The sequence below is a fragment of the Cimex lectularius genome, unplaced genomic scaffold (genome assembly GCF_000648675.2).
Source record: "Cimex lectularius strain Harlan isolate CLEC.00 unplaced genomic scaffold, Clec_2.1 scaffold25, whole genome shotgun sequence".
Classification (NCBI taxonomy): domain Eukaryota; kingdom Metazoa; phylum Arthropoda; class Insecta; order Hemiptera; family Cimicidae; genus Cimex; species Cimex lectularius.
In genome coordinates this window covers 1901952-2190309 of record NW_019392633.1, presented here as the reverse complement: position 1 = coordinate 2190309, position 288358 = coordinate 1901952, and the positions used below count along the sequence as shown (strand labels likewise).

Genomic DNA, 288358 nt, shown 5'->3' with positions numbered 1-288358 from the left:
TAAAAATGTTTTACTTACTCTATTCAAATGATTTCTAAAATTCTAAATAATAAGAAGAAATAAAACTATACCTAAATAAGTCAGAAATGTGTATCATCATTCCTAAATCAATTTTTTTAAATAATACCAACAGTTCCGTAATTTATATAAATTGAGTGATGAGATGAAAAAAAATCAGTTTGTATAATTGGCAAACGCGCCAGATGACTAAGATCAAAAAGTTAAAAGGTAATGCGAGATAATAATGCATGGTGAAACCGTGGGAGAGAATCTTAAAGGGATAGAATAGTGTGAACATGCCTGAGGATTGGCCATACCCGGTTAACCCAGGGGTACCTCCTTACTGACGAAAGACAGAAGCGGTGTCCACTATATGAAGAAAGATTCAGTACCAAACATAATATCTGACTGAATTCTGCACGAATAAAGTTGAAAGTGCAAAATATCCTCCAATGACAGAAAAATAGGCCCTACATTATTACATCATTTGAACACCTGAAGTTAATACAAGTTTACGGTTGCACGAACCCCTTCATACAAAGCCTTCACTTGGCTGTATCTATTGGTGGAAATGGTTGTGCTTGCCCATGTGTGAGACTGAGTCATAGATGGAATATAGAGTACCGCAGAAACTGGTCAAGTAACCTACGTTATAGTATAAAAGGCACTGGTGTAATACAAAAATGTATGTGTGTGTGTGGCAGAATATAGTACCATATAGATCCGTCGATTAGTTAGTATTATGTATGAAGAACACACTGTGATAGGCGGGTCAGTCACTGAGTAATATTAAATTGATGGCGATTACCCATATTTTATTTGTACATAATTACGACTTGAAAGATTCTACTCTCTATGAATGTATTTATTAGCATGAATGATGGGAAGACACTGAGGTTATGAACATCCTGATTGGGGTATGAGACTACCCAGGCATTTAACCCCTCGGGTCTTGGTCGCTCACCCTGTATATGAGGGCATTACCGTGCTGGATTTTTAAGAGTAGTTTTGTTTAGATTGTATGTTTTATATTATTTTTAAGGGTTAGACCCAGTTCTTTGACAACGTGAAAGTGTAGACGTAGCAATGTATGAAATCCATTATGTTTAATGGTTTGATTGACCAAATTACTTTTTTCAATTAATTATTCTTTTCATTTCAACCAAGACCTTACATAAAATAATAATGAATCAAATGAATTATCATCATACAGTAACGTGTGGAAGGGTTGGGTATAAATGATAGCACTTATACTAGTAATGAGTAAAAAAAGTGAGATATTCTTAGCAGTTAGCCAGCAAAAAAAAAAAAAAAATAAATAAATAAAAAAGTAAATAAATAAAAGAATAATAAAAAAAAATAAAATAAAAATTTGTTAATAAACAATTCCATTTTTAACAAAAAACAACAAATTTAAAAACAAAACATTTCAACCAAAAATCTTACATAAAAAGATTAATTAATTGAAAGAAGTAATTTGGTCAATAGACACTAAATATAATGGATTTAAAAACAAAAACAAATTAGTCTCAAAAATAATAAATAAATAAATAAATAAATAAATAAATAAAAGAATAAAAATAATCTGTTAAAAAACCATTCCGTTTTTTATTATTATTAAAAAAAATTAAAAACAAAAACAAATTAGTCTCAATAATTTGTTCTAAAAAAGTACCCTTATAAATTTAAATGAATAAACTGTATACTAAAATTAGGCTTAGGAGTTTCTTTAAATGTTGTAATCTGTTCTAGTTGACATCTAAGCATTTGACATATTTCCAAAAGTCGTCTATCAAAGTAAAAATTAACCCAATAAACTACGACTCTTGGAGTTATGTCAAATTCTGAGATGTCAAAGTCGTACTTCGTATTTAGTACAAGAAATGTGAAAGAAGAAAAGCTTTTAACTATAATGGACATCGACATACCGAAAAATGGAAACTTATTCCAGTAACGTAGGGATATTGAATTTCTCTCTCTAAGGTCTGTACTTATTTCGGTTTGGGGGCAAAGTCTACGATTAAACATACAAACCCAAAACTCGAAATAACGAAAATGCGGAAACTCTACTGATAAGACAAAAACGGCAAAACAGTACCAGTACATTCTATATCGAGGTTGATAATTTATTTAAGATAATTTATGTTTAAAGCGATGAACCTATCATCTGACTTCACAATTACACTAGATGCCTAACACCACAGTAAAAACGAGTAGTAGCTGAGTAATCAATGTACGAACGTGGATGGAATGTCACATTTCTCAGGAAACAAATTCCCATAAATAAAAATGACAAAAGGCCGTAAAGAAGAAGGGGTGTAGGACGGAAATATTGCTCGTGGGCTAGAACAGATATAATAAGCAAACGAAACTTCTGTTTTCGACTGGGTTCGAGAGCCTAAATCGATTAAGGGAGCCCATTTGGTATGGCCTTCTACATCGGGATTTTCCTCCAAACACTTGCTATCAAATATTATAAGGCTTCGACAACTTTTACACGTTTTGCCCCTGCCTGAAAAAGCTCGAACTTCAGAATGTCGAATATTTTATTCAAAGCTGAAAACAGCATGGCGAGGAGTATTCCAGATTTAATGGCTTTCTCCCTAAATCATAAACTTGTCGTAAACATATCTGGTAGAGTGCCTGAAGGATGAGAACAACTTAAGCTTTTCAGTGGTACTGTTTGTTTGCCAATCTTTAACCATCTACAAAATCTGTCTTCAGATTAGCCATAATGATAAAGTAAAGTGATAGGATTTTCATCATCGCAAGACATGTATAAAGTTAAAATTTTGCATATGAACTATAATTTTTGTTTTGTTTTTGAGTGTTGGGGAAATGTTTGAAGAATAGTTCAAAAGGAAAATTATAAAGATAATTCGTGCGTTTTGACATTTTGACTCCTGTTTAAGCGGATGCAATTGCGGACTTCCTTCATAATACGCCCACTACGAAGAAAACGTTAAACGTCGTTGTGCGTGAGGTTCTTAATTGACTTCGAATTTTTCACTGAAAACATCCTTCAACGGGGTTTTTCCTCCTAGGGGCTCGGCAGATCGATTAAAGGGAGTATCCCGGTGTGTAGGGAAGAAAATCGAATAAATCTCGGGATCAATCTGTGACCTCAGCCTCGCCTTGACCCACTTCCGGCCGCCTTTTTCAGGAAGCTGGAAGCAAAGGAGTTCTTTTTTATTGAGAAAATATCGATTAACAGCGAGGTACTGTAGCTAAGGGTGGGATGGCAATCCTACTCGCCGCCCACGGTCTCTCATGGTGGGGGCCCAACAAAAAGCGTAACGATTCTTTTCAGTTTCATAACATTTTCATTTTACATATATTTTTCAAAAATTATTTATAGTATACAACATATAAACATACGCTGAGCACTGTCGATGTGAGCCATAGCGTACATACTACGTGTAAGCGTGTGATTCACATATTCATTAGATAGGTACATTTCTCCATTACAATTGCAATAATATTAACGGACTATGGTAGACTCACCATGAAGAACCCAATAAACATAAATTTTTACATTAATTTATATATGTATTTAGTAGTCGTAATTGGCCTATTAATTATGTATATTAATTATACTTTATGTAACAAGTATCACGAGCGGGATTCGAACCCACGACGTTCGGCACAATATGCCTCTTCTCTAACCGGCTATTATGAGCTCAAGTGATTAGAGCAGCTGTGGGTTCGAATCCCGCTCGTGACACTAACTTAATCATCTCAACCAAGACCTTATATTAAAAGAATAATTAATTTAAATAAATTTGTACAATTATGTGCTTAAGTAGTAGAGTATTTTAAATAATAATATCCCGTATACACTAAATTTCGAGCACTGGTCTTACCATAATTATTTCACAGTTGAAAAACGCAAGATACGCACTACCATACTAATAGTTTGCAGTTTAATTATTGGATTTAGCCGAATTCTGTCAGGTCCCTGTGCTATTCACGTTTTAGTCTTCTAAGGTGACGAGAGAGTGGCCAATGGTATATGAGAAACGAGGGAATTTGGATGAGTCGTTGCTTTTTTATAGAAAAGTTGTACAAGGCGATGAGTGTATCCCGAACCGGTTTAATTCAAGGTCACAGTGCAGAGTTGAGTTTCTCAATACCATGGCGATACAGTTATTAAATCGCGTGACTCTATGTTGCATAACTTGGACACTATTGAGTTGCGAGTAGGATGCGGAACAGCTTATTTCCGATCCATATAGACGTTTGGACGGATTAGCATTTTATAAGCAATGACTTTTGTCTTAAGGTGCAGACATGAGACGTGAGTATTGAGTCAAGGGTTAACCCTAAATATGTGACGGAGTCTGCAAGAAACTCGTTAACCTACTGGAGATATGGGTGAGCTCACGTAGTTCCGTCGGTAATGAAGACGGCTAAAGATGATTTGCTGGCATTAATCTTGATTCTTCGTTTGCTGGTCCATTGGTCTATAGCGTCAATAGATGCTTAGACTTTGGCGATACCCTTGAAGCTCCACTTGCAAGAACTGCGGTACCATCTACGAATTGCACTAGTAGCTGTGTGAGGCATATCATGCACATAAGTAATGCTACTTTGCGGCCTGGATTTCATGTTTTTCGAAAAGTTGATCGTTGTACGGCACCTTGAACGAGCGTTGTGACAGTAAAGACTGAATAAGGAGGACCATTGTATCTGTAATATGAGGTTGTAGTTTGGCAAGCAAACCGCTGTGCCACCCCCGCGACCGAAAAGCTTTTAAACATCGAGGAATACTCCCTATCGATCGGTGATCGATTTGTGTTCGTATGTCCTTAGTATTTCGTCAACGATCCAACCCCTAACCATGTCAGATAGCCAAGCAGCCATCAAAGCACTAAGCTCAAATATCATTGGTGGATGGTGCTGAACTGCAAAACCAAACTAAACATACTAGGTATGCAGAATAAAGTCAGCCTCTGCTGGGTCCCAGGAAACATGGGAGTAGAAGGCAACGAGAAAGCGGACACCCTTGCAAGAAAAGGGGCTGCTACACCGCTGGTAGGACATGAACCCGTCTGTGGCATAGGGACCCACACTATTAACGAGTATCTCAGACAGAAGGACAAAAAGAAAATGAGAGAACTTTGGAATTCACTCATTGGACACAGACAATCCGAGAATCTTCTAACCAAATTTGGAAGGAAAGAAATGACAGAATGTTTCAAGGGAAGCAGGAACAAACTGGGAATCCTAACAGGACAGTGAAAGTTAAATGGACACTTAATTGGAATAATCCAAGATGGCACATGCAGATCCTGCAAAGAGGCAGAAGAGACACCAACACATCTTCTAACTGTGGAGCTACACTAGACCGCAGGAGGAAATGTTTTGGGATGTATGTGTCCATAGAAGAGCTTCAATTGAAACCGGGCCAATTAATCGAGTTTCTTGATGAAATAGGACTCACCGATGTGCTTTCGGCAGAGCACGGAAGATACAATAGCTCTTAAAGGGCGCAGTATAGTATACCCCGAAACTATATCTACATTTCACCTAACCATTATTAAAACATTGACTTATTTCACTTAGTCAGAAATTAATTTTATACTGAAAAAATATACTAGCGTTTATTATTGATTTTATACAATAAATCAAATCAATTCAATGCATCATCTCAACAGTGCAACAGCAACAGCATATCCTTTAACCAAAATAAGTGTGTAAGATGAGCTGCTTTAGAGGAAACCGTTCTCGATCATCATTATTTAATAAACGGATATTGAAACATTGAAAGAATAGCGAAAATTATGGGATTAGGAATCAACGATCTATCTTTCCAATTATATATTGAGTAGATTTGTAATAGGGATATTTAGTAATTGCGGATACATACACACCCATACATTCCACTAATTACATTGCGAGAGTAAATAATAAATATTATTCTCCCACTTCACTTCCCTACCTACTCGTTAAAAAGGAGGTCGTGGTATTGTTGTGGTAAATATTTTGGGGATTAATTTTTGTATAAATGAAATTTTAAGGTCGTTGTAGAGGGTAGCATTTGAGACAAATACGTAACATTTATAATTGATCTGAGGACGTTAGATTGAAAAGATTGGAGATGTTGGATCTTGGATAACGGTTCCTTACAGTTCTATTAGTCTGTAAGTTTGTTTTTCGTCGATAGATATATTTAAATGCACGTTTTCGCAGAAGTTTTTATAGTGCACTAATCCGTTATCTAGTTATATCTTAAAAAAGATAATTCAACTAATTAATAATTTAATTATCGCCTTATGGCCAGTCTTAACCAACATTAAAAAACAATATTTCTGATCTCTAAGAAAATATTGAATTTAGAACAAATAGATAATTTTCGTACTGTAAAAGCGTAAAGTAATTCCTGTCATATAGGAAGGGCTTAACGGATTCGAATTACGAGTCAACCCTAACCACTCTGCCAACATTTAACATAGTCGTAGATTGAGAACGTCAGTAGCAGAGGAGATAGAACGAGAGACAGGTATCTCGGAAAGTCGATCATTTCTCAGGGTCAGCCTTTTTTCAGGTCTTCACATTAAAAAACAATGTTTGTTAACTACTTAAAATCCACAAAGGGATAAGCCGAAGCCAGTCACTCCCCTCTCTAAACCTCGCTCAATATAAAAATCTAACAAAGGTCTAGCCCACTCATATCCGTGACCAACAGTGTCACTCAACTACTCCTTCCATACTCATGTCAACCATGACTGGACCCTACTCGGTCCTACTTTCGACCACTGATAGTGTACGTTTTCGTCCCCTCCCAAAGAGCTCTACGTGGGGCTTTCTTCCCCGTGGCAGCTTCTAGCTTTGCCTTCACTATTTTGCATCCCTTGAGTTTTACTTTGGAGAGGATTCTCTAGCGTCTAGGGAAGACACGAAATGTGCTATTTCTTCTTTTACATATCCTCATTCTAATTTTCCATACAGTTAATGCAATAATCTTTATATAATTAATTATTAATTAGTCACTAATTATTTATACAAGGAAATATTGAACATTTTAGCTTAATTCATATTTTGAAAACACTGGGTTTCAACGACAAAATAATTAATAATACGAATTGTAGTTATGTTAATCAATAAGGCGTAACAAGACAACTGTACCAGGTTGTACTGCCCTACAAAAAGTTACACGTCTTAATTTGTAGACAAGAAACCTGAAACGCGGTTAATTTCTCTCATGAGGGTTCTTGGTGCAAATTGGTAGGAGGAAGATTGCTCCGTCTCTCCGGCGAACACAACTGAACAAAATATTTGTGAAGCCAGCACTCCTAACACTGCAGGATGAGTGTTACTTTTGACATTAAATGCATTTTGTTCATTAATATAATTTTGTATGTGCTGATATCTTTTTATCGAGCAGGGATTTTAAAATTGAAATCAGTTCAAGGAAAAAATGGAAATAGGATAAAGCGTTTGATAATTATCGTAACAATTTGTTTTCCAGTTGATGAACTTGTCATCATACAAAACACGCAATCAATAAAATAGCTGAAAAGAGCAGTCAAGGACTGTGAAATGCAATCACAAAATACCGTTTTGTAAATTCTCTTTTCCTCGTGTTTGTAAATCGCGGCTTTACTTTTTTTTTGTACGGATTCCAATCGAGCTTAATACAAAAGGGCGTGGATTACCAGGTTGGGAAAAAATCGGTCGGCTAATAGAAACTCCCTCAACACTCTTGTGAAAGCGTCAAGTCGTTTCAGAAACGGACAATTCAAATGGTTTTGGCCCACCGATTGTAAATAGGGATCAGGAAACTCAACAAATCCCCGTCGTGATAAATCAACCCCGCGATCCGAATGAAAAAGCACGGTTGTAATGAAAGAATTATGAAACAATGGAAACAATTGTCCGGACTAGTAGTAAATCCCAACCAGCGGTATACCTTTGCCCCCGCACTAATCCGAAGTCACAGACAGAGTAAGTGACCTTAACCGACCCAACCATATTTATTACAGGTTAATCATAAAGTAAATGAAGTGAAACATTACCTCTAGTTAGGATAGTGGGTGGATTTGGATTTATACGAACTAACATCTGCATGTATATGTGTATGTATACACACATGTACACAGTTGAGCCTATCATTCTCGAAGTTAACCGGCAATTCTAGCTTTTATAGTTTATAATAAATTGAGGAGAGGCCACCCCGGGGATTGGCTGCCCCAGGGCAAACATTCGGATTATCCGTCCATCCACCGAAAATGGGCTCCAGGTATCAATTCAGGTCAATTCAGCACTCAACGCACACAGCTATTAGATCCAAACACATAGATCATACTCTCACTTTAAATACATTCTCTTCTACTTACATACCATTCACTCAATTAGGGTGTGGTGGAGATATTGCTCCATCACCCTCTACATTTATTATATAAGTAAACCCTAATTGAGGGTTGATGGGATTCCGCCATTGGCCCTCTCATACCAAACAATCACAACAATAAATACATTCACTCTCGAAACAGGCTAGGGAATAAAACTTTCATTACTATATACAATGAAAAAAACCTTGTTTAGTCCAAGAATCGAAACATTGCCGTGCTCAAGCACAATTCTCATATCGATGGCATTCCTATACTTTTACTACTAGGGCATTACTAAACGTGTACACTTCGATTAGGCGCACATCGAGCAAGCTTTCTCTAAATGCCGGACACATCTGCGAGCTTTGGCCCAACATTAAGTGTCCACGTGTCAACTTCGCATGGCCTATGCTTAATCGATTGAGGCTGACCCTTCTTCTACGATTCAGATCCTCCGAGTACCAGTCGACAGCGTTCTTGATCCATGAGAGCCCCACGGACAATGCGACCTTCTTTTAATAATGTTTTAATTGCATTTTAGCGTCAGGGGTAACAGTTGTTTAAAAATGTTTTAAATACGAAATTATCTTTCAATTAATTAAGGCGAAGCTCAAGTGGTAGAGTAGCGGCGTATCTAGCCGAAGAGCGTGGGTTCGAATCCCGCTCGCGACACTGACTTTTTTTATCTCAACTAAAAACTTTAATTAATTGAAAGATTTTAATTGGTCAAGCGGACCACGAAAACTAGTGAATTTAATACGAAATTATCTTCTTCGGTGCAAATCATAAATGTTGAAAATATATTTATTCCAGGACAACTTTCTGGCAATACTTTTTGTATTGAAAGCATTTTAAGTCCATTGATGATTCGAAGAAACGTGTTCGTAATCAACTAATTAAAGTAATCTGAAAGAGACGTTTAATTTCTAGTCGACTCTTGTTCACGTTCTCAGAAAATTTATTTATTTTATCTGGATATGCTAATCGGTTCTTTAGGCCAAATAGAATTTTTTTACAAGCATTTGTGTTAACAGGATCGTCAAGAAGCGTTTAATTCTGGAAGTATGTATTGTGAGGACTACGAGTCGATGCACTTTTGGTCAAACCGTCGTTGTGAACAACTATAGGTTCATACGGAATTCGGGCGTTGATGTAAATATTTAAAAGTTTAACTATTTTTTTTAAACAAATGAGAAATATTGCGTATACATTGAAAATAACGATCATTCGATATTAAACTGACCTATTTAATTAGATAATTATTTATTTTGGCTATTTCCGAAGACTCTTAAAATGTAAAAAGGAAGTCATCCCATTCATTCGGCCGTATTTTATCGACGTTTATTTTCTGAACTTTCATTCATGGAATTTGGTCGTTGAATAAACAATAAGAAATAGGTCTTGGTTGCTACATTTCCTTTACTAGATATCCGTACTAACGTTGGAAAGCTGGAAAGCTAACTTATGGCCTTACGTTAATCATATTAGCCAATGATTATAATTATGGATAATTTTATTTAAGAAAAAGCGTTCTCTTACTTTTTTTACGTCTGTTATATTATGATTTTGTTGCGGTAAATGTATTTAATTAAGGGTTCAATTATATAAGATCTGTGGGAGTAACATAGGAGATTGGACACTGTGATGGGAAGAGGTATGCCGGGCATAATCAGCGATCTGTAAAATGCTTCTCTGCCTGAGGCGGTAAGAGGGCACTCAAGAAGGACGTGGTTGGCATTGGCCACTACTAAGTTGTTGCAGGAGCAGTAAGGGGAATTAAGGATTTTGATTTTATAAAGGTGGACAGGTAGACTATTGTGGTTTAGTCGGAGACGGATTATGGAAGTAAGGGATTGTCGGGGATAATTCATAGAACGGAACCACGAGAAGGAAGGAATATAGGTTTGAATTGATTTGTAAACCTTGGCATTACTTGTGGAGCTAAACTCCCTTTGCCAAGATCTCAAGGAGTGCCTATACAAATGAGATCTAATATCTCCAACCGAAATGAAAAACTGCAAAGGACCAGATATGGCTGCTTCTTTAGCCAGTCTATCGGCTTCATCGTTGTAAACATTGTCGTTATGTCCTTTTACCCAGATTATATGAATGTTAGTGTTGGAGGTTTTTAACTGACATATTAAATTGAAAATCTTTGTGAGGATGAAGTGATTGGCTTTAAGTATACTGTGGAGGGAATGGACCACACTTTGGCTGTCAGAGAATATAATTAAATCGGAAGGGTTCATAGTTTGAGCATAATTTAAGGCTTCCAAGATTGCTAACGCTTCGGCAGTAAAAATGGAAGCGACCACACTCAGTTTAATTTCTAAGGCGAAATTATTGCATGGATCAAAAAATGAAGCGCCCACCAGATTGCCCTGCTTGGATCCGTCCGTATATAGGGTTAATGCCGCGTCAGATTGACCCCTCATGGCTGCCTGTTCTACATAAGGAGGGAAATGAGACCAATCAGGTACAGCTAAGGGATCCGGTATAGCGTAAGTATGGCTAAACAATAAAGGCAAAGTTTGGGTAAGGTACCTAGGATGATTGGGGGTTGGGGGGATGGAGAGGGTCAATTGAGAAAGTTTTAAAAAAGACTGGACCAGCAATGGAGTTCGTTTGTTTTGCCAGTATCGATTTGTGCTAGCAAGCATAGCTAAGTGTCGATACGAGCAATAACAGGGTTATTTTCAATAACCATGCGGGAGGATGAACGTACTAACGTTATATCTACATAATTTTATTCGATGGCCTTTTTTTTCCAGGGAAGTTAAATATGTTTACCAACAATCACAACGTTTGTTAAACAAAGGTTTGTTTAGTTTCAGTTGACAGTATGCGGTATTTCATCAAAACCAGCTTTTTATTTGTTCAAATCTGATATATTTCAATTCAGACACAACGACAATCAATCTGCCTATTGACAAACGTTTAGGAGGTCAAGTGGACACTCACAGAGATTTTAAAATTACGACTGCGCGAAGGCGAAGGGCACACGCATCGCCGATACGCACTGACGGCTTAGCATGAATTGCGTGCACCCGGCGCAACACTCGCGAACACTGTTTCCCCCAAAAATGCAGCCTTTCCGAATTCGCATAAATAAGACGTCCTGCCGTTGAGAGTCGTGACCTGACTCTCTGATGTCTGTAATAACAGTCTGCCTCAAAAGCCGACGACTTGTGACCGATTAACAACAATTTGTGGCGAACGTGCACCTCTAAATGCTTCGTTTTACACTACAAAGGCTGTGAATACTGAATTTCCCCGACGGCCGCAGAGTTTTTGATGTTCCAGAAAATGATATGAATACCAGATGAAAACAATGCGTTTAATATCAATTAGAAATAGTGTATTTTTATATAGAGTATCTCGGGCAACTTTCACTTGAGTCGACGCGGAGCCGGAAAAGTTTCTGACCTGCAAGCAACAGCCGTGGTGGACAAATCGGAAGGCATCACACTTGATGGTTGATTACTGGAAAACACTTGTGCCATGTCCTAATCTAATAAAATCTAACCTACTCCAATTAACTAATCTTTTTATCTAAGGTTTTTGGTTGAGACGAAAAATTAGTGTCTCGAACGGGATTCGAACCCATACGACTCATGGCTGCTCTAACCACTTGAGCTTTTGTGACTAGTTGGAGCAGCTGCATATTGAACCGAAGGTCGTGGGTTTGAATCCCGCTTGTGACACTAATTTTTCACCTCAACGAAAATTTTAGATAAAAAGAATAATTAATTGGAATAATTAATATGGTCAGTTATGACCACTAAGCAAATATGAATTCATCCAATTGTCGTTTTAAAAAAATTGATGCTTTGGGTCCATGAGCATTAACCTAACAAAAAGAAAGCTCAAACATACAAAACAATTCAAAAACGTCTGCCAAGTGGGTGAGCACCAGATTCCTCACATTTTGTACATATGGTAATTCCATTTGGAATTAAATTCATATGGGGCAATCTAGAAGACAACCTGCACAATCGCTGTAAATTATTTAAGAATCCGACAAATGGTTTCAGAGATGTAGCTGTGTACGTGTTTTACGTTTAAGCATGCGCAGGCGATACCGTTGATCCGATTGGTATGAAATTCATAGAACATCGAGAAAGCGCACATACTCATATGCGATCATCTAGAAAGGAACCAGTATAATCCCTTAAATTGCATAAAAATCCGACAAATGGCTTCGGAGATATAGCTCTGTAAGGGATTTTACGATTGCGGATGCCCAAGCGATACCGTTGATCCGAATGGAACGAAATTGATCGTCCGATGATATTCATAGGGGAACCATCTAGAAACCAATCCGCACAACCTCTGAAAATTTCATAAAAACTGGCCACATGGTTTGGATTTTTGCCGGTACCAATTGACCACAGAAAGACAGCGAGACGGAAACAAATTTGTTGAAAGGTCTGAAATTCAAACTGCGAGTGAAATTCAAAAAAATTTTCGACTTCCCGCATGAATAATGGCTTCCCTATCTTCGGTAGTCCGGAAGCCAAATTGCAATAAAATGACGAGTGAGATTAATTCCGTGTAGCAAATTTAAAACGTAACATTTGTCTAATTTGTACTTTGCTGTTGTTACCTATCATTTTTGCCAACTTTCGATGGTTTGATCGGTGTATTTCGCTATCTCCAGTATTAAGCCTGGAAAGACGGTTGAGGAACCAGTAACTAAAGGTGAAACTTAATAGGTGGGTAACCCCAGAAATCCTCCCAAAATCAAGTACGTACAAAATCTTACAAGAGGAGTTCCACGCAATTGGTATTTTGGGTACATAGCGAAATTTGAAAGAGAAGAAATTTCAGAATTCACAACAACAGACTTAGAATATGAATTGGTTTGACAACGCCTAAATGGTCATCTTAGAAAGGTAGGCATTAACCAACGGTGGGTCCATTCTAGAGGCGAAGGAAACCCCCAATGTGCTAGCAGACGGTCGCACCAAAATTCGCTGCACGAGAAAGTGTTTTTGAACTTGACAAATTTTTTGGCCGGGTAATCAAATTTACATTCAAGAGCAGGAGGTACAATAGCTTAAAAGTGCACAGTAAAACATAACATCTGAAATGTTCATTATAATGAACATCATTATTTCACTCTATTATTCTGTGTAATTATTGCACTTCGTATTCTGGAAATGGAATTTTTCGGACATGGGTGTTAGAGCGTTGAACCTAATTTCAAGGATGAATGAAAAGACATAGCGAATGTATTACGGCTGAGGCCTTTAACAGACCGAAATAGCGGCTAATAGTTGTACACAATTTGAGCTCGTTGAGTATGATTTATATCCAGCTGGCTCCGTGCGAAGATGGACAGTTTCCAAACGACGGAAGACTTATTCGGTGAAGAAGGATTTTTTTCTTTCGGAAGAGTGTTTTATCTGTCCGTCCGAAGAGAAAGTACTTGCGACCCACGGTTTTACTCTTGAACGTTGCCCTAATAAAACCAAACCTCAAGATTAATTTATAGCGCCGTGACGTGTGATCTGACAAAGCGTAGGACGTGACAGCTCACATGCCACAAGAGCTAGAGAACACAACCAGCTTTAAAATATTTATACGCGGATCGGGGTTCTATTTTACTTCTCCTTCTGAAAGCTCGTCTCGTCTCCATGCAAAACGGAACGTCAAATTGGGCAATTTTTTTGAGCTAATCACCTGAAAGGAACTATTTCAAGGAAATTTAAAAGAGATAACAGAAAAAAAGTAACAGGCGCAAATGTCAATTGGGCACAACTCTGCACACAAGTTATATTTCTGTACCTGGGAAATAGCGGGACCTGTAAAGTAACCGTTATTTCAAAACAGAGATTTTGCATAAAGTTAGCGTGAACGGTATCACTCATTGAAATGCGCATGCTCAGATTTAACGGAACCCTAAAAATTACCTATAAAGATAAAATGTATTATATAATTTGTTAATGTTACTAACATTTTTTTTATATAAGTCTAATTTATAGTTAACTCCATTACATTTCGTGGTCTCATTGACCAAATAACTTCTTTCTTTTTTTTACGAGGATTCGCAACAGCAGATATCAACCCTCGGGGTGCCAGTGTTTATGAAAAAAGCCCTTTTGTAAGTATGTAGGGTATATAAGGTATTGGATGAAATGAAAAAAATTAGTGTCACGAGAGGGTTCGAACCCACGACCTTCGCCTAAATACGCCGTTGCTCTACCACTTGAGCTATCGTGATTTCGATCCGCTCTTTATAGTTAACATTTTTCAATTCGTACAAGTTTTGATGACTCTCGATTCCTAAGGATGTATGTATATTTCTTGTTCCAAATTAAATATTTAGCTGTTTTATTTTTATGCGAGTAGGAATGTCAGCTAGAAATACAGCCATCTTATTCATATTTCTTTGAATAAAGCCACGGTAATTGTGTAAAACAGACCCTTTGGCTAATCCGCCTAAATACAATTTAAAATCTAAAATTCTAAGAGACAAGTATAGAATGTGGTTATAATCTGCATAGCTTTAAGTAACTGCACTATAATACTTTATTTTTCGTAAAATTGTTAATGTAATTTAAAAGCTTTTTCCTAAGAATTGTTGATACTTTTCGTCCTCCATTATTTAAACTGAACTTGCCCAAAATCGCCAAGTAGTTAATGTTTACTTTCTATAACTATCAGGTCTTTGCAAGAAACGACTACAACTTAAATTACTACAGACTCTCCAAAAAAACAGCGTTAGCAGCAAAAGTCGTTATGCAAAAAAATCTTCAAGAGTCGTCAAATATAACGGTGATCTTCATATAGCGGAAACTTTATACAAAATCGTTCTAACATTTTGTATGTCTTTTTACTTTTAATGTAGAACTTCCGGTAAATAAAAAGTAGTAGTGGACGTTTCTGATCAATTTGGTCTGTCGGGCGTTTTTCTGTTTTTCGCTATCCTCCGAAGTGGGTTTGTGAGATTTTTTGTTTCTAGTGAAAGGGAAAACACTCCTATCACCTTTCACCTGAAAGAAAAACCGCACTCACTAACCCACCACTGAATATGGCGAAACGCTGAATCGCGCCTAATAGGCCCAGCGAAGATGGGCAGACCAAAACTATGGAAAACGAATAAGCTTCAGGCTAATTACCTAGCTGACCCCAAGAGATCACACTAAATAACACGCTGACTTTCATGTTCGTAATTTCGTTTATTTCCTTCCCTCAAATGGTAGTCACATTGAATAAAATTAGTATTTTTATGGTAAGTTTGAAGTGTATTTGAACCGATAACAGCATTGCTAAAACGTTATTTTGTAATTTTTGATATCTAATATTAAAGGAAAGTCGATGTTATTCAGTTGGGACCACACGCATTACTAACCCAATTATCCGAAATGTAATTACGACGAACCGAGCGCAGTACGCAAGTATTCTTACTTTAGGGCCACAATATTCGACCATGAAATTTACTTCCTTACAATATTCACTTGGTATGGTAAGACACGCGTTGGACATTTTTGTGGCGTCTGCAGGGGTAGTTCGGGATTCGAACGTTCGTCTGGCCATATGCCTCAGACACTTGCTTCGGATTTTTAGAGCCATTACTAAAAATACTCGTCAGCCGTGGGTGGGCCAGGATATCCTCCACTTCCAGCGCCCCCTAAACGTCCATCCTGAAGATTAGCGGGCGTACACGTGCCGGGAGAAACGATAATTTTTCTCCGACCCTTCCAGCCGTTAACCCGCCTCGCAAATTGCAACTGGACCGAGCCTTAAAACGTATCCTGGGGTTGTTGCTGTGAATCGCGTCGAATTAGCGCGTCAGTTTTACTTTGGGAAGGGTGTGGGCAAATTACGATTTGAAACTTTTTTAAATCTTCTAACATAAATATTTAAAAAGGTCAGATAAACTGGGCCTGCAATGTAGCACTACGAGCCATAAGTAAAAGGAAATGCTATCAACTCAAGAAAACACATTAACGTCGGTTTAGAGACCCATCATTCCTATAAAACCGTGGTAAAAACTACCACATTCTAGTGGTAAAAATCAACCAGAAGGTTTATATTTTTCCTCATATAAATAATCTTATTCTCTCGCTGTCTTAAAAAGTAGACATCTGATAGAAATGCTTCGCATGATCGGTCCGGTGAATTCCATTAGATTTTGAATTGTGTTAATTAAACTTAAAACTGAGACAAAGAGCTTGTATTAGTCAAGGAAAACCAGAAATAATTACATACTGCACAAAAACGTTTCTAGTTGGAGTGAAATTCATCGAAGCTAGTCCTTTTTTCTCGTTCGAAGGGGAATATCAAGGACAAAGGGAATTATAATGTGTGTTTTTTTTTTTCGATTCGGAGCGGAATAGCTCGATATATGTTAAGGCGTGGCAGTTCGATGTAAACTAAATGGCTACAACTCTACTGTACCTGAAATTAAAACAAACATTGGTTATCATACGATAATAGTTTGGTTACGATTTGTAGCATGTTCGTAAAAAAATATTTAACGCATTAGCATAACAGGCCATTTCCAAGGATATAAAATCATTAAAAAGCAAACGAGGGTTTAAAAAAAAATTATTTTATAGTTGAAGGAAGGGACTCCGATAAACGTTTTTTGTCCAACATGTGGAGTCAACCTAATTACTGGAAATATTTTGTGTACATAGTGTAAACATTTTTACAACCCAACTGATTACATGCACTTGTTCTTCAAATAACAAATCATCGTAACGACAAACAGCCTTTTATAAAATGAACCCAGACCTATTCGGGGCATTTGCGTACAATTTTGAAGAAATGATAATTCAGAAATCGTGAGATGCGGTCTGATGTGATGTAGGTTTCAGAAAAACATTTTCTTTATCGTGCCAACGTTTCGATCTTTATTGAGATCATCTTCAGGGCGCAAAGTGTTTCTCACGATTTCTGAATAATTATCGATTTTGAAGAAATGCTTTTGCGCATATAGAGCTTATCATAATCTTGTTCTATGAAAGTCACAGCTCCCTAAACGTTTAGCACCGATGGACTCGGGGGACCACAGCACCAATCCTAGCTATAAAATCTGTAAGGAGTTACGCGTATTTAACACATAAGCATCAACACACTGCTAAAATAGTACATTTCAGGAAAAATATAGAAATGACGTAGAAAAGAATTCATCCGGACATATGGCGAGGATACTTTCCCCGGGGCAAGAAGATCCGCCCTTCTTTGACGTCGTGGCACGCACGGAATCGATTCCGCTGAATGGAACAATTACAGCCCGGTGCATGCTACGTGAAAATTCAGCCCCCATTCAGCCTGGCCAGACTCTGTTTCTCTCCGTTTAATACATTTGTCAAGCTTAATGACCAGCTCTCACGAAAAAGGAGATCGTGTTGTGACTAATTTACATACTACACATTGGGAATGGATTTGCAAAGATATTGGGTTTAAAACTAAATGAAGTTAACGAATTAAGAATATTTTCCGTTTTTCTTCCAGTCTACTTGTTCGACCCGACCATATTTATAAATCTAAATATAAGCTCCATCAGGTGCTACTAAAAGGACTTATTTTCTGACTTAGTGAACTAGTATTAGTTAACCTAAAATTTAATTTATTGTTTATAAAAGTTTTACGTCTTTTGAAACAGTTGGCACAATTAAAAGAATGTTGAATACTGTCCATCAAACCGAGTTATTCACTGAAGATGAGTGAAGCCGAAATGCAATTGTATTAAACTTAAGCGAGACTAGACAGACCCATTAAAGTGATAAGTGTCGATCAGTTCAACATGCGTCCAACAAACTATAAATAAATATAAGTTAGATATTAAACTCATAAACAGATAATAATAAAACTTAAACAGAAGATAAACAATACTCACGAGAGAGATTGCATTTTTATTGATTTTTTAATAAATAGCCTCGCGCAATTAAATCATTATGTGTTCAACCGACGTCTCATTGTTTTGATACAATTATAAATGATACTTCACTAAGCATTCCAATAAACAATCATTAACGTAAATCATAAATTTCCGATTGGTTGGTTTTTTCTGTTTTTGAAGATGAGACTTAGATAAATAGATTTACAACTAGAAATTGAAGATTAACTTTGTTCCTACTGTTTAGTTTACGTGCTTTTCCTATTAAACTGATAGAATTTTTAAATTTTGTTTTGTGGCACCTTTACCCGCAAAGGCAGAGAAAAATTAATAATATAGTAAGTGAGTGAATTTCAATGTTAATAGAATTAGAAATACTTTGATTGAATATATAAAAAATATATTTTGCATTGTATAAATTCACTTTTCCACATCCAAAATGTAATTGTTATATGAAAACAATGTTTGTAAATCCCAGGCCCTGAAGATGATCTCAATAAAGTTCGAAACGTTGGCACGATAAAGAAAATGTTTTTCTGAAACCTACATCACACCAGACCGCATCTCACGATTTCTAAACAAATAAGTTAATCGAAAATAAATTTTTACTACTAAGTTGACTTGAACATATTGTTATATTTATTTTAGCTTACATAACTACATAACAATATTTGCACAATATTATAATATTTTTGGGATTATAGTTTGAATAAATAAACTGTACTCACATAAACAGGTAAATAAAATAATAAATAACTGCAAAACAAACTATTCAATGAGGGTATAAAAAATATATTTAAAAAAAACTGGGAAGGAAGTCCAATATAAACTTACAGGGTAAACTGGACTATCAGTCTACATCTTAATAATGATTGGTACTAACTTAAGTTGATACGAAAGAGCACCCACCATAGGGATTTATGTCTTCTCTTTGGAGGAACAAGGCTTCCAATACCAGCAATCGACTGCTAGAGCTATTCTTCTTAAAAGCCTCTTAGATTTTATGGTGCATTTTTCAATAAAACTTTGGATTGTGTCCAACCTGCACATCTCATGCAAAAGCCCAATCCTAGTGGAACGAGGACCTAAGGAATTTATTCTAAGCAACTTTCTTTTAGTTACTTTCCAACGTTGACTGGGAGCACAGGGATAAGTAAGACTGTTCTTACCACTAATTTTTATATAAGCAGCTCATTATCCAGATTCAAACTCGACTCCCTACAGAGTAGTGGAAATAAGAGATTGACAGATTTTTTTTTTACTCTTTGCTACTAAAATATTAACGTGTGCCGTAAAATTTAGTTTGCGGTCAAGCCGTCATAGGCCCAAATATTTAACCGAGAAGGAGCTCGGAGCAGATTGCCATTTATCAGCATGTCATCACCGAGTGTAGGTAGTCTACTAATGAAAAAGAATAGGAATTCCTTAACGAAGCTTTCCAATAAAAAAATCGTCAAGTCCCTTTGTGATAGTGTAGGTGCGCCATGGGGTCGAAAAGAGGGTAGTGTCTTGTAAATAGGGCAATTGGGCATGCTGGAACTTTGGCAAATCACACAAGCAAGAAATAATGTTGGTTCCAGCACTGAACGTTGAGGAACACCACCTGCTATCTTAAATTCTTCAGAAATGGCTTCCCCATGTGGATTCCAAAGCGTCCGTCATTTAAAAAGAACTGACTAGTTTTATTAAATACATAGGTAAGTTGTCATGGATTATTGATAAACAAACCCATTATGCCGAACACAATCAAAGGCCTTCTTTATGTCCAGTAAAACCGTCCCAGTATGATTTTTTTAGGTTAAAGTCAACGGTTTAGGCTAAGTTAGGTAACAAGGTCTAATAAACCTTCTAGGTTTAGCTTATGCCGAGTGATCCAAAAGGTGGTTCTTTTTGTGGATAAAGGAGTGTAACCTGCAGTGAACAATTTTCTCAAAAATCTTGTTCAATGAACACAACAAACCAATTAGTGAAGCTCAGACGGTCTTAGGGTTTTTGCCCGGTTTGTGTAACATTATGATTTTTTGAAGTTTTCCATTGTTGGAAAGGGTCCACAAACCAACAAACTATCAAAGACGTAGGTTAATAATACAAATGCCTTACCTGGCAAATTTTTTAGCATATTGTCCATTGGAATGACTGTTATGACATAACCTTTACATTTACAGTAACATAAATGCCGATTGGGCTGTCTCAAAAATTCTAATTTTACTAAATTATAATGGAAAACTGTACGGAAAATCGTAGGGGTTCGATATTGACAGAACTTCCTTGCGGTCTGCCCGTGACCTTTATAAAATATGAACAACCGGATATCGGAGGCAGCGTCGTCGAAACATGGGCAAGGGCAATTTTCTCAAGTGCAAGGACAAAATTGAACCGCCCGCAATCGGAATATTAAATTAGGCTGAAGACAAAACAATTTACTTATATTCTTAAGCGGAAAATGAAACAAAAAATTCAAACCACTTTGATCGGAAAATGAAGAAATAAGCACAGAGTAGCTATGCGATGAAAACCATCATCGTTTTTAAACTGTTAACCTTGCAGGTTTAAAATGCCTTAATCGCCTTGCATTTTTCCATTTCTTTCGAGTCGGCAATTTATTGTAGTAATTTATCAAACTGTTCATAATAAGGCTTATTTGTGTATTATTAATTTATCCTCTTATTGAATGTTACCACCAGTAAATGATGAACTATATTTGGTTACTTGGGACCAATTAAAATACATATGGATTAATATAATGAAATGTTTATATCTTTAACAATATTGTATGTTTTATACTGCAATACTGTAATCCAAACGATTAGCACACAATACCTATTATTAATAACAACAAAATAATAAACAAAGACGGCATACAAAACACCTCAAAAACAGACAATAAATGGACCAAATTCGCATACATTGGGAAGGAAACATACAAACTAACTTATTCAACAAATTAGGCATAAAAACAGCAGTATAAACCACAAACACAATAGGAAAATTACTAAGACAAAGCATCGAGGAGACAGACCAACTAGCACAAAACAGAATATACACACTAACATGCAAATGCGGAGACAAATACAGTGGTCAGGCAGGACGAAAATTAAAAGGAAAGTGCAAAGATCATATCAGATCGTTTGGGGACGACGGAAAATCAAAAAATTACGCAGCTCACTTTATAGAAAATAACAGAACCATCAATAGGAGAAGGACCAAAGATCAAAAAGACAAACGAAAAACAAGCATGAGGGCCTCGACTTAATACATTAAACACACCGACAAATATTGCTAACACCGCATAACTAAAACTTCACTTCCCAACTATCACCCAAACACTGAAGATGACGAAATGCCGAAACGCTCTGAACAACAACGAGCCAGGATAGGAAGACCAGGAAGGTAACTATCAAATAGTATAAAAAAATGTTTATAACTTTGAAAATATTGTATTTTCGTACGTAGCATCGATTTTATTATGAGGTTCTGAATAGTGCTGAGGAATATTTTCATACCCATCTAACACCGGCATACTTAATTCCTGCAAATTCTGATATCACTGTGCGACTTTTACCGTCTCTTCAACTCGTCCCAAAGGTGATCGATACGGTTTAAGTCGCCAATTAGTGTCATAAAAGGCATAAGGAACAACTTCTTCTGATAACACATTATCAACATATCGCGCAGCTGTTAGGGAACCCTCGACGTTCCATGCCTGTGCAAACCGTAACTCCTCTCCTGGTCTTCTCCAAACCACATCTCAGCCGTCAGAAGACCTCAAACAAAATCTTGACTCATCCGAAAACTAGATTAGTTCAGTCTTGCTCAGACCAACTGATATGATTTCTTGCGAAACTTAACCAAGCTATTCTGTGCCTTGTCAGACGTTCTCGACTTGTGGCAACCCTTGTACGTATTCCAGCTTCTGAAAGTCTTCGCCTTACAGTGCGTAAACTGACGTTAACATTTCTAACTTGTCGATGTCTCTGCTTTATCTCAACAGAGGTAGAATGTCGATTACGGAGCACATTCGCAACAATCAAACGATAATATCTCGGAGATGTGAAACGATGACGATCGGCTCAATTCCTTTTTGTATAAGGTTCTTCTTGGTCGTCCAATATCTTCGTAGCTATGGAAGACCCTTCGGACGGTTCTGGGAATGTTAAACACCCTGGTTTACCTTTAACGTAATACGCTTTAATTCTTCCATATTCCAACAATTCTAGGCGAATCTGTATCACTCAAAACCACCACTCAAATAAATTTTAAACTTAAAAGCCTACAAACCCCTTTCACCCCCTTTTAGAAAAACCTAGAGACCTTAGAAAAAACTTAGAAGAGATTGACTATTCAAAGATTTATTTACAAAATCCAATTGAAAACACAAGTGCGATTTTATCTGTGTTTTATTTATCTCTAATAATTTAAAACAGACCAAATATTGTTGTAAGATAATCAATGAAAGATTGTGTAAGAGATCATTTAAAATATTAAGGGTGGTCAGTATTTTTGCCTCTCAGTGTAGATAATGCTCACGTCTCGTACATTTTCCAATTCTTTTTGGTTCGAGTAAGTGAGCTAATTCCGCTTCATTTCTGAAAGATAAGTTCTACCTCGTATCTAGCACAATGTCTCGCTTTCGCCAAATCGCTTTTCCAGATGGCGATCCTCTTTCTCCACCTTTACTCCACTGAGGTACGTTTCAACGCTACATCATTTCTTAACTTTACCAGTTCCTCGTTATGACATTTTGGCTCTTATGAGCAATCACGAATTAGCTTCACAAGTTTTGCAAATGATAGACCATGTCGATCGTCGCTCTAAAAATGTAGTTTTTCCGAACTTAAGATACTTGAGTAAATGGTAGGGAAAAGTGTTATGTATTTTCATTTTCCATTTTGTACTTGCTACGTTAAAAATCCCACATATTTAGTTTTTCAAGTTTTCTACACTTTAAAAAGTACTGTTATAATGGAAAGAAGTTTGTTTCCACCACGATGCGTTCTGTTAAAGCCCTTAGGACCACGGTAATCGGCAGAGTCTATGACGTAAGAAATTATTGTTCGCTTCTACTCATTTCATACCCATTGCCGGTTGTTCGTAAATTGTATACGCCCGACCTTCACCGCCGACTTCCTCTAGATTTTGAATTGATTACTTAAAAAACTCAACCATCTTAATTACTTAAGTTGGCACAAAGAAACTAATTGTTTATGTCCCGCACAACTTTTGGCTAGTGTGTCCTGGTGGGCTAACAACCGATTAAAAAAAATACCCGGAAAAAGGACATAAAACAACAAACAGTTGGGTGGAAGTCGACCTTTACAAGATCAAGACAAGGCCGACCACACCCTGGCCGCTCGGTATAAAAGCCCTTCGCCGCAAGAACGAGGACATTGTGCAGTCGAACCTCGAGGCATAACCACACCACATCAAAATGTTCAGAACCGTGAGTTTTTATTATTTTACCTACCTACGGCATAGATTTGACCGTGTCTGTTTGCAGGTATTTGTACTTTTGGCCGTTTTGGCTGTCGTCCTCGCCGCCCCCGGCTACCTGTACCCCGGCTACCACAGCTACCTTGCCGCCCCTTACACCGTCAACCACGGATACACCGTTGTTCATTCGGTCGAACCTGTCGAGCAACACGGATACACCTTCGCCTACTAGGATAAACTACAAGGATAAAAACACTATGTAAATACCCTAGCCAAAATACACTCCCAAAACAAAAATATAACCTATTGATCTTTTATTAATCACCCAATCAAGCCTTTAATTTGTGAGAGTTCGTAGAGGAATTACACATTCCGAAGAAATTTGCCAAATTAACTGCACGGCTGAAATATCTATTCTTCCAAAAACATAAACATTAATGCGTGATACACTCAACTGGCGAAAGAACCACGATGATCGTAGATAACTAAACTATAAAAAAGGCCTTTAAAATTTTCAGATTCAGCTTTCCGAAGGTATTAAATATTTATTATTAATAATGGTTTATTAGCTCCTTACACAAAATACAATAATAATAACCAAAAATACAATTATACATCTTATACTTAATTGCTAGTGCTAATAAACCATTATTCATAATAAATATTTAATAGAAACCTTAGCATAATTCAACGAAACGATTTATTAAAGGTATATATTTTTATTGTTAAATACAAATAAAATCGAAAATTCCATATTAACCAATGCAATTTTACCCCTCAGCGCTTTTGGAATCGTTCGATGGAACTAACTGAGTTATAATTTTCAATACTTTACAAGGAGAAATTTGATTATACACAAAAAAGGTTAATTTCTACGCATAAAAATTGTATATGTAAACGCTTATTACCCAATTTTGCAAACGAGAATCAACCAGAAAATGCGTTGAAAAATTCAGCGACATTTTAATGCTCCGTGCATGTTATACGGCCATGATCCTAACAATATAACTGTATACAGCAATACATAAACCCTGCAATTTAAAAAATAAACACAAGGTGTTTAAAGGTGTAATTTCGAGCTTCGCATTGAGGTTATTTTTTTATAGTTGTGTATTTTATAAAGGAAAGAACAAATCAATTGTTGAGTTATGATATACCATTATAGTCGGTCAGTGAGCTGAACCAAAATAGATCATTTATCACCATCATCTTTTCAACCGCAATACACATTCCGAGCGATTGTTAGCATTGAGAATGGCATAAATATTAAAACACGCCTTCCTCAAGAGTGCAACGATTCTTCATCGAAACGAGTCTGTCTCGTTAAGCGAGAACAATGCAACAAGATTTTTTTTTGAGATCAGCCTCGATCTTTTGTTCTCCCACTGGAAGATCAATTACGAAAATGAGGCGAGTAGCCACGAGGACGAAAGCCAAGAAACTTAGGAGTGAGGCTATCTATTACAAAGATCTTATTTGTTTATATTATATTAATAATAATTATTTTTCATATCACTAAATATAACGTAAATTGTTCTTCAGGAGGTTATCTTAGGGGTATTTAAGCCTAATTACCTACTCATGCTTTTTGTCAAACTAATCGACTGGTGTATCGAGAAAAAGCGTTACAGGAATAGGTACAATTTTATCAACAATAAAGCGAAAGATAATGAAACATGAATGCGTGTTTTGTTGACTATAAATGAATAATTGGGCAAATATTTTACAATCGTTTTGAGCTCGAGTCGCTCTTTCTTTTAATGATCTCATTTCGATCGGTAAACTTTGAGTTCATTTTGACATATTGACTCCTTAAAAAAATGTGCAAACGTAATATCTAAACCTCTATAATAGAGTTTGCCCTGTTAAAAAGCATACAGAGTAAATAAATTGAATTAGAAATAAACAGAAAAAAAGTTAAAAGTAAGATGGGAGACTGGAGGTCGATATTATGGAAACGTTGGAATGTATTTTTTTTTTTTAATATTGATAATAATTTATTTAATGTATAATATAAAGGGTGTCTTCGTAAGATGAATTTCTCTTGAATAGATAACGTTAACGAAAACCCAAGAAATATGTATATTATATTTTTTTAGTCAAGTTTTCAATTTTTTTTTGCTTTTTTAAAATATTTGTTGTCAGGATACTTCCGAGCCAGAGCAACTTTGAAATTTTAAATGCGAACCCTATCCAGTGAAAGTGGACGTAATTGGCCATCATGGCGTGAAGTCAACAGCAGTCCCTAGAGTTGCTGACGTTACAAAATCAGACGGTCGCGAGGCCACATGCGCTTCAATCTTCTATGATGGTTGGAATTAAGGGTAGTGCTGGAGAGGTTGCGAATTAACGGGTTGTCATGAGAGGATAGTTTGGAGTGATTTATTGTAGCGGGACTGGGCTAGGTTTGGGACGTAGGTTATTTTGAGATCGGAGTGTAATATGTGTATTGGTACGACGGATTTTGGATTGTAGGGATTGAATTTTGTTAAGGTAGGAATAGGAACACGTGGCTGTTCCGTATAGTTCAAGTCCGTAGGTCCAAATTGGGGCGGGTAGTGCATAATAGTTTTTTTTGTTAAGTAGTGTCTGTTTAGATCTTTTGTCAAGTAGTCTCTTCAGCATTTTAAATCTAAAGTAGCAGTTAATTCGTTTTAGTCGGGTGTGTGGATCTCACGTAAGTCTTTTGTCCAAGTAAATACATACTATTCGCTGGAGGAATATGGGTTATCGTATAAATGGACAAGTGGGAGAGTTTTATGACTACGAGTGAAAAATATGTATTTAGATTTTTGATTGTTTCCCTTGATTCTCGAAGCCAGAGTTCCCGCCGCATACGAAGATGGGATTGGAGGTTGCGGATAGAAGCAACAGGATCGATGTTTTGAGGAGAGGATTGCCGTGTCATCAGCGTATGTGAAGGTTAAGGTTTCGAAATGTAAAGGGAGTAAAGTAAGGCAGCAAGTGTGCTTCCCTGGGGGACGCCGACTGAAATTGTAAAAATAGAAGAGGAACCTTGGGTTTCTTGTAAGTATCGGTTTGTTAGGAAGGATTTGAAGATAAGGTAGTATAGTATTGCCCTTTAGCTTCCACAACAATCTCTCGTGCCATCACGATACCGTTACTGGGATATGTTGTATATTGTAAATATAATTTTATAGAACAGTTCAATAAATTTACTACTTTATTGCTAAACTTTATTATTAAAACTGTGGACTGGCAGGTTGAATGACAACCTTACCTTTTATAATAAGTTTCTCTTCAACACTCAGTGAATTTGAGGACATAATAAAATATTCTTACAGTGATATATTTATGTAAATAAAGCACGTTATTTGTTCGAATAAGCACCTTTAAAACAACAACTACTAATTGCTATGCACATAATATTATATTACAACTTAATTAACGACGTGGTTTATTGAAGTTCCATCTAAATATAAATTTTTCTGTGATTAACCTGAATTATTAAATATGTATCAGATAATTATTAGATTTTTTTCAGGAGCTATGGAGAAGGTTACTGTTTCTCTCCGAAAGAAAATATCAATTCTGAAGGTTCTCGTATTATTACCGAAACAATACACATACTTAAACCGATGTTTTGGAGCATAAATTGTGCCAAGTGTTTACATCGTTTAGAGCATTAAAAACATAACATGTTGTTATGGGGGTTCACGGAACAGTACAATCTCTACGCTGTCGTTTCAGGAAAGATAACCATAATTGATTTCTGCTCAGAATTCTGATTCAAAAAAGTATGTTGAACAACAGCTTTGCAAAACATCAGCTGTCGTTGTTTACTGCCGACGTTATTCCGATACCGTTGGCAATTACGGTAATGACGCCGTAAAGTCGTGCAGACGTAAATAGATCGATCCAGCGGTTTCCGGGTGACAACAGATCCTTGTGTTGACAAAATCTTTTGCCACTTTTATGCGCGGAAAGAAAGCGAATAAATATCAAGGTGTATGTACAATATGTACATAAACAAAAGTTTATGTTTGTAAAATAAATCACAGATAAATAATATGCGCATAAAAACGAAAAATTACTTTTTCTATTCAACCGTGGGATGTCAGACTAGACAAATTTGAAATGAAATTACGTTTTACATTCCAACGGTGAACTTTTACAGATGCAGTTGTTTTTTCAAATACTGTAGAGACAAAAGAATAATTCAACAATTTAAAACAGACGCGCTACGAGGCAAAGACAAACAACCTTCTTTTGATAAATTAAATATAGATTAAGGTGACTGAATTCACACATCTTTCTTTTCTTTAATACAAAAATAGAACTTATAGAAAAGACTAGCAATAAGAGAAAACTAATAGAAAGAACAATCTTATACAAATTTCAAAAAACTTTCTCTCACATTGTCTTTCAAGAAGTCCCGTTTAATAATTGGTCATCATTCTCCAGTGCTTGCCACCATCCTTATGAGTTGCATAAGTGCCCCCCCCCCCTGTAGGGCTCCAACAAGGGCAATCATATAACATGTGTGACATGTACCTGCGCTTTCATGTATCACATGTGCATCCCTGTGAATGGAATCGATGAAAGAAAGGTAGTCCCTATCCGTCCACAAACAGGATCGTTATTAAATATTAAATTTGAGCCCAACCGTGTCCTATTTTCTTTGTTCGTGAAAAGATGGAACTTTTTAGTTTGCGATGTTTTCCTTGTTTTCTGCGAAATATGATCCCGACGACTAATGGCCTTATCAATTAGTTGGTTCGTCACGCAACTTCTTGAAATTTTGTGGAAAGATTGGAAAGTTCTTCATTCCTTGATACTTTCTTTGCTAGCCCGTCTGCTTCATCATTTTCTTCCAACTTTGGCGCAATTTCACCCAATAAAAATATTTGCAAATATTCAAAGTTAATTTCTCGCTTCCTAATAAAGCCATTCTTTATTACAGAAATTATTCCTTCAATCTAATGTGACAGTATGTTGTAACATCAGAGGCGACACGTTCGCGGTTGGCTCCCCCCAGTGCCATCGTGGGAGGTGATGTACGGAAAAGGCTGTACCAGCCAGATAATATATACATAGGTCGGACCTGTCCCAGAATTAGAAAGATGATATTTTCAACAAGAGCCATAATAAAATATTATTATTTCTGTTTATTTGGTGATTGGGATGATTAACAAAAGATTGATGGTAGGGGATTTTAATACATTCAGTGTAAATAGTATTAAAATATGATTAATAAAACTCTCTTAGCAGGATAGCCTTGTTCTCTTTTTGTTTCATTTCCCTTTTTCTTTGTTTGAGAAGAAGCACATCTTACTCCGCACTCTACTAAACTTGAATTACATACTATCAAGGATTTATTATTAAGTTGGGATAAACGCGGTACCATAATAAGAACTAGAGTGCAAATGTTAGAGGAATGGAATCAAATTTACTTAAAATGAACCGAACCATGCAAATTTACAGTTTTAATACGTAATCGTTAATTGTAGCAGGTAAATTATAAGGAAAAACGACAGTAGAGTGCGAAAGAAAAATCTGATTCTTACTTTTATAGAGCTGTAATAAAATGGCTGAAATTGTATTCTATTATTGAGGTATAGGTTTTGTTGAGTTCGATTCCTTTTTCTTGAAATCGTTTTTGCCGGAGTCCGCTTAGCCATAAACGCCAGATGGCATATTTGCATTATATTGCCTCCGATTACCAGGTAATGCTATGCAGCGTCTTCGACGCAGAGGGTGTTGGCACAGTAGACTTCATAAATCCGTTTGAGCCAATTGTTTGGTAGTATGGTGGCAGTACCCAAAAGAATACCCATTGGTACCTGCCACCTTATGGCCTATCTTACCTCGCTACGCGCTTTCCTGAGGGCCATAACGGTCCGTTAAATAGCCGGGCAGGAGTAGCGATATTGGGTTCGAGGAGTTCCTTCCAGTTGGCGTGACCATTGCTCCCGTGAATCATCATCCTCACCTAGAAGTCTGGCCCGCAACCCAGTATTACATTTTGTTATGTAATAAAAGATTCCGATACCATTAGAAGCTCATCACAATCTTTTTTCTGAAGTGCGTACGATAAAGTGAAAACTATGCCAATTAAATTGAAACAAAATACTGATAAAACAAATGGCTTCGATAGACATACAAAAACAGGACGAGGAAGCGAAAGGAAAACAATTGAAAAAAATCTAAATATTTAACCTAATTAGTTTGAAATTAAACAAAAATGCAAAAGATTATTCGGAGATTGTGAGATGGGGTCTGGTGTGACGTAGGTTTTAGAAAAACATTTTCGTTATCGAGCGACGTTTCGATCTTTATTGAGATCATCTTCAGGGCCCAAAGTGTTTGTTTTCCGTGTAGACGTGTCATTCTGGCCTGTCGTGTTGAGAGTGCCCCATGCAAATGTTATAACGGAAGCTCTGAGGAGGCTGACATGCATAAGCATCCTTTAATAAATTTGTTAGTACTTAGGTTTATATAGATAGTGCTATTTATAAAGATTAAATACAATACAGAGCAGTACTAATTACAAGTTAGTAACTAATTGAAAATATTAATCAAATATCATTACCACACCTGACTCGCGATCGGACAGGTCGATGCTTTAACGCACAAATAGAATAGTTAACAGATGACGAACTCTACCTATTTCTGATCGGCTGCGTCATGCAGGAAGCTACCCGCTACCCATGGCGTCGTGGGAGCATCAACTGGATAAGGTGAAATAACAAGTGAACAGATTTGCTGTTTCTGTTTTAGATCTGACTTATCCAGAAATACGTACACAACCTGATTTTCCTGAACTTAGAAATCATTGGATCAAGTGGTATACGAAAAGGAAATTTAACCAAACCTTATGCCTTCCGAGGTAGTATCATTTTATTAAAATTCGATTTTTTTCTCTAAACTATAGATATTAGGGGTATTCACGATCTTTGTGTTAACCCTGTTAACTCTGTTAAGTCCTGTTAGATCGAGAAAAATGATGAAGTAGACTTGTAAGAATCGGCTAGTCCATCGATTTAACAGGCCAGGGCCAAGTTAGATGTTAGATTCATTAGATTTCGTAGTCCGATTGACCAAATAACAGAAAAACAAAGGCGTATTTAGCCGAACGTCGTAGGTACGAATCCCGCTCGTGACACTGACTTTTTTTATCTCAACCAATACCTTACATAAAGATTAATTAATTGTTAGATCTTAGGTTGAAAATGTTGTCACACTGCTATCCGTTAGGGTGTAGGTAACCAACATGGCAGCCATGAATTTAACAGCTGTTTTTTCTTTAAATGTATTTTTATTCTTAAATACGCATTAATTAAATCAAACCAATACATTTCTTTTGTTAATTTCTGACCTGTCCTTATACTCTCATTCATAATAGATACATCCCCTATTCTATAAAGTTGTAGGCTGTAAGACGTTAGGATACAGGTTAGGTATGTCGGCATGAAATGAAGCATGTCATTTGTTAATTCTTTTTGAGTGCATAGATAGCATTTTGAATGAAAGAGTTGATTAATTTTCCTTTTTTATTCATTCTTTCTGGTATCTTTCAATTTAACAAAAAAAAACCAAAACAAACAACATCAAGCCGCAAAGGACTGTTATAGCTTTATTTTTGGTCCTATCAATCGCCACGCGCAGCAATGCGGAAAAATTAACGTTTAACATGAGTAGAAAAGCAGGGGGCGTTCACGATCTTACTGGGCATTTCTCTATTCGAGTTAACTTACAAACACTGTGAATACCTCTAAATATTCCCATTGACGCCAGTTATGTGTTTTTATTGTATCGGCCAGAGCATCGCCCAGTTGATGAACAACGCTTTTTAACATGATAAATATGAAAATTCTACAGTCGCGTGATTTTGAATAAGCTTTCAGCTTGTTATTTTCCACATGGTCAGCTATACCGCTTGTTAGTGCCATCATGCTCGCCTGGTGGAAAAAGAAAATATTACATGCCAAGATGTACAAAACGACCAACGAGATACTTCAAGAAAGATCTAATTAATTTTTACTTTTGCTCAATTTCACACTTTAACAGCACCAGTTTTTAAGTCAAAGAGCTATGTAAAAAATTATATAATTTGTCTACATGGATACTAATAACTCATAAGCAATGTAGATAATTTTTCTTAATATTTGTTATAAATGAAAATTTCTAAGGGGTAAATACTTTCATTCTGAAGCATAGGGGTCAAGGGTACGGGTAGTAAAACATGCGTACTAGTAGGACAGCAGGACGTGACATTGTTTGCATTGCAGATTTCTTTACAAATCTTCTCTCTGAAGCGTAACTAAGGAGAAGGATGGCCTCGCTAACGGATTTTAGGTTGTAAAGCGTTACATAATTTACAGGAAGCCGCTTATGGCAAAATATGTACCTTGTCCTGCTATCGTTGGGGCATTGCGGAGGAAGCTGATCCGACCTCGTGTTCCAGGCGCTGTAAAAAAACATACGATTCGGTTCAAATTCTGTACTTTTATTTCTGTAAAGTCACCATGAAAGACTCTCGTCCCGCGATTGTTCAATGATCCGAGACAGTTGCGGGTTCAGAACCTTTTATCTCCAGACCACAGACGATTTCACAACCGAAAAATACATCCGTTTATTCGCATATTATAGACAGCGGGTGGCGCACAGCCTTCTAAAACTAATATAAACCTCTGCGCTGTTACGGTATACCCAGGCAAAACAACCTTCAAACCCTCTTCCCACCTTTGAGGGTGTTTTAACAAAAACATACCCGTGCTCGAGATAGCAGGGTCTTGTGCGAATTGGCCGAATCCCACAATCGAGGGTGTTTTGACAAAATCATGCCCACGCGCGAGAAACAGAGAGTCTTTTGCAACTGATCCAAATTCACCATTGAGGGTGTTTTGACAAAATCATGATCGAGAATAGCAGTCTTGTATGAACTGGTCGAATATATGTAAATTGTCCCGGTCATAACTTTTTCTCTCTCTTCCTTGCTTACTGCTTTCATTTTAAAATGATTATCTTTCAAGTTTTATTGTCTTCCTCTTTGTTTGGATTTCCTTTATATCAAGAAATTTAATAACATCAGAAGTCGATTATTTTATTTCGGATCTTCAGTAGTACAGATGTTCTTCAATTACACCAAATGATCACTAATTTTTTTCACTCGACCAAGGCTAAAAAAGTCCGTAAATTGGTCGTTTCTGATCAATTTAAACTGCTATTTGGTCTGTCATCACGCGTTTGACTTCTACCGTTTTCGGTGCGTCATCAAGTATTCGCCATCTTCAGTTAAAAGAACAGACCATCCGGATGAATTTTTATGAATCTTTCCCTATCCAAACTCATCCATGTCCTCCGAAGACCCAAAGAGGAAAACTCACATATATTCTATATGACTGCCTGCACGTCGTAAATTCTCTTAAGACTATCAACCAATTAATCCGTAACCATTAATTAAGACAATGTCAAAATATGTTCAATGTATTAAATATTTCCAAAGATTTCTTTATTTGTTATAGGTTTCTGTACATAATGAATAGAATATAAACAACCAGGCATGTAAGTAAAACGTTGTCTATTGCCATATTAAATATTTTATATGATTTTATTACAGATGTAATTCTAACAAATCGTGGTTATTCTGTACAAATTGGATTTAATTAACCGACATTTGAGGATTTTCATCCTGATTCCGAAAGCCAAGAGACACTGGTTATTTACAACGCTTTCTGAACAAAGAGCGTGCCTCTAGTGTTTCACCACACTTTTTGTAACGGATCTGTTTAATAAACAAGGGTTGAAGGATAACAACTCAGACAAACAAAGGGGCAACCTATCGGGAGGGCGTGACAGAATAAGGGAGGCCCATTTTCTCACCAGTTCGCTCTAAGGCACTTTTGATGTCGGTTCGCTTGATTTGTAATTGTTACCGTTTGTTTATCGATAAGGCTACAGATCGACCAGCTTATCCTAGCGGTTTATCTATTTCTGTAATGGTCTTTAAACACAAATGTTAAACGTGGCACTATTTTAGCCTTTTCACCTTCGATCGAGTTAAGTTCGAATAAGTTAAGTTATATTTCAATTAAACTTTAAAGCTTTTATTGTGGTTTTCCTCAAATTTTCCATTTGATATTACATCAACCCTCGAATTGTTACGGACACGAAGCTTTATTTGCACAAAAAACGGAAATTTTTCCTTCAAGTCACTTTCCTTAATTGAAATTGACTGTCGCTTCAAGGTTTAACGAGGAAGTACATTAGTAAAGCCTTGTTGAACATTCGTCTGTACCCAGATCGTACCCGTTCATCCCGGTCCGCCTTTTCGCTGAACTTTCCGCTTTTATCCTTTTTGTCAGATCTGCAGGCGGGGTTTTTTCCTTTTTGGTGTCTTTGTGGCGTTAAGAGTTAATTCCTGTTTTTACCCGGAGTATTGGGTTCGTTTGTTTCCGTTGGGCAGCCAAGGACGGCTAACTATCTCTCGCTGAGACTTTATCATTTTCAAGTCAATTTAATAGGAATACAACAATACAAATCGTTCAATCATATCCTATATAAATGCTAATAACTTAAAAATAAAAAGTTTATATAAATTTTTGTGCAGAAGAACAGCGGGAAGAAACCCTGCTCTGGATGTACACCATAATGGTGAGACCTATCGTCACATATGACGCAATAGCTGGGCAAAACAGAAAGAACCCGCGAAAATATAAGACTCACACGCGTTTGCATGACGGGAGCGATATTAACATGTCCCATAGCTGGTACGGAGAAAATACTGGGACAAACCCCCTCCACCAAATGATAGTAAGGACATCACAGAAAACTATTACCTAACCTCCAACCGGGCTAAAAGTGAAATGGAGAGATAGTAGCAGTGTAATAAGGAACATCCCAGACTAATGGCACCAAAAAAAGACTACATGAACAGGATGTTTGAGTTCAAGCAAAATTTAAAAAATAAAAATTTAAGTACCAAAAAAAGAAGGCAAAGAGGGAAAAACGTTCTGTTGAGAACGACACCAGCTGTTGCTTGTTCACTGACGGATCTAGATGCTAGAACTAGAACACAGAGGGTATGGGGGCATGGGTATCCCTGGAATAAATACTCAGACCCCAAGGGAATATCTTCCTGGTTGAAGTTCATGCAAATGAGAGTTGTACCCAGTTCAACCTGAACAAAGGGTACAACAACAATAAAGTAGCCATCAAACATAATTAGCTCAAGCATGGTGCCGAATTGCAAAACTAAACTAAATAGATTTTCTACAATTTTCTGTTTAGGTCGCAGTGGAGGAAGAATTGTACTCAATACCCCCAACAAAAACTAAATAGATTAGCTATGCAAAATAAAGTCACCATTTTTGGGTCCGAGGATATGTGAGAGTACAAGGCAACGATACAGCGGACGCCTTTGCAAGGAAAGCCATACCGCTGATAGGTCTGAGCCCTTCTGTGACATAGAGAACCTTCGCACTATGAAAGAGTATCGTGAACAAAGGACAAATTGAAAATAAGAAAACAACGAAATTCACTCACGGGAGATACACAATCCAAGAAGCTTCCAAAAATTTTTGAAAGAGACACCAACACTCTTTCTCATAAACTGGCGCCACATTTGCAGATAAGAGATAGAAAAAGTTCAGCCTCTGAAAGCGAGCCTACTAATCAAATTCCTTGATGAACTAGGATTCACGTGCATGCTATAAGTAAAGAAATTGGGATACAATACCTCTTAAAGGACACAGTATATTACACACCGCGAATACATCTATATCTAGCGAATGTTTCATGATGATTCAATCACAAAATTATGTAAAATTCAATTCCTAACGCTTCTCAAACAAAAGCCACTATACAATGTTTTTCATAGCTTCATATTTAACTAGTTTCTCAGAGAAAATGATGAAATGGTGTTAAAAAGGTTTACACGATTTTTCACTTACGGATGTTTAGTACTTTAGCGCTTTAGGTATGTTGAGCTAATCCTATTTTCGTTTCCATTGTTAATCGTTCTTGGAAGCATTTATGTAACCAGGGACTCTTATTCATATACAAGTGGATAAAACTGTTATTTATGAATCTCTTTTTTATAATTGACATTAAGGAATTATTTAATAACAACGCTAAATTAATTTGTTTTAAAATTTTCCGCGATATAAAAAAATTGAAAAAAAGTCAAGATCTAAAAACTAATCACTTTTTTATTTCTCAGGTTATTAGACTGATTTTAATATGTAAATTCATATTGATTCTAGGAACATTACTAATCTCCAGTATCAGTATCCCCAGTAACAAAATTTGCTAAGGAAAAGAAGTAAACAAAGCAAAATACCTCACTAACCGACCAGCTAGATATAATTCGAGATCCACGATTCCACAAAGTAAAATGATTTTATATTAATTTATTATTATTAATTAAGGGGTGAAATTCTTAGTAAACCACAGATCCAAAGGTCGATCCCCCATACATTTGAATAGGTAAACAACTGAGACTGAACTATTCAAGGCCTGCGATCACTCATTATTCAAGGAGGCAACTCGCCCGTTTTCCAACATCCTATGTCATTCAACTTTCAGTTCCTCCTGCCCATTTTCTTGGTCTATGATCACATCACGAGACGTAAGCTAAGATCTATCAGCTTTGGATATTAGCGATTTCTCGCAATAGCACTGCTTTAAACAAAGGCTAGGTTGAGATTTGTTTGTTGATGGAAGACTTTTATTGATAAGATTATTGCGGATTATTCCAAGTTCCTACATCACTGTAAGGTAAAGGTACCGGGTTCGAATGCAGCGCCGCTGGACTGTCCCATCATCTTATCCAGCGGCCCTGCATTCGAACCCGACCTACTTACAAATGGGCTTTTTTTTTCAAAAACACCGCCACCCTGAGGGTTTATATGACCTCTGCTGTTGCGAATCGATAGCCATTTACGTACATGATAACAAAACGAACAATGAATGTTATTCTTCTATTATTCGCCTTTAAAAATAACTAAATATCGTTAACTTTCTACTATTGTCTGCAATTTAAATACCCTAAAAAATAAAATCAATAAAAATATTTTTTTTTCAACAATTAAATGAATGAATTAATTGAATAATTAATTAGGTAAAAATTAATTATTAAAAAAAAACAAATACAGTCAAACTAGAAACTAGAGCTCTTTTTTATTAAATAAATAATCATAAATAATAATCATCTCATCATCGACTGAGGATTGGCCATACGCGGTTGACACATGGGCACCTGCTTTTGGGTCAAAGCCCGCGCAGGTGTCCCTTATGCAGAGAAAGGTTGCTCCCCATAATAAGTCCCACATAATAAAGGCGTGTCATGCCTTGGCTCCATACAGAGAGCGTGTAGACATGCCGCCGGACTTAGTTGTTCTCGAACACGGTAGCGAGCTTCAGTCCCCTGTTCCGCTTTTTAGGGGAAATTGGTTTTTTTTTATTGTACATAATATGTCTTATGTGTTGTGTGTCTATATGTTTTGTCTAAGTGCATGTATTTATTAGCGTGAATGGCGAGGGGTGAGGGTGAAGTATAACGTCATCATCGCACCTCGAACGTTGAGAGCGTAAGAGTGTGTGTACGGGCTCGATGGCGGAATATTTATAAAAGTACTCCATCGACCCCAATCTAAATTAGTTTAAGTATAGGTCGGTGGAGTACTTGATATTCCTCCACCGACCAATGAATGTACTGTATGGATGTATTTATGTGTATGAATGTAGTGTTTGAAAGGGTAAATAGAATGAATATAGACTAGAATAGAAAAATAAATAAATACAAATAAATAACATGACCAATGGAATTTTATCTTGAGCAGATAATATTATCAACAAACGAGCAATACGTTTTTAATATTTTTTGTCTAGTTTTACATTTTTACTTCTTTTTAAAAAATTCTGATGTACTTGAGAACCGGTACAACTATGAATTTTTAAATGAAAACCTATACTTTTTTTACCCAATTTTAAAGGATTTTTTACACTGAACGAAAGCACCAGCACTTTTTAAATTGGTCAAAAAACAATAAAGTTAATGCACAGAATATGAAAAGGACTGTCTTAACATCCTTTTTAATATCAACTTTTTTAATCGCTGTTTTATTTTTAGTCGGCTTTATGATTCCTTGGGATAATGTTGATGGGCCTGCTAACAGAGAGTAAGCACGTTTTTAGTCAATAAACGGTTTCAAAAAAGGTTAATGAACGGAAACATGTAGAATACTTTTTTTTTTAAATGCAACCATTTATTAACGTAAAACGTGCGTACCCACCCACTGCAGACCTATCAACAGCATTCTAACAAATTTATAAGTATTTTCAATAATTTGGTCCTTAATTTTTTTCCTTTGCTTTGTGGATGATTATTTTTATATAATGTTCACCAGTCTTATTGGATTTAGTCAACATGAAAAGCATTTTCCGAGCAGCATTAAGAGTATCTCTGTTTAAAACGTGTAGAGAGATGTGTTTTAAACTATCTTAGCCTGTTAATCGTTATTGCATTTTTAACGAGAATTTCGTACATTTCCCTGAAGAAGGCCAAATATAAAGCCGAACGCTTGTCAAATGTATACTAGTATTTTAATAATTCAGAAATTCAGCTGGACTATCTAACGGTTTTTCATTTACAAGGTTGTGCGTTCATATGCAGATTTTTTTTGACAATTTGAATAAAGCAATTATGTAAGTTGCCCTGTTTACCTTTCTTGCGTAGTTGGACGTAAAGCCCTGCTAATTAATCTAATGTTAAGGAAAGTAAAATAGCCTTAGTTTAAAAACCAATCAAACAGTGCATTCCGTTGTTTTCTTTATTGTTTTTGTTTTCAATACAAAACTGTTGCTAGAAAACAAAACAGTATTCAACAATGGCCTTTGTTGTACAATCAATTTAACTCTTTATGACCAGTAAAAGGTCAGGAAATATATCAAATTTTGAAATCTAATAAAAATATCATAAATGTAAACAAGAGAATCTCTAAATGAAGATATGGTGATAACGTCTAATCTTTCATTACTAAACCAATTACCGGTTCATACCGTTTATTCTGTTTAAAGAAATGTTTAACAATATGAAACGATAATAACTGTATTTATTAAAAATGGAAAAACATCTGACAAAGAAGAAAAATCTAGAGAAAATACGGCAAAGTTCTACTTTTATCAAGATTCATACACGGCATCGTAAATTTTGTCTACTTCCCATTTACTACTATTACTTTTTTAAGTGGATCAGACTTCTGTCAAATATGCAAACTTTCTGAGGATGTCCCCAAAAAAACAGTATTATCAGCCCTCCGCCTTAAACTGTTTTTAGCACTTTTGTCCTACAATAGCACAAATAGGTAATGATCAGCAGGAATGTGACGGCCGGTCGCTCCAACGAATCGGAAATGTTTAAACGGCGGATCCGCGGAACGTCGACGTTTTTGTATGACCTCATCGTGGGAAACATCGATTTGCTATTAAGACGAATCCCCCGAGTCGGAGGGCGGCACCCTTGCAAAGGGTGCTTTGTTTATACCAGTTCGGAAAGGTCAGAAAAAGGCAGGATTCATCGCGTATGACGTTAGTAATCTGTTTATCATTTACAAACATTTCAGAATGTTTTTATCTACGACTTGCCGTTTTAATTCAGAATCGTTTTACTCCTTGGGAAAATCGGCCGAATCAATACCAGAGATGGCTCGGGACGAGGGGCTTAGAAAAGCCAACAAAGATGGAAAGAGTAAAACATCTTATTAGGAAATCACATTATCCAAAGTGGCTTCAGATCCTAACAATATCGAACCCTGCAAGTAGGAACATTGTGACATGTTCAATTTAAGCCATAACAATATGGCACGATTTTATCTTATCAAGACACGAACAGAGATAAAATAAAATGTATCAATTGATTCGTCATTCTACAAGTGGATGCCGAGTTGGATTTTTTCTTTTTCTGTTCACTCTTTGAAATGTTTTATCATCACGGTCGTGACACGAATAACTGCGTGCAGAGGTGGACCAAGAGATGATTCGTCGTAATGGTCAATCTCCTGACGAGGAACGTATACAATTTGGTAATCCGAACAATCACATAATTCTTACTCGGTTTAGGCTTTTATTTAAATTTGGTGCGCTCGTAAGTTGATATTCGCAAGAGAACTTCGTTGAGCGGCTCGCGTGCATATCTGGCAAAAAAATGTGTTTTATGCTTCCATTATTTTCAAATACATATGAACTTACAAAAGTAATGTAGTAGATAAAAAAAATTAAACAATGAAATGTAAGATAGTAAACAAACATAAATCGACAAGCCTACCAACGTCTGCCAGAGCACTGTTTCATAATAAAAAAGTACGTAAGAACAATGTTCAACTTGTAAAAGTCGAAAGTGGAAGAACAAATGTTTAGCATACGATTCATACAAGATCTTAAATAATAAATATTTGTAATATACCTGATTTTATTTGTGCTAGAAATACAAATCTCAGACCGCCTGCATTGTCAAAATATTAGCGCAAACTTCCAAAGGTTAAATTGATTTGGTTCCTGTATTTCTTTACAATACTTGGGGATTTACAGTTCAGTAGTGAAATTAACGAATTACAATGTGGCTCGATAAAATCTGACGACGTAACAAAACCTAGAGCACATGGATCAATTTTGAATTAGCAATTTGAATTTAAAGAATGGTTCAGAATGTCATCGTACTGACTCGACTCGATACTGATGGAGAGAGACCACTAGTAGAAAACCCGATAAGAAAAGGGAAGCACTTTCGGGGGTGTCATGCACGGTATAAGTGGCTATCGTTTGTAGGTAAAATGAGTAGTAAATTAGTCAATATCCGGTTATTTCACGCAATTGTTGCATGGCCAGAAAACGTTACCACAATTATAAATGTGTTTTTCAATATGGCCCATTCTCCTCACGTTTGTGGAACAATAGATGGATCACTGATTCCGCCTTAAACATGAGACCTTTTGCTATTTAATAGGTTAAAACAAATAATAATAAGAGCAACCTGTTCGATTCACTAACTAAAGCAACCTGTGCTTCTTAAAACAACAAATGTTTCCCTCTCTAACCGTACAGCTGACGTACTTTTGTGGCTTTTTATCGCTTGTGAGACCTTTTCTATTATGACACAAAAAGTATTTGTACTTGTACTTTGTAGTTCGTGTACCAACTACGAAAAAAGCCCCACTGGTTTGTCATGTCAAGCACGTTTCTATGGATAATAAACCCTGGACTAAATAATGATGTTAAATTTGCAAAGTTTATTGATTACGTGTGGTGATTAGTGACCGTTAGTCGATAATTATTCAGAAATCGTGAGATGTGGTCTAGTGTGATGTAGGTTTCAGAAAAATATTTTCTTTATCGTGCCAACGTTTTGATCTTTATTGAGATCATCTTCAGAGCCTGGGATTTACAAACATTGTTTAAATTTAACAAATACATGTAGGATGTGGAAAAAAGTGAATTTATACAATGCAAAATATATTTTTTATATGCTATCAAAATCAAAGAATGGCACAATTACCCACAAGACAAACACTTTGAGTGAGTAGAAATACTTTGATTGAACATAAAAGATATATTTTGCATTATATAAATTCACTTTTTTCCAAATCCTACATTTGTTAAATTTAAACAATGTTTGTAAATCCCAGGCCCTGAAGATGATCTCAATGAAGATCGAAACGTTGGCACGATAAAGAAAATGTTTTTCTGGAACCTACATCACACCAGACTGCATCTCACGATTTCTGAATAATTATTTATTGATTACATCCATTTTCATTTAACTATATACATATTACATACGATTTTTGGAAAATTTGTCCTAGGCGGGATTCGAACCCAGGGCCATTTTTCATTTCTAAAAGTAGTGTATAATTAATTTAAAAATGGTGATAAATAGAAAACGTTTGTATCAAAGTGAGGAACAAAATAATTAGATCAAACAAAACCACCAATACTTAAATAAAATATGTTACTCTTCAATAAAATCATAATTGAAACATTTATACCTTTAAGCCACTCAAAGAATTGAAAATGTTTTCCCCGTTTTCGCTATTAAGGCATGCAATAATAGTATTTAAAATCCAGTGGTTAGATTTGAAATGATTATCAATCCTCCCTAGATTTTTTCTGTGTTCACAACCTTTACATTGTCTGTTTCGAACATGTCTTCTCTCAATGCTATATTTGGACAATGCCGTGTCCGGTCTCCCGTTTCTTCACAATCATATCGGTGTTGTCTAATTCACGCTTATTTTATAAACTACATTTGATTTTTTGGTTAGTGGACCTATGCTTTTTAAGGCCGTAAAAAAATTTTAGGCTATTTTATTAATGCATTATGACATCACTTTTATGTTATTGCATCCCTCTTCTAGGACCTTTTTTTTTTATCCGAGTCGAAGGTTTTCCTATATACGTCCCCAAAAGCTGATGTCAATGTTTTAATTATTTTCAACAACTGCCTTTTTAGTGTAATAATCTTTAATGATAGTCAGGGGTCAAATCAGTCTGTATGTTGTCAACTTTTTGTTTATTTTCATTTTCAATTGTGCTATGGCTTATTGTTAGGGCTATGTCAATAATGATATAAGAAACATTTTTTCATTTGGAACGAATAAGCCGAGGAGAAATGTAGGGAAGGACCTATCTGTACTAGTTGGTTTCTGATACCAACATAAGTAGTCTCCCCTCTTTTCGTGTAACCAACACCTCCAGGTACGGGATCTATCTAACTCTAATTCGAGTTCATATATGATTTTTAAATATGGGTGATACCTATTAAATGCGGGGACTGTATCTTTTAATTCATTGGCTTTAATGATCAAAACTAAATCATTCAAATATTGCTTCAACATTTTTATATTTACTGTTATAATTTAATTGTATCCAATCTGTTAAATTATTCATGATCAAGTCTGCTAGAGTGGGTGAAAGCGGCCCACCCATGGCAACGGGTTGATCATAGAATTTTTCTTGTATTTTTATTATTCTTTGTTGGAAATAACTATTGAATGCACGGATATTAATAATTTCTAACACATTACATGTAATATTTGTAAGATTACTCAACACTGATCTCCGCCTAAATATTTTACAGGATCCATTATATTTCGTGGTCCGATTGACCAAATAACTTCAATTAATTAATCTTTTTATGTAAGGTATTGGTTCAGATAAAAAAGTCAGTGTCACGAGCGCGATTCGAACCCACGATCTGGCATAAATGGCATTTGAAAAATGACAAAAAGGAGGGAAAATTCGAGAAGTGGGTTGAGATGGGAAATTGGTGTCCGAGAGGATCGAAGTTACGATAGCTCAAGTGGTAGAGCAGCGGCGTATTTAGCTGAAGGTCGTGGGTTCGAATCCCGCTCGTGACACTGAATTTTTTATCTCAACCAATACCTCACATAAAGGTTAATTAATTGAAATTATATAGGATATCAAATCCAAAGTAATACTGGTGAAAAGTGATTTAATAACAAGTGAAACCATAACTTCATCATCTCTATTTTTTGTCCAAATCCAATTTATTTAAGATGTTTGTAGGGTATTTAGAAAGATTGCAACCTGGACTATTGATACACGAAATAATTGGTTTTGCTTGTGGATTTTAGGTAATCCGTATATTTTAGGACATATCGCGTTGTGTCTGTTTATTGCCTATACGTTTATTTTCAAATAAATTATCTATTTCTTTACTACATTTTTTGCACATTTCAAATTGGATTAGATTTTCTTAATGCATATGTTACTATCTGATAATTTCTTCTTCTTCTTAGCTCGACCTATCACACCGTTACATTTGTCTACTTTTCGTATTATTAGTTCTTTATTATGTTTAATGAATAAGTGTGTGGATTTGACCTCTCTACCAAAAACATTCCTTTGTAGGTTATTATGTCTTTTTTCATTTTTCATTTTTTTTTTTTTTTAATTTTACTGATATCACATCTGATTGTATTCTTTTCTTTTTGATTAGGTAGCTCTCCTAATACTGTTTCGATATCGTTAATCAAATTGTTTTGAAATTGTTAATTAACCTGAAGATTAAAAAATTGCCGGATATACATTATAAATGTAATATACATACGAAATTTGACGAATTGGTACTTCAAAAGTACAACGACCGGATTAAGGGACTTACCTAAAAAAACAAGAAAATGTACCATTAGTGATTATAAAAGAAAATGTAGCAAAAATAACATGTATAACTACATTACAAAGTAATGTATTTTTTACTTTAAACAAATTTGTTACTACTGGTAACAGTAGACACCTACTGTGTTGGAGGTAATGTTTGAATTTAAAAAAACTATTCACCCTAGCCGCGGCTTTTTCAAAAACGATTCTCATTCTCAACATCCATCGTTAACAGATCACAAGACCCGCCGACTATCTATAGACTCAACCACCAAACAAATAGGCCTTTTCCTCTTAGATTAGAGTTCGGGACAGAACGAAAGATGAAACTTTAAAAACGCTTTCCTCGTTTGAGTTCAGGCGAAGGCTTTTTTATGGCCTTATTAATTATTAACCACCCCGGCAAATAAAAGCTTAGAAGAGCAGAAGCCGTTGTAAGCATAAGGAGAACATTGTGTTTCTCGCAGTTCAAAAAAAAATAGAGCGATAGTGTCATACATTTTGTACATACGGTTTAACAATTTTTTTAAGTTTTGGTTCTAGTCCATTGGAGATTTAATTCCCTTCAAACCTCTGGTATCCTCAATAAAGTAAACTTCTTCCAGTTGTTTTCAGGATCTTTACAGGTGGGCTTAACTATATAACCCATCTTGGGTGTCGCGGACGAGGGGTCAAACCACTTTACAATAAATTTTTCATACTATTTTCATTTTATAAAACCTTAGGCTACGCCGGGATTTGAACACAGGACTGCTAGTGTGGCAAATATGAGTAGGGGACCCTAACCACTCGGCCACTTATTTCCTTAGTCCCCATTTATTGACTCAGATAAACAATTAGGAAATTCAGCGAAAATTTTTTCCTTTACATTACAATTTATGTATTTTATTATTTTAAATAACTAACATGCGGCATCTAAAAAGCAAAAAAAATTAAATAGGAAAATTTAATAAAATTTTAAATTTAATAGGAATTATGAAAGGGGGAAAGTCCGATAGGGTCAGAAAATAATCCGTAAAATTGTACAAGCATATTTCCAGCGCCAAAAACATTATCAACTTCAGAAACCAGCGTTTACGTAAAAGTATTTAAACCCGGAATTGTAGGATAGTAGGTGAAACGGGAATGGGACGTTCAACCCTTAGCCCGTCGATACATCTGGGGTAACTGGAACGACGACCTCCCTCTCGACGATCCCGGTCCTTTTTTTCTGGAGTAAGGTCTATGCCAGCACCTGGAACATACTTGTTGAGTCCGTCTGGTGATATCGAACGAGGAAGGAGACCAACGCCCTTTCCAGTTTCACCCTTCTCCCTCCAGAGATGTAAACAACCCGTCTGTCCTACAAGCTGTCAGAAACTATTACAATTAAGCAAATAATTGAAAAGGGTTCAATCAAACGGAGAAATTAAATTAAGTTACACTAAACCGATTGCAAAATCCAATCAAGCGCTATTACGGTTTATAACTGTTAATTGGTTGCAACGGATTTATTTGTGTCATCAGATCCAATGAAAAATTATTTCCATTAAAATTATCTTCTTATATTCATAGATTCATAGGAATATGTCATTAAGACAGGAAGAGTCAAATGTAAAACAAATATATTTATTTTAAAATATTTTATTTTATGTCCAATCTCTCGTCCAATTGAACAGTAAACGCGCAGTTCAGAGAGGGAAAATTTTTAAACGCGTTTTACATTTTATACTAAAACGCTATTAACAGTCACGTTTAGGGCAGCTTGGCAACAAAATGGAAATAATTAAATTTCTAAAGCAAATGTTTGTCAAGAAAAAATGTCGGGTATTCCTCAATCAATTAGTGTTTAAATTGATACTCTTCGGCTGAGACGAGACAAATATTTACAGAGCGGGGGCTTAAACAAATCCACATTCTTTTAGCTACTTTCCTGTCTTTTACGACGAAGAAATTGACTATTGACCTCGCATTAATAAGAGAAAAAGATATTTGCTTGTTTCTGTCATATATTAGTATAAAATGGAATATGAACAGCTGTTTGTTTCCTAGTCCGAGTAGGTCTTCATATATATAGCAAATCAATCAGTTCAACTTGTAATCACATAATCGCTGACTAACAAACACCATCAGGTTTCATTTGTAATAAAATATTACTAGTCGTTCCCGATATGTACAAGGTTAAACTAACAGAAAGGAAGAAAAATGTCGTAATTCAGTTGACGAGGGTGGTGGCTGGTTTGTGCGGCCTTATGCCAGTCCGGGGTGGCCGTCGTAGGAAGTTCGCCACTCATCCATTTCCGGAGGTTGTTTTACGGAGGCTGTGAACAATTAACGATTTCCCTTGCCATCCCCTCGTACATTCTTGCGTCGGACCCATTCAAAAACAATGATTTTAACACAATCCTGACTACATTTAGCTTTTAACAATGTACCAAGTGACTGATCAAAATAAAAATATAATTTTACTCTAACTGCTAAAAATGAATGAATGTTTACCAATAATGGCAAAAAAGCATGAAAAATTATTAGGCCGAGTTTAATATTGAGCAAAGCTGTAGTGAAGCCTTGCTCCAGCATTGAAAACTCAAGCCAACATTAATAGATTTTAATACATACTTTGAGTTTCCCAAAACAAGACGGAAACGTTTCATCCTCCTAGTTATTATCAAATTTATTTAAAAAAAAAATAAACGTTGAATGTTTGCGTTCAAAGTATGATGTAACAAGTTGTAACAAAGAGTACAACAAGAAGAAAATAGCTATCATAACAGAAAGCCAAACAGTCATCAAACATCATTAACTCGAAGATGGTATTGAATTGCAAAACTAAACTGAACAGATTGGGTCAAAATAAAGTCTCTCTGCTGGGTGCCAGGACATGTGAGAGTAGAGGGCAATGACAGAGCAAACACCCTTGCAAGCAGATAAGTTCTGAGCTCTTCAATAGCATAGGGTCACACTATCAATGAGTATCTCAGACAAAGAAAATGAGGAGACAGTGGAATTCACTCATTGTACATAAACAATCCAACAACTTTCAAGCAAATGTTGGAAGGAAAGAAATAAAAGAAAACAAGAAAAAAAGTCGACTTTTTAAAAGGACACAACACGGTACGTGCAGATTCTGAAAATAAACAGAGGATACATCAACACGCCTGCTGAACAACTGAGGCACTCAGTTTGCCTTCAGGAGTATTTTGGGATGTTCAACAATAGTAGAAATTCAACCACTGAAACCGGCCATAATAGTCAATTTTCTTGATGAACCAGGACTCACCTTCATGGTTTGAACAATATAAACGTCGTAATTTAAAAATAACCCTTTCTCAAGAAAACTGTAATGTTATCAAAAGTGCTATTGCTCAGCAACTCCGTACTTTATTAGCTCACCCAAGTTAGTTTTGCGCGAAACTCGTGACATATATTTTTTAGGTGGTGTGCGAGGTTTTGGTATTTTCAGTAATACCATAAGCACAGAACGGGGGATGCAATAGCTTTTAAGGCGCAGAAAATTACATACACACAATTACATCAACATCTAACCATCTACTTTTTGTACTTGAGTATTATTTTTTATTTAAGTTAACAAAAAGTATTCTGACTGAGTTACTTGTCGTGAGAGGTTTAAAAATCAACGATAATTATAAATAAAGTTAACGTCCTTGGAAATTCCAATTTATAAGCAAGCATTCTTGTCCAATTATAAAACAATGCTGGTATCCTGGGTAAGTGAATATTAAGTTTCGTCCGAAGTACTCTCCGGCTTGAAACGAACTAGATGAATTTCCGTTCCATTTACCTTCTCAATCATGTAAACCGATTTTCCTAGAGGGACGAAAGACAATCAACGATGTCCTGACCGGTACACGCTGTGATTACGTGCTTAATTGTTCTCGTAACACATTTATGCTTCATCGAACAATCGAAAATGAATGCCCTAGGAGATGGATCAATGTACAAAACTATATTTGATTTCTTCCATAATAGATGAGTTTAGTCATATTTATACGTAAAATATCTAATGTTCTGCTGCGTTTCTTTTTGCAAAACTGGCGATAACTGATTGTTTTCATTAAGCAAATTCTAATTCAATGTAACTTTTTCACTGAAATCGTTGTTCGACTTCTTTTTATGGACCCTTTACTTACTCGGAATGTTTCAACACCAAATAATGTTCATGGTTCACTATGATGATAAATTTAACTCAATTTTAACGTTAATCTCTTTCGTAATATGTTTAAGTGAAACTTGTTCGAACTGCATGCCAGGATGGAAATTGATATCAACGGTCATCGGTTCAAACCATGGAGGTGTAGAATTTAATAACAAAAAAAACATTAAAGGAACTAGAAAAGGACGGAATATAAAGTGTTTTTATAATTTTATATGTAATATAATTCAGCAGTCATTTTTGTTAGATAAAAAAACGTATAAATATGTGTAATAAATAATTTTACAAAAATACGCACATATTTTTCAATTTTTAAGTGCGGACTATACAAAGACTACAAGGAAGAGTACAATTACCTATATCTACCTTAGATTAAGAAATCCCAGTTTTCATGCTCTTTTATATCGGAAAACCTGACATATCTTTTGACATCCCATTGTCTATCATGATTACTTACCCAGAACGATTTTTTCTGTAAAACAAGTATCTATCGCAGTTGCACGTCTGAATCATTGCGAAGGAAACCCACTGAACTGCTATCATGACTGCGGAACACGTACTGTTCTCTAGGGTGGACTAGATAACAAAAATGAATCAGGGGGAAATTACTTTATGTATGCTTTCACCAATTTTCGCCCATAGGTTATGTTTAATAAACCAAAAGATTGGAATATTAGTACTTGAAGGTAGGATTAACAGAGAAAGTAAAAAATCAACGGAGCGTTAAATTCACAAAGCTACAATTGAAATCATACTACATAGTACGTTTTTCATGCTATCAACACACTTTTTACTATATTTATATCACATTAAGTTAATTTAGTGTTACATTTTTAATGGTGTATATCTATTTATAATAACATTTGCAAAGGAAAGGCGATCCAGATACCATGACTACTTTCATCCATCCATCATTAGACGCCTCGTCATCTCGAACAATGATGAAAGTAGGAACTTTTATGGAAATATTATGTTACAAGGATTCTGGAATGGGCATATATTTACGTAGTATACTGCCATGTACACGGGACTCTGCCAACTTTCCGAAGCACATCTCGATCTTGTTTCTTTGTCTTCAGTTCGCTACCAAGATCGCAATTCTTCATGTACAAACACGAATTAATCAGTGAGTCAGTTGGTGGGCAATGGCGATACTGCCATCGTTGTCCTTGATTGTTCGTTGTGCTGTTGATACGGTCTACAACGTTTGAAAACGAGCAGAAAATAAATGCAACAGAACAAAGGAATGTTATGCTTTATCGGGCTGATTAAAGTATTTACATCAGCATGTGGTTTATCTACAAAAATCGAGGAGGAAATATGATAAATAACAATAATACTGATATTAAAATACATTGGATGTGCATTTTTGATGCGTAACAATAATTGTGACGTTAAAATTGATTGGATGTGCATTTTCAAGAAAGAAAATTTTAAAAAAAGTATTTTGTTTAATAGTTTGACAATAAATAAACATGTTCCTTTTCAGGCTAAACTACAAGTCTACCATGTGGTATGCCGGTCAGTAGATAAGCAAAATAGAGACCAAATTTGGGATAGCAACTGAAACAATAGGCAAGACGTCTTATGTTTGAAAATGTATATTTTCCTGCACTATAATCCAGGATACGTTTTATATATGAAACAATTATTTATAATGAACTTTTATTTTTTTGTCTCGTTTCTCATGAACCAAAACGTTTTGATCTAACTATTTAGGATAGCGGGATATGAATTTCAAATGGCAACTCATCAATGTACATTTTTCGAAAAGTTTGTGGACTCTGAATCCAACTGTGCAAATGGTTTTCAAATTAGAGCAAACTTTCATAAGCTATTGCCAAAAACTTTTTTTGGTGAACGAAATCTTATCAAACTTGTTCAACTAATTACCAATTTATTTAGTTATCATTTTAATTGATAATAAATTACTTGCTCGTGGTACAGAAAGAAAAGTTTCACAACAATTTCCTCAGATTACATCGATAAACAAGACTCTCTGGGTTTAGCCGCTCAGCCTAATGAAAATTTCGTTTCTTAAATAAAAAATTTAAAGTAATTAATATTTGACAAACGAAACATCAACAGACCTCAGATTATAAGAGGAGACATGTTAGAAAAAGAGAAATAAAGAAAATTAATCTTTCATCACTACGGATTAAACGAAAATGATTACAACTTAATTGTTAGTTTGCAAACCAGTATGAATGGTGCAAATATAAAGGCTTTTGAAGTTTGTATAGTAGGAATACAAAAATTATGAGAAACGACCAAACCACCAACAAAAGACATTAAGAAAACTGAAAGAAAACCGATTTGCTAGCATAAAAAAGGAGGTACTCATCATTTATTTAAAAGTGAACTAATTCTGTGATACAGGAAGGCTCAATGTCCATCTATTCACCTTCTGGGTGTTGCGGAATCATCAATAAAGCTATGTCCATTTTTCAAGTCATTGTATAGCTGTATGTATATACGAAAAGAATTCATGACAGGTACTTCAAAAAAGATTCATTTTCGTTTACCTATCCTTTCTGTTTTCGTCCAACAAACCATGTCAGTTGAATTCAATTTTATTGCCGTTTTATGACCAATGTATGCGATTTTAAATATTTTTCTTCTTAAAATTACGCTTTCTAATTCTACTTCATTCAAACAATATAATTATGATTATATAATTTTCTTAAATTCACTGTTTTATTGTCACAGCATTCTGAGTTTGTTCTTGAATCTGAACCGCTTGGCGATGGTTAGAAGTTGTATAGTCGTGGGAGTTCAAGATATAAATCCCACCGGAATGGATTCGAAAGGTATTGTTGATTGCCGGGGTTCTTTGTTTACCCCACCTTTTAAACTACAAGAATAGGGAAAGTCTAAGCTACCAGAGGACCAAAAATTAAAACCGGCATAATAGGTTATTGTAGTTTCTCCAAAGATCAAAATATACTGACTGCAGGAATCGATCACATTACAGTTTCCAGTTTACGAAACAATTAATATCCACGTCTTTCACCACCCTATTCACCTAACAAAAAATCACAGAAAATAAACGTAAAATCAAGGGCTAATAGAATTGTTTAAACTAGAATTCACAAAATATCTTAGCCCCAGTGTCCATTTATAATGATTTTCGATTGTTGATAAACTGATTAAAAATGTAACACATGAGTACAGTTAGTATTTCTATTTAGTACTACATACAAAGAATATACCGCCATACAGCAAGAACACATGAATATTAGCAACCAAAAATCAATAAATATTCGAATGCTAACAAAACACAGCCGAAACGTTTTTCAGGCCGTTTAATCGACAATTTATTTATGCAGAAACTTTTAATTTACTATTACAATCACATTTTATCTCGAATATTGCGAAACTTTACAACATTCTCTGGAACCGAATTTGTGTCACGTTATAATGCAAGCATGTGTTAGAAAGGTCACCCGTTAGTTTTCGAGGAAAGGACAATTAATTTTCTTAAGTACGCGTTGAAAAGTGTCATTTATGCATGAAAAGTCGTCTATCCTTAAACAAGGAGTGCTACGAATATAAAAAGTTTGCTTGCTAATTTAAAACGAGCCTTAATAGTTTGTAAGGGTGTAGTGATTTACCAGCAGTTGTTAATTTTAAAAGGGAATCAGGGATGTGGACCAACTAAGAAAAATTATAAAAGTATCGTTCATTGGACAACATCCCTGATCCACTTCTAGACGTAACAATTTGACAAATCAAATGTCGGTAGGTTAATAAGGTCAGGGGATTTTTTGGATATGACTGGTCCAATAATCTGTTCTATTTGGTAACTGGCCAACCATGCGAGTGACTGCCAAGTTGAGAATATTTTAACAGAACACTCTCAATAGCCTAAGGATCTAAAGGGTACCAACTATTAGATTGAACTTAATCGGCCAAACCTGTCTAAAAACCCACCAAATGTACAGCGTTCTGATGTTTAGTATCAAAAATAATCCAATACACATCACACACCCACAAAAAAAAGTAACACACATAGAAAAATAATAAAAACTGCAGGTGGATTCTTAGCTGCTAGACAGCAGGATGTGTCACTTTTGAATTGGCGGGACTTAAAATATGACAAAAGCTTAGCAGTAACAACTGAATTTGATTTTTTTTCAAGACCATACCTTGATCTAGAATGTTCGTGAATTATTTTACTTTCATTTCTTTTTTTAATAGCATTCTTAATTATAATATTGTTTTTTCATCATTTTTTAACAATGTTTTACTTACAATATTTTTAATAATCAATAAAACCTTTATTTCAATTTAGTGTCCGAGTGGATCGAGGTCACGATAGCTCAAGTGGTAGAGCAGCGGCGTATCTAGCCGAAGATCGTGGGTTCGAATCCCGCTCCTGCCATTGAATTTTTTATCTCAACTGAAAACCTTAATTAATTGTAATACATTACTTGGTCAAGCGGACCACGAAATTAGTGAACTTTATTTCAATGATTGATTTTGCATTTTTAAAAAGCTAATTAGCCCTTAGTCCAGGAGGAAAGCACATTTTGGTCAAAAATAATCTTAGTAAAATTTAATACATGGTTATTTATGCACGTTTGTTAAGTTTGTATGTTGTCTGTTGATATCACAAAATAAATTAATACTCTTACAGACATTCATTGGCCATCAGTATCGTTAGAACAAACAAACTAACTTAAATTTCTGAGAGCCAATGTATTCAAGAAAATTTTTGTGTTTTGCTTAAGTCTTGGAGAAACGGAAGACAATATTGATGAATCATGACAGTTTTTATTGTCAACAACCGTGTACTTATACATAAGTAAAAAAAGTAAACTTTTATTTGTCTCTCCTGTCAAATTATTTTTGTTGCGTTGAGTTACTTTTCTTGGGGATGTGCGACATGCCGCAATTCACGTTGAAGTACCAAATAAAGACGGTAAGATTCAGAAAATACTCAATTGTATCATAGAAATTGAGATTATTTAGAAATAGGGTGAATTTATTTGAACTGAATATAACGAGATAGTGGTAATGGGCTGTAAATAGTACAACTGCTTACAAACTTGTGAAGTTGAATTTGTCAATACAGCTTTTTAAGGATGATTTGTATTCATGCGTATTTATAACAAACCACCAATGCAGGATAAAAAGCGATGTGAGGAACAAGTGTTGTCATAAAACGCTTTATAATCAAACCAGCATGATAAAAAAAGAACGACAGGGCATAATATGAAATGACTTCAAGCCAGACGGCATTTTCTCCAACGGGAAATAACATGACTGTAATGACAATCCTTAAAATCCATACAGAAACTTCTACAAAGACTGTACAGACTATGGGATATCCCCCTTCAAGTTTAATGTACAAAGCCAAGAAAATTCATAAGAATAAAAGAGAGAGATAACAGAAACAAAACAATTTCACAAAATTTTAAGGAAGCACCTTTTTACCGACGGATGAGAAAATCTCAGGGTAAATCAAGCAAACAATATTTTGAAATGCACTCAAGTTTCCGCGTAGACACATTAACGATCTAAGTTTCTAAAATTTTAAATTGTCTTACTTCACAACAAGAAGAGGAAGATCTTATTTTAATAAGAGAAGTTCATCCATCCACTCGCAGGGTAACCAACCCCACCAACTTATATCAACTTATTTTCTTTATATTTTATCAACTTATATTACTTCGATTAATGAATAAACTTAACCGTTAACTTCAAAACTTTATGTTACCAAGCGCGCTTTATTTTTAGTTACAGATTGTTCCAGCCCTGTCAAACGATGACATAATCGACTACTGGATTTGAATCACGTCACCAATTATAAATTGAAATATTATTTTTTCTAACACATCAAGCGAACATGTTTGTTTAATTTATCACCGAACAATCATTTTACCACAGAACAATTGAGAATGAATGCGTTTTTTATTATTTAAAATAAATTTATGACCACTCAATAAATAAGACATTAGACGGACTGAATAGCTCCGGTCGGTTGTGATGATGGGCCTCGACGGGAATGAACTTCGGTGATGACCCGCATCGGGATGAAGGTCGGACCTGACCGCTCCTAGGACGGTTAACGAACTCTAATTTATATTCAACACAAAACAGAAAGAAACTCGTTTTTAAGACTGTTCTAACTGGTCTTTAATAGCGCCGGCTTGCAGTCTTTTCTACATTTTCGCCTTCTGGAGCGGATTTAAGGCTGATGCAAAATTACAATAACAAAGTAAGTAGTCTTCTGCTACAAGACAGCTGAAAAGGTATTTTTTGAAAATAAAATTTATGTAATTATAACTAGTTGTGTGTTAAATTGCATAAAAAGTACATTTAAAGTGCGCAGTCGTTTAGATAAAAAGGAGTTACTAATTTGATACGAAATATAGCGCAGAAATTTTAACATTTTTTTGTGTCCTGTTTTGTTCGAGTGAAGAATAAATCTTTTGTAAAAACACTGTTCAGGACATTGCATCACTGCTCTCCTTAGATAATTAAATCTAAAGCAAATTCTGAAAAAATGTTTATCTGCGCGAAGATTACTCTCCATTTTTGTATAAATAAAAACAAATTTGTCTATTTAATATGTGAATTATTCCTAGTAGATTATAACTTTAATAAATAACATTATTTTCTGGCATTATAAGAGTTGGTTATGATTCACGTGAGAAAGTGTTTTAGTTCTGAAAGATTCGCCAAGTTCAAGATTAATAATTTTAACGTTGGATTTGTCAAAATTTTTTAAAAGGTGCAATCGAAAAAAGTCAGTTTTGAAACAATATATGTTTTTTTGTAGTAATGGAATTGTGGTCAATCATGGAAAATGTGTTATTTAATTGCCAAGCTTTCTAGCTCTTATTTTGGCCTTCATCAGGGCACTACAAGACAAAAACACAAAAGTTGATTATTTTTGGACCCATAATTACATTTACCTAGATATGTTGTCTAAGTCGAAATACTGATTTATTGAGGTTAGACTATTTTATTAAAAATGTATGATCATTATACATCTTACTTCAGTTAATAGACTAGAAACACGAGTTGGTAACAGCCTGAAGTAGAAACCAATCACAACACCCGTATATAAGAGGATAAACATAAAATCCCTATTTTAATAGATTGGTTTCACAACCAATAAGAGGAATTGCATAACACTGAATAATTCATTAATTTAAATATTAATAAGTTTAGGAACACATATAGAAGTGGTTAAATTTTATATCACAGTAAGGTTATCAAAGAATAATGTTTCATTTAATTATTGAACTCAATTTATTTCAGACCGTTTGGATTGCATATATTGTTGACTTTTTGAAGATCAAAATTATAGACATTGAACCAGTACTAGTTATAAAAGTTATAAAAGAAACAATTTATGTGTAAAAGTCAACAATGCATGTAATAAATTGCTTATATATACATAATTTTTTTTAAATAATCCACTTGCTATCTTGTTACTTTTATGTAGAACCCTGATGAAGATCAGAGAGGTCGAAAGCTTGGCAATTATAACATTGTTGACAACAATCCCGATAGTCCAAAAAGACTAACTTGGCCGATATTCCACAATTCTACTTGGAAACAATACATATTAATTAGCAATAAGTAGTAAATTTTTAAACTTATAGCGGAAATAAATAAAATAAATTTAATTGGTTCACAAATAGACTCTGAAAATAAAATCCTAAAAATAACCAACGAGAATTCCGAAGCTATTTAAATGAGATATGACTCATCTGATGTCCCTAAAGAGGAACGTCCCACTTAAACCAATTCTCTAGAAATTTAAATAGTGCTTCTGACATTTAAAGAAAAAAACAAAAAACTGCTGATTAGCGTTGGTTTTTGGACTATGATAGAGCAGAGGGAGGGATTGCCATTGATTAATAATTTGTTCCGAGTAGCAGCTGCCCATGACTCACTTTGAGAAAATCGATGACTTGTAAAAATATTTTTGAATTGGCCAGGTTAAAACTACTTACGTGATTGTACCATTACACGCCAGCAATGCAAAAATTTACAATTAAATTCTCAATATTGTACGACGGCAGAAATCTTCAAGAAGAAAGACTTTTTTATTTCTAAATGTTCGTGTCGTGAGATTTTTTTCTTTTAAGCAAGCGCATGAGAAGTATAGCAATACACATTCACTAATATGTCTTATGTGTTGGGTCTGTATGTTTTGTCTGAGTGCATGTATTTATTAGCGTGAAAGGCGAAGGGTGAGGGTGAAATATAACGTCATCATCGCCCCTTGAACGTTGAAAGCGTAAGAGTGTGTTCGGGGTCGATGGCGGAATATTTATAAAAGTGCTCCATCGACCCCAATCTGGTTTAGTTTAAGTAGAGGTCGGTGTTGGAATATCAAGTACTCCACCGACCAAACGGAATGAGTGTACTGTTGGATGTATTTAAGTGTATGAATGTATTTATTTGTATGAATGTAGTGTTTGAAAGGGTATAGAATATAGAATATACACTTAGTTGGGGGCTGAAATGACCTAGATGTCGGAAGCCCCAGACCAAAAAAGAAAAAAAAATCACTCAAATAAATACATTCACATCTGTATACATCGCATTCATTATATTTAGTAGATGGAGTACTCAATATTCCTCCATCGACCTGCATACAGTAACTAACTAATCTAATTGGTTTCGATGGGGTACTTTTCTAAATATTCCGCCATCGACCCGTCACTTACACTCGAGGGACGATGGGGATGCTATTTCACCATCAGCTCCTCCCCATTCACGCTAATAAATGCACTCACTCATACAAAACACATATTTTGACGGCTGTATACAATAAAAATTCCCTTAAAAAGCGCAACCGGGGACCTGGCTTAAATCCGGCGCCATGCCTACACACTCTCTGTACGGAGCCAAGACATGACACGCCTCTATTATGTGGTCGCTGTATGTGACCTTTCTCATAAGAGGCACCTGCGCGAGTGGACTATTTTTGTATAATTAATTGTGTAACAAATTAAAAATTAATTGTGTAAAGATTATTGCATTAACTGTATAGTACGATTAGAATGAGCACAAAAGAAGAGATACACATTTCGTGTCTTCTTTAGACAAACTGTTTTAAAAGATTTTTTAATCAGAAAAATGACATCTTTTTATTGTATTATTAACTTCGTTTTATATTGAAACATTCGGCGCTTGTACACTAAAGAAGAGTTACACTACACTAAGAAATGCCGTTTCTACAAATTTTTCAGCTTTTGCTTTTTTTTACCATTGTAATCTTAGGTACGTTTCATATTGACAAAATCGACGTAAATCAGTCCAGAAATTTAATAATATCAGTCTAAAATAATGACGTAACGTAAAGCGAATCAATCAGTGAGGAAGATGCATTGTATTGAACAAAGGTAATGGAAATGCAGTGGAATTAATTTAATTTAAATATGCGTATTTGTACATTGTAATACAATAGGCGTTACATTTCTATTGTACCGTAAAAGAAATTATTTAAAAAAATGTATACTTCTAAATACATTTTCTTTTCAGGTATGTCCTTTTTCGTAAATATTACATATTTTTGCTAGTTAAATTTAACGTAACAAATTTTTGATTAAAAAACCTATAAAATAAAAGCGAATCGACAAGTAAGTTATTAATTATAATAAAAATTGAGCGTTCTGAATGATAAAAAAAGTAAAGTTAGAGTCCTAGGCTAAAAACTTTAAAAAAATATGGCAACTTAACTGAGGCTATTCAGCATGAAAAACGTCAAAGCTCAATTTCTCAACACTATTAAAACAGTAGATTTCACGAGAAACTACATACAACACAACCCCGCGAAAATATTGGGTGCGGCATGGTTGATTAACGCATTAAGGTATGTTGAGGATGGGTCATCAGGGGCAAAGAAATTTCACGGAAGTCGTTCGGAGTTTCGACCAAGGTCGGATTAGATTCACCCCGTCATCGTCTCGACGACAATGGCGTGAAGGGTCAATAATCATCCCCTATCACGAAGGCCGGCACAAACTCCGAAAAGCCACATTCACACAATTAAACAGTTTGTCTCCGTTAAGGCTTCCTTAATGGCGTAATTGCCGGTCCCAACAACAGCTGGCTTATTAAAAAAAATTATAAAAGGGGGAGGGGAGATGGAGAAAAAAATCCTGGTAGGCGGGATATGACGAAGGATGAATGAATTCCTTCTGGGTCACGCAGCACAAGTTTAGAAACTAACTCGCGGGGACTTCCAAGTAAGACATTCATGGCCAGGTTTTACTTCCTTAGGTGAATCACACAAAATTTGTAGAATTTAAACTTGATGCAGATCTGGCATTGGAAAATGGAAATCCCATCCGGTAGAATATCCTAACTATCAATTTTTTTACAGCGAGGCAAACGGGTTGACATGACGTAAATGCAGTAAGTAATTACCATTACAGGACCAGATGATTGTGCACAAACAGCTATTAAACCATTAGCGTGTAAAAACATCACGTCAAAATTAGCCAGTGAATGTATCCAATATCTCCAAAACCTGGGTAAACACAACAATCTGATATCTTAGGTGCCTGAACACAATTTAATTTTGGGTAACGAAAAAACAGACACACTGCCCAAGGGAGGATCTGCAAGACCATACATAGGCCGTGAACCTATACTCGGGATAACAAAAACAAATACAGAATTCTCCATCACAGAATGGATCCAAATAAGACAAAAGCAAAAGTGGATAACCTCTAGGGGAACTAGACACTTATGCTAAGGAAAACGTATGCTTAACTTAACTTATGTTAAAACAACCCTCACCAAGATTACAAACTCACTGCTGCAGTTAGAGAGCGCCAGATTCAGAGGAGATAGTACTATTAAATGGCGATTGGCATCTGATAAAACATCTACATAACATAATCCCATTTTCAGGTTATATAACGAGGGAGTACAAAACTGCCACTCATATTATCTTTGAATGCGAAGCAACTGCTCAATGGAGCCATAACCTAGCATACAACAAAAAACTAGGGAATGAAATTGTAGCAGCGACAGCCTTTGACCGAATGGTTGCAATTCTAAGAAGAATGCAAGGCAAATTCACTGATTCAAATCGAATTTGTTGCCAAGTGAGAGTTAAGTTCCATCATACGGTCAATTATATTTTATAGACTCCTCCAAGGCTGTGGATGAGCGTTCAGGACACCCAGAAAATAAAAAACTAGATAGACTTTGCAGTTTTGACAGCCCTTGGTGGCATGTTGGCTAAAAACCCTTATGCTGCAGCATATAGTACTGCATCAGAAACAATGCGAGACGAAAATTTTAACTTGAACTTGCGTTTTGTTGAGAGTACCGATGGATGTGAGAAGATTTAACAAACCTACATAGAAGAAATAGCTGTCCATTCTTCAGCAGAACCACCGACACGTCGATGTGCTCTATCTATCTATCCCATGTTTTACCAAAATGATGTAGCCAATATTTGACGCAAAAATAAGAGCCACTCAATTATTTTAAGATTAAGGGAAAAAATAACAAGAAAATGATCCAAAGCAATAGAGAATTAAATTAGATAAAGGAAAGCAACCCTTTTCGATTAGTTCCTTAAAATCTAATAAACGCCTCCTTGGATTAACTAGGTGAAAAAAGGGGTAAAGTTGATGGTGGTTCGCCACTAGATTTTCCCTCAATAGAATTACCAAGAAACCCATCCAGGTCCCACCTATTCCAAATTAGTGTACCAAACAATATGTAATTTATCTTTTATTATCGGCCGATAAATCCGTTCCTTTTAAATATCGTACTTACCGTCAAATAATTAATTAAGCCGCTACACTTAAAATTGCATTATTTTCATCTCGACGCTGTTGGATGGCTCAACAAACGTCGAGGCTGTCAACATATTTATCAGGAGAAACAGGTCAAGGATCTTTTCACGAGATCGTAATTGTCTGCGTTCGGACCATTTTTTTTTTTTTTTTAATATTATTTTCTTCGACATTCTATTAAAAACAGGCCGAACAACAGCACTGTCACAGGTCTAATAAGAGTGAAGTTAAATTTGGATTTTAGCCAGTCATCTTTTACGAAATTTACCGTTATATATTTGTTTATTCTCCTTGGTAGAGAACATAGATTATAGATGTTTTCAAGATCGAAAATATTAACGATCCACACGTCGTTTTTTTGTGCGTGTGTCGTGAGACTGAAAAGACGTCAGCAACACATTCCACACATTTTCGTGTGACTGTGTAACTAATATTAAAGTGTAAAAGAAAACCGTACATCTAACTCTATAAATAAATTTGAATAATTCTTTTTTTTAAGATAGTTCCTACTCACAGTAAGTTGTTTTCCAACAATTCGGATTGCGAGCCCTTAGCTCATCATCAGGTTGAAGGATTTCTACAACCTGATGATGAGCTAAGGGCTCGAAATCCGAACGTTGCGAAACAACTTAATGTGAGTAGGAACTATCTTTTTTAAAAAAGCATTGAACACTGCAAACAGGCATCATATTATAACGATATACTTTAAATTGACTAAAAATGTAGTTAAATTATTCAAATCGAAGATTCCTTGTTCCAAATGTGATTTTAACAATCAAATTATGTGAAGTGAATGCAAATTTGAAAAAACCCAGTGACGAATGCAAAATCCAAATAAAAAAAGATTTTAAATTAATTTTATTAGCAACCCAAATATGTATTTAGTAGTCATAAATGACAGTATTAATTTTCTAAGTTAATTATAGTTTTTATCTAAGACCTTGGAAAAAAATCAGTGTCACGAGCGGGATTCGAACCAACGACCTTCGGCTAGTTTTATTATTAATTAATTTACTGACAAGGTATCACCTCACACCTTCACATGTGCAAAGTTGAGCCTATCACCTCTAGCAATCCATTGGCAATTTTGTAATTGACACTAAACTACTACCGGCAGGCCTCGAGAATCACTCAACTTTGGTGATATAGTGATGGTAGTCCGGGGCACACCTCGGTCTTATCCGTCCAGCCATCGTTGATGGGGGGGGGGGTTTTTGCTGTCCACAGCTAGGTCAATTCGGCACCCAACGCATGCAGTTCTAAGCCCATTCATACTCACATTCTTTCTTAAATACATTCATTTATATACTTGCATACTACTATTTACATACCATTAACCCAATTAGGGTAGTACTCCATATTCCTCCATTACCCTCTTCAGTTATTATATATATGTAGCTATAACTAACCTAATTCAGGGTCGACGGGCACTCAATATTCCACTCCAGCCCTCCAATAAATACATATTCTCTTAACACACGCTAGGTACACATCTCTAATATTATTATATACAATAAAATCAATCCTGTTTCCTCCAAAAATCGGAACAGGGGACCCAGATTCTCGCTACTCTCCCACATCGGGTGTCCTTCCTACACGCTCTCTATACTGAACCAAGGAATTGCAACCTTAAATTGAGTGGGACACATCGACCTTCCTCTACATGCCGGACACCTATGCGGGCTTTGAGAGTGAAAATGATAGGCAACAGCTTCAATGCCGTTCCAGTCCATCGAAGCACATTTGATACAAAACAAAGCATAAATTTATTTTAATATTGACTTTTGCCTTCCTCAATTAAACTAACCTTCACGACGGTTACTTTTCCCCGTTGTAGACTGCCATAGCTATAAGAATTGAAACTCAACTAATAGTGGCTACACCTTATTTTTATGTGTGCATGCAGATAATTGTGAAATGAATGTACCAATATTCAATTTCAAAGTGTAATAAGACATTAAAAATTGTTAAACAATAAAAACTAAATAGTTGTTTAAGCATACTTTCTTTCGTTTGTAACATTTCGCAATGGTTTTATTTCTTTGTGCGACAGACATTCTAGACGAAATAAGTTGACATTTATAATAAATGCAAATTTATTTCTCAAATTTGTTCTTAAAAGTTTTGAAAGATCACAGCCATAAAACTTCTTTATTTATTTTTATTTTTTTGCTGAAAATTATTAATTTCCATCTAACTTTTAGTTGATCAACTTATCATTAATATTCCCGTTGTATGTACAAGATTATTTTCACTCCACCGTTTATCATTTTTATTTATTGTGAGATTTCCTCTTGGGGTCTGTTGAGTGATGAACTGTAGTTTGTTCTTTTCCGATCATTTTGGTCGAATAACAATTATGCTTCTTGTAATCAATTTACCCTTTTAACAATATCGAATTTGCTCGTCGTCAACCGTCAACAAGTCCCAACGATGTGACACGTTTGACCGGTAAAACAACGTTGACGGCTGTGCCGACTTTCATAATTCAGTGTCTAATGGGACATTGACGACTAGTTTTGGTGGAGTGTGCCGCCGACTACCTGGTCGACCCGACGGATAGACGAGGAAAGGCGGACCACGTACCAGACCGGCGTGACTAATCTGAACGTGATGTGGCACCTGCTTTGAAAAATAACTTTACATTTCTAAACACGTGGTTACATCTCAATCTCAACACCCGCCGTATATATCTCACACATAGGTGATAACCGAGGAAATCACTTAAGGAATCGTCCTGGGTAACGACTTCGGATAACTGCACTTATCTTGACGTGACCGGGTTTCCTTTAAAAAAAAACTTCATGAACTTCATGACCTCTACTCAGTGAAAACCATCTTATAAAGCGGTACATCGGCATTATTGGAAAAGAGTCTAGTGACAAATAAAAGCGAACCACACAAAATCTGCACATGGCCAACAGGGGAAAAATTTAATATGTACGCTTCCATTTACGTCGAAATCATGTTGATTAAAGATTGAAGCCAAATCTGACGTGACAGTCATGTAAAAACATACATTTTTTCCTGAACAAAGCTCATCCTTCTTTTGAGTTGATGCTTTTAAAATATTTTTCCTCTGTAATCAAACGAGCAGTACGAATTTACGATTCCCCGATAATCTAGACTAAATTACTTATGAGTGTATCTTCGCATGGCATTTGTACCATGTTTTCCATGTTTAGGTTCTGATGATGGGTCGTAAGCCCGAAACATCATAAAATAGACAAAATTAAATAAAATATTTCAACCACGGAGAACTTGGGATTTTTCAATCTTTGGATGATAATCTAGACGTTATGGTGTCATTTACAACATAGTGACGCAGCGCCGTTCTCCCGAACTCCTTTGATTTCTTTAGAATGAAAGTCACCCCCAGAATATACAAGCGGCAATTATTAGTGCGACGACACGACTGATTTATGGGTTCACTATTTAAATAGATGACTTACTAGGCTCCTGGGCTAGGAATAGAGCTTCATAAATTTGTCTCTGAAGCGACCGACCGTTAAAGTGAAACAGTCCACGAGAACACTTAGATGTTTTTTGAATATTTTGCGTCGGCCAAGGGCACAAACACATTTTGAATTTCTCTACACCCCAGTATACAAGTTGCTTTCAATCATCCTTATAAGTTACAGAGGTTTGAAGAGGTTCGACTTGTCAAATAATTTTTCTTTTTCCCTGGGCACTTTAACAAACGGAGAGAAGCAGGAAAAAACAAAAGTAGAAATATTTAAGTTGGAGTAATAAAATCAATTCACTGGTTGGAAACCGTGGAACATCAGTTAGTAGAATTATCGTTTCCAAACCGTGAAAAGAGGGACTTGTCCTTCCTCCTGAGCAGCAAATTACGGTACAAAACTGATGAGCTACATTTATCTATTATTACCTACATTTATCCAAATTATCTAATGCCAGCCAATACATCGTTCTGTATTGGTGAAACAATTATTGTAATTGTGTATCATCTCAAGTTTTAAAAAAATCAGTATAACGTCTTTACAGAAAGGATATCGCTTATATCCCAAAGAAAACAAATCAAATGCGATCCTTGAACATAACTATATGATTAAAATGTGCTACTCACTATTCCAGCATAAAAGTAAGAAACGGTGTTTGTGCTTACCTGAAAAAAAAAAATCAAAAATTATTATACGGACAAAATATTTTAAAACACAATTTGGAACAATCGCGTTCAGAGAAGAATCCGTAGTCGTATAATTTACTGCTAAGAGATAAGGAAGTAAACATACGATAGCGGTTGGAAGGATCTGAGTAAATATTACAAAATAACTGGTAACGAGTCGTAGAAAAATATAACTGTTTTCGAAAATAAACCGTGCACAGAACACGTGGAATGGTCCGTTTTTCCCAGCAATAAAAACCCACAAACAAGAGCATTTCTTGAAGTTGTGTTAAAAGTACAAAATATTTGCTTCAGACGAATTAGGTCATTCTTTACAAGGAAATATTAGTTATATAGTGGCTTGTCACCCTGTGATGAGCAATTCTTCGGTGGATCGAAACAAATTTAAATCTCAACATGAAAGAGGGTGCCGTTCAAAGAAGGTCGTGAGGCACGTTCTGTTGATGATTCTCGTCGAAAAGTTTGCGTTCTTTTGTAAATACAACCGTGAGACGGTCTTTGTACACGAACGTGCTTTAAAAAAAATGTGGAACAGAATATATATTTTATAATGCACCGAATTTACCGAAAAGTATCAATACGCATCTGTCTTCAAACTGAGCAACCGCTCCCCTTCTTAACACCGCATCAATCATGACCCAGTGATTGCATGGATTAGATTTTGAGGTGTAGATAAATTCAACGTACAAATAAAGTTTAAAACATATCAAGTTATTTGATCAAGTGTTGAAAAGCTACATTCAATGAACAATATTGGATTTGCAAAGATGAAAACAGAACAGAGTTTCATGTTTAACTTTCCATGAAATCCGATATGAATTTCACAAAAACTGTTTTCAAACAAAATTTGTTTTCGAATCGCGCAATAGTCCGTTCCATTTAAGACAATTATTCATTGCATCGATTGATTGCGTAATTCGATTAAACCGTTATCCAACAGAATTCTCGCCAATTGACGAATAACCCAGCGAATACACCATGGAAGCGATTAAAGAACAAAGGATCGAACAGGAATTTTCATAGCGCTTAAAAACAAATTAAGAGGATTCGCGAAAATTCACAAATTTTAATGTACAGTATATAAAACTCAACAAAATTTAAAGAACAGGGAACTTGTTAGGAAAAGAAAACAACGTGGCGTTTCTGACATAATGATCAATACATGTAATTAAAAATAGTAGTACCGAATGGATTGCTGGATAATTTATAACAGTTACAATAATCGATAAAAAAATGAAGAACAAAAACAGATAACAGGAGCATTAAATAACTGATACATTGTAAAACAAAAAGGCTTCAGTTAATTTGTAACCATGTGGAAGAAGTTCATATCATACGTTACAAAAGCCCATGATCGCTGGTATATTTAATTAATTATTAATAATGAATGAAGGACAAATACAGTTTTAATTAAAAAGTTTCAGTGAGACATCAGTTCGCTGACGGGTCCACCTATTCAAATTGGTTGTGACTGACCGCCAACTTCATGTGAAACACGTTTACATTTTGGCGATGGTCATTAAGCTTAAGTAACTCATTAAGCTTATTCTACATATAATTGGTTTGAAACGGAATGGCATGAATTGCGTGAATCATAAATGAAATAACAGAGAAAAATAGGTCATTTAGTAATTATTAAATTATGCTATCAAATTAGTAGGTTAGACAAGAATAATCAGTCGTCGGCCAGAGTTTATTTTAAAACCTATAAATATTTCAAGTTCAGGGATCAGCTTTATTTTTAGAGAATTTGGCAGAGACAACCATGGATATTTATGGGACGATTTTGGATCGTAAAAAAAGTAGACCTCGCAAATTTGTTTTATATGTTTATACAATGCTGCGGTAAGAAAATGATAATTTTATCAGAGAGGTAATAAACTATAGTTGAAATTTTCTGCCTTCTTTGGAGGTAGCTCAATTTTCGTATGTATATCGTATATATAGTTTGTTCGTTTCCGATCATTTTCGTCTATCTGTTCCTTTGCTATTCATTTTTGGAACTTATATGAAAATAATGTCGTTATACCAAAAAACAACATTTACAAAAATGTTAAAATATATAGGATAACAACATTATATATTAATTAAGATAAAAAAGTCAGTGTCGCTAAGAATCAAATAGATTACACGACATTTGAAAAATGGCAAAAAGGAGGGAAAATACAAAAGGTGGGGTTGAGATGGGAAGTCAGTGCGAGTGGATCGAAGTCACGATAGCTCAAGTGGTAGAGTAACGGCGTATCTAGCCGAAGGTCGTGGGTTCGAATCCCGCTCATGACACTGACTTTTTTATCTCAACTAAAAACCTTAATTAATTGGTCAAGCGGACCACGAAAACTAGGGAATTTTATATTAAGGCGTGTTATAATTTGAGTTGAGATTTATTGATAGCATTATTGATATTTAATATACTTTGTTAAAATTTTACATCTATATTTATAAAAATAACTTCTATTCCTTCTTAAACCAAAAAAATCATAAAATTATTAGAATCGATTCATAAAATTCTAAGCCAAATCAGGTACAGCCGATGTTGTTAAGTGTTTTACGTTAAACGTTTTACGAAAATTTGAGTTTATTTAACTGTTTTTGTTACAAAATGTAACGTTTTGAATGTAATAATAATACACACTTTTGTATTCTATTCTATTCTGGTCTGTCAGAGGCGTTTCTCCTTTTCACCATCTTCACTTAAAAATAACGGTGAGCGCTAAAAAATGATGAGTCTATGTTAAACAACAGTGTCACCCAAACAACATGATCTAAATGCTCGTATTATCACATTTTTATGCACTACGTAGCATAAGTGAAAAGGCAAAGTTTTTCTGATTAAACACTCAAACTTAGACCTTATCGGCATTTTAACAATTTAAATTTGTCAATGAACAGTACAGCAGTTTTCAAATTATCATCGCTGTCATTTATTCCGTTAGGTGAAATTGACCATCAATTCAAATCGAACGAGTGTTTTTGCGGATAATTCGATTTGTTCAAAGACCTGGACAGAACCTAAAGATAGATCCAAAAACTTACGGGCTTTATCACCCGAGTGAAAAAGTTTGGTTTTTTCATCGAAGGGGCGAAGTAGTTTTAATATCGCATAAATTTTTTACATTACGATCTTACTGAGCAGAACAGAATGTGGATGAGAAGGATGTCGGACATTCCTGAGATATTTAACTTAAGAATAACAACCGGATGGGGCCCGTTGAGGCGTTAATTTTTCAATGACATCGCTTCCATGTAAATGAAGAAATTTTCTTAAGGAAACAAATATTTAAGCTGGAAACACGAACCTTCGAAAAATCGTCGTCTTAAGAGGTAATCAGATGGAACTGTCATTGACACAAATCCGAAACAAAGTTCCGGCCTCGCCAGGTTTCCCAAGGCCGATAAATCCCAAAGGAGGCTGCTAAGCCCATCTAAGCCGCTGTAAGTCCCGCAAAATGGGAAATACGTGTGACAAAACATTACAGAAATGAAGTTTCAATAAAAGGCAAACGTACGCGAAAATAAAAATTAAATTTAAATTTCCATGAAAGTTTCTAGTTGAAGAATCAAAGACGCGACGAATAAACAGTGATGACGTTATATGATAAAAAATGCAAGTTAAACTTCCGTCTATAAACGCTTTCGTGCTCGTCTCTTGTATTTGAACGAAATGTTTTTTGAAAGGATAAGAGAGGAATGTTAATATTTAGATAAAGAAGATAAATACGATTAGATACGCATCCCCTACGTGTTTCACAAAAGTGAAGACCATATTCCACAACTGACCAAAAGGCAAATGTCCCGCTGCATTTTCGGCTGTCAGGCTAATTTAGTACTCAAGGGACAAGTCGGTACTGTTCAGAGAGAAAAGCTGTACTCCCTTTTTAGTTATCGGTAGGAAGAATCGAGGGCAGGCGCATGGACTCATCAATGTTGATGAAGTTTCTCAAGGTGGGAAAATTATACGAGGACCGCCAAGAAGGCAATTATCTGTAATGCCCGAGAAGCGGAAATGGCCGGTAAAGCATAAAACCTTTACACCAAGCACTATCTAAAGACATGTGTATAAAACATAATTGCTCAATATGACAGCGGTACTCTATAAATCGTTAAACTTTTCGTTCATGTATTCTAAAAGCTCTAGAAATATGCCGTCTTCAGTGAAATAAACTGGGAGAATTAAATTTCCTTTACGCTTTGAAATATTGACCAGCCTTGTCTCAAAGTCGCCCATATGAAAAAAGGAAAACCGGTTTTGCAATGGTACAGAAGTCCGAGAACGGAATCAATACACCCACTTTGTCTCCGATGTCCGCCTAATACCCAGACATGACTAGAAATCGTCCCGGAGAGCTGAATCGTGAGACTTTGGTCCCCTGGTCTGGGCGAGGTCTAAGTCGTGTTTGGTTGAACGGTCTGGGAGTGAACGAACTGAACTCTCAAGCTTTTTGATCCGCGTGGCGTCGCTGTTAGCCGGTGCTTCTGGTAAAGGCAACGGTCCCGATTTTGTTTTACAAGTCTACATCTTGATTAAACATTCATTTTCTTCATATATTCCAAAATTGAAATGTTAAAAAAAATAAAAAAATAAAAAATATAAAAAAAATAACATAATAGCCATTATTAACACATTTGACTTTGGTATTATAATGGTTCTCGGTGGAAAAAAAAAATTGATATAAATTTTTGTTTTATATTTCAGGAGTTAAACAATACACAATATACCATAAAACTGTCTAAAGTAACGTTAAATTATTGAAAAAATTACATACAACCTTGGTAACTATTAGGGTTAGCAGCAATTCAAATAGTTGAGAATAGCTAGTCGTACCTTCGAAGGCTAAGGTCATCCTAGGACCAAATTGTAAGAGTTAGTGGGGTAAAAATAGCTACTATAAATAGACCTAAAATTTCCTCAGTATTGTACAAGACAGAGGCCACGGTGCCCAGTAGACTTTACTAACTGACTTAGTCTAGATTTGCCCTTGACGATCGACCAAACTGTGAAACATCCGATCGGGGCATTGGAAATTCTATTTGAAAAGTACTGTCATTCGTACTCCTTCATCTCGCAACCACCACAAAGGAGTTGGCACTATCCCAATAGGATTTAAACGGATCTTAATGAGCCAGCAACTGTCATAAAATTAATTATACTAGGAAATAAGATTAATTAAGATAAATAGCCTATTCCAGTGAGTTTCTGACAAATTCATTTTGAAAGTACACTCAACTCCTACGACAACAATTCAAATAATTTTCTTCAAAAACTAGTATTCTATTTCTTTAAGTCGCTTGAATCTTATATAGCATGTATTTAATTTACAACAAACAAAAACATCACCTCGAATTCTCTAGGCTTTTACAGAAGAAAATATAACACAGTAACGTGAAAAAGCATGCAACAGACCGATACAAAGGAATTAAACAGCATCAATTAATTCAATGGAAGACGCATTATATGCATGAATACTTGGATTTCGATTTACGTAAGCTCAAATCTACATACTCTTGTTTAAACATGCACACACTTTGCAGAGTTGAGACTGTCTCTTCTCACAGACCAGAAATTTTTAGCTTTTGCAATTTACAATAAATTACCGGCAGGACTCGACAATCCCCCATCACGGATAGGAAGTTCTTGGATTCTTCTGAAAAAATCACTGGAAGGAAATCAACTCCAGGTAACAGTTAACTTCATAAAGGATACTACATCAAATATATCAATAACCTGTTTGGGTCAAGTTCACGGCACCTCATTTTATGACCCGAATAAAGGTCGAAACGTCGGCAAAAAAAAAATGAATAAGGTATTTTTCTAAACTACCTCATTCTTGTCCGCTCCTCACGACTTCAACAAATTATGAAACAACAGGTCACTAGAAACACATATATCAGTAACTGTACAAAGTTTTTGGTGCTTGCTCAAATTACTGATTGGCTTACTTTGATCAAATTACTTAACATAATTCATGTAAAACGTTTGAATTTATTTTAAATTCGGGTATTGGAGGATCTTAAGTCCATAATGCATTTTGAGGTCAGCAATGAAACAACTAATGAAAGCGAAAACCATTGGTCCCAGGCCACATTTTTTTTTTTTTTTTTTTACGAGGGTTCGCAACAGCAGAGGTCATATCAGCCCTCGGGGTGCCGATGTTTTTGAAGAAAAAAAAAAACATTTTTAAGTATGTCGGATTCGAATGCGGGGCTGCTGGATTAGAACCCGGGACCTTTACTTTACAGTGATGAGCGCCGTGTCAAGCAAACCTTTAATCTGTTTATCAACTTTAAACGAAAATTCGTGGTTTCCGATGTGCTGTTTACATAATTTGACAGACCAAATTAAGATTGTTGTCATTTTTCTTTTTTTAAGAACTCAACATATCAGTACAAACGTTTTTATGTTATAGCAGAAAGACCTTTTAACAACTTACTGTACATAAACTTGGCAGTAGCTAAGATTTTATGTTATTATAATGGCCGTGCACTGTTTCTTTCCTCTACAATTAACAAATAATATCTCTTTTTTTTCATCCTTCCTGCACTTATTTTTGATTGCTTATACTTTTCAAGAATATAAAAACTTATTTAGGTTGTACAGTTATACAAGCCAATATTAATTTTTCTGTTATGGATCACAAAAAAATGGTCAGAAAATTAAATTTTAAAGATGTCTCACAGTCTAAGTCGTCTTAAATTCAATATTTTTCAAATGTTCATTGATTTAAAAATTTATTCGCCTAGTTTATTCTTAGTTTTATAATTACATTGAAAAACAAGCCTTTAGCTTCTTTACAAAAGAATTGGATTACAACATTAAACGGCACGTCACCATGACACAACTGCGCATGATAAGCACCAATATATTTTCGGTATTAGGATATCGTGTTGGAGGCTGTTTGATAGGCAAAAGGAAGGACTTGTTATTTCAAGGCGACCCGCCGGACCGTGTAAGGGCTTATCGAGAGGTGTAAAATGCGCACAACTTGACTTGAGGTCGATCCAAAGTAGTGACAAAGGGCCTCCGACCCGGAGCTCGTATGTATTCAAATCACCTTCAGGAACGCATAATTAGCGTTGATCTTTCATCAAGGGGTCCGCCGGGAAAATTATTTCCTTTCCCGGTTTGTTAGAAAATAAAAACCTCTCAATCAGAATGTGGAATCGGGGACGGCCGTCCAGAAGAAATGGCGAAACTTGTCTGACCAGTTTATCGTGACTTGCGACATTAAATGTTATACGATCTCAACCAAGGTTTGTATGATAAAAGCCATTACACTATAGAAAAAACATGAAAATCATTTACGAAATTAACACCTTTGAACAAAATACAAAATAGTGCACCGGATTCACAACGTGACGCCGGCTTTAATTGCTTTTTTCCTTTGAAGTATTGCATTGCGATCATGAGAAATGCAACTCCATCGAAAGGATTTCTTTCGTCGTTGGCCAATGCTGATCATTAATGGGTCAGAGTTCATTCACTCGTTACCCATTCAACCAACCATCGCATCTTTTGTTGTTCAGAATCGCCTTTGTTTTTTTCTTTCATTTTTACATTTCCAAGCATAAAGAAGCTGGTGATTGACCACGGAGAACAGTAGGTAGAAAAATATAAATCCAATAAATACTAGATCCCTTGCACAACTTTTTGTACGCTTTAAAATTACGCAAGATAAATTTCAACATCTTTTATCCACGATCATTAACGTACGATATTATTACTTACATTAACGTTTACATGTTCATGATGAAAACTAAAAACAAAATGAGATTAAAGAAAAATATATAACAAGGAGCAATTATTGATTCAAAGGGTCATCTTCCAATCCCCTCAGAAAATTATTACCACCCAAATATAAAATGTTAAATACGATGTTCAATTCGTCCTTCCAGGGACTTCTTATATCAAATTTAAAGTGTAGAAAACGTATAAGTTAATATTTTTAAAAATAAAAATTTTCAAGCAAATTAAAGTAGAAATTAAGGTCTTAATGTCCAACTATAAGTTGGGTGTCGCGGACAAGGGAGACAAACCACTTTACATTTTTCATAGTATAATCCATTAAAAATTCAGGGCTCTGCCGGGATTCGAACTCAGAACAGCAAATAAAAGATGCCCTAACCACCTGTCTCTTTTAAAGCACATATCATCAGTAAATTGACGGAGCACTGATTATTAAAAATAAAATAAAAAGCTACTGGGCAAATATTGTTTCCAATTAGAAAAATAAGTTGTTAAATTTATTAATTATTGTTAAATTTATCTCATTTAAATTTACTGCACATGAATATGTAATAAATAAAGCGGGTCATTTTAAAAATAGGTTAGTTTAAAGTCCACAAAAAACTTCCGACTTACCGTTTATACTTAGACGATGTAAGCGTGAACATTTTGAATGTTATGAGTATGAATCGTACGTGATCAGTGCAAGGAAATGTATGCTTGATAATAAATGACTCACGGATCCGGTATCTAAAAAAAGTGGGAGACCAAAGTGGAGTGTCTCTCTCATGAAATTCCAAATAATAAATTAAAAAAAAAAAAATAACGTCCGAGAAACAAACAAATATAATTTTAAAGGGCCAAGATATATATTCGGTACTGTTTTTGCCAGGGATAAATTCAATTATTTCCAAGGAGAAAAGTTGGGAAAGGAAATTCGACTCCCTCCAGCAATTTCCTCTTGATAAGGCAATCTTGCTGGGGCCTTAACGGATAGCAATAGGCTTATAGTAAATTGCCAATGTACCTTTTTTGCTGCTAAAAAGCTAATTAGTACACAAACTCTTGAAAGAAAGATACGAATGAAATATTTAGATTAGCCAATGTTTTGAACTTATTGCCACTTGTGCTCACCGGCTCGATGATCAACAATCACCACCAACTTAATAACGATTATTTAATTTTTTTCTGAAATTTAAGTATGTAAATCATACATTGATATAGCTAATCTATGTATATGAACATTTAACTATGGTTAGTAGGGCAGATTGTTTAATTAACGCTAATTAATACGTAAAAAATATTATTCATTCTATTATGATTTGTGTGAACTTGGGTCATAGAATTGAATATAGAAAATGTACGATCTAAAATGCAAAATAAAAACAAAACACTCATCCTTATAAAACAGCTGGTAGCTGTGCTCATTCGTGCGTAGTCGTTTGAAGTTGATTAAAGCTGAAATCCCTTTTGGAACACCTGGCTCGTTTACACTTTTTTGGCCGTGAAAAATTACATTTATTTGGGTACTTAAAGAATGGACAAACCGTGCATTGTACTTATAAGTGGAGCTTTTTCGTCAAGCGACTTCATACAGGCAATTACAGCCGAATCATTTTACTCATTTGTTAGCTATTGTGATCTTGGCTAGATGGTCTCCGAGAGGATAGGAGACGGAATAAATCATAGCCGACGGGTAGACAGCCAGAGTCGGTAATCCATCATAAAACGAGGGTCTTTAGCTGGCGAATATATTAAATCGCGAGGCACTGTGCACAGTGAAGAACAAGAAAAATTGAAATATGATCATTTTATACTGAAAGGACCTAAGGTCGCTTGTAGTTTCACACCTCTTAAAGAGAAAAGAAGTTCCAAATAAAAATAAGGAGCGGAAGTTATAGAAAACCAAAATGGACAATCAACTTCTCACTTTTTTGTATAGGACTGGATGAATCATCACACAAATTTTTGAATTTTGCGGTGGTAAGCTGAAACGTCCCGAATACAGGCGGTGAGAATGACTAGGCCTCAAGAAACAATTACGATTTTCCATAAGGGAAATTAGAACGAACAATAGATTTAAAAAAATAATTGTTTTATCTGAATTTTATATTTTTTTGTGTGACAAATAAAGAAAATTTGTTAGCAAAGTGGGAACGCGGTTGAGGAAAGGACGAAATGGACAATGGATGAAACTGAGAAGCGTTCCTCCGTTAATGAGTCATAGGTTGAACATTCCGATCAAGGTTGCTCTTTTATATTAGCACGTAGAAACCCGACGAACCGATTGAGAAAGAGCAGTTGCTTACTCACTGGCATGGTATATGACTACGTTTCCTGGAATTAACATTAAACGGCTAATTTCATGGGGGAACTGGATAATTTTTTACAGTGAATGCGATGAAATTGCGGCTTAGTGAGATCCGCGATTATACCAGGAGACGTTTAATTTCAAAGCGAAAGTCTACAAAGTTAACATTGCTTTGCGTGAGATTTGCTCACATCGCACAGAACTCCTTTGTTTTTAACTTGGTCAGAAACAACAGAAGAGGTAGTATAATGCATACAATTTATGCAGTTCAGTCACGATAGCCCAAGTGGTAGAGTAGCGGCTATCTAGCCTGAGGTCGTGGGTTCGAATACCGCTCGTGAAACTGACTTTTTTTCTCAACTAAAAACCTTAATTGAAATTCCAATTAAAGTGTAAATGAACTATCACATTCATTCTATCGCTGACAAAACAATGGACGATACTAGCAATCCACACAAATGATGAATACAAATCACAGATATTAGTTTCAAGTTTAATAAAATGTTAATACAAAATAAAATTAGATTGTTACTTCTGGCGAATTTTTTTAAAATCCACCTACAAATTTAGGTTTTGATCTTATTCAAGGCATATCCAACGTGTCACGACAAAAACACAGAACTTAGCAATTTTGGTAAAAAGGCCTGATACAAGTTGGAGAAGTGAGTAGGACTATAGTAGAAGTATGAACACTTTTTTTTTACTCGATACACATAGCAGGAACGTGGAACTCAGGAAACTAACAGATTTTTGGTCACAGGGTGGGAAAAAGTTTAAATAAAGCAAAGCCCATAAGGTAGGTGGAGTATGAAACTCATTATAAAACTGCTATTACCTTTGATTATCATACGTTTATACAGGGTGAGTTTAACTTCAGTCCCCCTATTTTTTAAGGTACAAATTTTTATTGGGGCGTTTTTGAGAAAAACCCTGGGACACGTAGTTTTGCCTTTAAAATTCAGATAACTAACAGATTTGTGGTCACAGGTCTAGATATAGTAGAAAAAAGTGTAAAATAAAGCAAGAGAGTTGGTCTATGAAACTCATTATAAAACTGCAATTATCTTATCAATGTTAAACTCACCTTGAATACACTTATGATAATCATATTATATACATATCATACGTATACAGGGTGAATTTAAGTTTTATTCCCCCCCCCCTTATTTTATTTTTTATGGGGCTTTTTGGGAAACCCTGGGGACATGTAAAGTTTGGTTTTTTGTCTCATGAACCAAAAGGTTTTGATCTGACTTTCCCAGATAGCTAAAGGCTTTACTAGTTCAAATGGCAAAATACTTACCAATGTACATTCTTCGAAAAGTTTTTTGTATTTGACTTCAGCGGTGCAAACGGTTTTTAATTTGGAGTAAACTTTATTAAGTTATTCGCAAAACACTATTTCCTGATATTGTTTTTCGGAAAAACGAAATCTTCTCCAACTTCTTCAACCAAGAACCAATTCATTCGTAACCAATTTTAATTGTTAGTACATTAATTGCACATGGAAGAAAAACTTCGTACCAATTAAAAAACAAATATTACGAACTTCGCAAGTTAACATCTACAGCTAAACTGGCACTCTTTTCTGATGATCCGAGTAAGAGCCTCCCATAGGGTTGATTCTATTCGCAGAGAAATTATCAGTAATAATTGTAGATAGGTGTTTTAAATATTTTGAAAAATTGAGAATGAGATAATTTATTTTCCCCTAAACTATTTAATGTTTAATGTATTTTGCAAAGTGCTCTTTTATTTAATTAGGCTATTGAAAATAGAGCAATAATGGCCTTGGAGCCAACTGAACTATGTCAACAAAACTATAAATGAAAAATTATATGCAATAAAATTCATGTAAACATGCGTATTGCAAGATATGGCTTTATTTTGTTTTTTATGTGTATGATATAAAGAGAATTTGATTGTCTAACAAAGGTGGGATAACAAAAAACGGACACAGAATCCGCCATCATAGAATGGATTAAAAAAAACGCAAAAGGAGAAATGGATAATAGACACAGTAAACCTACGCTAAAACAACACCAAGACTGGCAAAACCACTGCTAAGGAGTGATAACATTATTGACCGGCATCTGAGAAAACATGTACATAACAAGGCCACATTCATCTCTAGCTTATGCAATGAGGAGGAAGAAATAGCCACTCCCATCATCTTCGAATGAGAAGCAACCGTTCAATGGCAACATAATAAACCCAGCGAAAGGTATTGTAGCAACGACAGCCAATGACCTAACACTCCTTAGAAGATTCACTAGTTTTCGTGGTACGCTTGACCAATTAATAACTTTCAATTAATTAAGGGTTTTAGTTGAGATAAAAAGTCAGTGACAGAGCGGGATTCGAACCCACGATCTTCGGCTAGATACGCCGCTGCTCTACCACTTGAGCTATCCTGACTTGAATCCACACGGACATCTCAATCCCAGACAGAGCAGCGGCGTATCTAGAGGAAGATCGTGGGTTCGAATCCCGCTCGTGATACTGACTTTATCTCAACTAAAAACCTTAATTAAATGGAACTCCTTAGAAAAAGAATCTAGTCGACTGCACTGTACTAAGGTACTGTTAAGTACAATAAGCCAGAAGGGTGCTGTTGAACAAAAACCCCCACTTCCTAGTAACCATCATTATGATCAACTTAATCCAATAAAAGTAAATTGGATATATATAAAAGAATTCGCTAAAATCAAAAGTTGATCAATTTTGTTTTAAATTATACTTTGTCAGAGCGCACACTCGTGATTCACATATATTACATTGTGAGCCCGGCCTCGTCAGTGGGACACTAAGCGAGCTGAGTTAGTAAGACCTAGCCGGTGAGTGATTTTGGTCTTCTTTGAACAGCATTCATCCATTCTTCGCCTCACACTTCCCCCGATTTTTACATTTTGATTAAGTTGGTAAAAAAAAAAAAAGAAAGAAAATATATTTTTAGGTCAATAAGTAACATTCTTCCAACTTGGCCATGCGGCTTGTCGATGCAAGACGGTCATATCTTTTAAAATATAATATAGATAATAAATTATAAATTTATTACAATACAAGCTGCTGATGATGGTTGTAAATTCCCGATACATCCAAATTAGTGAAAATACAGATAAACCAAAACATAACCTGCTTATGTCCCTAATTCGTTACTTGATCAAATCACTTATCTCGTCGGGTCACCACACAACTTTGTTCAATTAGAACACTATAGTTTGGCCAAGTCGGCAATTTTTTAATAAAAAGATCTTTGTTGACTAAAAGTTATTTACAAAGAACTAAAATTTTTCTTTATATCAAACAACAATCAACAGTCTGTCAATATTGCAATTATTAACTAATAATCAATTACATGAAAACGTAATATACACAATTTCATTCGTTATTAAGCACCAAAAATAATTAAGGGAAACGAAATGAATTATAAATTGCAATATACACACCTTCAAAAGTGTTTTATACATAAAATATGTAACGTAAAATGTTTATTGTATTAAGAGATGTTGATTTTGAGCTTTTTTTCCGGATCATCCTATTCGATTATAGGAAACAGCCCTACTTCCGACCTACTTGGGATAATCGGGACTCTACTGTATATTATTAGTAACGGAGCTTGTTTTTATCATTATTGCATTCTCGGATCGATATCTGCCACTCCTTTTTTTCCCCGTTTCTACAGGATTTCGAAATGAAAATCTTAAGGGAGAAAAACTTCAGTGAGCGGATCGCTGAACAGTCTTAATAGGTCCTTGGTTGAAAGAGTGAAATGAGTCGACTTGAAACCGACTGAAAGGAATCGGTTAAACGACCCCCCATTTTCTATGCCTTTTCTACGTGCTGTAAACAAAAGAAAGTTTATATTTTAGCCATCGGGACAGAGCAAAGTGAACAATTCTGACAGTTTTACGCATTATCGATCCTATTCCGGGTCTTGAATATTTGTTTCTGGTCGTTCGCGTGTTGGCTCCATAGATTTCTATCCTTCCTATATCTAACTTTTGTTAGCATGTCTCGTGGGATTTCAATCTGTTATGATGGACGGTCAGTTTTTGCACTATTGAAAAATGAAGTTTCAAAAAGCCTCGAAATTAATTTCAACATTGTTCCATGTCGGTCAAGAAGTATCAATAAAAAATCTATATTTCGTCATAATGGAAGATACAAAAGGTAATAGTTTTTTTTTGTAATTGGTAATTCTTCGATTACAGACTGCTTTCCTTAAGTACAAATACTTGTGACGAATAGCAGGAGTTCGATCAACCAATCAATGTCTTTTATATAATAAAACAAGTAAAAATGTATTATTAATTTAGAAAAATTCCATGGCTCTATATAGAGAGCGTGTAGAAATGCAATCCCATATGAGAATCGTGCTTGAGTACTGCAGCGAGTATCTGGTTCCCCTGAAGGAAACAGGTTTGTCTTATTGTAAACATATTGTATATTGCTGATATTGTGTGCTGAGAGTGAATGTACTTATTAGTCACAATTAATTAAGGTTTTTAGTTGAGATAAAAAAGTCAATTGCACGAGCGGGATTCGAACCCACGATCTTCCGCTAGATACGCATGAAAAATGGCAAAAGGAGGGAAAATTCAAAAGGTGGGGTTGAGATGGGAAGTTGATGTCCGAGTGGATCGAGGTCACGATAGCTCAAGTGGTAGAGCAGCGGCGTATCTAGCCGAAGATCGTGCGTTCGAATCCCGTTCGTGCCACTGACTTTTTTATAACAACTAAAAACCTTAATTAATTGTGACATATTAATTGGTCAAGCGGACCACGAAATCAGTGAATTTAGTACTTATTATTGTGAATGTGTAGTGTAAGGGGGTCGATGGAGGAATCGAGTACCACGCCACCCTAATGGAGTGAATGGTAAGAAAATAGACAAAAATGTATTTAAGAATGAGTGAAATTGTAAATTGATTTGTATCTTGGAACTCTGCGTGCTGAATTGACCTAGCTGTAGATAATACAGACCTAATGAAAATTAAAGTTTTAATGTTGGTCCAACAATACACCTAAGCAATTACTTTAGTTATAAAAGAAAGAGGTTTGCAGGAACATTTTAAAATGTGATGGTAAATGTGAAATACTTTTATTTTTGCTTAAATCTGATGTGTTTGTTTTTGTTTTTTTATGTATATAACGTTATTTTTTATAACTTTATAAGCCAAGAATTTTGACACGCAAATCTTTTATTTACAAAAATTCTTTATTGATAGGATTAGTAATTTCATTGAATTTTTTTGCTGAATAAACAATAGTAGTCTTCAGTTTGGGTAAAGATTTTCCCAGAAATGTTCAATTTAAATAAATCGTCGACAATAAGGAAAAAGATAAGGCCTGCTTTTCACAGGGTACCCTGTGGTACCCCCACGTTAAATTGATAATAGTGTACTACCCACTAGAACCAATTCTAGTTTTTACTATATCAGAAAGATACGATTTTAAAAAATAATAGCAGTTCCATTGATTCCAATTTTGGATAACCTTTGAATTAGTATTGTACGATTGACAGAGATAAATGCTTTGGTGATGTCAAAAAAAAAATGTTTACACCTTTTCTTAACATCCAATTCTTGAGCAATCAGATTAGTAACTACAAATAGGGGTTGTTCTGCTGATCTACCAGGAAGAAACCCAAATTAATTATTACAAATTATATTATTTTTGTAAAGAATTTTGATCAATTTATTTGTGATATGTTTTTCCATAATTTTTTGCTAAGTATGGATTTCAATAGGAGGATTTATGACTGCCATCTGTGTAAAATATTGATCTGTGAAAACAGAGATGTCTTCAGGGCAATCATTGAATTTTGAGTCCGTTTGAGCTAAACTGTACACGGTTGGTCCTTGGCATATGTTTTTTATGTAAGTAGGTGAATGAGATCTATTATTGTACGGAGTTAATAAGTAAAATAAATTTGATAGTTCTTAGCATAAGGAATAGAGTCGATGACAGTGTGGGTCAATCTCTTTTTATCAGGGACTTTTGATGACAATTTTGACAGCATAGAGTTTCCGAGCTGTAAATTTGATACCTTTAATAAAAATTTGAATAAAGTTGTCATTTGTGGTGTTTCTATTTAGTTATGTACCAGATTTACTTTAAACTTTATACTTGGCATATTTTATGCTGTTTATAAATTGTATACATATTTCTTACTACTCATTTATAAATGTTGTTGTGTTAAATATTATGTAAGATTATACTTCCTTGTAATTACCCGTAATCTACTTAATAGTAAAGAGTAAAGAACGTGTTTTTATCATCTTTAGCCAACACCTACGACAAACCATGACGATTTTAATATTGCATTGACTTACACAAAAGTCCTATTTTTTTGAGACCGGGAAAAGCTTCTCGAAATAATATTTTTTTTATTGTTCGATAAATTGGTTTCTTTCATATAAACATCAAATCAAATTAAAAAATACTGGTGTGTTTTAAACAAAGGTCAATCTAGATTGCGTAACATGGAATTTAAAGTCATTTTGTTTATATCGACACAAAGTTTTCCAATTTAAAATATCTACAAGGAAAGAATTGAAATTGAAACTGAAGCCTACTATCCGAAACATGATTCCAACCCCAAACGTACGACTGGGGATAGACTTAAAACTTTAAGTATCCAGCTCGCATTCACCGTTGACAGGAGGACCGTCTGTCTGCAAAGCTCTTCGGTGTGCGTTCGATTAAAAAAAATACATGTAACTTATAATTTACATTAATATATTACAAGAAGCGTGGCGCTACCAAAAAAACAGTACTAGGCCGATGTTTTCACGTCGATTATTGACCAAAAAAATTCCTGTCCACGAGCATGAGTGGGAGTGTGAACACATTTCGTAACCCTTTCCTTTCAGATTTTTTAAATTTATCGAACCTAAAATTGAAATGTAATATAAAATATAGTTTATATTGTCTGTTTCGAGACCGTTTGACCGTTGTAAAAAGAAATCCGATTTTCGCTGACTTAGTCGTTTAAATGTCAATAACATAACAGAAGGGGTGAGTATTGACTAAGAGCTGACTGGACGTAAACAATTTAGAGTCCGAGGCACATTGGCGGTGAGTTCACTCTAAAGGAAATCCGACAAAGTGCGAGTGTGGATTTTCCACCCGCTCGGATTTTCCAAAATACTTTTCGTCCACCTTCCTCGACTTTTAAGAGAAAACGCCCATCGTTCCTATGTACAACCTTCTGAGGGCTTTTTGTTACAAGCACCGAGTTAAAAAGGCCTTTTTCCGACGTCGTCCCTCCTTGGGAAATATCACTACTGCAAAATCGGATACCGTCGGATCGGGAGCGTCTTCGGGCCGGTCGTTCGAAGGGGGCGGCGGCCGTAGTCGGGGGCGGAAAAAGCGATTCGTCCCCGAAAGAGAAGAAAACATGAACGTTATCAGTCGGAAGTTAAGTACTCACTTCATTTTGGTTCGATGTCGGGACTCGGTTCTAAGCGGAGGCGAGGCGTATTCCGTTCAATCGCATCCGCGCGACGTCGCTGCTCTGCTCTTGGTCCGATCCGGCCACTGTTAGCACTGGGACCACATGAAAGTGAAAACGTCCAACATGCAAGGGGGCTTGCTCACAACATGAACGGAGACGCCATTTTCGGGCTGGCCATCGATTCTAAGTGCAAGACGAGAATGGCGAGGGGCTCGGCCAGGCGACTGGGGCGCTTTGGTGGGGGCTCGGCACGCCCTGTCGCCGACCCGCTTTAAACACATATCGCCGGATGGCACCACAGTCCACAAATCACTGTACAATACTGACACCCCCAATCGCTAAGTCTTCCCATTTCAATTTATTAATCACTATTTAATGAAAATTTGAGGCACTATGTTACATCTGCTATTGGATCCATGGTTCTTGGCCCTGAACCCTTTTATGGCTTACTAAACTGCCAAAAACGCGCCTCATCCATCTCACTATCACTCTCAACACGACAGACAAGAATGACACATCTACACGGAAAACAAACACTTTTGAGTGAGTATAAATACTCTGATTGAATCTTAAATTTTCTAGCATTGTATAAATTCATTTTTCCCCACATCCTACATGTATTTGTTCAATGTAAACAATGTTTATAAATCCCAGGCCCTGAAGATGATCTCAATAAAGATCAAAACGTTGGCACGATAAAGAAAATGTTTTCTAAAACTACGTCACACGACCACCAAATAATCATTAACTAACGGTAAACCACACATTTAAAATTTAATTCAATATGTTAAATAGTGATATTTTTAGTTTCTAGATTAGCTTTTAAAAGAAAACTGTTATTAACATTATGTTCCTAAAATAGAAATATTTTATTTTACCTGTTAATTTTTCTGATTGGTACATTGCACATTTATGTTGTTTTTCAAAAAGTTTATACATTTTTTGTTCTTGGCTTATGTTACATTTTATATTGGTTTATATAAATTGTATGTTAAAGGATTAATAATCCGTAAATAAATACATTAAATTTTTTTTTTTTTTTTAACAAATGTATTTAAGTTAACATTATAATGGACAACATTAATAATCTGGATAGCATTACAATATAATGTAAAGATAATCTTAAAGAAACAATATCTAACAAACAATGAATAACCGAAATAATGTCTTAAAAACAAATCACTATTTACCCATTTCATATTATATATATATATATATATGACTGCAAGTATTTGTGTTTGCTTAATAACTGAGGAAGACAGGATTTTTAGTTCAAATTTGACATGTGTTTATAGAAATGATAAAGGTGATTGATTGTGTAAATTTAGTCGCTGGAATTAATGCATCAGATATGCAGAGAAGCAGATATGGAAACATTTTGAAGTATTAAGATTTAGATTATTATTTAAACACCAAGAATAAAGAGAATTTAAATTGTTTTGAAAAATTAATTGGACCAAATAAATAGAAACTGGTTTAAAAAATTTTAGATAAGCGAATCTATGAAAATTTATATCATTAAGTACAGAGTAACTCATTTATAGAAACAAGAAACAAAAGAGGCCCTAAGTGAGAGCCCTGAGGAACACCTCAAGTAACTGTAAATTTAAAAGATTAATAAAAATTAACATTGATTATTTGAAATCTATTTTCCAAGTAGTAGTAGAAGAACATCAGCGTATAGGAGGCATTTAATCCTAACTCTATTTACAGGGACATTCCAACCGACGGCGTCCGAGGCGTCACTATGAAATAGGTTCAACAGAATAGCGCACAGCACACATCCCTGTTTGACTCCAAACCCAACAGTGACCTTCTCAGAGCAGGTATTTTGTTACAAACAAAAGAAACAGTATTTTTATGTATATTTTTCACAGATGGGATAAAATTAATTAACTTGACTGTGGAACTTATTATGGAATCCGCAGAACCACAACAACTAAACATACAACGACAAAATGATAGAAATGATGAATGATGGAGTGAGAGCATTCAATCCTTTTCTCAAATAAGATGGATCCTACTAACATAAGTTGTTTTCCAAATATCCGGATTTCGAACCCTTAGCTCATCATCATAAATTGAATTCTTACCTTCCCATAAAATTCTTTCTTAATATCTCTAATTTAAAACCGAACATTAACAGCATACACTCAAAACGGAGCTGTTATGCGACCCATGTGAATGAATTTAAAAAAAAAAACTTTATGGAGGACATCTCACAAAAACAAAAAGTGCATGCAAGAAGCTGAACATGGTTCTAGGTGGTACTTGGTAGCATAACCAGAAACTCGCTACTACAATTCAACTTATTTGTGTCGGCTCAACGACTACTTAACCTTTGTACACATAATTATCACCTACCTCCATTTAAAGTAGTAATAAGTATGCAATTTAAGAAAATGCACTCCTATCATTGAATGCTATGCTAATTAAAACCCCTACAGGAGTCTTCAGGGTGCACTGAAAAGTGAATATGAGTGGTGTGCATCATAATAGAATGGGGTGCAACACTTCTCTGGAAAAGAAAGTGCTTTTGGATGTATAATGGTTAAAGAAACAAACTTGGGTTTAATAATCAAATTCACAGGGGCAGCATTGACATGCGCCCATTACTGTAAGGTAAAGGTCCTGGGTTCAAATCCAGCGGCCCTGCATTTGAACCTGACTTACTCACAAATGGGCTTTTTTTCCAAAACACCAGCACCCTGAGAGCTGATCAAATTCCTTAATAAAATATGACACACTGTAGTGCTGTAGGTTTGGAAGAGAGAATACAACAGCTGTTAAAGTCTCAGTATAAGAGTATCCCTAAAATGCACTTCTATATCTCCACATCACTGACCAGACAACTTGTGAAAAAATCCTTTTGTATGCTTTCAGGAAAACATAATTTTTGATATTGAATAAATTAATGGTTGATTGTTAATGACACTTGTTAAGAAAAGTCCTCAAGCTGAAGATAGATCTAGAAACTATGAATGCCCTGATGCTAAAATATTATTTAAAATTTGATAAAACAGTGGCTAGTCAATGGTTGGTAGCCATTGAAAATATTTGAGGATCTAAATAGAGAAAGGAAGAAAAGTTGAGTTGTAATAAAAAACAGACAGTGAAAGATAACATACACAAATAGTAACCAGAGTAGTGTAATTTTTAGCATATACCAACTTATAAGTTCCTGCTAAAAATTATGTTATAAAGTTCAAAAGGCAATATAGTTACCCAAACCCACACAATCTCAAACAGTAGACTTTTGTTCCGGAATAAAAAAAAAGATCTTTTGCTGTTTAATGTTCCACAAAAATAGAGCAATTAGAACCTGTGAAGTATTTTATTGATTAATATTATATTTTGTTGTTTTTCTTAAGTAATAGAGTAAATGTAGGTAATTAAGTAAACAATGTTCATACCAACTGCTATAGATTAATTAGTGAAGGCAGTTGGAACCATAAGGGAAACAACATAGGTCACTTGAAAATTCTACAATTATTGAGTAAGGTCAACGGCCAACTATTAAGCGTTAGCGATAAAAAGGTTAAAACCGCTTCAGGGAAAAAATACTTCCAGGTAGTTACTCCGTGTGAATATAACTACAGCGCAGATGATGACCATCGTAACATAGACTGCTTCACCGATGGTTCACTTATTAAAGGCAAGGGAAGCGGTGCTGGAATACATATACCTAAATTAGGATCAGCATCTCCTCCCCTCTTGGTAATAACACCTCCGTTTTTCAGGCGGAAATATGGGCCATTAATGTTTGCTGCAGAACACTTATGGATAATAAAATCAAGGGAAAAGATATTAGAATTTTTTCCGACAGTCAGGTCAGTCTTAGGTCATTACAAAAAGAGTTATCAACATCTAGGCTGGTGGAGGAAACTGTTGAACTCATCAATAGTTTCACTTTCAGTATGAGGATAGGGTAACCCTCATTTGGATACCAGCGCGTAAAGGACACTATGGCAATGAAGAGGCGGATAGCCTGGCTAAAGAAGGCTCAAATACTGCGTTTGTCAGGCCACAACCGGTATTACCCCACTCTATAAGCACAGCGAAAGAGAGTATTAATAGATGGGGCATGAAACAATTCCTTAAAGAATGGAATCTGTCCCCTGGACATAGGCAATTGAAGGAGTTTGTGAAGATCAAACCAAAAGAATCGAAATGGCTATTCTCTAACTCAAGGAAGGGGATTAGGAGGCTGATAGGTATCCTGACGAGCCATTGCCCTTTGAGAAGACATCTCTTCATAATGGGTATTTTACCAGACCCCTTCTGCCATTTTTTTTTAAATAAAAGAAGAAACACAGCACTACCTCGCAGAGTGTGATAGGTACGCCAGGTATAGATTTGAAACTTTTGAAGGAGAGGACATTACCAAATCATTCCCCGTGACCGGATTGAACCGACCAAGTCCCGGACCCTTTAGGGATGGGGTATGAGTCTCGGGACTTGGTCGCCCGCCCTGCTTAATATATATAAACAATGTTCATAATCGGGGAGTCAGAAGAAAATTAGACAGGCCCATTATTTGACAAACAGTTGGAACTCAGAATATTTAAAGTGGAAAAATATTTAAGGAAGTATTTACTTGGTGTAAGTATTTACACTTGATATAAGTGAAATAAAAGCGATGGCTCACCAAGTCGTGTGTGTTAAGCAACATTTAATGTCTAACAAAGATTGTTAGTCATAGTCAATTTTGTGATATGCTGGATGGTGCTATCGGTGATATACTGGTTTCCATCCAAGTAGATTAATGAGAAGTTGGAATAAGACGAATCAGATGGAGAAGATAATAATACTTTATGTCGAGGTTGTGCTGTGAGTCCCTCTAAGTTCAGAAGGATTATGGGAGGTGCTCAATTTGGTATTTAGATAGAAGCTCTACAACCTACTCGAATATTTTCAAATTTATTTCATTTGATAATAATAATTTAATTTTATTAACTCATGCACTGCTTAATCTCTCCTGTAATTGTTTCGTATTTTTTAAATTATCGGCACGAGAGTATCTCCAAGTAATGATGGTGTAAATATACATTAACTGCTTTTTGGTGATGGTTTTTGCTGTCTATAGAGCCAATGACATTGCAAACTATTTTTTAAACTAATAAAGTGTAGAAATTTTTAGCAGATACCCATACATAAATTTTCAGATGTATACCCAAACAAGAATATAAAACATACTCAAACTTAGAAGCTAAACATAAAGAAAAATTCATTGCATATGAGCATTACATTTACACTAAATGGTTTTTGCAGAAATTCACAGTGAATATGGTACTACTACACAAGTAATGTCATACAAATTAAAAAAATGTTTTATCTCACAAAATGATGCAGCGGTATAACAGTGAAAAGCACAGTAAATCTCAACACAGTTAACAATATGAAGGCAAAAAAAATAGTCGACATTTCCATAGCAACATTAATCAAATTTGATTTTTTTTCTTCAAAAACTGCTGATTGATTTAAGAATTAATTAATTTTTGGAATTAATTAATTAAGAACAATTCTCTGTAAGACCCTTCGTCCTGGGCAACGTGCGACCACAAGAAAACTACACAAGTAGAAGCTTCCACCAAATACACTTTATTAGAAGAAGAAAAATAACTTTATTCTGGGACTGGTGTCCCCTAGGAATAATATACATGAAATAAATAAAGGAAGTTCCTTCTGTGAAATTAAAAATAAAATTAAATAAAAATCTTGGCACAATGTATACATGTAAGGCAAGCCATAAGAAAAAATAACAAGAATGTTAAACAAAAATATCAAATATTAACGTAAGGCCTCGGTTTGGAGGTAGAGTAGGTGATTATACAGGTGGGATATGAAGGAGGAAACGGAGGCAGCATGACGAATAGAAAGGGGAAGGGAGTAGAGATTATAAATGATGGGGTGAGTGTGGAGTTCAATCCTTTTTAAAAAAGATGGTTCCTACTCACATTAAGTTGTTTCGCAACAAACAGTTTGCGAAAAACTTAATGTGAGTAGGAACCATCTTTTTTAAAAAGGGGAAGGGAGTTCTAGAGTTTAAGGGCTCGGATCAGAAAGGATCTTTCGAAGGTACAGGTTGTATGTTGCACAATCTTGGCATTCGCCTATGTACGCAGGGATTGTCCAACCATCCCGTTTGTGCGGAAACGGCAAATACGTATTTGCCAAGTGCCGCGTGATTGCTCAACTTACTCCAATCATGATGGACAACAGTGAATAACCTAGCACCCGTTCCCACTAGTCGGGATTCAGCAAATTCCGCACGTCTAGAGCCAGCGTGTCAATTTCTAAGCCATTCCATCCATCTACACCTACTGGATTTAATTTTAAACTAACTAGATTGCAGTTCCATTTCTTAGTTTCCATCTCTACGGTTCTGGCGTTTTTTTAAACACTCCCTCCACTTCAAAGGACTTTAGAATCACTGGCTATAGTCATTTCAGTTGGATATGATTTTTGTTTCTATTCTGTGAAAACCACCTAATTTGCTTTTCTGTATTTGCGTTTTGTTATTTTAATTAATTCTTCACCTATTTTTTATGATTATGTAAAATAAAGGAAAAATTGTAGCAAAAAGTTAAAACAACTTTTATTCAACTACACACCCAAATTGAATGAACGTTCTACAGGCTTGCTTACTTCATTTACTTAGTGCTGCGGGGGACGCAACTATCGTACCATATACTTTATATTATTTAGATAAACGTAACAAAATTTTAAAGTACCATTTACACTACTTCATTATTTTTCCAGAGAGCTATTTTACATGATAAATTTGGTTCTATCAAGGGCATCCAAAATGACCACGCATAATACACAGTCAATGTTAGAAGCCATAAAATTGGATAACAGGACATTTGAGCGAATAGTTGCCATGTCAATGCTCTTAACCGTTGCAGCCACCGACGCCCCCATCTACTTATAAAAATAACTTACCCAAGTTTAACTAACAAAATAAATTTAAGTAACTAATTTATGTAAACTACTAACTTAGGTTGTAAAATTTTTTTTGTTGAAATATTATTTATATTTATATAAGAAAGAATAATACATTTAAATAAGCAATTTAAGAATAATATGGGTTTTGGGCTTACACTCAGGTACTGTGTGTTACTAAGGAAATGATTTTAAATAGAAAAAAAAAATGTATTGTTATGTGTCAGTGAAAACAAAATAAACTTCAATATAAATTAAGTCTGATTTTTTTTTTTTTTAATTTTAATCTTTAAAACTTAATTGCACAAATCTATCTGTCTTTTCTCTCAAGAAGCAAGCTGTTGTGGAGTTTGTAGACTTCTGGCTCAACCAAATCCTGAAGGACCACACCGTTTTCATCAATAAATCTAGCCACTGAACGAACGACGGTCGAAGACCTTGAGGTTCCCGATTTGCCATCTTTGATTGTCAATGTCAAATTGTATTTATCATCATACCTTAAACAAAAAAATAAGTAATTAAATAAATATAAAAATCTTTCTACAAAGGATTCAATTACTTCTTCAATGCTGAACTCGCTTCCCAAACATTGTCCGGTACGAAACCGGCTGGGTCCTTCTGCACCGCGACTACAAAGATGCCCTTCTCCTTGTATGTTGTATACAGGGTCAAGAGGCCCATGAAAACGAAGTAAAGACTTACACAACATATCAAAATTGTCCTGCAATAATTGTAATTAATTTGAAAATCATTAGATGATATAAACATTTAAACTTGCCTTGATTGGGGAAATGGATATAGCCAATCAAAGATAAGAGCAAATGAAGCGACTGTAACAGCCAAGCCACAGAGCAGTAGACGACCATCGATAAGCTCAAATGTTTCCGTATAATTATACTTTTTTGTCAACACCTTAAATTTATACAAAATAATAATAATATTAATAATAAATCTATGAACATAATTTTTTACAATTAGCTTTACTGTAAATTTATTTATATCTAGACTAAAAACGTAATGTACCATAAATATTATTGACCGTTATACGTACAATAATAAAATTTAAATAAATTAAGAAAACCAAAATATTATACTGAGGTCTGCAAGTTAGTGAAACATTAACATAAATGTATGATACATTATTTATTGAGCGTATAAAGAAATTGTTATGCGCTCCCTTAGTTTAATTATCATCGGATAAATATTTAAAAATCTATATGACAATGGAATAATATACTGTTTCCAATTAATTAATCTTTATGAAAGGTATAGGTTGAGATAAAAAAGTCAGTGTCACGAGCGGGATTCGAACCCACGATCTTCGGCTAGATACGCCGCTGCTCTACCATTTGTGCTATCATGACTTCGATCCACTCGGACACTAACTTCCCATCTCAACCTACAACCGTTCGAATTTTCCCTCCTTTTTGCCATTTTTCAATCCCGCTCGTGACACTGACTTTTTTATCTCAACGAATCGGACCACAAACTGTAATGGATTTAATATACTGTTTATTGAGAGTAACAAGTTACAATTAAATACATATTTACTGTTTATCATCTGAAAAAAATTAACAATAATAATAAATGTCCAAATTGGGATCCCAAAGTAAGTCCAGTTATAATGATTAATTAGTATCTCAAATCATTTAGCTACAATACTGGTTCTGGGTTCAAATCTGGTAATGACTTAGAATTTTTCTAAAAATTACTTTAAAAAAAAAAAGCATCGGTGGCCACAACGGTTTAGGTGTTGACACGGCGCTCATCACTGTAAGTTAAAGGTCCCAGGTTGGAATCCAGTGGCCCTGCATTTGAGCCTGACATACTTACAAATGGGCTTTTTTTTTTTCAAAAACACCGGCACCCTGAGGGTTGACATAATCTCTGCAGTTGTGAACCCTCGTAAAAAATAAATAAATACTATAAAAAAAAGTATTGTAAAGTGGTGTTACCCCCTCAGCCTACTATCCAAAATATTCAAGACTTCTACTTACAAAAATCCTTCCCTTCTTTGCTTTAAAGCTCTCAGACACACAATTTGGTTTCCGCACTCTTCATTCCTGTACACAACAGCAACAGAGGGGTCATACCTTCTCTGTACATTTTAGTGTCAACATCAAGATCTATCAAAGCTGATGTGCCTCAAGGTAGTGTACTGGGACCTTTCTTATTATTTAGTACACACGACCTAAGAATATCGTTATAGCCCAGGTTGCAGACACTATTGCTGCTCTTAAAACAAGTTCTACCACAGAAGAGACTCAAGAAGCACTCGACACATTCTTAGCAGAAATAGGCGAGTGGTGCAACAAGTGTACGGCTAAATCAACACCCTAAAATCAACAGTTGTACAATTAACTTATCTATGATCAGACACTGATGCCAGCCTTCCATTTCCGAAAGTTTCAGATTCCAACTGCAAAAACTGTGCATTATCTGGTTTTAAGTCTTCACACGTATAAAGAATCTGGTAGATAAAATATGCAAAAGAACCAAAGCTCAAGAAACCATGTTCACTACCTATGAAGAGGGCAATATATCTCTTACTGATTTGAATGATTTAGACATACTCCTGGGGCTTATTGGGTTTGGTGGCACCTTCACACATGAATTTAAAAAAAAGATGACACAAAACAGAGTACTAAGACTGGTGTGCCTTGGAACATCAGAAACACTGCTACAAAGAGACTTGAACATCCCAACGGTTGTTTAAGTGGTCACATACTCATACAAAAGGCTACACTATAAGATGAGCAACCACCCCAGCCCCACAAGACTGCTCGCAATAAAGTGAAAAAGGCCCCAGGACTAGTGGCATGAAGTCAATTCACTGTCAAAACTGTGAATATATATTATATGTGAACTTCTCTAACTTTTTATTTTTAATACATTAGTTTCTTTAGAGCATAATGTTATATGATACAAATTTGCCTTTTGTTTGTTACGCCTAATAGGTCAACATACACTCTATTTTAATCCTGTTAATGTAGCCGAAATGTGATTTTGTTTTGATTCAAATCTGGTCAGTACTGCTTTATACTATAACATGAACGGTGAAACACCAGTTCAATTCACCAAATGGAAAATGGCAAAGAAATAAGTCAATTAATTTGACCACAAAGGTGTGGGGAAATCCTTTCGCAAAAATGGTTAAAGCGCGAATAAAAGTGTTTATTCAGTTCACACTGGGTGTAGAATTTATAAAGCAATGGGATTCATTAAAATTAGACCTAGATCAGGATGGCCACAAAAACTTCAGCACCATCTTGAGTAAGCCATCCTACGAACTGTTCATTAAAATCCAAAATCAAATGCTCCTACAATAGCTGCTAATTTACTACAGGATTACAAGATTGATGTAACACCTTAAACCACGCGTAACGTATTACAAAATAATCTCAAATCACGATCTACCCTCAAAAGGCCACAAATCAGCAAAGCAAATCTAACTAACATGGTTCATTTGCAGAAAATAACCTCGTTCAGCATTCTAGCTTTTCAGACAGTTATTTTCAAGGAACAGTGTAAATTTGATATTTTTAGTACTGATTGCAATGCGAGAGTGTGGAAAAAAGAAATGAGGGCATGAAAAAAGTTCTACCAAATTTTTTTTTAACAGCATGAACAAGAATTGTTGAAAAGATAGAAATGATAAAGGTGGGGTGAGTATAATGATTATCTCTTTATAATAAGTGATAAATATAAAGAAGGCCCTTCAGACCATTAGATTTGTTATGTTAATAAATTAACTTTTTGTTATTGATTTTCTATGCATATGCACTGTTTTGTAAATACTTTGTTAAGTTTTTAACCTTATTTTTTCTTGTATGTCGATGTAGATATATTAGCCAAGGTGTAAGACTGTGGCTTAAGAGCTGTTGTTATAGGTTAGCACACCGGTGAGTTCTAGTACTACAAGTTATTTTATTGCATTGGCTTCAGTGGTTAAATCTCTTCTACAGTTATGTTGTACACCCCAAAACACTACCTCCTCCTGCGGGAAAGTGTAGTGCCACAGTCTGTTAGTAGTTCTGTTGCTATTTTCTCTCCTTTGCAAAACCTGCCCTTTCCATGTGGTTATGCCAATTTTCTTCAGACATCCATTCAGTTTACAGTGTCGTATTAGGGTTCAGTTTCCTTTTAAAATTTGTTAAGAGGTTCTTGTCTGAGGTGCTCATTGATAGTGTGGATTCCTATGGCACAGAAGGGCTCGGGTCCTGTCATTGATATAGCAGTCCCTTTTCTTGCAAAGGCTTGTCTTCGACTCCATATCCTGGGGCTTAGCATAGCATGAATTTGTTTTGCATACCTAATCTATTTAGTTTAGTTTTGCAATTCAGCAGCATCTTTGAGCTAACTATTCCAAGCTAGCTATCTTGTTTTTGTACATTTTATTCAGACTGAATTGGGTACCTCTCAGTTGGAAGATTTCTTATAAGTATAAACTGGCTAAACCAACTTCAAAGTATATCAAATCCAATAAAAATGCCTATATTTATTTATTTTTTTAATTGAAAATTTCAAATTATAATTTTTCATTTGTTTTTAACCACTTTTTTGTCAAGATGTTAAGTGTGGCACCGTTTTTGCTGTGGAACTCCATGATGGTGTTTTTTATAAATAAATATAAGCCTTTAGTTCCAGCAGGTTTATTTACATGGGAAGCTTTTCAATTATTTTATAATCTTCAGCCCCTTAACTCATAGCCTTGTTATTTTTTTTTGTTTCGCCTTCACCTGAAAAAAATATTTAAATAACAAGGCTGTGAGTTAAGGGGCTGAAGATGATTATAAAGTAATTGAAAAGCTTCCCATGTAAATAAACCTGCTGGAACTAAAGGCTTATTATATTTATTTATAAAAAGCACTTTTTGATATTAAGACATCCTTAGGCCAACCGTACATTGCTTTGCCTGGATGATGAACCTGAATATCAGTGTAATAGGTATACCTGCACAGGTAATGAACTTATATAAGGTATGGTAAATTTAGAGGTAAACTGAAGGTTTTAGCTTCATTAGTGAAGTCTTTAATTTCTTTGGAGTGTTCCTTTTTTCTTTCTTTATATTGCTCCTCAGATTTTTTTTTCCAAGACTGATTCCTTTGATGATGTGTTTGAAAAAGAATTGAATTTCAACCTGGTCTAAGTTACCTGAACAGGTCAGCGATGTCATTTGTGGCCAATTGGTGCAGGTAAACCTCTCTGACAGGCCACAAGGTGTGTACCGACCTAAGTAAGCATTGGTGATTTTTTTTTAAACCTAAAGTGTGTAATGTTTTCAAAATTATTAGAATGCTTATAATATTGAATTAACAACATTATTTTGTTAATTTGAGCAGTTTTGTAAATTGTCCATATGTAGTTGTAAAAGGCTAATTTCTAGTTTTGTCATTTTGCCGTCGCTTTGTCAGGTAAGGTAATTCTCTCAGCGATGTCAAAGCAAATACTCACCTCTGCGACAGCATCGTCCAGGGCGTTTTTCACAGCGGATCCGTCCCATTTGTTAATTTTCACGGGCTTGTCCTGGAAGAAAGAAAACGTTCTTGAGTAGGGGAAAATTAGAAAAACTTTTATATATACGGCTGCAGGGCCGATTCGTCCTTACGTCGGATTTCGAGCCTTTGGAAGTCATCCTTATTCGCCTAGGAGGTCGCTGGAGCTGGAGTATGTTATGTGACGTGTCCCAGCTTGAACTTGAAACGACGCCAGTTGTTTACCGCGAGGTTCTCCGGCTTTGCGACGTCGACCCGATTTCAGCGGATTGAGGCCTCGTCGAGTGGCGCTACACAGTTGCGCTACGGGTGCCATGACGTAACAGCACGGTAACTGGCAATCACCAACCTTAAAAGCTTTTGGAGTTAAAAAAATTAAAACCAAATTTTGATATTCCCCAAAGTATATCGCACCATGATGAAGTCTTTTGTGGTTCTGATTCCAGCATTTACTACTTAATTACACTTTTTTTAATATGTGGTGATCAGTGACCGTTAGTCAATGATTATTCAGAAATCGTGAGATGCGGTCTGTTTTTTTTCGTTTTGTCCTTCAGGATACTTTTTGCTTCGTGCCCATATGTAGTTGAAATTTGTTCATAGAATCACTTTTTTTTTTAAATGACTACAATGAAGTTTCATTGGATATCATAGTACGCACAGTCTTCCTATTCCTCTTTACATATTATTTATTAAATAGATCAGTTTCTTAATTTATGAAAATTCTTCCCATTTATAAGTGACTAAGGGCATGAAAATTTATCACCATGATAGTATTCTTTCTGTGATCCTCAAGCCAGCATTATGATCAATTATTTCCATTATCACACTCTATATATTCGTGAACAACACAGATTTAAAAAACTCTCATCTGATCTTCCTGTTAAGTCTGGCATTCCACAAGGTGCAGCTTTAGGACCTTTATTGTTTTCAATTTTTATTAACGACCTCCCTTCTTGTTTGAATTACTCCAAATATCACTTATACGCTGACGATACCCAAATCAATAATACACACATGTCCCTCTAATTTAATCTCTGATTCCATTCAACCCACTAACAAAGACTCTTGCTTGGTTAATTGGGCTTCACACAGTGGTCTCAATTTAACCGACTTAAATTTCAATTGATTATTATCCCCAAACTGTGGTCTGCCAACCTTAACTAGGAGGTCCATAGCGAGCTTTGAGAAAAATTAATATTTACAAAAATAAATTTAGAATGAATGAATAAAACTAAAAAAACCAATAACAATGAGTACTGAAAAAAAGTTTTTTTCATTTTGCAGCAGCAGTCTGTATTTTCCACAGACATTCTTTAGCTATTAAACAAATGCCAGCCTCTTTTAAGAAAGTTTTGGATGCTCTGTTCAAAATATTATTTATGTCATGTCATGGCCATTGAAGTCAAGATTTTTCACAATACTATGTGATGATATGGGAAGCTTCAACATTCCCTGGTTCTCCTGTCTCCATACAGAAATGAGGTGGCCGTCTCTCGATTACAGGAATTACGTTCTAATGTTTTATCTTGTCAATGGATCACAATGTCAATTGGCCAACTTTTTCAGTGGTGAAAAAATGACAATGAATACTGTCAAATTTGATGAGTCTTTGTTTGCAAGGATAGAGTATCACAACCCTTGAGACAATTTTCAAAGATAGCGCCTTCAAAAGAAAAATCCAGTTTTGACAAAGCCAACTTACTTTTATATTATTACTACTTCAAGACTCTGCCTTGAAATCTACTTTCTAGTCCGATACCCTCAGTTTTGACTCCCTTCAGAAAACAAAAAATTTGAACCGCTCGTTGAAAAAGCAAAACTTGTTCCATTTGCCACAATTCACCTATGGGAATCCGAATGTTCTATCTGTACAGCTACCATAACTAAATACCAAAGCTGTCCAGATACTGAACCGGACATCCATCTTCAGCTATCAAAAATTAAAATGAACATATCCAAATTGTGCAGGCTAAAACAATCTCATTTTTCCAATTAATTCATTAATCAATCATTCATGTTCAAATTATTACTTTTGAAATTGGATAAGAGTTTTAAATAACTATTCATTTCATTCTGCCCAATTTGATTTTTGTGTTCTAGATTTTTTTACATAGAGTTAAGTAAATTGTTTCATGCTAAGGTTTCTATTAAATATTTATTTTGAATAATGCTTTATTAGCACCTTATAATAAGGCGCTAATAAACCATTATTCAAAATAAATATATAAAGTTAAGTACATCAATAAAATGCTTGTTTTCACAGTGATATCCCCCTACATCACTAGTAAGGAATGGAGTGGCTAATTTATAAAACTTTAATTTACTATATAGTGTAAGTTTTAAATTTCAAATACTTGAATGAAAGGTGTCCACCCTGGAGTTTGTTTTTTACAACGCACATCTGCCAATTGAGGATTTTCCTGTCCTGATGTACCTTGTCCCCTAATGTAGTAAACGCTCAATTTTGATCCTTTTGTCTTATTTTAGTCAATGATTTTAGTTTTTGATGAAGGTTGTCTAAATTATTCCATTCATTTTAAAATGAAGATAATGATATATTTACATTAAACTCAGTAAAAGTATCGTTATTAAAACGTCATACATAATTTATTGGCTCTTCTTGGTTTCTTGGTGGTAGAAAAAACAAAAAAACAATTACTGTGGAAACTTTAATAATATAGATAATCGACATACATAAAATATATAGCATGTAATTAATTATTTTCAATATATATTATATGCATATAATTATTTTATTAGATCCTATAGAATTTTTGATATATATTTGTATATATCTTTTCATGACTGCACCTAAAATCTTAACAATTCATGTTAATTTTAATTGATATTTCATACAACAGTAACAATTAATCTAATAGGTTAACATTATAAAAGAAAAATGCACCAACAGTCATGACAATACGGTTTTGAGAAAATAATAATAATAATAACATAAGGAATGGAACAGTTAAGAATATTTATCAACAATCGCTATCAACTTACATCAAATTTTCGTACAAAAAATAATTGGAAAAACTAAAAGGTGCACAAGGCAAAATTTGTTTTGGGCCGATAGTGAAAGGATGTATAATTTTAATATTAAAAATTTCAAAAACAATATAAATCAAAAATATAACAATTGATAAAATATAGAATAAATATAAATATTTACAACAATTAATTTAAAAAAGTGTTAATAACGTATGATTCTCGGATATTTTTCTCTTATGCACCTTTTAATGCGGAGCTAAAGTTGGTATACCAAATTAAAAATTCTGGAAGAAACCAGGGTAACTATCAAAGCTTCGAGCACCGTAATATTGCACAGTCTTTAGCTTCACAAAGATATCAGTATGATGGGATCCATACATTTGGGGTTTTTTTTTTCAAGCTCATATGAGAACAAACAAATTATCGATACAATAAAACATCTTTGTCTGATTAACCTATAAACAGATCAAAGAGAAGAGGCCATTAATTTAAAGAGATAGATTTGTCTAAGCATCCCACTTATAACGTGATCATTTAGCATTAACAAAAAAATGTTCTTGTTATTATACAATTACATTACAAATGAATCTGCATTATATTTTTTTTTTCTGCTTTTAGTTTAATCTTATTAGAAGAAAAGATTGGCCACGATTAAAGAGCGAGCTCATGCATGCAATTCCCACAATACAAACTTTTGCAGTCTTAACCATTCTCGCAAAAAATTCACTAACTGCAAGTAAATTGACACGTTAACTGGCTGAGCAATATCTGAATATACATAAAATCCGTCAAATATTTTAATAACAAAATAAATAATTAAATATGTATATTTCAAAAGACACGATACTTTCGTTAACTTCAATAATGTACACTTTATAAATGTAAACAATAAGTAGGTCATACATATATGTATATATAACAAAATATATATACATATAAGACACTAAAAAAATAAGAGAGATTATATCTATATATAATATATACATACAAAACTTTTTTTTTTTTAAATAAATTCATATACCCATCTGTAAATAATTTCCTATAAGATATATATATTACATATAGTTATATTTATATATAATTTTCTTTATAGTGTTTTCAACACTGCTGACCAATTTAAATACTGCAAGGAATAAGCTTTATAAAAAATAACTCTCTTTAGTATATAAGTTCATCTGTGCGCACAAAATATGCTTCTTGGTTGGGATTTTTTTTAGGTTTTTATTCCAATTAATTTTCAATATAGACATCTTTTTACTATCTTTATCGTATATATATATTTCTTAAAAGGGATGGTTTGCAATGTCAAAAAAACACAATTATTGCGTAAAATATCAACAATTTTCTGCTACTTATTTCATTTTGTTTCCTTCAGCAGTCAAATATTGATTTCTAGGGCAGTAAAGAAAGACAATCACATTTGGTACACCACATACAAAGATATGCCGAGTGCCTTTTTTTTTCTTTTTTTAAAATATTTTGATAATATTAAAAATTATAATTATAAGGGAAAATAATCTTAATATATGGAGTGTGCAATTATTATTGCTACAAGAACAGCGAGGACAATAAAAACCGAGAGGATGATTCCAGCCCATTGTTGGTCAGTTAGAGGTCTATTGCCACCAGCCTGAAAAATACACAACATGTTAAAATAAAAATCGAGTTAAATGATATACAGAAAGCATGTAAGAATGAGGTTAAAAAATGTGTGAAGGTGATTATAATTTATTTATGTCATTTTGATATTTACTTATATAAGTGTTGAAAAGTATATTGACTTATAACTACATAATATACCAAGCACATTGATACTTGACACCATTGTTAGCTAGACATCTTACAATAAGAAAGAATAAAAAACTTTGTTTAAACAACCATACAAAAAAGGCTGTAGATCCGAAAGGGTAATCATGCAGATGTACCCTGTACCAAACTGGGAAACAGCCTTGGAATTAATTAACTCCTCGTTGACACAGAGGCATAGATTTTGCTGTTTAAAGATTGGCTAGCAGAATTTAGGCTCGAACTGCCACGAGTCCAATATCTTGAAAATATAAGAGTTGGATTGCGAGATAGGAGAAAGGCGTATATGGGTTCATCTGTTAAAAAAATTATGTCTTAGTCCTACACCCCAGTCTGAGCCAACTCAAATTTGAAACCATTCTTGGAAAAAGCCAAAACCAAACTAGGTAATAAACCAATTTCTAATGACCGAATTAACCCAAAATATAGCAGAATTAGAAAAAAAATATTGACCAGTGTTTTCTGAAGTTGGAATTAAAAGAAGTAACTTTTAAGAGGCAAATTTTCTAGAATCTTGTTGGTAAAGTAATAACAAAAAACTTAGTTTAAACAATCATACAAAATAAGGAAGTAAATATATCTCTGCAATAATTATATAGTTCGTGAAATAAATAAGAATGTTGAAGGGTGTCACAGACCCAGACAGGAGCCACAGGATGTTTCCCTTGAATCTGGAAAACAAAAAGTTGCAGTAGTTGGACAACTGGTCAAATATTTTCAGCTTCAGCTTTTCTGCTATTTTCCTCCACCTTTCAAAGTTAGTTCCATAAACATGAAACTATTATTACAAAAGAAATAGCAACAGGGATATCGTCTTGTTGAGCTGTCATGATTCACTGACGAGTCGTGCCATTCTGTCACCCGAAGCAATTGAAAGCTGTGTCGCCCCATCCAATACCGTCGATAATAATTGGCATTGCATCACGATTATGCTGGCAGTGGTTTAGTTGCTTATGTAAGGAATTCATGTAGTACGTGATACGGTGTCAATTGCTTATCGCATCATTTGTCTTATCATATATTGCACTCCAGCAGGGCCTAACAGTTATCATAACTAAAATTTAGAATTAAAATCTATCTAACAGATTAATGAAAAGAAATAAACTTAAATTGTACTTTTAATTATACAAACACAAATCTCTACATAAAATTAAACTACAGTAAAACCTCCATTATCCGGGGTAATGACGGGCAAGGGTCTACGGAAAAATCGAAAACCACAGAGAATGGATTTTTTTAAACGTGTTAATTACAAGGTGAATTAAGAATGCATGCGTACATTAATATGTACTTATTGTAAAAAAAATTGATTAAATTTTTTCTTTCCAAAAATCATTCAAAAAATTCAGAAAAGATCGAATTGAAAAATTATCTTCACAGTAACATGACAAAGCAGTACTAAAGTGAAGGAGTAAAGTAAAGGCTTTTGACACCGATTCAATTCCAAAAATACCTCCAACACCCTATAAGTTTCGAAACTGGGGGTTGTCTACAAAAGGTGCGTTGTTCTGGAATGACTTCGGTAATAATAATCGAACCCTGGATAATGGAGGTTTTACTGTTTTTGTCTTTCATAGATCAAATTTCAAGATTATCTGTGGGATAGAATGTATAAACTGTTGTTCTATATGTGTACTAAATGTAACTATAAATATCTTTGTTTTGCTGACCCCCTCATTTACATCCACTGGTTTCGAGATGGCGTCTTGTTTGTTCTTCCTCCTCTTAAAGGTAAGATTTACCTGGTGATTGTGAGTTCTCACACAGTGCTGAGGTGGGTTTTCATGGTGGATGGGAGGTGTTGAAACGTTGATGTTTTGACAGTAAGATCCTTCGACCGGTCCTTTTGGGCTTTGCCTTACAGCACAGACTCTAAATAGGTATTCGGCTCCGGCATCTAGATCCTTGACGTCACAGTGTGGATCTCTTCCATGATAAACCTAAAAAAAGTTTGATATAGCAATATGTTCTGTTGTTGTTTTTAATGAATGTTACCTGTTTGAAGACTTGTTCTCTTAAACGGGCGCATTGAACTGTGTATTCTATGCTATCGTTACCCTGTGGTCTCAATGGTGCCCATTCTACAGTACAACTTCGGTGGCTTACATTTGTTGCTTTGAGTCCTGCAGTGATAAAGTATTTTATATTCTGTTCTGAAATTAAGGTTTAGCCAGTACTGACCTTTAACATAAGGTGGTGGTGCTATGCATGTTGTAAAGGTGTACACTTCGCTTTCAGGCCCTTTCCCAGTTGTGTTAGCCGATGTGATGGTAAAATTGTAAGATGTCTGTTCCTGAAGCCGCGACACCTTACAAATAGTATTTGTGCCTTCATAAACGACTGTCCTTCGGCTAGAATTAATAATTAATTTAGTAGAGATTACAATGGAATTATACATGAAAATTTGACCAATTAATCCGATCACCTTGATGGGGAAGTCATCGCAACTGTAAATGTATAGTTGTTGACATTTGAGTTTGGCAAGCCCCAACGGAGCTTCAGGTAGTTGTGACCCACTGTCGTGCACGAAAGTTGTGGAGGTTGAGGAGGAAGTGGGAGGGTCGAGACCCTTAGACTGGAAACAGATCCGGGACCGACACCATTCACTCCACGCACTCTTATCCTGGAAAGAAAGCACAATTATATTTATTTTCTATTTTTCCTTCTAAAACCACAAACCTGTAAGTTGTTGCAGGAGAAAGGTTTTCAATAACACAATTGGTTTCTGTAACTGTTGTAGAACTGTCACCAGTATCTACAATGTAGTGGGTTACAGGGTCACCGTTCGATACTGGCAAACCCCAGCTGAGGGAAATACTGGTTGGAGTTGCCGTGCTTTTCAAACCGGTTACGGATCCAGGAGAACTTGGACTTGTCATGATGGTGCTCAATTCCGACCAGCTGCTACTGCCTAAACTGTTCACAGCCTAAAACCCAAAGATGAACAGTGAATAATCGCATTAGGAAGAATGTAAACAATCAAATACCTGTAATCTAAATACACAAAGTGTCGCAGGAGGGACCAATTTTACATCACATTGGGTAGATAGTCCGCTAAAGACAGATGTGTAGTTTTCACAAGGAGGAGTAGTCATCTGCAGAATATACTGGGTGATAGGGCTTCCATTGTGATCGGGCGCTGTCCAAGAACAGGAGACTGCACCAGGCGATAGAGACAGATTTGGAGCCGAAGGACGAGAAGGAGTTGAGTTACCAGAGGTAACTTTCAGTGGATTAGACCAAGGACCCCTACCAACCTGGAATGAAATTGTTATAATGAAATATCTCCTCTGCGTACATTAACGATTTGGCTTACTTTGTTTATTGCCCGTACGGTCAGGGCATAATTTTGAGCTGGACACAAATCATTAACAATACATTCAGTCTCCTTTCCTTTATAAGCTGTGACCAATTCTTCATTGCCCTCGACTCTCTTGCACATAGCTACTTCCATTTCTGTAATCGGACTGCCACCATCCGATTCGGGATAGTCTGAAAAACAATTAATATTAGAATTAACCAATATTTATTAAAAATATTTCGTCCTTACTCCATTTAATATGGATGCTGTGTGGTTTTGGCTTGCCATGAAGTCTCGGAGGCTGGCACTGTCCAGGACAAATTGGATCAGTGGTTATGATCGCCACCTCCGAAAAATCACTCACTCCACCAGGTCCTTCACAGCAAACTCTAACACTGTGTTTTGATCCAGGTTCAAGGCGTTCAATGGTGCAGGCAGGCAATGCCCCTCTATAGGCGGTTTTGAATTCTAAAAACAAAACGAAAAATTAGACATTTCTTTGAAGTTCCCAAATGTCAGAACGAATTACGTCACCTGCTCCATCTTTAATTTTGGAAATCTCTAAGGTATAATTGGTGATTGTGGAACCGCCTTTATCATAAGGTGGCTCCCATTTCAGCTTACACCTTTGCCCGTGCATTTTTCCATCCTGTTGAGGACGTCCCGGAGGCCCTGGCCGGCCTGGAAGGGTGCTAAAAAAAGCTTCCTCGGACCATCTAGATACCCCATCCTCATTCTGGGATTTTAACTGTGAAATAAGCGAATAAATGTATGAAAATATTATTCCACAAGAACCTGATAATATTAATTGGAAATACTACTCTAATACTTACCCTAAATTTATAAAGTGAGTTTTTCTTAAGGCCATGACAGGTGTACGATGTCTCTTTTCCGCTATAAGCAGCCAAGTATCCATGATCTGAATCTGGGTCTTCCATTTGAAGGGTGAATTCATCATCTTGAGGCCTTGCTTGCCATTGGAGGGTCAAAGTTGTCGGTGTAGAATGGGTGAGAGTAACAGGAAGAGGTTGGGGTGGAGGGCTATCACAGGTGTGATATTCCACTGATGGGGAATAGTCACTAAAAACATAAAACATTATTATTATTTACAATGTTTTTCAAATGACGCAGTGGTTTTGATTTAATTTTTAATATTACCTTTTGCCAAATTGGTTAATAGCAGCTATTCTGAATGTGTATGATGTGGCCGGTTGTAATTTAGAAATAACAGTCTGTTTATTTTTGCTTTGGGAAATTTCAGTCCAGTTTCCATTCAATTCACTTTCAATGATATAACGCTCAATTGGTGATCCATTGTCCTTAGCAGCTAACCACCTGTTACAAGAATTAGTTTTGTAGGGCCATTTCATGATCAGAAATATTAAAATAGTAATATATACTTGAGCGTGAGGGAATGTCGATTTCGTCCAGATAATTTCGGTGCAGGAGGAGGATCTGGCTTACAAGGGGGTGTTGTAAAAAGTGTTGGCTCACTTGCGCAGCCAACAACGTTATCCAGTCTAGCGCTAACACAGACTAAATATTCAGTACCAGGTTTTAAGTCTTCAATACTAAAAAAACAAAATTATATATCGTTTGTGAGTTTTATTGTGTGAAAATGTTTTAAAAACTCACCGGCAGGAGAGAGCAGCTCCAGAATAAATGGACTTGTACTTCCCTTCTTTACATCTATCGCTCAGCAAAACTTCGTAGTTCAATCCTTGTGGGTTGTCCACTTTCGGTGCACTCCATTGCACTAACGCAGTTCTGCTCATTACTTCACTTACTTGGGGAACGTTGATGTTCCCTAGCAGTTCTGTGAGCAAGTTCACGTCTTCTTCCTCATCCTGCAGACTCGAACTCTCCTCCCCATCTTCAGACGTTCCGACGCTACTCACACCTTTCCTACTGTTTCCATTAAGCTCTAAAATTAAACAATAATCCAAAATGAATTTAAGATATATTTTCGTTGAAGATTAGCTTTATTTAGTAGTATAATTAGAGCTGATGAATAGTTTAACAAGTTTTTGAAATGCACAAAAGTGTATTGACACTTTTATTTTAGCTATCACAAAGTTCTAAATTTTCAATTCAGCCAATCTGATAATTAATTAAATGCCAATCCGTGGCAAGATCTTTCTTGAGTTGCTGAAGTTTCCAATCACCCATTAAGAAATTGCAGTACAAAATGGACTTTTATCGAAAACCTTGACATTTCAACTTTCCCTTGCTTTATGAAATTCACTCTAGGAATTTGTAAACTTTTAAAAATGGCACAGGCAAGAGCCACCTTTTTAAATTGTCAAATTATCCAGTTAAAAGCCATTCATTGTTTTTCAAGTAACAAACGGATCAATTGTACTTGAATGCAGGACGCATGGAAAAAGTACCAAACAACATGCTTGGCATAATTTTAAACTAAATTTATGACCTTTGCTGACTTTGCTCTCCTTGACAATGTAAACATGACATTTCTATTTATCATTTCTAATTTAAACATGTGAATGATGTCAGAAGTTTAGACACGGGCTATCATATTGACCCGGTGGGAAATGTAAAATATCTTCACACCAACAATAAAGGGACATATGAAATAGCAAAATGTAAAAATGAAGAAAAATAAAAATTATTCAGAAATCGTGAGATGCGGTCTGGTGTGATGTAGGTTTCAGAAAAACATTTTCTTTATCGTGCCAACGTTTCGATCTTTATTGAGATCATCTTCATGGCCTGGGATTTACAAACGTTGTTTACATTTAACAAATACATTTAGGATGTGGAAAAATAAAAATGTTTAAATTTTCAACTAGAAATGCTATTATTATTAATTATATTATCTTTAATTATTAAAAAGATAACAACTATAGTTAACAGTGTAGGGATTAGCTGTAAGAAAGAAGTAAGAAAAACAAAGACTGCGGCAGTGGCAATTACCTTTTCTCGGCGATAGCGGCGGGGTGGTGTTAAGGGGATGCTCTCTTAGCTGCTTAGCTTCCAACTTCTTTTTTAGCTTATTGTATTGCTTCTGGCTTCTCTCGTCTTTATGGAAGCTATGCGGAGGGGGCGAGTGTCCTGAAACAGAATGGTAAAAATAACATAAGTCGGGAGGCGTGACATTTTCACCATATCAGCAGGGCTATTTTCGACAGTCCGGATCGTGAAATGTGTGTTGTTCCTATTGTAAAAGAAGTGACCGTCTCCAAAGTAGGAAGTCTGCAAAGTTCACGACAAAGTCTAGTCTTTTATTGCGCACTTTGAAAAGACGTTAAAGACGTGCCGTATGGGAGAAAGCGTCCTGAACCAATGAGTAACGGCCGAGGAAATGTCACTCTTCTTTCATAAACAGTGACGAAATAGTAAAGGGGAATTTTCTGTAGCGTTCCTGTCGGCTTCACCTTAATTGTTATTGTGCGTCTTTTCTGATTACAGACTGAGTCGAAACCGACTCTGAGAAAGACAGGATGATAAATGCTGAAACGCGTCTAGTCGAGTTTCATTTCACCGACCGTGCAGTTTAAATTACATACTCCAAAAATGTACAAAAGGACCGATCATTAAATTTTTTATGTATATCCAGATCAGTGAGTCATTTTTTTCTTCACTCTACATGTGCGAGAGTACCTTACTAATATGGTAAAGAAAAGGTGGCAGCGTCAGGGGACTGGGTCATCCGAGTTCTTGCTTATCAAGAGCTCGGTCGATAAGTAGCTCACAGAGGCTAGTTTCACACAAAGCTGTTTTAGTTGATTCAACTGAGTTGCTGGGTGGACTCACAACTAGTTTCTGACATGTGAAGACTTTTCTCGGCAAGGTTTCACACCAGGCCAACGAGAGTTCATCAGGACGTTAGAACCCGAGAAAGCACTCCTGTTGAAATCGAGATGACATTTCGTGCCACTTCTCTCCAAGCTTCGCTTCTTTTATTTTAACTCAAAATTCATTACACCTTGTCCCACATCGCGGGATTAAAACGAATGTCTTCAATAACACTTCCACGTTGAAATTTGAAGTAGGAACGCTTTCTGTAGTGAATTCAGTTGACTCAACTAGGCGACTGCTGTGAAAGAAGAATGCAGACTAGTGTGTTTTGAGCTGAGCAAACCAGTGGGGCTGAGACGTTAGTGCACTTGTTGACCTAGGCGGACGAGCTGACTGCGTTTGAAGGGTTTCGGGAGGTTTCAAAGGACTACACTGCTGATGCCCGTCCTTTCAACTAGTTGAATCATCCTCTTATGAAAGAGGCCTAAATCACGGAAGAAGGACTCAGAATTGGCCATACGGGGTTGACACAAGGTCACTTACTTTTGGGCCAAAGCCCGCGTATATGTCCGGCAGAGAAAGTTTGCTCAATGTGTCTCACTTAACTGAAGGATGTCATTCCTTGGTTCTACATAGGGAGCGAGTAGAAATGCCACCCGATGAGAATTGTGCTCGAGTACGGCAGCGAATCTTTGGATCGCCTATTTCGATTTTTTTTTTTTAAATTAAGAAAACAGTTGGTTAATTCTGTATTTATAAATCCTTTGTGTATTGCAAGTAATCCTATTGTTGCATATATACTACATTTGGTGATAAATGTTTTAAAGTTTCAGGGAAAACGTATTTATACGCGTGAATGTGTGTTGTATAAGAGGGTGGATGTAGGAATATCGAGTACCCCAACGACCGTAAGTTGATTGTATGTGTCAAGGGTGATGGACGAATATCTAGTATATCATCATCCTACTTGAAAGCAAGGTATGCAGATAAGAAAGCTCGCATTTATTGATATGTATATGCTTAGGTTAAAACTGCATGCGTTAGAGGCTGAAATAACTTGTTGCACCTTTAGCCCAACTTGAACGGTGTAACCATTCAAATATCCTGCAGTAATAATCTTGGGAGCGTGAAAAGAAGTTAAAAGGTAGAAGGTTTCTCGTTGGAGAATTAACATTTAGTTTATGGATGTAAATTCCTAATGAATCATGCATGAATGGTATTTGTTACAGTTATCAGAACTTCATATTTGTAGCACCTGGATCCTTCGTTAGATCGATTTTACTTTTGGTTTCTCCTTCTGGTGCAATCAAAGATGTGGCAGACGGCAGTAGCCACAACAGCAACACTTTAGGTACTGTTTATGGTTATTTTTTTATCATAAAAGCCTAAAAGTGTACAGTGCATAAAAATTAAATCTTATGGCCAAAATAACATTGTCGTCTAAATTGCTTTGCACTGCACAAGGATTATGGAAATGATTTATTGCCACGTCTTATGATGATGTTTATCGATTAGACCCCTGGGAAGACCGATAGGACAGGACAAAGAAACGGGCAGGTAGGTCAATCGGAGAAGCGGCGCCGCTCGGCTGTCATTAGAATCTGTTGACGTTCAATTCAACGTTAATTAAAACTGCCTGATTAAGTGATTGTTCGTTGTGACGCGTGGGAGCTTAATGTCCTCCTCTTCGGGTCTTCGCCTCGTCGACTTTGTCTCCTGCAAGAATGAAACACGAGTAAACCGGAGGCAAGATTACTATTTAAGACTTATTGTTGGATCGTTATTGTCCCAAGCGGTCTACAATACCTATTCACCGTACTCTATTATCTTTTATTAAAACCTAAGGTTATTATTTGTCCCTAAAATTTTTAATGAATTTTTTATTCCTGAATTTGCACTTAGATCGTTTCAGATCATCCTGATTTTACACCAAGGTAGAGAATTCTGAAATCAGAAGACAACCGATTACACAGATCAACGCGATCGGGGGAATGACCAAACCGCAGGGTCATCTTGTAGACCTTTAGAAGAAATGTCGCAATATAAAAAATATATATTACATTCTGCAAGACAAAGCTAACACTGTACCAAACTTGTTTTCTGGGTAGATGAGTCATTATTGGGTGTCCTGTTGAGAGCGCCCAAAGCATGCCGATGGTCGAAAGCATGCCAGTAACAACTGAATTTACTTTCTTTTTCAAGACCATACTTTGAACCAGAGTGCTCGTGAATAATAATAATAAAGTTTACTGAACTTATGTATTACTTTTACGAGAAGAAATAAAAATAAATATATAAATAAGGATAGGTAAGGAAATTCCGTCTGCCGGAAGATGCCCTTAGCAAATGCATTCATGAATGCATATTTATAATCATATATAATTAGGCATAAAAACATACAGGTACATAATAAAAGACTAGATTAGATAGATTATAGGTTATAAATGTAGAAAGGCGAATGGGAAACAATTGTTTGATAGAGGAAGGAGCCAAGAAAGCTCAGAATGCGATAGGAGGGGTACAGCCAGTTCAAATCACATCTATTAGACACATGAAATCTCTTTGGGTTGGCAGTTTATGATTTTCTTGAATCTGCTAACAAACTCGCTGGTGAGACCACCGAAGATCAAACAAACAATCGAAATGGGGAAGCACAAGGAAGGAGAACAGGGGTTTGCGGGTGATGGTTGGGAAAAGATGACTTGCTTGGCGTAGAGTAGAGAAACAACGGGTGATTTGGGTAATGTGAGGTTTCCAGGATAGGGCTTCGATCAAGCTGATTTTTTTGTTTTTAATGAATACGATATTTATTAACTGTTTCCATGCGGATTAGTAAAATACGACTAATATAAATAATAAGGTGTAGTGTGGTTTTGCTGAATGCATTACTTAACAACTCGGGAGGACAACGCCCTGTTCTCTCTTCCATCAAATGTGACCAACTAATTGAAACAGAAATGTAGATTTTCATGTCTTGACGATTTTTATGCCATTGCTGAGACTTTCTTTTAGATTTTGGCCTATTTTAAAAGGAAAGGGCAAAAAGAACATAACAGCTTTACTATCGGATCGGTCGTGGAGGTTAACTGTCAAACACACAGTCAGGGGTTAAGTTATTCGATATTAATGTTTTTTCTGCGTCTAACGATGCAGTGGTTAAGACAATTACTTTTGTTATCAGCAGCAGAAAACGAGGATCTTTAAATTAACAATATGCATTAGAAAACGTGTAGAAGGCTGTACGAACGAGACAGAATTGATTTATTATGTAGCAGATGAAGGGTAATGAGTGTAAAATTGAGTTTCTAACGGCCGGGAGATGCAGATAAAGACATTAGGCCAGGATACGGGGCGAAGGAGTTGAAGGGTTACGGGGCCGAATTTACGCACGATTCGGGTACTCGACCCATTAGAGGATTATCGAATGAAATGAAAATATCTGTGGAATTTACAAGATTAAAAAACAACCACTTCAATCAGTCGATGGTCGGAGTAGAACGGTCAATATCTGAAAAAAATGCTCGATTTCTCAGATCTGAAATCATAACCGTAAAATTGGAAACAAGTTCGCACAACGGGAACAGGGCGAGGGGTCTCCCTGCGGCGCGTGGGTGCGGATAAATACGGCCGTTTCCAGGGTGAACAGGGATAAATGAAAAGGTCGAGGGCGTGGCCGTGTAGGAGGAAATGTGTAGGGAGCCGAATCCCAGTTTCGGTGAAGTACTCCCACACGGAAACAACCCTTTTTCAGTATCGTGTCGCTATTTTGATACGTACCTTGAGGGGGTCCGTGACCGAGAACTCCGGCGGGAAGAGGGCTGAACGAGTGGTAGCCGTGGGGCATCGCTCCCGGGTAGAAGCCCTGGGGCTGGTTCGAACCGCTGGGGTTTCCAGCGCCCTGAAAACACAAAAATTCGTCAAATAGGCTGTTTTATACTGAAAAACAAATAAGGAAGTGACCAACTAGCATTTCAAGAATTAATCTCCTGGGGTCGACCACTTGTCGTTTTCCAACGCTTCATATGAGATTTTATCTTTACTTCAGAAGGAACACTCTATAATTCTCTGTTGTAATTTAATTGACTCATTGAGATGTGTTGGGTTTTTTAACGATTGCAGCAGCTGATAAATTTCTATATTTAAGGAAAACGACTTTTCCGCTACCAAAATAAAATAATAAATGAACAAGTTGAGAAAACACCATTTAGCGCTGTATAAGCTTCGTAATAAATAATGGGAAGAACAATTTACTATGTTTTGCAAATGGAATTCTTTTCAAAACAAATGGAATTCTTTTCAAAACAAACCATAGGCGTACATTTTCTGAAAAGCTTCTTAGATTTTTTCTCATGAGGCGTCGGTGGCCGCAACGGTTTAGGCGTTGACACGGCGCTCATCACTGTAAGGTAAAGGTCTCGGGTTCGAATCCAGCGGCCCTGCATTCGAACCCGACATACTTACAAATGGGCTTTTTTTGCAAAAACACCGGCACCCTGAGGGTTTATGTGACCTCTGCTGTCGCGAACCCTCATAAAAAAAAAGAAGAAAAAGAAGAAGATTTTTCTCTTTTGTGTAGTGATCTCTGCAGAATTTCAGTATTAGCATAATAGAAAATTGTTTGTACAAAATTACGTATTCTATATGATATACATTTATAGAACTGAAACATGGAACCGTCTTTTTAGATTGATTGTTCACCGATTATAGGGTGTTCGGCTACTGGTGTTAAAACTTTGCCAGTAAATTCTACACTCAAAATGGAACCATAAAGTCCTAATTAACTATGGTCCGAATCTCAACAGTTTCGGAGTTATTCTCCTTTTATGGATTTTTTAAGATTTTACGGCCATGCTTGAAATAAACAATGATTACTACAAAACTAAAAGGTTTTGGACAAATCCGTTGATACCACTAAAAACTACATTAAATTTCCAACAAGATGTGATCAATTATAAACTTGGAAACGTTGGTGAAGTAAGCGTTTAGTAGCCAGAACTTTGAAAAAATAATTTCGAAGTTGAAAAACTTACTATGGTGATTCTAAACTACTATTTCCAAACATTGATACCAGCAAATTTCAAAAAAGCGTACACCATTTAATATCCTTTTTAGTGGTGTAATTGCCTTTTTAATTACTTTTTTCAAAGATGAAGAAATTGATGAAGGAAAGGAAATTTTGAATGAATTTTTTAAATGTAATTTGGAACCGAAACTTGCATACTTATTTAACAACACGACAGCAACTTATAGATTATAGGATTATTACACCCCGGAATAAAATAGACAAAACGCTTTTAGTTCATTCATTACAAATTTCCTTAAGTTTTTTATTTTTTATTATTGTTAATCTTTCCGTCTTACCAATCCATCAACCACGGTTTTTCCTGTCATTCATCAACTTCTTCATCTTAGAAAAAAGTAATTAAAAAAGCAATTATACCCTAAAAGGATATTAAATGGTATAAGCTTTTTTGAAATTTGCTGGTGTCAATGTTTGGAAATAGTAGTTTAGAATCACCACAGTAAGTTTTTCACTTTGAAATAATTTTTTTTTTTCAATGTTCTGGCTTCTAAACGCTTATTTTACCAACGTTTACAAGTTTATAATTGATCACATCTTGTTGGAAATTGAATGTAGTTTTCAGTGGTATCAACAGATTTGTCCAAAACTTTTCAGTTTTGTAGTTATCATTGTTTATATGAAGCTTGATCGTGAAATCTTAAAAACTCCATAAAAGGGGGACAACTCCGAAACTGTTGAGATTCGGACCATTGTTAATTAAGACTTTTTGGCTCCATTTTGAATGCAGAATCACTGGCAAAGTTTGTAACACGAGTAACCGAACAGCCTGTGTCTGACATTCACGTAAAACCGAACTTTCAAATTGCACTAAAAAGAAAACTTTTCGTGAATTCTGAACAAATTTTCTTAAATTCTGAACACAGTGGAAACTCAATTTTCAAACTTCATTTAACATCAGATCAAAATAAACATTACGTTTGTGCAATTAATACTTTACAATTAATTAAGGTTTTTAGTTGAGATGAAAAAAAGTTAATGGCACGAGAGGGATTCGAACCCACGACCTTCGGCTATATATACGCCTCTCGTGCCATTAACTTTTTTTCATCTCAACTAAAAACCTTAATTAATTGTAAAGTATTAATTGGTCAAGCGAACCACGAAATTAGTGAATTTAATGAATTAAAATGAATTACGTTTGTGTATATAAATTTTCAAAATAAATTCAAGTTGTGCCATCATTTCATTCACAGTGCAATCAAACAAAGGATTCCGACTAGTTATAAAATGTCTTATTATCATTTAATAAATTTGAGTGAGATCTATTTGTCAGAGTAACAACACAGCATCAATAATATCAACAGTGTAATTAATGTGTGGTGATTGGTGACCGTTAATCGTTATTTATTTAGAAATCGTGAGATGCGGTCTGGTATGATGTAGGTTTCAGAAAAACATATCGTGCCAACGTTTCGATCTTTATTGAGATCATCATCAGGCCTCAAAGTGTTTATCTTCTGTGTAATTGTGCCATTCTTGCGTGTCGTGTCGAGAGTGTAATTAATCAAAAACAAAGAATATATAAATGTAACTGCACCGTGCACTATTTGCCGGCCTAAATAAAACAAGTTAAACACAATTACTGCTAGAGGAAGGCATATAGCACCTGCAATTAGGCGGTATAATGACCGATAACCGGGATTCCGTTGAAAACGCTTTTAAAAGACAAACAGCGCAAGGTTTGGATCAAAAAATACTAATTAAGACTATTTAAAACAACTATCAAATTGCACACAGCAAAACGGCATTCATGTGACTAGACTTCTGTTTGTATCAGGTTTTCATGTTAATTGATTAGAATGAATGTGATTTATTAGCGTGAAAGGAAGTTGTTTAACCTAACTCCGAGGAATATCGAGTACACTGGGGTGAGTATGTGACGTCTGTAGAGTAAAGGGAATTTATTAGCGTGAATGGAGTAGGTTCAACCCCCGAGGAATATCGAGTACTCTCAATGAGGGAATGTGACAAGACTTCTATGTTTGTGGTATGTATTGCCTGTTTATTCTGTAAATGGCATCCCGAGGTACAATGAAAGACAAGCATTTTAGGATATTGACTGTTTTCATATCAAAAAAGCAGGTTCAATTCCAGATCGAGACGCTTAAATGCACGCTGAAAAATACGTGTCAAAGACCAGAAAGGGAAGTAAAAACACGCAGAGGGCCAGCGACCTCAGCCTGTTTGTCCGCCTCTAACTTCCCACAGTATTATCACTATTTGTAAATATTTACATACGCTTGTTTGTCAAATACAGTTATCACGGTAGAGTAATTAAAGGTGTTTGTAACAAATTAAACACAGAAAAGTTTGGGGCAATGTTAGTAATGTCTTTTCTTCGTTCCAAATGCTGGTGAAAGTCAGAATGTGCATCGATGCACTGACGTTGGGTTACTCGTCGTCGTGGGGAGGCGGTGACACAACTGCTCAGAAATGCACTTCCACAAACCCACTTAAAAGTAGCTTTCCTCCTGGAATTATTTTTATTCCCGCGAAGAGATTACCGTTGGGCCGAACCCAGAGTCCGATAAATTTATTGTTCTGTATTTCTAGATAAGACCGTATTTTCGTTAAGGCCGTAAGTAAACGTTCTTCCCCTGAATCCCGAGCCTTCGTGCGTGCTAAAACTGTTTCCCCTACCCGACCTGGGGGAAAAACGGTTTAAAACGCGATATCGATCTCAATTCAGAAGCGATTTTCTATATCGGAAGAAAGCAGAAAATAAGTAAAAATGCCGCAAAACGATCCACTTTTCTTATTCTCCGGGGCACAGTCGAGCGCGGATGTCTGTCTTCTGCTTTCATTTCGAAACGAAAGGCTCTTGGGTGCACTTCGTTTGCGGTTTTTTCCCCGTCGTGGAAAAAGAAGCAACGTCAATGTTAATTTAATGAAAGCGTATGGAGAGAAACCCTCTCTCCTAAAATTTACACTTTTATTTTTCCAACAGAAAACTGAGAAATAGTACTTTTTTTCTGTCAATAGGAATTTTGCCTTCAATGAACTATATTCCTTCTTCATAATTCGCTAGTTTTCGTGGTCCGCTTGACCAATTAATATCTTTCAATTAATTAAAGTTTTTAGTTGAGGTAAAAAAAGGCAGCGTCACGAGCGGGATTCGAACCCACAACCTTCGGCTTGATACGCCGCTACTCAACCACTTGAGCTATCGTGACTTCGATCCACTCGGACACTAACTTCCCATCTCAATCCCACCTTTCTTCATAATGTGAAGGAAAGCCAATATCGTTAAAAGCTTTAATTAAACTTGAATCAATAGCAATTTTCAGGGAAAGCGTTGTACATTAAACTTCACTTATCAACGTTTATGGTGCAATGTTTCCCCTCTAGACATTCATCTGTCCAGTTGATGTTACACAATATTCGTCTCTGAATAAAATGTTATTTGTGCATGTTAACTGACAATGACTCTTGTACACGAACGTAAACGATGGTACTTGATGCTTGCTACATAAATCAAGAAGTAGAATTACATAAACAAAAGAAAGTGAAAGTGCAAATCCGCAGCAAATATATATATAAAGTTTTTGTTAACGTATTTTTGGTGGATTTAAACGAAATTTCAAAACGATTGAATTAAAAAAAATTGTAAACGATTTTGTTATAAACGGAACGGGAAATGCCATTGCTTGAAAAGTATCCTGGAGTGAATAACTTGTGTGGTTTATTCGCATAGGTCTATTCGAAACTGTCGACCATAATTATTCTTTTGTGCGTCTTTCTTGTTAAGTTGATTGTTCTGTAAAGTTTTTCATATATTTGATATAAGTTCAAAACCCAATTGGTACAACAAATTTGACGATAACAAAATACAAACAATCATGCAATCAAGGATTTCCTAATGGAAGATTGTAGGAAAAAACAGTTTTTTACACTCAATACGGGGATTTTCCGTTGTTCTTCTTGTCTAAATGATAAAGTGTCCCCAAAGGCTTTAAATTATAAGCCAGCCACTCTCGATGAAAATATTCTCTGAAGCTCAGACGACTTTCACATGTATGTCTCGTCAGGAAACACTAGTAAACTAAAATATGAAGTGCCTCCTTAAAGTAATTGAGGAATTGTCTGCAGTTCGCGCACTGTTTTTGTTTGCGGACTTTTGATAAATACGGGTGGCGTCAGCTGAACGCAGAAAACCGTCGGACACGCGCTTAAAGGGTTACAGAAAAATACAAACAGCCGTCCAGCTGGTTAGAAATCAACAGGGGAATATGAAACGTACCTCGTCGTTTTCTGTTCGTCCCATGCCACGTCGAGTCATTTTTACAAGCTGGCTCCCGCAGGAATCCCCCGGCCACGTTGCACGCACGGGTCGGACGTGGAATTGCGAACAGGTTGCGCTCAAATCGACTCCCACCAGCTTTTAAAGAAAGATTATCCCGATTACCGGAAATCAGGAGTCGATGAATATCGCCAATGTCGGGAAACGGCGAAAATCCCTTTTTTGTACAACTGTAGTCAAACAGACCTTTCGGCAATCCAAGGACGAAACATTATCTAATCAATTAATCTACTACATTATATTTTAATTAAAAGATAAAAATTAACTGTCATGATAAAAACAATAGTTGAGAATAAATTTAACCAACTAAACAAAAACCCAAAACTCGTGATATGCATGTAAGCGGAGACTGTAACCGATATTTCAATAAATAGACACTAGACTTAACAACTAAACAAATTTATAAAACCTGATGTATGGAAGGATGAAGATCACCTGACAGGTTTTTTCATGAAGCACAAAAATCAGGACTGAATGAAAAATATCAATGACAAAGTAAAATTGTTCGCGTTGCCAAATCCGGAACTGGCAGATATTAGCAAACTGTATATTGCTTTCCCCCCTCATTTTAACCCCTTTTCGCACGAAATTATCTCTTTTTAATTGCAAATTCATTTTTTTTTAATATCATAGAAACTTTGTCTTACACTATTAAAAAAAGGGTTAGTGTGAAATGTATAAACATCTAAATAAAATCCCGCCTATTTGAATTTTTTTAAATATGAAATAATTGAGTTCTTAGAAGACAAAGACAATTAATTACAATTAAAATTAAAATTTAATTCTATATTCAAAACTGTGAAACCAATGATTTTTTTTTTTTTTTCAAATGAAGTAATTTTATTTTACCTGCTTACCTACTAGGTTTTTGCGTTTTAAAGAAAGAGTTAATGTGAAATTAAAAATGGATAATTTTAAGGTAAAACAGCTAATTTGAAGGTAAAAAATGTTAATTAGAAATTAAAAAGGGTTAATTTTGAAATAAAAAGTTAATTTCTAATTAAAAAGGGATAATTTTAAGATAAAAAGGGCTAATTTGAAATTTAAAATGGTTAATATTAACGTAAAAAGGTCAATTTGAAATTAAAAACGGTTAAGTTGAAGGTAAAAACGTTAATTTTAAATAAAAATGCGTTAATCTGAAAGTAAAAAGGTCAATTAGAAATATAAAAAAGTTAATTTGAAGTTAAAAAAGGTTAACTCGATAGTAAAAAAAAAGGTCATTTTGAATTCAAAAAGGATTGATAATTGAAATTAATTAAGGTAAATTAGAAATTTAAAAAAGTTAATTTCAAAGCAAAAAAAGATCAATTTGGAATTAAAACTGGTTAATTTGAAAATATAAAAACGGGTAATTTTAAAGTACAAAACAGTTAATTTTCAATTAAAAATGGTTAACTTGAAAGTAAAAAAGGCATTTTGAATTGGAAATTAAAAAAAGGTCAATTGATTGGAAAAAGTTATATGCAAGGTTTAGAAGATAGGAGACTAATAACTAAACAAATTTAAACAACCTAATATATTGAAAAATGAAGACCACCTGACATTTTTTTTCATACTCTAGATAGTTAATGGCTTTTCAGCATGTGTGGTAAACACTTGTTGTTATTTTTATTATTGTTTTAATTTTTCAGTAATAACCATTTTACCTCTCCATGATGATGATACATAAGAACCTTCACACGATTTATTTATAGTAAAAATTAAAACAATGTTGTAAACTCATGAACGATTTCAATTGAATTACCTATTTTCTTAAATTGTAAAGATGAGCGAATTGCTTAAATTACAGTGCATATATTTAAAAATTAAAATTTACTAATATGTAATTTGTTCAGTTCAGTCCAACACTTTTTAAACCGTAGGTTTTCTGAAGACAAAAGCAAATGCAATTCGGTTGCTGACAATGCCAGCCCGATGGAAGAAACATCCCAGGGGTTAAATTTGTTGGAAAAAAAGGTTATCCGACACGTTGAATTACCAGGGATGCGAGGGTGGCCAATGTAAATCAAATTAAAGCCCTTGTCAGTCTAAAGCTCCGTCGTGCTAAACCTTCCATTCACGTGTTTTTATCGTTCAGATCACATATAGATCATTTTTACACTTGGAAATTTAACAATGCCAGTAACAACAACAGATAAAATATTTGCCGCGAAGAATGAGAAAAGGGTGGTATAATCCCCATGAACTCCAACTTAAAAAAATAAAATAAAACGAAAAATGATTGAAAAACGACAGGACCTTCTAAGGAACGAACATAGTCCCTTTGTAGTGTATCGTTTTAATTATTTTGCCTGTAAGTAGGCCGGAGCTGTGGATTTGCTTTGGATGATCAATGTGGCTCTTCTACGTATTGAAGCAGGGGACTGTAACGAATCTTATTCACGAAACAATAGTTGGCTTTGCACCGTGAAGAATTTGCAGTGAATGTCCGCCAGAAGGCGTCTTCTTTTTAACCGATGAATTTCCGTAGGTAAAACCCATCCACGCCTGTAGAATTAAATCCTGGAGAAAGAACGCGACGGATCGTGCCTTATCCTTTCTTTTTTGAAAGTTCAAAATGTGATAATGGAGAGAAAACCGCTTTCGACCGTCAATTTTGACTCAAGCGTAATTCTTTAATAACGCAATTAAATAATTTCCTTAGGAAAATCGATCAACCAATATTTTTTCTTTTCCCTAAGAATTTTCCAAAACAAGGTGAAACAGTGTAAAGTGATATCTGTCATACTGACAGGCTTACCATCCAATTACTCACTGGGTGTCGAGGACGAGGGGGCAAACCACGAATACATTTTTCATATATATTTTCAAATATAAAACACCATGGGCTACGCCGGGATTCAAACCACGGATTTTTAACCAGGCAAATACGAGTCGGACGTCATAACAATCGGCCACCGTCCCATGTCTAAAAAGTCATTTTTACTTAATATTAACAATAATGTTACCTATATTGTATCACCTGAACGCTAATTTTTTAAGCACGTTTTAACCATCCCTAACCATTTTAAGTCTATCAGACCAGATGGACTTCCTAACTCGATCTCCAAGTCCAATAACCTTTCTATCTCGATGTTTCTAACCAAATGCTGAAATTGATCAAATTCCGATTAAACATATTCCACAGCAAGCGTACTGTTCACTCCAAACAGCTCTCTCTTTCTTCTACCAGAAACCCCGTTGACCCGCCAATAAAGGCTTAAAACGACAATGGCCATGGAAAAGGTTACTACCCTGACAAATATAGAAACCACAAAGTAAAATAATGAAACAGTGAAATAGGGTGTAAAGCTAAACTGTAAGCGTTAGCTAAAACAAAACTAAATAAATTAACAACAGAATTACCCGATAAGTAATGTCGGTGGTTGAAACTGTGTACTACTGCTTATTTATCTATTTTTTTACGGGTTTATAATATAGCTTATCCTTGTAGGTTAGATGTTTTTTGGCTGTTCACCTAAGTAACCTATTTTAACAATAAGTCAACCTGGAAACAACCGAAGATTATGTACTGTCATGTCGATGCGTGATGTTGAAAAGAGCAAGGTACGTTTTATTATCATAAGACAGGGCGACGACCTCCCATCCGAAAGCTAACAACAACGGCATGGCCACGGATGAGGCAATGTGAGGAATCTAAGGAGCGAATTTTTTCCCCTTTACAATTGCTTACGTTGAAAAGTTGTGTTTAGCAGGATCTATCGGTAATTAACACAATTTTGTCGGTATACTGAATAAAGATGAATTTTATTATATTATTTATTGTGTAGTAAAACAGTGTCGGGTGGAACAGGAGACGGGAAAAATGCTTGTGGTAAGTGTCAAAGGTGAGCGATTATCCTTTTTAAAGGACTCGATTCCTTTGGCTCGGTTGACGCACGGGTCACGACGTCCAGCACAACGAGCGTTTTGCAGTGTGCGTCACGAATTCACCGGATCTAGCTTTTCTCATCTATCCGCAAAATAATGTAGGTTTACTGTTATAAAATAAAAAAATTAAATAAATGATTGTAAATTTTTTTAAATTAAAAAACCCTCCATCACTATCAATACACTTCTCCCAACTTGATGGAAACTTCTGTAGACCCTCTGAATAGACTTTTGAGCCTTTATTATTAATAAATTTTGTGAACTCATTTTCTAATGATTTTTGATCAATAGATTTTTATGATTTGTTTGAAAAAATTGTAGTAGGTAGGCGAGCGGTCTGGAGAATAGGGAGGATGAGGCAGAACCTCATAACCAAGATCCTGCATCGGTTGGTGCCGATCGTTGTCGTGTAACAAAATCGGCCTTTTCCGAATGAGCAAAGTTAGCTTCAATAATGCCAATTTATGGTGCATTCAATTTTGCAAGATTGTTTCTCCAGGATTCAAAAAGCTCTAGTAAATCATCCCAAAAGAAGCCCACCAAAGAGTCACCATCACCATTTTTTGATGCGTAGTATTTGGTGGAGCTTCTCCTTTGCCGAGCCACTGTCTAGACCGTTGAAGATGATTAGGGATATTATTATTAGTTTTTAATCCGGGATGTATGTAGGGCAGTCACACAATCTCGGAATTTTCTCTCGAAGTGGGGTTGTCAGGATGGCGGTCGATTCGTTCGACGTTGGATCATTCTCACCTCTCTTTTATCCACCCAGAGCCTTGAGGTGTAGCATTGAGAGAGTGGCGAACTAAAGCACAGCTGTATTCATGTGTAGCACAGATTGGTTAGGATACCAGGTCCTGCCTGCAAAGGCGGGGAGAATGCCTAACCAACTTAACTAGGGGGTAGCGCAATGTTCCAAGCCCTGTAGCGTGCTACATGGGAATGGTATAGTTGTGGTTTGTGGTTTAGTGGTGAGAATCCTGGCGAGTACTTAAGAGTTCAGCCTGTTGTTTGGTGGTGCCGTTATTGGCTTTCTATCGAAGGCAGAGTTCCTATAGGGGGTGGTTAGAAATTCCACTTTTAACAAAAAGCTGCCAGAGCGGATCCGGACATTCTGCCGTTAGAGGGGCCCCTACACTCAGGGAGATAGATTATAGTCTCTATCTAGGGAGTATAGCTGGAAACCTGGTTTCGCTGGTTAAGAGTAACTCTTATCCACTCGTAAGCAGAGGTATGTGCTCCTATTTGAGAAACTAAACGTCTGATGAGGTCATGTGTCAAGCTTTCTGAAGACAATGCGACTCCCCCCCCCCCAAAGATAATCAAATGCGTAGAGCGTTAACATAGTGAATCCACTTTTCATCACAAGTAACAATTCTATCCAGAAAACGTTCGTTTCTGTTTCGGCATAGAAGTATTGCGCAAACTTATAACGATGATTTTTTTTGGCGGTCGTTTAATGCATGAGGAACCTTCCAAAGCTCTCTTTCACCTTTACAATTGCTTTAAGCTGGTCAGCGATGGTCGATTTGTTAACTGAAATATTCTCTGCAAGTTCTCGAACTTTCTAGGACTTTCTTCGAACAAAGCTCGCAGAACATCACCATCTAGAGAAGAAATCCTTCTGTCTTCAAAGCTAATGTCTTCCTCTCGAAATTTTTTAAACCATCTCTGAACCGTACTCTTATTTACACTGCCGTTGTTAATGTTTCTGACCGTTTGGGTACTGTTGCGACGTTCAATGTTAAAACTCGAAATTACTTGAAAATCACGCATTGATATCTTACTGATTTATTTCGAAGTAACAAAATGCTATTAGGGTAAACAAACATTTTTGTTCGAAAGGGGATTAAAACATTCGTACAAAAGAATAATCCATCGAACTTAAACAGTTTATTCTATAGAGGGATAATTGAAAGAAAACAAGAAAACCTCCATTATTTTCTGGACAACCCAATATTATTAACCGGTTGGAATTTATGTGTTAATCGACGCCGTGCGTCTGGTAGTCGGATCGGTAGAAAAATGCTATCGTGATTTATGCCTCATCACGGACGACGGGCCCTGTCCATTCTTCTTTCCATTGTGGAGAGCGTGTTCCGGCCAAAGACGGAAGGAGGCACGACTCAGCCGGCGCAATCGGGAAAATCCAGCCCCCCAACCACAGACTGAAGACACGGCACTCGATTTAAAAACCTTTCTCTTCAAGAAAAAAAGTCAAATTAATACTGAGCTGGGTTAAAATATTAGACAAAATTACCGATGTTTCTTCGAATAATCAAAATTAAAAAAAAAAAGATTATTTGGAGATCGTGTGATGTAGGTTTAGAAAAATATTTTCTTTTTGTGTGGTGATTAGTGACCGTTAGTCGATGATTATTCAGAAATCGTGAGATGCGGTCTGGTGTGATGTAGGTTTCAGAAAAACATTTTCTTTATCGTGCTAACGTTTCGATCTTTATTGAGATCATCTTCAGGGCCTGGGATTTACAATGTTTAAACATTACCAAAAACATGTAGGATGTGGATAAAAGTGAATTTAAACAATGCAAAAAAATATTTTTTTTAAATATTCAATCAAAGTATTTCTACTCACTCAAAGTGTTTGTGGATATAAAATGAATATAAAAAAATATTTTTTGCATTGTATAAAATCACTTTTTTCCACATCCTAAATGTTTTTGTTAAATTTAAACAATGTTTGTAAATCCCAGGCCCTGAAGATGATCTCAATAAAGTTCGAAACGTTGTCACGATAAAGAAAATATGTTTTTCTGAAACCTATATCAGGCCAGACCGCATCTCAAGATTTCCGAATAATAATATTTTAGTTATTGTGCCAAGGTTTCAATCTTTATTTAAATCATCTTCAGGGCCTGGGATTTACAAAAATTGTTTGTATTATACAAATACAATTAAAGATGTGAAAATGAATTTACAATGATGTACACAATAAAGAAATTTAGGTTTATTCAAAGTAATTTTACTCACTCAAAGTGTGTGTTTTCTGTGTAGATGTGTCACGGTTGTGTGTCGTGTTGTGAGTGTTAGTAAGATATAAATATGTTTTTGTTTATATATGTTTGATTTTGAAAGAGTGGGGAAGGAAGTAGAGATAGAAATTCATTTTTCTACGAGGAATCAGCTTCTTTGAGGTGAAAGGGACCGACAATGGGAAAAAAGGGTAATAGCTTGTCATTCGGCCTTAGTTATCTTTTCAGGATTATTAGGGAAAGAAAGGATAAATTGTTGGGGATGTAGACTATGTAGAAATCGATGTGTGGAATGTAATAATTGTTTTTTATGTTGTACTTTATATTTTATGTGTTACTCATATCGAATTCGATTTATGATATTAGCGTAGCTGCGGCTGAGTTTACAGTGAGCTGAGTGTCTGTTCTGTAACTGATGCTATGTTTAGCTCTGTTTATGTAAACCATTTCTAAAAAGTTATGTTTATGTTTGTTTTTTCTGTGTTTAATATTTTTGGATTGTTGAAGTGGAAATTGTGTTGGTGTTCAAAATGGATAGCCAATGCTGTAGAATTTTGTTTAGGTTTTTTTTTTTCAATCATATCCAGATAGGGATGTAATTCCGATGTAGGTTGCCGGACAATTTGTACTGATTTTGTATATTATATCAGACTTATTTGTTACAGGTGTGGGATCTTTAATTTTGGAAAAAAAGGTGTGAATAATTTTATAGTTTTTGAAGGCTATTTTAAAGTTATCAGAAGAAAGAAATGTGTTTAATTTGTGTGATATCCTGTGAACGAATAGAATATGTATTCTATAATGTTGCGAAGTAGGCCTGACCTCCGTGTGCTAATGACTTCGTGCTATTCGCTGGATGTCCCCGGGTTAACGAACAGAGCCATATACGATTAAAACTAAAAATAAACTCCACTTTTTGAAAAAAACTCAATGGAACACGTTATCTGTCGGGCAGCTTTGGATTTTAAACTCAACACTTGATGAAGGGCATTATGAGAAACTACTGTACCAGCAGCAGTTTAAAAAAAGCGGAATTCTATTGATTTTAGCCAACCCTTTGGCAAAACCCACATATCGATTTATTTTTTACAAATATTATCTTTTGTTATTATGATATATGGACACATGATGTATGAACCCCACTGGAAGAAAAAACATCGTATAAACCATGGTCCGATTCTCAACCCTTTCGTAGATATTCAACATTTTGTTTTTTTCAACTATCTACGGTGTTCGTAAATCTACTCGTTGCACTTGAACTATTCATTTTTCAATACAAAAAAACATTTAAAAGAGCATTAAATTTCCTTTAAGAAGGCACCCTTCTCGACCTTTCAATTTGATTTTTGGCAACAAAACATACACTAAATCATTCAAAACTGCTAAATTTAAAATTAGGAGCTATTAACTGCATTAGAATTAACCAAGTTTTTCTTTACAAAATTGCCTTTCGCACACACACACGCGCGCGCCCTCATACTTTTCTTAAATATAAACATAGATACCCCAAACCACATTAGACTTTTGATCGACAAGCGCTAGGAGAATCTGGTTCATTCTTAAAGATATACTCCATTGACGAATGTATTTAAGGCCATAGTGTAACAAAAAACCCAGTAATTTATGGTACCGGTTCTCGAATAAGGAAGAACTTAAGACGTGGATTTGCCTCCTTTGACTGTTTTTTGTCGCCCTTTCCATGGACGGATATAGCCCTTTGAATAGCTTCTTCCCTCTGAAAATTTTTTCAAGGCTTCTCACTGTTCATCCCTGTTTCCGGAGGGTTCATATTTTTTTCCGCGACAAAGCGCTAATGGAATGAAACAGGGGGCTTACAACACCCCTCGCAACGCGCTTATTTCCAGCGCGTGCACTCTTTTGTTCCACGTGGCATGAACGTGTCCAGGAAGAAAAATGATTCTCCCGTTTAGACAAGAGGAAATATATAAAAAACGGAATTGGTCTGAGGGACGTTAATCGATTTTTCTTCCGTCCCATGCCTTATTCCCCCTTATAGATTTTATTTTAGTTATTTTTGACATGATTAATACGGCTTGGGCCCCCCCCGCGTGCAGTTTGATCCAAATTATAATACAATAGCTAACAATTGATAAATCCGAGAAATAGCATCGCATAAATGTACTCTGTTATTTAATTGACAAAGGTTATTCAGGTTAACACATTCTGAAATTTAATTTAACCGACGCAAACTATAATAATACAATTAAACAGTTATATGTATACAATGCCGCTCTTCTCATTTGTACCTCAGGTTGTCAACTACAGAATGAAGCATATTATACATACATATACATCACCAAAAACTTATGTCTGATCACATTCACCTTCAGAGTATATATTCCTCGGGACTGGGTTGAACCCACTCCATTCTCGCTAATAACTTACTTTTAATTCCCCCGGGGTCACAGACTCGCCTCAGAGCACTCATTATTCATCGGGAGGATTGAACGACCCCTTCCTTTCACGCTAATAAATTAGATTCATTCCGATAAATTAACGTAAATTCAAAACCCGATGAAAAATGGAAGTCTGATCACATTCACTGCTCCGGAGTATTTGATATTCCTCGGGAGGATTGAACGACCCCTTCCTTTCACGCTAATAAATTAGATTCATTCCGATAAATTAACAGAAATCCAAAACCCGATGCAAGCATAGAAGTCTGATCACATTCACTTCCCCAGAGTATTTGATATTCCTCGGGAGGATTGAATATGATGAAATGAAATGGCCACGGAGAGCTTTAGTGAAGTATACTTCATTTAAATTAATTAAATTCACTAATTTCGTGGTCCGCTTGACCAATTAATATATTACAATTAATTAAGATTTTTCGTTGAGATAAAAAAGTCAATGGCACGAGCGGGATTCGAACCCACGATCTTCGTCTAGATAGCTCGGATCGAGGTCACGATAGCTCAAGTGGTAGAGCAGCGGCGTATCTAGCCGAAGATCGTGGGTTCGAATCCCGCTCGTGCCATTGACTTTTTTATCTCAACTAAAAACACTAAAAACCTTAATTAATTGATATATATAATTAGACCACGAAATTAGTGAATCTAATAAATAACGTTCATTCCAATAAACATAAAGCCAATGCAAACAAAGAAATCTGATCACATTCACTTCCCCAGAGTATTTGATATTCCTCGGAGCTGGGTTGAACGACCTTTCACGCTAATAAATTATATTCATTCCAATACTTACTTCACGAACCCTTACTTTCACGGTAATAACTCACATTTACTCACCAGAGATACGAATAAACCTAAATAAAAGTTGGCTGATATTTTCCAAGTCGATTAGAATCAATAAATATATGGTTTTTGGTTTGCAATAACTGAAATATTACTTTACCAAGATACATAATGCAAATTTTATTTAAAACTATTAAAGAGGTACACATTTTTTATAGAATTGTATATTTACAGTATTAGTAGTGTAGTAAAATAATTTTTGGCAGTTGTTCATTTTTACGGCAGTGTTCATAGAATATTCTATGAAAACAAAGGGCAATAAGGATTTGTTTGCTTCCCAACAGCTCGAAATACGAATAGTTAAAAGTTCGTTGTTATATTTAACTCGTGACGCAACCAATAAAGAACGGAAGAATTGACCATTGCGTCTAGTTAAAAAGTGATCAAAGTCGTCGGGAATGAAGGATTTGCCGTTTTAATTATTAAGAGGGAGGCGCCTCGTTCCTCTGGTTCAATATTTCCGTTATGTCCATTAAAAAAAATTCGTCCAATTTCTGCCCGAGGAGATTGGGAATCCACAGTCGGACCTACTAAATGAAGAGAGCTGTTTATAATCCCTTTCCGGGTAAACAAGGAGAATCGTAATTGCGACTAATGGCACCTTCGGTCCGGCACGGAAACCGGAGAAAACAAGTCAATTACAATAGAACTTTCAATTCTGTCGGAAACGGGACGAGAGTGGGCACCTTAAGTAGGGGAATTAACAGGGGAGGCGACACGGGGGCGGGTTTCATCTCATGCCGGGGGTGGCGATATCGTTTTAAAGAGATTACGGCGCGTGCTGCGCAAGGTACCACAGGTTACTTTCCTCTAACTCTATTACGGATAATTGCTTCCAAGAATCTTGGGAACAAAGGGATCCGACCCGTTCTCTTCCATTAGGGCGGAGAGGACAGAGCTAAGAAATTTATGTGGCAGCGGCTTATTTTTTCCATTACGTCAATTCCGGTTAAAAAAAGAAATCGAGGGACGGCCAGAAGGAGTGCTGGTCTCAGACCGGTATTTTCATTAATTTTACGGGAGGAATTTCGTCATTAAGGGATTGAATGAGTCAGACGAAGATGTCGTTAGGTGGTGTGGAATTGAAGGACTCCTTTTTGAATGGGCGAGGAATGGAACAATATTATCTGAATGGTAGGAAAGGAAGCTCCTATCACGAATGTAGTTATCTCCTGGCTGCGCACTACCCGTTCTCTCCCTCCTCCTCATCTACAATAACATTCACGGGGCGACTAACAAATAAAACTACTTCATACTTCAATACGCGCAATTACTAATGGACCGAAAGCGAATTTTATCCCAAAACCGCTTATTATCTCCAACTTTTTCAGAAGTGCTAAACCGACTAAAGGAGCTTGAAAGAATAAATACAAAATGGACAGGTAGTGAATGTTGTCGGTGAGGACGTCGAGTCCTTAAAGGATCGGGCGAGTCTGTCTTATCTGAGAAGGATGTTGACTCAGTGTCCCGCGAATCGGTGAAACAATAAACATTTGTTCGGGTCTCGACATTGTAAGCCGTTGCCGTTCATTAAAACAGAAGTCCTCATAAGACCCATCACCGGGGCTTGTGAATTCTAGTCATTCTGCGATAAGGAAATCATAAAAACCAAGCAGGATTATTGGCGACGTGGCGACGATTCGTGAAGGCGGACCCGTAACCCCGAGGAAAGAGAAAGTTATAAAATACTTGAGGAATAGCGTGGCGAGACCCCGAACAATTGAATTTGGGGTCATGTTATGATGCCGCACAATGAGAGACGTCAAAACGTGAAAGGGGGATTGGAATTTCCGCGACCATCCACTCGGACGAACACTACGCCACTTGTAAAAGTTTTTACTTTAGAGCGTGTTTTAAAATATCAAAATTCACACAATCTAAAGAAACAGTTTTGTTTAGAAATTCTAATTGACAAAAATCAAGGAACAAAATGCTTAGATAACATAACTAAAACAAAGTAGCAAGAGAATGAAGACAACACAATATAAAAATTACGTACGTTATATAACTAACGTTTCCGTTATTTCATGGTCATAGTACGTTTTAACTTCTTTCGAAAAACGTTGACGCTATTTAAATCCTTTTCCATAACTGATTTTAACGCTGATGCTAAGTTTCCTGGGGAGTTTGTAATAGTTCGGGATATGCAAGCTTGTCGACAAAGGCACCATTTTATGGACATTATGGATTTTCTCTCGATTACTGCCGATAGTATGGCAAACGTTGAGGACTAATAGTAGAAGCGCTAACCTACAAAATAAATTACGATTCGGGGCAAGTTCACTTTAAATGTAATTGACCACGAAAAGTGTCAAAAACTTTTAGCTTAGCTTATTACTTAAAAACTACTACAATATTACAGTGCAGTTAGTTAACCATAATCATATTCATTATAACCGCATTCTATATCAAGGATTTTAGCTTTTAAATTGTTTTTAAGTGGTTCAATCTAAGGGTACCTTTTAGGTAAGGGGTGTGGTGTTTTTTTTTGAACTTAAGATGTATAAGGCTGCAGCATTTCTAGCTGTCGTTCCTGTTTTTATGCAAATATAACATATAAACATTTCAATACTAGGAACACCAAATGTACATATATTCTTACGAGTTTGGATTTATGAAAACTTGTACGAATTATAAAATGTCTTAAAATAAATGATTTTATTTCATGTTAGGAGAATTTGCCAGAGCCGCGGCCGTAGAATGTACAACTCAGCAGTTCATGACTGTTTTTTTATTATTGGCGACGTTTCTGATTTATTTTAGTCGCTGTCTCTACATCCTAGTAAGTGGCTGTACGAGATTTTAACGAATAATGTGCACAAATTGTTATTTGTATTTTGTTCCTTCTATACTGTACCAGAATAAGTACGAAACGTCGCCAATTATAAAAAAAGTCATGAACTGCTGAGTTGTTCGTTCCCTGACAAATTCTCCAATCAAGTATCCCTCATTCGGCCGACAAGAAACACCATGATTTTATTACAGTTCTACATTTATAGTTTTTTTTTAAATTGGACAAAATCTCCAACAAAATCTTATTTGTTACTTTACCATCACCCGTTTTCTAAGACAAATAACGTATGACGCTATTCGACCTAGTTACGTTATTTCTGCGCATGCGCACTTCAATCAATTTAACGTTACCTATCAACGTTATGCAAAATCTCCGTTAGTGTGATTGAAATTTAAATCGTTAATGCCAATTTTCCCCTTCTTAAAGATTGTACGTCATTTCTATTGGCGATCCAACAGTTTTTCCCATTTACGTCGTTTCAAGTGTAATTAATCGTCTAGTAATAGTGCAATAAATTATAGTCAAACGGAAATCGGCCTAATTAACATCATTAACCTTTGGCTTGGGTCGACTTTGTTTAAAATACATTATGTCTTATCAAATATCAATTTTTAAAACAGAGATCGTGAATATGGCGATTCGCCGTTAATTAAAATGATGACAATCAGATCACGTGATCCGAGTTTTTTAAAACTGCCAATCTTTTGTTATATACACAATGGCGATACTGTATTGTGTAAACTCGCGGCTTTTCGAGAGTGAACTCAAAAACGGGTTTCTCGTTTTTTTTTCCTGTTCGTATTTTCCTCGCGGAGCGCTTAAATTTGTGTAAAAGTTTTTTCGATCGCTGTGCCACCTGAGAGAAGGTCTTCCCACGACCCTCTCCGCGGCCTAGACAATCTCATCACACGTTCGCCCTAAGGCGAAGTATTTAACGAGTCTTTTTAAAGAGACAAACATAAATATTTCGCCGAGGACGTTTCCTTCGACAATTATAATTTTTACTTCGTTACCGAAGTCGGACATATCTCGGAATTGGTCAATTTATCGAAAATACGATGACAATTGTATTGAGAATTTCACAATTTTACGATTTAGTTTTAGTTTATAAGACGACATCGCCATTTGATTTCGTGAATCTCGGTTTCCTTTTACAAGTTTCAATCTTCTTCGCCCTCTCATACGACGAGTGTGAAATTAAAGTTTAGAAAAATTTTATTCAAAACAATTTCAAATTTATGATAATTAAAACAACAAAAATAAAAACAGTATATTTGAACTAGACCAAATAAGCGTATACTTAATTGAGGGCCTAACTTAATTTCTATCCTCGAGAAAGTGACCGTACCCTGGCACATATGTCAAAGCTTTAAAGCTGCAGAAATCTTCTTTTTAAGATTGTGCAGCTTTCGTCGGACGAATTCGTCACACCCTCCCTTGCGACGTCGTTATCTGCCATATCGACTATCTCGAACCCCTAGATCGGAGTCTAGCTTTTACCAGGCAAAAAGATAGATGAAGTCACTTCGCTATCTTAATGCTATTTTCCAGACATTAAAAAGTCTCTGAGTGCTTTTACTTGTTTATGTTTTATCTGTCTCCTGAGGGCTGACGGGTGTGTGCGCTGCGTCGACAATTTTCCGATTGACACGTCCGCGATTATCCGTCTGCATTTTACGACATACTCGGCCCTTTTTTCACGTGTTTCGTCCCGATCGCGTTATATGCCCGTTAACAGTAAACCGAGGACGGGTTCATTTGGAATCGTGGTAGAATGGCGTTCATTTTACGGCCGTTATCTGAGAGAGATAGGAGGAAGGCCTGTATCAACGAGGATAGAACAAAGAACAGAGCTGTCTTTTCATGGCTGGGCTCGGCCGGCGAAAGGGCTCAGAGATTCATCCGGCCCATATTAAATCGCCCTTCCAGGCTCAACCATAAACCAGGGCGAAAGCGTTTTGAAACATTTCATAACAGGACTGACTGTGACGTCGGGCAGGCGACATCGTGTCTGTTTGCAGAGTCTACTAGAGAGGAAAAAATAAAATCCCAGAAAAAAACAACGAATTTCTTATTAGTTACCATTAATTTATTAATAAAATTTAATAAGCTAGGTTAACATCCTAAGAATTTGCCGCCATATTTATAGGTAGTTTTGAAGAATTTATTTCGCTTGAGTAGTCTTTGCCATTGACAAATTCAACAAATCTCTATTTTTAAAAAAATCACAAATAAAACACGTGGTTTTTACAATTTTAAATGTAGCAGGTTTTGGAAGAATTAGCGTTTTTTTAAATAAAAAACTAGACTGAAAATCTAGAAGGATGGCTTTTTAAAGGAAATTTAAATCTGTTTAAAAATTCACAAATAAAACACGTTTTTAAAACTAAAAATTAGCGTAAAAACAATCAAAACAGACAAAAAAGAGACAATAAACATAGGGAACGCCCAAAATTACGTTGAATCATTTTTTTTTGGAGGTGTGTGCTTTTTTTATTAGGTTTAAGTTGGATTTAACAAATTTCTGTATTGTTGTTTTGTAAAAATTCACAAATAAAACACGTTTTTAAAAATAAAAATTCAAAGTAAAAATCAATCAATACACAAAAAAGAGGCAATAAACATAGGGAACGCCCAAAATTACGTTGAATATTTTTTTGTGTGTGTGCTTTTTATTAGATTTAAGTTGGATTTAACAACTTCTGTATTGTTGTTTTGTAAAAATTCACAAATAAAACACGTTTTTAAAAATAAAATTCAAAGTAAAAATCAATCAAAACACAAAAAAGAGGCAATAAACATAGGGAACGCCCAAAATTACGTTGAATATTTGTGTGTGTGTGCTTTTTTATTAGGTTTAAGTTGGATTTAACAACTTCTGTATTGTTATTTTGTAAAAATTCACAAATAAAACACGTTTAAAAAAAAATTAAAATGCAATGTAAAAATCAATCAAAACACACAAAAAAGAGACAATAAAAATAGTGAACGACCAAAATTACGTTAATCTTTTTTTTTGTGTGAGTGCTTTTTTATTAGGTTTAAGTTCTTTTTGTCTGCATTTAGTGTACTTATTTCGTCCTTTTCAATTTTGCACAAAAGTTGATTATCTAGGTAATTAAACAAAATCGTATATCGCTAGAAAGCTTATGAAAGGAAGAAGTTGTGAAATTTGCCAAGCTCTACATTGAATTTTTCCGACGAAGTCGAATTTAGTTAAATCTAGTTATTACAATTTTAAATTTAGCAGTTTTTGAAAGATATAGCGTGTTTTTTTGTTTTTTTAATTAGACTGAAAATCTAGAAGGATGGCTTTTTAAAGGAAATTTAACGCTCTTTTCAACAGTTGCTTTGGATTTCCCCAGAAAGGAATAGTTTGAGTTAGTTTTCTTTTGTATTCTTTTTTATTAATTATTGTTGTAGCAAAACCGTATCACATTCTGGTTGACGGATATCCAAGCCGTATGTGCTATTGCTATACTTCTTTATGCTATAGCTTCTTTTTTACTACGTAAATTATACTTAAATAAAGAATCTTATTATTATTATTATTAATGAAAACCTGTATACAACCCCGGCAGGAAACACACTTAGAAGCTTCTGTCGCCGTTCACCCCGGTTCTAAGATAGCGGTTTCACAGTAAACTCATATTTTATTATGTGCGATTGGATGTCGTCGACAACTGGGCTATGGGCTGAATGACCTATTCAAATACAGAAAATGTACTAAAAGCTAAGTAATTTTTCATTATGATAGCAAAAAAGAAAAAGAGAAAAAAAAGGAGGTCGGGATCTTTCCTTTCAGTGACATAAAGGCAAACATTCGATGCTGCTCCCTCGCGGCAACTATGCTCACTCGGTCGCATTCCGCTGAGATCATTCATCTTTCCCCTCTATTTCATAAATCGGCCTTTACGGGAGGCGATTTTTTGAGTTTTGAGTCGTTTTTTTCCGAGCGGACAAAATCCGCGAGACCGTTTGACCGTCTCGACTTCGGCGAAAAACTTATGCATAAACTATCATGCTCTACTATGTATGAGATGTGGTTGTTCATGAATTGTGTTGTTAGTTTACTATATTCAAAAGTTATCGGATCGGATAAAGCGATCGTGGATTCGGCACAGACGTGATTAAACGAAATGGGGTGCCGCTTTTCCGAAATTGCACACAATGTCGTCGGACGTCGATTCAACTCGCTGGGCCGTTTTTCATTTCTTAGTTTCGTTTTTTTCTTCTGAGAAACCGAAAAATGCCAGCGCGGATGAGGCCTCGGAGGAATTTCCCGTTGTCCTCACCTAATGGAATTCCTACGCCTACCTCCCGCTACCGAAATTTTCCCTCTGTGGATTAAATTTTAGATTCTTTTTAAATATTTAAACAGTGTGAATTCACTCAGACGTTCATCCAGCCTTCACATGCATTTTTAAGCTGGTAATTGTACGAAAAATTGACATAAAATTCCTCCTGTCTTAACTCCCCCTAAACGTAGTGAAACGCTTGGCCAAACCAAATTCCGTCATAGCTCAATTGTTTTCAAAACATCTTCCGACAATACTCACTCCACATAATGACATAGTTAACCAGAACCCCCGGTATAACATTGAACACAACTTGAATATACCCTTGCTACTCACTAGTCACCCCTCCTGAAGCATTTACTCCATCAGATATACGACACAATTTTAAATAACTACCTAGAAAACCTCCAGGATATGATCTAACACTGTACTTAACATACCTATGCAACCCTGTACTCAGGACATATTTTCCAATGCAACGGAATTTCTCAATAATTAAAATGGTTCATAAGACAAGATTCTGACCTTCCTAGTTTCTATCCCCATTAGTTTCCTTTCTATTCTTGCCCAAAATCTACAAAAACTACTTCTCCGACGATTACTGTTATAATTGAAACTTGAAACAAAACAGCTTGGATGACTTTCATGGTTTAGAACAGGCAGTCTGCACTCGGAGTTGCTTTGGAAACTGGAAAACATCTTCACTCATAAGTACTATCTCACACTGAGATCTTTTTGACGGACCGATTTTGGGGAGTACGTAAGGGAACCGATTCTCCCCTTATTGGCGGGTGTTGCTCAGGGAAGCATACTTGGACCATTTCTATTTTCTACGTACACTTCTGATATTCCTACGCGCGCTAATACATTCGTTGATGATACAGCGATTCTTACTCGTAATTCGGACCCCCCTCGATTAACACTCAACATCTAAATGAATTAACAGTATAGTTCAAGAAGTTTGAATTCTGAACTGAACGAAAAGCGTACGGGTAAAATTTCCTTTATGTAAAAATATCTGTTCTACTGTGAGTATAAATGAAACCCCATTGCCTACTACTGACCTTGTGCGTTATCTTGGTCTTTTCTTGGATAAACAACTAACTTGAAATCCCCACACAACATAAAGCAAGAAACAAACCGACGGAATTATTAAAAAGTCTACTTGACTCACGATCAAAAATAGACGTTGAAAACCAACTTTTAATTTTCAAGACAATGATCAGACCCCACTGGGCGTACGGTTGTGAAGTGTGGCTCAACCAAGGATTCCAATTCCAAACGTATCCAATCATTCACTCAAAAATACTCCGCCAAATGATAAAACTGCTCCTTTTTATGTTTCAAAGTACGCTATTCATAATGACCTACCCATCCCGTTTGAACATGAACTCATCGAAACCCGCTATCACATCCACAATAACCTACTAGTACGTCGGTTATCACTTCTAACCCTACCAGAAATTCGTCCAAAACTATTCAAGCGATGCCCGTCCTCAATGAGTGACTAATAACGAGGTTTCTGAGTGAAGCAGTGTTGTCACCGGGCAACTTCTCCTACAAGAGACCCAAATGACAAATTCACTATATATGAACATGTTTATTTAATGCAATATTAGAAGTTGTAAATATCATATAAACGTAATAAAAATAAATAAAAAACTTGCGGCTTACACGTAAATTGAAATCTTACATAGAACACCAGAGGAAAAAGCTCAAGAGGCAGAGTGAAAGTATGTTACCATGTCTGGCTAGAAACCTACAACAATTTAGGAACAACGGCTCCTGTGGGAACTCGGGAGAAATGGGCTTTCCTATTAAAAGCGCCTTCGGTCGAAACTAAGTCGAGAAAGGCCCCTTGACCACCAACGATACATCGGTAAAATAACTTCGAGGGACTTAACTGGAGGATTGTCCTTATTTTATTACGATCCTGTTTTATTCCTAGAGATAGCGGTCCCAGAAACCGTCTCTCCTTTTATTTACACCTGCATCGGCATGCGGACCTTTCAGGAATTTAGGCTTAAACTTTCTATTATAGTTAGGACGTGTCGTACGTTTAGGGCGGGCAATAACGAAGTATCAGCGAAATTGAGAAGGGTGGACGAACGATCTATCTTAGCTATCTCTCCTCTCACCTTCGACCTCCTTTCGAAGGAATTGGCAGCAATCTACTGAAATAGTAAGTTTACTGTTCTACCGTTCTACCAATACGTGATGCACGTTTGATGGAGGGTCGTAGAACCCTTTAAGCCTAACCCGCTCTGTATCAGTTTTGTAATTAAAATATTTACCCGTTTAAACTATCAAATTCAATTATTCGATTTTTTCAAACAATCAAAATTTCAATACGAGTACGTATAAATAGCTACTTCAAGTCCTGATGATATATTGATCGAAAATAAAATGTACTAATTCATTACAGTTATATCTTGTGATTTATTCTATTACAAATTGAGAAAAATGAACAATCGTTTATCAGACATCATATTACCAAAGATCTGGAGAAGAAGTTGGATAACCGGGCTATTATTCGAAAGTTGTCCAATTAACTCCTAATTACAGTTGAATCTCGACTGTACATTCAAATATATTGCCTTTCGACAAAATAGACTAATATATTTGACACTATATTTTGTATTCATGACACAAACAAGCAAGAATAACCAGTAAAGTATCTTTGTGGAATGTACTTACGAAGTGCTGGGGTAGAGGTAGCAGCGGTGGATGCTGCGGCGACAGTATGACATGCCTGAGGGTGCCGCTCTCGTCGACTATTTGCTGGACGACGTGGCCGTGAGGCACCTGGACAGGCATGGCGATCGGTGGCGACGAGTTGGTCGACACCATAGGCACCGTCATCGGACCTGAAAACCAAAGAAAATAGTGAGTTTGGTGGAAACGGACGGACCGAGATGGAGGACGAGGGACGTCGACCTCAACCACCGACCGGACTCCAGGAAAAACAAGAAAGCTCTTCTTAATGTCATAACTGTTTTCATAATTTACGCTTAATACAATGAATAACAAAGCAAATGTTTCAAAAAGTTAAAATAAAATACTTAATACGCGTAGAGTTGAACTAAATATACTGAGAGAAGGTCGCCTTTTTGTGGAGAGCTAACATTAAATAATTACCGTTAACAATAAGCTTTTTCTAATTCTACATTTTTTATTAGTTTTTATAAAAATATTTTTCCATGTACGAAAAAAACCGTTGAAAACTTTCCATTTCGAGTTATTTGTGAAACTACTTCTTACAACTTAATATACTCAATATCATAGAATTATTTTGAAAAATATTTATCATTCTGGCAAGCCCAAGGGATCACAAAAACAAGTGATACAGAATCATATCTAACGGTTTATTTTTTTTTCTTGCGAGAGAGGGGAAAACCATGTAGCTAGATAAAAGAAGAATGTACTGCGCGTCGGTGGTGGCAATCCAGCGGAATGAACAAGACTGTTAACATTTAATCCCCTAAGCATTTTAAGCACATATCAAAAGATAATAAATAAAATGTGTAAAAGATATTTCTCATATTTGTTTAATTTTACTTATTTTGTATCATATACATATTCGTATATATTACAAGTGTGATTATAGGACGATTTTTTTCATACGGTCACAATATTTACATTAATTAAATCCATTTTATTTTGTGATCCGATTGACCACTTCTTTCAATTAAAATTATCTTTTTATGTAAGGTATTGATATATGAAAAAGCTGGTGTCACGAGCGGGATTCGAACATACGACCTCCGGCTCAATACGCCGCTGGCCTACCTACATGAGCTATCGTAACTTCCGTACACTCGGAGACTAACACTTACCTCAACCCTTCGAATTTTCCCTACTTTTTGCCATTTTTCATTAACACTATTGCCACTGCTGCACCCGAAGGACGTATGATATAAGAAACCAGCCAATGCTGGTATGGCACTCAGCGTGATCTGACACTTTCAATTAATTTTTGGAGTGAAGAAAAAAAATCACTGTTTCATCATTTCGTTTTCAAATTCTTTACTATGAATATAAATTTCGGAGGGCCGTACACGGCTCCACGGGATCATAGTAACCTGCTTTCAACAGTTGGCCCTCTGAACCTTCAAAGCGTCACAAATCGTTCTATACCTGTTACTAGTAATTTCTCGGTCTTTTTTTCAAATTTAATTTATTAGAACACATGTATTGTAAATGTGATCACGTATATTTTTTTTCGCAGGCACTAAGTGTGAGGGATTATAGGGGCAAGGAGGTCCCGAGGCCATCGTCGATTAAGGAGTGTGTGAGAGTGCAAGGGGTAGGGTAGATCGAGAGGATGGAACTGTTGAAATCGGGAATCCTTCATAGACAAAAGGAATGTTGAGCTCGGTGTGTATAGTGAGATTAGTAAAAAGTTTTGTCCATTTGTCTGAGGACTTTTGATTGGAAGGATTGGATGTGCTGGATGTTAGATGGCTTGATAGAACCCCACAGTTCAGTTACATAAGCCCAAAGAGGTATCAGGAAAGTGTTGTATAAGGTTAGTTGACGGTCAAGACGGATATCGGTCCTGGAAACCTTCGTAGTTGTCCAAGTCTTCGTTAAGTTGTTTTCTCTTATTCCTGTCAGGTATAGTCTTATGTATTTGACTTGAATTTAAGTCGATATATCTTTGTGTTGGTGTACAAAGGAAGGCAAGACTTTGTTTTGAATGTGAACGAAAACACTGAGAACATTTTTCTTCATTCAGTCTTTTCCACCAGTTTTTGCACAGTCTTCGATAAGCCCAAGGTGTTATTGGATGTTGGAGATAGCTAAACAGGATTCGAGTTAGATGACAAAATTGCGGTAACTCTTTGAACTTTTTTTCATTACTTGAGAGCTTTTCGTCAGGCCAAGACGGATTTCACAGCTAGTAAACCGAGATAAAGCCTCCGCTTGTGCTGTTAAAGGAAAAGTCCAATTTAACATGCCGCCGGCCTTTAAACACGCAAAAAAATTTATTCCAAGCCTAACGTAATTATTTTTGAATTATAAATATATCGACGATCGGCGTTGCAAAATGCAAAATCACGTTGCTTTTACGTAAAGGCTATGATTATTTTCAAACGGCCCTTCGATTTTTGCTCGCAGTGCGGGGAGTTTAATAAAATTACGCAACGTATCCTCGGTTATTTTTATTATGAAAATTACATACAAAATAACCTTGACGTTTACCTAGCCACTTCCTGTTTACAAGCAGTGTTAATTTACTGAATAACGTTGACATAATTTTCAATTTTGACAATCAGGAAGGAACGAGAAAACAAGATTCGGGGACGCCGGAACAGACCAGTTTTCGGAATTTTACCAGTGTAATAACACTTGATTTAAGTGTTAAGTCTGTAATGTAGACAAAAAACAAAAATAAATTTATTAGCTGTATATTTAATACATTATTATGGGAAAAAATTATGATGTAGAACAAAATAATGTAAAAAAAAAGTCCTAGGCGAAGGAATTAACGAAACGTCCAGTTTCCGGCCTCGACGACAGAATTCCTGAGCAAATTTGCATGCGGTTTAATTTATGCACACACTTCACCCACTGACCTCACTCTCATATTAAAGCCAACTGGTCGTTACACACGCACGTACATAATATGCAGTTCCGACGTACGCAGTGAAAATCGATTTTTACAACCCAGTGCCTCCGCATTTTTGCCAAACCGATTGTCACGAAGAATGACCCACAAGGGAAGAACTTACATTTTCCACAATATATGGAATAGCAATGTTTGTTTTATCTAGAGTTGTTGTGGTTATGTTGTTCAATGCTTTGGGCACTAGGGTCAATGAAATATCGTCGACCTTCTCGCGGTGCTAGTGATAGACATAATATACATGAGAATCGGCAAAACGGTGGTTGTTGTCGGGATACCCGGATACCTAGGTGTGGAGGGTGGCTCGTACAGAAAGGGTCATTTTCATCCGATTAAGAATAGGCCATGCGAGGTTGACACACGGACACTTCCGTTTGTACCAAAACCCGCGTAGTGTCCGGCAAGCAGAAAAAGGTTGCTAGATGTGTCCCACCTAAATGAAGGGTGCCAAACATATTAGAAAAGAAAAAGAGCTCTGAGGGTCAAAAATGGAGTTCTACAAGCTGTCGAATCAAATCAAATCACAAGTACTCGTGTACTTACTTACAATGGAGTATGGACTGTCAAAGACTTTGACCAGCCATTCCTTGGCTCAATATAGAGAGCGTATAGGACTGCCACCCGATCTGAGAAGTGCCCTTGGAGAACGGCATCGAGGAATTGAGTCCTCTGTAGTATATAGTAATGATTTCTGTCCGTAGCTTGTGTTGCGAGTGAATGTATTTATTATCGTGAATGTGTAGTGTGAGGGTCGCTGGCGGAATATTGAGTACTCCATCAATTATGCTAGTTTTATATATGTAATAGGTGAAAAGAGTGATAGAGAAATATCGAGTACTCCACTACCCAAATTGAATTCACCAATGTATGTAAATAGGAAAGAATGTATTGAAGAATCTGTGAGAATGCGAATGGGTTTGGATCTAGGAACTGCATGTGCAGGTGCTGAAATGGTCTAACCTCGATGGCTGGATGGGCAAGATCGAGGTCTGGCCCAGGACTTCCAAAATCCGAGGTGGGTGATTCGCGAGGCCTGCTCGTAATTTATTGTCAATTACAAAAGCTAGAATTGCCGGTGGATTGTGAGAAGTGATTGGCTCAATTCTGCACATGTGTATATATGTACATACAGGTTCAGATTTGAGCTTATATAAATCCAATGAAATATTACAGATTATGTTGCTTATACGGAAGAGCTGCCATTTATTTTCGTTTTTATCTTATACACAATTCTGAAGTTATGTTTGGGAAGATAAAGGTAAGACCTAAAGAATAATCATCCTGTCAACCGATGGGGAATTAAGCTCAAAAGGTTCGACTGTAAATTGGATTCTACATGCGACTGATGTTAAAATAAAAATGAACTTTTTTCAAAGACTTTTCTATTCGAATGACTGCGTTTAATTGATCCTAATTCCAGTAATCGTAATTGTGTTTTAGTTAGCTAATCATCACCCTGTTTTTAATGCACTCTTTCAAGCATTGCAATTATAGATTGAAGGACAATCGATTGTGCAATATCTGGAGAGGATGAACCCACTGATGGAATCTTTTTATAAATATAGCTTTAGTCGTTGCGTTTTGAAATACAAAAGGGCGTCTCTATATAGCTGACGCGTACCTATCGACTCCGGGAACATTTCCAAAATATTTTTGTTGAACAGATGATTTTCGCGATTCGGGAGGTGGCGTTTGGACAAATCAGCGGAAGTTCGTTGTCTTTTTCTCTTTTTTTAAAATTTTTTTGACGGCGAGCTGCTATCTGCCATCCACAGTATAACACGTCACCTCCACAATTACCAGGCATGTCCCCCGCAGGAAGCTCCATTATTATATTTTTATTCGTCCTGCTCTGCTGCCCTCCGGACGGAGAATTCGTTCACTTGTGTTCGTGATTTAATTGCGCGAGACAAGAGATTTTTTGCGTCCGGCGTTGGTAAACAAAGTGCAATTCACCGACCTGGAAGATCGGAACAATGGAAACGCAAAAAAAAATCTTCCGACGACGGCCTTCGCAAGATTGTTAATTCCTTTCAAGTCATTATTACCTGTTGCTTTACCTTTCGCAAAGTGTGCTCAGACCTCTATGACGATATAATACACAAAAGAATTGCCGTTTTTTTATATCTAAGATGTGTAACGCGTACATGAATAAAAAGAGTAAAACTGCGTTAAAATCTATTTACTTTTAACACTTCTACGTCGTACTGACACATATATATTGTACAGGTACTCAAGATTTGTGTTAGATGTTAATACTTGTTGTGTCGAGTAGAAAATCGGTAAGGTTGTAAACGCCTCCTGTTCTTATTTCTATGTAAACATTGATAGTCGTCACCGTAGTACCACACGTTGCGACAAGAACTAAAACTGTCGTCAAAGGTATAACAGTTCTTAAAGATTTGTTATTGTAAAGCTTTTTTTTTCAAATGTGATGGAAGAGGTTTTTTTTTTTTCAAAATGCCAAAAGGCAGTCGAAAGATAAGACTAATCAAGTCTTTGATTCGAAATCCAATTGTGATTCGTGTGAAAAACTGTACGATGAAATGAGAGAAGTGCTCGTTGAGTGTTTCGAAGCTAAACACGTTAAATCACATAAATCACTGCCCTACTTAAGCAAAGACAAATATCTGAACTATCCAGATAAGGAGATAGAATAACTGGTTAATGAATCCAGTAATGAACAACTTTACTTCATAGGAAAGGAAGAAGATACGTAAATACATAGTTAGTTGATGAAGATCCCATGCCTCTACTGTGACTGAGGGTATGAGGAAAGGTCATAAATTAACAAAAGAAATGGATTGTTGGCATTTCGTTAAAGGGTGCTTAAAAATAAACACAGGTCGGGGCTCGGTGGCCGCAACGGTTTAGGCGTTGACACGGCGCTCATCACTGTAAGGTAAAGGTTCTGGGTTCGAATCCAGCGGCCATTGGAACCCCGACATATTTACAAATGGGCTTTTTTCAAAAACACCGGCACCAAGAGGGTTGATATGACTTCTGCTGTTGAGAACAGTCGTTAAAAAATAAACATACAAAACAATAAATAACCAGTTGTTTAATTCATGCCGTCCACATGTTGTTACCTAATGCCTAACGGTTAACGGTGTGAGACTACACTGCTATTCGATTCAACTCAACATCTGAATATCAAGATCCAACTCCCCTAAATCGAGCAATGTTAAATAGCATCATTTTTCTCGATTTAACAGGACTAAACAGAGTTAAAACAAATATCGGGAATAGCCCTTCAATAATACGATAGAAACCTGAATTCATGGTGGAAGGGTTTGTATTATTTCGATTATTTGAGCTCCTTTTATGTTAGGTTTGTGAATTTGAAACATAAGGTTATGCTGATACATCAGTCGAATCACTAGCAGAAGAACCTCGTAAATCCAATTGAGTTCTTCCATGTTTATTGAAACATAGACAGTTGCGAGGGCCACACCTCACCTCAACGTGTTCCATTTCATTATAATTTTAATAAATTTTCAATTTTAATTTCGTCACAAGCTGCAAGAGTCGAACTATTTTCCTGAACCGTCGACACAAGCGGTTGTCGATAACAACACAAAGTTCCGCTCGATTTGGTAAAGCGTTATGTCTTCTGATGAGAAGAGAAACAAGTCACGAGCCTTGGAAATGAAAATAACTCGAGTTTCCTTCAAACTCGGCCCGGAGCTGAGCCCGACCTCCTCTCCACTGAATCCCGCCGAATCCAAATACAAACACCTGAACCCTCGACTCAATTCCACTCTAATCTTAAATAATCACATATTTTTCTCCACTCGTTGAATCTTAGGATTCAAGCCGAACATAATAATTTATAAAAATTGCAAATTGAAATAAAGTATCAATAAACAATTCTACATGAGAAACAAATTATAGAAAAACTGAAGTAAGATATATCAATATTTACTTTGCTATAAAAGACCGTAGATAAAATGGAAGGCATTGTAATTGGTGTAATTACTTAAGCAAAATACTAAAAAAGTACTCGGAGAATCTGAGCTTTGGAAAAGCATCAGATATAACATTTATTTTTAATTATAATTTTACGACTCAAAATGTGAACGTACCTTTTTCCTCTATCATTCGGCATCCGCACGACAATCGAAAAGGAATTTTTATTAATTCATTATACCAGAATGTCACTTTTGCGCGCCATCCCTACAATACCATCCAGTAGGTCTGAATTAGACTTATTTGAAAATGAAGGGACATTTTTGTAGGCAGTGGCCCTCCTTGCTTGACTATCACCTCGATAGTTTCCTTCTTCGTGAAGTGGCGGGACATGTTAGAAAAGTGTGGTCGGCATCGGCTACGGTCTTGTTGTCACAATGGCCGATCTTTTGGTCGGCAAAACCGATTTTATGCATGTGATATGGGAGCTAATTATGATTAAATCGAAGTCTGCATAATAAGGTAAAAGGTTAAACTGGGCAGTACCTCTCAGTAATACGCTCCTTATTGTTCTTTTCCTGGCCGTATATTTGTTGCCAACGGTTTTTAAAATTTGTTTTACGTGAGAGTAGCACAGTCACCAAAGTAATATTTACCACCTCTCCGATTCTTCTCTTTTTGCCATATCATCGACTTTTATATTGAACTGATTGTCATTATGTCCCTTAACCCACGAAAAGTAAACATCCACTCTCTTTTCCTTAATCAATAAAGCATCATGGCGGATCGTGTACGATTACTGTTTGGGTTGTACAATTGTTTCGGTCTGTGTGAAGTCAAATCTAAAATTAGATAATCTAATAATAAAAAATTCCTAGTACTATGTCTGACATCTACCGTCATGTGTTTGATAATGATAGTCCTGAAATATTTTGCATTTTTTTGTTAAACAAGCTTCTTGCTTTAAATGCTATATGGAAAAATTTACACAGGACTTAAATCCAAAAGGTTGTCTCTCTCCAATATGCTGTCTGTGCTCTCTCCAACTATGATCTATAACTATACCTGTGGCTGTGTCGCTAGTATCCCCCTTATGCCAGATTCTTAAGAGATCGTCGGTCCCCAAGTAACGGCAGGTCATTTCAGTACCCAACACAAGGCAAAATAAATACCCTGGTCTAAAAGTAACATCTATAATACAATTGCCCAAATACATTCACACCTAACAATGCCCTCATTCTGATTAGTCGGTTGAGTATTCGCTATTCCTCCATCAACCTATACAATATTAATAATCTATTTAAATTAGAGTCGATGGGGTGCTTTTAAGAATATTCTGCCATCGACCCTAAATGTACACATTACTTGAAGGGTGGTGACGCTATATTTAACCATCAGCCCCTCACAACTCGCACTAGTAAAAACACGTACAAAACATATAACAACAGATCTATATACAATAAAAAAGCCACGTCCTCCAAAAAGGGAAACAGGGGATCCAGAAGGAGCCAAGGCACGACAAGCTTCTATTATCTGGGCACATCGAAAAACTGCGTAAGGGCACCTGCGCGGGCTTTGGTCTAGGAGCAGGTACTCGTGGGTCAATCGCGTATGGCATATTCTTAATCGGGTAAGGACGATTCCTCGTTTCCGGCTCAGGGGAAACAGGGTGAGCGCTGTTGAAGGGGCGACGGTGAAGCATCAGCCCAACAATGTGTTTATAACAACCAATTTTTATTTTGTGTAAAACTAGTCAAACAATGCCGTATCCTTTCAAACTATTTTGATACTCTTTCAGTATTGAAATAAGAATTGCATTTGTAACAGTTAGTTTGTAAGCCTTAATATCTGGCAATCATCTATCCTATGCACAGATTTTAACTAAAATCGAGAACGGCTTCATGTTTTTTCCCAGAATAATAAATTTCCGAAGATCTAATTTACGAATACACACAAATTATCAAAGATTAACGAAATATAAGTTTATATGTACGATTTTTGGTCTTTCTGGTTCACTAAGGTTTGCAAATTTTCTTTGTCATCAGAAAAAAGTAAAAATCCAAACTGACAAATGTGGAAAATCCTGAAAATATTCTATTTAATTTGTATTTCTCTTTGCTTTTAGACCACGTGCACGAAGACTTGGTGTGTCGATCCACTTCGAACTGATTGAACCACTTGACATTTCAACCCTTCCCCATATTCGTTTCTCGTCTATTGAAGGGAAGTGGCTTATGGTCCGTCCGTGGCTAGATGTTTCCATTTCGTCACCTCTGGTCGGATATGATATTTTCGTCACAGTTCAGTGCTTATTTTCCATCGGCTCCTTGTCGAAAGTCGTTCAACCAGCCGTTTATCACGGATACACACGGATCTAATTGAATGAATGATAATACTTTCAATGCCAGTTGGAAGGGAAAGCGAAATATCTGAATAATTAATAGTCCCTGTCAGAATTATCGGAGAAAGCACGTGGTAAGTAGAAGGAAATGGACTGCAAAAAAAAAAAAATAAATAAAAAATAATCTAATTGTTTTGAATAGCGCGTTTCTCTTCTTCACAAACAATTTCATAATATTATTTAGTATTAATATTAACAAGTTCTCTTAAAAGTAAAAAAAAAGCAAATTTAAACGAGTACTCTGAATTAAAATTTTTGAAATATATTTTATTATAAAATCGATGTACAGGATGTTCCGATATATGTGTATGTCGGTATTGCGAACATACCAAGGAGTATCTACCATATTTTGTATAACTCAATTTTGTAACCGTTGTATTATAATTTTAATGCTTCTTTTGGCATACCCCAAAGTAGTATACCGTACATCCATATAGGGTGTGATTATAAATCAGGATTTTCTTTTTTATTGATAGTAGAAGAAATTCCTTCCTATCTACTAATGAAATTGATAGTATTTGAAATCATGTTCTTTGCTTTTTGATATATTCTTTCCAATTTAATTTATTTCTATTAACATTTAACTGAATTCTTTCATAGAACTATTATACAATTGAAGAAGATTTGTTTGTTTACTATTTTTTTATTTGCGAAGTTTATATGTATGGATTTCAAATTGTTTGTTTTGACCTTCCAAATATCTGTCCAGTTATGGATGCTGTTCACTGCCATTTGCAGTGAGGCCGTCTGTATACCTTTTTCTACTGAGAAGTATCTGTGCCATCGGCAAATGTTGCGACGGAAATGTTTTCCAACAGTGGATGACTTTCAAGCAGCAAATACAGCATGTGGCCTAGGATGCTACCTTGTGGTACGCCAGGCTTGCTTTCATCTAGCTATTCAACTTGGAACAGTCTTTCCGAAGGGTAGGAGGTCAAAAGTTCAATTTGGATTTGAGAATATCTATAATTTTAATGGTTATGTATTAACCTTGTCAAAGGTTTGCGATACGTCTAGGAATAAAGGTGATCATATGTTTTTTATTTTCTAGACCTTTCTCTATATCAGAGATTCTGTGTATCTGATCTATGGTTGAGTGCTTGGCTGGTGACTTGGTATATTGTTCGCTTTTTAAATGAAGGATATTTGAATTTGACTTTTTTGTGTATTTTTAGTCGTTTTAGCAAAACTGTTTCATATAATTTTGAGATGTCTAGAAGCAATGAGATGGTAAGTGGTGTTTTACCTGGTTTTACTATTGTGGTGATTTCAGCAATTATCCTGACATTAGGGCCATACCTAAGTTTTTTTTTGACAGGGGCATCCGACAGCTTTGTCATTTCAGCCCCGAAGCACTAACATAATGCCACTACTCTCGATACACAATCACACCAATAAATACATTCATACCTACATACAATGATCGCACTCATACTGTTTGGTAAATGGAGTACTCGATATCCCTCCATTTACCTATTCCATATAATAAACTAACCTAGATTGGGGCCGATGGGGTACTTTTATAAAATTTCCATCATCAGCCCAAGTCATACTCACAATATGAGAGGCGATGGAAAAGCTACTTCGCTATCAGCCCCTCCCCATTCACACCAATAAATACATTCACTTATACAAGACACAGAAACACAAAACACATACCTTTATTTCTATATACAAAAAAAATTCCCTAAGCCTTATAGCTGCGTGAAATAAATTCGGCTATTTTAAAGTTCATTTCTTTGGGAAGATTTTCAAAAAAATTAAAAAAAAAAAGTTGAATCTTGGAGATTTCCTAGAATTTAGATTGTTATTTATTATTTTGACCACTTCCTTCGGATTAAAATGTTTAATGACGTATTAAGTTTTTTTGTAGGGATTGTCTAAGAGGCGATTTGAGCATACGTCATTTGGTTCAGACGACCATCCTTAACTTCTGCTATTAATCGAGGTAATGGGATAAATAATCGACATTTAAGCTGCATGAGTTGAACAGTGCGACCCTTATAAATTTAGATTAAGTCGAGAAATATTTGAGATGAGGCTTTTTTATTTTTCTCCACCCTTTACTATATCAATTGATCCCAATAAATCCCATTTTTTATTAAATCTAATTTCGTTGAAAACAATTTTCCAATGCAATCAGCCAAAGATGAACGAAATGGAAGTTAGTATTGAAAAGTGATAAAGAAAACGACCATTGTCCCAACGAAAAGTAACAATGTTCCCAATGTCTTTTCATGCCATTGTTCTCAAAGAGAAAACAGACGAGAGAAGATTCTTCCAAGACGAGTGGAAAATTCTATCTAGCGTTGGGATCAAAGTCCGTTGGATGGATATTGCGGATGTTAATGAACTCGACAGCATGAGTCAGGTCGACCTTGCGAAGACCAGTTAGATTACCTCGACTGGCCACGATGCGAACTTAACTCAACAATAACGTATAAATTAAAAACCCAAACGAAAAAAATGGTAAAATCCTAGAAAATTGAACTTAGTTTGTTTTTAACGACTAAAAAGACAAATAAAGCCAAGAGCCAGAGGGCATTAACCACATTAAAGTACAAGCTCCACTATAAACGTGAACACTTATTCTATACTCTTATTACCAAAACTAAGCCCATATAATTTTTACAAAACTTTTAAATTACTCAAGTCCCATTAATAATTATCGGCCTAAGTACTTCATAAAATATCACCGGCATTGGTTATCTCCACTTTTGTCATCAGAAGAACTAAAACGTAACGCATTAAGATGTTCCTCAACCTGAAAATTTAAAATATTAATAGACAGATAGGAGTGAGAGTACTTTACGGATTCAACTTCAACGATAAGAAATTGCGATTGACAAGATGAAATATTGGTTGGTTAGACATCGCTGAAAAAATAGCAAATAATTTCCAAATCAGTAATTTTTCAACCAAGAAATTATAATTTTTTTGTAACGAAGGTATTTCAACTAGACGTTATAATTTTGTACCCTCGGAGTGCCAATGTTTTTGAAAAAAGCCCATTAGGAATTATGTCGGGGTTTAGGCGCTGACACGGCGCTCACCACTAGAAGGTAAAGGTCCCGGGTTCAAATCCAGCGGCCCTGCACTAGGGACCTTTACCTTCTAGTGATGAGCGCCGTGTCAACGCCTAAACCCTTGCAGCTTGAGAAAATTATAAATTATAGAGAGTTCTAGCCCTGATATTTCAATCAAGCTATAAACAAAACCAACACAACTATACAGCGTCCCCGTCAGTTTGAAAAGAAGCGGGAAAGAGTTTTATTCTACAATTGATCTGCACGTTGTGTAAAAATTATTTTACCGAACAATAATTTATATAAAAAATACATAACTATCGATTCCGCTTAAATCCACGGATTTTTGATTCCACCGTGAATTAAATCAGCGAACCTACCGTTAATTAGAATCGGATTTTTTGTTATTATGGTCTGGCAGCCGATGACTCATGAAGATTAAACCTAAGTCGAGGACAGGTCGTTCCGGTGCACATACAATTTGCCTCGAAATCGCATTTTTTGTATATAATTCCCATGACTTTATGTTATCTAACTACCGATTTGCATAAATGACTTTCCAACAAATTGAATAACAACAATCGATGGCCTTGGAAACTATTACTTCCTGTTGCTGGTTTTTACTCTTTTTAGGGACTTGTTCTTGAACAAGACAGCCTTCCATACTAAACTTTCCTATCTCTGAGGCCCCCCATCTTCAGTCATGTTTCATTTTCGGAAAACATAGACAATGAAATAGTTGAGTGGTCATTTCAGTAGGTATGAAATAACATTTTCAATTGATTGTATTATATCATAGTTACATTAAGGTTGTTTTCTTCTTTCGGTTCAAATTATTTCATTATGCTGGTACTTTGGCTATAGATTGGGAAAGTTCTGCAAGATTTGAACAGTGTTCTGGTTGGCGTTCCAATATCGGAATCTCCCGGATTTTGGTAAGAGTGCAAGGCAGCAACTGGAATTTAATTTATCGAACGGGCAAAGAAAACCGGCTTCAAATAATTAGAAACTCGAAGCCCTAAGGCTGCACGAAAACACGAGCCGGTTAGGCAAAAAAGTTTCAGGTTACCGTCGTGCAACTCAGACGACCGAAACAAATAATAAAAACCAAGTGTCGCCCATAACGTTTCCAGATGTTGATCCATCTGAGCTTTACAAAACCTATGCTACTTCGACGTTTTCAACGGAAGATGGTGATTTCTCAGAGGACTACAATTCGGACGAACAGTTGGACTGCATGGCAATTTTTTTTTTTATTGTTTACGCCTGCAACATGAATACTTTTATCGAGATGATTTACAACACAGTCAGGCTAAAGGTGTATGGATCAATCTGGGATTCGATCTAAACAAGTCTGGTTTTACGGTTATTATAAAAAGTTTAGAATTTGTCATCGACAAAGACAGGCATGGGAACGTTCTATTGACAAAATCCCATGTCTATGCTGAAACATGTCAGTGATAGTGTGTTCTTAATATTATCGAAATCTTCAACACGTATTACCTGATGTCATTCGACAAATTTGATACAAGCTACACACTAAGTTAAGTGTAAGAGAAAGTAGACGTCATTGAGCATTTTTATGTTGAGGACTTTGTGATCATAAATGTTACTGTAAGAAATTGCTAGTCAGAACAAAATTGCTGGACCTTTAGTCATAAGGATTTTTTATTAGCGAGATGTATATTTTCGCCATGTAAATGTTGTATACTGGCCATGTGTTTCATAACCTTAAACCCAAAAGGTTTCTACAATGGTTTTCCATGTTAATTCTTTTCTGCACTCTTGGGAAAGCCCTGATGATGGCACTATAATAAGCCGAAAGCTTGGTGAACCCAACAATTAGTCTTCTTCTTTCTTCACCTGTCTAATGACCTCTAGGAAGATTGAAACTCCACATAGATTATCTGCAGGTCGATCAACAAACATCATATCTTTAGTATGAAACCATTAAAAAAAGTTGTATTGTACTATTGTACAATTGATCACGTTCCTCCATGTACAGCATTATTTTGAGGGCGAATTAAGTTCAACTAAACAAGTTCTGAGAACTATGAACTGTAAAATTACATGATTTTCTTCCACTTTTATTAGACGCAATCGGTCTGTAGAATTAGCGTAATGTAGTAAAGATTAACTCCGATGTGTAGAGATCTAATCCGTTTCGATTGAAAATTTATATTTTCGAGATGAAAACCAACCCATTCAGGTGGAATTATATCAACGGAAGAATATCAGACGGTTTCACCGAGTGGTATAAATCCTAGTTTAAAGATTCTCAGTTTTAAGCAGAATATTTCACTATGCTGAGAATAAAGAAAAAAAATTATAGGAATTGAAAGTTGTCTGTAAAGCCTGGAAACTTTAGATTCCATCTTACAGCTGTTCAAATTAATTACTTAAAGAAATCTCTTCTTGTAAAATCCGGTATAATTAAGTTTCTACTTTCAGCGAACATACGTAAAAGTTCTAACGTGTATTCTAAGGGTGGATTAAGGGTTTTTAATGGAGAGTGGACAAATAACGAAATTAGAAATGATGAATGTGCCGAGACAAATCTTGGAAGCCAACAAAGGCCGCCGATATTACGAAGAACTTCCCTTCAATATGAAGTTACATAGATGATCGCTAGGAAACTTGCAAGTGAATCAGAAGTTTCCCACGCATCATAGGAAACGGGAACAGCAAAACCATCCTTCACGAATCATCATTAGCATACAACCCGACCTTGCTTCTTCGGATGTTCAAGGGAGCTAATTTCTCGAAGAAATTCAATTACAAACCAAAAAATAGGTTGGGATGATGGAAAACACCTACGTTTATTGTGAAGAGCAGCTTAATGTATGTTATTTTAAATAAAAAGCAGCCCTCCGTCTCAATTAAGTGATGTTCAAAACACACAGAGGCAAAAAAGCGGCTAATATTTTTAATTATCAATTAGATCCTCCCTTGATTATCTTAAAACAATATTTGGTCCGTTTTAAAGGATTAGAGGTAAATAAAGTACGGTTACAAACTCTCACTTGTGTTCACAATTTGATTTTGTAAATAAATCTTTGAATAGTCAATCTCTTCTTTGTTGGTTTTTCTGTAATGCTTCTTTCTAATGTTCCGGTGGTTTGATGTGTAAGTTGTAATATTTTTTTTAAGTGATACTAATTCAGCTAGAGCCCTAGGCGGCTAACTAGCCAAAGGGTCTTCCATCGCTACCAAGACACTCGAGGTTACTCAAGAAGGCATGGATCAGGCCGCCAACGTGTCACATCTCAGTAAATTGATAGTTTTATTGTTTCGAATGTACTCCATTCTATCTCTGTTGAGAACATGCAACGACTTCAACAGGTTAGCCATGTTAATGTCAGTTTACTCATGCGAAGACTTTCGGAAGCTGGATTACGTGCGAGAAGGCCTGCCACTGGCCCAGAAGTTCTGATAAAGCAAAGAACAGCTCGGCTACGTTTCGCAAGAAATACCGGCTGAGATAGGGTTTGGAGAGGTGTTATGGTTTGGACAGAAAAACAGGAGAGCGATGTATCCTGGCAACATTTTCACTCTGGAGGTGGCGATATTATGATTAAGGCAGGCATTTCTATGGAAGGTCGCACAAGCTTGATCTTCATCGAGGGTTCCCTAACAGCTGCATTGAAGATGTGTTATCGGAACAAGTTGTTCCTTATATGACACAAATTGGTTTTATATTTATGCACGACAGATTCATTGGTGACTACTTGGAACGGGCTTCAATTCAATGTTTCAGTGGGCAGCAGGTAATCCCAACTCTATCGAATACCTTTGGGATGAGTTGTCAAGTTCAACAGCATTGCATTCAAAAGCTCATAAAATCGATGCCACGTCGAATGCAAGCGGTAATCAACGCAAGAGGAGAAAAATCCTCCGTGCTGAATTGAATATATTCTTCATTGTTTCCGTAGCAACATTTTAGAAAAAATTGTTTTTTAATCAGTTTAATTTTTTATCTAGCTATATCTTATTCTTTTTCGGACCCGGAACCAAATACTCAGAACCCATGGGAAAGCACACCAGTATCTTCCAAGCTGAAATTCATGCAATTGAAAGATGTATCCAATTCAATCTAAATAAAGGATACAAAAACAAGAATATAGCTATCATGTCAGATAGCCAAGCACTAAGCTCAAATACCATTAGTTCAAGGATGGTGCTGAACTGCAAAACCAAATTAAATATATTAGGCTCGCAGAATAAAGTCAGCCTCTGCTGGGTCCCAGGACACATGGGAGTAGAAGGCAACGAGAAAGCGGACACCCTTGCAAGAAAAGGGGCTGCCACACCGCTAATAGGACCTGAACCCTTCTGTGGAATAGGAACACACTATTAACGAATACCTCAGACAGAAGGACAAAAAGAAAATGAGCGAACTTTGGAATTCACTTATTGGACATAGACAATCCAAGAATCTTCTAACCAACTTTGGCAAGAAAGAAATCACAGAATGTGTCAAAGGAAGCAGGAACAGACTGCGAATCCTAACAGGATTCCTGACAGGACACTGTAGATTAAATGGACATCTAAAGAAAATTGGAATAATCCAAGATGGCACATGCAGATTCTGCAAAGAAGCAGAAGAGACACCAACACACTTACTAACAAACTGCGGAGCTACACTAGCCCGCAGGAGGAAGTGTTTTGGGATGTACAATGTGACCATAGAAGAACTACAACCACTGAAACCGGGCCTATTAATCAAGTTTCTTGATGAAATAGGACTCACCGATGTGCTTTAGGCAGAGCACAGGGGATACAATAGCTCTTAATATACCATACCCTGAATCATTATATCTATCTATCTATCTTATTAAACAAAAAAAAAAAAAAAATTGCGATTGCGGGGTTGCTTATAACCCCGCCCCGAGGAATATCGAGTATTCTGAGGGAGTGAATATGACCAGACTTCTATGTTTGGGGTGATGAATATATATGTATTGTATGTTTTGTTTCTATTCTGTATTTCACAACCTAGGTACCAACGAGAGGCTAACATTTTAGGATATCGACATTGAGCCAAAAACCAGTTCGAGACGCTCAATTAGCCGCAGTTTAAAACAAAATACGCGCGAAAGAAGAGAAAAACGAAAACAAGAAGGAAACACGCAGAGGGCCGGCAATGCCCTCAGCTGTTTATGGGCTCATAAAATTCCCACTTTATTATTATAATTGTAACGATTGCAAACAAGGGTGGGCACTTTTTTTTGCATGTCAGTGTATACTACAAAAAGAATAAGCTTGTTATTCGTTTCTAGGTTACCCTTTGGTTTCTTTAAATGAAAGAGATAAACCACGTAAAGTCCTTCAACAGATTGCAGCTCAGACACATGACTTGATAGCCTTAGAAATATAACCTTCACAATTAATAAATATTTCCGGTTAGAAAAAAATTAATAAATATATTTAATTCTGTACCCGGCAAAACTGTCTTAGTCAAAAACATCACCTTTTCAGTATTACTTTAGACATTTTTACAAATTCAATTTTTGTAGTAACTTTTTATTGTGTCTTTGGTTTCTTAATTTAAAACAAAATTTGAGATTGCGGGGTTGCTTTCTAACCCCGCTCTGAGGAATATCGAGTACTCTGGGGTGAGTGTGTGACCTCTGGTGAGTAAAAGTAAGTTATTAGCGAGAATGAAGTGGGTTCAACCCCGCCCCGAGGATATCGAGTACTCTGGGGGAGTGAATATGACCAGACTTCTATGTTTGTGGTGATGAATAAATATGTATTGTATATTTTGTTTCCATTCTGTATTTCACAACCTGAGGTACCAACGAGAGACGTTAATTATATCGACAGTTTGGTAGTTATCATATTACGGACCGCCACACTTATCTACTTTTTAACATAAATTTATGGCACTTGCTGATTATCGTACCACCAATTATGCAGTTATCCAGGTACAACTTGGATTTGCGAGATGGCTACAATGGGAAAAGATTAGTTGTATTAAAAACACTACGCTTTACAGGTGAAATAATTACTACACTTGTTATCAACCGAAACAAAATGCTAATACATGTAAGTAAAAACATATCTTCTTTGTCATACCTAGGTAAACATTCGTTAGGGCAAAGTAAGTACACCCATAGTGCCACAGAAGTTTGCAAACAACCAGTGTAATTATCGACATGTTGACAATATAAAAGGCACATTGTGTTTAAAAGGAAATAGATTTGTTCTCGATTGAATCAAGTATACAGGCCTAGAGACATTCTGGCATATGCACTTCTCATTTTTGTCACAATTTGACTTCCCCTGTTTTGCCTCCAGGGGGTAAGAATTATAGACGTTTATTTAGAATAAAACTCATGCCCTTTAATAAATTATTTGTATATTGAATTAAATGCCTAATATAAAAAAATGAATACTCACGTCGTAATTTTTACAGTAATTGGGAAGGCACAAATCAAAGGGCGGTTTGTTTTAACAGTTTGATCACTACGTACATACAGTCCTCAATGAACTTAAAGGGTTACAAGGTGAAAAGTGAAAAGCCAAGAACGACTAAAATTGTTTCCGTTTGGAATAATTTGTGATAGCAACCTACACAGTAACAACGAGGATTCAATCTGTCCTAACGCTAATGTTGTATCGAGGGCCGTTATATTTCGATATAAACGACGATTTGTTTCATTGTTGTGTACAACCGGTGGCCAAAACATGCTTAAGATAAATGGGCCGCCGCGAGCCCCCGAGATTTGTCCCGACCCCTTAATTTTTAACGGGAATTGTCCGAAATTAAACGGATCTCGGCCTGAATCAATGCCGGGCTTATTAAATTTGCATTCGGATTGCGCCTTTCACCGAGCCCGAGCAATGATTCGAAGGCGGATGACTCCCGCGGGGTGAAATCGTTGCCTTCGTAAGAAATGCCAATGGCCTGGCATCCTAAGAGCCTTGAACCAAAAGATCCAAAGGCAAAAACTTTGTATATAATAATTCTACAAAAGTTCTAACAATGTTCATAGATATACCATTAACCTAAAACAAACAAAACGTAAACAAATCTTTGATACTAAAGCACAATGATATTTTATTTCTGATATCAATAGTTTTTTTACCCCTGGGATCATTTGTAAATATGTCAATGCAAAGTCACTTTTTAGCTTACAGCGATGAGCGCAGTGTTAACATCGTAACCGTTGCTCCTATAGTTTTTATTTAATTTCTGAACTGATACTCATTTTTACCTCTGCTATTTTGCTACTCCCGCATTGCTATTTTGCTTTAAGAATAATTCTAAGTCTTGTAAAGTGATCTGACCTTTTCCCCAAGACAGCCAACGAATATATGGACTTGTCATTACAAAGTATGACAGGGCATGAGTTCATGTTTTACTGTTTTCAAAGGTATTTGTGTGTTTACCAATCATTAACATAAAATTTCATGTGGGGGGAGGAGATTTTAAAATTTGTTATACAGGCGCTATGTTTCGGGCAACAAGTGGCTTAGACAGTCGACGCACCTTTCAACCCGCATTCCCTGTTAGTTAATTTAATTGGAAATCATCGGCCCCCTTGCTTTGGAAGCTCGGTAAGTTAGAATTACCGGAAGTTGGAAGCTTTTCAAGCTGAAAGGGATGGTTGGGGCAGCTCTTCGACGAAGTTATTAAAAAACCCGAGGCCCTCGCCGTCCTACACAGCTGATGAATAACTAAGGTCGTAAACTAGAGTTTAACTTAACCCACATGGAGCTTAAAACTTTGTTAAATGTTGTTATTAAATCCTATAAAAAATCAAACACATACAGACTGGAATAACACGGATAGGATGAAAATTCAAAAATAGAAAAGAACAAATTAACAAAAATGAAGTTCAAACAATACTTTCAACAATGGCCGGAAGAAACAGGCACTGAACTTAGTAAATAGACTCAAAGAAAAAACTTGTACATTTCCATAATAACTAGGTAAAAGAATTAATAGCTAATTAAATTCATAGCTGACTTATTTAGTAAACCCAACATTAATGACTTTTTGTTTACCTTTATAGAGTGTTACTAATCCTTTTACCCTCTTTAGATTAAAAATAAAGAAAAATTAGTTCAATTTCATTCTTCTCCGAGTTAATTGGATTTTTTAACTGTTTTCCTTGATAAAATAATAAATTTAAGACAAATATTAATTTGAGTCTCGTCTGGAAGATGCTTTGGTGAATGACGGACGTAGTCCTGGATACGGCGCTCAACTATCCACGATGATCTACGGCGGTTAGGGTCCACGGAAGTCTGGATCGAAAAAAGTCTAGATACAAAACATTCTACAGTCGACTCCAAACGTACATTTTTGTACATGTGCGTAAATTTCTGTGACTGAAGACGGGACAACTCACACAAAACTTATGCCACATTCAACCCACACGCTCCGGGACCTAATCGGTTTTTTTATGAATATCAAAGATTTTGCTCCGCATAAAGGATGAGGACTATCCGCCAGTCTGCCTACAACTTGAGGTAAGAATACGCCACACAGCGTAAATATTTTTCAATTTGCGCCGAAAATATTTGTGGAGAAAGCATTCGGTGTGAATTTTTATAGGTGAAGACCCACCTTTAGGGTCATTTCTAAAATAGTTCCATCAGAAGGCTTCAGAATAGCCTAGCCTTTAGATGGTCCGCATCAGGTTCTCTACTACTGGGAAGGCATCGATTAGAAAGGCGAACGTCCTCAAATTCATGTGCCATGAGCCTTTTCAAAGACAGTCGGTTGTGGTAGGGGTGAAATACCGAATACCGTACCGAACTGATCATAACACGGAATGGATCTTTGACTGCACTAAAGTACAGTGAGGAAATTCTTCTGGAAGCTGTGGGCGCATTCGCTACATCCATAATATCCATTTATAGGGGACATGTTCGTATTATGTTTGATAATGCTCGACCGCATCTAGATCGAGTTATCATCCATTACTTGGAGAATGTCGGGATAACCACAATGAATTTGCCAGGACTTTCTCCTGACGTGTATGAAGGGGGACGTCGTTCGCCGCCTACAACAAGCTTTGAGGAACATTGAATGATTTTCCGGGGGTTTGATGAATTTTCTTTCAAACCATCATAATTAAATAATTTTTCATAAAACTTACCAATTTCTGATCTCGTTTAATTTGGTTTATAACGGAATACGAAAAGACAATTTTTTCTCTTTGAGTATATTTACCTCAGAGGGCGATGTATGATTAACATATCTATAGATATCATAATAGATATCATCGCGAAACTAAATATTATTTTTTTAAATAAACGTGTGGAATTTAAAATTATGATCATTTCTCAATAGGCATTAAACGACTTGACATTATCAGATTCTACCGACAATTGGGTAGTTTCGCTAGGTGGCCAATGAATTGTCTTCTCCTCACACATTTGTCGATAGTTTTATCGTCTCAAATGATCCTGGTCTTCGTATTCTGGCTGAACATAACCAAAAGGGTTGCAAAGGTTGACCCTTTTTTCTATTTTTTCTGTCTGATCCTAATATTTTTTGTTTTTAAAAATTGAAATGATTATCTATTGAAAAATACTAAGTTTTCAATTATTTATCTTTTAGGGCGTGAACAATCTACTTTTGAAGGGCCGATATCCGGCTTTCTCAGGTGTGGAACGTTCCAAAGTGAACCGACAGCGCCACACATTATTCCACGGATCCCCCCCGCTCGGATGTGGATTATTCGCAGACGTTCCCTATTCACGGTTCCTCTTCATCAATTCCCCCGTTTCGTAATCTTCATTTGAATATGTCAGACATACCATATTTCACGCTGGACGTAAATAAAATGCGGTAGGTATAATCGAAAGACGAGGCCCCGTGAATAATGATTACACGTGGTGTTTACTTACTTTTGAAAACGAAGGGAAACCGTGTATAATTTGTAACGCCCACGGCACCGTTCCGAACATCCGAAAAAGAAGTTCCCATTCCATAGAGGAAAATGACTAGATTTTGAGCTAATTCAACGAAGGTACTCGTCGAAAACTTAAATCCTGAAGGCTCATAGTAACTAGAAATGAGCATCGATTGTCTATGTTTAGAAAACATCGATGGTAGGCGATCTATATTCGGTGTTTTCATCGTTACTGTGTCGATGTTTTAGAAACTTCGCTTTTTCAGTTATTCCTAAGTTACACTTTTGTGACTAGGGGATGACGCATATTCTTCTGATATGAATATAACCTTCCGAACCTGTCAGTTGTTCAATTTGTTGCATTAGTGGCATATCTGTTCCCTCTATTCGAGTTAATATCTAACAACATCGTGAAAACCCGTTATTTTCGAAAGCTGGGCAGATTATTTCAAAAACCATAAATCCCTTGGAGGATAAATTTTAAAGGCTTTAAAGCTACGATTGTTTAATTCCGTTCCGGAGAAGATGTGGTAGTGTTTCATTACAAAATTTGGATAAATTAATTTTAATAATTTAATAAATTACGGATATGGTTGATTTTAGTTACGTACATGTTAAACTTTTTTTTGAGCAAGGGACAGGAATTGGCGGCTTGGATTATGGAGGTTTTCCAAAGTAACGAAGAACAGCGAAGTATTTTGAATAAAATTCACAGGCACGAAATACTTTAACAATAGACGTAATATTTAAAAGGGACCGAGATATTTATATATAACTATAAATGGAACCAAAGGCAACAAAAATAATTCCTAATAAATGTTATTAAAATAATAAACATCGTTTTTATTAATCAAGTTCCTAATAAAGGCGATAGAATTCTCTATCGCAGAATAGATCCAAGCAAAACAAAAGGAAAAGTGAATAAACTCTAGCGGTGCTAGATACAGTAAACTTATGATGAAACAACCCTCATTCGGGAAGTACACTTCTGTCTTTCAAGCAGAAATACATGCCTTCAATACTTGTGCCCTGGAAAATCTTAAAAGAGGTTACACTGGCAAAAAATCCTCATAAAGCCATTAAAGCATTAGCATGTAAAAGAATCACATCAAAATTAGTCAGTGAATGTATCCAAAATCTTCAAAACCTGGGGAAACACAACAACCTTATGATATCTTGGGTACCAGAGCACAGGGGAATTTTGGGTAACGACAAAGTAGACAGTCTGGCCAGAGGAGGATCTGACCTGAACCTATACTTGGGATAACAAAAACAAATATAGAATCTTCCATCGCAGAATGGATTCAGACAAAACAAAAAGCGAAGTGGATAAACTCTAGCCGTGCTAGACATAGTAAACTTATGATGAAACAACCCTCACCATGACTGGCAAAAACACTGCTGCAATTGGAGAGGGCCAAACTCAGAGGAGTGGTAGGACTACTGACCGGTCACTGGCATCTGAGAAAACATCTACACAACATGCGTATATCTACAGCGATGATCCCATTTGCAGATTATGTAATGCGAAGGAGGAAACACCACTCATATCATCTTCGAATGCGAAGCAACAGCTCAATGGAGGTATAACCTAACGTATGGAAACAACTTAAGAAATCAAATTTCAGCAGCAACAGTCAATGACCTGATACTTCTGAGAAGAAGGATTGAGTCTATTGACTGAACTAAGGAACTAGGAAGGTACAATAAGCCAGAAGGCTGCAGTGCTGGGGAATACAAACCCCGCTTCATAGTATCATTTTCTACCATACCATACCATACCATACCAATAAAGGCGAAGTTTGAAAAATTAGTGTTTCTAAAGTGGCACATAAAAATAATTTTTGGTTTGAGTAATGAGTACTCAAAAAACCATCGATGTGTAAACTATAGAGTCGATGGTCGAGGTTCCGATGTTTTTCTATCGATGCTCGTCCCTAGTAGTAACTTCAACATTTTCAAATATACGTGCTTATCCCGCATACAAAAAAATTAAAAGAGTTCACCAAATAATTAGAAAAAATGAGGAAAACTTATAGAAAAAAACAATAAATACCATATTCTTGCGGTCCCATAGGGCAGAGGTGCATCCCATCCTGGTAATGGTAATATTCATAATAGAGTTCACCGGGAGACCCGGCCACTAGAGTGTCCACCATTCTCACTCAACCACCATCACTATGACCGACCTACCTGCAAAACAAAAACAAAAAAATATATTAAAAATTGAGTAACTAAAAACTCATAAGTTGAACATCAAATGGAATCAAAGTCGTACTTTATTATCGTTATACTTATGCATATATGGAATGTATTTAGTTTATTGTGGGTCTTCCGAAAGCATGATGACTTTATTCTATATGTACCAATAACTTAAAAACTATGTTTAACGTAAGATTTCAACATGCGGTATTATAATATTTCGACTGATTTAAACAACGTTTGTGATAGTTGTTTCCTTATTGTCAGAAGATCTTATAAAATACTTTTTTATGGCTACTATGACAACCTCTGATTGCAGAGAGCGCATCCTGAAGTTCAGTTCGACAGGGCAATTCAGCACGAGATCGTGTCCGAATGGTTCCGATCCCTTTTGAAAATAGGTCCGTCGACTAGTTGTGACTGACCTTTGTTCCCCTTTTAGAAATTGTCTATGAAGCGGATTCCGCCCGGGTTGCTTTCCCCGACGGGGATCACCGAAGGACCCATGATTTTCTGTTGGAGAAAACTAGGCGCAGAGAAATTGGTGTCCTTGACTGATTGGGGCAACGACCTCCTCCGGTCTGTGTCCTACATCGGCCGCACCGAGGCCCTCCCATGCGACATTCTTTGTCGTTACTCATCCGACACAAAGAGGGCCGAAAATCCCATCTAAGGCCGGGTACAGGTACCATGTTCGCCTTTAACTACATGTTTCCTCTTCGGCTTTATCCTGTACAATACCTACTCTCGATATTATTATCGCAATGCAGACTCAACGAGTAGTCAACGCAAACGAGTAAATTGTTATATTCCAATGTGAGGACATTTAACATGTTAAAAAATCAACAATCCATTTTTAAACATTTTTACTAAACATAACTTTGCGTTTATTCTTAAATCTGAAAGGTGGAAAAATCTAATTTTTATATAATAAAACACAGGTCAGCGTACCAAACATCCTTAAAGGAAAAATGAGGCCACAGATCTTTTACACGACAACCGATATAGCGTTCAGATTTAGGATTATCCATAAATGTGTTTAGTTTAGTCTCGTTTCCAATGGTTCGTCTATCATTGCTGCTTTTGGCTTGTCAGACGAACCCAACAGTGAAGCCGAAAAACATCCGACAGACCAATGACCGCGTGGACAGGTAGACCACAATAATCGGAACCGAACAGTCAACAGGTTCTTAACCATGCAGGCCTCAACAATTGATATAATTATTTTACGTTAAAATTTTCGCTAAGATCACATATTGTCTGTAGATACCGCTCTACGTACAATTATTAGCTTGAAGGTTTTACAAAGATCACGCGAAATGTCACGGCCGAACTTGAGCAGTTGCACTTATCGAACTTCTAGTTATTAACGATCACCGGTACGAAAGTCGGATGGACGTGGTTTCAGACCCACCAATAATCATCGAGTGAAATGGCAGAATTTGCCATGCCATATAAAAATGTATCGGGGAAAAGAAAATATTTAAGTCGAATAAACAGGAAATTAATTTCGAAATACAGAAACCACATTTCATAGAGCCATTATATAAAGGATAATAAGCCCACAAACGACCGGTTAATACCTAATGTTATTTACTGCTGCAATTTCTCGGGTATGAAAGCAATAAATTTCTATCGATCTGCTGTCCAAGGCAATTTTTCTAATAGACCGCCCGATGGGAAAAACAGCCTTTTATGACCTGTGAGAAGTTTTTAATTACTTTACTTTAAAATAATGGTTTGTACATTAAAATTGAACTGTCCACCATAAATCGATCAACAGAACTTCGAAAAGTATTCAAAAATTGAATAAAATAGAAAAAAAAGCAAAAAACTTAAATTCTTTATTTTTGTTTAATTTGGTAATAAAATATATTAAATACAGGTTGTTGGTTATTTCTCGAACTAAAAACACTATTTATTTAAAGCCTTATATTTCAGTTGCAATGCATTTCGGGTCAACATATCGTTTCCATAAATACTTGTGTATCATCAACATATTTTTTAAAAACTTATTCAACTTTTTTAGTATTGTTTGGTGATTAGTGACCGTTAGTCGATAATTATTCAGAAATCGTGAGATACGGTCTGTTGTGATGTAGGTTTCAGAAAAACATTTTCTTTATCGTGCCAACGTTTCGATCTTTATTGAGATCATCTTCAGGGCTCAAAGTGTTTGTCTTCTGAGTAATTGTGCCATTCTTGCGTGTCGTGTTGAGAGTGCCCAATTTTTTAATTCTTGATTTTTTAAGCTTTAATTTTTTTCTGAAACCTACATCACACCAGACCGCATTTCACGATTTCTGAATAATTTTTTAGTGTTAAAAAATATAAGTAAAGATTTCAGTTTTTATGATTACTTAAATAAAAAATAAGTACAGTAATTATGTCAATAAGAGACAAAATAATTATAATGGAAAAAAGTCAAATAGTTTTACCATTAAAATGTACTTGTAACAAGATTTATGTTGGAAAAACTGTACAATTTTTAAAAACACAGAATGAAACAACATGAAAAAAATGTTCAAAATTAGGAAAAACTATAGGATTCGACATGTTTTTGAGACAACATAAAATTGAATTTCAAAATGTAAAAATTTTTAAAAAAAATGAACTGAAAAATCATTTAGAAATTGTATACTGTTTACTTAACCGAAAACAACGTTAATATAAAATCTTTCTCTTACAAAATGAATAACCAATATAAAAATATTTTGAACATTTATAAAAACAATCTAGATACAAAGTAAAATTAATTTAAGTTGTGCACATATTATATTGGTTAAATTTATTAATTATTTTTACATATTTTATCCGAAAGTATAATTTTATATTTATTGATTTTAAATTTGTTGTTGTATTTTATAATATCGTTGAGTTGTCATTACTATTATTATTATATAATTTTTTTACGAGGGTACCTATTTCAATTATGAGATTATATGAACTCTCGGGGGTAACGATGTTTTTGAACAAACAAAAAAAAAAATGCCCATCTGTATGTCAGGGTAGAATGTAAGACAGCTGGATTCGAACACGGGACTATTACAACGATGAGCGCCGTGTCAAGCCTAACTAAACCTTGCGGCCATCGACCCCCCCCCCCACACTTTTATTAATTTTAAACATGTTAGTTAGGGCCTCAACTTAAAACCTAAATTAATTGTATTTATTTTTAGGTTAAAATTTATATTCACCTAATATTTGTATAGTTTCACGTCACACTGATAGCAAATGAAACCCCCCCTTTTTATGCTAACCTTTCTAACGGTTAGTTCGGTTTAGCAAAATCAACAGGTATGTGCATAAATATTTAATTTTTTCTGTTTTAATAAAAAGAAGTATTTATGGATATTAAAAAATATTGTAGCTTAAGGGGGACCCGGGACGTGGCCAGATATGCATTTAAACTGAAATATACGGCTTAAAAGAAATAATTGTGTTTTTAGTTCAAGAAATAACCCGAATTCAAACAAAACCTCTTTAAGTATTTTAAAGCACGAGATATAATGCAGAACGCACAAGCGACTAAAGTAGAAACTTCTGTTGTTGTAATGAAGTCCGGAACCTCAACAGACGAGTACTGTCCCAACAAGGACTTGTTTCTACAATACAATACAAGAGTCTGTTAGCATTACTACAACATTCCATCTTAAGTGAGCTACTTTCAACTAGACTTATTTTAAATCTTTATACAAATGAATCACAAAAGGTTTGCAAATTTCCAGAGTATGCTATAATTTATAATGCTTTGTCCATATAGAAAGGACGTGAAAAAGATGGGTTTTGTCAGGACTGTTTTACCATTCGTGGGCCGGAGCAGATCAATAATAGTATGTATTTATTAAGGTCTGCGATTTGCCGCGGGTTGTTATCCCAGAGCCCCCTTAACCTCCTTATTCCCCAGATAGCCCTCGCCTGATAGTTTCCAACATTTACTATTCGACACAAAGTACTATATACTCTCATTTTTAATTTACTCTTTATTTTCAGTATATAAGAACTTTTTCACACTCATGTGACAATCTCAACAAATGCATCATCAGACAATTTCTTTCGGAAGAAAAACAGTGGAATTTGGGCCTACTTTAGAACAGTGTGGTTGGTTTAAACTCATAGACATTCACACGAATTTAAATAATTTTTTAAAATCCATTACATTTCGTGGTCCGATTGATGAAATAACTTCTTGCAACCAAATAACTTCTTTCAATTAATTAATCTTTTAAGTAAGGTATTGGTTGATATGAAAAAGTTAGTGTCACAAGCGGGATTTGAACCCACGACCTTCGGCTCAATACGACAATAGCTCAAGTGGTTAAAGCAGAGGCGTAAAGAGCCAAAGGTCGTGGGTTCGAATCCCGCTTGTGACATTAACTTTTTTATTATTTACATAAAAGATTAATTAATTGAAAGAAATTATTTTAAAGTTTAAATCGAAAAAATATAGATTCAGCTAAGCATTTCATAATCGTATTTAGTGGCCACAAAATAAAGCCGATATAATTTCAGTTTATAAATAAAAACCATGCACAATGCAGACAAACAAATGAGAAACATTACCCATTGGAAAACCCTTAACGACCTTCTGACATGACTTTTGATTCTACTATTAAATAAAGATAAAAAGTCAAAATGCAACGTTTTCCAGATTTTTTATGTGCTGCAGCAATTTAAATTACATCTGAGTTTATAAGATTAAAAGATTCAAAAAAGAGTTTACAAAATGATCCTGAAACCATTCACGCCACCTATGTAATAAATTTTCGTGAATTGATTGCACATCTTGGCTTTGGTCTAAAGAATCCGGTTTGTTTTTTGATTTCGAGAATCCGACCGGAGCAAAGGATTGCACCGTTAAATGCAAAAACTGAGATAAACACATAGAAGATTTACCTTTAACAAGCGGCCCTATCCAGATCCAGAAATCCGGTGGGAGGTAAATAAGGGTTTCTGTCAAGGATTTTGTTTTAGAAAAAGATTATTCGTCGTTTGCACGAAATCTCTCTTTAATCCGCAAGAGGGCTTGAAAACGTGAGGTGCAATACTCAATCGAGTGATGATTCAGGAATCCAGCCTATTTCGAACTTTTCTGCACTCGGGTTCAAATTTCTCAACACTACATATATAATTTCTTCTGCACTCTTTCTAATTCTTTTTCGGTTGGAAAAATCATAGTAGGCCTATTGCGTTTAATTAACGCCTAAATACTGCAGTCCATTGTGAAGTTGGTCAATAATTCAACATGCCATTGTTTCCAAAAAGCATAGGGTTATATAAAAGAAAATCTGGACCTTATGAAAGTTAATTTAAAAGAAAAAAGTCATTTCTCTCTTTGATATGTATAAAAGGATAATAATCAAATCAGTACTAAATTTTTACACGTAGCGTGGTTCATTTCGCAATATAAGTTTTTCAGGAAGGGACTAAGCATCTTACCTTACACTTTTATAAGGTAGAAATAAAATATATATAGAAAAAAAGAAATCAATTATCCGCAATGACAACGAAGAAAATAAAAATTGAATTAATTAAGAAAATAAACGGTTTAATCTGGAACTTGCATGGTTGATGCATCCTTAATTAACCATAAACTTTGGATAAAATACCTGTCAGTAATTCTTTCTACATTTATCTTCTATATTCAAGTATATTAATTTATTTGATTTAAGATTCATCTTGCCAAATTTTCCACTTGTTAAACTTCAGTTATTACAATTTCTAGTGAAATATTTGCGTTACCGGAATTTTCTCGAGACACAACCTAAAATGTCATTTTATTGTAATTGTTTTATTGCGATAGATTAAAAAAAATTGAGTCTGCGTTTGTCTGAATGAACAGAAAAGGAGGACTGTGGGGCGGGTCGCGTCTGTGATCGACCAGGCGCGCTGCCCTCGACCTGGGTTAACTCTTCATTCTGTGCCACGTCAGGTCCGCCGTTCCAACATACCAACAGGGGGTTACTTGGTATCTCCCGTCCAACAATCCGACCAACAGTGATAAAAAAAAATATATTTACGAGAAACACGACAGAAATAGTGTGGGTTAAGGTGTTTTAACGGAAAACACGGATAATGTTTTAACACGCCATTCGTTTAATACAGAGCAGTTTATTGTTACTACTCACGCTGGGCTGCGAAAATGAGATAACATCAGTAAGAAACACGGATAGCATATGCAGAAATAATGATTGTGGATGTGAATTACACTTTTTAACCGAAATCTGGTGTGAAGTAGGCTTCAGAAAAACATTTTCTTTATCGTGCCAACGTTTCGATCTTTATTGAGATCATCTTCAGAGCCTGGGATTTATGAACATTGTTTAAATTATACAAATACACGTAAGATGTGAAAAAATGAAATTTGACAATGATAGAAATTTTAGATTCAAACAAAATATTTGTAGTCACACAAAGTGTTTGCTTTCTTTGCAGACGTGTCATTAATGTGTGTCGTGTTAAGAGTGCCAGTGCGGTATTAATGCCACGTTTAATAATAATAAATACCACACATACACTAAATTTTCAAAACCTGCATTAATTTTCCACAAACCCAATAGTTGTATCCTGTGCTTGATTCTTCACCATCAGCCTGCCTTCTCTTTGATTTTTCTTCACCTAGCAGTTAAGGTTCGGGTTCCTGATCGGAATTAATGCCTGCCTAGCAGTTTGATTGCTGTTACCTAGACCCAAACTAAAATATGTCAACCTAAGAATAACATTTTTCGGAAGCCAGTTCTTTCACGAAATAGACGTTTAGTAGGCCGGTCCGTAAAATAGTTAGTTTCCGTTGTTCAGTATTTAAAATTATGCTCTTTTCACTTTCCATTTTAGACAGACCGCTCGTCCGTTTCCGAGGCGATTTCCATGACAATAAAGAGAGAGAGGAAGCAATCGCGTTCTGGAATTCGAGCGAACGACGCGCCGTCCGTATTGGGAGCAAGGGCTCCGTCGCACAGATATTCACTCTACGGTGACTAATTCATTCAGCCCACACGAGCCGATAACAATATTGCATCCTTGTAGAGCTCATCGACGGAAATAGAATCGCACGTCCCCGACGATGTTGATGTTGTATCGCTCCGCGTTGTCGGCCACGTGCCGTTTAAGATCTTTAGTCCGATACGGAACCATGTCAATTTTTGAAGATCCGGGCCAATGGTAGTGACCACAAACACACATTCTTCTCCTATTTTCACACTCTATTCAGTCACAACGATTTTTTTATTATGAAAACAACCTTGACATCTATACTTTACAACACTTCACGATTGACGGATGTCATCCGGAAGCCAGTTGCTTCGACCACTTTTACCAAACGGGCGTTTAATTGGCCTAAACGCCACCTTTAGCACTCCAAAATGTAATGCTAAGCACATTTTAACCACAGAAAAATTTTTATAAAATCATCCGTGTTCAGCTTATAACGTGAGAGCTTATTGAACTTCCAATATAGAACCTGTGAAACAGAAGGAATGAGTTACGATATATGTACAAAGCAGGGAATTTCTGTGTTATTTGATATCCATTTGTAGTAAACTTTCGGAGGGAAATAGACGAAAAGTATTATAACGGACAATTTGCTAATTTGCCTTGAAACACATTTTTGTAATTAAAATACTATTAAATTAACATTCAATAAAACGTCATTTACATATCAAGTACTTCTCGTCTTAACTTACCGTTACTTTTTATATTGTATTTTCTTAGGTCCTCTCTTGATTATTACTTAGGTACACATAAATCACTAAAAGTACAGTCAACTTTTATTAATTCGAAGCTCAAGAGACCACAAAATAATTCGAATTATCAATAAAAAGAAAAAAAATTATTAAGAGTCAATACGCATTTTTAAAAGTCCTTACATAAATTCTACAAATATAAAACATCGTAAAAATAATTAAAATGTTAGAAACAGATCAACGCGTGAAGAGAACATTGTTATGCACTATTTAAAAAATTCATGAAGCGGTTTTGTTTCAATGTGGCCTGGCGTCCTTTGTCTAAATGTTTTTCCGAAGTGATTAATGCTAAGATCATTCGGAAATCGTGAGATGCGGTCTGGTGTGATGTAGGTTTCAGAAAAACATTTTCTTTATCGTGCCACGTTTCGATCTTTATTGAGATCATCTTCAGGGCTCAAAGTGTTTGTTTTCTGCGTAATTGTGCCATTCTTGCGTGTCGTGTTGCGCTCATGGCAGTGAGTGGGCACTCTCAACACGACACGCAAGGATGGCACAATTACGTAGAAAATAAACACTTTGGGGCCTGAAGATGATCTCAATAAAGATCGAAACATTGGCACGATAAAAAAATGTTTTTCTGAAACCTATATCACACCAGACCGCATCTCACAATTTCCGAATAATCATCGACTAACGGTCACTAATCACCACACACAAAAATGTTAAGAAGGTCGAACATAACAAACTGGAAAAAATTCGAAGAAACTTTACGCTGCAAGTAAACAGTGCCTGCAAATTTAGAGTAACTTTACAAGGAAAAAGTTGGAATTATTAAGAGGGGACATGGTTCCATTTCAATTTATAAAATGCTCTCTCTCCCCGTGTTATGAAAAATATTTCGTATTAACGAGTATATCAAAATGCACAAATTGTTTTTGAATTATCGAAGTGATCTGCTGAGGAGTTTGTATTATCAAGAAATTCGAAATATCAAGTTTCGAATTAACAAGAGTCGACTGTATTTTATCTCTGACCTGTATGATCAGTTTGGTAACAATAAACAACGGAATGAATTCTTCCTCTTCTTGAATAAAGAGGTGTGAAACAAAGTGCCTGGCTTAGCCCTATTCTATTTTGCTCCAAATGATTTGGAGAACTTTCTTGATAGTGGTGATAGTGATATCCACATTTGAAATTTACGTGTTAAGATATGTTGACGAACTAGTCATTTTGCTTCTTTCCCCAATCTTTACAATGGATGGTTAACTGAGGAGATAAATATACGATCTTGTGGAATTTAAAACTGAATCTGAACAAATGCAAGGCGATGAGTTTTGAGAATGGCGAAAGGGGGAAAAGATGGAAAAACGGTATCAAAATAGCGAGAGGTCATCAACGAATATGTAAACCTGGGTATGAGTCTGACCACAAGGCTCTCATTTAAAAAACATTTTCAGGCAATATTACCAATGCTAAGCAGGGCATTATCATACGGTCTGCGATCTTTGAAAATAGTAAAATCTCGTTATATTCAAAGTTTAAGATCTTCAGTGAGGTGGTAAAATGGATTGGGATCGAGCTCAAGTCTGGGGCGACAGTTTTTTGATGAAATACTACCAAAAAAGTAATATTTAGGTCTTTGTTGTTTATCATACATTGGGGAACTATAAAAAAAAAAGTAGGTAAAATTCTTAATGCGTGTTCATTCAGAAATATCTTCTCAAAACCTGCAGACAAAATTGACGTCTTATCAAAAATCGAGGTTTACAAACTCAATTGTAATTACTGCCAAATTAAATATATGTATATGACAAAGCGGCAGGGAAATTAAAACGAGAGTTAAAAGAGACTCGCCTAAATCGAACAAATTTTCTGAATTTAAGGACCTCCTAAATGAAACAAAACACAATTTCCATTTAAATTTAAATATAACAGTTTCAACAAAGGGATGAACTAGATTGGTTTGACAAAACTGAAATTAAAAAAATGCTAAATTAAACATGGAGATAAATGTATAAATAATATTTTGAAATATTTACTTGAATTGGTCCCTTTATAGCAAGATACCAAATTCAGAAAAGATATTACTGTAACAGAACGACTTGATGGAACTTTGATTTCAACTTTAAACCAATCTTTTTTGTCACCCATGTTTACACGAAAATTGCACAATGCCAGAAAAATAGACGAATAGCCAACTTTCGCGTGCCGAACAAGTCTGAATTTGCAACTAATCAATGTTTACATCTATTGGTATAAATTTGTCGACACAATACATATATATATATGCCATAAATTTTTCACTGTAAATTGGTTACAATTTCCGTCTGTCATATATATCAAGCGATTATTGTCCACGTAAAGTACCTTAAGATAGTGGCGGTTGGGGGCTGATGGTGTTCGGTTCATTTATTTTGTAGATTTATCGACCAGCTTATGCAGATAATGTTCACTTAGTTATCAGGAAAGTGGTCAAATAAAAGATTTTAATTAACTTTTTGTCATTGTTGTTTTTCATTGTATTTTTATTTCTGTGATATTATATGAAACTAGTCTAGTCATTTCATAGTTGAAAAGGTGAAGAAAAAATTTTCAGTGTTAGCATGAAAATAAAACAATTCAAGTTTATTTACTTCTGACTAAAAATCAAGCGCTGAAGAAGGTACAACAAAGTTCCGAAAGCTAGGAGAAATTTTAAAATATTTTATTTGACCACATCCCTAGTAACCAAGTGAACATTTCGGTTCATTTAGTTTATTTCCCATCAAATCGATTCGCGTGCAACACGGATTCCTTTTTCCATAATGCAGGTTACATTTTTTCGGTTACCTCCACATCCCATTTTGGTTACTACCCATAGTACTATACCACATACTTCATGTACTACAATTCTACTCAATTACTGCTACACTACCAATATATGGAGTAAATTCGATGATCTTTATGTTTCGTTTTAATGAAAAGTGGTTCTTATAAATGAAGGAAATTTTATTCTAAGAATTTTTGGTCAATTTGCAGTGAACGGAACGTTACCGTGAAAATATTGTATAGTACATTTGTTATGATAACATTCACATATAGTCGTAACCGACGTCATAGTCAGATTAGTTTCAAACTAAATTTGGACTTTCTTTTTAATTTTACTTACAAGCACATAAAAATGGTAATGAGACATGCTAAAGTATTTATATAAGTTATTCAGATATCGTGAGATGCGGTCGGGTGTGATGTAGGTTTCAGAAAAACATTTTCTTTATCGTGCCAACGTTTCGATCATTTATTGAGATCAACTTCTTTGTTTGAATATAAAATATATTTTGCATTGTATAAATTCACTTTTCCACATCCTAAATGTATTTGTTAAATGTAAACATTGTTTGTAAATCCCAGGCCCTGAAGATGATCTCAATAAAAGATCGAAACGTTGGCACGATAAAGAAAATGTTTTTCTGAAACCTACATCACACCCGACCGCATCTCACGATACCTGAATAACTATCGATTAACGGTCACTAAGCTCTACAGATATTTATATAAGAATATTTCATCATCCTGATCAAACTTGAGTTCTTTAAATAGGGTACGGTATTCTTGATTTCGTGCTCTACCTTGCGTACAACTTTCGTTTTTTTTTAAACTGTATTATTGTCCTTTTTTCCTCAACCAAAATTAATCCCATCACAAAATGAATTTAATTTAAAGTCTGAATCGCCTGCAAGATTTCCTTACGTTACCGGTTGCTGACGTGACGTTGACGTTCCGTAAAAAGCGAATCGAACAAGGGCGGATTTTAAGCCGAAACAGAGAATTGTTTGCAGACTGAATTTTTATTTTAGAGACATTTTCATTATATATGTCAAGGTTTGGCAAGAAGGTTTAACACCAAATTAAAAACATATTCCTAAAACATTACGTCGAACTTTTGACCTATCTTATTATCAGTATTAAAATACAAGATAAATGCTATGAGTTGTTTGAACTCAAGGCTGGCGTACCACAAGGTAACATCCTAGGCAACGTGCTGTATTTGCTGCATGCAAGTGACCTACCAGTAATGGAAAACATAACTGTCCTCTGTCAGAAAATGTACCCATGCACGTACGAATCGACTGAAAATCGCAGTCAACAGCATCCCAGGACAGCTACTTGCAGTCAAAATAAACGACCAGAAATCTGTACGTGTAAATTTCACAAATGGAAAATTAGTAGAGAAATCAATCGTCTTCGATGAAAACTAGTTCCTTCCCAGAATTCAGTAAAATATTAAGCATGCCAATAGGTAAAAAATTAAACAGGAAAGAACATATCAGAGCTCGATTTCAAATACCGTCAACATTATTTGCTGGGGAGAAATTCCTGGCTATCAATGCAAAATAAAATAACGATTTATAATCACGTATTAAAACCTAAATGGTCGTATTGTATACAATTTTAAGGGTATGCCAAAAGAAGCAATACAATCATAATAAAACCGTTCCAAAATAAAGTTCTACGAAATAGATGCTTCTTGGTTTGTTCGTTATAGCGCAATAGCGACACAGTGATCTGATCATCCCTAACATCGACGATGGGATCACACGAGATAAAGAACTACCTACGTCTTCAATGCCAGCAGAACATCGAGGCCAGCGCCTGCTACATAATCAGCACATCGTAAAACGACTGCAGAGGCCAAAGCCAATGGAGTTAGTTCTGTGACTAGGTAAGCTCAACTAAATAAACTGTGACACTAATGAGTAGAATAAAACATATTTATTATATATTTATTAATAGATTAGTCATGGTAAAATTAATAATAATCTTATTTGGCCATAAATATTAATTTAAAAAAAATGAAAGAGAAAATAAATGTTTTCCGTTGTAGGTACTTCCAATCTTTTTAACAGGATTTTTGGAGTCATAAATCAAAATTGTCACCGAGGTTCTACTTCAGTAGAATGAATTCGATTTGTTTTCGATAACGGGAACGCTTCTTTTCGAGGAAGTCAATAACAGTCAAGTGTTTGATTGGAGCTAATGAAGCAACACCATCAGCACAATTGAAGGGAGGGCGCCAAGCGACGGTCGCACTCGACACTATTCGTTTCGCCGGCCGGAGTCCGACTACTTTCAGGGAAGAAGATTAAACGTGCCTGTTAGAAAATTCAACGCGATAACTCATTTCGCCACAACTGTCAATCCTGAGCGGTTTCCCGTGTGAAAGATGGAACCTTTTATCTGCATTCGGAGTCCGGGCCCCACGACCTCTCCACTCCCCCACTCGCCCGACACTGGTTTTTGACTTACAAGTAGAAAATTTGACTGATCTTACTTCAATACTGAAAACACACAAGTTATCTGACACCACTTTCAATTTAATTTTGCAGCGATGAAAAAAAATCAATGTTTCGTTATTTCCTTTTCAAAGTCTTGAAGAATGAATATGAATTTCGGTATGAACAAGACTGTTAGCATTTCATCCCCTGAACATTTTAAGCACATATCACACGACAATAAATAAAAGATGTAAAAGATATTTTTCTTTTTTTATATAATTTTTATGTATTTTGACCCTTTACATATTTATATATATTACAAGTGTGATCATAGGACGATTTTTTTTCCACACGATCATAACATTAACACTAATTAAATCCATTTTATTTCGTGGTCCGATTGACCAAATAACTTCTTTTAATTAAATAATCTTTTTATGTAAGGTTTTGGTTGAAAAAAAGCTAGTGTTACGAGCGGGATTCGAACGCACGCTTCGGCTCAATACGCCGCTGCCCTAACCATTTGAGCTATCGTGGATCCACTCGGACGCCAACCCTCTAACTCAACCTATCTTTCGAATTTTCCCTTCGAAAACCCTACTTTTTGCCATTTTCATTAACGAGGTTGTTCAGTTACCAACTTTGATTATAATCTGGTTTGGGATGTTATTGGGTATGTGGTCCTTCAATGAATCAATGAGGCAACTGTATAATACATTGATGATTCATTGAAGGACCACATACCCAATAACATCCCAAACCAGATTTTTCATTAACACTAATGCCAGCGGAGGACATATGACACGAGAAACCAGCCAATCCTGGCATTCAGCGTGATTTGACACCACTTTCAATTTATTTTTGCAGTGATGAAAAAAATCACTGGTTCATCATTTTCAAATTCTTTACTGTGAATATGAATTTCGGGGTGGCTGTACACGGCTGCCCGGAATCATAGTAATTAGCCTGCTTTCGACAGTTGACCCACTGAACCATCCAAGCGTCACAAATCGTTGTATACCTGTTGCTAGTAGATTTCTCGGTCTTTTTTTCAAATTTAATTTATTTGTGGCCTATACATATTTGTACTGTAAATGTGATCAGGTATATCTTTTTTGGCAGGCACTACTTGTGGGGGATTAAGGGACAAGGAGGTCCCGAGGCCATCGTCGATTAAGGCGACGTGGCGGGTTCTCAGGATCGGATTGGGTAGAGTGCACGGGCATTATTGTTAGGATGGATCGAGAGGTTGGCGTGGAACTTTTGGAATCTGGAACGGATCAGTTCGTTGACAAAAGGAATGTTGAGGTCGTTGTGGATAGTGAGATTAGTGACGTAGTAAAAAGTTCTGTCCATTTGTCTGAAGACTTTTAATTGGCAGGATTGGATGCGCTGGATGTTGGATGGCTTAACAGAACCTCATAGTTCGACTCCATACGCCCAAAGTGGTCGCAGTAAAGACGTGCATAAGGTTAGTTTAGTGTTGAAGGTCAAGACGGATATCGGTACTAGAAGCCTTCGTAGACCAAGACTGTTTTTTGATTGTGAACGTACACTCACATTTTTCTTCATCCAGTCTTGTCCTTCAATTTTTGCACCGATCTTCGAAAAATTAAAGGTGTCCTTATATGTTGGCGTTAGCGTGGATAGGATTCGAGTTAGGGGACAAAATCGCAGTATCGTCCGCGTAGGGTATGATGATGGTATAGGAGGGTGTAGGTAGGTAAGCAGTATAGATGATATGAAGGATGAGACCAAGAATGCTCCTTGTGGGACACCGACTCGTATTGATCTTATTTCCGAGAACTCGTTGCCAGCATAATCAACAAGCAAAAAAGTCTAATTGTCCTCGAGTTGAATACACAGAGCAATTATAAGGATATTAGAAATGACACGACTTAGTATTATTTAATTTTGCCCTAAAATTTGGTGGTCGTAAAACCTATCTGAACATTTTATATACCAGTTGCGGTTAATGGAAGGCCGAAAAATTACTTTCTAAAGAGTTGGGTGTTCGGGCGGTTGAAAAGCCGGCCTCCTTCTTGGATATGGTCAAGTGAAGAAGTTACGTTATTTTAATCCAGTCGTTTTAAAAATTATTTGCATCAACTGTAGTTTAGACGACGGCGTCACTTTTTTTGCCATTTCATTCCGGCCTTGGCTATTTCCAAATCGACCATATAAATTGAACATTGTGAAATGTTCACTTTCACTAACCGGAGGTCGAGCGGGGGCGTTTGTTTTCATTTTAACCGTTAACTGGAATGAACGTTTAAAAGGCCTTTTGTGAGCCTAATTACCGTTGGCTTGCCTGGATAACGTCTACGAATGCCTCGCCCCCTCATCAATTAACTTCGGGCCTAACGAAAGCGAGATGACCAAGTTTTTAAGGGCGTTTTCAATGTTATCGGTCCTTTTGCACAAGGGAAGAACAGGGACCTGTATCAAGTATGACAATTGTCATTCAATTAAAAAAAAAAATCCATTGATATAGAAGGAACTCACACACTAACACGGGAGTACTCTATATTCCTCGAGACGGGATTGAACCCACTCCATTCTCGCTAATAATTTATTTTTACTCTTCAGACATTACACAATCAACCCAGAGTTCCTTCGTGTTTTTCTTTTATAGTTAACATTTTACAAATCGTAAAGTTTTCATGAATGCAAACTTTAATACAAAAGAATGTATATTTGGTGTTCCCACATTAAAATATTTAGCTGTTTTATTTACTTACCAGCAGGAATGGACATTAAGCAACTTTATGCTTACATCTTAACTTCAATAAAGCCACAGCAGTAAAACACTCTTTAGCTGAACCGCCTAAATACTAATTTAAAAGCTAAAATTCTTGGAGACAGGTATAGAATATGGTTATAAATGTGTGTGCATATGTGTAACTAATTTTTGTAATATTTTAGTTTTTCTACGCTTCTACAACTGTCAGGTCCTCAGTATTTGCCAAACTGTCGTCAGCAATCAAGAGAAAATCCATAACATCCCTGAACGGTGCCAGTGTTTACAAACTTATAACAATCGAAAATTAGAATTAGGGCAAAATCCATTATACAAAAAGTCTTTGAACGAGGCTAAATATAACACTTGAGAAATAGTAGAAAACATAACGAAAATGCTCTCTAGTTCAATAAATAATGCAACTTGTACAGGCATGAACTTTCCACATGATGAAATTAGCATTTAGTTAGACAATTGGAGCCAAAATAAATAAACTTTTTTCATTTTTTACATATTAGGATGACCACAACGGGTTACAACTAGGGTTTTCATTTATATCACTTTATTAATGAATTGAGATTTCCGTCAAAATAAAGCCAGTAATTAAATTTTTCCGGGCCGTGAAGACTTAATTGGACCGATCCGTTCCGGCGGTTTCAATTGTGTTTTGGCTACGGGACAAGTTCTCCAAGTCTTTACCACCTGAAAGTAAAGTTCTTTGGCAAGGAGGCCCTTCATCCCGCCCGCAAAGAAAATTTAATGGGAATAAACTTCAGAGTCGTTCAGGCTTTTCTGTCGATGCCCTCGGCTTTTGGTTCATTATATTTTTCACTGAAACACGATCTACTTCTGCTTGGTACTGATTCGGACCAAAGCCTTTTCCCAACTTCCAAGCTTATTTAGTAAGCGTACTTTTGATTATTGTTATATCGATGCACAAATTTTTTTTTTTTTTAACTACAAACCTCAAAAATCCATTTAGACGATTTTCTTACATCCGCGAGTTGGTAAAAACGCGTCTTGTTTTAAATGGATTCAACTAATTGCGACCTTGTAGACAATACGTTCATTATGCACATTTTGACGAGAAAGAAACAAGAGTTTTAAATGACAAACAAATGGACTCTGACTGTCAAAACGGTCGAACATGAGTGTACACTAGAAGAAATCATCATTTGGCAGCAGAAACAAAGAAAGCCTCCCCCAATCATACAAGCCTATGTAATCATAACAAAAAAATCATACTCAACTTAAATTGCAATTTATAATTTAAAAAGTTGGATATTTTAGATATGTAAATATCATTAAATAAACATGCTAGGTTGAATGTGTATGAAACTGTTTATTTACGCGATTAATTAATTTTATATAAAACATACAACAATAGATATACGAAGTTTTGTGGAGATAAAAGAACGCGAATTTTCTTACTTGTCGTATTGAATAAAAATACAAAACGACAAACATTTGAACGTCATTGTTACATGGAGAACGACCCCAGATTTTTCTGCGTGGATATGAAAAAGATAAATGGCAAAACCCCAAGTAAATAATGGAAGGAAACACTTGGGCTAACAACGGAGGCAAATACTCGAATTCAAGGAAGAACATTAAACCCGCTAAATTTCACTCTCTGTAAGGGAATAAAATAATCCATTCAGAAAAAGATTGTGTCTATGTATAACTTGATTTATGAAGTAAGAGGTTAAAAACTTAAAATGAGAAAGAAAATGTGTTACTGCTAAGTAATGTCCTTAGTCGACAAGGATTTCACCGTATAACAAAAGTTTAAATTTAGTTTTTTTAATACAATCTATAAACTTATTTATATTATGTAATGAACTTAATTTACAGATGACATAGATTATGCATCGTGAGGGGGGTAACAACCATTGAGGACTGACTAATCCTCATTTAGTAAAATTTAGTAAGTCGCGAAGCCATGGCTTCTTCATTCGTTTGGTGGGATTATAATAATTTCTATTGGATAAGGATTCATCGAGAGTTCATTGTGGAAAGAGGGAAATATTTTGGGAATTATTTTTTTGCAAGAGGGATTTTGAGGTTGTGAAGGGTTGTGAGACACGTAGTAGAACACTGACTATGGCTTGACTATCCTTTGCATTGGAAGTTCTGTATTCTTTAGATGTTGGAAGGTTTAGCGGTTCCTTCAGAACTAGTCAGTACGTCCAGATTTGACTTACTGTCCCGTTGTCAGTTTGTTTTGCGTTCAAACGTTACATATGCACTGACATAATCTGTAAATTGGTTCGAAACGTTGTTTAATTCCAGTCGTTTTTGTCGAATGTTGACACATTCCGCTCTCAAAGGAAAATAATCGGACTAGGCCCATCCTTGACGGACTCTGAAGAATAGTTCGGTCAGGTAGGAACAATGGATCAGGTAGAGAGCATTTGGAACGATGTACTTTTGAGAATTTGAGTGTCAAGCAATGGGAAGGTTAGTCTTGAGACTAAATGAACCCAATTAGCGGACAGTCTGGTTTTGGAATTGGAGATTATTGAGGAATATCGTATGAGGGGTTTGCTTCGAAGGGGGTAATGACGATGCTTTTGCTTTCTTTAAGCTTTATACGCCTGTGTTTGCTCCATTCAGCTATTTCCAGGACATGTGTCTGGTGCTCCTCCGAAACAAACCTGGGATCCGATCAGAGGATAGCATAACCGTGTAGGAGGCAAGGGATGTAAGGATGGTGGAGGGTAAAGTGCTCTGCGGTGTGGAGGAAGTAAAGGATCGGTCCAAACACACTGCCCGGAGATACTCCCGCTCCCTGAGGAAAATATTCGGACTAGGCCCATACATGACGGACTCAGAACGATGGATTAAGAGAGTGTATTTGGAAAGGCGCACTTTTGTGAGTACAGGAAGCCTTGCCTTCATGCCACACGCGGTCAAACGCTTGTGACAAGTCAAGAAAGGAAGAATACAGTCCTCATCTTTGCGCTTGATGGATGAAGATATGCGGTCCACAACGCGAAACACTTGCTGGGTCGGAGGCAAAACTGATGTTCTTGGAGAAGGTTAGAGGATTTGAATGCCAAGAAATGGGAAGTGGGTGGAGTTGACGAGCTGAGAAAAATGATAGGTAATTCTCCGAGAATTTGGGTGTGATAGCCTGGAGCCCTGCGATTCGACTTTACAATTTAGATTTTTTTCGTGCTTCATATATGGTTAGTATTTCAGTTGTCAGGATTTGGACGAATAATTAACAAAATAAACAAATCAGGCAACAAACAAAACACTTTCTAAGGTGTGGCTATAAACTGTAGGGGTTGAACATTAGAGACCTGTTTAGGTCACAGTGGAGAAAAAAAATTGTCTTTTGCATCAACCCCTCAAAAACCCTTTAAAAAAAGCTTTGCGAAATTTCAACGCTAAATTTGAAAACCTCACTGTAAAACCTCTTACTCCTCAGACATTTTCCAGTATATTAATCTTATTTATTTATACCATATAAGAGTCCAAAAGTTTCTATGACTACATATCAAATTACTACGAATATTCCTATCCTAATAGTCCTGCATAGATTTAATGATAAAAGAACATCTAAATTTATTGATCAACTATATAACTGCACCAAAAATAAAAATAATTTAAAATGGTTAGTATTGTTTTTTTTCACGCTCGTCAGCAGATTTTACCGCGGATTCAGCCAGTCGATAATTGGGCCAACAAATATCCTACACGATCGTCAGCGAAAAACATAACGCTAACACGTCAAAAAAGACCTAAAACCAAATTTAAGGCAATTTAAGATGTTTTTCATTTAGAATGGGAAGAACGATCTTTCATTGGTTCTTTCTCCTTACAGCTGGTCAAACTTGTATTTGAAAGAACGATAATTTCAATAGCCAACTTAATTGAGTAAGTAAGAAACGTGACAATCTACAAATTAAAAAGTCATCTAAGAGACATCAAGAACGTCGATCAACAAACATCACGGACAAGATATCCTTTAACTGCCAACGTATTCCTCCTCGACATTTTCTTTACAACGCGCAACTATTGCAAAATGTAAAATAATCTTCATATAAATTTTAATGTTCGTTTTTCACACATTAAATCACGTTCATTACGAGACGCCGAATCTTCTGTACTAACATCATTTCGAATTTGGCTTTCTTAACGGTGTGCGGTTTATGTTGAAGATGTATTCCTTTCACGTAACCGTTTCACATAGGAAGAATGCAATTTATTTCGTTTATGACGTAAAAAAGGTATAAAAACAATACGATGGACCATTATAAGAGACAGGGGAATAATCGTGAGAGGCATAATGGCAAGACGGTCTTCGCTTAATATCCAAACATCTTGCGGGGAAGTTTTATTTTACGTCCACGTTATGCAAGCTATAGGGACAAGTTCTTTAGGAATCTCACAGTGAGAAATTAATTACAAATTTTTAAGAACCGGATGTTAGAAAGTGAAAAGAACTGATTGAAATTGTTGCTTCCTTAAATTGTTGTAAGTGGTAAAAATTAAATTCACATGTGAACTGCATGCTTGTAATTTAAGTTGCCTAGCTTCTGACACGATTTGAGACGATATTTTTATATACTTTATGGGACACAGCGCAAGTCACGCACGTCCCTCAAAATGGTCGTAAACTAAGGAACTAGTTAGACGCCGTTTAAAATAACACACCCCATCCTCCAGATTTGTCTCATTCATAATAACATCTCAACATAATCTTGGTGAAGTATTTTTCTTTTTAATCAAATTTTTAATGTTTTGGACTATTTTTACTGACCAGTGCTGCTGGGCAAATGTGAACATATTTCTTAGTTTTTTGAGTATGGCCGTGAGTTTATAATTCTTTGGAGTTTGATGGGATATGTCAGGAGTCCCCATCAAACTCCAACGGACATATTTCATGATTACACATTTTTCATGATGCAGTCAAGTTCCCCTGGTTATTGTTGATGTTAAGTATACCTTTAGCAACTGCGTAATAAAATACTTAGTCGTTTTTTCATTATTGTTTTTCCAATAAAGGGATATCTTTGCTAATTATTATTCTGTTTTAAACTGTGACTCGTTATATAACGAAGTATACCCGTAACAACTATGAAGTGAAAGCGCAATTCCCACTCATGACCGCCTTCACTCCCACAAGAATTGGACATTTCTCCCTCGGGACGCGAAAACAAGCCAGAGCAGTTTCGCAAAAAAATTAACTTTCGAACTTTACAATTTAAATTCAATCTGAAACGACAGCTATTTAATGAGTTGTTCTATCATCTAAAGCTCAGGGTTTTTTAAGGAGGGTATTTCAACATTCCTGAATTCGAACTCAGGACCTTTGCATTACAGTGATGCTGTGTCAACGCCTTAACCATTGCGGCCATCGACGCCCCCTTACCTCAGATTTACTCGCATTCATTGTTCAAAAGGAATGAAGAAAAATATGAAAATGCATATGAATAAAAATTTATAACAACGATTTAAATTGACATTGTTATCCTTAATATTATTAATCGAGATGTATATTGTTTAAAAAAAAGTCATAAAAATCACAAATATTCCCGAGAAATTTTCTTAGCCCTCACAGTTTTTTCGAGGAATGAAATCCAGTGATTATAATGAAGGTCTTTCATTTCATTTTATCACAAATGACTAATTGATACGATTTACGTAAAGTTGAATTTTATTATTTTTTACAGTTCCGGACCATTATGGTCTGTTTATACGAGATGGTTTTGTTTTACAAATTCGAAACTTGGGAGATATTAACTCAATATCTCAAGATTAACTTTAGTGCGCCAAGTTTGCGTGAATACTTGAATTGAGCGGCTATATTGTTATGAATGAACCGGTGAAGTGCGATGTTTTACCCATTGTATAGCAAACCGGACCCACCTTGGAAATTCAGCCAGCGCGTTTTCCCCCTGGAACTGCATGGAAAACTAGCAGAAGGAAGAAATATCGAGGTTTCTCACGGCGCCCACGATAGCGTCACCACCGCAGTCGTCAGATGGGCTGGCATACGAATTCCGACATTGCGAATTCTCGACTGTATCCATTCTTCATCCGCTTTGAATTCTTAGCTCGAATGCAAATGAAAATTGCCTTTTGTACGTGATACATTTTACAAAATAAACCCATAACGGTACAATCCAGAATACATTTACATTATACACATGGGAAGTGTCATAATTTTGTATTACTGCGAAATTAATAAACTGCTATTTTCCGACAAGGTGTTTTGAGTTTGACCGAGGATAGTAAACCTAAATTTTGAAATGTCCTTTTGAGGCCTGTGGGGTGATGAACCTGTAACTTTCCGTGGTCTGCCAACTCTCGTTTTTAGTTTGAAAGTTAGAGCTTCAACATTTCGATATCTTTAGGACAGATAGATCAACTATGATCAAAAACGACTAAACTACATAAATAAAAAATAATCAATTCGTCAGGACTATTAACAAGGCGAGCGCAAGAGTATTTCATGGATTTAAAAGAACACTGGAAGTGAATTTTTTCAAATCTAAATTGGCCAAACCTCATTAGCGACTATATTTCTTTTAAATTTCTTCCCGTCAAACCTGTCTACAATTCTGAATATTGAAACGCACTAATGGTTTCTAAATGATGGTGGTTTGATCGCTGTCACCCGTTTGGAACACCTTCCACCATTTACGTTCACTAACTAATAGTGTCATTCTGGACTATTTTTAGATATCCAAGGATTGGAATGCGAGTGATAATGAGGAGGTTGGAGGATTGGCCTAAGTGACGGCCTTGGGGCATAGCGGGCACGCGCTGGAAACGGCTCCTCTCCGGCTGAGTCAACCACCTTCAAGGCTGCCAACAAGGTCACAAACGGCGATGCCTAGTTTGCAACGCGGGGCCGACCACGACCAGGGCAAATCTATAGCTTAATCTATGGGATTAACAAAGCCAAAAAAAGAAAATCGGCACCTTTCTTACTCCCACGGGACGATGCACTCTTCCTCTGCTTACATACATTTCTCCATATTATCTGCAGTCCTTGTCCTGTCTGTAGTTATAACGATTTTGTTCATATGTTAAATATTTTCGGTGAATCTATGTCTTCGTCGTGGTTGACAAAACAGATCAATAAACAGAAAATTAAATGACTAGGTTCTCTTTATAGTTTCGCTGTACGTCAAATCCTTATTGGGATTTCAGACCTCAGCAAATCATGTTCTCTCTAAGTCATGCGTGGCTTGCCCGCTTGTCAAACGGCGGCACAATTCGAGACGACAAATGCTCAGTTAAATTCTCGTGGACTGTGTTATTCTATAACATTTAGAATTTAGGAATAATTCCAACGGCACTCAGGGAGGGGGGAAGTTTAACAATAGCTTCACCATTCCTTCTTCGTATCTAACAAAAGACTTGGTTGCTTTCTCTTCAGTACCTACCTTGAAAGGAGCTAAAAATGTTACTTCTGATCGATTGTCCTGCCGGACCTATCACACGAAAAGATTTTTTGCAAATAAGCCTTTAATTTCATATCAGGGTGAATATACGTTGTGCACGAAAAAAATCGAATTTGAACGGAATCCGTTATTAATACAAAATGCCAAGAGCAGGTTGTTTTGATGTCTTGTAGAATCTGCTAAGTAACATAGCATCGTGGTATTTTGCTTACATTATATTAATTTTGTAAAGAATACTTCAAGCAGAATCAGCCAAGAGATTTTGATGAACTTTCTCCGGAGCAACATTTTTCGGCCTATCCTTATCCTTGCAGTTCTGACCTGCCAGGCGCGTTTCAACGTTTCACGTTCTTCAGTGTATTTGTTATACAGTAGAATTGCATGTGGAAGTATTGGCCGACAAAATTAAGGTTTTTTGGAGTATTGGGAATGTGGTCGGTGATGCTAAGTACACTGTATAATTGCCAAGCTTTTGACCTTTTTATTTGGCCTTCATCAGAGTTCTAGTAGTAACAAACAACAAATTATATAAAATACAGCAGTGGATTATTTCGGGCCCATAATTATATTCATATACTTACATCATATGTTGACTAAATCTAAAAAGTAATCATGAGGGTCTCCTGTGGTTAAATTATTTATTCAGAATAGTTTCTATTTATAAGTTAGTTAGGTAATCATGAGTTTCGTTTTTCATAACAACAGTCTGAAGGTAACAACAATCACAATACCCACATATTGGGTAGACATACCCTTTTATTAATAAATACATTAAATTTCGTGGTCCGATTGACCAAATAACTTCTTACTATTAATTAATGTTTGTGTAAGGTATTGGTTGAAAGAAAAAAGCCATTGTCACGAGCGGGATTCGAACCCACGACCTTCGGCTAGATACGCCGCTGCTCTACCAGTTGAGCGATCGTGACTTCGATCCTCTCGGACACCAACTTTCCATCTCAACCCCACCGTTTGAAGGTTCCCCCCCATTTGCCATTTTTCAAATGTCGTGTCATCTATTTGGTTCTCGGCGACAAATGAAATGGCCACGGATAGCTTTAGTGAATTATACTTGGGGGTCGAGTGGATCGAAGTTACGATAGTTCAAGTGGTAGAGAGCGGAGTATTTAGCCGAAGGTCGTGGGTTCGAATCCCGCTCGTGACACTACTTTTTTATCTTTAAAGATTAATTAATTGAAAAGAAATTATTTCGTCAATCGGACCACAAAACCTAATGGATTTAATAAATAGTAATTACAAACTTTTCAGTAGTTTCGAGTAGTTGGAGTTGTTCGTTCTTTGTAAAGTCCTGATGAAGGCCAAATAAAGAGGTTGAAAGCTTGGCAATTACATAATATATTTACCATCATCGACCACAGTCAAAATACTCCAAACATTTGTTATACACCCCGAAAAATTAACTAATTACTTCCTCGTTTCGTTACAGCAGATATTCGTTCTGTTTGTACGTTTATGATGAACTCCAAATAAATAAAATTTTAACGGAAATAAATACACCATGATAAATCACCGTGTACACAAGCCCACCACACACTTACCGAGAATTAATTCATTACATATAAGATAACAGCTGGTAATTCTCCAGTCGAGAGAGATCTTGTTATTAATTAGAAAAGCGAAGCGTATGTTGTACGGTATTTAATAATAACTACTTGCGACAGCTAATTAACAACTAACAGTATACTTGCCATAGCAACGTTTTTACCATAGCAAATATCTCGGGAAATATTCTGGTACTCACCGAAATTCCCTTGTCTGGCTAGAAATGGTACTGGATTGAGTATACATCGTAAAAATCCGGCCCGTAGGAAATTGCAGGTTGAAGAACGAGCATGTAAGTCCGTTTCTCACTTTTTTAGTGATAGAAAAATGTTGAGATTTATTAGAACGGATTGCCTCGAGTTATTCAGGTCCGTTGTACGTACACTTACCTCATCCCCCAGAGGCAAGACTTCCCGGTTGAACGATCATGCAGAGAGGCTGGGGGAAGATCACGATTAGAAAGGAGTCTACTCTCGTTATACAACCTGGCGGAGGTTGCGCAATGGACTATCTCTCTGGAATTCTGACCTGGATAATCTATCTCGCTTTTTAACAATGGAGCATTTCCTTCGATGGATGTTCCATTTTGTCGTCGGCCGGTATTATCCAAAGAAATCTTAAGAAACGGATTGTCTACGGTTGAAATTAATCCAGAGTTCCTCAACCGTAGACTACACACGAAAATAATACACCTATGATTAATAAGTACCTACTTAACTTTCATTCAAAATACATTTTTAACATTTCCTATTGAACATCAAATTTTAGTAGATATTTTAAATTCGAAAATTACTCAAAACTGACACCCCCTGAATAATGAAAACTTTAATATAAATACAAAAAAAAGAGCAAATACCAATCCTCGACCGACCAACGTGATGTTAAAACTAAGAATGACTGATGCGACCAGTACAAGCGGAGACGATTATAAGTATGATCATTGATCATTAAACAGTAAATAAACCTACAACAAAAAACATCTAGCGTTTTCAAAGTACTCGTCTAAATGATGTAATAAACTCATTTCAATTTCTAACCATGTTTTTCTAAGGGAAACACTCAAGCACGCTATCACAAGTATGGAAAAATAGAGTCACGGAGGGCAGCATAGGTCTTGTAACCTCGGAAAGTAAATATAAGGTCATTTCTTTGTTCTTTCTGCTGTAAATGCAGGGATAGGGATAAAAGAAGTGATCACAAGGCCATCTGCACTTCGACCTGAGTAGATCTATTGTGCTCCTCTAATTTTGTAGATCACTGGCGGGTTGTTAATCAATGCTTGCGGCTTTTTCTCGCCTAGCTGCAAGAATCTGCACCTAAGATCACCCTCACAAAAACATATTCTACGATCACCTAATTTCTAATAATTACACCTTCTTCCTAATTGTATCTGCCTGTACTCCTATCCTGTTCCTTAGGCGGCAGTGCTTGGTCAGGCGTCCAACTAGAATCCTAGTTCTATTGCGGTTACCATCCAGTAGTTCCTTAGTAAGTCGTGCGGATGGCCCTTTTATGAATATCTTCGCGTACCGTTTCACTTTTGGATGTATTCATTTTTGTGGCAAGGTGCTAGCCTCGGTAGGGTTCGAGCCCTAGAGAACTCATATAACTTCTTTTTTGGCCAACATATACGCGATACCTTTAAATCCCGAATGCCAAGGGACCCATGCCAGGGATCGGGATCACTGGTGTGACTTCTGCCAGGGATTCCATATAATTACATACGCTTTTTGCCTTAACCTCACATAAGGATGATCAAATGCCGACTAATTGTAGGAAAACATTCCTTCCTGGAATGTGTTCAATGTGTTCCTAGCCTTGTTATTTCTCTGGCGAAGTGTTCAATTGCTATAATTTCAAACTGTACCGTATTTACCTAAGTTTAAAGTCAGTTCGATATTCGGCTGTTTTCGAGCAGTCAGTACACTAGTAGGAATCGGCCACCAGAGGTATCCTTCGGTGCACTCTTACCTAACTGGTAGGAGTACCTTGTAATTGTTATTGAAGCAGTTAAACACGACTCCAAATAAATGTCAAATCTTTTGTTCTATGAGTTTCGGGTAATAAATAGTAATCTAACAGATGGAGAGTTTAGACATCTTATCGAGTGTCAATAACTACGATCTCTTTACATGAAAAGTTGCCCTGAATCAATTTATTAAAGATACTTACAAAAGAAAGAACAAATTTATTGGGTCGACCTAATTGAAGATTTTTATACAAAAACAATTTGTTAATTTCCATCAATAAACAAAATCTTTATAAACTAAAAAATGACACTTGCAAGATTTAAATTCCTACTTCGAAAAGAAATTATTTAGACAAGTTTTGACCAATGTCTCCGTTCGGCCAGGAGCTAATTTAATGAAATTTATTCCGCCCCGTCTGGATGAGACATAGTAACAGAATTCCATTAGTCACCAGATGTAGGCGGAGACCATTAGCAACCTTGTAGGCGAAAACAGCAGAATTAATTATGAATAAATTGAGCTACTGGATGATAATACCGTTTAGAATCAGTTTTGATGCTTTCTTCCTGATGACATGATATCATTAAGTCCTGCTTTACGGTAGGTCATTATGAATATCAATATCGATTTCCTTTTAGAACATTTTAACAAAAATGTATGTAAAATAATGTATTCGTGTCGATGGCTGGTAGGTACTGTGGTATTCCGGAATACGACACTCCTTGCTGAGTCATTGGCTTGTTTATTGTCTAGGATTTTTTCTATTCTTTTTAATGTAACTTATTTCACTACATCCTAGAGCTCACAAACCTCTCAACCTCATATCCTCTAACAAACCCATCAGCATTCTTCTTGCAATGTCTACAATCCTTGAAAGGCTCCTTTTAAAGCGATTAATCTCCATTCTAGATAGGTACTCATGAAATATTGACCTCTCGCCTATTCGGCTTCCTTCCATATCATTCTACTATCGTACAAGGTTTCAGAGTTGCTGACGCCATCACCTCTGCGCTTGAATTCGAAGAGTATTGGTTGGTACCTACATGTAGCACAGGGCTTTGGTAGAGTCTAACACCCGGGCGTGCTTTATAAACTTAACGTTCCTACCCACTAACATGCCGCTGCTTCAGAGTGAGGTGGGGCAACTAATTGTCGGAAATCCGACAAAACAAGCCGGCGTCCCACAAGGCTTCGTCACAAGGCGTCCCACATTATTGGGCCCTCATTCATGTCATCTGCAGTGCTGACTACCTACACACCCCAAGACAGAAGACTTGTACAATTACGAATAATGCTAGGACCCGAATCCGTCGTGACCTTCAACACTATACTAACCTTATAGAAGACATAACTGAGACCACTTTGGGCGTACCGAGTCGAACTATGGGGTTCGATTAAGCCATCCAGCATCGAGCGCATCCAATCCTTCCAATCGAAAGTCCTCAGACAAATCGTCAAAGCGCCTTACTACGCCATTAACCTCACCATCCACAACGAACTTAACATTCCTTTTATCAATTAAATGAAGCGTTCCTGAGTCTCTCAATCCACCCTAACCCTACTACTTGAGCTCTCTATACACATATGCAGCTCTACGCGTCCCGAGAACCCACCACGTCGCCTTAATCTATAATGTGACGTTCTTACTCGTTAATCCATACTGAGTGCCAGCATTGGCCGGTTTCTCATGACTTATGTTCTGTGGGTGCGCGCTGGGATTAGCGTTAGAGCTGTCACCGTGTGACAAAACGTACTGTGATCACTATTGAAATACGTAAAATATGTACAGGCTACAAATAAAAATTAATAAAAATAAATTAATTAAATTGTGAAAAATCACCACATCAAGTTCAATTAAAGACTCAAAGCTATTCTCGTCTCTACGAATCCTCTCTTCGTGTTTTGTTTTGGGTGATACTGACACAATCACAACATCAAGATTTAAGTTCACCGAACAAGAGAAACCATATGGAAAATTGTGTACGATTGAACTTTTACTCCACTTGAAGCGAATATAATTTATTTGATAAATATGGTTTTAATAATCGGAACGAGAAATCTGTTTTGTGTTGAGATAATGTTTTAAAACTGTGATGAATCAAGAAAAAATGTGTGTATTTTAAAGTTGAGGAGCCAGAATAAACTTGACTCGACGAAACGCAAGTTTGGTATCCCCCGAAAACTCTTGACAGGTGAAAACATAATTGGAATAAATCTTACATTTTAAGAATCCAACAAATATTTTAAACTCTAAGCAGGATCAAGGGCTTCGAAGTTTCCTGTATTTTTTTCGTAGAGGGGGAGGCTACAATATTTGTAGGCTATCAGTCATGAATTTTCGCCCTGGCCGATCGCTATCGGTGCTTTATGTGGAACAGGGAATAGCAGTGTGGACGGGAACAGCGAAAATAGAATGAAAATGTTTGCCAATCCGGCGACGGTTTTAGCATGCGCGGGTCACCGTTTTCGGCCGCTTTTTGGAAACGAGACCCCGGACAAATGGATAATTAAAAATCAAAAATGCGTCGCCATACACCATTTCTTCGCCCTCGAACGTTTGTCCCGTTCCCCCTTTTATTTAAAAAAATACCCTGCATTTGAAACACATCAAATTACGACGCTTAATAAAGTCTAAAATGACACATCTTCGGTAGCAGAAACAACAGAAATAGGAAGTTGTTATGAGCCCCAGGTCACAATTCGAAATTTCGCTGGCACATTAATTTTCAAGTAAATAAACTACGCCGTTACGATCGTTAGTCCACGAAAAACAAAGATAAAAATCCCAAATAAACATAAATTTCGCTTTATATGTCTTAACTGTCTATCAACAACATTTTATATTTTTCGGAGTAAGTTACAAGAAGTACGGAGTCAATATGATTTTTACCGATATGCTCATACACACCATTTTCTGCGATGTTTGCGTTTACGCTCAGCAATAACCATCTTTTGTTAGCGTAAGTCTGATAAAACCCGGGCCGTTCGTCTTCCTGCGTACACTTTACACGTACAGCGAATAAAAATATATGTAAAAAAAAGGGAAGAAAAGAAACGTGCGAGGTCGGGCAGGAGTAAAAAAGAAAAAATCACCATGCGGACCTGGGTACGACCTTCAAGACTCTCACACGTGCATTCATTCTCATTTCTTGGTCCTCTTCACAGTACAATAATAGAACTGAGGGAAAGACCAGATGGTCGAACCTGCAACTGCAAACATCGAGTGACTTGGAATAAAGTATAGTCCGTTTCGTTTTCCCCACTTCCCGATTATTACTGCGAGTCATCTGCGTTGGAAACAATTTTTTAAAAATTAAATGTGAGATCTTGTTGAAGTACTGCAAGATACCCAACTGCAAAAAGCAATTGAGTAACCAAACAATTTCTACAAGACAAAGGTTTATCAAAAATTTCGCCTTTGGTCTAGGTTTCATCGGATGATTATGAAAGGATATCCGTCATATAAAATGAGACATGGAAAACTTTTTTTTTCTCATTAATTCTGTCTTGAAATACCGCTATCGTGCATGGTTACATTCCACTGAAAATCCAATGTATGCCTATTTACAAATATGTTTTGACACCTAAACTCGTTGTTAGGCTATCCAGACTATCCAATGCTATGGCGTCTACGTCCATATTATTTATCCGACGAACGAGCATAGCACTTATTGAGTCCGCTATTACATACGGGTAGGTTAAATTTATTCAAACGCATTTCGGCATTGAGAGACTGAAAGAAGTGCATTTGAGTAAATTCAACAAATCAGCGAAAGAAGACGTACCCAAGTGACACTATGCCGGATCAGCATGACTTCACAGACTTGCATACCAATCCATCAACTATTCTTCAATACGAAGACCCAGCATTAAAAGATGGCGTGTGTCGAAATGTATCTGAGTCATCATTCTGACAGATACAAATGACAAAAAGGAAGTCTCACATCCCTAAACTAACCAAACATTGTCCATGTTAATTATCAATCGATGAGATTTGTTCTTTCGTTATTGAAAATCAGCTTTCTAGCCGGCGTTTTTAAAGTGTTAATCCACCGAATTAACCAAATGGCTTCTTTATCGGTGCATCTCGGGCCCATTCAATGTAAACAAACCTCGCCGTAGAACCTGTCGGTGGATGTGCTTTCGACCGGATAAACGACTTTCTACCTAAAATAGACCCATTTTCAACCTTCGCCCATTGTTTCCGACACAATGCCTCGGGAAGACTTGGAATACTAATCTCAGAACGAAATCCGAAATCCATTCGCCTCGTTTGAATACGCCTTGCAGGATTATTCGCCGCTGCGTGTGAATGTGCCGGGAATTGAGACCGGAAGAAGATGCAAGGAAATTTCAATTTATGGACTGTTATTGGTTTTCCAATAATGCAGTTTATCTGTCAAAGATAATATTATTTCAATATTACATGACAAATGGACATTAATTCAGTTTATTATGACGACTCACGTAAAATTTACATACTTTCACTACACATTAATTGTAGCAAAGGCCATAAATAACTAATACACTAACATAATATACATGTTTTAGCAAATCCTATTAACGGACAATATGGACTAAAGTAATTATTTTTAATGCAAAATGTGGTTGAGTTGAAAATTTTTTCAACCAACTGCATCTGCAATACAGTAAATACACTATTATACTAATCTTAATGACCTCTTAAAAAGAAAGACATACAATCACAACTATATGTTACGGTATAGAAATTATGCTAGAATGTAGGTACATAAACTTCTTATATCACAAAATATTGAACAACAGGTATAATGTTCTCTCCATCGAAGATGGTCTCTTTAAAAACGATCATTACTTTAATCGTGGAGGCAGGGCAAAATCCAAAACCGTGTATTTCTCAGTATTTAAGTCTTGAAAAATGGCGTACATATAACTCTGACATTCCTACGATGATTTTCTTCACTTACATTAAACCTAATATATAAAAGAAACCCAAAATTGTTTTTAAACCCAGGCTTCAAAACAATTGGTCAGAGGGACTGTTCTATTATTATTAGGTTAAGATCAAATCACGTGATCTGAGGAGTATATTTAGAAAGGATGAAACAACGTATGGACGAATTGTATGAAACATCATATAAGGCATGATGATATTGAACACATCATTATGATTTGTAAAATATATTACAAAGAAAGGAGTTTGCTGTTTGATAGCTATATCTAGTGGAAGAAGTGCCATTCAACTACAAGACAGATCGTTGTTACAACTAAATGACGAAAAGGGTTACAGGTACTTAGTGTATTTTGTGCACCAAAGCAATCTATTTATATGACGCAAAATGTAAACGTCCTTGGCTGAAAATGTAAATTTAGAGGGATATAGGGAGGGAGTGTCGGGTGAGGGTTGCCCACCCACAACACCCGGGGTGTCGGTGCGGTTGCTGCTGGCGGGCGGGGTGAGGAGGAGGGCTCCTTGAGCATGTATGGCTCGGTGATCTAGGAGACGTGGACTTTTCCAGGGCTATTTCGATGTAAATGGTTTTCACCCACGTCTCCAGGGCGTCGTACGAATAAGTAATTGAAGTAAGTTGAATTTGTATAAATAAGCACCAGCCTGCCTTTTTCGCCGGCTCGTCGGTTGCTGCTGGTTCGACACTGCCCGGTCTTGACATTCCTACCTAATGAGAATTGTGGCAAATACTTAGGTAGTAATATTAAAAAAAAATAAATGTTGCAAGTTTAGCAAATTAGTACATTCCGAGTTTATCAGCCTTTACAGACCATTACAAATTTCGTCAGCTTACAACGGTTTTCCTTGGGAATTTCCATGCACTTTAGTTCATGAGAGAATTGGTAAAGGAGCGTTTTCTTTCAAGTTATAAAAGCAACATTTTTAAAATTAACAGTATAAGGTATAGGTTAAAAATAACCAACCAATTACTCTACTTGGGAGTTACTAACCGTGAATCATCCAGAAATTAATTATGGCATGCCCTTATTTTTCATTGAATTTAGCGAACAACAATTCGGTGAATAGTCAATCCTTGTCTCACAGGTATATTTCAACAAAAGCAGAAATCATAACAACTACTCATACGTGCAGCACAACTTGTTAGATATGTGAAATGAAGCATTGATATAAAATATCGTTCAACGTTGAATTTATTAAATTCACTACTTTCGTGGTCCGCTTGACCAATTAATACATGACAATTAATTAAGGTTTTTAGTTGAGATGAAAAAAGTTAATGGCACGAGAGGGATTCGAATCTTCGGCTAGATACGCCGCTGCTCTCCCACCTGATCTATCGTGACCTCTTTGACCTCGTTGAATTTATTTGTGTGTAATTTAGTGCCGGTTGTTCAATAATTTGCTGAAGTAGTGACGTTTCGATATGTATTCGGGTCATCTTCAAGGCCCGGGTGAATTACAAAACATGTTGACAGAAAAAAGTAATTCTACAATACAGATGTAAATAATATAATTGTCGGAACTAGTATTTCATACCCACATAAAGTGTGGTACTATTTGTCATATTTGTTTCATGTGAAACTGTACTGAAACGGGGATTTTCTGGATTGTATTTGTGATTCGGGGTTTATTCAATAAGCACAGTTACTAATTTTGGAAAGGAGGTTAAATATCATGGACGATAACGAAGGAAAGGGAAATATAAAAATAAATTCTTTCAATTAGTTAAACTTTTTATATAAGGTATTGGTTGAAACGAAAAAGCTAGTGTCACGAGCGGGATTCGAAACCACGACCTTCGGCTGCGTTTCATGGATTCGAATCCCGCTCGTGACACTAGCTTTTTCATTTCAATCAAAACCTCACATAAAAAGATTAATTAATTGAAAGAAGTTATTTGGTCAATCGGACCACGAAATGTAATAAGTATAAAAATAAAGTTTAATAGTTTATTTACTTAGTTTGTTGGCGTAGCTACGGCTGTGTTTGCATGTATCTGTTCTGTAATTAATGTAAAGTTGCGTTTGTATTTTTTTTCCAATGCGTAGTATTTTGTCCAAATCAAAGTTGTGTTGTATTTCAAAATTGTTGTGACCAATGCTGTGGGAATAGTTTTTAGAGTTTTATAATCGTTGATGTGTCGTTTTTCGCGTTTTTTTTCTCCAGATATTGCGTTGTAATTCCAATGTATGTAGTTGGACTGTTCATACAATTAATTATATAAATCCCAACAGATTTGTAGGCTGTCGTGTTGTCTTTGACTTTGGAAAAAAGTATATGTACTGCTTTCTGTTTTTTGAAGGCTATTTTAGTGTGCTCTGAGTGGAGAAATATACTTAATTTGTGTAACAAAACCCCGAAGATGACCTGAATAAATGTCGAAACGTCAGCAGAAGAGTGAAAAAGGTGTTTTCTAAAATATTACATTCTTACTTTAACAAGCTACTTCAACAAATTATTAAATTTATCATGTCAAATATAGGGAAAATTAATTACTATTCGGTGGAAAGCGGCGGTCGCAATCGTTTAATGAGTGAGTAAATTGATGGCCGTCTTTGCACTAGTTGGCAAGAGGCTGGACGTCTGGAAAGATGAACGTATTCTCGGAATGAGTCAGGCAATTAAACGGTTTAGGGCAACCCACTCGCCTTCCTTTGGTACTAATTAGAACTATTTTTTGAAATAACTGGTTTTTTTTAACATAATTGTTTAGACCAACATTGTCTAAGATCTGGAGAGCCGAAGGGGGTGGCGGCAGCCCAGAAATCAATAATCAGAACCTCCTGGCTTATCGTGCCGGGCCTTTTATACCGAAAACCGTATTTTCCACATGTCTTTTTACACCGCACTTGTGAAAAATTAGAAACGTAGCATCTTAAGCCGGAAATGCACTTACCCGATGCTACCCGACGCCTTGCCACGTTTTGGTGGGGTGTGCTCATCTATCCGACGCAAGCACAAGTCACGTACAGTCCACAGCGTTTATCACAATAATCACTATCACAATAGCAACGCATCTTTTGTTCTTAATGCACTATTTTGAGCAAAACATTGTAATAATTGTTAGTTAAATTTTATGAGCACATCCATCTAATAAATTGTTAAACTTAATTGTTGTCTTCCACTTTACTCGATGCGACCCTACGAAGGGTAGATGTGCACGGGGGTAATACAACCTTATGAAAAATCGGAGTTGGGGTTTGCGGGTAGCATCGGGTAGCGTCGCATGGCGTGGCACGGGTAAGTGTGTTCTCAGCTTTATTCTGTACAAGTGAAATTATGTAAGAGAATTAATGATCAATTAACATGCTTTATTTAAACTGGATCGGGAAGAAGTTAACATTGTTGATCAAATGTAACTCATTTGATGATCAATGGGCCAATAGGGAATTTGGTTAAACTGGCAACTTTCAATTTGAACGTTTTTGCCAGAACAGTAAGGGACAAAGAACGGGTCCAGTGGAACAATGATCTGCGGTTATCCCAAAATAATTCTATTGGGTTGTCCGGAAAATAATGCAGGATTTTAAGTTTTCATTAAAAAAAATCTATATAAAATATTCTGTTTACGTTTACAGGATTACTCATTTGTATGAATGTCAACACTTATTAATCCTCTTCCAAATGATATTGTTTGTTTACCTCTGTAGCATTCCGCTACTTGGAAATAATTCAGTCATCCTTATAATGTCAAAGCGAGAATTTCGTACGATTTTCTTTTACGAGTTTAAACTCGGCCGAAGCGGAGCCCAAACGGCTAGAAACATTAACCAAGTCTGGGGCGAGGGTTGTGTTAATGAGTGCACTGTGCAAAGGTGGTTTAAAAAATTTCGGGAGGGAGATTTCAGCCTTGAAGATGAAGAAGGTCGTGGAAGGCCTTCCTCTCTTAATGATGATGTTCTGCGATCAGTGGTGGAAGAAAACCCCAAAACAACTGTTCGAGAACTTGCAGAGCAACTCAAAGTCAGTAAAACGACCGTCGCTGACCACCTCAAGGCGATTGGAAAAGTGAAAAAACTCGAAAATTGGGTTCCACACTCATTAAACGATCGCCAAAAAAATCAGCGCTTTGATGTTTGTGCATCACTTCTTTGTCGAAACAAAAATGACCCATTTCTGGCCAGAATTGTTACATGTGACGAAAAGTGGATTCTCTACGATAACACTAGACGTTCTGGACAGTGGCTCGACAAAGGAGAAGCTCCAATACATTTTCCAAAGCCCCCAACTCATCAAAAAAAGGTAATGGTTACGGTATGGTGGGCTTCATTTGGTTTAATACACTACAGCTTCTTAAATCCTGGCGAAACCATCAATGCTGAATCATACTGTAACCAAATTAATACCATGCATCAGAAATTGGCAGTAATGAAGCCCTCTTTGGTCAATCGGAAAGGGCCCATTTTGTTGCATGACAACGCTCGACCACATGTGTCACGTGTAACGTCACAAAAATTATTGGAGCTTGGCTATGAAACTTTGCCTCACCCACCCTACTCTCCGGACCTCTCGCCTACTGACTACCATTTTTTTAGACACCTGGACCACTACTTACAACACATAATATTCAAAAATCAAACGGAACTGGAAAATAATAAGTTACCAACACGTTGGGAGAAATGTATTGAGAGTATGGGAAATTATTTTGATTAAAGAACATTGCTTTAAAGTAACTAGTTTCTTTTTTTTTTGTTTAATACCAAAATCCTGCATTATTTTCCGGACAACCCAATAGTTAAAGCATGAAAAACAGAAACACCAGTTTCGTCACATTTCTGAGAAGTATAACATTGAATTTTGTGCCCGTTTTATTTTTTATAACTTCTTTTAATAATCAATTATAATTAGCTTAATTGATTTGCACACCTACTCACAGAACAAAAATAAGATTAACGGTGTATTGTTGAGTTTGTTTCGAATTCGAATAAAATGTCCCGGCTTTAAATATTTTTTATTAACCTGCTTTGAACTTTAACTAACATTAAAAAAACCTATATATTTCTATATATTTGCATTAAAAAATTACTAACGTTCTTAATAATAAACTATTACTTACTACAATCGCTTTGTTGTTGATAGGTAACACTTACCTGAAAAAAATAAAAAAATAAAAATTAAAAACTGGCATTAACATTATACAAACTGTAGTGTATTGTATATACAACGTATACATATAGTATTATCGTTAGTTAATAATAATATGTTAACATTTTAGAAGTATGATTTATTAATTAGGCATCTCATTTGTCTGGTAGAACTGATGTTTTTTTGGCATTCTTCTTTTGTGTAATAAGTTCATTGACAATATCGAAGATTCATAAAATGTAAAGTTTTACCACTTTTAATGTCAAGAACAAGCGAAGATACTGCAATTCTGTCAGTCTAATTCGAATCCAAGCCAACTTCAATATCAAAGAGGACCAGGAGCTTATCGGGGCAAAAAGTGAAGCACAAGACAGAAGGGAGAAAATATACTCAGTGTACGGTCACACTGAAAAAATTCTCGCTCTCCCATCATCAGCAACAATTCAACAAGTCAAATACTACACTATACCTAGACAGTAGATTGACGTGAAATCCACACAATATAAGAGAGTTCCTGAGACCGTTTTGGGCTAACGGCGTGGAACTGAGGTGTTATGCCAAACTATCTAACATCCAGAACATCCAATAACTTCGACTAACCTCTCTATCCATAACGATCTCAATATTCCTTTTTGTCAACGAACTGATCCGTTCACGGTTCCAAAAGTTTCACATCAACCTCTCGATCCATCCCAACCCTAACTGCTCGAGCCATATATTTCCATCCCAAGAACGCGCCATGTACCCTTAAGCGAAAATTAGCCTCGACAAGTGTCCTCCGGGTGGTGTGACTGTGCTAAAATAACGACTGTGATCACATTTGTAATATGTAAAAATATACAAGGTACAAATCTATTAAAAACTTCAATAATAATAATTTTAAAAAACATCAAAGTAAATTGTGTAAATACATGGCAAAGAACAGATATATTGTAAAACTTTTTGAAATTGGACATACGTAAGAAATGATGAATGATGGAGTAAGTGCAGTGCCCAATCCTTTTAAAGAGATAGTTCCTACTCACAGTAAGTTACTGCGAGTAGGAACTATCTGAACTTACTGTAAGTAGGAACTATCTTTTTAAAAGGATTGAACATAGGTTATTCACTGAATCTGAACGTCAAGTCCTTGGTAACTTGAGATCCCGACGGTTTTCTCCTGCTACCAAGACTTTCCCCAGCTGGGTCACATATATGTCTACATCGTAACGTAATACTTTTTTTAATCTTAATTACATACCGCACGACTATGCAGGCACCCACAGAACCCAATTGAAAAATTTCACTGGATTTCTCATTACGGTGATAAAAACGCATATCGCTTTTTATTTATGTCGTGCGTGATATCGTTTCAATTTATAAGGTTTTTCATTTTAACAAATGACAGTCGAACCCAGATATCATTATGATGGCTAAACTCGTCAAAAAGCAATTAGCGACTATTTGCATCCGTTATTTCCTAGGTAATATAAGAAAAGTTTCTATGGGTTTTTGTTAGTTTGAGTAACTGTACCATGAAATGAGAGAGTCGGTACTTCAGATTTCGCTTTCAGTAAATAGCTGCAATAAATTATTGCTTAGTTAGTCATTGCACTGAATTAAAAAAAAGAAGAACTGTTATATCTATTACCACACCAGTTCCAGTAAATAATAAACCGAAAAGTTAGACGATTTTTCGGATATACTATCGGTAGATGGTGAGGAATTCTTAACATCAGATGATAAAGTCTTTACATATATGAAAAAATTACATTATCTGTTTGAAATAAAACAGATTGGTTAATATTTTAAAACATCAAAAGAACCAAGAAGTACCTGCCATATTTAGTTGTACCTTTTATTTATCATATATCAATGTTTCGATTACGGGTAATACGTGGTACTTTAAAAACTGTGATGATGCTGAAAATAGACTAGAAAGTGGGTGTTCCCATGTTCCCCAAACACTGTAACTTTCTGGCTGTTTGTATTTTCCGACATCATTAGTTTAGTTCAATTGACTCGACTCCTAAGAAGTACTAGGCCATTGACTGCCCAACGACTTCCTCCATTGAGGGTTTCTTCATATCGAAAATGATATGAGTGGCTGTTTCTCCCCCTTCATTGCATAATCTACAAATGGAACCATCATTGAATATTCCTGTTGTGTAGATGTTTTCTCAGATGCTGATCGGTAAATAGTCCTCTCACTACTCTAAGTTTAGCCCTGTCTAACTGTACTAGTACGTTTGCCATTGGTGAGGGTTGTTTAACGTAAGTCTACTGAATCTGCCCTTAGAAGACAACCACTTCTCCTTTAAAAATGGTACTTTTGTTGTTTTTTCTTATATAAACGAGTTTTGATCGACCAAGTGGAAATCTTTTCGTCAGCAAAATAAGCGATATTGCATTTTTTTTGTTAAATATTAATAATGTAATGGTCAGTTCTTTTGGCACAGCTTCAAGCTCCCAATCCTGTAGTAATATGTATTTTGATGGTTCCTGATCATTTTGATCTGCTGGTTTGGGTAGTCAGGCGAATTTCTGATTCTTACCACCTTCTCCTTTAACTAAAATTATTATTAAAAACTGAAGACAGCGAGAAGCATATTCGCTTCGGACAGACCTCAACAACGAAGATTCTACACTACCACCTTTTGCAAACTTGCGGCTTCTTTATCAACATACACGTACCACTTGATTCGGTTTATCTTACAAATAAACCTATTTTTACCTATTGCTTCTACCAATTAGTTCGCACTAAATCGGAAACACACTATCAAAAAGATATTTCCTACTGACAGTTAGTTGTTTCCAACTATCTGGCTTTCGAGCTTAAAGCTCATCATCAGGTTCGAGGAATTTACAACCGCGTCTCTCGACATGAATGTTAAGAGTGAAACCGCCGATCCGCAGCCAACACGACGTTCCAATGAGAAGATGATTTTTAATGCCACTCTATTTTGAACGTGAAAAAACGTGCGGAAATTATAACACAATTAATCTTAATAAATACTGTAAGAAAATAATTATAAATTAGTGATTTTTTTATTAATTAATAAAAAAATTGAAATGATACATTAATAATAGATTAGTAAATTAATGATAAAATTGATACAAATTAAATTCATTAATTTGTACGTCTAATATTATTTAAGTACATATTTAAAATAGAAGGTAAATCAATATCTATTATATTATTAACGCTTTTATCTCCAAGTTCAATTGTACATTTTTCAATTTTAAATTTCTCAAACCAATCTAATTCACTCCCTTTGTTGAAACTATGTAACACGGCTGTATTGAAATTGAAATTGTATTTTGTTTCTTTTAGATAGTCCTTAAATTCCGAAAATTTCTTCGATTTAGGTTAAAGTGTTCTTTAACTTTCGTTTTAATTTCTCTACCGCTTAGTCCTGTAAATTTAATGTTGCGATCAATTTAATTGGTAAACCTCGCTTTTTGCCAAGACTTTGCTGATCTTTAGGTTTTGAAGGATGTAAGTGAAAACGTACCTCTAAAAGCTATTCTAAAACCTTTTTTTTTTTTTTTTAAACGAGGGTTCGCAACAGCAGAGGTTATATCAACCCTCAGGGTGCCGGTGTTTTTGAAAAAAAGCCCATTTGTAAGTATGTCGGGTTCGAATGCAGGGCCGCTCGATTCGAACCCGGGACCTTTACCTTGATGAGCCGAGTCAACGCCTAAACCGTTGCGGCCACCGACGCCCCGAAAACCTTCTTGTTTAAGAATTTTACTTACTTTTTCTGATAGTTCACCAATGTATGGCAAACCACGGAAACCTAATTTGATGGGGTGGCTGAGTACTATTGTTGCTTCTTTTAAAGTTATTTTCTTCAAATTTTTTTAACTAGCAACCTATTTTTTCGGAAACAACTAACCGTGAGTAGGAACTATCTTTTTAAAAAGATTGAACAACACAATCACTCCACCATTTATAATCTCTATAAACTAGGCTTTATCAAGCTGAAAATAATGATTATTCGGAAATCGTGAGATGCGGTCTGGTGTGATGTAGGTTTCAGAAAACATTTTCTTTATCGTGCCAACGTTTCGATCTATACTGAGATCATCTTCAGGGATTTACAAACATTGTTTAAATTTAATAAATACCTGAAGGATGTGGAAAAAAGTGAATTTGTACAATGCAAAAAATAACACCAGACTGCATCTCACGATTTCAATAATCATCGACTAATGGTCACTAATCACCACACATTTCTATGCTGAAAATAATCTTGCGTTGCTACTTTCATGACATCCGACTTGAGTTTTCCTCAGATATTTCTATTTGGAAACAGAATTTCTTATCATCCTTTCCAAAACCACGAATAGAGTTTGCATTAGGATGTTTATTGTCGGGCTAAAATGTCCTATTTTGGCAGCGTAACATCAAGATAAAAAAAAGCTACTATAGATTTCATAACTATTTATGGAAAAAACATGTTGAGGAATAGGAATGCTTCGATTTTCGTTACTGGAAATGGGCATATGTAGGCTACTCACTTCTTCCACTCAATAAATAGAAATGTTTCTGTCAATTAACCTTTTACGTTCCAACGAACAAATAATATCCGATTAAACTTGTTTATACAAGTAATTAATGAACGCGAGTTTCAAAGAACGAACGAGTGTGCTCATTTTATTACTCGAGCAAGCAGACAACATTTTTTAAGGGCCCAATTACACCTTCCATGCTGAGGGAATAACGGCTTAATTAGTTTAGAATGATGTTTTATTTGTACCCGTCTTTATTAATTTGTCCATTACTAATAATTTTTTTTAAATTGGTACGTTTAATAGAATGGATCAAACAACTAATTCAATGAATACAAAAATAAACACAATTAAAAAATATAATGAAATTTAAATACTATATTAGTAAAACAATTCCTCACTATTTGAAAATCTTTACGTATATATTATCAAAATTATTAAGGAAATGGGACAATCAATGCTGTTGTATGTTTAGTTATCGCCAAGTGATTAACGGACAATACGACTATTGCTGTGAGAATTAGTAATGAATCTTTTTTAATGACATATATATTGACGTCTGATAATAAAAATAAAAAGATGAAAGGAGAATCTTCGTAAGGGGATTTAATGGGTTTTGTAATATACCCAACATAAGATTATTTTAGACGAAGGTTCAATCGAAATAATTCATTGTACTATTCGCGTCACACGACAAGAATGAAAAGATTCTTTACATTATCAGAGTTGCAGCATTAATTAACCACTATGAGATGACAAGTTTTATGCATCACGGTGAAATGCGACACAACTCATCATCTTAAGAAAATCCGTTCGGCGGTAACAGACGGTAAAATTTTGTTTCTGTTAGAATTTCTGATTTTTGTGGAGGAAAGGCTTGATTATGACAAACCGGGTTTCCACCTCAACAACAGAACGCCAGAAATAATGAAAAACGACATGGATAAAGAGTTTTTCGCGTTTTCACCACAACCCGACGCCTCATAATTCGTCGGTGATGAGGCATAAATTTGTTCCACTCGAGCTGAGCCACGACAGTCTGGAAGAACTCATTGTGATTAATTATTTCTTTAATTGTACCAATTGGGAAAGGCACCTTTATTCTGATGAGCGTGGTGTTGAGTTAGAGATGTAATTAACAAAGATATTGACAAAAGTTTTGAAGATAGAACTAACATGGTTTTGATAGAAGATTATTATTTTTAAATATATTTTTCTTAAGTTCAACTGCTCTAATGATCTCTTGCATAATCCCAATCTAGGATAAGCTGGAAAACCGCCAACGCTATAATAATCGAATTATGTTCGGTCTTTTCCTGATTTCAACCGAATTCTCAAAGAGATTAGAAAGGACGTCGATGTCACGTTTTTCTGACTTTCTGTGTATTATGAGGCAACACAACTACCATCCCTTACAAGACCACAACGTATTCAATCGTTAAAAGAATAGTTTCTCATCGTTTCAGTCCCTCTTTTGCTGCTGTTTTGCACTATCAGACGAGTTTTTTTGTTTTGTTTTTCGTGCAAAAATTTCCAAATAAACATAGTAAATAGGCAAAACAGGCCTTGAAGACAGCGGCGAGAAACTAATTGCTGATCGAGTTCAAAGCCACAAGTAAATATAGTTCAATTAATTAAAGTTTTTAGTTGAAATAAAAACGTCAGCGTCACGAGCGGGATTCGAACCCACGATCTTCGGCTAGATACGGTGGTGCTCTACCACTTGAGCTATCGTGACCTGGAAGTAAATATAGTTTTCCATCATTCGCGTCTGTCTATCCTCGCTCTTTGTCCTTTCATTTTTCATCTGTGCGCTCACAAACGGGCAAGACGGAACGCACAGTTATCACTGAAGATAGCGAGAAGGTGAAACGCGTCTGATAGCCGAAAAGATCGCAAACGGCCAAACTACGAGTAAATAGCATCGTAGACTTCGGGAACCTCACCACAAGCTTCACCGACGTTTTCATTTATAATTTTATAAAAATAAAAAGGCAAAACATTTGTTCTTTTACATTAGAAAACTGTGTTAGAAAAAATCCAGGCAACATTTTTGTTTTTTCCATTTTGCCGGATCAACACATCCGTATTAAATTGGTTTATTATACAATTATATGTAATTTTTCATTAACTAATTTAAACAATTCTACTTTGGTATAAAAATAATAAAACGAAAAATATATAGACTGCATTACTTCTTGACCAGTTTGAATCCTCTATAAACGACTAAATTATCGCCTGCGTACATTTTCGATCTTGCAGAATATTCAAATTAGGTGCAACTAGTTCCGCGAAACAAGGAAAGTGGGGTCAAATTTTACATACAATAGCGTTTATTTTCAGTATCAAAAAAGTAAAAGCAGTTCACTCATATTTCAGTCGAAAGGGTACTGACCGAACGTGGTAAACAACAGATTGAATTAAAGCGAATCGCCTGGACAACGGTAGTGAATAGATAAATAATAGATAAAAAGGTATAAGCTAATAAACAGTTTCACGAAAACAGTTTTTGTTCTCATTACAGAAAATTGAAAAAAAAAAAAATAATAATAACAGCTAACTGTAGGTGCGTCCCCTGTTCCGCTTTGTGGAGGACATAGTTTTTTTTATATTGTATATAGATCTGTTTTACATGTTTTGTAGGTATGTGTTTTGTTACAGTGTTTGTATTTATTAGTGTGAGTGCGGAGGGACTAATGGTGAAATATATCACCCCTACAGCTTTGTGTGTTTAGGGTCGATGGCGAAATCTGCATAAATATACCTCAACGACGGTAATTTAGATTACATTATTAATATTGTGTGTAGGACGACACAACGATATCGAGTACTCCACCGACAAAATAGAATGGGTGTAATAAGTGTGAATGTATTTATTTGCGCGACTGTATTATAGAAGTTAGGCTAGATTATATTTTGAAAAGTTAGGAGCTGAAATAGCTTACCCGTATAAGGTCGGCCTTAAAAGGAAAACGAGGTTCTTTAACGTCCGCACCTAGCCTTCCGGCCTTATCGAACGTTTTGATTCTCAACATGAGAGCTGACGCACCTCCGCCGCATACGACAGAAGGGTGCCGCAGCGCTGGTGTAGAGGCAGCTTAGCCCCGATGGGCCAAGACCTCGCTCTCCGCTTGTCCATTCCGAGTGGTCGGGTCCGCATTAAGCATCGAACCGTACGCCGCGCGCAAAGTGCTACCTAAACCAAAATACATCAGCCTGATATCCCGCGCACTCCGTAGATAGAGAAGGCCACTCTATCTCCCAGAGTATTGGGGCTTCCCCAACGTAGAAACTTCCGAATCCGCTCCGGCCGCGGTTTTGTTTAAAGTACAATTGCTAACCACCCCCTAGAGGAGACCGTCTACGGTAAAAGCTTCCAATCTAGCTCAGCCTACACCTGCGTGCAAAGCATACTCGAATAGGAGCAACCGATTCACTACCCATTTCCATCCGCCACTACTCACGCATTCGAATGACTCCGTCAGCGTAACCTCAACGCTTATAATAACGATGATCACACGCAAGTTTCGTGCGAAGGTCACAGTAGAAGACAGCCTCTTCCCCAGGTACCCGCTAGGGGTATCACCACGGCCACCTACGAGTCCATTCCCAGTGACCTGGCTGGGGTGGCTGAACCTTGGAACATTTCTGTTACCCCGTAGTACACATGGTTATGCACCCTCCCCCGTCTTTACAGACAGGATCTGGTAACCTAACCCTCGTGTGCCTCTGATAAGACAACTGCCGCCCCATGCCGACACGAGTACAGCTTGTGCTTTAGAGAGGTTGCCACGCCCTCAGGGCTAACCATTATTTTGCGCCCGGATACCTCCCTTGTAACCAAGGATTGGGAGAGGTCACAGGGAAGAATGAAGGACCCTGGATTGAGAAAGAGACGTGGATGAGGACACGAGATACACCTCTCTTGGGCCCCGAGCCTTAACCAAATTATACCACCCGTCGTCGTTGTAGTTCCACACTGAGAGGGCTACAACTCCCTGGGTGGATGTAGGCTTCCGACAGCTGAAATAGCTGTCGAAAGCCTCCGTTGGACGGCGTTAGTTGGAAAGCGACGATCTCCTTGGCATCTGGCTTAAGAGAATTCGACTAGGCGACCCGGCCGCATAAAAGAATTGGTGATTTCCTTAGACCCTTGGTCAGCGCATCTGGGTGAAAGTCCAGCTGCGAAGTGAAATTGCAAAGCATGGTTTGCATAACAAAACAAACACAGCCAAAAGGTTCCGTACCCCTGTGAGTGAAGAAATTTTCTGCACGATGCTAATTCCGCTAATAAATTTTACAAAATATTACAAAAATAAAACGATATTTCAACAGATTTTTTTTTAAATCTTGAATATGTACCCCATTTAGCACTTAATCCGCGTTAGTTGCACATAGTGTAAAAAAATTGAAAAGCGTTTCACGGAGCGGTTGGGTAATCCACTAAGAGTTTAATTGGCAATTATGTACAGTTAGTTCTCACTTGAGATGTGAAATAGCACCAGCCAAAAGTGGTACGCTAGTATTTAGACGTTTCAATTTCAATTTGAAACGATAACAATTTTATGCTATAAGAAGAAATAAACTCTCATTCCAGCAATAAGACATTTATGTGGCTTTTTTAAACACCATCTTTGAAAAATATTTATTTTAATAAACAAAAAAATAGGAAGCCAGTAAATCTGAACCTTAAAACGGCATAAGGTCGATATTTGCTTACCTACAAACATAAAATCCAAATGGGACCCACTTGACCCTAATACGGGAATCTACAAACTTTCTTCGTCTTCTCCAGATGAAAGTTAAGATCCTGCGATGTTACAATAACAAAAAACGAATACACACGAACTTCCTTGTTCACATTTCTCAGTGGACGGATTTATCCGGTCAAGGCAATAACCGAAGAACACATAACGGCTTTATTTTAAAATAAACAAAAATGGATCGAACTAATTTCTTAAAATCTATTAACAAACTTTTACAGATTTTTCTACTGGTCAGATCTAAACATGACAAGTCGTAGATGTAGGAAATTTTCCAATTATTGGTCGTAACATCCTTTGAAAGTAATCGTATTCAAAAAATTTACAACCAAGCTTAAAGCACTGATGTACACCATAAAAGATAAACATGTGCTGGAACTGAAAGCTTTATATGAAAGAAAATCCAGAACAATTTAAACCCTATTCCTCTACTGTAATCAATCGGGCAATTTTACAATTAGAAGTTGAGCTACGATACTCACAGGTTCTGTAACCTTAGGTTAGGTTATTGCTTAACTTAAGAGGGGGTCAATGGACCCCCATCGGAGGGTGAATGATCTCGTCTACTCTACTGAGTAATTTAAAATGGATGCTTAATGAGTCCAAAGTTTGGTGGAATACCCCAGATTCATAGAAGGGCCTCCGAAAAACTTGCAAGGGAATTATTGGAAGGCAACCGCAACCGAATCAGGATTCTGGCTTGACTCCTGACAGGGCACTGCTGGCTAAGGATGTCACATGCCCTGGATAGGAGTACAGATAGAAGAAAGGTTTTTTTATGTGAATGTCTTTGTAGGTGCAGATTCTTGCAACTAGGATAGGATAAGCCGCAAACAAGATCCTGCACTAAAAAGCCACTGGCAGGGCTTTGGAGGTTGATCAACAACCTGAAGCTGGCCAGTGAGTTATAAAAAAAAATAGAGGAGCACAATAGATCTATTCAGGTCGATGTGCAGAAGGCCTTGTGGCCACCTCGTTTAACCCTATCCCTACTAAATATAATTCATATATTTATTGTGGTTGAGCCATAATTATCATGGATTAACTGTGTATACCATTCTAAGTAGTTTCTATGTCCAAATGGGGGATATAGTACTCGAAAACTTGACGAACTGTTTTTCTTTCATTTCAATTCGTTTTATCTTTTATTCAATTCAAAAGTATTTTATTTAAAGAAATTAATTTTTTTCTTTCCATTAATGATTTTCATAACAGACAACCGGTTTTAATGGATATCTTTGGCTGATCTTTTATATATAATTATAATAAATTGTAAAATTTCCTCCTATGGATTGCGAAAATCTATGGTTTAATAGATACCTACAATCCTGGTGTGCGATAATTTTTGATAATTCAAACGCTGGGTTAAATTAACAAAAATCAGCGAGGATAAGCAGACTGGGATGAGAAGTCATCAAACAATAATTGTAGTACATATCAAGGCTGATATCAGTCACATCAAAAATAATATCTATAGCAGGGTTTTCGCTATATTCAACAATATTTATCTAATAATATTAATTTTTGAAACGACTTGGTTAACCAATGAAATAAATGCGTCGAAATTGTTTACAATATCTATCAAGACATAACCTAGATAAACCCTCCATGCAAATACGGCCTTCACCAATTTCTGCAAGCATATGGAATTAAAAATGCAAGTTTCCCCTTCCTTAGGCCTTTTCTGAATTAAGACCAAGCACGATTAATTTTTCAAAAATAAAAACCATATGTGCTCCCTCTCCTCGTCCAGTTGTACAGTCTGCCTTCAATAATACATTATTAAAGCCAATTGGTTTAGGAGATTCTTCTTACATAAAAATAAATATCGTGGAAAACCTAGGCCAGCAGCAAAGTTATCAACATTTAAACAGGAGCACGATTTCCCAACATACCCGAAAATAAATATATCGAACGATTCTCGGAAAACATCTGAGAAAACCAGGTGAGATTTATTTTTTCAGACATTAAAAAAGCTTTTCTTTTTTCGTATAAGATAGACGGTGAAAGGGTGCGTCTCGAATCTCAAATTAATAGGTTAGCTGTTTTGTCCGATTGGAAAAAGAAGACAAATAGTTTTGCCCAATGGGAAATGTCGGGGTTCGGCTCATTGTCCATTTCGTCTCTTTTTAGTCGGTCAATGCAACCGTTTTAAAATCCATAAGTAAGCGGTCGGGCCGAAGGTCTAGCCATCACTGCGGCAGCTCTATTCCTGTAGAGCTACTTTCCTGCTGTCACAAAGGGCGTTTTGTAATTGCTTTTCCTATTTCGATTCTTTCTCAGACGACGATGAGAAATTGTGTTTCGCAGCGATCTTGTGAGAGGTTAGCTTCCGCCCTTCTCCCACGATGGGAGTCGTTACACTAACCGGGGCTCTTCTTGCTCAAGAGGTCGTCTTCCTAGACGTTCGGTCCCTTTAAAACCAGTCTTTAAAAACGCATCTTCCTGGTTGGGGACGAGGCGAGTGACTACGGGCCTGCGTGGGAGTGGCATTTTTTCCTTGCCTGACAAAAAACAAACCGTTTAATTACGCGTTTACGATCGACAGGTGAACGGGCGATGTGCGTTGAGGATCGAACGGTACATTCGGATTCGGAGGTTAATTGCCGCATTCTTTACCACTTACGACAACCCGTGATGATCGAAAGGTCTCGGATGAAGAACAAAGAGGGGAGAATAACTTTCCACATGGTTGTATATAATGTTACTCCTGTTGGAAAAAAGGTGTGGTATCATCTACTATTACCTTATCCCGTTACCTATCCGTTATCTAGGCCACAGTTGTTCTCATAACAACGTGTTACTATTACTTCTCAGGAGAATTAATCGTCAAGGAGAAAAATAATACCCACCGGATTACAACTTCGATATTATCTTAATATTCAATAATTTTGAGTGATAAAATACAGCTATTTTGGAGGGAAAAAATTAACTATATATTGAACCCCTCCTCGCTCTCGTCAAATTTATATTAGCATATTAATAATATTATATTATTTATTAACAAAAATCAGCAGTGATTGTAAATATTTTCCTTTGCAGATAAGTAAAAAATGCTATAGATTCTAGGAATGATCCTGAGATCTATTTCCAGCCTAGTCAGCATCGGTTTACCAAGGCGAAACACTATCGGCGGATCGAAGACACAAGCTGTAAAATCAGCCTGTTTATTACGCAACGAGTCTAATGCGTAAAAATAACCCGTTCGGATAAAGATTACACTGAATTGCGGAAGTAATTACAGAATTTCATCTCTTCTCGACGAAGATTGATCATAGTAATGAAGGCCTCGTGGATCATTCTAACGCAACAAAAAAGATACGCCCAGCTCCATATTTACTCTCTACCCGTCAATTTACAAATTAAATAACTACAATTTAATTAATTTATCTACATTTCGGCACGATTGAGCATTGACTGGTACTGGGCAAATGGTGGTAAAATGTTTGAGTGGAATGAGAACACTGGAGAATCAAAACAGTCGATGTTTGAAATGGTGAACAGGAATTTCGGCGCTTGCTTGTGCTGCATCAAGTCTACAATTAAAAAACTGTTCAAATATCTAACGAAAAATTATTTCCAATTTTCGAAAAATATACATGAAGTATTCGGGAAATAGACGCAGAATCGGGTTCGTTAGGCTTTTTCTCCTTCAGTTTTAGTTTCTAGTTTAATGAAACTAGAAGAAAGCAAACAAATATCTATCTGTGCTTGTATTAATTTACATTTACATTCTACCATCACTAACTTAACTGGTCAAAAGTCGTCAGCCTCAATTTATCAACAGATTTCAAAGTAAAGATTTACGAACGAGATTTGGTTCAGCAAAGGCCGGCTCCTCGCATAATTGCAAAACGACTACGTGGCATGCAACCCCGTGTTCCGCAAAGCACTGCTCGAAATAATTTCCACTCTTCCAGGAATCCATGCCGCTCGGATTTTCACGTAGCGGAGGCGTGCTCGTTTTCTATTCTCCCGAACTGCTTTATTGCCTCTAGAGTAAAGAGTACAGTGAACATGGAGGACCTGTGTCCTTATAAACATACATCAAGGGTTGACCTTGGTATGTCTGATGAGATAATAATTCAACTAAACATAGTTGAATATCTTAACAGCGAAAGTAAAAGACAAAAGAACGATGAAACATAGAATGACGACGAATTTTCACGATTGGCATTTACTAAAGTCACTGAAGAACACAATTAATATTTATTAGGTTTCGTGGTCCGCTTGACCAAATTTTTCAATTAATTAATCTTTAATTAATGTTTTGGTTGAGATAAAAATGGCAAAAAGGAGGGAAAATTCAAAAAAGTGGGGTTGAGATGGGAAGTTCCGAGTGGATGGAAGGCAGGATAGCTCAAGTGGTAGAGCAACGGCGTATATAGCCGAAGGTCGTAGGTTCGAATCCCGCTTGTGACACTGACTTTTTTGTCTCAACCAAAACCTTAATTAAAAATTAATTAACTGAAAACAATAAATATTGTTTTAATTTTTATGGGCTTCGATGCAAATACCGTAATGACTTAAAAAAAATCCTATTTTACACTGTTGGCAAGATAACGCTTTAAGCCCGGTAAAGAGAGAAAAAATCGCTTTAATGCGGTGGCGAATGTTACAATTATGGTCGTTTATAAACGTTTGCTGGCAATTGGAAAATATTTATGTTGAGAAATATCACAAATTTGACAGCACTGTAATGCGTGTAGGTCATTAGTTAAACGCCTGCCTCCTGATAGCAGCAATAATTAGGACGAGAATTAACGATGTTAACAATTTTTATCGGTTTTCCTGGAATGATAAACTTGTTAATCGATGGCCAAGAAAGATAGACACGAAAAAAGTTCCGGTATTAAATACGTATTACCAATTTACCAATTACTAAAAATAATCTAATGTAGAATTTGTAAAATTCACTTACAGCAATTATAATCACTTTGCAGTGGAGAGGAAGATATGCCTTGCAAACTATTGAAGGTCCTTCCGAAGCAATCATATCAAAAAATAGTACTTCTACTATTATATTTAAAAAACCCAATTTAGATAGATTTGTATAATTGTTTAACAAATTCAATAAATCTAACGAACTTGATCAATTAAATCAGAGATATCCAAGGGCATGTTTTTTCTTAAAAGAGTCTTACTGAAATAGATTATTGATTGTCTGCTAAAATAAAATTTTCTTCGTGGAAAAACCGTTTCGCCACACTCCCTTACGTAAGAGCCACGTTAGTCATTCAGCAGGTTGGCAATAATGGCCTTTCGTTATAATGCAAAGTTCAAAGTTTGCTTTTATCACTTGAAAGCCTGCCAATCCGATGCCTACAGTTGTTAGCTTTTCCGTTACAAGTGAGACTCAAGAAGAAACGAAAATATCAATGATTTAAACTGCAGTATAAAATTAAAGCTATATATTCGCAATAAAACAGGTCTACATCACGATTTCAATTTTTTTAGCTGGTTTCAGTAATTTGTTCAGTTTCAATAAGAAAATAATTTGAAAGTATTGTTTTCCTGTTATGTAATAATTATTGCTAAATACGCATTGTAATAACCTTATTGCTCTCAATGAAGCCTTTCTGTCAATTTAAGTAAATCAAAAATCATGGTTTTTCGTAGAGAAGGAAGACCGGCGTAAAGATCACTGGTCCTTCCTGGTAAACAGAATTACATTGTTAATCGGTATCTGGGGTTTATCTTCACGCCAAAAGTTCTCACCGTAAAAAAAAGACCAAATTCGCGACTAATTCTTTTTGGTCAAACAAACCCCACTAATGCACCCAATTCAAAGTTTAAAGTATTTGAGCAGTATTTCGGTCCATGGTGTATCCTACGCTTCTTTCGGCTTGGACGTCATATACGTCAAAAGTTTCTTTATTACAAAAATTATTTCACCTCCCGACTTTTACTCCAAACTACATTAGCAACATCAACACCTATTTTCTTGTATACTGTAAAGCTCTTATTTAAGCAGTACCCTCCCGTTACCTGACATGTTCCGAATTGGTTTAGATTCAATTTATTTGTGCTTTACTAAGGACTTAACCATTGAAAAGTATTTTTGAGCTAAATATAATACAATAAAAACCTAATGTTGCCCCCTCGTATTATACGGTAGTTCTTTGGAGCTTTCTGCCTTAATTTCTCCCCATAGAGAGATGATTTCTAAGAAAAGAACTTTTTTATCTTCTTGCTGATTTGTGAGTTGCTAGAGCCTTTCTCATTGAAAAACTCAATTCTACAAACTGATCAACTTTTACTAAGAGTGCGCTTGGATACAGCAGAGAGCTCGTGCAACAATTTAATTATTAATTTATTTTAGTTTTAGTTTTATATTGAGGAGCCATATTAGTATTTTTCTTTTATTCTATGAATTGCAGTGACCAAGTTTTAATTTTTCTCTTACGTCTTTTTTTAATTTATCTTACAATTAGTTTTTATTTTAGTTTTAGTTTTATATTGAGGAGCCATATTAGTGTTTTTCTTTTATTCTATGAATTGCAGTGACCAAGTTTTAATTTTTCTCTTACGTCTTTTTTTAATTTATCTTACAATTAGTTTTATTTTGACATTTTGTACGTATTTTGTTGGATTCACGGTCACCATTTCCAGCAGACGGTTTTACAATCGAAGCTGCATAAATAAGTTTTATTTATTATTATGTTGGACCCATTATATTTAGTGGTCTGATTGACCAAATTACTTTTTCCAATTAATTAATCTTTATATGTAAGGTTTTGGTTGAAATGAAAAAGTTAGTGTCACGATCGGGATTCGAACCCACCTATCTTTTTTTTAATCTAACAGTAAAACTGGATAATCACACTGCAACTGGATTTTTCAAACACAAAATTTCTATCACTTTCTCTTTTCCAAGCCATTTTTACAGATTTCAATATGGCTACGTATTATAAACACACACACACACACACGAATTTTTAAAAATAAATTTTATGAACTTTAGAGAATTACACCCTCGTTGACTAGATACAAATAAAAACCATATTTATAACAGTTCATTAATCAAAAAGTACTAGAATTTTTGAATTTGACATTCCTTGTTGTTTAAAAATGAAATGAAAACACATTAGCCATATTGACCAGATATTAAAAATCAATCATGGATACTTACCTAACTTTTAAAATGATTACTGTTACATTTTTCAAGGAGAAAAAATTTCACGGGTGTAATAGAAAATAATTAAACTTTTATAAACAGAAAAATAAAAACTTCATTATTAGAATACAATTTTCCCATGCATTCTAACATAATTTATTATTCCTTCTAACATACCATAATGTATCATATCAAGTTTTAAGTGTGATGTGAATATCAAATACAGAAATAAAGGCTATAAAACGAATTTAAAATTTCTGACAAGTGAAATTGTTCCAGAATAGTTATTAGTCTAAAAAATCATAACGAATGCGTTTAAGCTACTTCATAGTCTAATATAAAACTAGATCTAAACGACTAAATAAAGTATAATAAAAAAAGGCCGAAGGTCGGAGGGTCGAATCCAGCTCGTAACACTAACGTTTTCATTTCAACCAAAACCTTACATAAAAAGATTAATTAATCAAAATTGTGTGGTATTTTATTTTTGTAAATGAAGTTCTTTCTTCAATAATTGACAAATCTACCTGATTTGCTAAAAATTGTTAAGACGCTGTGCAATGATTTATGTAAAAGAATGGACAAATATATATTAATATTAAAAAATGGAATAAATTTTAGTTCAAATTTTGTTTTGATAAACATTACAATGAATTAGTCTATGACTAGGAATTTTTAAAGTAAAATCTCTTCACAGATTTATTTTAAAAAATCTCTATGATTAAAAACTGATAAAAACTAATCGCATTTCTAAATTTATCCGTTTACTATCTTATATAAATAAAAATGGATCGTTTGACAACAGAAAAAAAAAGATATAAATTAAAACCTGAGAAAAATGTGATAAATTTTGAAAGATGATTCACACTGATAAAAATGCGCAAACAGGCCGTACTTGTATCAGAATGTCATTATATAACCTAGTTCGCGAAGTCAGACACGACGGAATTCTAAGCATTCGCCTGGGAGGGGCTTCCGTCTTAGGAGGGGTGGCGACAAAAAATTAAACAACAACAAAAAAAACAGCTCAAGAAAAAAAGCCCGGCCGTCGAAACGTCTTCGGAAAAAAGACTGAAATTATCTTCTGCAATTATGAATGTTGAAACAAAACAGGAAACACCACGGAATGGTTGGTTACCCGGAAAGAAAGCCAATCGCCGGATTTTTTCTCGACATAGCGGAGAATACGGGAGACATTCATTAGGAATGTCAAAAAAAATCATCAATTAAAGACGTTTCTCACAAAGAAAAAATACATAGTTTTATCTGCTTCATATTGGCCATATACAAATTTTAACTTTGCAAATGATCATTGAACTTAAGACGTTTTTTAACGTGCAGGTTTCTTTGAACATAAATTATTTACGTGCCCATGGCTTTTAGGGCTAACGCTGCAAATAAAGTTGTATGTCAGTTATTTTGAGTAAAGTCCAGTACATTAGGCAAAACGAACATATATATATTTTGAGAAAACGTTTTAATTTAAATTTCTATAAAAGAGTTGGAATATTTCGTCTAGGATACTCACAGGAAAAAAGGTAGTATATCCTTTAAAGGGCGGGTGTCGGGGTTCTCAGATCACGTGAATTGTCACACAACTAATAGTCTATTTCCGAATGGAAACGTGCCAGTAGAAAAAAATAAATAAATAAAAACAAAAAAATGTAATCACTAGAGTGTAAAGAACACAGCTCACAACCGTCGTCACTGGGGCACTGGTCGGGCGCCGGCGGGGGGGAGGCTAAGCAAAGAGGTGGGGGACGAGGGTAGTGGGAGAAGAGACTGAGACGAAGCGGGGTGTCGGGCGAGGGGTGTGGAGGGAGCTGAAGGTCACGAGGGGGAAGCGAAGAGGGCACTCGCCCCTTCCGCGGGTCAGCCAGAGTCAATGAACGCGAGGCATCAATGGGGGGCGAACGACGAGGGGAGGAATGAGAAGAGGCGGGGAGGGGGGCGGACCGGCCGGAGGGGAAGGTGCCGGGCTAATTTCCAACGATTAGGACAACACACGGGCTTTGGATATCGTACGGTACTTTCTCCCACTGGGTTGGGGCGAAAGCGAGGAGGACGACAGATGAGAAACCGCTCGGGTTGGAGAGAAAAAGAGTCAACACGAGCTTATCGACAAATTGACACCCACGCCGAGCTGCAAGAACACAAACAGGCTTAAAGTACCACCCTGAGCACTGCGGTGGTGAGTTGTTTGGGAAAGAGACGAGCGTCTGACGGATCAAAATTATCAGGAACGACCAAACTATTGTAACAGGTTCAACGCCCTGTAGTCCTTTGAGCAAAATATTTCAAGAAATAAACACTCTTGAAGTACCTTGTGGTACTTGCAAGACCATGAGGGGATCTACAAGATTGACAAAATTCGTAAAAATTATATGATGCATATAATCATGACCAGAGACCGGATTTTTATGCAGTAAAAATTGCCAAGGTATGTCATAGAATATGAAATCGAAAGCCCTGAAATATGCAATGATATGCAGAAAACAGTTGTTTGAATATCTTTTTTATTTTTTGAACGAGGTAATTTGAACCCTAGGGGTTGCCGGTCAAGATACAAAAAACACCATTTGTAAGTTGCTGAGTTCGAATGCAGGGACGCTGGATTCGAACCCGGGACTTTACAGGGATAAGCGCCATGTCAACGCCTAAACTTTTTCGTCAAGTTGTTATTCTTTCACAGATGTTTTTATCCTTCCCCCGAAAACCAATATAATATTTTAAATATTTTGCGGGATAAATTCGATTTTACGTAAATCCTTCAAATAAGCAATTTTACGCGATATTCATCTAATACGAAAAAAATGCTCTCAAAATTTAACCTACAGCTTCCTAGATACATGATTTGGATAGATAGTTGATGTCGTCGGTCGTATGTGGTGGAAAACAAAATATGCAACTGCATAAAAATCCGGTCTTTTATCATGACACTTTCAGAAAGGGTCATTTCGAATTGAATCATATAATAACATTATTAACATTAAAAACATAATATTATTACTATGTTTTTACGGTACAATTAAACAAAGTAAATATTTTAATTATTATGCAAAGTTGAGTTGAAAAAATAGTGCCACGAGAAGGACTAGAACCACGACCTCCGGATTTACCACTTCTGACTACAAAACACGATGGCTCAAGTGGGAGAAGCGCCGGGGTCTGATCCGAAGATCGGGGTTCGAACCCGCTTGTGACACTAAATTTTCATAATAATTAAAATGATTACAAAATACTCAAACAGAACGGGAAAATGTATGTGGCGATTTGTGTAAAAGCACTGTTTTACAATTGCACAGTAAATGTATAACTGCAGTGAAATGTTCATTACAATGGAGGTGTTCCCGAAAATTTTCCAACAGAGACGGGGGGTCAGGCAAGGTTGGTTATTGAGACCGCTTCTGTCCTCCCTATTCTGTTTGCAACAATCAAATGAATATCTTTGCTACATTTGGTCATCTGTTGTGGGCGACAGGAATGTGGCTATGACCTGCTTGAGGATGCAAAAATTATTCATCAACTGCTTTGTTTTCTAATTCTTTCTGCACTTTGGAAACAGATGGTTTACATTCGCTCTACTGCTTCAATTCTTTTTTGTCAACCCAGTGAAATTGGCCTATGAAATAGTTACAGGAAATGATAAAATTGACACTAGGGCCAAAAAGGTATTAAAAACTTTACAAATCAGATAGGATACTCAGCTTTGAGAGTTTAAGAGTCGAGACATTCTTTCAAACTTAAATTAATGTGGCATTTGTACATGTACATAATAGATAGTACATTCAAACTGAATGATGTGTTAACATGAGCAGCACAAAACCATAATTACAATATTTATACTAAAAAAAATGGCCACCCATGAACACCAATTAACATTTGATCCCCAAAACCTCTATCTGTTTGTTCTTTTCTTCTGTCTCTTCTCCATTTCTTATATGCCACTCTCCATGTTCAACCAAACAATTTTGGGGGGATTTTAATTTTGCAATCCCAAGAAAGTCGCAATGTTAATAAACCAATTGTTTTAAAGGAACCTCGAACTATGCTACGAAGAATCCTTAGCAGTACGTGGGTTTTCTATTAATGATTTTTTAGCAATGCTGAGATTTAAACATAAGAAAAAACATTGTTAATTCAAAAAATAGAACCATAGAATTTTCCAACAAGCTGAACTATTTACTTATGCAAAGCAGTAAACTCATTACTTCCAAAATATGATAAGAAAATATTTTCAAGAAATCTCGGCAGATGTTTAGACCTCCGGTACTGCTGATGTCATAGAACATCTAGCTAGATTTTCTCTAGCCGGACACCGCATTAGGTCAGTGTCGATTGAGTGAGAAGGAAAAATAAACTTGATAAGTCTCTAGGCGTCGTGAGCGTTCTACGGTTGCTGAGCAAAGATCAACGCCAAATTAAGAAGAGCCGCCCCGCGGCTGTACCCCTTGGTGAGTCAGGTTAATGTTTTCCACTCCAGGCTTTCTTTGTCTTCCTCCGAACACGTTTTACGGTAAGCGTCTTCGGCCAAATACCCCTTTGCTTTTCCCAATAAAATCTCATAACATCCCTGCGTCATTAAAGACGCCTCAACAATAATAACGACAAACTTATATGTCCAAAATGTAACTTTCGACTTCTTTACTGTAGTTCAGTAAAATTCATTTTAATACACAAGTATCAACTTATCTATAAAGGAAAAATTCAATCAGATACGTATTTGTAAACTTTGGTGCAAAGGAGCATCACAATTCTGAAAACAAAAATCGAATGAACAGTCACCGTTCGTAGCATCATAAATATTTACACAAAAATATTTTTCCTTTATTCGACACACCAACTGACCGTTCAATACTACAATAATCGTATTATTATCAATTAAACTTAACGGTTCTAGCCTTTAACTGTGTCCCACTACATTAAAGTGTGTAATTCCCTGGTTCCATATAGAGAGCGCGGAGGTATGCCATCCGATATAACAATAGTACTTGAGCAATACAGCGAGAATGAAGGAAACCAGGGTTGTTTTATTGTATATAATAACGATAGTTTTCTGTCCTAATGCGTGTTTCCAGTGAATGTATTTATTAGCGAAAATGTATAGTGTGGTCGATAGCGGACTATTGAGTACCCCCTTGAATCCTCAGTTATGTTTGTTTTATATATAATAGGTGAAAAGATGATGGTAAGTAAATAGGAAAGAGTGTATTAAAAAATGAGTGAGAGTGCGAATGGGTTTGGATCTAGGGACTGCATGCGTTGGGTGCTGAATTGTAACTAGTGCTCCATTCTATCTAATACACAATCCAGAACGAAAAATTCCTTTCATTACAATCATTTAGTTCTAAACCTAATATCCCAAACTACCCCCAAGGAGATAAAGCGGCAGTGGCCTCGAGACCTGTTCATCAGCGAGACGTAGCACGCAGACCCCGCAAGAAAGACGTTTCACCACTGAGCGATTCTTTGAACCATAGTGCCAAATTTTGTTTTATTTTATACTGCCAGATTTTGTTTTAGTTTAATTTAAAATTCGTGCATATCAACCTGCAGTATAAAATAATACATAAATACTGTTTAAAAGGGGAAAAATTCTTTAGACCTTAGAATATTTTTTCAGAAACCACGTGAGTTCTATTCGTATTATTGGGTTAAATAAATGATTTTAAAGATTTTTTATTAATTAAAATATCCTCCATCCCTCTCAATACACTTCTCCAATGTGCTGGAAACTTCTCCATACCCTCGAATAGAATTTTGACTCTTTTGTGTCTTTATTATTAATAAATTCCGTAAACGCATTTTCTAACGACTTTTGATCAATACATTTTTTGTGTTGTAAAACGTTGTCCACGTGTCTGAAGAAATTGTAGTAGGTAGGCGAGATGTCTGGAGAATATGGAAGGTGAGGATCATAACCAAGATCCAACAGTTTTCGTGTTGTCACATTTGAGACATGGGGCCGAGCGTTGTCGTGTAACAAAATCGGCGTTTTCGCTTGTTGAAAGATGGCTTCAATAATGCCAATTTCTGGTGCATTACTTCAATTTGAGAGCGATACATTTCGACATTGATTGTTTCGCAAAAATTCAAAAAGCTTAGTCAATCAGCTTAAATGAAGCCCACCAAAGTGTTGTCATCACCTTTTCTGATGAGTTGGGGGCTTTAGGAAATGTGCTTCTGCTTGTCCTTTGTCGAGCGACTGCCCAGAACGCCTGCTGTTATCGTAGTGAATCCAATTTTCATCACAAGTAATAATTCTATCCAAAAAAGGTTAGTTTCTCTTTTGGGAAAGAAGTGTTGCGCAAACTTCATAACGATGATTTTTTTTTGTCAGTCGTTTAATGCATGAGGAACCCTCGAAAGTTGGGCCTTTTCCACCTTTCCAACTGTCCAAAGGTGGTCAGTGATGGTCGATAAGCTAAGTGAAAGATTCTTTGCAAGTTGTCGGACAGTTGTGCCTGAATTTTCTTCGACCGAAGCTCGCAGAACATCATCATCATATAGGGAAGAAATCCGTTGAAGACCTTGTTTGTCGTGAAGGCCGAAGCCTCCCTCTTGGAATTTTTTACCTGTCTACAGTGCTTTCACTCACATTGCCATTGCCTCAGAGTTCATTTATGTTTCTGGCTGTTAGGGCAGCGTTCCGACCGAGGATAAGCGCAGAAAGCGAAATTATTTGAAAATCATGCATAAGCTCGCAAGTAACAAAATGGTAAACAAAAATTTTTGTTTGGAAGAGGGCTAAAAAGTATTGACATTCCTATAAAAGAATAATGCTATTATTTCCTATAGAGGGGTAATTAAAAGAAAACCTTAAATATTGCATTATTTCCGGACAACCAAATAGTATTTCTCTGATATTGAAAGACAATAAAAAAATTAATAAATAAAAATCTATCACTTATGATTTAACATTCTACGCATGTATTTCATATTTAAAAAACTGAGATTAAAATGAAGAAACGATGAAAACCTATTCATATGTCAAACAACTGAAACGGAATAATCAACGAAATCAAATTATGAACAGCGGACATACTGCGTGTCGTACTGGCAAATCCACGAGATCATGTCCAAATGTGGTAATTGAAAAATCTTAAAATATTTGTACTGGTCCTCTCGGCCAGGGTCGAACCGTTCCAGCGAGTCGGAATTCACAGTTTCGGGTAAAAATTGGCCCTTTTCCAAAACTCGGTTATACCATTGCGCAAGACACGAGAGAAAAGCTCGAAGTGTGTTTGTAGGAATTTTCTAGACACCATCTCCATCTGAAATCGGTCTTTCGGATCGTGGAGTGATTTCCCAACCCTACCTACCTTCCTGGTATTTACATAACTCAATATATTTAGATCACTAAAGAGGACCGCACTATCAGCCCGTTTCTCCAGACGTTTGTTTGCCCTTATCACTTCTTGACATTTGTTTCGTATGGAGATTAGCTTATCGACGGATTCAACAGAGCCAGAAAGATTAAGCGTTTTACACCATCGCCGAGGGAAACAATGGCGAAATGAGTTTTCTTCTTCTTCTTCAAAAGTCGCGCATCGGTGCGCTGGTCACAAGGCCTTTCCATGAGAATGGATGGGATGTTTATAATAAATGTAAAAAATGAGTCACCGTGAATACTCAGAACATTGCGCGGCTGGTGATTAAGAGAAAGTTAATCTACCGTGATAAAAGTTATTACACAACATAATAGTGCAAAATCAGTATAAGAGGAATAACAGTCTTCAACATTACAGGATTTTCACTTTCTATAGATGCTATCTAGGGTACATAATAATGTGTTGGGCTGGCAAGAAAATTTATTTGTTTAAATCTTGCATGTTGAACACTGTTGACAATTACTTTTTGCCATATTCCATCATGTTTATTCCTTTTCGCACAAAAATCCCCATCCTTTGAGTCCAGGAACGTTTGTACAGCTTTTTGAACACTTTCAAAACTTTAGAAGTTTTTGACATTTAAAAAATTTTGTTTTTGACCGAAATAAATAGTAGTCACAAGAGGAAATTTCCGGAGAGTATGGCGGGTGGGATCAACTTTTCCAGTTCAGATTTGTTAATAATTGTTTAGTCCTCAAAGCAACGTGGGAGCGTTGATGTGGTGAAAGACTGCAGCTTTTCTGTTTCTAGGCAAGTTTGGCTTTATTTGAAAGTCTAAACGGGTTAGCTGTTCACAGTACATTTCACTATTAACCGTTTGTCCTTGTGTAAAGACACAAAATGCAAGGGGACGGACCTTCCCACTAAATGGAAAGCATACTTTTTTTCACACTCTGTTTTTCTATTTGATCCATTTTTCACTTGTTACCAATGTATAAAGAAATGGGTCGTAAGAGTGATAACAGGAGTGAAGAGCAAATTTAAATGAAAAATTCCTATCTCTGAGTCCGGGATTCATGTACTTTTGAACAAACTCAAATCATGGATATGATTCACAATGGTTGTATGGGTCTATTTAACATCTTTTCTAGTTCTCGGGTCTTCAAAAAGAGATTTTCTTCTAGCCTATGCCTCAATGTATCGTTGTCAACCTCAGAAGGACATCTACTCCGCTCATCATTTTCAAGAACAAAATTTCTTTCTCTGAATCGAGCAAACCACCGTTGGACTTACGAACATTTACAGCATTAGTACCAAACACTGCACACATATTTTCAGATGCACAGTTCCCTTTTCGGAATTCATAAAATAATCAAGGCCTTAAATGCATTTCATACAAAGATCTGATTACCTATTAAATTAAATTATTCAATACAACTGCAGAAGTTGAAAACAGAAATCGAAGAGAAATAAAGCCTTTTAATTTAGGGATTAAACAATCGTATATGAAAACAAAAATAATTTAAACAAATCGTGTAAACATTGAGCTAATTAATCCTATAATTGAAAAGCCAAAGATATTACTCTTGCCTAACCAATATTTCTTTTTCACAGAATAAATCAAAATAATATATTTCATCACAACGTTCAATTTTATTGGGTTCTAGCTAACGCTGTATCCAGGTAACCCTGGGCTAACAAACAAGGAAAAAACTAATAAAGGTCGCTTCTGAATTCTATGAAGACCTGTACAAAAAAATTAATACATTAGAAGAAGAAATTCAGATTACCGAAGAATTCCCAAGCCCCATTCCAGAGTTCACAACAACTGAAGTTATGAGGACAATAAATACTTTAAAAAATGAGAAAACACCAGGTAGTGACGCCATCACGAACAAAAGATAAAAATCTCTGCAAGACCTCTGATAAACATATGGACAAAACTATTTAACCTCATAATTGAAACTGAAAAAATACCAATATCCTGTAAGTTGTCAGACATTGTACTTTTATATAAAAAAAAAGGTGACCCCAATGAGGTTAAGACCTGCAGACCCCTTAGTCTAACTCCTACCCCAAGTAGAGTTTTCTCAAAACTACTCCTGAACCGAATAAAAGAAAACCTGGAAGCACAACAACCCCAGGAACAAGCTGGATTTCGTAAGGGATATTCAACGATTGACCACATTCAAGTAGTTAACCAGGTGATAGAGAAGTCTGTAGAACATCAAAATGTGACATACATGGCGATCGTTGATTATGAAAAGGCCTTCGATACAGTTTCGCATGAATTTCTTTTTTCTGCCTTAAAAAACCAAGATGTCCACAAAAAGTATATAAGCATTCTAACCGAATTGTATCAAAACACGAAAGCAAGAATAAAAATGGATATAATTGGAGAATACTTCCGAATAAATAGAGGAGTCAGACAGGGAGACCCCCTCTCACCAACCCTATTTGTGTCCTAGAACAAATTTTTCGTTCGTTAAAGTGGGAGAACACGACAAAAATAGGAATATTTATAGATGGAAAAAGACTAACACACTTGAGATTTTCTGATGATATAGTCATATTCGCTGAGACAGCTGCCAAACTGGAAAATATGGTAAACGAGCTAAATAAAGAAGGTAATAAAGCTGGGCTAAAAATAAGCGATAGCAAGACAGTACTATTGAAGAACGGGAAAAGAGAATGTATAAAGCTATCGAATAGACAATTGAATTATGTAGAAGAAACGGTATATACAATTAATGATCTTCAAAGAAAAAATGACAAAAGAGACCCAAAGAAGAATCTCAATATCGTGGAAAAAGTATTGGAGCCTGAAATACATATTAAAAAACGAAAAAATTACTCCTTACAAAAAAGGAAGATTACTAGATACTTGCGTTATGCCAACCCTAACGTATGGTGCTCAATCCTGGCCTCTAACAAAACATACTTCGAATAGGATGTCTGTCACTCAAAGAACAATGGAACGAAGCATTTTAAATATAACAAGGAAGGATCGATGAAGAAACGATGATATTAGAAAGAAAACAAATGCATAAGACGTAACTGCGAAAATTAGACTAATGAAGTGGATTTGGGCAGGTCACGTGATTCGTTCTCCAGATGGTAAATGGACCAAAAAGGCAACCAATTGGACACCACACTTATCCACTAGGAGAAGAGGAAGCCCAAAGAAACGATGGGAAGACGATTTTGGAAGTTTGCTGGAGGTTCATGGCGAAAACTCACAAGAGATAAGATAGCTTGGAGGGAAAAGGCCTTCGCTCTAAACAGGGCCGGTTTATAAATGACTATGACATGAAAGAAGAAGAAAAAGAAGAAGAGGTAGAAGAGGAAGAAAGAGAAGAAAAAAGAAGAAGAAAAACTAAAAGAAAATTTTTTTTCCTCTGTTTCAATTATGTACATATTATAAACCAATAAAAAAAGGCTTATTTATATAAAAAACAAAAATAATTTAAACAAATCATGAAAACTTTGAGCTAATTAATCCTATAATTGAAAAACCAAAGATATTACTCTTGCCTAATCAATATTTCTTTTTCACAGAATATATCAGAATAATATATTTCATCACAACGTTCAATTTTATTGGGTTCTAGCTAACGCTGTATCCAGCTAACCCTGGGCTACAGTACCACCCCACAAACTGTATTTTCAGCGTCATGGTTGAGCCGAAAAGTTCCAGCCATTCATTTTGCCCGATACGATTGTTGGCTGATCTAGAAGTGTAAAAAATCTGAATTCCGCTGGAATCTTCGTGTTGGTTAACTAACTGTAAGTAGGCACAAACCCATTTTATGACGCAAGACTGTAATTTCCTGGAAGCACGTAACCGATTTCGGTGAACCGATCAATTTCGCTACTCCTTATCGTGAGCGTTTTTGAGTATCAATTAAGATCGGTCTAATTTATTCGTTCAAAATATGTTTTTATTTTAATTACCATATTTACGCAGAAAAGAAATTTGATCAGAAGATGTGAGCAGATACAAATCCTAGACGTTGTTTTAACCCATTTTCTCATTCCAACAAGGCATATTCGTGAACTACAGAATACGTCGAAATATTGTCTTTATTTTAATGTAATGCCAATTTTACGATCAAAATATTCTGTTTGGTAGATAATAGGAGAGCATCGATTTGTATATTGGAAAATAATTTTATTGACTAACTTGTATATTCGAATAAATAATCGAGTAAGGATGACCTGATATGAATAAAATAGAAATGTAGTTTCAGACAGCATCAATAAAACGGTGTGTACTTTTTTCATATTTAATGACATTCGGGCTTTTATAGCTTGTTTTTTTCCCCAAAAAAAGTTACGAATTTTGATTTTGATCGATTTATGCAGAGGTGACAGTCCGCGGCTGGGATTACGCTTTGAGGTCCGGCTGGAATGTACAGAACGATCAGGCAACAACTGAGTACTGGTCCCCAAAAGTACTCTTCCTAGAGAAGAACGGAGGGGATAACGGAACTTAAAATCCGATGGCATTGAAAGTTTAAAGACGATACATCATTTAAGTACGGAGATATTTTCAGAAAATCGTATCTCAGATAACATGTTATCCGTGTCTGAAGGAAATAACGGGACGCAAGTTTCGGGGACTAAAACGTCGAGACCGAATTGTGAACAGTGCAAATCGAAATGCAATCCGGATAAAAACTATTAAAAAAATATGACCATAATTTTCTCATCACTATGCAATTAAATTAAAAACGTACGGGCAACTGCACAATAGATATAACAGGTTTTTGATTATAATAATTATTGTTGATTATCGACAATTGTTTTTCTACCTTTGATGGTTATACTTGGTGAGACTGCGTCATCTAATAACACCTGAATAATTATTAGTTTCTGAATAATTCTGAAAATTAACATGAACATTGTGATTCCTAGGGTTCTAGGAAATTTTGAACAGAACCATTTTTTTGATGTATGCATGTGCAATTAAGAAAATACAAATTCCTTACAAGGACAGCAATTCGTTCCACTTCAGTTTTCATATTTTACATATTATAATTTGTTTACTAATATATTTATTTATTACATTTGGTTAAACGAGATCATCAGTTAATTTTGTAATAGCTACTTTTGAAATAAACACTACGATCGTACGATATGCTGATTTGTGGGCACTCTCAACACGACACGCAAGAATGGCACAATTACACAGAAGACAAACACTTTGAGCCCTGAAGATGATCTCAATAAAGATCGAAACGTTGGCACGATAAAGAAAATGTTTTTTTGAAACCTACATCACACCAGACCGCATCTCACGATTTTTGAGTAGATATGCTGATTATGTAACAGGCTGGCATCGGTTTTCGAGTAGCTTTGAAGACGCAGGTAGTATTTAAAAGCATACGTATGACCTCAGTGACGAGGTGGATGAATCTCTGTGTACGTCGCTACTGTGAACATACCAAGGAGCATCCTCCATATTTCGTAGAACTTTATTTTGGAACTATTGTATTATGAGTGTATTCGGGTAAATGTAATATACTATACGCTGCCCCTTTAATCAGTTTTGTAGGGATACAAATAACGATAATTTGTATAAATCCTTTTTCTTCCTTTCATTGTATTGTTTCGTTTGGTACACTCGAAGGCTGTATAAAGCTGAATACTACACAATATAGGTTTTAATATGTAATTTTTATTATTTTATTTTGTACTGATAGCCGGGAATTCCTTCCCAGCAGCTAAAGTTGACGGTTTTCGCAATCAATTTCTTTCCTTTTCTTTTTAATATGCGTTTTCCAACTTAATTTGATATTTGTTGTCACGTTTAAACATTTTACTGAATTCTGTGAAGGAAGTACTTTATCATCAAAGTCGATTTGTTTTTTCCAGTAATTTTCAATTTGTGAAATTTATACCATTTCTGGTGGTTTATTTTGACCTTTCAAGTATCTGACCATTCATGGATGCTGTTAGCTACCATTTGCAGTCGGTTTGTGGATGCAAGTATACATTTTTCGAGCCATGGGCAAATGTTGCGACGGCTGTTCTCCATCAATGGTAGGTCACTTGCATTCAGGAAGAACACACGGGGCCCAGGATGCTACCTTGTGGTACGCCAGCATCCATTTCAAACAGACCAAAAGTTTTCTTCTTGTTGTTCAAGTTGGAACAGTCTTTCCAAAAGTTGTTAGGTCATAAGTTCAATACATCGTTTTGGGACTATTTTTTTAGCTTATGTGTTAAACCTTCGTAATAAACCTGGTCAAAGGCTTGCGATCTAGAAATAAAGCCAAAGAAATAATTTTGTTTTCTAAAATTTTCTCTATAATATCAGTGATTCTACGTATCTGACCTATGGATGAGTGCTTGACTCTGAATCCAAACTAGTGGTTTGGTATAATATTCAACTGATAATAAAGTTCAATTTAATAACATAATTTATAAGAAAATTATATTTTTATTCAGTGTTAAATTTATATAAACTGATAGATTCTTATTCCATGAACCATGTTCTTTTATATGTTCATAGACGTAATATGTATTATAATTCTATCTGTTAAATAATGACTCACTAACAGACTACTTTTCGTCTTATAAAATGACCAGATATTTTTCCCCTTTGTCATATTTATGAACCGTCATATTACATAAAAATAATCGTTTGATTGAAAAGCTGTTTCCTATCGAGTTATAATCAAAAGCGGCCTATCATGACGAGCAGTTATTTTATCATCGAGCAAACAACAAAAACAATAATAATAACCCATTATATTTCGTTATTATTATTTAATAATAATAACCCATTATATTTCGTTATTATTATTTAATAATAATAACCCATTATATTGGGTTGTCCGGAAAATAATGCAGGATTTTGGTATTAAACAAAAAAAAAGAAACTAGTTACTTTAAAGCAATGTTCTTTAATCAAAATAATTTCCCATACTCTCAATACATTTCTCCCAACGTGTTGGTAACTTATTAATTCCGTCTGAGTAGAATTCAGAATTTTTAGAATTGATAAAGTCAATAAATGCATTTTCCAGTTCCGTTTGATTTTTGAATATTATGTGTTGTAAGTAGTGGTCCAGGTGTCTAAAAAAATGGTAGTCAGTAGGCGAGAGGTCCGGAGAGTAGGGTGGGTGAGGCAAAGTTTCATAGCCAAGCTCCAATAATTTTTGTGACGTTACACGTGACACATGTGGTCGAGCGTTGTCATGCAACAAAATGGGCCCTTTCCGATTGACCAAAGAGGGCTTCATTACTGCCAATTTCTGATGCATGGTATTAATTTGGTTACAGTATGATTCAGCATTGATGGTTTCGCCAGGATTTAAGAAGCTGTAGTGTATTAAACCAAATGAAGCCCACCATACCGTAACCATTACCTTTTTTTGATGAGTTGGGGGCTTTGGAAAATGTATTGGAGCTTCTCCTTTGTCGAGCCACTGTCCAGAACGTCTAGTGTTATCGTAGAGAATCCACTTTTCGTCACATGTAACAATTCTGGCCAGAAATGGGTCATTTTTGTTTCGACAAAGAAGTGATGCACAAACATCAAAGCGCTGATTTTTTTGGCGATCGTTTAATGAGTGTGGAACCCAATTTTCGAGTTTTTTCACTTTTCCAATCGCCTTGAGGTGGTCAGCGACGGTCGTTTTACTGACTTTGAGTTGCTCTGCAAGTTCTCGAACAGTTGTTTTGGGGTTTTCTTCCACCACTGATCGCAGAACATCATCATTAAGAGAGGAAGGCCTTCCACGACCTTCTTCATCTTCAAGGCTGAAATCTCCCTCCCGAAATTTTTTAAACCACCTTTGCACAGTGCACTCATTAACACAACCCTCGCCCCAGACTTGGTTAATGTTTCTAGCCGTTTGGGCTCCGCTTCGGCCGAGTTTAAACTCGTAAAAGAAAATCGTACGAAATTCTCGCTTTGACATTATAAGGATGACTGAATTATTTCCAAGTAGCGGAATGCTACAGAGGTAAACAAACAATATCATTTGGAAGAGGATTAATAAGTGTTGACATTCATACAAATGAGTAATCCTGTAAACGTAAACAGAATATTTTATATAGATTTTTTTTAATGAAAACTTAAAATCCTGCATTATTTTCCGGACAACCCAATATTTCGTGGTCCGATTGACCAAATAACTTCTTCTAATTAATTAATCTTTATGTAAGGTATTGGTTGAGATAAAAAAGTCAAGTGTCACGAGCGGGATTCGTACTCACGACCTTCGGCTAAATACGCCGCTGTTCTAACCACTTGAGCTATTGTGACTTCGATTCACTCGTGACACTGTATATTCATGCGTATTTAGCCGAAAGTCGTGGGTTCGAATCCCGCTCGTGACACTGACTTTTTTTTATCTCAACCAATACCTTATATAAAGATCAATAATAATAATAATAATAACAATCCATGTTTTTAGTCGGTCCCTCTATCTCGGTTTCTATATGCTCCGCCACTTAGACAGCAAAAAACAGTCGGTTTGTAGGTAAACCAGAATGTCAAATTGTACGACACCTTCACCAGACGCAATTCTATTGGGTTGTCCGGAAAATAATGCAGGATTTTGGTATTAAACAAAAAAAAAGAAACTAGTTACTTTAAAGCAATGTTCTTTAATCAAAATAATTTCCCATACTCTCAATACATTTCTCCCAACGTGTTGGTAACTTATTAATTCCGTCTGAGTAGAATTCAGAATTTTTAGAATTGATAAAGTCAATAAATGCATTTTCCAGTTCCGTTTGATTTTTGAATATTATGTGTTGTAAGTAGTGGTCCAGGTGTCTAAAAAAATGGTAGTCAGTAGGCGAGAGGTCCGGAGAGTAGGGTGGGTGAGGCAAAGTTTCATAGCCAAGCTCCAATAATTTTTGTGACGTTACACGTGACACATGTGGTCGAGCGTTGTCATGCAACAAAATGGGCCCTTTCCGATTGACCAAAGAGGGCTTCATTACTGCCAATTTCTGATGCATGGTATTAATTTGGTTACAGTATGATTCAGCATTGATGGTTTCGCCAGGATTTAAGAAGCTGTAGTGTATTAAACCAAATGAAGCCCACCATACCGTAACCATTACCTTTTTTTGATGAGTTGGGGGCTTTGGAAAATGTATTGGAGCTTCTCCTTTGTCGAGCCACTGTCCAGAACGTCTAGTGTTATCGTAGAGAATCCACTTTTCGTCACATGTAACAATTCTGGCCAGAAATGGGTCATTTTTGTTTCGACAAAGAAGTGATGCACAAACATCAAAGCGCTGATTTTTTTGGCGATCGTTTAATGAGTGTGGAACCCAATTTTCGAGTTTTTTCACTTTTCCAATCGCCTTGAGGTGGTCAGCGACGGTCGTTTTACTGACTTTGAGTTGCTCTGCAAGTTCTCGAACAGTTGTTTTGGGGTTTTCTTCCACCACTGATCGCAGAACATCATCATTAAGAGAGGAAGGCCTTCCACGACCTTCTTCATCTTCAAGGCTGAAATCTCCCTCCCGAAATTTTTTAAACCACCTTTGCACAGTGCACTCATTAACACAACCCTCGCCCCAGACTTGGTTAATGTTTCTAGCCGTTTGGGCTCCGCTTCGGCCGAGTTTAAACTCGTAAAAGAAAATCGTACGAAATTCTCGCTTTGACATTATAAGGATGACTGAATTATTTCCAAGTAGCGGAATGCTACAGAGGTAAACAAACAATATCATTTGGAAGAGGATTAATAAGTGTTGACATTCATACAAATGAGTAATCCTGTAAACGTAAACAGAATATTTTATATAGATTTTTTTTAATGAAAACTTAAAATCCTGCATTATTTTCCGGACAACCCAATAGCTGACTTTGACCCTTTATTGCTCTAGATCGTAATTCAAACTTTGTGAGAATGAATAAAAGTTTGATAAATAACCAGTATAAGTAAATGAATAAATTTTCTTCCCTCCATAATTATTTTTCATCGAAGTGAGTAATATTAGGTCCAGGATTTAGCCAAGTCCGCATTGAGTCAAGGTTGCATTTTCCTGACACTCGTCTCTTTGCTTTGCACTGAGATCAACATCAGAAAAAACGTTCACAACAACATCAACAAAAATTAATTGCGACTAAAATGAAACAGTGATCATCGGACGGGTTTTTTACATTTTAGTCTTTACGATTTAATCATTTTTAATATATGAAATGCGACGCAAGTCGAGAGTTCAACTGAAGCTTCTTTATAATAAAATCTTCACTATTTTTAATAAATCATTTAAGCTGATTCACTTATCAATACAATTTCATCCCAAGTAGAAAATAAGAACCAGAGTAGCGAGTCTGTGCTTGTGAAAACCTGTTCACCAAAAATTCATCCCCGATCGCTCTTCGCGGATGTGGACGAAGAAAGAAACCGGTTGTTGTGCTATTCTCGTATGGGTTTGTACAAGAATTTCCATGAGTCACATGGGCTGATTATACATCTGTGCGCTTTCTACAGAATTCTGACAAAACAGGCAGCCAAATGAAAAACAAGCGGTTAACGGGAAACCTAAAATTGCACATATAATGAACCGACATTCGTTATTTCTTTCTAGCAAATGTCCGATTCAAGAATAACACTGGTTCGCAAATCAAATGTGTTGCTGCATAAATAAAGTTTCTTTAGCATTTAAGGCCATCTCAACTAATAACTGTTTGTGTCTCTTCTCTGCGGAGTGATTACCCTGAAATTTGAACTTTACCAATCACTTTGCACTTCGTATTAACATTTATTTAAATTGCTATCATTTAAAACAATTGAACGAATATTTTAAAGATACATTTTTTATATAGATTCGAAAAAGAAAAAGCATGATTTTAAATGTACATTTTCTAAACTTTTACCGTTGAGACGAATTTAACGGTGATACTAAAAATTAAATCAAACGGAAAGGAAAATGTGGAAATTGAAAATTAATTCTCTTCGGTGTAATAAAGAAATAAAACTGATCCCTCAGCGGGTTTAAATTACACGACGAAGGCAATTATTTCGATTCTAAAAATTCTTAAAGGTAATAACAAGATTAAACAACACATTTTTCAAACGAATTTTAAGTACAAATATTAGGAGGGAGGAGTAGGGAGAGGAGAGGAGAGGAGAGAGAGGGAGAGGGAGAGAGAGGGAGAGGGAGAGGGAGAGAGAGAGGGAGAGAGAGAGACGGAGAGATCGTACGAAATTCTCGCTTTGACATTATAAGGATGACTGAATTATTTCCAAGTAGCGGAATGCTACAGAGGTAAACAAACAATATCATTTGGAANAGGGAGGATAGGGATTGAAGGAATAGTGAGAGAGGAAAAGAGAGCGAATGAGGGAGGATAGAATAGAGAGAGAGAGAGCGAATGTGGGAGGATAGAGATTAAAAGAATAGAGATAGAGGAAAACAGAGCGAATGAGGGAGGATAGAGATTGAAAGAATAAAGAGAGAGAGAGAGAGAGAGAGAGAGAGAGAGAGAAAGCGAATGAGGGAGGATAGAGATTGAAAGTATATATTTTCCTCTCTCTCTATATTCTATCCTCCCTCATTCGCTCTCGCTCTCTCTCTCTCTCTCTCTCTCTCCTCTCTCTCTCTTTCTCTCTCTCTCTCTCTCTCTCTCTCTCTCTCNATATATAAAGAGAGAGAGAAAGGGGAGAGGGAGAGAGAGAGATGGAGCGAATGAGGGAGTGTGCCGGTGTGAGTTTCTGAATACGTCGAGATATCTCAGACATGGTGGGGAGGATGCCTTGGGAAAAGTAAATTCCGTTAGAAACTGTTTCTACTTCCACTAGGTACTTTAACGAAATCCTTTCTTTCGGGCCTACTTTCGTTATTACTCCCCGATGATTTCAGTGGTAGGACTTGCTTTGCCGAAACCAAATTGCAAACTGAATCGAGGATGGACTGGTAGCTAGCCCAGTTTGTAATTTATTAAAAACAACGGTTCTAAAATGTCAACACTAAGTCCATTTTATTTTGGTAAACTTCTATGAATTTGTTTTTAACTCTGCCAAGAAACATTTTTTAAAAGAAGGCTATTAGGTAAAATCATTCATCGTTAATGCTAAACAGAAGGCTGAATGCTATTGGAGGATCTGTCCTTTTAAAAGTGTCTGGAGAACCGGCCAAGTGATAAATATCAAGTGCGACGAAGTGTCTTCTGTTGCAGATTTATTTTTTCCTTCCCTTCTCTTGTCTAAATTGAAATAGGTGAAACAAGAATGAACGATTGTTCGTCCTTTAGACACGTGGAAATAAACTGTGCCACAAACAGTTTTCCGATGGTTACAGATAAAATCATTCAAATATAAACAACTATTAAAACGTTATTTGAAAGTATGTTTGCAACGATGTATTTGTGAGATTATGAAACAGGCACAATTCGGCTGTTTGATTTCTTTTCAAATTGGGAGAAAGTGCGTATGCTCCGGCTGTAATCCGAGTCGTCGATCGCAAAATTGAACCAACGCGTTGTGCCCCGCGGGGATTTGGCCCAAAAACTTTCTTTTAAATATTCATTTAGCAAAATCGCATACCATATGTATCGTTTTTAAGTTTGCAAAGAGGGGATTGGACAATGTAAGCAGAAAGGAGTGTCTGCCTTGGGTCAGGTTAACGGTATAGGCGACAATACCGACAGGGTAAAAATCCCTGATAGTTAACAACATACTTCGTGATATGCAGCGAATTTTCTAATCGTTGTTGTCCAATAACTGTGTAACTAAAACAATTAGTTCGTAAAATATGGCGCGATCCTTGACGCAGTAAATAATCTATCTACATTAGACGTTAAAGTAATATATCACGTAAAATAATCAAAGAACCTTACTTTCCTAATTCCAACACTTTTAGATTAATTTTAATTCAAATAAAAGTTAAAGTAAAAACAATACAAATTGTATTTTTACTTTAATGAGAAATAAATACAAAATATTTCTTTTTTAAATGGTGCGGCAAATACATTGTACTTACAAATTGTGGCCATGCTTTTTACCATATTACAAATGCCTGCTTCGTTAAAGCGCATTTATTGTAAAATTAAATTAATAATTCACCCTATTTATTTTGTCATAAGCTAATAATATTTAACCACAACACTGTGTGTGAAAGTTGAAATTATTCGATTTTAAGTTGTGCTGGTTTTTTAACGAATTGTAAGTAGAAAGATAAAGAAAACTGTATTTTATTCAAGCGGGGTTTGTAGTTGGTGAGCGGCTTGTTGACGAGTGAGTTGTTAAGAGGATAACTCTATAGATTAGCTAAAGTTGTATAAAATTTCTTTCGTCAATATGAGTTTTAATTGCTTACAATGTTATTATAATAAATTTTGTGTTTGACTTCGAACAAACAAAACGGATCAAATAATTATAATTAATTGTCGATTAAAAGCTTAAAACGGCATTCGTTCCAATAAATAACACACATCACATATAAAAGTACAAAGATCTATAAACAATTAAAAATATTGATGGCCTTGAGGTATTGAATCAACGTTTGTTAAATATTTATGAAGGTAATAAAGTAGGTGATTTCAATAATTGACTGAAGTTTTATGCTTTATAAGGGGATACTGTCCAATACTTTTGACACTTTTCAACCCATCAAATGCAGCGATAGAATACTTTGTGTACTTAGTATCGTATGAACCTAGTAAGAAAATTTATGACCCAAAAACAAAGTTTTCCGATGGCTTATGTCAAACTTGAGGCATTTTTAAGACTCCATTTTGTATAAGCGTATCATCCGGAACATGTCTGTAAATATATGATAGCAAGCCAATTCCTACTGGTACACTGCCCGCTCAAAAGCGGATAGAGGCACTTGAACTGAAGTCCTCGGGATGAAGCCGAAGACCTTTAAACTTTGGCAAATGCGCTAGTTTTCCAGTATGAAATCATAGCAATTGAGCATGCGCCAAAGAAATAAATGACTGGACATTCGGGACATAGAGGCAATGATAGGTTGCCCGAAAAACACTACTTTTGCCACAAAAAAAGGATACGTCCAAAAATGAAACGTTAATGAATCTAAAACCTGACCGCAAGCATGAGGTACGCGAAGAGATTCATAGAAGGGACATCCGCAACTTGCAAAGGAACTACTGGAGGGTAACCGCTACAAAACCAGAATTTAGTAGTACAGACAGAAGAAAAACTGTTCAAATTGACCAGGAAGAAGAAACCACAGGTCACGTATCGTGTTTGTACGAGGGTCCATGTAGGTGCATATTCTTGCAGCTAGGAGAGGAAAAGCCCAAGCAAGATCCTACATTAAAAGCCATTCCACCAGCCACGGTTAAAGGTGGCCATTCACGATCACTCCAAATGGAACCGCGCCAAGCAGTACAGCTCCATTTGGAGTGCCTGAAATTTGAAGGGGCATTCACGACCGCTCCACAGCCAGTCGCTCCGAACGTCAACCAGTGAATTACCTTCCCAAAATGGATGACCATCTCTTATGCTACTCTTCTGTTTATTTACATATTACTAGCAAAAAATCGAAGAGGAAATGGTGTAAGAAGTGGCTCCTGAACAGAAGCCTGAACATCAATTTGATGAAAGATCTTTCCCTTGAACCCGCTGATTGGAGGAACTATTTAAGGATGGATGAAACGTCTTATTTATTGTTCTATAGAATTATAAATATTCTAGAATATTTAGTGTTCTATTGACCAAATTACTTCTTTCAATTATTTAATCTTTTTTGTAAGGTTTTGGTTGAAATGAAAAAGCTAGTGCCATGAGCGGGATCTGAATCCATGGCCTTCGGCTAAATACGCCGATGCTCTACCACTTGAGCTATCGTGACTTCGATCCTCTCCGACACCAAAAAATGGCAAAAAAAGAGAAAATTCGAAAGGTTGAAGGTTGAGATGGGGAGTTGGTGCCCGAGTGGATCGAACTATCGAAGTCAGGATAGCTCAAGTGGTTAGCGCAGCGGCGTATTTAGCCGAATGTCGTGGATTCGAATCCAGCTCGTGACACTGACTTTTTTTGTCTCAACTAAAAACATTAATTAATTGTACAATTTATAAACAAAAATATCAAAAGTTGATTCGTGGTCGAAACAGGCCTTTAACAACATACAGGTTATATTATTATGAAATGGACGTCGTTCAGCTCTGATCTCCGTTTACCCCACGCTGAATCTACTCAGATCGAGAAGGCAGAGAGGTTGTGGCCACCTCTTTTATCCCTATCCCTATGAGAGCAAACCATGATTTTCTCAGAGATATTGTTCTTGAATATTCGTTTTGTGAAATTACTTATCACAGTTAAAATGTTAATTTTTACTAGCAGCTCTAATAGGCTAATAAAAAGTAACGGTATATCATGTTATGTAATTTAAATTACCACGGCCTTATGAAAATATTAATTATAATGAGGGGCAATTTAAAATTGGCTTTGCCTGGAAAATAAAATTGGCCACGAATTATTTTTGTCAGGCCCACTTAAAAGAAATTACTTAACGCCGTTTCTCAACTATCTGTTTTAATGTTACGCACAGGGCTTATCCGAGGAAAGTCGTGCAAAATAGTCGATCGATCTTAATGTTTTTCGTTTTTAATTCGGCAAAGTGTGGGAAAGTCATGCCGACGATTCGCCCGACGGCTCCGTCGCTGGAAACTCCTTTCACATCCTCCGATTGTCCGAAATGTTTTCCCTTTCTTAAAACCCCGGCAAAGAGTCGTTCGTGAGAGAAGCCCACGACCTCGTCTCAACTGAGAAAAAACAATTATCAACCAACTCCTACGCTACTAAAGGAAACCCAGCAATTTTTCCGGCCTTATTATATACAGATTGATCGACCCGCAAATGCGTTATTTTTTCCGATGGCAGATAGAAAAAAAGAAAGGTTTTCATAAATCATTGTCTCTTCTATCACACTCCACTCATTAAAAACACACACACACGCACAAAACAGTAAGACTGTTTATTCAAGAAAGACATACAAATCAAAATTAGTATGACTCTATATTCTTTAAGTTCCATTATTGCCTTTCCATTACTATTAGTAAACAATTCAAAGAATCAAAGTTCACACTGTCTACACAAAAAGGCCCAAAATGTAAAGTTTTTAAATGGGGCGCCCAAGAAAGTTAAATAAAAGTCCCCGGGGCTAAATATACAGGAAGGCCTGTTTTAAAAGGCCGGAAATGATGCAGATAGTAAAGGAGAGACCCGTCTTATCTAAAGCCAGCTCGGAAAGACGTCTTAACACACAATTTGGCACCGGAAACGAGCCGGGCACCTCAACCGAGGCTGGACTGACTTAACTGTCGTTGTAGGCTCGTCGATAGCGTTTGTCTCCTGAAATGCCTTTAGTAAAAGCATTCCAGAATTTAGATAATCTAACGCATTTAGAGGCAAACACACAATTTGTAATCGCTGCGATTGGTTTTTTTCTTTGAGAAAAAGTGACATTCCTGATATTTCGCGCGTTCCGGAAACCATTCTGAAACCGACTGGGCAAGAAGAATAAACTTTCATAAATCAATGTAAAATTACAGTTCAAGTTAGTGGAAGACTTGAAGGATCATTGATTAGTTTGCAAGATTTTATTGAATTTAAAAAAGCTCACTTAATAAAATGAATTCACAACCGTGGACGGATTTGAAGTTACATTATAGTTTCCTTATCTAGCAACGCTTGATAATGTGTAACGATGAAGTAAGTGAATGCGACAAAAACATCTGTAAAAACCTGCTCTGCTGATAATTGCTGGATTTTTAAATTTATCATAAGATTCTGATAAACTTTATCAAGACTACACAGACAAGGATGGAAGTCGGAACGCAGACTGCGATAGGAAGTTTGTTCAAACTGAACGGGAGGTGCAAGATTTATGCAGACGGATGTGATAAAAGACGATGATATCAAAAAGGCAAACAACATAAGCATTTTCGATTCTTGACAATGAATTTGTCCCAATTTTTCAATTTTCTCTTTTAATTCACTAGTTTTAGTTAGGGTCCGCTTGACCAATTAATATATTTCAACTAGTTAATGCTTTTAGTTGAGATAAAATTCAAAAAGTGGGGTTGAGATGGAAGTTAGTGTCCGAATGGATCGAGGTCACGATAGCTCAAGTGGTAGAGCAGCGGCGTATCTAGCCGAAGGTCGTGGGTTCGAATCCCGCTCGTGACTCTTTTATCTCAACTAAAAACCTTAATTAATTTTCTCTTTTAAATTTCTGTTACAGAACGTACACTTTTATTAATTAATTAATTTACTTCTTTTACTTTATTATTTTTATTTATTAATATAGACCGACAAGAAGCTCATTAACAATACCAATAACTAAAGTTATAATAACACCAAAGTAAGTATTATTCGTATAAAAATATAGAAAAAATAACACAAACATATAATTTTATAAGAAGAGATATAAAAAAATATTTAATATTGTATAGTCAGAGAAATTCTTTATTGCAAGTCTGAAGAGAAGTGAATCAGTTTGTTCTCTTTTAAGGTATGAAGGTAACAGGTTTAGGGTTAAGTATAAATGATATAAGAAATATTCGCCGAAGGGATTTTTAATTTAAAAGCAGCATATTTTAAAAATTTAGTTTGGACACTTTCAAGTTTGGCACAAAGATACTTTTGATATGGTGAGCAGATAGGACTACATACTCTAAACGAAAACGATGTATGGAGAAAAATAAATTGTTTTATTGTAAATGTGTTTACAAAGTGTTGAACATTGCGAATCACAAATCCTAACAATTTATTAGCCTTATTAGTAATATTGGTTATATGGTGAGAAAATTACTGGGGTTGAGTATAGGTTACACCAAGATCTTTAAACGTGGTCACAGTTTGTAGTAGTTCGTTTTCCAAAATACCATGAATTAACTGTTTTATTACATATATAAAATAGCCTTTATAAAAGTTATGTGCAAGTCCATTTTTTGAGCACCAATCAATAAAATTAGAACAAACGATTTGAAGTATTTTTGTGTCATTATTGATTACATGGTACAGCTTGACATCGTCAGCAAAGAGGAAGAATTTTACATTCTGAGGGAGAAATTCAGCAACATCATTAATAAAGTTCAGAAATAATAAAGGGCCTAATGAGAACCCAGAGGCATTCCAAATTTTGCGTCGATAAATTTAGACCAAGAATTATTAATTCTTACTTGAAACTGTCTACCATGCAAATAACTATGAAACCTCAACAATATCGGTCTGGAAGCCTAGAACATTTAATTTCGATAAAAGTAAATTAAAATTGAATAAATCAAATGCCTTAATGATATCCGTGTAAATTACATCAACTTGTTTATTGTGGGAAAAAGCATTGAGTATAAAATTATATTATAAGACAAAATTAAAAAGTTGGCTTGTACTTAATTTCAAAGATTTAATAATAGTGATTAGTTTATAAAAAAAATCGAACGCTGAGATAATCTTAATAAGTTTTGATGAAATGCCAATTGTTTGCATGAGACTATTATCAAATACTTAGCTGCTTATTGTTTTTCACTTAAATAGTCACGAAGTGATTTTTTCTCTGTACGGATCAAGAAAATAAAATAACCAACAATTAATCGAACTCTTTCATCACGAGGCAAAGCGGATGCAAAATAAGACTAGCAATACAATACAAGTTGCATAAAAATTGTAAAATGCGTTAATCTAACTGAAAACTAAAAAACAAAAAGAAACAAATGGAACACAAGCAAATGTAAGAGAAATCAAAATGCAGACCTTTCTATTTTAAAATAAACGAGATCAATTCAGACTGCTATTGCAGCGGCTCAGAGACGCAAGGCTGGTCAATCTGCCAATCCGATGTCCAATTTTCCAGCCAATTTTACCCCAGTGCACATTCGCCTGACGTGACGCAACGCCATCCTACTCTATGCTACGCGATGCAACCAAGTTCCCAACTGTCCAGATTTTCGTCAAGTAGCGTAGAGTACACTCAAACACAAACTATATATATTTTGGTCGTTTGTTAATCACAACATGCTTGTTTTAATGTAAACCAAATTAAACGAGATCAAAAATTCGCGAGTTGTAATAGAAAAATAATTAATTATTTTTTGACAGAAAATTTATCAAAACACCGGAATACCATTTAGAATGAATATAACTAACAATCCTTATTTGGATTTTCATAGCACAGGCTTTCGACAGGGTCTGGCATCCAGGCATACTTTTTAAACTTAAGCGCTTCCTACCCTCCCATTATTATCTTTTAATGAAATCCTACCTCACTGACCGCTGTTTCAGAGTGAGGTGCGGCAATGAATTCTCAGAAGTCAAACAGACACAGGCCGGTATACCGCAAGGTAGTATCCTTGGTCCTGTCCTATATGTCATTTATACTGCTGACCTACCAACACATCCTGACACTATTATCACCACCTACGCGGACGACACCGCAATCCTATCCTGCAACTCGAATTCTGTCCAAGCTACCTCCAACATCCAGGAACACCTTGAGCTTATCGAAGACTGGTGTAAAAAATGGAGGACAAGACTGAACGAAGAAAAATGCACTCAGTGTACTTTTACGCTGAAAAAGCAGTCTTGCCCTCCATTGTACATCAACAACAAAGAGATACCAGTTTCCACTCAAGTCAAATACCTGGGACTATATCTCGACAGCAGACTGACGTGGAATCCCCACACAAGACTTAAAAAACAGCAACTTAATACAAGACTTGGACTACTACGAAGACTTTTAAGACCGAAATCGACTTTGACAATTAAGACAAAACTAACACTATACAAGACTTTACTAAGACCAATATGGACATATGGAGTAGAATTGTGGGGCACTGCCAAGCCTTCCAATATCCAGCGCATCCAGTCCTTCCAATCGAAAGTCCTTAGACAAATTGTTAAAGCACCCTATTATGTCACTAACCTCACTATCCACAAAGACCTCAACATTCCTTTTGCCAACGAACTAATCCAGTCCAGATTCCAAACCTTCCATACCAACCTTTCAAACCATCCTAACCATACGGCTCGAGCCCTATCCACTCATTCCCATCCTGACAACCCACCACGACGCCTCAACCGACGATGGCCTCGGGACCTCCTTGATCCCTAATCATATAAACTGAGTGCCAGCAATGGCTGGCTCCTCAAAGCATGTGTCCTACCGGTGCAGTGCTGGCATTAGTGCTAGTGTTGTGCTGTGTGATATTTCATGCATGTGTACATATTTGCATAGTATACAATTCTGTATAGGTAACAAATAAATAAATAAAAATAAATATAAAAAAAATTTTAAAAAAAGGATTTAGTAGTCATCATACTTGACCGTATTAACTGTTTTAATTAATTATACTTTTTATCTGAGGTCTTGGTTGAGATGAAAAAGCTAGTGTTACGAGCGAGATTCGAACACACGACCTCAGAGTTGGAGTTAGACTCAGTGAGAGCAGGGGCGAATCTCAACCAAGACCATATATAAAAAGTATAACTAATTAAATTAGCTAAAAATTTATTACTCATAATAACGCATTAAAAGCAAAACTAGATTTAAAAAATGGTTAGGTAAATATTACTCATTCACTAAATGATTTGCTGGTTATGTACGGTATATAATAATTTTATTAGTTTTCCTGATCCGTTCCTTTACTGCTCCATGCAGATAATCAAATTGATGTTTCGTCATCTGAAAATGCAAAATACTGAACTACTACCGCACGATCGGCATTCTCTTCGTTTTCCGGAAGAGATATCACTGAATGATATAAGCTAGATTCAGGTCTAGTGAGTTTAACTTCATGAAACCAAAGTTTTTCTGTTCGTCATTGAAAGCAAGCAGATCGCTGCTGCTGCCACTACTACCATATCTTCCTCAGAGCTATTCATTTCGCGAATAGTGATGTGATATACACTGTATCGTTTGTCGTAAGGTGCTTGCTTGGATGTGCACACCCCACCAACACCCGTTGCGTCGGGTGTGTTCCCCCGCTTTATACTCTTGGTATTACGTGTCATAAACATCTAATCCAAGAATGCAAATAGAAATGTTGATTAAAGGTATTAAAACAATAACAAATGAAAAACCGCACCAATTTTTCTGCCTATCTGGTACAAGAGTGCTAATGCCCCTTACTAAACATTTTGGTGAAAAAGCAATTGAAAACCAGCAGAGTACGAATCTACCAATGTCATACAAATGGTTATGATAGAGCGACTGAAAAACTAAAACATGCCTCAGTTGCGTAGAACGAAGCGAAAAACAATTCGAGAGGTACCTCACAATTTTGACAAAATAAGAACCAAAATCCACTATTGAAGATGGCGAAAAACCGAAACCCACCTGGCGGACCGAAACGATCGAAAACTACTAAATTACAGATTTTCTATTCATTTCAATATTGACACAATTTTTATTATGTATTATGATTTCTGCTTATTGGAAAATGAAAAAAACATGTACGTTAACTTTAAAAATAAAACGAAAGTCAAGTAAGTTATTTAATTTTCCTATGATTAAATAAGTCCTAGTATTAAGCGAATGGGTAAGTTTTTGTACTGTTAAAAAAACTCAACATGTTGATATATCGAAATGTTCTGTTACCGGGTGACCTTTTCTTTTCCCCGAGGTTTCAGAAGTGAAGGGCCAACGAGAGTAGTTCTACAGCTGCAAGAAGCCGGATTGCGCTACACATCCGTCTCTCCTTTAAACGATCGGTTGCGCAACGTCTCGCTAAGCCTTCGACTTCATACAATTACTACGTTGTTAGCGACTAAAGAACTAACAGCAACCTTTCATCAAACTAACTGGAAATTTTTAGCGGCGTCATTTATTCGTCAAACGATGGCTATCGGAAAATAGTAAACGTGGAAGATTAATAGTAAAAATGATAAAAACCTCCTCAACAAACCCTATGTAAATCCAAAATTATCCAATAAATAATGATTGGATAATAAATCGGCGACAGACGTTTTCTTTCGATGCCATACACATAAGCGTAAGAATCTAATTCCAGCCCGTTTCATATAAAACACTGTGTATTTTTTTGTTTTTGAAACGGAAGTCTTCTTGGACAAAATAACACCACTTGGCAAAGAGCACTGTATTAAAATGGAAATTGGAAATGAGAGGGTTTCTAACCTTCTCCCTTCAGACTTTTAAATAGTGAATTAGGCAGGCAAAGAAGTCTTTCCTCCGGCTTTATTGAATAAAGTTGCCGTGTACGACCTACCCCATACATTTTTCACTAACATTCGTCTTTTATTTATGGCCTTTTAAACTCCTAAAAACAACTACATAAAAGATACAGTATGTTGCCCTTGGTTTCATGTGAGAAATCTGCAAGAAATTTCCATGATGAGATGTCCAACCCATGCGAATCGATAAAACGTGACGGAATGACTGACCAGGGACAACATGGACGTTAGTCGGCTACGGTATGAACTGCATTCGAATCGGGCACTTTGGACGGTCCCTGCCGTCGAGGGAAAGAAGCCGAAAACCTATCGAAATATTACCCAACGAGAAATGTCCATTTTTCCCATTATAGCGCTGTTAAAACGGTGTTAAAGAGTTTCCTGTTGAGTTGTTCTAGTAAAATATTTACTCTCAGTAACTTACTCCTTGTCATTTTACTCTCAAGCAGCATTCAAATTTTATTTTAATTTTAAACATGACAATGGAAACACGATTTAATGTTTTTTATGAGCATAAACTCGGTTCACAATTCAATTCAATGAAATATCCGTCCCTCCTTTGAGGGTTTTCTTCAGGAAAGGCGACCAACAGCGGATTAACCATCAATCGTCGAAAGGAAGATGAAGAAAGAATATCCCCATTAAACTGTCCAAGAACTTGTGGTACATCTTGTCTATAGAAAAACAATTGTTTTCGTACACTTTTAATGATTCGGAAATGATGGACAGTTCAGCTACACGGGCTGAATGATCATCAACAGGTGAAATATCAAGTGAATGGTGTGTCCTTGCACATCAATAATTGAGTCATAGGTGCAAATTTAATAACGTGCGACGAAAAAGGATCATGTGACAATCGACACAGTTAGACGTCAAAACTAACAACGGAATCATAATCTTAAAAAATTAATGACGACCTATCTACCAAGCGACGTTTTGTCAAAATGGGTCAATTTGAGTTTAAAAAGCAGCTAAAACTGGAAAGATTTCATCCTGTTGCAACATAACGCCCGACAGCATGTTTAAATAGAGACTATGAACAAATTAAAGAGTTTGCCGATGAAATCCAGCACATCCACCATACAGTCCCTGAGTTGCGAGTTAGCGACTTTAGCCTGTTGCTACTTCAAATTGATTCCGTGTATCAATCTTCATAAAATTTGGTCAAAATATCCACAAACACTTTATGAAACTAAGGAAATATCAAAAGTCTGACAGTCTACCAGTTTTTCTCGAATCTTGGACCACTTCAATCGTGGAAAAGTGTATTCAAGTGAATCGCACATTCAAATAGTTTCATCTCGTGACCTCAATTTTTACAACTCTGGTAAGTAGTTAATAACAAAATTTGTAGAAAAAGACGTTCATTTAAATATGTTTTCTTTTTCTTTTTTTCATTTATTTCCTGTTAATAAAAGAACATGCGTGGCATATAAAAAGTCTATAAAAGATGGAAGCCACCAACTATGCTTTTAGCTAAGTGAACACCTTGTTAGGTTATAGTTATTTTTTATTATAAAATTAGTATATTGTCGTGAAGTATCTTTATGTTAATTATTCATTCTTCTGACGTGTGGAACGAATTTATTTGCCAACAGTTTCCACTCACTTTTACTACACAGTCATACGACGAAATGTCGTTGTACACAAAAGGATATAGTTTTCATTTTGTAAATGTTAATTGTGATGATTGCAGGCCTTGTGAGCAAACTCATGGCGAACGGTTTATCGCTATGCCCATGTTTATGCGACGTCACCTTCAGTTCGAGAAGGCTTCAGAAAGAAAAGCCTCAAGAACACGCTGTAACCGACATGTGGTAAATATTGAGCAATTATAGATTAGATAAATGATGAAAAATGTTTTGTTAAAACTGTTCGCTTTTTCAATATCCTCCGTAAGGCGAAAAACTTCTCTTTAGTTGCATTTCCAAATCGCATTACATGAAAGATTTATTCGTTCTAACTATACGGGATTCGGTTTTATTTTTTACCTTTAAATCTTTATTTTATACCTATCGAATACGGTAAGATATGGTCCTAATGGATTTTATCACAACAGTAACTGCCTAACGGCTGTGAAATTTTACTTATTGGATTGGTAAATATAATAAACCTTAAAAAAATGGCGTTTTTATTTAGTGATATCAGTGATACTGGGTCCTATGAGTAAATTTTTTCCCCGATTTATGATAGTGTGGAGTCGAGGAATAATTCTGTTTTTTATTTGTGAGTTTGAGTGGACACACACACACACACACACACACACACACACACACGCACGCACGCACGCGCGCACACACACACACACACACACACACACACACACACACACACACACACACACCACACACAGAATACGAGTAAACTGAAGTTAAACTATAACCATTACAGTTCGTGGTCCGATTTAACAATTAACATTTTTTAATTAATTAATATTTATGAAAGGTATTGGTTGAGATAAAAAAAAAGTCAGTGTCACGAGCTGGATTCGAACCCACGACCTTCGGCTAAAGTACGATAGCTCAAGTGGTAGAGTAGCGGCGTATTTAGCGGCGTTATAGTTTAATTAATTAATTAATCTATAATGTACAACCGTAATGGTGGTTGTATTGATGATTTCATGTCAACTGATCGCAGTAACCGGTCAATTGATCACGAAGACATCAAGGAGCAAAAACATGATTAAAAATCTCGTGACACCATTGCCTACAGTACGATACATCAAATTCATTTTATGCAAATTATATAATGTATAAATGATACGTTATGCAAATGATAATGTTGAGGGGGTACAAAAGATATGTCATTTTTTCTTGTTCGGCAAAGTTAATTTAATTATATATCGTGTATTTCGTCGATCTATCCACCTTTCACCATTACCCGACCTCGGGACTTGGGCAGAATCGACAGACGATCAACATTCAAAGCATCATCAACATTGGCCAACCTTCATCGAACCGAGAAAGAAATACAAGTGCTATTGATACAGAGCTATGCGTATTTTGAACGTTTTGGCCATGATGCACAACCCGAGAGAGGGATCTCAACAACCCCTCTTCTCCTTAATGGAATGATATAAATCCTATTAGTGATTGTGTGAGACCTTGGAGAACATTCCTACCAAACGGCATTGAATTATTTTCCCTCGTTAAAGCAGAGTGTTATTTCAAGAATATAGTTAAATTATTATGCTGACTAGAGAATTTGTCTTCGAAGTTAAGCAATAGTTTTTATTACTGTGGCGAAAGATCGCTGGGACAATTGGATAAATAAGTCAACTTGAATAATCTAAACATCCTTTCATACGATTTTCTGTTTAATATCTCTTTAATTGGCCTGTCGCGTGATTAACTTTTTTATTTCCTTTGTCATACAGAACTTTCTACCACAAAAACGTTTTATATTATATACTTTTTGTATTTGAGGGGGTTGATGTTGTGGGTCTGGTGCGCGTTGTAGGGCAAGTGGCACACTTGTTAGTTGGACCAGGTATGTGGGCCAAGAATGCATGACAATGTCACAACGCTAACAGTACAACGCCCATAAAAAGAATTCTACAAAACAGCGGTCTATCTGATTTACGAATTAGCAGCAGGCATTTTATTTTCAGGCTTGTATGATTAGAATCATTACTTTACAGATAGACGAATTTTGCCCTGTACACGTTGCTAATGAAAAGGAAAATACTGTTTATAATAAATTCTGACTCTTACTTTTGAAGCTTTTTTCTTAGTATCTTGTAATAGAAGTTATGTATTTTTTAGTTCAAAGAGTCTTTCCATACAATGTAAATAAATATGCTTACATTAAAGTATGGTTATGATCTTTGTGAACTAATTTGCTTGTATTGTTATAGTTGCATAGTTTGTTGGATTTGTCATTGTAATTGTTATATTGTCCGACATGATGTTCCTTCCAGTTTCCACCTTTTTAACCTCTCTAACTCACAAGTAGGTTGCCAGATCTCCGGTTTTGTGATCCAATCTACGTTTTTCCGGAAAAAATAGATGAAAAACAAAATTATTTGTTGACGTCATCTATTTGTCGTCCTCACACTGGCTATAACTGGCAGCCTGGTGAGCTTTAAACACTCTTTTCACCGAATTTGTATAAAATTGCTGAACCAATTCTAATTCTAACCACACCGAGGAGCTATTGTTGGACGGCTACTTTCAATGATTTAACTACGTTTAGACTGATAGATCTAATTAAAATGTCTTAAACTAATAAAGGCCGAACGGTAGTTAAAATAATTTTCTATTGGAACTGTACGGATTTCAAAAGAGAAAGACTTCTTGAAAATACCTAGAATTTTTTCACAACTGTTTGACAACAATTTTGGTTTGTACTTTATCTTGTTTGAATCATTACTCAATTTGAACAATATATTTAAAATCAATTGTTATGATTTTTTTCTTTTCAATTAATTAAGGTTTTGGTTGAGATAAAAAAGTCAGTGTCACAAGCGTAGTGTCCGAGTGGATCCAAGTCAGGATAGCTCAAGTGGTAGAGCAGCGGCGTATTTAGCCGAAGGTCATGGGTTCGAATCCAGCTTGTGGTACTGATTTTTTATCTCAACCAAAACCTTAATTAATTGAAAAGAATTTATTTGGTCAAGCGTACCACCAAACCTAATAAAATGTAATAAGCAAAATGAAGTATACTTCACTAAAGCTCTTCGTGGCCATTTCATTTGTCGCCGAGAATCAAATAGATTACACGACATTTGAAAAAAAGCAAAAAGGAGGGAAAATTCAAAAGGTGAGTTGAGATGGGAAGTTGGTGTCCGAGTGGATGGAAGGCCCGACAGCTCGTGTGGTAGAGCAGTTGCGTATTTAGCCGAAGGTCGTGGGTACGAATCCAGCTTGTGACACTGACTTTTTTATCTCAACCAAAACCTTAATTGAAAAGAATTTATATCGTCAAGCGGACCACGAAACCTAATAAAATGTTAAGATTATTTTGTTTTTCGTTTCGTACTAAAAACTGAACCATGATTGACGGAAATAATTTTAATTACTTTTTGCCTTTATATTTTATTTTTAATCTAACGTGATTTAAAAATCTGCTCCTTCAAACTGAAGATGGCAAAATGTCCAAAGCGATTTACACAGCGGCAATAAGCAGGACGATCCGTAACGACCACATTACAGGTCATCCCGCAAACGCACAGAGAAATCTTCCAATAATAATCGTAATAAATTATGAACAAAAATATAAAATAGCGTAATGGTATCTTTCGAGCTAGCTGCCAAAAGCAACAAAATCTCAGGATGAAGAGCTAAGGCATCTGGTAACGATACGTACTTGCAAGAGTACTACATGTATTACAATCGTGTGTTTGTTGTAGTTTTTGTTCTTCCAAAACTGTCGAACGCATTTTCTACAAAACCAATACAAATGTGAATATTTGTTCGATTGACGGATGTAGGATGTAGAAGGGTCTACACTTACAAAAAAGGTAGCAAATGAAACTCGCTGACGAAATGGTATGCAGTCAATCATTTCGGCTGACATCACAAATCGACTCGCGTCGTGTAGACGGGTTTACGTACTTCCTGGCCGCTTTGAATATTAAGGTTAAGTAGTACTCAAGATGGTTCCGGGCTTGAGAATCGTTGTGTAACTGTTTGATGTCTTGAGCAAACGCTTGTTAAACGGATTCGCCACAAATGGGCCCATTGATCCGGACCTGAATGGATGATCAAAATAAAAATAAAAACGTCACGATATGTATGTCGTGAGAAGTCTATTTTTTAAGAAGAAAAACTTTTCAGGCTGTTTTAAAAGATTTGTTAATCATAAAAGTGAGATTAAACTGTACTAAATTTTGTTGTAATCGTAACTTTGATTTACAGTCAGACGTTTAGTAAATCCACATACGATTCAATAACTGTTTTGGTTATTGAAAAACATGGGAAGTCTTTTTTTTGTATAACTAATTAGTTTTCTTACTAATTAACCATTAATTGTGTAATTAGCGTACTGAACGATTAGGATATGTACAAGTCGAAACCATAAATTTCATGTCTTCCTTGGTCTTTTTGTTGTGACCTCTTCCAAAGGAAAGCTCAAGAAATGCAAATGGTGAGCCAAAGGTAGTAGCTGCCAAAAGAAATCCTCACGTAGAGCGGCTCTAGGGAGGTTTGTAAAAAAAGGTGGGATCTACCAAAATACTACTGGGTTCTACTAATTACTAGTCAGTGGTTGACACGAGTACGAAGTAGTCACTAGTTGGGTGGTGTTGAGTTGATGCTGGTCAGTTGGTTACAAATTACAGTTCAGAGTTTAGAGTTACGCGGGGAACACACCCGATGCAACGCTATGCGACGCTTCCCGATGCTATCCGACGTAAATCCAAAATCCAATTTTCCATAGATTGTATTACCCCCGTCAACATCTGCCCGATGCCACCTAACGCTACCCTACTCTACGCTCTGCGATCCCCACTGTCCAGATTTTCATCGGGTAGCATCGAGTACAGTCGAAGACAAACAAACCGGACACTCAAAAATTTTGCTCAAACTACATGTATTATTGTCATTATATTCATTACAACATACTTATTTTAATACGAACCAAATTAACCGAGATCAAAAATTCATTAGTTTTTAGAATTTAACTAACAATTTATTACACAGTTTTGCTCATAAAATTTAACTAACAATCTATTTCATGGTTTTGCTCATAAAACACACCATTTTATATTACACCATTTTCGACGAGTCGCCTAAGAACAGGACACACATATTTTTGTATTTTATTTCAAACTATGTATATGTAATTTTGTCGTTACAACATTCTTATTTTAATGTAAACCAAATTAAACGAGATCAAAAATTAATTCAGGATTTTCAATTTATTCGGGGTCAATCGAATTTTTGCAACACACTTTAGTGCACTAGTTGTACGACGATGAAGAGAACATTAAAACCGTACTAAATATTGGTCTACAATGAGTCGACAAAATTTAAAAAGTTTTGTTTTATGCCATTATATGAAGAAATTTGTAATCATATAATTTATCTTCTTAAATGCCTCCAATAAAGTTAGATCTTTATCTAGTTTAATATTATCTTGTGCGGACCCCAAAACAAATCGTGAAATCGAGTGAATACAGTTAAAATAATTTCAACCGGTAACCAACAAGATTACAATTCAAAAATAAATGTTTTATAAAATCCCCGAAAACAATAACTATTCGCATATCTTTGTAAAACAACTTAGCAGAATGAACAGCCGATTTACAGGCATTTCGAAAATCGGGAATTCGCATTTACTCATTTAGAGATAACGCTTTCGAAAGTTTGAAAATGTTAAGGACTTGAGTCCGGTGGCACGAATATTCAAGTGGAAATCAATCAGGCTCCAACGTTTCCGGATTCCCTCTCAAAACCCGGTTCAGGGGCGTCGAATCTCCTGCACCTTGAAACTGGAAATCCAGAAGAAATTCGAATTTACACGGGAGAGTCCAATACGCCTTTCTACCCCCTTCGACGCCTTTGCACTAATATTTGTTGTTTGCATTTTACATTTAAACGGATTCGAGCCAAAAATACACCCGGTTATACTTTATAATTCACGGGGTGTTAATGCCTTCCAACTATTTTACCCCGTTCTGTCCGTATGCCAATTAGTACTAATTCGGTAAGAATTTTTCTGTTTGAAGAAACAACGCACCCATGTTCTCCGACACCAATGGTTTACATATGCTAATTGAGTCTGCAATAGGGAATCACAACGTTTCTATTTCCTGTCCATATGAAGAAGTAAGGATTTGTTACTTCAGCACTTAAACTTTCCTGGAAGATATTCGTTTCTTTTATGAAGTAAAGAATGCTTCTCGGTGGTATGATTTGTGAGGTGCAACAACGGTTTTCCCAGGTACCATAGTTTTTCCTAGCTAATGCGGAACAGTTGCATACAGTTGCAATTTCTGTCACTTTAGACATAATCGACATTGGTCATATGCTTATTTTTTTGACGGTGATATTTAATTGGAACAGTTAGAGTTTTTGTTCCTTTCTATTAGTAGGATTTCCTTTTTCTCTCATTGAATTATTTTGGGTTCGTTACTTATTAAAATTCTATTTTAATGTGTGGTGATTAGTGACCGTTAATCGATAATTATTCAGAAATCGTGAGATGCGGTCTGGTGTGATGTAGGTTTCAGAAAAACATTTTCTTTATCGTGCCAACGTTTCGATCTTTATTGAGATCATCTTCAGGGCTCAAAGTGTTTGTCTTCTGTGTAATTGTGCCATTCTTGCGTGTCGTGTTGAGAGTGCCCACGGGCTAATAATTATTCTATTTTAATGTGGCTATGGTTTATTCCACATTATGGATTTGGGTCTACGGGTTGTTCTAAGCTACTTTTTTAAAAAGCATATCGCCGATTGTTTTATACCTGGGACCGGCTAATGTGTTAGGCTATTTGAAGTCATTTTTTTTTTTGGGGGGGGGGGTTATCAAGGCACTTCCAGACAAATTTTGACGTAATTTCGTAGGCTTGGAGAGGTCTGAAAGTATAATTATAGCTGTACCTTTGAGTTGTTTTTTTTTTACTTATTTCATGTGTACAGGTTACTAATACCAGTTAAGCCTGAATGATGGTTGTGGTGGGGTCGAGGGCCATGTCATGCTCAAAGTTAGGCCTCTTTATGCCTATGCTTAAAGAGAGTCGTAACACGGAGTCAAACTGCCGTCCGTATACCATAGGTTAGACTCCTTTTGTTTATATCTCTTCAGCTCTCTCTTTAATAGTTATTTTGGAAGATTTTTCAATCTAATATATGAAGGTTATGGTAAGTCGGAGATAGTTTTTTCCATGTCTATTATTTTAAATGTATCAAAGATTTTGGTACGGCTGCAAACTAGATGCTGTCTGTTCAATGAATTCTCAGTTACACCATAGCCACCATCCTTTTGACGTATATAGGTAAGGGTGGTAGTTTGAGTATAGTTCCATTGCGGCTGTGGATGTTGTTATAATAACAATGATGCAAGAGCATGATATTCTTTGAATGCTTGCAAGGATTTCCCCTGTCTTTCTTTGTTTTATTTTTGACCACCACACGTAACTTGATTAGTTACCCCAAAATGACTTTATGATCACATCTTACAATTGTCAGACCCATGATCACCCAACGATTCTACATGTTTTCTCTCTTCTTCTTCAACTTTTGACATTGTTTCTTCCAACTTTTTGCAAGATGATTCTTGAATTATTATTATTGCATGTATTGCTCGGCAGTTCTAACCTTCTGTTCTACATGCATGTATATTTCACTAACAGAGTTTATGACTATCCCATAGAAGTGCTCGGCTAATTCTAGTAGAGGGTGGATCTCCTTGCAAAATATCCGCTTCCCTCCATTTTGGGTCCATGGATGTTCTTGATGAAAAGGTCTAAAGGCTTTCTAACTCATTCATATATCTTTCATTTTTTTTAACCTCTGTCATAAAATATTGAAATCAGTCTATTTTAGGAGACGAAATGCGTGTTGCAAAGAATCCTAAAAATAGAATACATTTGATTAACTATTCCGTCTAAGGAAGTCACCAAAAACTGCCCCCTAGGCGCTTCCGAAATTATCGATAAAGTAAATCTGATATAGCGAAAACCCAACGGATTAAAACAGTGAACCTGCTAGCTGATATAATAAATTGAGTTGAGTAGCAAATCAGTTCCAATTTTCAATATGTTTGCAAATTTTAATTATAAATTCAATTAAGAAGTAAGAATTTACCAATATTTTAATATAATCTTACCACAATGGAAAATTAGTTACTTATGAACTTTCATAAATTTAATAAATTCTTGCGTAGTTTTAGTAATTATACTGCCATATGAACTTTGTTGGCTAACTTTTGATCGGAGGGCGTTGAGCTGTTTTCATTGTTTTCATACTGTCCTATAACATGTTCTAAGAAAGTTTTGAACCTACAATTTAAAATTATTTGTTGATTATTGTGACTTTCCCTTATATATATAAAGTGGAAGGTTTATGGGCCGACAAACAGCTGAGGTCATCGCCGGCCCTCCGCATGTATTCCTTCTCTTTCCTGTCTTTCTCGCGTATTTGACTTTCCCTTAATTCTTTTGATTCGGTACGCATCATAATATATCGTTATATTTTATTGTTTCAATATATAAGATGTTTTATTTCTTCAAATATTTCTTTCTTTCTTCTTCTCAGACCCTAACTAGGTTTCAGCGTACACTGAAGAAGATCAACTGAATTCCGATTTCATAAATCCTTTTCAACGGAGACTTTTAGCTTTTTTTCTTCGATCTTTTGAAATAACCTAAATAAATCAAAATGTAAATAAATAAATTCTGTGGCCTTATCTCTGTTAAGGTGTGGAACAGTTTTATGTTGATAATTTAACGCTGCGTTTAAATATTTTTTGCCCGAACCGCTTATTCCTACACATAATCATATATTAATAATTTAGGAAGAATACATTTTTGATATATTTTAATGCGTAGAGACCTGACATTAATGAAGAGCTGTAATTATGCTACTGAAAAGCAAATTGTTGTTTTAAAATAATGACCCAAAGCAGAATAGAGAATCTCGCTTTTCTATTTAATTGTAATAATCAATCCATTCTGGTCTGATTGACCAAATTACTTCTTTCAATTAATTAATATTTTTAAGTACGGTTTTGGTTGAAATGAAAAAGCTAATGTCACGAGCGGGATTCGAACCCACGACGGCTCGAAGTCGCGATAGCTCAAGTGGTTACAGCAGCGGCCTATTGAGCCGAAAGATCGGGGTTCGAATCCCGCTCGTGACACTAGCTTTTTCATTGCATCTAAAACCTTGCATAAAAATTAATTAAGGTTTTTAAGTTGAGATAAAAAAGTCAGTGTCACGAGCTATCTAGCACTAACTTCCCTTGTCAACCTCACCTTTTGAATTTTCCCTCCTTTTTGCCATTTTTCAAATATGTAATCTATTTGATTCTCGGCGACAAATGAAATGGCCACGGAGAGCTTTAGTGAAGTATAATTCATTTTGCTTATTACATTTTATTAGGTTTCGTGATCCGCTTGACCAATTAATGTCTTTCAATTAATTAAGGTTTTTAGTTGAGATAAAGTGGATCGAAGTCACGATAGCTCAAGTGGTAGAGCAGTACCTCGTCGTGGGTTCGAATCCCGCTTTTGACACTGACTTTTTTATCTCAACTAAAAACATTAATTAATTGAAAGATATTAATTTAATATCAAGCGGACCACGAAAATTAGTGAACTTGCATAAAAAGATTAATTAATTGGAAGTAATAATCAATTATTATAGTTATGTAAAATGAAAAAGCAAACATTAGCAATTTAGTCCAATTAAATGGAATCGTATTTTTTATTTATATAAAAATCCTATCTTCATTTATTTTTTAAATATATTCAATAATAAACAAAACGCCTCTTAAAATGAAACACAACATGACACATTTTACAAAACGAACCGAATACTGAATGAATATAATTAATGAGAAAAACTTACAGGCTAAAGGGTAAAGGGGAAATGGATTCCGTACAAAATGAAAGCTAATTGAATCATGCTGTACAAGAATAAGAGCCCTACGGGTTTAATTGGTTGCACTCTGTTCTTACGAACTCATATAACGAAGAGTCATTTAGAGAAATATACAACCCCTAAACTATTATCCAACCTTGTCTAAATCGATTACCAGATGTAGAAAATAAAGTTCGCCTGATGATATTTGTAGATGACTTTTAGAAGACTTAACTTTCCAAACTTTAGCCCAAAGAAATACGAAATGACAATAAATAGTTATTAGAAGGTTACTGAATAGCATTGTTTATGATGTAATTCTCGGCAGAAGTCTGATGTTAAATAGAGGTTTAATTGTATTTCTTAAAAGAGAGGTGGGATTGACCCAGTAAATCTAAATTATCAATCAAGAGTCTCGAAAAGCCGTTTTCCTGTGCATTCAGCTATTTTTCTCTTAAAGAAAAGGTATGAAAATATTTTTGAAACTTATCTTCAAGTTTGTTAATTCGTGAAGTTGGTTTCGTACATATCAGTCATTTGATTAATCCCATAAAAAAATTAATACCTTCGCAGTAGACATAACTCCTTTTAGATTTTTGTACCTAGCACTTATTAGAAAATATTGTGTTTTTTGTTTTTATAAATAATAAAACTTAATTACCTAGTCAGTGAATAGTAGTTTTGCGCAAATGTAAGGATATATTACGTGCTAGACTTAATTAACGTGTAACTGACTGATGGACACCCAAGACAGAATATGTTTACTTTTCCAGTATTGAGAATCTTGAATTTCAAACCTATTGTTGGAAGCTATGCATATAATCAGAATCCAAAATAAAAAAAATTAATAACCGTTATTCTTGTTTTAGCAAAAACCAGTCTTTACAAGCTGAAAAAGGTGAAAACATGTAACACGTAAAAACTAAGCATTTGTTCCGCTTCGAGAACTTAATTCCGTTAAGAATGCCTAACAAGGCCTGATTTAAAAGTAGACTGCCTACCTTTAATTGTCTGGACGTTGTCGCCCATCTGGAAGCTGACGGTGACGCCTGGGTTGACGTGGAAGTAGACGACGTGCTGATTCGGGGCGGTCTGCGGTTCGAACCCGGGTCCGAAATGGAACGTAGCCTGGCCAGTAGGAATCGGCCCCGCCGTCGGGTAGGACCAATGGTAATGGAAATGTTGAGTGGCCAAGTTGGATGTTCCCGAACGCGGGATCTTGCCTTCGTGGTCCGTCCCGTGGTGGTGCGATCTTGGATTGCTGCTGTTGTTATTGTTGTTGGACTGCTGGTTTCCCGGTTGTCCTCCGCTCGACTGTTCGCAGTCTTCTTTCACTTTTACCATATCTGAAAAGCATAATAAAAAATGTGTTAATACATCGAACCACTACAAAATCGATAGTCTAGATTTCTCAATCGACGGTAATAAATCATAAATTTAAAACTGAAACTGAAAAAGATTGGCGAACGCACTCGCCTAATAACGCATGTAACCTGCAGAAACGTAGCTCATGCCTTATCGTCGGCTGGCGAAGATGGGTTTGGAGAGGCGGTTAACCTGTAGATGACAGTCTGACAAATTGAATCGATTCCACTTATCTTCAAAAGTTCTTACTAACATTCAGACATATTAGTCAAGCAGAAGTTGTTGCAAAAAGTTGTACATCCAGAATGGCTGTCAAACCGCGATCCGTTAAATGCGTGTTGCACGTTTCGTCGCAAATTATAAGTACCACCTACTAGTAGAAGGAATTCGTGAAAAACGATGGGACAAAAGGGAATCCACGCTTACGAAGAAAAGGACCATACTTTAAGTTTGCTGTACGTAGAAAACGTTCTTGACTCATACCGTTTTGTTCTATAGTTTTGTTATAAATAGTTTAAGGCAGGGGTCTTGTAGAAAGTTAGGGGGAGCACCAAGACTTAATTAGCTATCCCGGGAACGTTCAAAAACAGAGCGTACCATCTACCGTTTCATACTGGCCGTTTAATGTATAGTCACATCGACGTACGATTACCGAACAATCACGAATTCGAAAAAAAGAAAGTCTTTCTAGCGTACTTGGTGCGTCGGTGAGTTGTTGATGAACACGTACTTGTTTTCTGTCGACCCTGATGTTAAAAACATTTCACCTTATTTAAATAACAGAAAGTTTTAAATAATCATAGACCAGTGAGTCACAACCCGTTTAATACGCCTGGGCGGAAGTCGTCATTTGTATCAAGCCGGTCGGCCCTTGATGGAATTTGTCTCAGAATTCATTCTGAGTACAGAAACAATGGCTAAAACTACCTCATGAAGTTCCAGGTATTGCCTGGATGGTTGCGGCAATATTCGGCCTTTTCGTACAAATGTTTTCCGGTTGTACAAATGAAATTAATTAACTACATAAACAAGCATTGTCTGCACTAGTATCGCGTGTTGTTTTAAAAAGGCTTAACTAAATACTAAAGGCAAGAAAAATCAACAAAATTCTCTGATTACAATAATGTTGTTCTTTCAAATCTAACCAACTAGCATTAGTCTTGCTTCTATTCAAGTTATGTAATCCGTTTTAATAAAAGTAAAAAAAAAACTATTTATAATAACGAATACAATTTTATACAACAAGTATACCGGCCAACAACTAGCATAACCCTGCGTCTAGCATAAGACTAAGAGTAAGACTTAATAGAAGACTAACGGAAGACTGTCGGCCCTAGCGCCTGAGCCCTATTTATATGGAAGTGAAGTTTGCTGACTCAGATGCTGTGGATTCTGGAAGACGGTACCATAACTTTCATAATAGATGATTTTTCAATAAACAGCAAAATAATTTATTTAACACAATTCTACTTAAAAGGAGAGATGAAAAGTTAATTAGAAAGTTCATTTTAGATAAGTTGGTAACTAATACTTAAAGGTAGCAGTGTTTGCGCTTGACGTTTATGAATTATGAACAAAACCAAGAAGGGAACGTTCAGGAAAAGCTCATCGCAACAGTGAACTTAATTCAACTGCTCGATGAGAACCCATACTGAAAATAACTAGCAAGCCAAGCATTTTGCAAAGCCAGAATCATCTATTAATCTACCCTGAGAGGCAAAAAAATTGGCTACAAACAAAGGTTTGTTTTATTAAAACTTACAATATAATTTTTATTTTTTGTTGATTGCTGGATATTTAAAAAACTAATATTTAGCTAATTAAAAAAATTAAACTGAGTCAATTTTATCTTTTGTCAAACTGACAATTTTACCAAAAACGTCGCTACGGAAACAATTAAGGAAATATTCAATTCAGAACGGAGTATTTCCTCCTCTTGCATACATCACCGCTTGGAATCGACGTGGCATTGATTAGGCATAGATCTCAAACAAAACCTTGACTCATCCGAAAACAAGATTTTAGTCCAATCTTGCTACGGAAACAATTAAGAAAATATTCAATTCAGCACGGGATATTTCCTCCTCTTGCATTCGACGTGGCACTGACTTAATGAGGTTTTGAATATAGAGCTGTGGAATATTTTCATACTCCTCCAATAGCGCCATTCTTAATTCCTACAAATTCTCTACCATCAACTGGGCGACTTTCCCTCTTTGAAAGGGAGAACTTGACAACTCGTCCCAAAGGTATTCGATAGGGTTTAAGTTGAGATTACATGCTAGCCCGAATTGAAGCCCGTTCCAAGTAGTCACCAACGAGCCTAGCTTTGGGGGAGCCTTGCATTGTCACGCATAAAAATAAAACTGTCGCCAATTACAGTCATATAAGGAATAAGGAACAACTTCTGATAACACATCTTCAACGTATCGCGCAGCTGTTAGGGAACCCTCGATGAAGATCAAGCTTGTCTATGGACCTTCCATGCCTGACTAAACCATAACACCTCTCCTGTTCTTCTCCAGACCACCTATCTCAGCCGTCAGAAGATCCCAAACAAAACTTTGACTCATCCGAAAACAAAATTTTAGTCCAATCTTGCTACGGAAACAATTAAGAAAATATCCTATTCAGCACGGGGTATTTCCTTCTCTTGCGATGATAATTGGTATTTCCTCCTCTTGCATTCGACGTGGCATTAAGTAGACGTAGTGTTGTGGAATATTTTTATACACCTCCAACAGAGCCATTCTTAATTCCTAAAATTCTCTGACATCACTGAGAGACTTTTTACCCTCTTTGACAACTCCTCCCAAAGGTGGTCGATAGGGTTTAAGGTCGGTACTACGTGCTGGCCACTCCAAACATGGAATTGAACTCCAGGTAGTCACCAATGATCCTAGCTGTGTGGGGCCTTACATTATCACGCATAAAAATATCACCATCGCCAATTAGTGGCATATAAGGAACAACTTCTTCTGATAAAGCATATTCAATGTCATAGAATCGTCGTTGAAGATCAAGTTTGTGCGACATTCCATAGAAATGTCTGCCTTAATCGTAACATCGCCACCTCTATAGTTTCTCCGGAGTGAAAATGTTGCAAGGATACATCGCTCTCCTGTTCTTCTGCAAACCCTCTCTCGGCCGTCAGAAAACCATCAAAACCTTGACTGTTGCGAAACTTAACCGAGGTGTTTTGTCAGAAGTACAGTGGCAGGCCTTCTCGCACGTAATCCAGCTTCTGAAAGTCTTCGCTTTACAGTGCGTAAACTGACATTAACATTAATACGAAGAAGAATTAATACGTTGAAGTTGTTGCTTGTTCTTAACAGAGGTAGAATGGATTACATTCGAAACAGTAAAACGATCAATTTACTGAGATGTGATCCTCAGTAAATGGATCCTCCTGATCCATGCCTTCTTGAGTAACCGTGAGTATCTTGGTAGCGATGGAAGACCTGTCGGGCAGTTGTTCTGGGAATGTACCCTGGCCACATACATTTAACTTCTTCCATCTTTCCAAATGCTATGACTCTAGCCGAATCCGTATCATTTAAAACCATCGCTCAAATAAATTGAAACTTAAAAATAGCATAACATAGCAAATCAAACTACCGGAACGTTAGAAATAAGCTTTACATAAGAACCAACAAAGAAGAGAATGACTATTCAAAAATCCAATTGTAAACACAAGTGGGAGATATTATCAGTGCTTTATTTTCTTCCAATCTTTAAAACGGACCAAATACTATTGTAAGAAATCAATGGAGGATTGTCTAATAGATAATGAAAAATATTAAGGGTGGCCACGTTTATGGCTTCTCAGTGTGCATACACCCTTCCACAATCAAAATTAAAAAATTTTTATTCATAATCGAGGGGACCTTAAATATTGTATATGCATACCAGCGAGAATAAAGTGACCCAGGGAAGTTATTAGTGTCACTTCATCTTAAGTTGATCTATTCATAAGTCAACTAAATTTCAAGTACACCGTTCGTCGATGGTGGCGTCATCAAGAATGGGTAAAACACTTAAAGCGCATCAGAGGAGTTCATCGGACCAGGGGCTGCTGACAATGCGCAATCCGCCAATCACATCATCCTAAAAACGTTCATATTAACGAAGTCTCTACCTGACATGGAATTCATAAGTGATTTTGAATATAGGACTAAAACCGCTAAACGTTTTAAGGATTAATTAAATATGGCATTGTTGGAAAAAGCTAATATGCTAGTAAGAAAACAAAAAACACGGTTCATTAAATGCATGTACATCATAATGCATGGAACATGCAGAAAATAAACTCCCTTACATGTAGGTTTACTGACAATGGAAAAACTCAAATGACAAATGTTGCATATAACGTCTCCCGATAACATGAATTAATTCGATTGTTTTTCTAGAAGCGTGATATTAATTTATAAAAGGTTTAAAAGGTTAAACGTTTTGACGTTAAGAATCAAGGTACGTTGATGAAGTTTATTTGCAATAATATAAATAAGCGGCTGATGTGAGTCACGGTATTAGATGAGATGCTAACCTCATTACGGCAACCCAATTTACCGATCGGTTAAACTTCAAAGGGCTCCCGGAAGGTGAAGTTTTAGGGGAGGATTAAAATTAATTTTCACGCCACGGCGGAAGAAAGAAGAGTAGGACGAGAGCGTAGATTAAGCCGTGGTTGGCAGAAGAAGGTGAGGGGCAAGGAAGGTGTGTGTGGGACGCTTGTATCTCCAGTACGACTTTTATCTACGCCCGGAAGCTGCACTATCTCAGTTATTACAATGGATGATATTTTATGTAGTTTCCGCTCAGGAAGTCCGCTTCGACCTCGCCGATTCACCGAATCTCTGACAGGTTTTAATATTTTTTAAACAGAGATTGAAAATTCTATGCACACTTTTCCTTCGATAACCGTTATTTCAATAAAAATTGAGAAGCTAAGTTAAAATACACCGTAGTGGTTAAAAAGAAGTGAAGCGCATGAAAATCAGACATGCGAAATTCATAAAAAGTCCAGAAATGTTCATAAACTATAATAGAAGATTGTTATATAAATACGCTGGGTTTTAAAAAATTTTAATGTACATAAACGAGGGTAATTCAGGAACAAGGTTGTATGAACTCTTGGGGTGCCAGTGTTTTAAAAAACAAAAACAATTGTAAGTCAGAACAGCTGGATTCGAACCAGGACCCTTACCTTACAGCAGAGAAAACTTGTTCATAACAAAACTAGTATTCTGCACATTGTCTTCTATAAGTTTGAATGAGTATAAAATAAAAACAAAATCGACTTTAATTAAAGTACTGGTATTTCAACTACATGTTAGTCGACGTTCATCGTTTGTTTACAAATGAATCCAACTCGACAAGTTTTGGACTTTCCAACTACACCCCCTAATAAAAATATTAAGGGCAGCGAAATTTTGAGTTTCTACACACTCCACTAATGACAAATTATTTAATTATTCTGATGAAAATAATACATTTTAGAGAACGATTTTTCTAAATAAACAGTATGTAATATTACACGAATTTTAACAATGAACAATAACAATTAATTAAGGTTTTTAGTTGAGATAAAGAAGTCAATGGCACGAGCGGGATTCGAACCCACGCTCTTCGGCTTGATACGCCGCTGCTCTACCACTTGAGCTATCGATGTCACGCGGTGCAGTTGAGATGGGAAGTTGATGTCTGAGTGGATCGAGGTCACTTTAGCTCAAGTGGTAGAGCAGCGGCCTATCAAGCCGAAGATCGTGAGTTCGAATCCTGCTCGTGCCATTGACTTTTTTATCTCAACTAAAAACCTTAATTAATTGTAATATATTAATTGGTCAAGCGGACCACGAAATTAGTGAATTTAATGAACAATAACTTTTTTTACGAGGGGACGAGCAAAGGTCATATCAACCATCGGGTTGCCGGTGTTTGAAAAAAAAGCCCATTTGTAAGTATGTTGGGTTCGAATGCAGGGCCGCTGGAGTTGAACCCGGGTCCTTTACCTTACAGCGATGAGCGCACTGTCAACGCCTAAACCGATGCTGCCATCAACGCCCCCCAAAGCAATAACTTTAAGGACAGTTTTTTTACAGTTAATAGTTTACAAAACCATCATTTTTTATCAACTGAAAAAACACGATTTTTCATTGATTCCTCCAAATTTTGGCAAAATATTGGGTCCGTTTTGTACCATTCTTCCAGAACTCTTTTTGGGGCATTAGGCGTCGAGTGATGCTTCCCATTTCGATATACACTCCTAGACATCTCCCCACATGTTCTCGATTGGGTTCATATCTGGACTTTTCGCTGACCAGTTAGGGTATTCATCCAATTTTTTACAACTACGTGGACAGGAGGGGGTATTGTTTTGCTGAAATATCAACCTTTCACCTGTTGGAACTTAAGCATTAGGCACAAGACGTTCTATTAACAATTATTTATATCGATAATCATTTATCCTACTATAAATAAATGTCACAGAGCCCATACCATTATAAGAAAAGTAACCCATGCACTATAAAGGAACTACCGCCAAGTTATCTTTTAGAAAAAATTTCTTTTTGCCCTCCTCTAATCGTATCACTAATATTTCCATCCATTAGGTCCTTTCAGATTAAATTTTTTCCCCGGAAAGTTCACGTCATCCCAAGTCATTATCGTGGGAAAATTCTAAACGCTGAATTTTATGTCCCTCTAATAAATGAAGTCCGACCTTTTTCAAGGCGTAGTAGTACACCTCTTTTAATTGTATTGTTGTTATTAGACATGATGGAAACCTCGTTGCTTGAAATAATGTCTTGACAACAGTATTTTCAAGAAGATATCAGACGTAAAACTGTTTGTAGATCGCGGTTTGAAAGTTTCCGCGGCCTTCCACATGGATTTTTTTTCTACCGTATTTCTATTTCAAATGTAAAAATAGTTTTAGAACGCACAACATGAACTGCTATATCGCTGCAGCTCAAACCGACATCATGAAAGAAAAGATTCCAGCAGCACAAAAATGACTTGAAAACGCCTCAGCCCTGAGCAAACATGCGGTGGAAAAGTTGCATGTGGTTAAATAGGACGACGTTGTAAGCATGAACCCACCAGGAAAACCAAAATTGATTCTCAGCTTAATACACAGTCGGGGTCTTTCCTGTTATACGACCACACTACTTAGCTACCGTTTTTATTTTATGTGACGTGTAATCAAAATGATATTCTATATCTAGAAGTGCCTCCTCACCGAATCTATTATGACGAATCGACATGCTACCTAAATGAATTACAAAACCGATAAAGCCACCATCGGAAAATGTTACCAACACGTCATTAAAAACAGATCTGATTCCCACATGACTCCGTTATCAACTAAACCGGGTGACGAAGACCGCCAGAACCTGACACCACAGAATCTGCAAATATGGAACACAACCTTTTATCTTTTCCTTTCTACACACTTAAATTCAAACATTGACATAGGATCTCTTTTAAATTTTTTAATTCAATAATTTCTAAATTTTAATTAGCAATTTGCACAAACATCTTTTCATTTTTACTATCTCCATATCCTAGTAAGTGGATGTATCAGACTTTATCGAATGATGTTTAGAAATTAGAAAGTCCGAAGCGTCCACAAAAATAAAAAAAGTCATTTACTCCTGAGTTGTTCATTCTCTGACCTTGGCAAATACTTCAATTATGCTTCTGTCATCCGCCGACAAGAACATCAACTGCATTCTATCCACAACTGCGTAGTATCGATTCTTCTGCCATCTCCGTACTTTTGTCGTACTAATCCCGAATAAAGAGTAATTTCATTTCACCGTAGTATCACGTCCGTCAATTGAGTAAGTGATAACTGTAACAGAGGATTGGAGAGACCAGGAACCGATGACTCGCGTCGCACCATAAAAACCAAAATTGATTCTGAGCTTAGTACGACGTTTTTTATGTTATACGACCACACAGCTAGTTTTTACTGTTTTTATTTTATGTTGCGTGACACGGCATGTAATCAGATGTATACATCTAGAAGGTAAACTTGAGCAGTAGTGCACACATTTTTGCCGAGTGCCGCATACTTGAGGTTGAATTTTACTTCAGAGTAAGCCTAAGATATGCTATATATAAAAGGCTGTTGATTTCTTGCGCCTTTAAGGTATTCTGCAAATTACGCATTATTGGGTTAACGGACACGAAATTGTTAGTGTAGAAGGGAGGAGCAACTTATCATTTATTTATTTTTTTAAATATTCATGGGAAACCGACTACAAAAAAGTTCTTACGAGAAGTACGTGTGAGTATTCTCGTCTTCAAAACTTTTGAACTTTTTATTGACAATATATCCAAGCGTTATTTACATTTAGTTGTTTATTTTGAATAATACATACAATTTTTTAGAAAAACATTTTATATTCATTTTAAGCCGTGCGGTCGTATAACAGAAAAGACCCCACCATTGTCGAGTTATACGAAATTATAGTTAAACGTACTCTATACGAAAATGTGATTCTGTATTATATTTCAAAAACAATTTGATTTCTTTTAACAACGATTATTTAATGGATAATAAAAATTGCAAATATTTAACATTTTCATATACTATTTATTTCAGAAAAAGAAGATAAATTAGGCTTCAGTTGGCTTTCTTTGAACAGCAAGGGTAGGCGTGTATCTTAAGAGTTCCAGTTTGAATTGAAGACGGCACATAGTTCACAAAACATAGACGAAGAAGAAGGAATCGGATGACGCGAAATTCGCCCTATTTATGGCCCATTCATTCATCCACTCCCCCGCAAACGATCCCATCCCGCAAGCAATAACAACCCATGACGTCAAGACAACCCCAGAATTTCACAGGGTTGATGAAAACGAATGTACACCCACGTCATACACAGATATCGAATTACGACAACTTGTGCCCTCTATCTACCGGCTTTTCTTTTCTCGTTTTGACTCCTCTTAATGTCACAAAGAGTAAACTTAGCCTTGCCGTTCAAAGAGGAAATAGTGTATTGTTTTCCTTGTTTGGGATTGCATATTTAATTTACGTTGTCTTCCGTCTAGTGGTTAATCAAATATTCAATTGAGCAACCCGTGAGTCAATCTTTTATCGTTAAAATGTTTCTACGAAACTGGTTGTAATAAAAATCTAATTATTAATAAAATACAAATATGAATATATTTGATTTGTTGAGTTGTGTGGAGATCAAGGCAAATAATATTTGAAACGGTATGCTACCTACAGTTAGTACACTAAGTTTTCTGATTTAAGAACCAATTGTAAAAGTCTGAAAAAAAAAACTTGCTATGCCAATTACATTAATTCGGTCGAGAATAATAATAGAATAATAATCATATCCGTAATACCAAAGGCCTTTTGTTCAAAAGTATTTGTTTTATAAGTGTTACAATTACTGTCGTAAGTGTTACAATTACTATAATACTGTTATTATAAGTAAATACAATTTTTTTGCCGATTATCTCAAACTGTGTAAGGTTATGAAAACATAATCGAAAGTAAGTTTTAAATTTCAGCAAAAGGGGTGATCTTAATAAAACGAATATTCGTATTGATAAGTGCCAAGTCATACGATTTCATATGAGATAAGTCGGAGATCTAGGTGTCCTAATCGACTCCTCTTTATCTTTTAATGAGCACATTCCAGTCATGGTAAATAAAGCTCTAAAATTATCAGGATTTATAAAAAGAAACACTAAAAATTTCAAAAAAGTTAATTATATAAAAATGTGATCTATTTCTCTAATCAGATCCATGTTGGAACAGTGTGGTCCCCATTGTATGTGAAAATTGAAAAAACGCAAAACAAAAATCTTACGATACTTGACGTACAAAATTCATCAACCAGAAGTTACATTTCAAGAGCTGAGTTAAGCGTTTTGTTCAAAATGAACAAATGTTGAAGATGAATGTCTTCTCATGAATACAGAACCACTATTACTGATAGTTATTCAGAAATCGTGAGATGCGGTCTGGTGTGAAGTAGGTTTCAGAAAAACATTTTCTTTATCGTGCCAACGTTTCGATCTTTATTGAGATCATCTTCAGGGCTCAAAGTGCCCACGGGGGCACTCTCAACACGACACGCAAGAATGGCACAATTATACAGAAGAAAACACTTTGAGCCCTGAAGATGATCTCAATAAAGATCGAAACGTTGGCACGATAAAGAAAATGTTACTATACCAGACCGCATCTCACGATTTCTGAATAATTATCGATTAACGGTCACTAATCACCACACATTACTGATAGTGTATTTTTATATCGATTGTTGAAAAATGTAATCAAGTGTCCTAAGTTATTAGAAAGAATATATTTTAAAGTTCCTCCCAGAATGTGGTATTATTTATTATTGGTATTCACCTATAAGCCGTTTCTATACAAATATGAATAGTTTAGGAATTGAGGTTTTCTCTAAAAATATATTCTGTCTTAAAACGCAATTGGACAAGGTGTAATTAATAATTGTTTTGGATACTGTGTACTTAAAAAGTTCATATATTTGTTGTTTATGTTTTTTTAAACTGTCTGTAATAAGGAATTTGCCCACCATTGAATAACAAAACTAGATATTTCAGGTCAGCTTATAGCTTTGATAAAATATTATATTTTCTTGCGCAAGATCTTATCTTTTGTACTCAGATTTGGCACGTCCATCAATTATCAAAATTATAGTTCAAAATAGCGTTTCCGTTACAAAATCTCAAAATAATTTAACCTAATAATTAAATAATTTAACGTCTAGAAAGGCGGTTTCTCTCGGGAGGGTTTTTGCGAACGGTGAAATTTGAATCAAAATTTAACCCGTCAAAGCCCCCGCATTCCTTCTCGGAAATCCGTTACACCTGTGAAGGTTAGAAGGAGGCCAACAGACCGTGGCGATGTTGCGGCATTGTCCTACCTAAAGTCTACTGGTCGACAGAAGCATGACCGCGTTTTCTGAAGAAATGTTGCTAATAAAATTATAGTTAGCCCAAAATGGAGACTTTTTACCATATCCTTTAAATCTCCGGAAAATTACCGTATTTACTCTGGTCACTCGAATCCCTCTGGAATCTTCTCGTCTATTTCGTTCCGATGAATGCTTTTGACTAGCAGATGGACTTAACGACCATCTCAGGTAAACTGAATAGGTGCAAATAAATAATAAAGCAAAACACGTTGGTATATTAAATAAGCAAAAAGGACCTTGTCACCGAATTTAATTTCATGACATTTGTTGTGGTTACTTTGCTCGTCAACGGTTACTGCTTCTTCATCAGGTCCATTTTTTAATACTTTATTTGTACATACAGAACTTGACAGAGGTGCTACCCAATAGCAGACCTCCTAACTACTAGTATTAATAAATAACAAATTACTAAGTGCTAACAAAAATGAAATCATGAAAATACTAGACTTCATGTGACTTGCACATCCAAGTAGAAGTTTTATCGTGAACAAATCAAGATGCGTTAACAACCTGAAGCTTGTTTTCAAGTCTTTATTTAACGTATTACAATTTAAAATATTTATTATTGTTATATTTAGAGAAGAACCTACCTAATTTAAAGGACGATAAAGCCGTCCAGTGTAGACGAATTAATAAAACAGTAATTACATACGTTCATATAATCAATAGAATAACAGTACTAATGAGGCAATTAATTATTTGTTAAGATAAGTATCGACAGATTTCCATTCATTTCTAAGAACTGGAGTTCCTTTAGTCAACACAAAACCTTCTGAGAATACACAATTTATCTTCTGTTCTGAACTAAAAAGTTACAGGATTTGTTCAATTATAGCTGATAATCTCACAGCTCGCTGATTACCGAGGAAATTGGATTAACTGTGTTTGCGGATTCAGCATCGATTTACGCAAATGGTTTCAGGGAAAATTCAAGGGCGACAGGTTTTTAAAATCCTATTTCATTTCCATAAAGCGTGGAGAGAATGGATTTCCGAATGAGGAATACAAACTGGCAAATTAACTATTACGACAAATTGAATCTGTTAAGGAAGAATTTATTCACGTTTATAAGAAAAAAAATTGATTTAAGTCTTTATCAAGTGCATTAAAAATAGTATAGTTGATAACATATTTGAAATAATGATAAAATATTTCAGGCAGTACATTTGGATCTTTACAGTCTAAGATTTCTACCGTATTGGTAATTAAAAATAATTATCCAAATAAAAAGTAGTAGACATATTAATAGTGATGGCCGGACTTTTATAAATAAACTGGATTTCCATTTTTCCGCACATCCTCTGAAGATTAATTATTTGTACATCGTTATTTATGTTATTTTATTTTTTTGTTTGTTCACCGTAGCTTATTATTGTTCTGGGTTTTCAGAAACAACGAAGTGTTATCACCCAGTCGATAACCTCGTAGGAAGAAAATTCCTGACATTAGATTAAGACTAATCAATAAATGACCTCAGTGATTTTATTAATAAAATCTTGCTGCCCCCTCCTCAAGGCTCTTTTCATTGAAGAAATCAAACACAAATATATCTTTTAAAAAATGTCGGAGCTAAAAGCAACAAGTGAAAGTTACATATCCTAGACAACCTTAAGTATTTATTTTGAAAAGGTGAACAGAATGTTGCAAAACTAAATATAACCTTTATTGAACATTCGTTAAGAAACCGGGAGAGAGATTCTATCTGAACTGTGGTTCTTCCCCGCGGTTAATCCGATTAACTCAAATTTCTCGACTCACTCGATAATCGACCAATCGAGCTTGAGGAAATGTTAGCGAGGAAAAGATATTTAACGGCCCACACTCAACAAAACACAAGTAGGTGATTTACATCCGGGGTTGCTAGGTGATGGCACCCCTGGCGACTGGGGTCAAAAAGTAACGCGTCGTTTGATGGAATTCAGCATACATCTGACATCATAAAAGAGAAACAACTTTGCTTGCACTGCTGAACGAAAGCAGCGACGAACTCAGGAGTCCTCTAAAGTAATGCCATCACTATTTTGATTTTACTAAATCTTGGTATTTAATTGGAAAATAAAGATAAAGATACAATTTTATCTTCATAAAATTACCCCGTGTTTATTTTCAAAATGTCGATAAAATAAAAGTTCGAAGAATCTTTTTGTAGTTTCAGTACTTATTAGAGAACATTTTTCTCGGTGTATTCATTTAGAAGCTCTGTCCTATAAGCATAAGGATATAGTTAGAAGTTAATTGTTTTCAAGGTTTTTATAGTTTTCGTGTATTAAAACAATCCATGTCAATTCAGGCAGTTCGAAGAGGCTTTTTTTGTAGTTTCGGTAAGATCAACATTTTCCTCCTAAAGTTTATTGCATTCATTTACTAGCCCTCTCTTAAAAGCATCAGCATATCTGCAATATTTGCAAGGGTTTCTAGTACTTCAGCCTTTTTTACGAAAGCTTCTCTATACAGTTTACTTATTTATTTATTTTCTATTATTATTTTTTTATATTTACTACTAGAATTGTATAGTCATACAAAATAATGGTTATTTTTATTTCGTGCTTTGTAGCAATGTCAAGAGCAATTTGATCCCTTCTGTTTGCATAGCGCTTATTGTTTAAGTTCAATAAGTCCACTAGTATAAATGTCCATATCTTCTGTGTTCTGATGTACGTCCGATTTTTGAACTTTTTAAAAGATCCTTATGTAATTTAACATAGGTGTTTTAATAATGCTTTCTCTATATTTTTTATTTTTTTATTTGGCAGTTGTTAAAATCTGCTGAGCACTGTCTTTTAAAGTACCAACAGTGTAACCGGCCAAGTTCCAAACATTCCCGAGCTGACTACAAATGTAGTGAAAAAGTAACTGAGTTGAAATTGATCAATTGTACTAGAGCGAAATCTGTAGTTTAGCCAGTCTGTCCTCGCTGTTCTCGTCTGCCTTCTTCCATTGTATAAGTTCATAACTTCAGTTAAACTTCGTTCTTTCTTTCAAAGTCTTTAATTCTGTTGACCTCACGAGGCAATTATTCATGTTTAGTGTATAGGTATTCACGGATATCTCTTGAAATCGATTCGTTCCTATGTACATGATATAAATATGAAGGTTCTTTTTCGTAATGTATTTTAATGATCTCTTTAAATCTAGTCTGGCTCTTTTGGTTCTTTCTTTTGCTGACTATGTTAAAATATGTAAGGTGGAGAACTCGAGCGGGTACAAGATGACTTGTGTTAACTTTCGGATTGGTGCTCAACGAATGGCATTATTATTTTTTTTCAATTAATTAATATTTATGAAAGGTATTGGTTGAGATAAAAGACAGTGCCACGAGCGGGATTCGAACCCACGATCTTCGGCTAAATACGCCGCTGCTCTACCGCTTGAGCTATCGTGACCTGTCGAATTTTCCCTCCTTTTTGCCTTTTTTTTTTTTTTTTTTTTTTTTATCTCAACCAATACTTTTCATAAATATTAATTAATTGAAAAAAGTTAATTGGTCAATGGACCACGAACTGTAATGGATTATTATTAATGTTGGTAAGTGCAGTACAATTAGCTTTAGTCGCACAAGGTCAATTGTGTATTTCTTTATAATATATCTAGTCGGATATATCTCATGTTAACACTACCTGTACTACATAATCCCAGAAACACTTGACAACATCCTAGTAAGACTCAACAGACTACTAAGGAGGAGAAGAATTCAGGAGAACATCAGATACACTGATGTTCTATATGTTATATGGTCTACATATGGCTCCAAAATTCACAAAGGAATCGGGCGTTTTTCTCATTAAGAAAGTACGTCTCGGTCTTTCAAGCTAAAATGCATGCCATCAATGCTTGTGCCTTTGAAAATCTTAAAAGAAGTTCCACTGAAAACAAATGCTCATAAGATCGGACAGCAAAGCTGCTATTAAGGAATTACTGTGCAAAATCACATCAAAATTCGTCAGTGAATGCATCCAAAAACCTGGGGAAACAACGAACTGAAGATATCTTGCGTATCAGGACACGAAGGTATTGTGGCTAACGAAAAAACAGATACACTGGTCATAGGAGGATCTGCAACACCATACAAGGCCCTGAAGCTATCCTTGCAATAGCAAAAAAAAACACAGAATCCTTTATCAAACCATCAAACACAGAATCCATCAAAAAAAGACTAAACGGGAATTTGATAAACCCCAGAGACGCTAAACACAGTAAAATTATTCTAAAATAACCCACACCAAGAGTAGCCGCGCTGCTACAATTTAATCCAATTAAACTACACTCAGAAAGTGATATGAGCCACAACCACTCGGCCTCAGCGGTTCCCAATATCAACTAACAGTGCGTCTTCAATGTATATGACGACCGCATGAAGATTGCGTTAGTATTTTAAACCAAAGGTGAATTAATATTTCGATACTTTAAATACAGTAATTTTCAAAAAAATAGAGCTTCTAGCGTGAAAAAATTATGTGTAATATATAAAAATAAATGACAAGTTTTGCGTTAGTATTTTAAACCAAAGGTGAATTAATATTTCGATATTTTAAATACAGTAATCTTCAAAAAAATAGAGCTTCTAGCGTGAAAAAATTATGTGTAATATATAAAAATAAATGACAAGTTTTATGACTCAGGCGCTGAAGCATTCATAAATAGTGAGTGTTGTACCTTATAAACAAAGCAAAAAATATTAATATATAGGAAAAAACGCATACAAATAAGGAAACCAATAAGGAAAGATTAGTGGATTTCAATATCCAAACAACTTTGTCGTCGTCAAAAGTCGATAAACTATGACAGACGAAGATCATCAATAATTCGAAATGGAGAAGATGAAAGATGCATTCTTTAATTTGATAGATAGATAAAAGTGAGGAGTTGGTACTGGGTAAAACTACTATCTCTAATAGTTACACTTTGCACGGAGAGTAGTATTACACGTACGTCAATTAAAATTTAATTTAAATTCTAGCGCGGCTTAGTGTTTTATTAGAAGCTCAGCTTTTCTCTTTTGAGCAATTGATGACAGCATTATATTTGGACGTGTTCGGTTTAGAAATCGTTAACGTAATTTAAACAATATAATGATAAAAGCTTAGGAAAATTACTAAAGGATTTGTCGAAATGAACTGTGAAACAGTTGTACTTCAGCGATTATCTCCTAATTCACTTCGACCAAGGAACAATAAACAATATAACTTAAATTTAAATATTTTACTGCAATTTTGACAAATTGTAATCTTGAAAACCCAAATTATAACCCTTTCCTTTCCCAACGTTGCCTCTTCAGCGCAACCTTATCCACCAAAGATTTGGCTACAATGATTTTTTTTTTTTTTTTTGGCAATCTAAAATCTCAATTTCGGAATCTTCTATCTCCAACATTTAGGCCATAACAAATAAAAATAAGTATACCACGTTAACAAGCAAATAAGTATAAAACTCGACGAAATACTATAATGAACCACAATGATGAGTCTTACATTCATATATACCCTCGGCCTTCTACTTTACTACACTCCAACACTTCACCTCCCTTCGAATTCACACACTTCAAGCTTCAAAATACGTTTCCGCCATAATGATTTTAATGAAAATATTAAAAATGTACTTTGATTCCAACCATTGACATAAATTAACTCTGTCTTCAGAAAGTGAAACTGTCAAGATCGACCAGTAAACGAGAAAAAAAACAACGATTTTTCGAATATGAATGAAAATAAATGTTTCAAGCAACAAATATCCACATTCTACAAGGGAGGATTCGTTGTGTTCCGTAAACCGTGAATATCTCTGAAAAACCGTTATCTCTGCCGATATTTGAAAAGACCGTTATCTCGCCTTGGAAAAGAAAAAATCTCTGGATTTCATTCAGCGTCCCCCACTGCTATCTTTTCAGTGTAAGAAAAAGATCAACGTATAAACAATTAAAACGTTATATTTAATTTATGAGACATTTCAGTGCAAACACGTGCATCATCTCTTTTACGGTAAATGTTATCTGCGTGTATAAAAAAACGTTTAAACAATAGTTCAAATATTGAAATCATATGAACAATTATACAGATTTGGGCACAGAACCGTAATGGAGGATATATATATATATATATATATATATATATACCTTGGGTGTCCTTCAGCAAATAATTTAATGTAAAACGCTTCAACCTATCATTATTATTGCTATCTTTATTATATAATCGTGTTGTATTTTAATTTTATACATTTACAATAAAAAATAAAAATCAATTATACATTGTTACAAATTCAAAACAAATGTTTCAATTATAGAAAATTCCATGTCTATTTTTTATTCTCTAGTCACATAAGGTTGACATGTTTTATTTAAGACTCGGACATGCTAAAATGACACAAAAATGTGCATTTATGTAGACTTTTATTGATTCTTTGTGACAATTTAATTTCTTTTAGAAATCACTACTTAATATACTGATTTAATGACTATCCTGATTTTTATTATTAAATATGAACTACCTACGATTTTATCACCACACTTTTAACGATTTTAGTACAAGAATCTGACTTAATCCACGACAAATCGGTTACGCGTTAAGCATAACATAAATGTTCTTATATGAAGTAATAACCAGCGACGGTGCTTAAAAATTATGAGAGTCCATTTAAGGGAATTCTCTTTAAAAGATAGGACCTTGGTGTTTATTACGGATGTTTTATGTAAAATTACAAAATAAACGATGATCCCGTGGGAAAAACATTAATGCCAAGTATGCAACCATAAAAACTTTTAATGTTGTGATATTTCAATAGCGTAGTTTGTGGGTTTTTTATGTGTACATCATACACCTGCAACCTTTTATTTGTATAAACCCAAATATTAATATTCGTTGAAGATAAACGATCAATCGGTAAAATTACGATATTAATTATTTTTCACCTACTTTATCCTTAAATATTATCTTTCCAGCAACTTCATGTTCACGAGGGTTTTTTCTCTCATCCGCCACCTTAAGATGACCCTATACCGAGGGACGTAAAATTTTAGTTCTCCAAAAGGTGCTTTTATACTTAACAGTTTCCCAAGGCCTTACCTTGGGGGTTCGCGAGGTTCATATACACAAAAAAAACGTTTCTGCCATATTCTACCTTAAGGATGGTATCCATCCTCAAAGGAAGATTAGATTCCATTCTCAACTCTAGTTTCACCTACGATCCATCTCCATCTCCTCACATAGTTGCCTAATTTCGTTGATTTCCACCATTCTGATCCTCCCACATCCGTGGTTTAAAAAGTATGGGGTTAAAAGAGAAACAAAATCATAAGCCACTTTCATATTTCGACTTATTCTACATTCTTAGAAATGGGGAATGATTATATAATCCCGGAAACACTCTTTACCATCCTATTAAGTCACAGCAGACTATAAAGGAGGAGAAAATTCTGGAGAACATCAGATCTGATGATAAGGTATACATATGGCTCCAAAACAAATAAAGAAATCAGGTGTTTTTCTCGTTACGAAGTACATCTCGGTCTTTCAAGTTAAAATGCATGCCATCAATGCTTGTGTTTTAGAAAATTTAGAAGTTACTGACAAAAATCCCCATAAGATGGGATAGCCAAGCTACAATTAAAGCATTAGTAAGTAAATAAATCACATCATAAAAGTAAATGAATGCATCCAAAATATCCAAAACCGGGGGAGACACAACAACCTGATGATATCTTGCGTACCAGGACAAAGAAATTTTGGGTAAAGAAAAAGCAGATATTCTAGCCAGAAGAGGATCTGCAAGACCACACAATACCCTGAGCCTATTCTTGGGATAACAGAACATAGAATCCTTCATCACAGAAAGGATTAAAAAAAGACGAAAGGAGAAGTGGATATACTCGAGTTAACTTATGGCAAAACAACCCTCACCAAAACTGGCAACTCACTGCTACAATTAGAGAGGGATAAACTCAGAGTGATAGTACCGGTCAGTGGCATCTAAGAAAACATCTACACAACATGGGCATATTTAATGAAGATCCCATTTGCAGATTATACAATGAGGAGGAAGAAACAGACCCATGTCATCTTCGAATATAAAGCAACCGCTCGCTCAAAGAAGGCATAACCTGGCTAAAGAAAACTCAAGGAAAGGAACTGTAGGAACTACCAAGTACTCTGTAAAAGAGGCTGCCCGCTGCCGTGCTCATGGAACATAAACCCCACTTCCTACTCACCATTCGCCATCGTCGTCAAACAATACGATAATGAACAGTATGTTGGATTATTTCATGACAGGAGACTGATATGGCCTCTACACTAGGCTAAAAAGACGAACTAACCGACCATACCAATTACCTGACGGATTGTTTGGTCAGCGATCTAATCTTTGCATGTTATGACCCATAAAGAACATAATATTTAAGGCATCGACCAACCGGCTTAAATTTGGGGTTCAACTAAAGCTCCAATATCCTTTGAATCCTGACTAAACAATCCAATAATCTCCGAAAAATAGCTGATGCTCCTCATTTCTTTATATATCCACACCGACATTCTTTTCGTCAACGACCTGGCAATAACCTGATACCTTAAATTCCACGCCACCTTTCCACCCGCAGCAATCCTCATGTAACCCAACTTTAATCGACCATTCTTACAACCGGAAGACTAAAACGAAGTTCCTACCCGACTTTTTGGTGTAAATAATGAGTGAAAATATTAGTACATCACTAATATCACCCCATTGAAATAAGCTTTGTACATTTTATTAATAACATATTTACTTGTAATTTTATTAGTTTGAACGTAAAAGTATGTAAGATTGAACAAATGCCTGTCTTTTGTACAGAAGACGGATATCCATCCAACAGCCTTATAATTCAACAGACTGAAGAAGAAATGACAGTAGATTAAACACAAAAAGTATATATTTTATCACAATGATCACAAGTTACGATGTCGGTTCTTTCAAACTGAACCTATCTATGAATTAGTGTCGACACTAAACGTACTATAGAATTGTTACATTGAGTTGTTACTACAAAATGCGATTAGGAAATATGCAAATTTATCTGCCAAATAAGCAATTATGAAAGAGTAAGAGGATCAGAAGAACGTATGATAATATCAGTAGTGATTAATCCATTCCAAAAAACGATGCCGAGCTGTCCTGTGCGTTGGCAGCCTTAATTTGACCATCCTACTAGATATACTGTACAAATAGTTCTATTTTAGTTTTAGTTTGACATATCATCGATTTGCCGGTCCAAAACAATCAAGAACAATTTAAAATCAGGAATCTGCTTTTAATAAGGATGCATTAAGAGGTTAAGATCGTCTATCTCGAGTATCATTAAAAAGTAAACTTAATCTTGTCTGAAAAAATAATAATAATAATAATGCAAACTGAGCAAGATTTCCGATACAGTTAATTTTAAAACAACCACGATGATAAGATATTTTATAACCCATATAAACAAAAAAGCAAACAGGCGAATAAAATTCATGATACGATTAGTCTTTCACGGCCTTCGGGTTAAAAGGGCGCCGTGTTTCTCTTTCTACAAGGCTACTTCATGTCAGTCCCTGTTCCACGAATCCGTGGGGTCGCAAAGCTTTTCCCCGCCGATAAAGTGAATGTGCAAAAAATTGAACTTTTACGGTGTTGCCTCTGACCCACGACGACGTCAACGCATTCGTTCTAGAAACTCTTGCCTGGAGTATTGCGTTTGTCTCTGATTGATATGACCTCCGTAAGGTTGACGACTGGCTCGTCGAAGCATACAAGCACACACTGTCATGAAAAATCCTAAATGTTCTATTTCCATTCTCCGATACCGGTATCATCGTAAGAGGAAATAAAACACTGTTCTTCCATATTTCTACTATTTACTCTTAGTTAATTCACATATTAAATATGTATAAGGAGTATAAATATTATTTATAATAAAGAGAAAAAATATTTTATGTATAATTATTTTAGGACGTTTTGGGTGAAAAACTATATCGAGCGTACATGTTAAATATTTGTACTTCATCTTAACAAAAACATGGAAATTTACCAAACAAAAATATATACAGAGTATTCAGAAATCGTGAGATGCGGTCTGGAGTGATGTAGGTTTCATAAAACATTTTCTTTATCGTACCAACGTTTCGATATTTATTGAAATCATCTTCAGATCCTGGGATTTACAAATATTGTTTAAGTTTAACAAATACATGCAGGATGTGGAAAAAAGTGAATTTATACAATGCAAAAAAATATTTTTTATATTCAATCAAAGTATTTCTACTCATCATTTATACTTTGATTGAACATAAAAAATATTTTTTTGCATTGTATCAATTCACTTTTTTCACATCCTACATGTATTTGTTAAATTTAAACAATGTAAATCCCATGGCCTGAAGATGATCTCAGTAAAGGTCGAAACGTGGGAAGGTTAAAAAAAATGTTTTTCTGAAACCTACATCACACCACACCGCATCTCATGATTTCTCAATAATCATCGACTAACGGTCACTAATCACCAAACATATATACAGGTTAAATGTTACTACTGTCATTCGCTAAACAAAACGTAGTACACAGTGCCATGAGAGCGAGGTTTTTATCTTGTCTCTTTCCTCAGATATTAACATTTTTGTGATTTGTCTAAAGTCGGATTATTTTACATAAAAAAGTAATTTCTCAACTTTATTTCACAAATTACATCAAATTTCCCACGAGATAACAAAATATGACATGTACGATGTTCTTGTGTTTCTGCTACCCTTGGGTTTGATATCAGGCTTTTCAACCATGCAAAGTAGATTTCGATAACAAAAATTCTATAAAATATGAAACTCAGTATGTCGGTGGAATAGTAATAAGGTAAGACAATTTTGGTGAAATCCCCTTAAATTTTTGATGGAAAAATCTCATTACACGAACCACAATTGAGTATTTTAAAAAAATCACGGTTTTGCCATTTGTTATTCTTTGAGTGGCAACGGTGTGTTTGGAAGCGAGAATTTTACAACTGATTAAAATGAACAATGTTGCGGGAATAAAGGTCAGATTTGTGTTTCAAAGACTAATGTTGAGAAATTACGATATTACGTCATAAAATCTAATTTTAGGCTAAAATAACAAAAATGTTAATAATATCTCAAGAAAGAGACACGATAGAAACCTCGTTTTGGTGGTAATCTTTTCAGGAAGAATAACTTGATAATACATACCCCCTCCAAAGGAAAGTTCAAGAAATGTCAAATGGTGAAGCCATAGTGTAGAAGCTGTCACGGGGAAAAAGCCCTTGTACAGCCCCCCTCTGGGAAGGATTGCAAAAGGTAGGTGTTACCAAAAGGGCAGTTACCAGTAGGGATGAGCAGTGACAGAAAAACATCGGAACCTCACCATCAATGATGGTACTACCATCGATTCTCCAGTCTACACATCGATGGTTTTTTGAGTACTTATTACTAACCACTAACTACTTTCATATGCCACTTTGCCATTTCTAAACCTTTATGAGGATCTAGATTAATAAAAACCATGGCCATCATATAATCCGAGAAAAAAAAACCACCTAGGCAAAGGTTTAACATGTACGTTACTAAAAATATCCTTAATTTATTTATAAATATGCGTCATTCCCTATTCACAAACGTGGAATGTAGGAAAAACTGAACAAACAAAATTTATATCGACGAAGAAATATATATCGACAGCCCACCATCGATGGTAAAAAACCGTCGACACAGTAACATCGATGTTGAAAACGGTTGCCTACCATCGATGCTCATCCCTAGTCACAAGTCAGTGGTTGACATGAGTCCGTAATCACGCACTAGTCACGAGAAAGCAGTTGAGTAGGGTTGAGTGACGCCACACCACAAGGTCCCGACTCCCGAGTTAGTTATGGTTTGGAGTTAGTCGCTGGAATATTTAGAAGTTGGATTGTAAAAGCGACAGTTGTTGGTTGGAAAAATGGATAAGAGTGGGCTACACCTTTATTCGATTTTTATGGAGTGAACGAGCTTTGGAGGGAGAATGTCTGGCACCCTCCATGGTGGATATTAAGCCGTTAATAAATGTGAAGATCTGGACTACTTTAATATCACCCCAATGATGGATTCGGAGCAAGCAATCCTGACGAAAATCGACTCTCCGAGTTATCCGTCTCTCTGCCGCCCCCTCTCGATCTACACACATATATATAAATACTTCCAAGAGAAACCTAATAAAATAAATATTGTTTTATATATGCACATATAGCGACTATTTTACTATGATTTCTATCTAAATGAACAAATTTATTTTCTAAGAACTAGCCATTCTCTACCGCTTGAAATACCGGTTATAATAGTAAAATGTACAAATTGTGATTCTCCTGAATGTAAGGAATATTGCAGATGGTAATAGTCTTGAAACAAAGACTGCGTCGGAAAGAAGTCGGTCATTACGCTTATCTGGCCAATGAGTCACTCCATTATGCCTCCTTCGCGAAAATTGAAAAACAATAAAGCGGGCAGTAACTAAGCGAATTAAGATAAGATATAGGTAGATAATCAAGTTAATTAGTCATATTCCATACTGTAACACCGATAATCTTAATTCTTAATTGTAAGGAAAACATTTTTTTAAATAGTGTTTCTGACAAACGCACTGGACATATCGCGCAAGGAAAAAACAATATAGTTATCATCACTATCGAATTCCGTTCTGTGTCGAAGTTTCATTATCCATATTTATCAAAAGACAATATATTAATGATATGGAAATTTGATTAAAAATCTTTCAGATGCCTGCATAACATGTTGGCATAGCATTGTGAGGTCTGTGAAGTGTGGTCCTAATCAAACTGAACTGTCTATTTTCGCTGATTAATAGAATTTTTTATTTGGATTTAGACAAGTTCAAATCCACATATGTATGTACATACAATCATGGGCAGAGTTGAGCCTGTCACATCTGGCAATCCACTGGCAATTCCAAATAAACAATAAATTGCTAGCAGGCCTCGAGAATCACCCACCCCGATGCTACGACCAACAGCTAGTTCAATTCAGCACCCAACGCATGTTGTTCTCAGATCCAAACCCATTCACACTCTCATTTATTCTTAAATACAATCTTTTCTATTTATATACCATTATTTCAGTTGGTGGTGGAGTACTCGATATTCCTCCATCGCCCTTTACACATATTGTACAACGGTTTGGAGATCGTGAGATGCAGTCTGGTGTGACAGGTTTTAGAAAATATTTTCTTTATCGTGCCAACGTTTCTTTCTTTATAGAGATCATCTTCAGGGCTCAAAAGTGTTTATTTTCCGTGTAGATGTGTCATTCTCGTGTGTCGTGTTGAGAGTACCCAAACACTACACATATTGTACAACTAAACCTAATTGAGTGTCGATGGGGTACTTGATATTCCGCTATCGACCTACTCACGTCACACATTCACGCTAATAAATGCATTCACTCTCAACACAAGCTTGGAATACACAACTGTTATTACTACATACAATAGAACAACCTCGTTTCCTCCAAGAATCTTAAGGGCTTAAGCATTATTCCAAAATCGGATGGCATTTCTGTGTGCTCTCTGTAAAAAGCGAAGTAATTCACGCTACAATTAGATAATACCAATATAATAGTATTTAATAATAATTAAATATATTTATCTGTAAGTCCGTAGATCCCATAAGAAATTTCACCAAAACTATAAGTGAGGTGTTATAAAAATTTAATCGAGAGAAATCACCTGAAGGAGAAAAAATGAGGTGCCTATGTAATATAAACCTATTATGTAACTAACCTAAATTAGGGTCTATGGAGGTACTCAATATACATCTGTCCTCTCACACTGCACATTCACGCTAATAAATATATTCACTCTCAACACAAGCTAGGGCTGGTTAATGATCAATGGACCTACATTATTTATTATCAAAAATGTTCAAATGAAAAATCACTTCAGTGCCTTTGAAAAACATGTCTACAACAAAAAGAGAAATCGATATTTTCTTTAATCTGGCCTTGATCATGGTGCCAGTACCAGATCGCAGGCTTTATAAATAGTCAAAGTGGTTATGACAACTTCAACAATTCACTAAAATTAATTACGAGATCAGAAAAAAGTTAGCTCGTTGTGCAATAATGAAATCAAACCATGTTCAAAAAATTTGTAACAACCATTTGTTCGATCATCGGTATCAATCAATATTTCGATCAATCTGGGTGAAAGCAGTTTTCATTTTAACGATTCGCCGTCAATAACGAATTTTTTGAATGAATGAAAATTGAACAATTCTTTATAAATCCAATCCCTTTTTCCCAACAAGACTTTGACAAATATGTATTTACTGCCATTGTTAACTTATTAACTGCTTCTCGAAGATAGTCGAATTCATCAATCTTTCTACTTAAATTATGACTGAATAGAACGATCAATTTGTACAATGTAAAAAATATGAAAATGTCCGTATTTACGCATGTACACACCACTTGCAGTTTCTAGTACTTCAACTTTTTTTCCAAGCGAGCATTTATTGTACTGCTTTACTGCAACAATTAATTAAATACACGCAACACTTGTTCAATTGCGTTTGACATTGGATAAATTAAACTTACTTCGTTACTATTATTACTCTCAGGTCAGATCTAAACTACTAAAACGGGATGGATATAATTTGTCGCCGATTCAAAAGTGGGGCCGAAAAAGTAGTCGAGTACGAGTAAGCTGTAGTTGTTGGTGCCGCAGTAGGATAGGAACAGCTCGTTGTCCTCCAACGTTATTAACCAATACTGATGTTCAATTGACCTCTCGGATTCATTTGTTGACTCTCATGGGAGAGAGGACAATGGTAGTCAATTTCAAAGCATTCTTCGTAGAGACAGACGAAAGAGAAATTCTCGCAATAGTATATGGTTTGATTTCTTTCAATTTTTTTGTTTTGTTTTTTAAATAAGCATTTAAGCAAGGTAACTGCGATTTTACACTAGCACTACAGCCCCAATCGTTCTGCTGGATCGTTAAATCGTTTAATAGCGAAACAAATTAAATGCAAGGTGAACGATATTTTTCTTCTTGATGTTTCCAGGGAGATGAAATTTCTTTTTTAAATTATTAGAAGATAGTTTTTCTTGTTGAGATATTCTATTTTTCGTTTATTAAAACTGCAGAGACTGTATACTATATATACTTTGAGTTAAACTTTTACCACTTTTATTTGTTTTTTAATTGTCTTAATATTTAATCTGTGGTGTTTAGTGACCGTTAGTTGATGATTATTTGGAGATCGTGAGATGCGGTCTGGTGTGACGTAGGTTTAGAAAAACATTTTCTTCATTGTGCCAACGTTTCGATCTTTATTGAGAACATCTTCAGAGCCTGGGATTTATAAACATTGTTTAAATTATACCAATACATGTAGAATTTTTTCCACATCTTACTTGTATTGGCATAATTTAAACAATTTTTATAAATCCCAGGCTCTGAAGATGTTCTCAATAAAGATCGAAACGTTGGCACAATAAAGAAAATGTTTTTCTAAACCTACGTCACACCAGACCACATCTCACGATCTCCACATAATAATTAATATTTAATATTTCCATTTAGTAACTTAAGAAAAAACTTTTCAATTATATTAGAGTAAAAATTTTTCTGTAAATCTATAATAATCGGCAAATTTTAAAACAATATATTACAAATTAGAAAGAAACACTTGGAAAAAGTCTCACACGTTTATTATAACATGTTCTATTACTCTTTGGGAAAATAACTTTAAACATTTGATTTTCTTTTTACAAAAATCAATTGCAATAGCCCATTGATTTTGCATGTTTTGTCACCTTGGCAAATTAAAGTCTATCCTTCGATAATATTCAACGCTTCTAATGTTATTTTATCCGTTACAGTGAGGATCTTAGGTTATCTGGAAATCCTGTTAAACGTCAAGACTAAAAATAAGTTTCAGCGGAGAGACTTCAATAAGGACAAATTCCAGATGCCTGGCACACACTGAAACACAAAATAACAGGATTCTTTCAAGGATCTGACCCATTACTCGACGTAACAGGGACTTGGGCCCGGGCCGACTTTCTCGTCTGTGTGCGCACCGTTCACAAATGAGAACGCAGTAAAATCGTGTTAAAGCCACATAAAAATATAAACAATCTAATATACAATTCGACATAACGAATAATATGCACAAACATAACACTAATGCGTTATAAAACTCACTAGGTAAACTGAACGACAATGATCTCCGAATCTCAACTACATGGATAGATTATTTGTATATAAATTAAGTTAATCCCATCTTAGCCACGTCTTACAACGATTAGTGGACTTGTTTTTGTAGGGGATAATTTTCTTGGAATGAAACCCGTTGAAAAATCCGCCTATAAAACAGTTTCTCTTTCTTCATTCCTCTTCCCTAACACCTCGGGTGTTTTATTTCAAATAAGCATTCTTAGTGTCGATTTTTATTCTTAATTCACGACCTTAAAATCTAAACTATAAAAAGTTTAATGATCTAATGTAAGTCAATAGCTGAAATAAGAAAAACTCAGATGCAATTTTTTTTATGACTATAAATTTTGTATATAAACACTTTAAATAATTTATCTTTCGTTAATACTAAGATTTTTATGCAATTTTTCAAGAGGAACTGTAATTAATTTAAACAAACAATCAGTTTTTGACTTTTAATTCAAACATAATTAATTGAGACATTTCCTCTTGGGGCAACGGGGTGATGAACCTGTTCGTTCATTTTAGTTTGGCTAAGACATATGTTCAGTTTAGGCGCACTACTGAAGATGGCGAGAGTCGAAACGAGTCTGAGAGAACAAAAAACGAACATAGGCAATATGATCGGAATCGAACGAACTGCAAAAACGTTAAGTTTGTAATTGTAGCTTCTCACTTTGCCTTCTTAATAACACATTCCTGTTACATAAGTGGTATTCACAAAATCCACTTTTCTTATTGGCTTTTAGGCCAAAATCGGAATACGGACTAATAGTAAGTTGGACGACAAAAACCGTTCTCTGGCATCCGACAGTGACAAGGGCGAAAGACAAGGTATCTGGTGTACGGCTCGGGATCGTACAACTGGGCAACTTGCCATCAACTTTAAGTTGACCGTACTACTGCTTTATTTTGAACCATTATCGGATGAAAAACCTCCATGTCCTGACCACAGGATACCCGCTGGCATAAACGAGCCAAACGGGGAGGCAGATAGATCGTTATTCTGAAAAACACTATCGGGTTTTTTCTTTTTTTTATTGGACCCTATGAAAAAAGCCAGTGAAGTATGTCTTCAAGTCGCCAACAACTTTGAAAACGCGAACAAATGAAATTTTACATTTTAACAATAGGATCTACGGGAAAACTATTGTTATCCTACAGTTTTCACTTCCTTTCCGACGTGATTGAAAAATAACAGGAACGACTTCAAAAATGTCGATTTTTTTCCGTTTGCTTTCTGTTCTATCACGCACGTGGATGTTATTTATTGTAATAATTCGATCAACCGTACTTTTTAATCTAAACTACATTAAAACCACTTTTCTGTGGAAAATTTTACGTTTCTTCCAATGGAGATCGATTTCCCATTTCACATTCCGGAAGAGACTTAGCAAGATTGATCCAATATCGAGAAGCGTCTGTGCAAAGCATAGACAATTGGATAGTGGAGAATCCTTTTCACTGTTAACGGCAGAGTCACCTGAACTCCGAAGGGTCCACCTGAACTGAATAATGCAGCAAGTCGCCGTTCGGTTCAGGGGCTTTAATCCTTCCAGTTTCACCGTGATAATGACCGGCTTCTGGAAACGTAAATATGGAAAATTTCTTTTAAAGTTTGCACCTCTTTGCGATGGGACCTCACTATATGTTATAGTTTAGGTAAATTCAAAAAGCTTTTAGTTCCAGCAGATTTTATTTATTTATGAAAGGCGCCTTTCACTCACCTTGTGAGCATCATCAACCTTCGTTAAAACAGAACATAGAAATAACACAAAGACTGAAACTGTTCTTTTCACTGTCCTTGATTTCTGACGATAGTTTGGCAAATAGTGAAGACCGGATAGTAGTAGAAGCTTTAATATACAAAGTAAACATTACTTCCCAGGCGATTCTAGGTAAGTTCAGTTTAAATGAAATTGAGGACGAAACGGTCCAAAACTTTTTAAAAAGCTAGCAATTTTAGAAAAACTGAAATATTAACTAGTAGTAACTATACATTAAGTAATTATATGCATACTCATTATAATCACATGCTATACCTTTCTGTTATTATTTTAGGTTTTAAAAAATTTAGGCATTTCAGCCAAAGAGGCTGTTTTGTTACGGCTGAAAGACAGATGTATAAGGTTACTGTTTTTCTAATTGTCATTTCTCGTTGTGTGTAAATGTTGAACCACAATTATACAAACATTTTTAAAAATCTGAATTCGTAAAAACGTACAAATTGTAAAATATTGTCTATAAACAAACAACTTTATTACATTTATAAAATATTTGTTTTAAAGAATGCACTTCTTTGCGATGACCGAAAGAGAGAGAGAGAGAGAGAGAGAGAGAGAGAGAGAGAGAGAGAGAGAGAGAGAGAGAGATGTAGAGACTGAAAGTGAAAATAAAATTAAATGAAAGAAGGTAATGGTGTGAGATGAAATTGGGAAGAAAGTAAAACATAGAGAGAGAAAAAGCTGAATTATATACATTAAATCATATAGAAACTGTTATAATTTTTACGAGTAAATATTACATATTAAAGTGCTCTTTTTCTGAAAAAAAAAGACCTATTAAAAAACACCAAATAAGGAAAATACCAGAAATAATTAATGTGAGAGAGAGGAGGAGGAGAAAGATAAATAGACAGTAAAGATTATGCTTATGAGTGTTTGAAAGTGAGGTAAAGACGACAAAAACATGATTTTTTTTTAACGATAATTCCTATTCACAGTAAGTTGTTTTCCAAAGATGCGGATTTCGAGCCCTTAACTCATCATCAGGTTGTAGAAATCCTTCAACCTGATGATGAGCTAAGGGCTCGAAATCCGGATCGTTGGAAAACAACTTACCGTGAGTAGGAACTATCTTAAATAAAAAAAAAGGATTGAACACTGCACTCACTCCATCATTCATCATTTCTAGAAACATGAAAATGTAAGAAAAAATTTTAAGGAAACAATGAGAATTAGGGAAAATAATGGTTGGAAGAGCTAAAAATATTCAGACAAAATAATGTTGGAGTGAGAGAAACAGCAACGGGAGAGATGGACAAAGAGAGAGAGAAAACATTGTCAAAGCGATTAAAGGTAATGAAAAATATTTAGAAAAATGTATAATTGGCAGAATTTTTGCACATTTGTATCTTTAGGTAAATTCTCTGTTCTAATGTTGACAGTTTGAAAAGAACAGTTCGTTTTCATGGTATTTCCATGTTTTGTTTTAACGAAGGTTGATGATGCTCACAAGGTGAGTGAAAGGCGTCTTCCACAAAGAAAATCTTCTGGAACTAAAAGCTTTTTGAATTTACCCAAACAATAATGGCTAATATGGAATTTGAAACGAAAGAAGCCTAACATTAAATCTTATGTAACATAACTTAAAAACAAGATATTAATTAATAATTTGTGATCGAGGAAAATTAGAACTAACAGCATGTCTAATATACTTGTTTCCATTTGTCGATAAGGCCTAAATTATAACATGCGTATCATCTCGCATTTGCGCATCCATAATTTTTTTTCGTATCTACTCGAAATAATTAACTAAACATTTATATTTTAAATAAATATGATATTTCTAGCTGCCTTGTTACTTTCATTGTCACAGCTAATTGATTAAAAATTAATACGAAAAGCTGATTGTGCTTTAGTTTTAAACAATTCTTTGATTTTATATTTCATGAGTGAAAGGAGACTTTTGTGAGTCGATTCGAGTGAGTGATTCAAGAGATCCTTTGAACGAACAATAGTACAAACTCTTCCATATGGCGTTCATCTGAAACCGCATTGTTCTACGATTTCTCTCTATCCATTGCAACATTTTCAACACTAAAAACGCATTTATTATAATAAATTTATCACTTCAATAGAAAAGCGTCGATGTTGCATCATTCCTTAATTGTACGATAAACGATGTTAAGTCATGTTGTACTGATAAGTTACAGTTCGTCATCGGACTGGTAAAAAATTCGACGGATGATAAAATAACTTATTTGACATAAATGCTCAAAACAGGGAATAATCGGGGTTTTTCGTTCTTTTATACGACTCAATTTTACCGTTCGGATAACAAAATTCGTCGAAAAAAACTACTACGAAAAAAAATGAGCCAAATCTTTCTACCTACCCAAATTTCATATTTATAGTTTTAAAAACCTATTAATGGATTTTATTGTATTGTCAAGGTCATCAACAAATCAGTAAATATGGAAGAAAGAAACTAATGGAAAAGAGTAAAATATGGGTAAAGATTTACCTGGGCAGGATGACGGGAGTGCATACGATAACAAGATGAGTTATAATGCTGTAAATCAGACGTTATAAGCGAGTTGGAAGGCAAAAAATTAATTTCACGCGAATTGTCGCGTTTCGATAATCGCTCGATCGAGTGACAGTCGTATTTTCAAATTCCGTCCAAGAGCAATTTATCAATTTTAATAGTTTTACGCCAGTGAGGGCGAGGGTCGTCGAATAGGGCAAGACGACTCTGTACCGAGGAGGGCGAAAGAGATACGGCGGAGGGCGGTGATACTCGGAAGATACCTTTTGAAAATGTCGTATTTAACGGTCAATTTTGGAAATGCGGGTGGACCGGCGGCGAGGGCGTAAACAAACGCCTTGGAGATGACAAAATATGTTTCCCCCCTAGGTAAACAATATAAAGAAGAAAACTTAGTAATCGATCCCTTTTGTTGAAATACGTCAGCGAGATGGGTGTCGTTTTTGTCTTTTTCTCACGGGATCCTGGAACCGGATCGGAGGAGGCGACGGTGATAAAAACTAGCCTGATAAGGAGCGACTCCCCCTTTTGGCGAGGGGTTGTCGGTGTCTCCGAGGCGCCGGAGGACAGTTGTCAAAATGTGATTTTGCCTTTGACTTACTATTTCGGAGAAGGGGAGACGGTTGGAAGTGGCTTCGAGGAGCTGGTCGGACCTCGGTCCAAGGCTGGTCCTTCTCCAATCCAGGTGACGCGGGATCAAAATGTAGATTTACCGGCAGAGGCGGTTTCGACGATGCCGTGACAGCGAGACTCCAGCCGTACTGGCCGCCATTGTTGTTTATTGATTTTACGCGAGACGACCACCGAGCTGCGGAATCGCCACCAACCTCCAACAACTCTATAACGGGAAAAGTTTTTCTCCAGCACCGAAAGATGGCGCAGCAGTCGACCCACCGAGGCATCTACCGCTGTCCGCGCTTCTTCGAAAAAACCATCTACGCCCGGAAACAGCCCGTACTCGCAGATCCACCTCTTTTTTTCTTTATTTTAATTATGGTTTTTTACAAACTATCCTCTCTTCATCTTGAAATGCATATATGTTACTAGTGCAACAATACTGAAGATAAGTAAATTTTACTGTCACAAAGAAATCAAAAAGTGTTTTTTTCTACTTTTCAGCGGCTTTTGAGAGGTTAATCTTAACACGGTACACTGACAGGCAAAAGGTTCCACCCAACTGCTTTTGTTTCATTTTCTTGATAAAAGAAAATTCTTCCCTTAATTTGTCTCATTGTTTTTATCAATAAATATTTGTTTACGCTGTTTTAAATGTGAATATCAATTAGACGTAAACACACATAATCCTTAATCCAAAACAAGGACAAAGGATTTTTCAATGTTTAATTTTTACGGAATTTAAAATGTTTATTGTTTTCGTTTTCACTTTTGTTTTCTTAATTTCAATTTTTCAACTTAAAAATGCCATTGGTCCTGAGGATGTTGCGCATTGTGCGGCACTTATTGATGATGGACGTTCCAGGTATACGGTTATTGCCATCTGAGTTCCCTACGAAACACTGCGAGACGCTGTTAGACGTTTTTATCACTGGGTCCGGTTCTCGGAACTTACTGTTGCCTAAGCGATTCCAGGAAGTTGGAGGTGTCCAAATTTCTGAACGCACTGCTCGAAGAAGATTAAATCAGTATGGACTGAAGGCTGTTCGCCCCGTTAGAGGACCACAATTGACCAGAACACAGACGGCTCGCATTTTGTTTGAGAGCACAGCCGTTAGTCTTTGGACGACTTTTTACAGATGAAGATTTGCTCTACAATCTCCAGATGGGCGTGAAAGAGTGGAGAAGGCGAAAAGAAAGGTACGAAGCTTGTAATTTTTTCCAGAACCAACCTTTTGAACGTAGCCCTGAGATGGTGTGGGTGGGAATTTCGGTGGAGAGTCGCGCAGAGTTGGTTGTTGTTCGTGGGGGGTTTGACGGCCACTTGTTACGTGAATGAAATTTTGGAACATCATGCGTTGCTTATCCTCAATGAAACCAGCGACAATCCTATTCTAATGCAGGTTAATGCCAGTCCTCATGTCGCTAGCATACACAATACAACCTTCAATAGCATAACTTAGGGTCTTATCCTGGCCAGTCCGTTCTGACTTGAAACACATCGAACATTTATGGAATAACCTCAAAAGACGAATAAGAGCACATCCATCACTTCCTGATACACTCCACGATCTTGAAAGGACT

The 288358-nt window shown here is 35.9% G+C and overlaps 3 protein-coding genes and 3 long non-coding RNA genes across 17 annotated transcripts in view; 2 read left to right on the top strand and 4 right to left on the bottom strand.

Moving 5' to 3' along the window:
- The window catches only part of LOC106668727 (protein enabled), a 93757-nt gene extending 12205 nt beyond the window's left edge, over window positions 1-81552 (bottom strand). For 2 of the 7 annotated variants that reach the window (XM_024224990.1, XM_024225002.1), the window contains exons 1-2: window positions 48366-48466; window positions 31988-32047 (exon numbers count right to left, since the gene is read on the bottom strand). In XM_024224990.1, coding sequence (XP_024080758.1) covers window positions 31988-32047; window positions 48366-48451 — 146 coding nt within the window. In that variant the 5' untranslated portion in view covers window positions 48452-48466. Of the gene's footprint in view, window positions 1-31987; window positions 32048-48365; window positions 48467-63784; window positions 63811-72203; window positions 72269-81316 lie in introns of those variants that run through there. The other 5 variants (XM_014397706.2, XM_014397705.2, XM_024224994.1 and 2 more) reach the window with 5 other exon arrangements.
- On the top strand, window positions 22690-23918 carry LOC106668729. Its single transcript, XR_001340800.2, has 3 exons — window positions 22690-22872; window positions 23415-23626; window positions 23684-23918. It is a non-coding gene; the product is annotated as an uncharacterized LOC106668729 (long non-coding RNA).
- A 291-nt stretch (window positions 81553-81843) lies between the features above and the next one.
- On the top strand, window positions 81844-88328 carry LOC106668730. Its single transcript, XR_001340801.2, has 3 exons — window positions 81844-81883; window positions 83054-83166; window positions 88103-88328. It is a non-coding gene; the product is annotated as an uncharacterized LOC106668730 (long non-coding RNA).
- Window positions 88329-88535: 207 nt separating this feature from the next.
- LOC106668728 (probable signal peptidase complex subunit 2) lies at window positions 88536-94059 on the bottom strand. Its single transcript, XM_014397712.2, has 5 exons — window positions 93894-94059; window positions 93740-93811; window positions 89064-89197; window positions 88845-89006; window positions 88536-88782 (listed from the first exon to the last, which is right to left on the bottom strand). The coding sequence occupies exons 1-5, from the start codon at window positions 93918-93920 to the stop codon at window positions 88596-88598; spliced, it is 582 nt and encodes a 193-aa protein (XP_014253198.1). The 5' UTR covers window positions 93921-94059; the 3' UTR covers window positions 88536-88595.
- Window positions 92814-93733, bottom strand: LOC112126257. The gene is made up of 2 exons (XR_002909850.1): window positions 93440-93733; window positions 92814-93024 (listed from the first exon to the last, which is right to left on the bottom strand). It is a non-coding gene; the product is annotated as an uncharacterized LOC112126257 (long non-coding RNA).
- Window positions 94060-96579: 2520 nt separating the features above from the next.
- Window positions 96580-287183, bottom strand: LOC106668754 (fibronectin type-III domain-containing protein 3A). 6 transcript variants are annotated; one of them, XM_024224980.1, is made up of 19 exons: window positions 286761-287183; window positions 254342-254686; window positions 134957-135126; window positions 109418-109538; window positions 104816-104953; window positions 103517-103805; window positions 103282-103452; window positions 103040-103216; window positions 102715-102961; window positions 102416-102629; window positions 102131-102349; window positions 101897-102072; window positions 101568-101837; window positions 101260-101507; window positions 101006-101203; window positions 100762-100931; window positions 100576-100703; window positions 100251-100520; window positions 96580-98404 (listed from the first exon to the last, which is right to left on the bottom strand). In XM_024224980.1, the coding sequence occupies exons 1-19, from the start codon at window positions 287059-287061 to the stop codon at window positions 98294-98296; spliced, it is 3963 nt and encodes a 1320-aa protein (XP_024080748.1). In that variant the 5' UTR covers window positions 287062-287183; the 3' UTR covers window positions 96580-98293. The 6 variants fall into 6 exon arrangements, with proteins under 6 accessions (XP_024080748.1, XP_024080755.1, XP_024080752.1 ...); XM_024224987.1 differs by lacking the exon at window positions 286761-287183 and adding an exon at window positions 276868-276975; XM_024224984.1 differs by lacking the exons at window positions 254342-254686; window positions 286761-287183 and adding exons at window positions 159153-159289; window positions 213874-214071.
- Window positions 287184-288358: the final 1175 nt, after the last annotated feature.

Excerpts from the sequence above, each read along its gene's own strand:
- LOC106668728 (XM_014397712.2), bottom strand. The coding sequence starts at position 93,920 with ATGACTTCCAAAGGCTCGAAATCCGAC. Across the intron at positions 89,007-89,063 it reads TATCCATTTCCCCAATCAAG|GACAATTTTGATATGTTGTG; the intron begins GCAAGTTTAAAT and ends CAATTATTGCAG. Across the intron at positions 88,783-88,844 it reads GCGAGTTCAGCATTGAAGAA|GTATGATGATAAATACAATT; the intron begins GTAATTGAATCC and ends TTTTTGTTTAAG.
- LOC106668754 (XM_024224980.1), bottom strand. The coding sequence starts at position 287,061 with ATGCCTCGGTGGGTCGACTGCTGCGCCATCTTTCGGTGCTGGAGAAAA. Across the intron at positions 101,508-101,567 it reads TTTGTGTATTTAGATTACAG|GCTGTGAACAGTTTAGGCAG; the intron begins GTATTTGATTGT and ends TTTGGGTTTTAG. Across the intron at positions 98,405-100,250 it reads CAGTGGATGTAAATGAGGGG|GCTGGTGGCAATAGACCTCT; the intron begins GTCAGCAAAACA and ends TGTATTTTTCAG.